Source organism: Coenobita brevimanus, chromosome 73, assembly GCF_032717465.1.
Source record: "Coenobita brevimanus isolate Jiangsu-jjx chromosome 73, ASM3271746v2, whole genome shotgun sequence".
Classification (NCBI taxonomy): Eukaryota; Metazoa; Arthropoda; class Malacostraca; order Decapoda; family Coenobitidae; genus Coenobita; species Coenobita brevimanus.
This window is the reverse complement of record NC_137026.1, coordinates 18,337,413-18,544,912: the sequence shown is the minus strand read 5'-3', so window position 1 is coordinate 18,544,912 and position 207,500 is coordinate 18,337,413. Positions and strand designations below refer to the sequence as shown.

The window sequence follows — 207,500 nt, the reverse complement described above, 5'->3', positions numbered from 1 at the left end:
GGTTGGGAGGGTGGTCAAAATCAGTGGATAAAGCCTTAGAGGGGTCCAAATACCATGTAGTGTTCAATTTCAAGGGTCTGGGATTGCATGAAAAATTGCCAAAATTCGTACTCCATTTTTAAATCTAAAAAAATACCACATTTTTTGTCTACCTCCACCACGGCCCACCATGAGTCTGTAAGGGTTAGAGTGCCATGTGCTGCAGCGCCCATGACCCTGGAGTTTGTGTGCAAGTGGAGAAGTCCGCAGCTCCTGTTTCAAATTTTCCACATTTTTTTTTTTTTTAAGGTATATCAGAATTTTTCCCCATTTTTGATACTTTTTTTCAAGCTACCATTTAACCTTTAACCCGAGGCGTTCCGTCGACGTATGGGTACATTGCAACATTTTGCATTTGCCAGTCCCGTCGATGTACTGGTACGTCGCGCAATTGCAAGGTTCATAATTTGCACAATTTTTAATTTTCGCGTGTGATTTTTCGTACGTATACACGGGACACCTTCCTCTATTCCTCTACAAGATGCCAAGCAGGGACAATGCCTTACACCGCATAACCTCCCCCCCCTCGCATGCCATTGTCTCGGCAATTCACCTGTTACCAGTGACGTGGCCAATAAAGACATTCAGGGCCAGAGTGATTCCCCAATCGATGACAATGTGGAGGACAAAGTTTACATAGCATTAGAGGAAGAAACAGTCAGAAATGATCATCAGGTAATGTGGCAAAAGAACGTCAGGTATGGTGATGAGTTAGTGAGTGAAACAATGCTTATAATGCCTGTATTACTGTTTGAAAACTAATATACTCTCGTACTACATATAAATTCGTACCAAGTAAATAAATAAATACGTTTATGAGTGGTGTGAAATAGTTACCCTCCCATAGAACTCGTTTTCTTTAGTGCCAGCCTGTTAGAAAACCCAGTCAGGTAAGGAGGTACTGGTACCTGGATCGAGTATTTTAAACCTCAGGTGAGCGATTTCTCTATGAAATTTCGATGTTTCTCAGCAAAAGCGGAGGTTTTAGCCCCCCCAAAAAAAAATCAAAAATACCTCGGGATTGGAGGACAGAGGTGCGAAATAGCTCGGGACGTGACGGGTTAAGATATTATACAAATTCATTTACATAAGGTTCAAATGAAAGGACAAAGTTTGTATTTTTTATATATATACTTAGTTTTATTAAATTTTGATTTTCACATAGGTGTATGACTTTCCGAAAAATGGATTTATCAAACCCAGCGTATGAATTAAGATGCAGTAAAATTAAAGAGACAGGCTGACAAATGAGGATATAAAGGAGCGTTGTGGAGTGGATGTGGATGTGATAGGAAGCGTTATGAGGAACACACTGAGGTGGTTTGGCCATGTGGAGAGGATGGAGGGTGAAAGACTGACGAAGAGAGTGTATGTGAGTGAGGTGGAGGGGGTAAGAGGGAGGGGGAGGCCGAGGATGAGATGGAGGGATGGGGTGGAGAGGTATATGAGAGAGGGGGTGTGAGTTGGGAGCAGGGCAGTGAAATGGCGGGGGACAGAGTGACGTGGAAGCGATTTGTTTGTGGCCACCCCAAACGGGATTGAGGCGTCTGGTAATAGATAGAAAATTAGTGTATGTGTTAGAGGTAAACAGTAAGTGTAACTGCAATCAGTAAAGTGTGTATAGCTCCAGTGCTTGTGAGAACAGTGAAGAGAAGCTGGAAAGCATTGAGTGGAATTACTTGGAAAATAAAGACAGTGAACTTTAAGGTGCCAGTGTTTATTTTCGCCTAAGCTGATTTTGTGTACTGTACATCTAAAGGCTGACCATAGGAAGAACAACTCACTGGGCAACATCCTTCCTTTACTGAACTACTGCTGTTGGAGCCTGTGGCAGTGTGGGATGAGGACGTAACTCTGGTGTCAGGAGTGGGATTATTTAGGGTTACAGTGAGTCTAACCTTGGACTTGGAAGCAGAAAGTGAGAAGACAAGATCTCGAGCTGGGTAGGAGGAGGAAATTTCCCTGGTGACAATCGTGATGCTAATGCAGGCACAGAGTGAAAAACTCCAAGAACAATTACAAGCACAAAGGATCCAGTTACAAGCACAAAGTGTCCAACTACAAGCACAGAATGAAAGACTACAGGCCCAAAGTGAAGAACAGAAAGAGCTCAGGAACAAAATCAAAGAACAATTGCAGGCACAGAACGAAAAACAGAAAAAACGCTATGAACAGCTTCAGGAGTCATTACAGGAGCAACAAAGGGAATTACAACTGAGAATCCAAGGACAGGTATATGCTTTCATGGGGGAAATGAAATAAGTACAGCAACAGTTTAAAGAGGAAGTAGGTGCCAAGGTAGAGCAGCATAAGTATGAGGTAAGCAATAATGTGATGGAGTGTATAAAATGCCAGGAATAGTCATGGAGGGCACCACAACACCCCCAGGAGCAGCCTACAGAGGGGCGGACAGAGTGCGGCCCGGCTCCGGGCAACAGGGATGTAAGTTCACCCAGGCTGCACACCTTTATGACCCGGAACTTGCCCGCTGCCACCATAGCAGGAAAAGAAGACTACCTTATGGGTGAGCTGACCCTCAACAGGATCAGGGTGGAGTTAGTTCCTCAGCTCCAAGCAGCACCCCAGCGATGGCCAGCAGCCGCGCCCTTTGTGAGACGGCCAGTAGCCGCTCAGCCCTTCAGGAGATGGCCTGTAGTGGCTCAGAAGGCTTTCAGGAGATGGCCTGTAGCCACTCCCCATTAAGAGCCATGGCTTGTAGCTAGGCTCAGGCAATGGCCGGTAGCCACACCCCTAAAAGGCCATGGCCTGTAGCTGGACCACACAGCAGGAGACGGCCAGTAGCCACTCCCCCGTCAGGTGCTGTTATCCCCCCTACAGGAACCAGTGATAGCCAGTAGCAACATTGGGGAGAGAAGGGTACGTCCCCTCTCCATCTGTAGTTGCCTCAGAGGACACAACACAGGGGACGGCCGGTAGCCTCGCCCGTTGGCAGGAGACAACCTGCAGCCGCTCCTTGTTGGCATGTCGTCCTCCACACGGGAACTTGGCGCGATTACTCGGGCAAGTGACGACCAATGGCCACACTTCACCTGCATCCTCATCAGGGAGTCGGGCCCCAGCGACGGCCAGCAGCCACGCCAATGACGAAGGGACGGCCAGTAGACGACCTTGTTTCGTTGCCCACGGGAACCCAGAAACAACTGGTAGCCGCGCTGGGGAGGAGTGCCAAAGCCCCTCGCCCCCTGTGACTCCACTACAAGAGGGTGATCTGGCATCAGACTGCTGACCGGCGGCGACGCAGACGACCCTGCTGTCCACCACGAACAAGGCAACCTTCAGGAGGAAGGTCCCAGCTCCGAGGACTGTTGGAGAGGCCCGGTGCTATCCCCAGGGCTATTCTCTGTGCAACCAGCTACGGAGGGACCCCACCTGATGGACTCCGACGGAGGGCGACACTGCAGCCTGCTCCTGATGGCATCTCCAACTGCAGGAGACCGCAGCCGACGGGACCCCAAGGCTGCCCCCAGGACTCCTGGGTGGGACCTATCCCCACCGAAACCCAGGAGACACTCGTTCTCCATCAGGTGCGTGAGTGAGTGCTTCAGGAACCTCTTTGGCCCCAGTCCCAAGGGCCGCACTCCAGTTCCCAGCCCTGACAGTGAGGGGCCCTTCGCCACACGCAGCCCCGGATGAGAGAGGACGCCCCTACGAGTGGTACCATGGCTGCAGGACACAGAGGCCCTTGGCGAGGCTCAGCCCCCATCAGGATCCAGGCTGTAAGCTTCCTCACCGCCCTCTGCCATCATTGGTGCCTTACCCAGATCCCGACAGTGAGTGACAGTGCAAGTGCAGTAACACTAAAACAGTGACTATCAGACAGGACAGCATATGAATAAGTGAAGGGAAATTAAGTAAAAGATCTTCCAGTGATTCAGTGACTTAAGTGTAGACCTCTAGTGAATACAGTGACGCGAGGAAGAGCCCGGAAGTGAACACAGTGACCTCAAAGAATAAGTAAGATGCGCACTCCGGCCCTAGTAATAAAACTCCTCAGCCTAATAGGGACTAAGACCAAGTCACGTACCCAAGTGTTAATTTCCCCTAGTGTGCCAGTGACTATTACCTCTGTCCAAGATTACAAGTGCTGTTCAGTGTGCTGTTCACTTTCACCCTGCGAGATACTGCCACCCAATATCTCAGTACATGTCCTATAATTGTCTAGATTACTGTTTGTGACGTCTGACTATTCCTAAGCTTAGAATTTGTCAATATACGTGTAAGGTTGTTGCCCTGAGTTTTTATGCTCTGCCTCATGGTACTTAAGCTCCAGTCTAGAAAGAACCCAGCCACATCCTAGGCGTTTCTACTGCGGGAAGCCGTTCTAAAAACATCAAGCATAACAGTGTAAACAGCATGTACATGATCAGTTGAAGACAGTTACTGAGGAAATAGTGATGGAGTGCAAACAGCATGTAGACAACCAGCTGAATATTAGGGAGGAAATAGTGACACAGTGCAGACAGCATGTACACAACCAGCTAAAGATTAGTGAGGGAATTGTGATGGAGTGCAGGCAGCATGTCGATAACCAGTTGAAGCATGTAGTTGACCATGTTAAGATAATTAGTGAGAAAATTGAGGCTGTAGAGAAATATTCCACTGCTGAGCCACAGGTTAGTGTACAGGGGGCATTATGCAAGGATTGGACAGTGTATGGTAAATCCTGATGGATCCCAAGCATCTAAAGATAGCATTACAGGGTTGAATAATCAGAATGTAGGAGCTATACGTCCTGCCCTTTATTATGATGCCCCAGTTTTTAGGCCCCAAACCAGTGAAGTGCATGACTATAATGGAGGTCCAATTAAAAAGAAACCTCAGGAATTTGATGGTAGAGTATCTTGGGAAGCTTACCGTGCTCAATTTGAGTTACTTGCGGATCAGAATGGTTGGGATGATAGGCAGAGGGCAGTGCAGCTTGGTACCGGCCTTAAGGGTGCCGCAGTGAAAATTCTGGGCCAGATGTCAGTGATGGAGAGGAACAGTTATCAATCCCTAGTAGAAGTGCTGGAGTGCAGATATGGGACCATGTGCCACACTGAGGTTTACAGAGCAAGATTCTGAAGCCGTGTATGGGCTCGAGGAGAATCCATACAGCGGGTTACTCATGACCTGGAGAGTGTGTCATATAAGGCGCACCCTGGAGCAGCAACTAACCTGTTGGCTATTCTACTGAGGGACCAGTTCATCGATGCCCTTGATAGTGCAGAGTTGAAAGTGCAAGTGAAGCAGACACGACCAAGAAGCATGCAAGAAGCGCTAGCCAGGGCTCTAGAATTTGAGTCCTACATCAGGTCCTGTACATCCATCTTTCAGGCAGGTTGTAGGGCAGGATTCAAGGCAAGAAAGGGGTAGGTATGTGAAAAGGAAAAATTTAAGGGAAGTTGCTGGTACTGTGAAAAGCCAGGACACAGAAAAGAGGACTGCTACAAGTGGAAGAGGGAACAGGAGAAGACTGGAGGAGGCTGCTGGTTCTGCGGGAAGTCGGGGCACAAGATGGAAGATTGTCACAAATGGAAGAAGGTGCGAGAACAGAGCAGTGTAAGGAAATCTTCACTTGTAACAAAAGCGTGTTGGACATGTAATGAGGTGGGACACTTTAGTTCTGAATGTCCAAAGAAGGAAAAGGATGATAAGAAGAAGGTTGCAGAAGACCGAAAAGAAGTGGAAAACTAGTGGAGGCTGGTGTGAAGGGGCAACCACCAGCCAGCTTTTCCCAAGTAGCCCCACCACTGAGAAAATGCAAGAGGATGGCAATCGACAGTGTGCGAATAGACAGAAGGATAGACGGAAAGAAGTGTTCCCTGGTGATTGATTCGGCCTCAGAGCAGACTTTTGTGAGGCCTGATGTGTTACATCATCAAATCTGCCTGAGTTATCAGAACAACTGTGTGGCATAACTGGGCACTGCGCAGAACGGAGGGGACCCCTGGATGTCCGGATTGAAGTGGCAGGGCAAGAGGCTACTCTACCAGTCTACGTGGCCGACATAGAGGATCCTTGCCTACTGGGTCTGGACTACCTTATGTCCAGGGGATGTGAGCTGGGAAGCTGAAGGTTTGGGGAAGGTTGGTTCCTGTCGCAGCAGTGAAATGTACCAGTTCTGGTGGCGAGATGAGGGCGCACCACACTATAGTGATACCCCCAAAATCAGAACTGTTGCTCCAGTGTAGGGTGAGTAGCTCCTTGACAGTTGTATAGGGGTAGGGGAGCCTGATGTACCGTGCAAGACGAAGGCCGGAGTGATGATGGGGAAAAAGTTCAGATGAAGTGCCGGTTGTGGTGGCCAATTTCTCCTGCAAGCCACAGAAGATCAACGAGGGAGAAATTGTGGGACTGTGCCAGGCTGTGGACCTGAGTGGCATCGGAGGAAGGCCTGTAAAAGGAGCATAGTCAAGGAAGATGGGTATGTGCCAGACCACCTACAAGACCTCTTCTCAAGGAGTTGCCAATGCCTGTATGGTTCACAAGTGCTGAAGTTGAGGCAGCTGCTGACGGAATATGCTGATGTTTTTTCTATGGGAGACCTAGACCTGGGATGCACTGATCTGGTGGAGCATAGTATAGACACCGGGGATCAATGCCCGATTAAACAGCCAGTACGGAGGATGGCGCCAGCCCAACGGCAAGAAATGGAGAAGGTGATGGAGACTCTCCATAGTCAAGGAGTAATAAAAAAGTCCAGTAGTCCTTGGGCATCAGCAGTGGTTCTGGTGAGGAAAAAGGATGGCTCAGTAAGGTGCTGTATAGACTATCAAGCCCTGAATGAAGTGACAGTGAAGGATGCATACCCCTTGCCAAGAATTGATGACACCCTGGATGCTCTGTCAGGTGATAAGTGGTTCTCCACCCTAGACATGAAGGCAGGATACCACCAGGTCAAGGTTGCAGAGAAGGACAAAGAGAAGACTGTCTTTTCATAGGAGCGGGGTTTATGGCAGTTTAAAGTGATCCCATTTGGCCTGTGCAATGCCCCAGCTATTATTGAACGCCTCATGGACTGCATACTTGAAGGCCTGCACTGGCAGACGGCTCTGATCTATCTGGACGATGTAATTGTGTTTAGACGTACTTTCGACCAGGAACTGGAGAGGCTGTCGGACGTGTTGAACAGGACCCGCACAGCGCACCTCAAGCTGAACCCCAAGAAATGTTTCTTGTTTCAGAAGGAATTAAAGTACCTGGGACACAATGTAGGCGAGAGTGGCGTCCGTACTGACCCAGAGAAGGTGGCAGCTGTGGAGAACTGGCCAGTTCTAACTTGTGTGAGAGAGCTTTGGAGTTTCCTCGGCTTGTGCACCTACCATCGGCGATTTGTCAAAGACTTTGCAACGACAGGTGCACCTCTTCACAAGTTGTTGGGGGAAAAGGCAGAAGTTTGCATGGACAGCAGAGACTCAGAAAGCCTTTGACGAACTCAAACATGCATTGGCAAGCTCTCCAGTATTGCCATACCAAGACCAGAATCAGTCTTTTATCTTGGACTGTGACGGTAGCAACCATGGTATTGGTGGAGTCCTGTCACAGAGGAAGGATGACAAGAAGTATGTGGTTGTGTATTACAGCAAGAAGCTCAGCTCACCAGGGCGGAACTACTGCGTGACCCATAAGGAGCTCTTGGCAGTGATGAAGAGCCTTGATTTCTTCCATCCCTACCTGTACGGGTCAAACTTCATCATCAGAACGGACCATGCGGCACTCAAGTAGCTGAAAACGCTGAAGAATCTAGAAGGACAACTGGCACACTGGCTCGGGAAGCTAGACCAGCACAATTATGAGGTGCAACACCGTCCTAGGCGGGTTAATGGCAATGCTGACAGCCTGAGTTGTCGGCCTTGTGATCCAGAGTGCCGGCAGTGTAGTAAAAAGGAAGATCACAGTAAGAAATCCAGCCGTACTGCAATGACAGGGCCAATGCCAGATGAAGACCTGAAGAGGATGCAGATGGAGGATGCAGATTTACAACCAGTACTAGAGTGACTACAGCTGAGTACGGTGTGACCATCTTGTGAAGAAGTTTCCAGGTTAAGCCCTGCCACCAAGAGCTACTGGAGTCAGTGGGACCTTCTTTGGTTGAACAACGGACTACTGAAGCGTCAGTGGGAGACACCCGATGGCCTCAGCAAGTAGTGTATTGGCAACTGGTGGTTCCAAAGAAGATGAGGTCCGAGATCTTGGATGAGTCCCATAACCAGATCACTAGTGGGCACCTGGGAGTGCAGACAACTCTAAGTCGGCTGCAACAGAGGTTCTATTGGACTGGCATGCGTCAGGAAGTTGAAGAGTGGTGTCAGGCCTGTGATGTGTGCTGTGCCAAGAAGTGACCCAAGACACGTGGTTGTGTCCCTCTCCAGCTGTACCAAGTTGGTGCACCGATGGAAAGAGTTGCGGTGGACATTGCTGAACCTTTGCCACTCACTGAGAGAGGAAACCTGTATATATGTGTTGGCATGGACTACTTCACAAAGTGGCCAGAAGCCTATGTTATCCCTGATCAAGAGGCTGTGACTGTTGCTTAGATGTTGGTTGACCAGTTTTTCTGTCGTTTTGGGATGCCACAGGAGCTACATTCAGACCAAGGTAAAAACTTCGAGTCTGCTGTGTTCTGTGAGTGCTGCAAGTTATTAGGGATCAAGAAGACCAGGATGATCCCACTAAGGCCACAGTCAGATGGGATGGTGGAGAAATTCAATTGGATCCTGGGACAAGAACTGGCCAAGTAATGAGTAAAGGGACAAACAGAATGGGACCAGAAGTTACCTGCATTGCTGATGGTGTATCAGTCTGCATTCCATGAGTTTGCCAGCTACGATCCCGCAAAACTGATGTTGGGCCACGAGTTACGCTGACCAGTCGACCTGTTGATGGGAAGACCACCTGGTGAAGAGCTACCTACAGACACCACTGGCTATGTGAAACACCTTCAGGAAAGGCTGGCTGAGGTACATCATCAAGTGCGAGGAGCCCTTACGTTGTCAGGAGAGGTGATGTAGTGCAAGTATGATGCCAAGGCAAGTGAGGTGAACTTCCAGGATGGTGATCAAGTTTGGTTATACAATCCTCAGCGAAAGAAGGGACAGTCACCGAAGCTGCAAAGCCCATGGGGACGGGCCTTACACTGTGTTGGATCGCCTATCAGATGTAATGTATCGGATTTGGGAAAGCGGGAAATCTCGCCCAACGGTGGTACATGTTGTTATGCTAGGCGTTTTTAGGTCGGCTTCCCGTCCTAATAACGCCTAAAGTATAGCTGGGTTCCCTTTCTAGACCGGGGCTTAGGCACAGTATGAGAGGAAAAGGGCATAAAAACACAGAGCAACAACCTTACACGCATATTAACAAATTCTTAGCTACAGAACGGGCAGACAGTCCACACGATATTCTATACAAAGTCAATACACAGGCTGGGAAATGGGTTGTGTGTATCACGCAGGATACAAGATAGACAATATGCTCAGTTTGGGTAAATGGGTGATACACGGTTTCACAGTCCTTATATTTGTGCCTTGTTTCACAGTCAGAGGGTAGGGTATGGTTTTTAATGGGCACAGAGTAGTTCAAGATTCCTTATTCTGGCGTGGACTTGGCCTTCCACTAGTACAGAATGGATATACACTGTCACAATAGTTCTTATTCTGGCACTGAACTAAGGACTGGGGGTCTGGCCCTCAGAGCTGGGGCCAAACAGTCTCTGTAGGCACTCCTGCAGGCGCCTGGTGGGGGAAGGGCGTCACCTTCGTCGGGGAGGGGAGAGGTCTCACTCAGGGGTCCTGGGGGCATCGTCGAGGGTCTGTTGGCTGCCGTCTCCTTCCTGCTGCTCCGCCATCAGGGTAGGGCTGTAGCATCACTCCCGGCAGGAGTCCGTCAGGTGTGGGTCCTCCCCTGGCGCTGACTTTATACAGTACAACCCCGGGGATAATACAGAGCCTCTCCACTAGTTCTGGAGTTGGAAGTCCTCCTCCTGGAGGTTGCCTCGATCCTGGTCGGCGGAGGTGTGACCTACGCCACCGCTGGTGGGCAGGGCTGAGTGCTGGTCGCCCTCACACTGTGAAGTCACAGGGGGCGAGGGACTTTTGTAGCGTCTCTCCCTGGTGCGACTACAGGCCATCGCCGAGGTCCCTTGAGCAACAGGAGGGTGGCTACAAGCCATCCTTTCCCTGTTGGTGTGACTACCAGCTGTCACAGTGACCCAACTTCCTGATGGGACCACAGGCAAAGCGTGGCTATAGGCTGTCACTTGCCTACGGGGACGGCTACAGGCCATCGCTGGAGTCCCATATGAAGGGCGATGTTGTTGTGCCCTTTGAGGCAACTGCAGAAGGAGAGGGGGCATACCATTCTCTCTCCACATGCGGCTGCAGGCTATCATGGGTTCTGCATGGGGAGTCAGCAGCACTTGGAGCGGCTACAGGCCAACTCCTTTTGGGTGCGGCTACAGGCCGCTGCTTTAGTGTGTGGCTATAGGCTGTCACAAGGGCGCAGCTACAGGCTGTCACAAAGGCGTGGGTACAGGCCGTTTCTGGGTTTGTGTGGCTACAGGCAGTCGCTGGGGTGCTGCTTGGAGCTGGGTTATCACCTCCATCCCGATCCTGACGCAGGCTGGTCTGGTGAAAGGGTAATGCACCCAGACTGAGCTGTTTATGCCGGGTGCATTGTGGGGAATCGAGGTGCACGGCTCTATTGGACTTATGTCCATATAGCATGGACGTTGCGCACGTCCTGTCTACCCCTTCGTTGTTGCCTCCTGGGGGTGTCGTGATTCCCTCCTCAGTTGTTACTATTTCACACATGAACCATATGTGGCCATACTATGGGCCAGGATAGTACAGCTGGGACGTCTCTGAGGAATTGTGCTCATCTGCAGCTGAGGATGTTGAGGAGGACCAAGGAGATGAAGTGCAAGAGGATGGTGACAGTTCCATCAGAGAAGAAGTGAATCAAGAAGAGGATTGAAATACTCATGTGGCAGGGTGAACCCAACACCACCACCCCAGGAGGAGAGTACGAGGGGGTGACACCCACCCCACGAGGAGATGACAGGGAGGCTGTTTTACCTGACACACCGTCCAGGCAAGAACGACGTATCTCCCCTGTGACCCGATGCCTCTCTTCCCCACAGCCAGACCATCTGGCAGTGTACAGGGAAAGTACACTACACTTCAGCGGAGGGAACACTCACCAGAATCGAGGTGGACCTTGCAGTGGCAAGATCCCAAACAAACCCTCAGACGCCGAGTCCACTGGATCGGCCTCCTATAGAACGGAGAAGCCTCCAGGTTTGTTATACCCCAAGCGAGCAGTGGCATAGTAGAACCCACTGGGTATACTGTGGGTGGAGTGACCGCCAGTTCTCCACCCTCTGCCACCCACCTTTGGGAGCCAGCACATCGGCATGTCCATCAGACGACCTTCACCGGTACTCCCCAGGGTGAGAGGCGGGCCCTGGGGTACACTCCACCAGAGGTACCACTCAGGACTGACCGCCAGTTGTCCCCCAGGGCTTCCCCAACCCCCACGGAAGGATGACAGACTCCGCCGGAGCTGTGGCTTAGGCTAAGAGCGCCCACAAGGCCTGTTCCTCTTGATGTTACCAGGACAGGTGTCCCAGACGCTGCAGCAGGAGTGCAGTCTCCCCCAGAGCTGTGGCTATTGCCGGGCGAGCCCGCCGGGTGCCCTCTTCCAGCCGCCGGGGTCTGTGGTGTCAGGAGTCCCCTCAGACTCATCCTCCACCCCTGTCCTCAGTAGGAGAACAGGCAGTGCCCAACAGGGCTGCCTGGCAGAGGGAGCATCCCCCGGACCTCCAGCACACATCCCAGACCGGATTTTTGGCAGGGCCTCCCGAGCTCAACAACTAGGAGAGCTCCTACAGAGGGTAGTGCCTCTTTCTCTGCCCACCTCTCCTGTGGCAGAGTGAGGCACCCCTCTCCCCGCCTTTCTCTCCGAGAGGGTGGGCTCTGCTCCCCTGCAGGTACCCCGCCAGAGACCAGACCTGGCAAGACATCCCTGAGGCCAGGTGTCCTGTCCCTGCAGACCCATCCTCCCCAGTTGCTGCTGGACTCTGCTGGGGCGAGAGGCCACAGCCCAGCCCTGACGGCCTCCTCCCACAGAGAAAACCACAGCCCCAGGAGCCAGTGGGCCCTCCCCAATGCCTGCTGCAGCCACCAGACCTCCCCCAGCGCAGGTGGCCACAATTCTTCCCTGACGGCCACCCCTGCCAGACGTGACAGCGGCTCAGCCAGGGTGCTGCCCTCCTCACAGCCAGCCCTAGCCCCGGGCCACCCTAGATCCACCCCCAGGACCCCAATGACGACTAAGAGCCAGTGCCGAGTGGTGCACCTCTTGGCCCTCTTTGGCCCTAACCCAGAGAGCCCCGCCTCTATGGCAAGGGAGCCGCCCACCGCACCACTCACCAACTCCTCCAGGACTCGTGGCTACCCCACAGATGACCGACCTCTGTACTACACTCCGGACGGCCCACCCCCGATGCCCAGCCACCACCTAAAGCTCCCGATGTAGGACCTCCAGCCGCCCGTGACCTGTGCCCTCCTCTCTCGCAGGACCGTGAGTAAGAGACTCTAAGGTTGTGTCCCCCCCAGTGTTCATGAGCCCCATCCCAGTGCACTAGTTCTTTTCCCCTCCCTACTGCAGTGCAGCCCCCCCCCCCCGTGTTTCCCCAGTGTTGCCCCCCTTGTGTGCAACTGTGAACTCTTGTGTCCATAACCTTACGTGCGGAGTGCATGGCACCAGGCCACGGGTTCGCCCCAAATGTGATTCTCCCCCCAATGTTACACATGGACCAATAACACCAGTGATCCTCCCCTGTGCTGACCCCAAGTCCTATACCCCTAGTCACCTGCCCTGTCAGAAATTCTATATTACCGCCCTCCCCCCCTTTCAGCCCCTCACGCACGGATAGATCTTAAGTGCTATATCCTCTCGTCCTCTGTAACGCGCACGTAGCATAAGGATAGCTAGGGTATCATCCAGGTCACGTGGATGCATATAACTAGCATAGGAAACCATCTGTTATGCGATTGTATATACATAAGGACTTGAGTATACACTGCCGTCTATGTCACATGTTTGGCATATTGAGATATACTTGACCGTCCTTGTCATATACAGTACTTGAGACCTAATGCATCTGGTGTATCGGCGAACCATACCTGTGACTGTGTGGAAATTACCCTATATCAGGACAGGTAGAATACTGTGTAAAGGTCAGGCTTGCTGAACTAGGTGGAAAGGATTTATTGTAAGAGCTAGCCTTCTGATATTATTTGGGTATTGTATATCCATACCCTTTCCTCCATGATGGAAGTATTGTTTGTGTTCATTCTCCCTGTTCCTTTCATTACTTCCACGATACTTTCTTTTCTTCCATTTACCTTTCCTCTCTTTCTTTTCCCTTATATACCTGTATATTATACTTCACTAAACTAACCTTCCTCACCCTGTTACTCCCCAAAACACATAGAACATCTTTCAGTATTGAAAACATGGTACCTTATCCTCAAATCCAGTACAGTTCAGTCTTGGCTACTTTTTTTTTTTTTCATTTAACTGTTAGTTTTCCCCTCTTCTGATCTCCATACAAATTTTTTCAGCATTGCAAGAGACATCTGCTGTGAAGATGTCAGTGCTACCAAATATTTCCAAAGTTTATCAAAATACTCTGAAGTTAGCAAGAATGAATTTAAACTATGTCCTTAGATTAAAGGAGTTAGCCTGGTTGGGTAATACTTTTACTACCTTTTTAATTTCACCTTATTTTTTTTATACCTTTGTCCTAAATAATCCAGCCATGCTGAACCCAACCAATTCTACCGTATATTTTCTTCTTATGTAAGCCTCCTTTGCTTATTCTAACTACAGTAGTTCCAACTTACACCGTTTTGTTAAATATTCCTGGCATGCTCGTTCTGACTAGTCCTAAACAAAATCATTATCTCAGTATTCCCATCTTCCTCCTCCTACTCAATCTCAAGTTATATCTACCGGTATATCTTCTGTATTCCTACCTTGCTCATCCCAGCCATGCTTGACGTATATCTTTGTCTTATGTATTCCTACCTTGCTTATCATTATCATTCATAACCTGACTGCCCCTGCTTCTTGCTTCATAACATTTTGCTGAATAAACTTAAGATCTATAGTATACACAGTATTATCAACAAGAAATGCCAGTTTTATACCGAATTCTTTTTCTGTGCCTGCCATCCTCTCTTCCTATTTCTCCCATCTTTCCTGTCGCTACTTATTGCTTTTCTTTCCGTTACAGGTGGCTTTACATTGAGTGACAAGCCAAATGGTTTCCTGTAAGCCAAGAAACCATTTACAACGCTGGGTGGTAACCATATAACCAAACCATACGTGCTCCCTACGTGTCAAGTGGGTTGGTGGAGGGTTAGTGCCCCTCCCTGTAAAACAAATAACTCAAGAGTCAAATGGCCACCCCGTACGGGATTATGGAGTCTGGCAATAGATAGATAGATAGATATTCCACAGTTTTGCTCACAGATTGTGTGTGTGTGATTGTCTGTTGTTAATATATAAGTGTGCCTTTTGACCAGTGGTGTTTGGACTTTCCTTCCTTGTCTGTAACTGACCCGGTCAAGAACAAAGAACCCAAGGCTGCACCGTACCTGTGCCCGAGAAGCTGGGACTCAGAATGCACTGCATAACACTGGTGGCTAACGGTGGTTCTTGACCCGGCGATGGAACAGCGAGGAATGGAGAATTCGCAAACATGGCGGCCAAACCACACGTGCAACTTCTCAAGTTCGATTTCAAACTTTATGATATACACACGTATATATCTATGATCAAAGCTATTCTAGATATAAGTTCTGAAAATAACCGAGAAAATATAGCCACTACACTCCCCCACCTCGGAAACATTGTTTCAAGTATAGCCACCAAAATAGTCCCGGTCTTGAAATGGGACCAATTTCAACAAATCATGACCCAAGCTGTCACATCATCGTCAGGGAAAGTCGTTGCCTTCTCCCAGCTGGACGCACTCACATACGATCGGAACCTAGACGACACCCTCATTCAAACATGACGTCTCATCATCACCGCCTACCCGGAGGCGGATATACAAACCCAGGACCAACATGTATTCAGTACCCTGCTAAGGATACCCCCCAGCGTCGTCAGGGAACACTTTACCATATACGACCCTAAACTGTCAAACAGTTTTGCTGAGGGCATCTCAACACCCCCAGATGGAGCCTCCAGAGGGGCAAACAGAGTGCGACCTGACTCCGGACGACAGGGACATAAGTCCGCCCTGACCGCGTGCCCCAATGACCCGGGACTCGCCCGCCGCCACCATAGCAGGAAAAAGAGGCTACCTTCCAGGCGAGCTGACCACCGACAGGATCGGGGTGGAGCTATTACACTAGCTCCAGGCAGCACCCCTGAGACAGCCAGTAGCCGCTCAACCCTCCTACAGGAGACGGCTGGTAGCTGCTCCGGAGGTAATCAGGAGACACCTAGTACCCACTCCTGCCTTCATCAGGAGATGGCCAGAAGCCACTCTGACGGTACCCTACAAGAGATGGCCAGTAGTCACTCGACCCTCCCACAGGAGACGGCTGGTAGCCGCTCTGGAGGTAATCAGGAGATGGCTGGTAGCTGCTCCTGCCTCTGTCAGGAGATGGCCGGTAGCTGCTCTGAAGGTGTCTTGCAAGAGACGGCCGGTAGCCCCTCGACCTTCCTGCAGGAGACGGCTGGTAGCCACTCTGGAGGTAATCAGGAGACAGCCGGTAGCTGCTCCTGCCTTCGTCAGGAGACGGCCAGTAGCCGCTCTCAAGGTGCCCTAGAGACAGCTGGTAGCCGCTCAACCCTCCTACAGGAGACGGCCGGTAGCCGCTCCGAAGGTGCCCTCAAGTCGGCCTGCAGCCACTCCCCCACACAGGCCACAGCCAGTAGCCAGGCCCTACGAGAGCAGACAGCTGGTAGCCGCTCCTCCGTCAGGTGCTGCCTCCCCTCCATGAGACTACTACCCAGAGGGAGGTCCCAGCCTTGAGGACTGCTGGAGAGGCCCTGTGACCCGCACCGGGCTCTCCTCTCTACAGCCGGTCCCTGAAGGGCCTCGCCTGTTGGACCCTGACAGAGGCCGATGCTGCAGCCAGCTCCTGATGTCGTCACCGACCACCGGAGACCACAGCTCACAGGTCCTTGAGACCATCCCCAGGACCCCTGGGCGGGACATCCCCACACCTCGACACCGGAGACCCTCGTCCTCCTTCAGGCGCCTGAGTGAACAATTTAGGCAGCTGTTCGGCACAAGTCCAGAGGGTCAGACTCCAGCCCCGAGCCCTGAGAGCACGGGGCCCTTTGCCGCACACAGACCCGGACGAGAGAAGACACCCCTACAAGTGATCCCGTGCCCCCTGAGTATGGAGTCCCCTGGCAGAACTCAGTCCCGTCAGTAGCTGGGCTGAGATGTTCCACACCGCCCTTTTCCTGGCCGCTACAACGCTCAGTCCCAATACTGAATGACAGTGAAAGTACACTAATAGTGATACAGTGAAGTGAGGGCTGAGCAGTGAATTATTAGAAACACGGGAAGTCAGAATATCACCTGTCAGTGTTAATGTAAATTGAAGGTAACAGCGAGACAGTGAACGCGGCCGAGCAGTGAATAAACTGTCTGTTTGAGTGAACATAAATCCATCACAGTGACAGCCTCACGCTAAGACCAATTGGGGCTCCCAGAACCAAAGTAATGATTAACAGTGTAACAGTGAACTCAAGTAGACAGCCCAACAGTGATAACAGTGCCTCGGCCCAAGTGAAAGTGAACTCTGCTTAAACAGATTAAACTCTAGATTTCCCACGAGGGACAGGATTGATTTCTCGGCCCTAGGACTCCTGATATTAACTAACGTGCTATTCACTTTGTGCCTGATCTTGTCCTGAATAGTATCCTGCGTAATACTACTCCCTGAAATCTAGATATATGGTTTATAATTGCCCAGAATAATTATTCTTGTGACATCTGCCCGTTCGTCTTGTATTATTTGACAGTACACATGTAAGGTTGTTGCCTTGAGTTTTTGTGTCCTGCCTCTCTCTTATTTCTCTAAGCTCCGGTCTAGAAAGAGAAGCCAACTACACACTAGGCGTTAGAGGGACTGAAAGCCGACCCTAAAACACCTATCATTACACTGGTGGACAGCAGTGGTTCTTGACCTGGGCATACGAGAGAGGCATTCAGGAAATACTAGCAAAATGGCAGCCAAACTTCACGTGCAATTGGCCAAATTCGACCCCAAACAGTATGATGTTCATACGTACCTGGCAATTATTAAACCTTTGCTAGACATCGGGTTCGAAGATGACAAGCAAAAAATAACAGTTACACTCCCGCTACTGGGTAAAGCGGCAGCCAATATCGCACTGAAAATCGTCCCGGGGATTACCTGGCAAAATTTCACGAAGCTCGTGATTTAGGCCATCACCCCATCAATAGATGAAGTGGTGGTGCTATCCCAGTTGGATACCCTAACTTTTGAAGGCAACTTAGATGGCACTTTAATCCAGGCTAGACGCCTGGTCACCGCTGCCTACCCGGAGGCAGATAATGAAACCCGGGAGCAACACACATTTAATATCCTCCTTAGAGTTCTCCCCAGCTTAGTCAAAGAACATTTTACAATCCACGACCCAAGAGGAGACATGGATAAGGATATCCAACTCATAAGCCCTCCTGACCTACCACCCCACACCCCAGCAAATCAACGTGGTGAAAAAGTTCCCCTCGAACAACCTGGCTCCTCCAGTCAAGCCACGTCTGCTTATGCCCCACACCAGCCCCACCCCAACACCCAGCCTGCCTAGGGCGCACCCCACCCACCAACGCCCCAGTCACAAGGAGAACCCCAACCTCATTCTGGTAAATCCCCGGGAGTTATCCGTGTGCAGCTCCAGGTGCCCACTGCACGACATTAGGGACCAACTGAAAGCTGCCAGGCGCAAGATCACCACCCCAGGCTGATGTAAAGTCTCCTCCTTAGGGAACGAGGGGCCGGAGGACGAACCCACACCCACGGAAGATACCGAACCCAGGGATCCGGAGCCGGAGGAAGAAGAAGGCGGTCCTCGGCAGTTGGATTTTTTGGACTGCCCCTACATCTTCCCACACTGGTGGGGACCACTTCCTCCAAATATTGTCCCCCAGTCTACCACAAGATGAAGCTGAACGGGATGAAAGCCAGACTTCTGGTTGACATGGGAGCTGCCAGGTCCTGCCTGCATAGTCACTACTTCTCCCGTCATAAGTCGACTTTCGGCCCACTATTCCCGATGGCTACTCATCTTGTGGACGCGGGGGATGGCCCCCTGCCGATCCGTGGGAGAACTCGGGCCCTGTGTGTCGACACCCACCAACCGGCATCGACACATCATAAATTAATCGTATTTGACTCTTCCTGCTGCAACTACGATGGATACCAGGGACTAGACCTGCTACAGAATCTAGGAGCCACCATTGATTGCCGAAACAGACAGCTCCAGTTCCGGAAATCCCCTAACGCCCGCCCCGCCCAGGCCGTTTGCACCTGCACACCCTGGCCTGGCCCGGATGAATCCACTTTCCCCCCCTTCCTCCTCGATCCCCCCTCCTCTCCCCCTTCCCTCCCCCCTTCGTTCCTTGCAACCACCTCCTCTGCAGTGACCATTCCCCCCCACCATGAAGCCTGGGTGCCCCTCAACAGGCCTTTGCGTACGTTGGTCCTGTTCTACCCACACCTGCCACTCAGAACCCTCTCGGCCTGCCTCCTACCCCCAACCTTCCTCCCCCCTTATCACGCGGCAGTGCGAATTGCCAACCCCGCCCCCTCACCCTCCTTAAAGGGCTCGTCATCGGAGAGATGGAAGAAGCCGAGCCCTGCCCCCCATCCCCAACCATCTCTTCACATACCAGTCAGACACCCTCCGCCGCCGCCTCCTGGATTTCCAGGACCTTTTCGCAATGGGACCCATCGATATTGGACATACCACCAACCTGGCTCACGAGATCCACACAACGGGCCCACCGATCCGACAGCCATCCCGGCAGAAAAATCCCAAGCAGCGGGAACAGGAAGACTGCCAGGTCCAAGAGATGATTGAGGCTAGAGTCATCTCCCCCGCCACTACCCCCTGTTCCTCCCCCGTCGTTCTCGTAAAGAAGAAGGATGGCACAATGCGGTTCTGTGAGGATTACACCAACTCAATGACGTAACCACCAAGGACGCTACTCAACTCCCGCGGATAGACGACTCCCTAGATTCTCTTTACGGCACATCATGGTCTCCACCCTCGACCTCCAGTCGGGGTATTGGCAGGTACCAGTGCGACTGGAAGACAGTCAAAACTGCTTTCTCGACCAGCAACGGGAAGCATCATGAATTTAATGTCTTACCCTTCGGCCTCTGTAACGCACCCATCACCTTCTAGAGACTAATGGAATCTGTCCTCAGGGGTCTCACCAGGGAGATCTGTCTAGCCCACCTAGACGATGTCATATTATTCAGCAAGACCTGGGCCGACCACCTTCAGTGCCTTCACAAGGTCTTCGCACGGATACGACAAGCAGGCCTCAAACTCCGGCCCTCCAAGTGCGTCTTGGCTGCCAGAACCATCTCGTTCCTGGGACATGTCATCTCCCAGGCTGGCATATCTCCCGACCCAGACAAGCTGCACGCCATTGCGGACATCCCCCCACCACAAGACGTCCCTGGGATTCAGGACTTCCTTGATCTGACATCCTATTACCGACGTTTCGTGAAGGGGTTCACACACATTCCTAAACCACTCCACAACTTGACCCGGAATGGAGAACCTTTCATCTGGACGGACGAGAGACAAGCCGCCTTCGAACAACTCAAGGACAAACTCGTTTCCACCCCAGTCGTGGCCTTCCCTGACTATTCCCTCCCATTCTGACTCTACACCGATGTCTTCTTGATTGCAATAGGCACTGTGCTAGCCCAAGTCCAAGAGGGCCGCGAACACATCATCGCCTGTGCCAGCCGCACCCTCAACCAGGCGGAAAAAAAACTACATCGCCACAAAGAGGGTATGCTTTGGCATCATCTGGGCACTAGAGCATTTCTGGGTGTACCTGTCAGGGACCCAAGTCACCATCATTACCGAACACCAGTCCCTCCAATTGCTGTGGCAGTCTGACACTTACAACGCCCAGCTCATCAGATGGCGCAAGACACTAGAGGAGTTCAACTATGAGATCTCCTACCGTACCGGCAAACTACATACAAATGCAGATGCTCTCTCCCAGCTCCCCATCAGTCCCATACAATCAGAGCCAGATCTCCTCCAACAGAGGCATCATAAGGAACGACCCCCATAGATTCCCCAACACCTCTTCAAAAAGCTGTATCGCCAGGGCGACCACCTGCTCACTCCATCCAGGCATATCATCCTCACCCCCGATGCCGCCCTCCACACTCTCTGGCACCTGCACACCCACAATGGAATCCACCTGGGCACAGAGAAACTCCTGCAGGTCTTTAATGACACCTACTGGGTGCCCAATCCCTCCATCCTAGCCAAGGATATTATCCAATCCTGCCGGGCGTGCACCTTGGGTAAAGACATCACCTGCACCGCCGGTCCATCAGAACACATTACCACCCACAAACCTTGGCAGTTATTGGTGATTGACGTAGTGGGTCCCCTACCTCGAAAATCAGGCTATCGGTACGTCATCACTTTCGTTGATACGTACTCGAAATTCATCATAGCCTGCCCAGCAAAAGAACACCATGTTGTCGCAGTCGCTGACGGCCTGATTCGGCACGTTTTCCCCTACTTTGGCATCACGCAGGCGATCCACTCTGACAACACACCAGAGTTCACCAGCAACATCTGGGAGGAGCTAGCTCAAATCTTTGGCTACCACATATCACACTCATCCCCTTACTGGCCCCAGGGAAATGTTATCTGTGAGCAAAACCATCGTACACTAATGAACCAACTCTGCACCCGTGTAGAAGCCACCAAAGACGACGACTGGCCCGCCCATGCAAAAATCGTGCAATGGGGCGTAAACTCCTGCCCCCGAGAGGATGGCATTGCACCCTACGAACGAGTGTTTGGGGAAACACCTCTCCTCCTACCCCTGCAACAACACGTACAGCACCCCGCCTCTTCTCCTACGTCTGACCCACTCCACCACCTCAAGCGGCAACTATCCCACCTTCAGAATAACCTGGCCCTTTGCCCCAACACCGCCTCCAGTCCCTACAAGCCGGGTGAGATTGTCATGATAGCACAGCTCCCTACCCCCCACAAGCTTACGCCAAGGTTCACGGGACCCTGTACCATCTCCCACGTCCCCAACCCTTACCAAGTGATAGTTGAATATCACGGCACCCCTCCCACTCTCAGAAACCATCACGTACGCCCATTTTGCGCCCCTGCATCCCCTGCTCCCGCCCTGCACCCTGCCCCACTCTCTGCCCCCGCTCCGTTTCCCTCTACCTCATATAACTGCTACATCTCCCCCTTGCTGTCTCTCTCCTCCTCCCCCCTCCCCTGCTGCCTTCACCTCACGCCCCCCACGCCGCCTCACACCTCACCTGAATTTTCACCAACACCACCAAGCCCGGACACCTCCCCCACCCCCTTGACACAAGCCGCCCTATCCTCCACACCTAGCACCACATGTCCCGACCACACGCCCGCAACCCCTTCAACCGCCACACCCCCGCCCCAACCATCGCGCACAACCCACCCCACCTGTCTCTCCCACCCCTCATCCCCACCTGCCCCATCCCCCGCACCCGACGTTGCCTGCACCGCTCACATACCCACGACACCACCACCCACCAGGCCTACACCCCACCCAGCGCCCCATGCAACCCCCAACCCCGCCACCACACATTCGCCCCAGCACACCCCACCCACCTCCCAAAACACGCCGACACTGCACGCCCACATCACCTCCCACACCCACCCTTAAAACAACCATCACACAGTCCGGCCGCCTCTAATGCCCACCTGCCCGATACACCCACATTCCCACACCACCCACCTCACTACAAAATCACACTCCACCTCCTACTCTAAATCATCTCACAATCATGCTACACCAAGCACAAATCCCAGCCACATACACTCCCCAGGGACTTCACGCCGCATCACTCTGGCAAAAAAAAAAACACTCGTCGTCCATATCCAGCATTCAGCACAGCTCTCTACAGCAGACAACACCTATCACCATGAGGATTCACCGAGCCATATGGGCGCTGCCCTTCAGATGCAAACACTGGGTCTGTGGACCCCTCCACCTCCTACGACTCCTCCGCACCTCCACCAACCCATCCACCCTCTTCGTCACCTGCGATGCCCAGCTGGATGAAAACCCTGCCACCACAGCCTGGCACGCCCTCCTTCATCACCTGCAGCCAGTGCACCACACCTACGACACCAAAGTCTGCAACCTCCAGTCACAGGGACGTGACTTTTTCCCCAAAGACGGTGGTAAAATGCCGAATAGTTTTGCTGAGGGCATCTCAACACCCCCAGAAGTAGCCTATGGAGGGACAAACAGAGTGCAACCTGACTCTGGGCAACAGGGACATAAGTCCGCCCGGGCCGCGCGCCCCTATGACCTGGAACTCGCCCACCGCCACCATAGCAGGAAAAACAGACTACCTTCCAGGTGAGCAGACTGCCGACAGGATCGAGGTGGAGCTATTACTCTAACTCCAGGCAGCACCCCTGAGACGGCTGGTAGCCGCTCAACCCTCCTACAGGAGACGGCTGGTAGCCACTTTGGAGGTAATCAGGAGACAGCCAGTAGCAGCTCCCGCCTTCGTCAGGAGACGGCCAGAAGCGCTCTGAAGGTGCCCTACAAGAGATGCTGGTAGACGCTCTGACTGTAATCAGGAGATGGCCGGTAGCCGTTCCCGCCTTCGTCAGGAGATGGCTGGTAGCCTCTCTGAAGGTGCCCTACAGGAGACGGCCGGTAGCCGCTGAACCCTCCTGCTGGAGATGGCCGGTAGCCGCTCCAGAGGTAATCAGGAGATGGCCAGTAGCTGCTTCCACCTTCGTCAGGAGATGGCCAGTGGCTGCTCTCAAGGTGCCCTAGAGACGGCCGGTAGCTGCTCGACCCTCCTACAGGAGATGGCTGGTAGCCGCTCCTGCCTTCATCAGGAGATGGCCGGTAGCCTCTCTGAAGGTGCCCTTGAGTCGGCCTGCAACCGCTCCCCCACACAGGCCATGGTCAGTAGCCGGGCCCTTGTGACGGCCAGTAGCCATGCCCTTAGAAGACCACGGCCAGTAGCCATGCCCTTAGAAGACCACGGCCAGTAGCCATGCCCTATGAGAGGAGACGGCTGGTAGCTGCTCTTCCATCAGGTGTTGCCTCCCCTCCACGAGACTACTACCCAGAGGGAGGTCCCAGCCTTGAGGAATGCTGGAGAGGCCCTGTGACCCCCCACTGGCCTCCTCTCTCTACGCCGGTCCCTGAGGGGCCCCACCTGATGGACCCCAATAGAGGCCGACGCCACAGCCAGCTCCTGACGGCGTCACCGACCACCGGAGACCACAGCCCACAGGTCCTCGAGACCACCCTCAGGACCCCTGGGTGGGACATCCCCACACCTTGACACTGGAGACCCTCATCCTCTGTCAGGCACCTGAGTGAACAATTCAGGCAGCTGTTCAGTCCCAGTCTGGATGGCCAGACTCCAGCCCCAAGCCCTGAGAGTGCGAGGCCCTTCGCACACACAGCCCAAGATGAGAGAGGACGCCTCTATGAGTGATCCTGTGGCCCCTGCATATGGAGGCCCCTGGCGGAACTCAGCCCCGTTAGTAGCCAGGGCTGAGCTGTTCCCCACCTCCCTTTTCCTGGCCACTACCACGCCCAGTCCCGATACTGAATGACAGTGAAATTACAGTGATGGTGATACAGTGAAGCGAGGGCTGAGCATTGAGTTACTAGAAACAAGGGATGTCAGAAATAAAACCTCTCAGTGTTAATGTAAAAGGAAGATAAGAGAGAGACAGTGAACGCGGCTGAGCAGTGAATAAAGTGTCGTCTGAGTGAACATAATTCCATCACAATGATGTAGCCTCATGATAAGACCAATCAGGGCTCCCAGAACCAAAGCAATGATTAACAGTGTAGCAGGGAACTCAAGTAGACAGCCCAACAGTGATAACAGTGCCTCGCCCCAAGTGAAAGTGAACTCTGCTTAAACAAATAAAATCTAGACTTCCCACGAGCGACAGGTTTGATTTCTCGGCCCTAGGACTCCTGGTATTAACTAACGTGCTATTCACTTTGTGCCTGATCTTGTCCCGAATAGTATCCTGCTTGATACTAGTCCTCACAATCTACACATAAGGTTCATAATTGCCCAGAATAATTACTCTTGTGACATCTACCCGTTCCACTTGTAGAATTTGACAATACACGTGTAAGGTTGTTGCCTTGAGTTTTAGTGTCCTGCCTCTCTCTTATTTGTCTAAGCTCCGGTCTAGAAAGAGAACCCAGCTACACACTAAGCATTAGTGGGATGGGAAGGCGACCCTAAAACACCAAGCATTACAGACCCGACTGGGGATATCGACAGGAACATCCAGCTGGTGTGGCGCCTACTCACCGTCCGTACCATCCCCCAGCAAATAGGGGCGGTAAGCAGAGTCCCCATCTGCAAACCATCCCCCACCAAGCCTCGGACGCCCCCCTCAAGCCCGCCGCCCCCTGAACCTACAGCCCTACCAAGAGCCATCCCCACCAAAAAGCATCCCACTCCTAGGGAGACGTCCAACCTCATCTCCATCAACCTCTGGGAGTTCACTGTGTGCAGCACTGTTGCCCCATACACGTCATTCGCGAGCAGCTGAAAGCTGCCAGACATAGGGCAGCAAACCAGGGGTGCCGCAAGGTGTCTGGCATTGAGGACAACCCACTGGATGAACCATCCCCCCCCTCTCATCCATGCCCCCGACGCTGAAGAGGCAGAAATAGGCGGCAAGGGGGGAGGATGCCTCACCCCAGCTAGATTTTTAGGACTGCCCCCGCACCTCCCCACGGTGGCGGGGCCATCTCGCACAAATATCGACCCCCAGTCTATGATAAAGTCAGGCTGAATAGGGTGAAAGCTCAACTGCTGGTTGATACAGGAGAAGCCAGGTCTTGCTTATACCATTATTTCTACTGCCGTCACGCCAGAGCTTTCGGCCCTCTCCTCACCATCTCGGCCCGCCTTGTAGGTGCAGGGCACTGCCCCCTGCCTATCCATGGGGAGACACGGGCCCTCTGTGTCCAGACACACCACAAAGCAACTGCCCAACATCAGATCATTATATTTGACTCCACTTGCCATGCCTAGGACGGTTACCTAGGATTGGACCTGTTACAGAAACTCCGGGCCAACATTGATTGCCATGGAAGGCGGTTGCACTTCAGCCGAGCACCAGATCCACCCCCACAACATCTCTGCACGTGCCACATCACCACCCTCACCGGACCCCCTTGACCCCCCCCACCTGCTCCCTCCCCTTTCCCCACCCAACCCCATCTCCAATCCTCCTGCCTCATCCCCCACCTTCCCCACTACCATCGCCTCCACTGTCACCATCCCCCCCACCACAAGGCCTGGCTCCCCTTGCACCAACCCGCTGGAACTCACGTAGTGTTCTCCCCAACTTCCCTGGCGAGCTCCACTGCCTCCTGCTTCCTGTCTCCCACCTTCCTCCCTCCCCACCTCACCGCAGTCTGCGCCGCTAATCGATCCACATCATCCCTCACCCTCCCTAAGGGTCTAGTGGTGGGTGAGATGGGAGAAACCGAGCCCTGCACAGCCCTCCGCCCACTTCCCTGGCCGTGCCCCCTCTCCCTGACAACCTCTCCCCCCAACAAATGAACAATCTGTGACGCCTCCTCCTGGACTTTCAGGACATCTCGTCAGGCCCCACAGACATCGGCCACACCACCCTCCTCTCCCACGAGATACACATGATGGGCCACCCCATCCAGCAACCCGCATGCCAGAAAAATCCCACGCAATGGGTGGAGGAAGACCGGCAGGTCCAGGACATGTTGAATGCTGGCTTTATATCACCATCAACAAGCCCGTGGTCCTCCCCTGTCATCCTCATAAAGAAGAAGGATGGGACGCTGCAGTTTTGCATGGACTGCCATCGCCTTAATGATGTCACCATCAAGGACACCACCCCCCTACCCAGAATCGACGACTCCCTGGACTCCCTGTACAGGGCATCCTGGTTCTCTATCCTAGACCTACAGTCAGGATACTGGCAGGTCCCCGTCCATCCCGAGGACTGAGGAAAGTCTGCTTTCTCCATCAGCAACAGGAAGCACTATAAATTTAATGTGCTCCCCTTCGGCCTCTGCAATGCCCCAGCCACATTTTCCCGACTGATGGAGTCCATACTCAGGAGCCTCATCTGGGAGATCTGCCTCGCCTACCTTGACGTCATCATCTTTAGCAGGACCTGGGCCAACCGCCTCCACCACCTACGTCAGATCTTCTCCAGGATATGCCAAATCGGACTCAAACTCCACCCATCTAAGTGCATCTTGGCCCGAAGATCGGTCTCCTTCCTGGGGCATATCATATCTAGGGAAGGCATCACTCCCAATCCCGAGAAACTCAGGGCCATAGCTGAACTCCCCCTGCCCCGGAATGTACACGAGATCCGTGCATTCATAGGCCTCGCCTCCTACTACTGGCACTTTGTGAAAGGATTTGTGACCATCGCCAAGCCACTGAACGACCTCACCAAAAAGGAGGAGCCTTTCACATGGACAGAAGATCGCCTCCAGGCCTTCCAGACTCTCAAAGACAAGTTAATCACAGCCCCTGTAGTGGCATTCCCCGATTATACTATCCCCTTCCACTAGTACACCAACGTCTCGCTGGTGGCTATCAGTGCTGTTCTAGCTCAAGTACAAGACGGCAAGGAACACATCATCATCTGTGCCAGCCGCACTCTCAACCAGGCGGAACGCAACTACGCGGCTATGAAATGGGAGTGCCTCGGCGTCAACTGGGCCCTCGAGTACTTCTCTGCTTACCTGGCAGGGACTCATGTTACCATCATCTCGGATCATCAGTCCCTGCAATGGTTGCGCCAGTCTGACACCAAGAATGTGCAGATGTTCCGCTGGAGAGAGACCCTAGAATAGCATACCAACCTGGCAACCTCCACACGAATGCCAACGCCCTCTCCAGACTCCCTGTAAATGCCATCCAGGTCACACCCACCCTCATGCAGCGCTGGCAGGCCTGGGATCGCCCCGACTGGATGCTAGCCCATTTCTTCTCCATGTTGCAATGACAAGGCAACCTCTTATACACCCACTCCAGCCACATCGCTCTTGACCTCGATGCCACCCTGGACACCCTCACACACCTCCACGCTGATAACGGGATCCACCTCGGTGCAAAGAAATTACTCCAAGTCTTTAACCCTGAAATAGTAGCATTGTCAACATCACGTGCCTACTAGCGATGTCCAGAATCCCGGACAAACTTTGGGGGTAGAAATATACATATAGGAATGGTACAATTTATTTCAAAAAATTTTGACTTAAATTAGATGCTAATCTTAACTCTAGTATTTAACTAAAACAACATTATAAAAAAAATAAAACAAAAAATGTGTAAAAATGACAAACAATGCTACATCCTTGTAATCTTCTCACCACTGCCAGCCACAGTGTTGCCTGATGGTGATGACTTGTGCCACACATGAAGTCCAGACGTCCCCCGATATACTCCAGCCTCCCAAGACAAAATTCGACACATTACATGATATGTTTCATAGGCATACTCACAAGGTCCTATTTTAATAGCGTTGTACGGAATACCGGACAATTGGCTACAGCAGATGAGAAAAAAACGAGAGCAACACGAACACACCTCATACACACAGGACAGAGTACAAACTGAAATGTCATGGCACCTGAGCGCCGTAGGCCTTGGAGCGTCTCCTCCACAACGCAAAGGAGGGCCTAAATTCGGAATCCCGGATGATGCTACTGAACTAGGGTTAATGACACCTTCTGGTCCCCAAACCCCTCCCAACTCGTGCAACAAGTTGTGCAAGGCTGTCGAGCGTGCGCCCTAGGAAAAGATACCACCCTCATGCCATGCCCCTCTGGCCACCTCGTAGCCAATAAACCGTGGTAGCTGCTATCTGTTGATATTGTCAGCCCCCTCCCACCTAAATCAGGGTACCGATACATAATTATGTTCGTGGACACATACTCTAAATATCTGATGGCGTGCCCGGCGAAAGAACATCACGCTCTCGCCATCGCTGATGCTCTGACTCATCATGTGTTCCCATATTTCAGTATTCCCCAGGCCCTGCACTCCGATAATGCACCAGAATTCACAGGCAAAATCTGGACAGACATATCCACTCTCTTCAGATATAACATCTCCCACTCCTCCCCATACAGGCCGCAGGGAAACTTCATCTGCGAGCGCAGCCACCGCACTCTGCTCAATCAAGTGCAGACCAAAATCCAAGCCACACAAAGTGATGACTGGCCAGCGCACGTCAAGATAATACAATGGGACATGAACACCTGCCCATGCAAGGACGGAAGCACGCTGCATGAGCGGGTATTTGGTGAGGCACCCCTTCTGCTACCCCTCAGACGTCACCTACAAGCCCCTGCCAACCCCACCTCATCTAACCCCATGCATCACCCCAAACAAAAGCTCCAACACCTACAAGCCACACAATATCTAGCCCCTGACACTACACCTACCAACCCTTACAAACCGGGTAATTTCATCATGGTTGCCACCCTACCCACCCCACAGAAGCTTGCCTCTCGCTATACAGGCCCTTACAAAATAGTGAGTGTCCCCAACCCCTACCAAGTCACGATCAGATATCACAACACCACCCGCACCTACCGGAACCGCCACGTGCATCGCTCCCCGACACCAAACACACTGCCCCCTCCACCACACAGCCCACCGGCCACGCCTCCCGCCTACCCCCCAGCACCAGAAAATTCATACACCTGCTGCCTTTCCCCTTCCTTCTCCTCCCCTGAACACTCCCACCACGTCCATCACCCCCCCCTCACACCTGGGCCTCCGACATCCACCCCCTCCCCATGCTCTACCCCTACCCCACCTCCCCCATTAAGCCCCGCACCATCTCGCACCCCTCCCACCACCTCCCTCCCGCCCTCTTCCTCTCCAACCACCACCACCCAGCACTCACCAAACCTCATCCCCACACCCACCCACACTATTGACGCCTGCACCCTACCTCAACACCCCTCGTCACAACAACCACCCTCCACGCCATCCCAACCCTCCACATCGCCCGTGTGCCCACCCCCTACCACCTCCTGCCCACCCACACCTGTCATCACCACTACCCACACCAAATCCGTCCGCCTATCCCACCCACCCACCTGGTATACCCGCACACCCTCCCCACCATCCACCCCTACCCCTAACACCGCTCCCCTCATCCCCAAATCACGCCACTTGCTAGGGAATATCCCAATTGCCTGCCCTACTAAGCCAATTAGCCAGAGACGTCCTCATAAAAGCACGACAGCCTCCTCCCTCTCCAGTCCCCGGCCAGACATCATCCATTGCGCCCCTCCACCACTACCACCCAAGATGAGAATCATCACAATCTCTGGACCCTGCACCAAGGGTGCAAGCACTGCATCAAGGGCACTCTCCAGCTTCTCCACCTCCTGCGGCATACACCCGTACCATCAACCCTCACCGTTGTCTACTCCTCGTACCACCAACCCAACCAGCAGACCACCCACTGGATGACTCTCCTACACCACTTCACGCCCTAGCATCGCACTGGCAATGCCGACTTTTTTCCACTCCAGTCACGGGGACGTGACTTTTACCCCCACGATGGTGGTGAAATACCCACGTGGTGGGATGAACCTGACACCACCACCCCAGGAGGAGAGTACATGGGGGTGACACCCACCCCATGAGGAGATGATGGGTAGGTTGTTTTCTCTGACACGCCATCCAGGCAAGAGTAACATAATTCCCCTGTGACCTGACACCCCTCTTCCTCGCAGCCAGACCACCCAGCAGTGTACAGTAAAAGTACACTACACTTCAGACACGCCATCCAGGCAAGAGCGACATAATTCCCCTGTGACCTGACACCCCTCTTCCCCGCAGCCAGACCATCCAGCAGTGTACAGTAAAAGTACACTACACTTCAGCGGATGGATCAGTCACCAGATTTGCAGTGGCAAGATCCCAAACAAACCCTCGGATGCTGAGTCCACCGGATCAGCCTCCACTAAGAAAGAGGACTCAGGAGGAGCCTCGATGTTTGTTACACCCCAAGGGAGCAGCAGCACAGTAGTACCCACTGGGTATACTGTGGGTGGAGTGACCACCGGTTCTCCACCCTTTGCCACCCAACTTCGGGAGCTGGCATGTCAGCATGTCCACCAATTGACCTTTGCCGTACTCCCCAGGAGGGAGGCGGGCCCCGGGGTAGACTCCACAGAAAATACCACTTGGGACTGACCACTGGTCATCCCCCACGGCTGCCCCAACCCCAACGGACGGAGGACAGACTCCACCGGAGCTGCGGCTTGGGTTGGGAGTGCACACCGGGCCTCTTTCTCCCGATGTCCCCGGGACAGGCATCCCAGCTCCTACAACGGAAGACCAGTCTCCACCAGAGCTGTGGCTATTGCCGGGAGAGCCCACCGGGTGCCTTCTTCTAGTCGCAAGGGTCTGTGGTCCCTGGAGGAGTCCCATCAGACTCCTCCACCCCTGTCCTCAGTAGGAGAGCAGGCAGTGCCCAGCGGGTCTGTCTGGTGGAGGGAGTGTACCCCGGACCTCCCACGCACACCCCGGACTGGAGTTTCGGCAGGGTTAGTCAGACACACTAAGTAGGAGAGCAGGCCCTCGGCCGCTCTCCCTCCGCGAGTCCCAGGACTCTATACAGAGGGTAGTGCCTCTTGCTGCAGGTTTTGGAGGAGGGCATGCCAGGCTGTGGTGGCGGAATTTTCATCTAGCTCAATGTTGCAGGTGACGAAGAGGGTGGATGGGTTGGTGGAGGAGCAGAGGAGCCGCAGGAGGTGAAGGGGTCCACAGAACCTGTGTTTACGTCCAATGGGCGGCGCCCATATGGCTTGGCGAATCCTCATGGTGGTAGGTGTTGTCTCCTGTAGAGAGCTGTGCTGAATGCTGGAGATGAACGACGAGTGTGGGGTTTTATGCCAGAGTGATGCGGCGCAAAGTCCCTGGGGAGTGTAGATTGCTGGGATTTGGGCCTGGTGTAGCATGAGTGTGACATGATTTAGGGTAGGAGGTGGAGGGTGATTTTGCAGTGAGGTGGGTGGTGTGAGAAAGTTGGTGTATCAGGCGGGTGGACGTGAAAGGCGGCTGGAGTGTGTGATGGTTGTTTAAAGGGTGAGTGTGGGAGGTGATATGGGTTTTCAGTGTCGGCATGTATGGGAAATGGGTGGGGTGTGTGGGGGCAGATGTGAGGCGGTAGGGTTGGGGGTGGCACAGGGTGCTGGGTGGTGTGTAGGCCTAGTGGGTGATGGTGTCGTGGGTGCGTGCGCAGCGCAGGTGCAGTCGGGTGTGGGGGATGGGGCAGGCGGGGCTGAGGGGGCGGGAGAGGGAGACAGGTGGGGTGGGTTGGGGTCGGTGGTGGTTGATGGTTGGGGTGGGGATGTGGCAATTAAAGAGGGTGCGGGCACATGGGCAAGACACGTGGTGCTGGGCATGGGAGATGGGGTGGCCGGTGTCGAGGAGATGGGGGAGAGATCCAGACTTGGTGGTGTTGGTGAATCATCAGGTGAGGTGTGAGGCGGCATGGCAGGGGCGAGGTGGAGGCTGTGGAGGAGGGGGAGGGGGAGGGGGAGGGGGAGGGAGATGGTGAGGGAGAGACATAGCAGTTATACGGGATCGAGGGGAGCGGAGCGGGGGCAGCGGGTGGGTCGGGGCGTGGGGAGGGGGCAGAGGACATGCGGGCACGAAATTGGTGTACGTGACGGTTTCTGAGAGTGCGAGGGGTGCTCTGATACTCAACCATCACTCGGTAAGGGTTAGGGACGCGGATGATGGTATGGCGTGAGCTTGTTGGGGGTGGGAAGCTGCACTACCATGACAGTGTCGCCCACCTTGTAGGGGTTGGAGACAGTGTCGGGGTGAAGGGCCAGATTATTCTGAAGGTGGGATAGTTGCCGCTTGAGGTGGTGAAGGGGGTCAGATGTGGGAGAAGAGGTGGGGGGCTGTAAGTGTTGTCGCAGGGGTAGGAAGAGAGGTGTTTCCCCAAACACTCATTCGTACGGTGAAATGCCGTACTCTCGGTGGAGAAGTTTATGCCCCATTGTACGATTTTGACATGGGCGGGCCAGTCGTCGCCTTTGGTGGCTTCTATATGGGTGCTGAGTTCGTTCATTAGTGTACGATGGCTTTGTTCGTAGATAGCGTTTCCTTGGGGCCAGTAAGGGGACGAGTGAGATATGTGGTAGCCAAAGATGTGGGATAGCCCCTCCCAGATTTTGCTGGTGAACTCTGGTGTGTTATCAGAGTGGTTTGCCTGTGGGATACCAAAGTAGGGAAAAACGTGACGAATCAGAGCGTCAGCAACTGCGACAGCATGGTGTCCTTTTGCCAGGCAGGCTATGACGAATTTCGACTATGTATCAACGAATATGATAACGTACCGATAGCCTGATTTCGGAGGTAGAAGTCCCACTACATCAATCGCCAATAATTGCCAAGGTTTGTGGGCGGTAATGTGCCCTGATGGACCAGCGGTGTGGGTGATGTCTTTACCCAAGGTGCACGCTCAGCAGGATTGGATAATCTCCTTGGCTAGGGAGGAGGGATTGGGTGCCCAGTAGGTGTCGTTAAAGACTCCAGGAGTATTTTCATGCCCAGCTGAATTCCATTGTTGGTATGCAGGTGCCGGAGGGCGCTGAGGGTGGCGCTGGGGACTAGGAACCCCGGATAGAGTGAACAGGTGGTCGCCCTGGCAATATAGCTTTTTCGAGAGATGTTGGGGAATTCAGGAGGGTCGTTCCTTATGATGCCACTGTTGGAGGAGATCTGACTCCAGTTGTATGGCACTGATGGAGAGCCAGGAGAGAGCATCTGCGTTAGTATGGAGTTTGCCAGGGTGGTAGGAAATTTCATTGTTGAACTCCTCCAGTGTCACGCACCATCTTATGAGCTGGGCATTGTGGGTGTCAGACTGCCGCAGCCATTGGAGGGACTGATGATCAGTAATGATGGTGACTTGGGTCCCTGACAGGTATGCCCGGAAATGTTCTAGTACCCAGATGATGCCTAGGCACTCCCTCTTTGTGGTGACATAATTTCTGCCTGGTTGAGGGTGTGGCTGGCACAGGCGATGATGTGCCTGCTGCCCTCTTGGACTTAGGCGAGCACAGCACTGATTGCAATCAAGAAGACATCGGTGTAGAGTCAGAATGGGAGGGAGTAGTCGGGGAAGGCCACGACTGGGGCGGAAACGAGTTTGTCCATAAGTTGTTGGAAGGCGGCTTGTCTCTTGTCCGTCCAGGTGAACGGTTCTCCCTTCTGGGTCAGGTCGTGGAGTGGTTTAGGAATGTGAGCGAACCCCTTCACGAAACGTCGGTAATAGGACGTCAGGCCAAGGAAGGCCCGAATCCTGTGGATGTCATGTGGTGGGGGTATGTCCGCGATGGTGAGGAACTTGTCTGGGTCAGGAGATATGCCAGCCTGGGAGATGACATGTCCCAGGAATGAGACGGTTCTGGTGGCCAGGAAGCACTTGGAGGGCTGGAGTTTGAGGCCTGCTTCTTGTATCCATGTGAAGACCTTGCGAAGGAGCTGAAGGTGCTCAGCCCAGGTCTTGCTAAATGCAATGATGTTGTCTAAGTAGGCTAGACAGATCTCCCTGGTGAGGCTACTGAGGACAGATTCCATTGGTCTCAAGAAGGTGGTGGGGGCATTACAGAGGGCAAAGGGTAGGACATTAAGTCCATAATGTTTGCCGTTGCTGAGCGAGAAAGCAGTTTTGCCTCTGTCTTCCAGTCGCACTGGGACCTGCCAATACCCTGACTGGAGGTTGAGGGTGGAGAACCAGGGGCATCGTACAGGGAACCTAGGGAGTCGTCTATCTGTGGGAGTGGAGTAGTGTCCTTGGTGGTTACATCATTGAGCCGGCAGTAATCTACGCAGAACCGCACTGTGCCATCCTTCTTCTTCACGAGAATGACGGGGGAGAACCAAGAGCTGGTGGAGGGGGAGATGACTCCGGCCTCGATCATCTCTTGGACCTGGCAGTCTTCCTCTTCCTGCTGCTTGGGATTTTTCTGCCGGGATGGCTGTCAGATTGGTAGGCCTGTTGTGTGGATCTCGTGAGCCAGGTAGGTGGTATGTCCAATATCGGCAGCTCCCGCCGCGAAAAGGTCCTGGAAATCCAGGAGGAGGCAGCAGACGGTGTCTGATTGGTGGGTGGAGAGATGGTCGGGAATGGGGGGGCAGGGAGGCGGGGGAGTTGGAGGGGGAAGGGGCGCAGGGCTCGGGTTCCCCTATCTCTCCGATTACGAGCCCTTTAGGGAGGGTGAGGGGTGAGGGGTGAGGGGTCGAGGTTGGCAATTCGGACTGCTGTGTGATGAAGGGGAAGGAAGGTTGGAGGCAGGAGGCAGGCCGAGAGGATTCTGGGTGGCAGGTGTGGGGAGAAAAGGATGGATGTACCTGAGGGCCGGTTGAGGGGCACCCAGGCTTCATGGTGGGGGAGAAAGGTTACTGCGGAGGAGGTGGCGACAGGGAACAAGGGAGGGGGGAGGGGAGGGGGGGAGGAGTGGGGATTGGGAGGAGGGGAGAGGGACATGGATTCTTCCGGCCAGGGCCGGGGCATGCAGGTGCAAACGGCCTGGAGGGGAGGGGGATTTCTGGAACTGGAGCTGTCTGTTGCAGCAATCAATCGTAGCTCCTAGCTTCTGTAGCAGGTCCAGTCTCAGATATCCGTCCTAGTCATGGCAGGAAGAGTCAAATACGATGATCTTATTGTGTGTCGATGCCAGTTGGTGGGTGTTGACATGCAGGGGCCGTGTTTCCCCACGGATCGGCAGGCGGCCATCTTCCGCGTCCAGCAGATGAGTCGACTTATGACAAGAGAAATAGTGACTATACAGGCAGGATCTGACCGCTCCCATGTCGAACAGAAGTCTGGCTTTCACCCCATTCAGCTTCATCTTATGGTAAACAGGGGGGCAGTATTTGTGGGACATGGCCCCCGCCACCGTGGGAAGGTGCGGGGTCGGTCCTAAAAATCCAACTGCCGGAGCCCTGCTTCTACCTCCGGCTCTGGTTCCCCGGTTCTGGTATCTTCCGCAGGTGTGGGTTCATCCTCCGGCTCCTTGTTCCCTAAGGAGGAGACTTTACATCAGCCTGGGGTGGTGGTCTTGTGCCTGGCAGCTTTCAATTGGTCCCTGATGTCATGCAGTGGGCACCTGGAGCTGCAAACAGAAAACTCCAAGGGATTCACCAGAATGAGGTTGGGGTTCTCCTTGTGACCTGGGCACCGGTGGGCGGGGTGCGCCCTAGGCAGGCTGGGTGCTAGGATGGGGCTGGTGTATAGGCGGATGTGGCTTGACTGGAGGAGCCAGGATGTTCGTGGGGAACTTTTTCACCATGTTGATTTGCTGGGGTGTGGGGTGGGAGGTCAGGAGGCGGCGTATGAGTTGGATATCCTTATCCATGTCTCGTGTTGGGTCGTGAATTGTAAAATGCTCCTTGACCATGCTGGGGAGAACTCTGAGGAGAGAATTGAAATTAAGTGTGTTGCTCCCGGGTTTCTTCATATGCCTTCGGGTAGGCAGCAGTGACCAGGTGACTAGCCTGGATTAAAGTGTCATCTAAGTTGCTATCAAAAGTTAGGCTATCCAATTGGGATAGCGCCACCACTTTACCTAGCGATGGGGTGATGGCCTGAATCATGAGCTTCGTGAAATTCTGCCAGGTGATCCCTGAGACGATCTTAGGTGCGATATTAGCTGCCGCTTTACCCAGTAGCGGGAGTGTAACCATGATTTTTTGCTTTTCATCTTCGAACCTGATGTCTAGCAAAGGTTTAATAATTGTCAGGTATGTATGAACATCATACTGTTCGGGGTCGAATTTGGGCAATTGGACGTGAGGTTTAGTTGCCAATTTGCTGGTATTTCCTGATTAACTCACTCGTATGCCCAGGTCAAGAACCACCGCTGTCCACCAGTGTAATGCTAGGTGTTTTAGGGTCGGCTTCCCGTCCCTCTAATGCCTAGTGTGTAGCTGGGTTCTCTTTCTAGACCGGAGCTTAGATAAATAAGAGAGAGGGAGGACACAAAAATTCAAGGCAACAACCTTACACGTGCATTGCTAAATTCTTTAAGTGGAATGGGTAGATGTCACAACAGTAATTATTCTGAGCAATTATAAACCTTAGGTCTAGATTGTGGGTTTTAGTATGGCGCAGGATACTATCTGAGACAAGATCAGGTAAAGTGAATAGCAGTGAGATCAGGAGTCCTAGGACAGCAAAAACAAACACTGTCACTCGGGGGAACTCCAGGCTTTATCTATCGGGTGGAGTTCCGTTCACTGGGGCCGTGGCACTGTTATCACTGTTGGCAGTCTACTTCGTTTGTCTGCCACATTATTAATTATTGCTATGGCACTGGGAGCCTCTGATGGATCTCAGTGTGAGGCTATGTCACTATGAAGGTATTTATGTTCACTCGGACAGACACTTTACTCACTGCCCGGCCGTGTTCACTGTCTCACCGTCACTTAATCTATTCCACCTTTCTTTTACATTAGCACTGGCAGCTTTCATTTCTGACATCCCGTATTCTAATGGCCCTTGTTTCACTGTATCACTTTCACTGTGCTTTCACTGTCACTCACTATCGGGACTGGGTGTGGTGGCGGTCAGGTACAAGGGTGGTGGGAACAACTCAATCTGACTACTGGTGGGGCTGAGCTCTGCCGGGGGCCTCCGTATTCAGGGGTCAAGGGATCACGCGTAGGGGCATCCTCTCTCATCCGGGGCTGTGGGTGGCGAAGGGCCCTGCACTCTCAGGGCTCGGGGCTGGAGTCTGGCCCTTTGGGCTGGGACCGAACAGCTGCCTGAATCGTTTACTCAGGCGCCTGACGATGGATGAGGGTCTCTGGTGTCGAGGTGTAGGGATGTCCCGCCCGGGGGTCCTGGAGATGGTCTGGAAATCCTTCGGCCTGCAGTCTCCGGTGGTCGGGGATGCCGTCAGGAATGGGCTGCGGCATTGGCCTCCATCCAGGTCTATCAGGAGAGGCCTCTCAGGGATCGGCTGTAGTGAGAAGAGCCCAGTGGTGGTCACAGGGCCTCTCCAGTAGTTCTCCAGGCTGGGGCCTCCTTCTGGGTCGTAGTCTCTTGGAGGAGAGTCAGCACCTGATGGAGGAGCGGCCATCAGCAATCTCCTCTCGTAGGGCCCGGCTACTGGCTGTGGCCTTCTAAGGGCATGGCTACCGGCCGTCGCAAAGGCCCAGCTACTGGCCGTGGCCTGTGGAGGGGAATGGCTACAGGCTGACTCGAGGGCACCTTCGGAGCAGCTACAGGCTGTCTCCTGACGAAGGCATAAGCAGCTACCAGCCATCTCCTGATTACCTCTGGAGCAACTACCGGCCGTCTCCTGTAGGAGGGTCGAGTGGCTACCGGCCATCTCTAGGGCACCTTCAGAGCAGCTACTGGCCATCTCCTGACGAAGGCGGGAGCGGCTACAGGCTGTCTCCTGATTACCTCCAGAGCGGCTATCGGCCATCTCCTGTAGGAAGGTTGAGCGGCTACAGACCATCTATGTTAGGGCACCTTCAGAGCAGCTACCGGCCGTTTCCTGATTAGGGCAGGATCGGCTACCAGTCATCTCCTGATTACCTGCAGAGCAGCTACCGGCCATATCCTGTAGGAGGGTCGAGCGGCTACCAGCCATCTCTTTGAGGGCACCTTCAGAGCGGCTTCTAGCCATCTCCTGACAAAGGCGGGATCGGCTACCGGCCGTCTCCTGATTACCTCCAGAGCAGCTGCAGGCTGTCTCCTGTAGGAGGGCTGAGCAGCTACCGGCCGTCTCAGGGGTGCTGACTGGAGCTAGAGTAATAGCTCCACCCTGATCCTGTCGGTGGTCGGCTCGCCCGGAAGGTAGTCTCTTTTTCCTGTTATGGTGGCAGTGGGCAAGTTCAGGGTCATAGGGGCGCACGGCCCGGGCAGACTTATGTCCCAGTCGCCCGGAGTCAAGTCGTGCTCTATTCACCCCTCCATAGGCTCCTTCCTGGGGTGTTGGGCTGCCCTCAGTAAGACTATTCAGCATTTTAGTTTTACTTGCTTGATGTGCAATAGATCTTTTCTTTTGCAGGCATCTATAGCCACTTTCGTAATACCTTGTGTTGGTTTCGCGGAAATACATAAAGAGATACAAACTTCTTTCTCTTTCTCGAATTAACTTCGTATGTAGCGACAGCACAACACAAATTGCTACAAATGTAGACTGTGAACACAAACAAACCGCCTTCCCACCGTGACGTGCGGTAAGGGGACAGAGCTAGTGATGTCATAATAGCTAGCCAATCAGGATATGGATAAGACTGCCACGTACTGCTATATAGAAAATTATTGTTATTATTTATTCGGTGTTAATATAAGCATCAGGAATAAAAAAATTCTCCTTCTTTATTTTAACAAAGGGTTTAGTCTACTAATAAACCTTAAAAAGTCCCTAGGAAAGAAGTCATTTTCAAATTGTGTTACTACAGAGCTCAATGGGGATGATGACACCTCTCCTTATACACACACACACACACACACACCACTCGCTGGTGCAGTGGTAACGTTCCCGCTTGCCAACTGGTGGACGGTAGTTCGCGCCTCGCTCAGGTTGCGAAAAGTTTCACTGACGAAGTGGATGGTTACAGTCCCCCTTGAGCAAGGGGACGGGTGTGTGCATGTGTGAAGGTCACAGCCTTGCCCTTAGATCGGACTATATGAGCTCTCAGCTCCCTTCCGGGAGGGTAAAAGCTGATCATCACGACCATCAAGTGATCCTGACCGACCCAGTGAATTACACATTTCTCCCAGCAAGGCCGCTACCCGGGCTTGGCACGAACTCGACACTTTGGTCTCGATTCAAGTGCTCTACCGCTGAGTCACCCTGCCCCCCTAAGAGAACTTTCTGCATGGGAGAACTTTGTGCATACGACACCGGGACATGAATGAATGTTAACGGGAGTATAATATACGATCATATACGAGAACGTTCGCGAACACGTGTTCGGAAGCAGACCTTATTCACGTTCGTTCGTATTTAATTTTTGTAATAACTAAAGGGGTTTCCTGCAAACCGAAGCCATGGCGCCGCCTTAATTCTACATCTGTCTTCCCATATATTTTATTCGTTGATGACCATGTAGCATATTGTGTTTGGAATATATATACTTAAGAATATTTAAAAGATAGTTAGCTATATAAGGCGCTTTGCCAGACAGCTTTTTGCAAGAGTAATTTATGGCAGAGTGTAAAGATGACGTCATTGCATTATGAATTTAATGTGTTCTGGCGTCAGCTGTTTGCTAGTGGCCGTGGTTAGATCGCATTTTGTGTTTTCATTGTATACTGGCTAGTTTAGGCGTCCATGTGTTACCGCTCTAGGATAGTTGCCACTGGTAAACTACTGTTCTGTCCAAGTAAGCTTCTTAGGTTTGATGTACGAGTTTAGAATGGATTGGAATTGACACAAAAAGGTCAGGCTGTTTTTCTTTAACATTCCATTTGAGAGATTCTTTTCAGTGTTTAAGGTAGCTATTTGTAGCTGTTATATGGTATTGTTGCTGGTAATTCAACACAACCAACATTTGTGGTTATGGTTTTATTTGTGAACTCAAAAGGAAACTATGTAAACAGGTCCACAGTTGTCCAAGATTTTCTCTTCAGATGCATTATTGTAACTTTCAGACTTAATTTATGCCAAATTTTCAAAAAGAATACCTCAGAAAATATGAATTTTGTTGATGAACGCTTCATTCTGGAAGAAAGGGAGGTACTGTAAAATTATCATCTAAGCCCCTAACCTCACTTTATTTTTTTTTTAACCTACCCTAACCAAACCAACCCAACCTAACCCATATGAGGCTGTGCTGTATTAACTGAAGTAACTGGTACTCAAAATTCTTGTCATTGAGAGAACTCTCCATTGGAGAACAGAAAAGTAATGAATTCTGTTAGGGGTTGAAATGATAATTCAACCTAAAAAGAAATGTCATTAATATTTTACCACGTAGGCGAGACGTTTCAAAATTTCCTATCTATCCATCTGTTGCCAGATGCCATAATCCTTTAAGGGGTGGCCACTTGACTTTGAGTTATTTGTTTTACGGGGAGGGGCACTAACCCTCCACCAACCCACTTGTTGACACGTAGGGTGCACGTATGGTTTGGTTATATGGTTACCACCCAGCATTGTAAATGTTTTCTTGGCTTACAGGGAACCATTTGGCATGCCACTCAATGTAAAGCCACCTGTAAAGGAAAGAAAAGCAATAAGAAGTGACAGGAAAGATGGGAGAAATAGGAAGAGAGGAGTGCAGGCATAGAAAAAGAATGATAAAGGCTAAGGAAGAAGTAGCCAGCACTACATCAAGTGAGTGGATGATGGTCTCCACCACGTACCACTATTGAAATTATTTTCTCAGGTTATTAGTTGGTTTTCATGGATTACACAGGAAGCACATGGCTGTTCAAAAAATGGTAGCCCCAGCAAGAGATAGTCACTTAGGAGACATACAGTAGGTTAGCCTCTTAAAAATTTATATATATATATATATATATATATATATATATATATATATATATATATATATATATAGCACAAAATAGGTTAGGATAAATAAGGTTGGGTGGTCATGAAAACTTAGGTTTGGATAAATAGGCACTGATAAGACTAACAGCTGTAAGACAAAACACAAATGGAGAAGTCCTACATTGGTCCCTACTTTATGCACGAAGGAAAGCACAGGCAAGCCCTCAAGGCTGTATTCTTAAAGCTAACGTAGGGCCTTTCCTAAAGACCTTATGTCAAAATGGAATGCTAATAGTTTAAGTAGGGAAAGATTTCCCTCAATTTGTAGGGGTTGTTCAAAAAAATTTTTAGGGGAAGCTTGCTATGGCATTCATAAACCCCATACAATATTTACTCATTCGCAACAAAGTAGCCTTGTACCTGCAGAAAATATAGACTAATGTAAATAATTCAAGTAAAAGATATTTTAACACACTAAAAATACAATGCAAGTACTGTATACAGTGCAGCTGAACTGTTTGTTATTAAAACCCATGGGCTGTACCTCAGGGAGTATTAGGTCAAGGGCTACTGATAGCAAACCCTACTCTGTATCCTCCAACTTTCCCTATACTCATTTCAAAGTCAATGATGGCTGTTGTGTATATGTATACAACTATTTATCTTGCTCTCATGCTCCTGAACTTGATTCTTCTGGATTTTCAAGTCTTTGGCTTCGGCTTTCCTGCCATTCGCTGACTAAGTATAGCTGCGCTGTTTACTTATTCCCTAATTCTACTGACTAGGTATGAAAAATTCTTTGACTGTCTTACTTCTACAATGGAACACATCCTATCCATATCTCTTTTCTCTGAACTCCCCATTTTAGGAGATTTCATTGTTCACCACCACCAAGGCTATGGCTTTCCTCACATTTCACTGATCCACCTGGTGTACAAGCCTACATCTTATCTATCCTTAATAACCTAAAGAAGCTTGTACAGCACCCTTCCCTTATCCCTGACTGCCTGAAAGATTTCCAACCAGTGATGCAAAGCAAAATATATATATACAGTAAAAGTCCAATTCTTCGGCATCCAATTCCCCGGCAAATCTGACATTTCGGCAGTTTTGAGAAATAGTCCCATTTACGAAAATCTCTGATCGTTCGGCAGATTTTCCGATTTTTTTCGTCAGTCTTGAAATTCTCCATGAGGACCCTCTACTGCTGGGGACTTCTTCCAGCAGAAGCAGAGTCCAATCAACCCCTTCTATTGTACATATGTAATTAAGGAACCTACTATAAGTTTAGGTAAGTGCATGTGAACTTGTAGGCCTACTGTACCATTACATTTATATACAGTATGTTCACTAATTTCTTTATTTTTCATATTCATGTATAGTACTGTATTCATTACAGTATTGTACAGTATCAAACAGTATATAGTACTCTCTCCAAGCACATTTGTAATGATATGAGTAGTGATGATAGTGTTCACCGAAACATATAAGGTGTTGAGTGGGTAGGGTTTTTGATAATTCGGCAATTTTGATTTTTCGGCACTAGCCTGGTCCCATAGATGCCGAAAAATAGGACTTTACTGTGTATATATATATATATATATATATATATATATATATATATATATGGTAGGTGGCAGCTACCATCATCCACTCACTTGATGTAGAGCTGCCTACTTCTTCCTTAGCCTTCATCATTCTTTTTCTGTGTCTGCCCTCCTCTCTTCATATTTCTCCCATCTTTCCTGTCACCTCTTATTGCTTTTCTTTCCTTTACAGGTGGCTTTACATTGAGTGACAAGCCAAATGGTTTCCTGTAAGCCAAGAAACCATTTACTACGCTGGGTGGTAACCATATAACCAAACCATACGAGCTCCCTACGTGTCAAAAAGTGGGTTGGTGGAGGATTAGTGCCCCTCCCCATAAAACAAATAACAAAGTCAAATGGCCACCCCTTACGGGATTGTGGCGTCTGGCAATAGATATATATATATATATATATATATATATATATATATTTTACTTGGGACAATTTTTTTTTTTTCTTTTTTGAGACAGCAGATTTTTAAATTGCCAATTTGTTATTGCTAGTTGATGTTATCTTAAGCTTGTGTGGTGTATTTAAAATGTAGCTAAAATATTAGTTTCATAACGTAGGCTATGTAGCTAGGTCCAGCATTACTCACAACTGTAACAAGAGTATTAACCCATCGTGTCCGGCACATATTCCCGCGAACCCTTCCCACAGTCGGGCATTCCTGAGAAAACGTTTATTTTTAAACCTTCGTATCTCAGTTACCGGTAATACTTTGCCAGAAATAACAAACGAAGTGTCATAATATTCACAAGTCCATCAACTTCAAACTGATTGCATCAGATGGTCCATGAAGTGCGTGTAGGGAGAGTGAGTAAGTGGCGAGAGTGGGGAAAGGCAGCAAATTTGTTTTTTCTGCATGAAGGGAGTGAGCAAAATGTTAAGTCCCAGTATTTACTCATCATTAAATTTTCCCACATACTGTAGAGACCAAATGAGTCAAGATACCCACTAGGTGTAATTTACAGTCTGAACAAACTATGTATTAAGAACCTAACTTGCACTAAATGTAGCAGAAATTACATAATGTAGGACCATTGAAATGGCAGGTTGCCGTCACATGCCATCAGTGATATTTTAATTTCCGTTTATGATAAATATACACAATTCTTGCTACGTTGTATATATGTGTTCTATTTGTATTATTTATATTATGGTATATGACATTACTATGATTCACAGTTTCGCACAACAGTGTAGATATTTTACAAAGAAAAATATGCTTTTTAAGCAGAGTGTGGAATCTGTTTGTCGAAATGATGGTGCCATCTACCAGAATACTAGGCTTTTCAGAAGCACCCCATTGTATCTTTACAGCAATGAGTCAAGGTCACACTATGCCATGTTTTGAACCATTATTAATCAACATGTATTCCATCCGTTTGGGATACATGGCGTCTGGCAATGAATGAATGAATGAATATTCCCTATGTGACAATAAGTGGGTTGGCGAAGGGTTAGTGCCCTCCCTGGAAAACAACTAACTAAAAATACGAACAAGAAGCCTCAGAGCAGGACTGACCAAAAGGTGACGGCTAAGGACCGAACAAAGGACATGGTACGGATAGCTACTTGGAATGTAAGGGGTGCGAATGATGAGGTGAATGAAAGAGAGATTGTCCAGGTGCTTGAGGGTGCGAAAGTGGATGTATGTGGATTAAATTGAAACTAATTGGCGAGGTGAGAGTGTGAGAGAATGGAAGAATGCATGGGGTGTATGCGCAGGAGGAGGTGAGAATGAGAGGGCAAGAGAAGGAGTGTGTATTATTGTGAGTGACAGATGGAAGGAGAATATAACATAGCATGGATTGGTTGGCTCAAGAATTGTGTGCGTAAGATTGAAAGTTGGACTACAAAATGTGGGTGATTGTGTGCATGTATGCACCAATGCAAGACTGTGCAAGCAGAGTGAAAGAAGAGTTTTGGACAAATATGGAAGCATGCATGGAAAAGTTTGAAAGGAATGAGAAGGTGTTTTTGATCGGTGATATTAATGGAAAAGTGGGGAATGTGAAAGTAGATGGAGTAGTTGGTGAGTAGGGTGTGACTGCAGAGATGGATGAGCTTTAGTGGACATTTGTGCCGCGAGGGGGTTGGTGATAGCCAATACCCTCTTCAGGCACAAAATGATCGACAGGTATACGTGGCGAGTGATGAGAAGGGTGGGTGGTGAACTGAATGAACGGAAGGCAATGATTGATTATGTGTGTGAATGAAAGGATGAGAAGGTGTGTAATGGATGTAAGAGTATGTAGAGGTTGGGGAAGTGGACTTTCTGACCACCATTTGGTGGTGGGCAGTATCAAGGTCCAAATGAAATGGAGAAATAGAAGAAGGGAAGGACAGGAGGAAGTAGTTCATGCAAGGAGAGTGGAAGGGTTGCAAGAGGATGGAAAAAAGGCAGAATATAAGAGGGAAGTGGAGGAGCGATTGGGTAAATATGGATTGGAGCAGATGGGGGTTGTGGAAGATATGTGCAAGATATTCACATAAGAAATCTGTGCAGCATGTGAGGTGGTGTGTGGGATGAAGAGCAGATGAAAGGGGGTGCAGGAAACAGCATGGTGGAATGACGAGGTGAGAGAGGCTGTGGCACTAAAGAAGAAAGCATATAGTGAGTGGATGAGAAACGGTCGTGGATGAAGTTGAGAGATGGAAGAGAGAGTTATATGTAGAAAGGAAAAGAGAGATGAAAAGATTATTAAGAGAGAGTAAGAAGAGAGTGGGTGAGGAATTTGAGTGTAAAGTGGAGGGAATGTAAGAAAATGTTCTGGAATGAGGTACGGAGAATTAGACAGGGTGTCAAAGAAGTTAGTTGGGGAGTAAAAGATAAAAATGGTAGATACTAGTAGAGAAGGGAGAAAAAGTGAGCAGATGGAGAGAACACTTTAAGGAATTGTTGAAAATAGAGGATGAAAGGAATGCGAGTGTAAGTGGCTGGGAGATGGAGGAATGTGAGAAGAGAGGAAGAGGATGGAAGTTGTGGAAGCAATAAAGAAAGTTAAAATGGGGAAAGCCCAGGAATTGATGGAGGGTATGGTGAAATGCTGAAGTATGGGGGAGAGATAGTAGTAGAATGGATGTGGAAGATGTGCAGATTGGCCTGGGAGGAAGGTAGAGTCCCGGAGGATTGGAAGTCAGGTATGATTATGCCCCCCTGTACAAAGGAAAAGGGGAGATAGAAGTATGTGGTAATCATAGGGACATTTGTCTTCTTAGTGTAATAGGGGCAGTATATGGTAGGATACTTATTGACAGAGTTAGGGAAATAACAGAGGAATTAATTGGAGAAGAACAGGGAGGTTTTAGGAAGGGAAGAAGTTGTGTAGATCAGATATTCATTATTAGATATTTAGTGGAAAAGCTTTTAGAGAAGGGAAAAAAGTTGTATGGAGCCTTTATAGATTTGGAGAAAGCATATGACAGGGTGGATAGACAAGGATTGTGGAAAGTATTAAGAGTATATGGAGTAGATGGGAAGTCGTTGAATGGGGTGAAGAGTATGTATGAAAGTGCTAACGCTGCAGTGCGTGTGGATAGTGAACTGAGTGAATTTTTCTCTTTGAAGGTTGGATTGAAACAGGGATGTGTCATGTCTCCATGGTTGTTCAATCTGTATATGGATGAGATTATAAGAGAGATACAAAGTAGGGCAGTGGATGTTGAAACGGCCCTAGTGAGAGAGGGCAGTGTTTGGAAACTCCCTGATCTGTTGTCCGCAGATGATATTGTTGTTAAGTGAAGACGAAGGGGAGCTGCAAGGCTTGGTAAATGAGTTTGGGATAGTGTGTAAGAAACGGAATCTAAAGGTGAATGTAGGGAAGAGTAGAGTTATGGTCTTCGAGACAAGTAAAGTCAGTGAATGTACAGTGAGGTTTGTTGGAGGAAATGGAAAATGTGGGTGCATTTAAGTACTTGAATAGTGTGATCAGTAAGGATGGAAGTTTAGAGGGTGAAGTGCTTGAAAGGGTACAACAGGGAAGAAAGGTTGCTGGTTCCTTGAAAGCAGTGATAAGAAACAGGGAAGTGAGTATGGAAGTGGAAAAGCTACTATATGACAGTATTGTGATACCAACTCTAATGGATGGAAGTGAGGCTTGGACTTTGTTGGAGGAACATAAGTCAAGAGTGAGAGCGGTGGAAATTAGTTATTTGAGAGGAGCGTGTGGAGTCACATGGAGAGACAGATTGACAAATGAGGAAATGAAGGAGCAGTGTGGTGTGGATGTGATAGGAAGCGTTAGGAGAAACACATTAAGGTGGTTTGGCCATGTGGAGAGGACGGAGAATGAGAGACTGACGAGGAGTGTGTATATGAGTGAAGTGGAAGGGAAGAGAGGAAGGGGGAGTCCAAGGATGAGATGGAGGGATGGAGTGGAGAGGTATATGAGAGAGGAGGGTGTGAGTTGGGAGCAGGGCAGTGAAATGGCGTTGGACAGGACGACATGGAGTCGATTTGTTTGTGACCATTCTTTACGGGATTAAGACGTTTTGCAATAGATAGTTGGATAGCTAAGCATGTCTTTAAATGTATGAATAGTTTTGGCAAACACTATTTCTTCTTGTAATGCTTTACACTGATCGATTGCTTTGTTTTAGGAACTGAATTTCATTGCATCTTTATCACTTCTCTTTTTGTACATTTTTTTTCAGTGTGCTGTTGCTTCCCCATAGGTTATATACACATTGATGTCGATTGTCTATTTTCCTGTGAATCAGTAATATAACAGTGATGTCTCCTCTTTTCCATCCCTCCTGTAATGTTGGTAGGTTTAATTTTTCAAGACTTTCTTAATAGCTTAGATTCCTTAAGCTTGGTGCCCATCTTGTAGTGGCCCTTAGTACCTTTTCAATTCTTATCTACCGTATGTGTTTTTTGAGATGTGGATTCCAGACAACTGATGCAAGCTGGTGACAATGAGAGCTGGAGCTCCTGTTTCATGAGCCCTCAGGACTTGATCCTGACCATCTCCCTTTGCTGAACATTTTCAGTGCTTTCGTTTACACAGAGAGTAGGCCAGCATACACTCTTAATACCTCTACCTTCAGCTGTCTATGCCACACTACATGCACATAAGATATCACACCTTCTATTTCCATTCCCCTTAGTAATGGACGCTGCATTAATGTCAGCAGACGAGGTGATATCTTGGATTGCCACCACCAGCAGCGTAAGGCTGGTGACACCGAGTCCTCCCAGTCACCATCAAATGACTGTGCCAGCAGCGACGGTTGCAAATTCTGTTCATGCTCGTCAGCGGAGAAGTGCAGGTGTGGCCTTCTTCTTCACCTATATCCGTGGTCTCAGTACCAGTTTCAGTTCAGTTCATTATTTCCTGCAATCCGTATCCCCTCTAGCCCTGTTCCTCACAGAACCCCAAATCTCTTCCTGTACGAAATATCCCATTTTGTTTTCCTATTTACCATCTCCTCGCAAACTTCCCTAACAGGGGTGGTACCTGTTGTTATATCAAATCTGAATTTGCAGTTGACACTGTTTAACTTCACTTCATGTAATTTTGATTACACATTGTATAAACTAAATTATCTAAATGCTGTACAGTATTACCAAATATATCTGTGTAGTCTTTCGTTCCTCCAGTGCTCCTTCAGAACCCAGTGTATATGACTCCATAGCCACACAGTTGATTAAACTTAATGGTACCCTTAGCACTGAAATTACCATTTTGAGTGATTTTAACATACACAATGTTGAATGGTTATTGCATTCTGTCAGGACTGACAACACTGGTCTAGAGAGTGAACTGTTTGCAGAATCGTTTAATCTCATGCAGCTTGTAAAGCAACCAACCAGAATACTAGATAATCCTGACCATAATGCCCAGCTCTAGGATCTATTCCTGACATATAATCTAGATCAGTGCAAGATAGAAGTAATGTCACCACTTGGATCCTCCAACCACAATCTCATCAAAGCCCCATTAGTCAGCTCCCCCAAACCTCCCCATTCTGAACCTGTTGGGGTGGCCCGATGGCACTTTGGTAATGCAGCCTGGGATGGATTTAGAAATTATCTTGCTGCCATTCCATGGCAGTCTTCCTTCTCATGTGATGTCATTTCTACCCAGTCCCATATTAATGATTTAATACAAGCTGGTTTAGAATTGTTCATACCGAGTCAACAGTTCACTAAAAGATCGAGCTCACCAAAGTGGTTTGATGCAATTGTGCCAGAGCAGCGGCCCAAAAGTCATCAGCATATAACTCTTACTTAAAAAACATCTGAAGCACTCCGTCAGTTTAAAACTGATGGAAACCATGCAAAGGCTATAAAATATCTGCCTAATCAAACTTTATTCAAAATCAAGCATCAGAACTACTTAACAGCCTTAATGACAATAGAATATTCTGGTCAGCTCTCAGTTCTTTCATTAATAACCTTAACATGTCATCACCCATTCCCCCACTAAAATCTTCAGATGGCAACAGTACAAAAGACCTGAGTGGTAAAGTGAATATCCTTGCCAGTACATTTGCCAGAAATTCTAACATAGAGGAAGTCAGCCAGAACGTCCCAGTACTAGAACTTGACTCTCCCAACATTGTTCCATTTAAAATATAGATATTTAAAATCCATCCTAGACAATTTACCAACCAACAAAGCTCCAGGCCCAGATGAAATTCCTCCAAATGTTTAGGAAAGTGTTGCCCAGAACTTCCCTCTATTCTAGAAAAATTACTCAGACTATGCATACGTACTTCTTCATTCCTTAATTCATGGAAAGAAGCCAATATCCACCCAGTTCCAAAGAAAGGAAGTTCCTCTGGTCCTTCTAATTAGAGACCAATAGTTATCACATTTTCTCTTGGTAAATTATTTGAAATTGTAATTAGTAAGCACATAGTTAAACACCTTGAATCCAACAACTTAATTAGTGATAGACAATATGGTTTTTTCCACGAAAGATCCATCATTGATACACAGTCACTGCTCGTTATACGATAGGGTTACATCAGGTCATACCTTAATGTATAACGAGTTTATCTAAAATCGGGAGATGAAATACAGTAATCCCTATACTATCTGGATGCCCACTTTCTGGACACACCTCTTACCGGACATGTGGGCCTGGACCTTCAGAACCCAAAAATGGCCAAAAAAAGAAAAAATCCCTCCAAAATCTGATTTTTTTTCCATCCCGTAATTTGAAATTGCTACGCGGCGCCGAACAGCTGTTTACACCAAGGCCCCTTCACCCCTTCCTTCCTTCCTCCTACTGCCTCCCCTCTCCCCTGTCAGGGTTGCCATTTGGTATTTTTCATTACCAATTGTGGGCCAATTTGGTATTGAAAAATTCATTTGGTAATGAATCAGAATAATGCATTACCAAACGGATTTTTCACATGTATGAGGATACACAGGATGGAGATGGTGGATCGTCTGCTCTTTCTGATTAATCTGGTAGCCTACATAGCGTGAAAATAATCAACATGCTGTTAATTCTAAGGAGAATGATTACATGTATTTCCACTTGTATACTGTATATAATTAGTGAAGAATAAATGCTAGCTTTACGAATTTGGTAATGAAAAGTTAAATTTGGTAATGAAAATTGAGGAGTTTGGTAATGTGGCCATTGCAATCTGGCAACTCTGTTTCCCTGTCACCAATAGTTACTGCCTAACTTTGATCATGAGTAGATGCTTATCACAGTGGATGCCACACGTCTTAGTTTTTTGTGAATAAACAGTGAATAAACTGCAATACCTTGCCAGTAGACCACACTGGAATTTACAGTGTTGTGCAGTGTTAAGAAATTATAATTTAGAGTGCAAAGGATTAACTGTGGAGTGCAAACTGGCAGTTGAAACTGGCGGTTGAAACCAGTGCTGTTAACAATGTGCATTGTTAAACAATTATAACTCACAGTGCAAAGAATTACTGTAAGTGCAGCACAACACTGGATTACTGTACGTGCTTCAAGAGCATTTTCACCACTGCCAAAGCCTTAGAGAAGGCGGCACAGATGTGCTGTAAGTACCCTTGCTGAGGTACAGTCACTTCTAATTGCTCATTCTTTGGTTCTTTTTCATTTATTTCTTGCTCTGTGTCCATTATTGGTGTGAACAGGGTGTGGTAGGGAGTAGTAGTAGTAGTAGTTGTTCCCTAGGCAGTCTGGCCGAACAGCCCTGAGTCCCTTAGGAAGGCCATGGCCGAGACCGGGCTTTCCCACAGAGCTCTCAAAGAGTGTATGTTGTGTTGTTGGCGTAGGTGATTGTGTGCAATGCAGTCTTCCATGATGTGCTTAATAGTATGGGGTGCTGTGTTGCATCCTGGACAGGCATCAGTGATGGAGTCATCCAGCCTCATCTGGTAGCTTAAGAGGGCTGGATGGTGCCCATATCTCAGCCTGGCCAGGTGGACCCTGTCCTCATGAGGAAGATAGGATTCAGAAGGGTGGATGTCAGGAGGCCGTGCATGCAGCTGTGAGTTGTCTTTAAGTGACTGAATGGAGCGGCGAGTGATCTGAGTGTGGATATGCTTCTGGAAGCTGGTCTGAGGTGGGCGAGGGGGGAGAGATGACAGTATTTGTGTATGGTATCTTGTGCTGGGTGTTGTTTTGATGTTCCTTGGTGTGGGTGGATGTGCTGCCATGTACTGTAGTGGATGTTGTGGGTTTGTGGAGGCTGCAACAAGAAACTGAGTGCCTCTCATGTCTAGGTGATCCTTGACTTTGAGGACTTTGGTTTCTTGATGTAGGAGGTCTGTGGGTGTAGTAGCTGTGCAGCCTGTGATTATTTTTAGGGCCTTGTTCTGTATGGTCTGTAGAGTGTTTAGTGTGTTTTGGTCAGGTTAGAAGCCCAGGCAGGGCTTGCATAATTCATCACTGAACGTATGTATTGTTTGTATACTGTGGTGGTGGTTTCTTTGTTGTGTCCGAATGTTGTATGGGCAAGTGACCTCAGAGCATTGAGTCTTGGTGTTATTTTATTTTTAATGTTTGTGATGTGTTGTTTAAATGACATTGATGTATTGTATGTTACACCAATGATTTTGTGTGTGTGTGTGTGTGTGGTGGGGGAGTGTTGTTTATGGCGAGGTGTGGGATATGACTGTGTTCTGCTGTCCAGTTTGTGAGAAGAGTCACTGTAGATTTGGCTGGGGCTATTTTGAGCCTGTTTGTGGTGAACCATTCGTGTATTGTGTTGAGGTAAGCTTGAATGATCTGTGCAGCTGTGTTTGCATTTTGGTGTGTACTGTACATGTAAGTGTTATATCATCAGCATAGGAAGCTATGTGTATCTGCGGTGTGTGGGGTGTGGGTACATCGTGCATGTATAGATTAAAGAGTGTAGGGGACAAAACAGATCTTTGGGGGACGCCGTTTGTAAAGTTTCAGATGTTAGAAGAATGACCGGCAAATGTTATGTGTTCACATCTGCCTGCTAAGTAGTTTGCCAGCCATCTTTTTGTGTTATTGTGCATGTTTGTGTTGAGTATTTTGTTTGTGAGGTTGTGGCGTGGGATGGCATCAAAAGCTTTGCTAACGTTTAGTGTGACTAGGAGTGTTCTGTGTGGTGACCTAGCTGAATTCATGCCATCGAAAACTCTCTGTGTAAGGTCTGTAAGAAGGGTGTTTGTGGAGTGTAGTAGCCTAAAGCCATGTTGTGACTGGGCTAGGGGAATGTGAGGTGTGACTAGTTGTAGTACCAGTCGTTCAATGACTTTAGAGGGGGTGCAGAGGAGTGTGATGGGGTGATGTGAGGAGGGTAACGTGGGGTCTTTGTTGGGTTTAGGGATAGTGACGACATTGCCATGCTTCCAGATGTTGGGTATTATGTTGGTGAGTGCTTGTATGCCTTGTAGTCCTAGGTGTTTAAGGTGAATGTTGCTTATGTTGTCTGGTCCACAGGCAGATGAGTGCTTGAGGTTGTTAATGATGTGCTTCGTCTGGTTGTAAGTGAAAGGTGTGTAGTCTGGGTCTGTGGGGAACTGTCTCTTACGTCTGATGATACGTCTGTCTTCCGGATGGGGGGTTTGATGGCTGACTTGTGAAAAGTGATTGATGAGAGTGTTTGCTTGTTGTTTGTTTGAGGGTATGGTGTCTGTTGTTGTGATGGCAGCGTGTGATTGTGTGGTGTTGCTGTTGGAAAGTGTGATGCTGTTTAGTGTTTTGTAGAGTTTGCTGATGTTTGTTTTGTGGTCAAGTGTTTGGAGGTAATTTTTCCAGTTTAGTGTTTGCTGTTCTGATATTTTACTGTTTATTTGAGTGTTGAGTTCTTGTGGTAGGGAGTTATTTAGGTAGCTTTCAAAGTTAAGCTGGGTTAGGGTCCTTAAGTACCAGTCCAGCAGGCAGGGGCCCACTTTCCGGACGGGACCACTTTCCGGACATGCCTTTGGCTCTATTACATCAGATAGTGGAGGGATTACTGTACATTATAAAAGGGGGGCTACGTCAACTCAACTTCCCAAAGACTGAAACAAAAATGACAACCCACCTTAATTACTTCCTGTGTCGGTCCATGTCATCTCCAAGTCATCCCCTCTGAGGCTGGGGGACAGCAAGTGCTTACAGGCATTAGTGGTCAGCCTGTGAGTCAGACAGGAACAGGATATGGGGAAGGGAATCCGATAGCGGAGGGGCACACGTGAACGAGTGGAAAAGATTGGACTTTGAAGGGGTGGCGGGACTGCAACTGAACCAAAACAGTGCTCTGCGCGCCGGGGCTGCCATCTTGCCTGAGATGTGCGACAGTCACCTTGCGTGCGCCTGGTGCTTTGTACAAAATTTTCCAGTGGCAATATCTTTATAACGGGAAATTCATCATAAATTTGATTTTGAGGTGTAACTTTTTTGTTATCATTGTAGCAAATTATTGTATACCAGTTCAACGTATAACGAGTAGTGACTGTACTCAATCTCCTGACTCATACCATCCATCAATCAACTGATGAACTTGGAGAAACTCATGCAGTTGCCCTTAATATTTCTAAAGCTTTTGACAGAGTGTGGCACTGTTCCCAGCTATTCAAACTCCCTTTCTATGGATTAACATCTTTTGTTCCTCTGCTTTCCTCATATCTCAGTGACGGAAAAATAAAAATAAAATAGATTACCGGTATGTATATACCAATTTCCACTCAATTTATACTGGCGTGCCATAAGGATCAGTTCTGGCGCCAACCCTATACCAAGTTCATGTTAATTATCTCTTATATGTCACCCACAATCCCATCCATTCAGATGCAGATGACTCAGCACTTCACAGTTCATTCACACTCAAACACCCATTTACAAAGTTTAATATATCAGACTCTCAACTCAGTGCAGCCATCTCCATAGATCAAGACTTATCTGAGATCAGTGAATGGGGACAAAATAACCTTGTCTCATTTAATGCTAGTAAAACCAGATATATATAATTTACTAATAGACAGATGTTGCCACATTCATATATATTACCTACAGTGCTGCTAATACGGTATTCCCATCTCCAAAAGTATTAAAATTCTCGGTGTTTCACTTAACATTTCCATCAGCTGGACCTCTCATGTCAGATCACTTGCTAAAACCACCTTAAAGAAAGTTGGATTATTGTAAAGAGTCCATAAAGTCTTTTCTGACGAGCAGTTATCTATAATTTATAAGAGTCACATGCGTTCTCAGTTACAATATTGCTCACCCTTGTAGAATAAATGTGGATTTTTACACCTTTTCTTTTCTTTGTTATTTCTTGTTCCTCAAATATCAACCTACAGGTGAAAGTCTGTAAATACATCATGTATTATATTATCTGGACTATTCACTTTTGAGACAGTTAATTCTGACTATCTGTTGCCAGATGCCTTAATCCCTTAAGGGGTGGCCACAAACAAATCGCCTCCATGTCGCCCTGTCCCCCACCATTTCACTGTCCTGTTCCCAGTTCACACCCCCCTCCCTCATATACTTTTCCACTCCATCCCTCCATCTCATCCTTGGCCTCCCCCTCACTCACATACACTCTCCTCATCAGTCTCTCATTCTCCATCCTCTCCACATGGCCAAACCACCTCAGTGTGTTTCTCCTAACACTTCATATCACATCCACATCCACACCACAATGCTCCTTCACTTCCTTATTTTTTTTATTTTTTATTTATTTTTTTTTTACATGTCCGACTCTGGGCAAAGGCTCAGGGCCTATTTCTCAGGGACACTGACCCATGCCAAAGCCCAGTAGTCCTCCTACACCTCCACATATCACCACTTCGGTGCTAACACCCATCATCCATATTGGATACATGATAGGGCTGTCTCATACAGGACTGGTGTACTGGTTTTAGTGGGGGTATTATTACGACATGTCGGTGGGTCATCTGGTAGATCAGGAAAGTCTGCTTCTAGGAAATTCAAATCCTTAAACTGTTCCCTGCCCCAGCCGGGATTCGATCCTGGGTCCATTAGGACCGCAGGCCGCCTCTCTACCGATTCAGCCACCGCCTCCCCCTGTTTGTCAGTCTGTCTCTCCATATGACTCCACATGCTCCTCTCAAATAACGCATTTCCACTGCTCTCACTCTTGACTTCTGTCCCTCCAACGAGGTCCAAGCTTCACTTCCATCCGTTAGAGTTGGTATTACAGTACTGTCATGTAGTAATTTTTTCACATCCATGCTCATTTCCCTTCTTATCACTGCTCTCAAGGAATCAGCAACCTTTCTTCCTTGTTGTACCCTTTCAAGCACTTCACCCTCTAAACTTCCATCCTCACTCATCACACTACCCAAGTACAGTACTTAAACGCACTTACATTTTCCATTTCCTCCTCATCCAACCTCACTGTACATTCACTGACTTCACATCTCTCGAAGACCATATCTTTACTCTTACCTACATTCACCTTTAGATTCTGTTTCTTACGCACTCTCCCAAACTCATCACAGAGCCCTGCAGCTCCCCTTTGGCTTCACTTAACAACACAGTATAATCTGCAAACAACAATACAGGGAGTTTCCAAACACTGCCCTTTCTCACTAGGGCCACTCCAACATCCACTGCTCTACCTTGTATCTCTTTTATAACCCTATCCATATACAGATTGAACAACCATGGGGACATGACACATCCCTTTTTTAATTCAACCTTCAGACACAAAAATTCACTCAGTTCATTATCCACATGCACTGCAGCTTTATCATCCTCATATATACTCTTCATGGTCTTCAGTAACTTCCCATCTACTCCATATATTCTTAATACTTTCTACAGTCCTTGTCTATCCACCCTGTCATATGCTTTCTCCAAATCCATGAAGGCCACATACAACTTCTTTCCCTTCTCTAGAAACTTTTCCACTAAAGACCTAAGAATGAATATCTGACCTACACAACCTCTTCCCTTCCTAAAGCCTCCCTGTTCTTCTCCAACTAATTCCACTGTTCTTCCCCCAACTCTGTCAATAAGTATCCAACCATATACTTTTCTGTTACACTAAAAAGACAAATGCCTCTATGATTATCACATACTTTTTTTTTTCCCCTTTTCCTTTGTACACGGGAATAATTATACCTGACTTCCTATCCTCTGGGACACTGCCTTCCTCCCAGGCCTATCTGCACATCTTCCACATCCATTCTACTACTATCTCTCCCCCATGCTTCATCATTTCACCACACACTCCATCAATTCCTGGGGCTTTCCCCATTTTAACTTTCTTCATTGCTTCCACAACTTCCATCCTACTGATTTCTTCCTCTCTTCTCATATTCCTCTGTCTCCCAGCCATTCCCCAGCCACTTACACTCGCATTACTATCATTCTCTATGTTCAACAATTCCTTAAAATATTCCCTGCATCTGCTCACTTTTTCTCCCATCTCCACTATACTCGATTTTTTTCCAGCTGATGATCCACTTTGGGAATGTGGCACCTGCACGCTCCTGCAGCATGATTGGTTGGTTTCAGTTTCATACCTGAAATATCATATTTACAAAAAACTGTTTTACCTTATATTCCAGTTCTCATAAATGCTGTTTTGTATTGTTATTGTACCATACAGACAGACATGAAACAAGTATGTATCTGTGCTTCACCCAAACAGACAATGAATTCGAGGAAGTTGAATTTGAAATGAAATATTTATTGTTGTAAAAGGTACAGAGTTCTTGCTCTCTAATATATATATATATATATATAATTATATATATATATCTATCTATCTATTGCCAGACACCTCAATCCCGTTTGAGGTGGCCACAAACAAATCGCCTTCAAGTCGCCCTGTCCTCCGCCATTTCACTGCCCTGCTCCCAACTCACGCCCCCCTCTCTCATATACCTCTCCACCCCATCCCTCCAGCTCATCCTTGGCCTTCCCCTCCCTCTTCCCCCCTCCACCTCACTCACATACACTCTCTTCGTCAGTCTTTCACCCTCCATCCTCTCCACATGGCCAAACCACCTCAGTGTGTTCCTCATAACGCTTCCTATCACATCCACATCAGCACCACAACGCTCCTTTATATCCTCATTCGTCAGCCTGTCTCTCCATGTGACTCCACAGGTTCCTCTTAAATAACTCATTTCCACTGCTCTCACTCTTGATTTGTGTCCTTCCAACAACGTCCAAGCTTCACTTCCGTACGTTAAAGTTGGTATCACAATACTGTCATGTAGTAACTTTTTCACTTCCATGCTCACTTCCCTGTTTCTTATCATTGCTTTCAAAGAACCAGCAACCTTTCTTCCCTGTTGTACTCTTTCAAGCACTTCACCCTCCAAACCTCCATCCTTACTCATCACACTACTCAAGTACTTAAACATATTCACATTTTCCAATTCCTCACCATTCAACCTCGCTGTACATTCACTGACTTCACCTCTCTCAAAGACCATCACTTTACTCTTCCCTACATTCACCTTTAGATTCCATTTCTTACACACTCTCTCAAACTCATCCACCAAGCCTTGCAGCTCCCCTTCGTCTTCACTCAACAATACAGTATCATCTGCAAACAACAGTACAGGGAGTTTCCAAACACTATCCTCTCTCACCAGGGCCACTCCAACATCCACTACCCTACCTTGTACCTCTTTTATTACCCCATCCATGTACAGATTGAACAACCATGGAGACATGACACATCCCTGTTTCAAACAAACTTTCAAAGAGAAAAATTCACTTAGTTCACCATCCACATGCACTGCAGCCTTCGCACCATCGTACATACTCTTCACAGCATTAAACAACTTCCCATCTACTCCATATATTCTTAACACTTTCCACAATCCTTGTCTATCCACCCTGTCACATGCTTTCTCCAAATCCATGAAGGCCGCATACAACTTCTTTCCCTTCTCTAGAAATTTTTCCACTTAAGATCTAAGAATGAATATCTGATCTACACAACCTCTTCCCTTCCTAAAGCCTCCCTGTTCTTCTCCAACTAATTTCTCTGTTCTTTCTCTAACTCTGTCAATAAGTATCCTACCATACACTTTTCCTATTATACTAAGAAAACAAATGCCCCTATGATTACCACACACTTCTTTTTCCCCTTTTCCTTTGTGCAAGGGAATAATTATGCCTGATTTCTAATCCTCCGGAACTCTACCTTCCTCCCAGGCCAATCTGCACATCTTCCACATCCATTCTACTACTATCTCTCCCCCATGCTTCAGCATTTCACCACACACTCCATCAATTAAAATGGTACAATGACAATGCTGATTGGCCTGGGAGGAAGATAGAGTCCCGGAGGATTGTAAGTCAGGTATAATTATTCCCTTGTACAAAGGAAAAGGGGAAAAAGAAGTGTGTGGTAATCATAAGGGCATTTGTCTTCTTAGTATAATGGGAAAAGTGTATGGTAGGATACTTGTTGACAGTGTTAGAGAAAGAACAGAGAAATTAGTTGGAGAAGAACAGGGAAGCTTTAGGAAGGGAAGAGGTTGTGTAGATCAGATATACATTCTTAGATCTTTAGTGGAAAAGTTTCTAGTGAAGGGAAAGAAGTTGTATGCGGCTTTCTTGGATTTGGAGAAAGCATATGACAGGGTGGATAGACAAGGATTGTGGAAAGTGTTAAGAATATGTGGAGTAGATGGGAAGTTGTTGAATGCTGTGAAGAGTATGTACGATGGTGCGAAGGCTGCAGTGCGTGTGGATGGTGAACTAAGTGAATTTTTCTCTTTGAAAATTGGATTGAAACAGGGATGTGTCATGTCTCCATGGTTGATCAATGTGTACATGGATGAAGTAATAAAATAGGTACAAGGTAGGGTAGTGGATGTTGGAGTGGCCCTGGTGAGAGATGATAGTGTTTGGAAACTCTCTGTACTGTTGTTTGCAGATGATACTGTGTTGCTGAGTGAGGACGAAGGGGAGGTGCAAGGCTTGGTGGATGAGTTTGGGAGAGTGTGTAAGAAACGGAATCTAAAGGTGAATGTAGGGAAGAGTAAAGTGGTCTTTGAGAGAGGTGAAGTCAGTGAATGTACAGCGAGGTTGGATGGTGAGGAATTGGAAAATATGAGTACGTTTAAGTACAGCAAGCTCGCCCCCAACGCATGGGTTTCGTTCCTAACATGGCGCGTTCGGCGCGAAACCACGTAAGTTTTAACTACTCCTTATTTTGCTCCTTAGATCTCTCAAACGTGGTCCCCCGCTGCCATCTGCCACTGGTAATCAATATGAAGCACCCCAAGTGGTCAGAAGGCCCATCCAATGTCACAACCCAGAAACACAGCACTGCACAGCAAAACTTCGACACACAAACACATGGCAACATTCCGATGCCGAAACCAGTCGGCGTCGGAATGTTGCCCTGTGCCCATGCACCTGCCCGTCGGAGCCTTGCTGTGAAGCACTGTACTTGCATGCCACAACACCAAATGAACCCTCCAACCACCCAAAGTGCCTCATATTGATCACCAATGGAAGACAGCAGCAAAACATCGCGCCTAGGGACTCTAGGGAGCAAACTGGTTTCTGGACCATTCGCTGTCAAGCCAGTTCGTCGTCACAACAATAATAAGACAACATAGACTTTGATGGATCCCCCTGAAATATAGTTATTAAAGTATTGATTAATTAATGGAGAAATAGAAGAAGGGAAAGACGAGAGGAAGGAGTAGTTGCAAGGAGAGTGGAAAGGTTACAAGAGGATGAGAAAAAGGCTGAGTATAAGAGAGAAGTGGAGGAACGATTGGGCAAATATGAATTGGAGCAGATGGGAGACGTGGAAGGTGTGTGTAGCATATTCACAGAAGAAATATGTGCAGCATGTGATGTGGTGTGTGGAAGGAAGAGAAGACGGAGGGGGGTGCAAGGAACAGCGTGGTGGACTGGAGAGGTGAAACAGGCTGTGGCACAAAAGAAGAAAGCATACAATGAATGGATGAGAAATAGGGGCGTGGAAGAAGTTGAGAGGCGGAAGAGAAAGTTATATGTAGAAAGAAAGAGAGAGGTGAAAAGATTAGTAAGAGAGAGTAAGAAGAGAGTGGATGAGGAATTTGGAAGGAATTTGAGTGTAAAGTGGAGGGACTATAAGAAAATGTTCTGGAAAGAGGTGAAAAGAGTAAGACAGGGTGGAAGTGAAGTTAGCAGGGGAGTGAAAGATAAAAATGGGAGATTACTAGTGGAGAAGGGAGAAAAAGTGAGCAGATGGAGAGAACACTTTAAGGATTTGTTGAACGTAGAGGATGGAAGTAATGCGAGTATAAGTGGCTGGGGAATGGCTGGGAGAAGGAGGGAGGTGAGAAGACAGGAAGAAATCAGTAGGATAGAAGTTGTGGAAGCAATGAAGAAAGTGAAATCGGGGAAAGCTCAAGGAATTGATGGAGTGTGTGGTGAAATGCTGAAGCATGGGGGAGAGATAGTATTAGAATGGATGTGGAAGATGTACAGATTAGCCTGGAAGGAAGGTAGAGTCCCGGAGGATTGGAAGTCAGGTATAATTATTCCCTTGTACAAAGGAAAAGGGGAAAAAGAAGTGTGTGGTAATCATAGGGGCATTTGTCTTCTTAGTATAATAGGAAAAGTGTATGGTAGGATACTTATTGACAGAGTTAGAGAAAGAACAGAGGAATTAGTTGGAGAAGAACAGGGAGGCTTTAGGAAGGGAAGAGGTTGTGTAGATCAGATATTCATTCTTAGATCTTTAGTGGAATAGTTTCTAGAGAAGGGAAAGAAGTTGTATGCGGCTTTCATGGATTTGGAGAAAGCATATGACAGGGTGGATAGACAAGGATTGTGGAAAGTGTTAAGAATATATGGAGTAGATGGGAAGTTGTTGAATGCTGTGAAGAGTATGTACGATGGTGCGAAGGCTGCAGTACGTGTGGATGATGAACTAAGTGAATTTTTCTCTTTGAAAGGTGGGTTGAAACAGGGATGTGTCATGTCTCCATGGTTGTTCAATCTGTACATGGATGGGGTAATAAAAGAGGTACAAGGTAGGGTAGTGGATGTTGGAGTGGCCCTGGTGAGAGAGGATAGTGTTTGGAAACTCCCTGTACTGTTGTTTGCAGATGATACTGTGTTGTTGAGTGAAGACAAAGGGGAGGTGCAAGGCTTGGTGGATGAGTTTGGGAGAGTGTGTAAGAAACGGAATCTGAAGGTGAATGTAGGGAAGAGTAAAGTGATGGTCTTTGAGAGAGGTGAAGTCAGTGAATATACAGCGAGGTTGGATGGTGAGGAATTGGAAAATGTGAGTACGTTTAAGTACTTGGGTAGTGTGATGAGTAAGGATGGAGGTTTGGAGGGTGAAGTGCTTGAAAGGGTACAGCAGGGAAGAAAGGTTGCTGGTTCTTTGAAAGCAGTGATAAGAAACAGGGAAGTGAGCATGGAAGTGAAAAAGTTACTACATGACAGTATTGTGATACCAACCTAACGTACGGAAGTGAAGCTTGGACGTTGTTGGAAGGACACAAGTCAAGAGTGAGAGCAGTGGAAATGAGTTATTTAAGAGGAGTCTGTGGAGTCACATGGAGAGATAGGCTGACGAATGAGGATATAAAGGAACGTTGTGGTGTTGATATGGATGTGATAGGGAGCGTTATGAGGAACACACTGAGGTGGTTTGGCCATGTGGAGAGGATGGAGGGTGAAAGACTGACAAAGAGAGTGTATGTGAGTGAGGTGGAGGGGGGAAGAGGGAGGGGGAGGCCAAGGATGAGATGGAGGGGTGGGGTGGAGAGGTATATGAGAGAGGGGGGTGTGAGTTGGGAGCAAGGTTGTGAAATGGCAGGGGGACAGGGCAACTTGGAGGCGATTTGTTTGTGGCCACCCCAAACGGGATTGAGGCGTCTCTCAATAGATAGATAGATAGATTAATTAATAATAAGAATATTTATAAAAGTATTGATTAATTAATAGATTTATAGAATGACGGGGAATCATACAGGGTGCGAATTGTCATGATGGGGAATCGTTCATGTTTTGACGGGGAATTGATATGATGACAAATTGTCTTGGAGCCCATCGATCATGTGTAATCTATAACTGGTTCATTCATTCATTGCCAGACGCCATGTACAAGGCTTTATTTAATGCTTTAACTTTCTTTAAGTGCTTTAACTTACAGGTGCATACCAGAATAGTAACTATTTAACTTACAAATACAGTACTGTGGAAAAGTAGTACAGCAAATATTTAACAAATAAAAAAGGTAAAATTCTGACACCTATCAGAAAACTGGTTATAAGACTTTATTTCTTGCTTGAACATTATTTAATAATACTTTAACTTGCACATAAACTTACCAGAACAGTACTGTAAATATTTAACTTACAAATACAGCACTGAGGAAAAGCAGTACAGTGAATCACATCACGTGATCAAAACAAACCGTGCGTGCTGAGCTGATGTTCGAGGATTTGGCCTATCAAAGACCTCTCTTGCGTAAATATATGGTTTTCGTAATGGTTCTTTAGTCTTACGTTATCTTATACATATCCCAGCACTAATCGTGTATAATTGCGAGCGCGTTCGGCAAGAACGTGTTCCGGGCGAGTTTGCTGTACTTGGGTAGTGTGATGAGTAAGGATGGAGGTTTGGAGGGTGAAGTGCGTGAAAGGGTACAGCAGGGAAGAAAGGTTGCTGGTTCTTTGAAAGCAGTGATAAGAAACAGGGAAGTGAGCATGGAAGTGAAAAAGTTACACATGACCGTATTGTGATACCAACTCAGACATATGGAAGTGAAGCTTGGACGTTGTTGGAAGGACACAAGGTCAAGAGTGAGAGCAGTGGAAATGAGTTATTTAAGAGGAGCCTGTGGAGCCGCATGGAAAGACATGCTGACAAATGAGGATATAAAGGAGCGTTGTGGTGTGGATGTGGATGTGATAGGAAGCGTTATGAGGAACACACTGAGGTGGTTTGGCCATGTGGAGAGGATGGAGGGTGAAAGACTGACGAAGAGAGTGTATGTGAGTGAGGTGGAGGGGGGAAGAGGGAGGGGGAGGCCGAGGATGAGATGGAGGGATGGGGTGGAGAGGTATATGAGAGAGGGGGGTGTGAGTTGGGAGCAGGGCAGTGAAATGGCAGGGGACAGGGCGACTTGGAGGCGATTTGTTTGTGGCCACCCCAAACGGGATTGAGGCGTCTGGCAATAGATAGATAGATAGATGTATATATATCTATATATATATATATATACAGTATATATATATATATATACAGTATATATATACACAGTAATCCCTCTGATATCCGAACGCCCAATATCCGAACATCCCCACTAACCAGACATAATCCTCCTGGGATCCAATATTCCCAAAATGGGCCAAAAACCGCAAAAAATTAGACAAAAATCTGACTTTTTTCCCTCCCATAATTTGAAATTCCCGCCTGGCGCCGAACAGCTGTTACACCATGGTCCCTTCACCCCTTCCTTCCTCCCCCTCCCCCCTCCCCTGTCAGGTTGCCATTTGGTATTTTTCATTACCAAGTGTGGGCCAATTTGGTAATGAAAAATTCGTTTGGTAATGAATTAGAATAATGCATTACCAAATGGATTTTTCACATGTATGAGGATACACAGGATGGAGATGGTGGATTGTTTGCTCTCTCTGATTAATCTGCTACCCTACATAGTGTGAAAATAATCAACATGGTGTTAGTTATAAGGAGAGTGATTACATGTATTTCCACTTGTATATATAATTAGTGAAGAATATATGCTAGCTTTACGAATTTGGTAATGAAAAGTTATATTTGCCAATGAAAGTTGAGGAGATTGGTAATGTGGCTGTTGCGATCTGGCAACTCTTTTACCCCACCAACATCAACAGTCACAGCTTAACTCCGATGGAGAGCAGATACGCATAACAGTGCAAGCCACAGGTGCTTTTTTTTTGTGAATAAACAGTGAATAAACTGCAATACCTTGCCACTAGAACACAGGAATTTACAGTGTTGTGCAGTGTTAAGAAATTAGAATTTAGAGTGCAGAGGATTAACTGTGGACTGCAAACTGGCGGTTCAAACCAGTCCAGGAGCAAGGGACTTGTGAGTATCCAGAATGTTTAATATTGTATAAACTCACCTCTAAACCCTCATTTTATGTTTCTTTTGCATTTATTTCAGTCTTTTATGTCCCTTATTGGTGTGATTTGGGTCTTAAATAGGTGCAATGCATGTCCAGAGGGAGTTGTATAGGTGTTTTTCAGAGTTAGGGTCCATAAGTACAAGTTCATAAGCTGGGGCCCAATATCCGGACAGGACCACTATCTGGACCTGCCTATGGCTCTATTACGTCGGATATTGGAGGGATTACTGTATATATATATATATATATATATATACTTACAGATAATATGGGCGAAGGTATCAAAGCAATGGAGTAGGTGTGATCCATAATAAAGTCTGACATCTTGCAAGACGAGACAACTTGTTTTTCCTGTCTGGCCATCTCTCGTATCCCCCCCCTCCTCTGTAGTGACTGGTCCATTCGCCTCCCAGCTTCCACCACCTTACCACTGCCAAAACTGCTAATTTACTTTGAATGGTACTGTTGTCTAATGTAAGAAGTGCCTAAGTATTAAGGCACTTCTTACATTATTTGCACTTACCCAGCCGAATGCATTTATATTTAAAAAAAATAGGGAGATGCAACAGCTGTGTACCTTTTGCAACAGTACGGTAAATATTTCTATTCAAATTCAACTTCCTCGAATTCATTGTCCATTTGGGTGAAGCACAGATACATACTTGTTTCATGTCTGTTTGTATGGTAAAGTGATAATGCAAAACAGCATTTATGAGAATTGGAATATAAGGTACAATTGTTTTTTGTAAATATGATACTTCAGGAATGAAACTGAAGCCAACCAATCATGCAGCAGGAGTGCGCAGGTTCCACATTCACGAAAGTGGATCATCAACTGGAAAAAAAACGAGTATAGTTATCTACCGTTTTTATCTTTCACTCCCCAACTAAGTTCTTTGGCACCCTGTCCAACTATCTTTACCTCTTTCCAGAACGTTTTCTTACATTTCCTCCAGTTTACACCCAAATTCCTTCCAAATTCCTCATCCACTCTCTTCTTACTCTCTCTTACTAATCTTTTCACCTCTCTCTTCCTCTCTACATACAACCCTCTCGTCCATCTCTCAACTTCTTCCACTCCCTTTTCTCATCCACTTACTGTATGCTTTCTTCTTTTGTGCCACAGCCTCTCTCACCTCTTCATTCCACCATGCTGTTCCCTGCATCCCCTATCGTCTTCTCTTCACCCCACACACCACCTCACATGCTGCACAGATTTCATCTGTGAATGTCTTGCACACACCTTCCACATCCCCCATCTTTTTTTTTTTTTAATGTGTCCGACTCTGGGCATAGGCTTCACAGCCTGCTATCAAGGCCCAGCAGTCCTCCTACATACCATGCACCTCTACATATCACCACTTCGGCGCTAATACCCACCGTCCATATTGAATACATGCTAGGGCTGTCTCATACAGGACTGGTGTATTGGTATTGGCGGGGGTACTTTTACGACATGTCGGCGGGGCTTCTGGTAGATCAGCAAAGCCTGATTTAATGTAATTCAAATCCTTAAACTGTCCCCTGCCCCAGCGGGGATTTGAACCTGGGTCCCTTGGGACTGTAGCCCACCTCTCTACCGATTGAGCCACCGCCTCCCCCAATCCATATTTACTCCGTCGCTCCTCGACTTCCCTTTTATATTCTGCCTTTTTTCCATCCTCTTGTAACCTTTCCACTCTCCTTGTATGAGCTACTTCCTCCTGTCCTTCCCTTCTTCTATTTCTTCATTTCATTTGTACCTTGATTCTGACCACCACCAACTGGTGGTTAGAATGTCCACTGCCACACCTTTTATATACTCTTGCATCCATTACATACCTCATCCTTTCATCCAAACAAACATAATCAGTCATTGCCTTTCTTTCATTCAGTTCACCACCCACCCATCTCATTACTTACCACGTATATCTATGGCTCATTCTGTGTCTGAAGAGGGTATTGTCTATCACCAACTCCCTCCCAGCATAAACTTCCACTAAAGCACTGCCATTCTCATCCATCTCTGCAGGCACACCCCACTCACCAACTACTCCATCCACCTTCACATTCCCTACTTTTCCATTCATATCTCCTATCAGAAACACACTCTCATTCCTTTCAAACTTTTCCATGCACACTTCTACATTTGTCCAGAACTCTTCTCTCACCCTGCTTGCACGATCTTGCGTTGGTGCATACACGCACATAACCGCCCACATTTGTAATCCAACTTTCAGTCTTACCCACACAATCCTTGACCCAACTGATCCATACTCTCTTATATTCTCCTTCCATCTTTTACTCACAGCAATACACACTCCTTCTTTTGCCCTCTCATTCTCACCTACTCCTGCGCATATACCCCATGCATACTCCCATTCTCTCACACTCTCATCTCGCCATTTAGTTTCAGTTAATCCACATACATCCACTTTCGCACCCTCAAGCACCTGGACAATCTTTCTTTCACCTCATCATTTGCGCTCCTTACATTCCACGTAGCCATCCGTACCATGTCCTTTGTTCGTTCCTTAGCCGTCACCTTTGGGTCAGTCCTGGCCCGAGGCTTCTTGTTCGTACTTTTAGTTAGTTGTTTTCCGGAGAGGGGCACTAACCCTCCCCCAACCCACTTGTCACGTAGGGAACTCGTGTTGGTTGGTTATAAGGTTGCCAACTCAGCATTGTAAATGATTTCCAGGTTCACAGGAAATCATTTGGCTTGCCACTCAGTGTAGAGCTACACAACAGAGTACCATACCACTACACTAAGTGGTGGATGATGGTGCCCCCATTCACCACAGTTAATGCTAATATCCGTATTTTCGTGTAGAAATGTAGACCGTCTCAACTCACCCCATGGCTCATACCATCTCATCTCACCCCAAACGACACTATATATTTTGTACTTTCTCATTGATGTGGTCAGCCGGAGATAGTTGTTATTGATAATCACTCCTAGGTCCTTCTCCTTTTCTGTGTAAGGTTGAACTTCCGAGCTTATAATCCCAGTCTGATCCTTTTTCACTTTTACCATACTTGATGACATGGCAATTGTCCACATTCAGTTCCATTTGCCATCCCTTCCTCCATTCATGAAGCTTATATAATTCTTGTACAGTAGCTCTCTGCAAGAGTTTGTGTTTGTATATTTCTCCTTTGTATTTTTGCATCACCAGCAAACATATTTAGATAGCATCCATTTCCAATGTTGCCGTCATTGTCATTTATATATACAGTACAAAAAATATACTGTAACTGGTGCCAACACTGAGCCCTGTGGGACTCCACTAGTCACTTCTGTCCATAATGAGTAATTTCCCCCTAGTATAGTGAGTCCTTGAAATACAAAAACTCGAAGTACGAATTTCCGATGGTACGAAAGCGATAAATGTAGGACAAACTCCACAATATGAAAGTATCTGTCTTGATGGTACGAAAAATGATACAAGAGGAAATACGAAAAATTCAAAATGGGCGCGCTGCACAGCGCTGCGCTCGCTTGCGGTGAGAAAACGAACTAACCCCTCTCTGGTAAACACATTTTCGCGTGCTTCCCAGTCCAGTCACGTTCGGTCTCTCCTCTCAGCTTCGCTGTAAGTTACACTGTTTTTCGCTGTTCTTCACCTTTTCGTATTATCACCATGCCTCCCCAGCGCCCTGCATCATCTCCAGCATCCGGGGAACCAGGTTCAAGGAAGAAACAGCATCGTACTGTCACTCTTGAGAGGAAATTGAAAATACAGTAGTTAGATTGATTTACTTACTGGTAAATGTTCAAGGAAAGACACAACTATCTTCCCAGTTCAGTCTGAAGAAAATTTACACCAGGCGAAATACAATGAAAACCCCATTTCTACTAGTGCGTGTTTCAAATGGTTTGATTTTTCCATGCTATATTCATCAGACGTTGGGAAGATGCTTGTGTCTTTCATTGTACACTTGAAGCAGCAGAAAGACCTTATCAGTTCAATGCATAATCCTCCAGCTTGTTTCTGTAATTTTCGGACAACATTCAGTTTGGAAAATTACTTTTTCTTGCTGAAAAATTTCCTCCCAGTATTATCGTCACTTTCGCGTATGATCGTTTCCAGCGCAGTGGAAGAAACTCAACGTGCTCAAAGGTGGATATCGTTTCCCAATTTCCCAACTGGAGGTTAGGTTAGGTTAAAATTATTAGGTACAGATAAGCTCGGTTAGGCCAGGTTTAATTAAACAGGGAAGAACAGTCCTTTCCGCCATTATGTTAACGAAATAAACAAGAGTTCTCACACCAGAACAGCCAAAAATGACGGGGAAACAGATTTAATAAGAAACGTTTACTGTATTTACCAACCCGGAAATAATCTGAAAAATATAAGACTATCAGGAAGAACTGATTTGGTAAGGTGCTTTTACTGCTTAAAGTAAAACGTATGTTTAGCCTCCTGAGTGGCTGTGGGTTCAGATATTTGCGTGCTCCCGTGGTCGGCCGTGGGACCATTTTTTCTATCTATCTATCTATTGCCAGATGCCTTAATCCCGTTCGGGGTGGCCACAAACAAATCGCCTCAACGTTGCCCTGCTCCCAACTCACACCCCCCTCTCTCATATACCTCTCCACCCCATCCCTCTACCTCATCCTCCACCTCCCTCTCCCCCTCCATCTCACTCACATACACTCTTTTTGTCAGTCTTTCACCCTCCATCCTCTGTACATGGCCAAACCACCTCAGTGTATTCCTCCTAACGCTTCCTATCACATCCACATCACAATGCTTCTTTATATCCTCATTTGTCAGCCTGTCTCTCCGTGTGACTCCACAGGCTCCTCTTAAATAACTCATTTCCACTGCTCTCACTCTTGACTTGTGCCCCTCCAACAGCGTCCAGGGTTCACTTCCATACGTTAGAGTTGGTATCACAATATTGTCATGTAGTAACTTTTTCACTTCCATGCTCACTTCCCTGTTTCTTATCACTGCTTTCAAGGAACCAGCAGCCTTTCTTCCCTGCTGTATCCTTTCAAGCACTTCACCCTCCAAACCTCCATCCTTACTTATCACACAACCCAAGTACTTAAACATACTTACATTTTCCAATTCCTCACCATCCAACCTCGCTGTACATTCACTGACTTCACCTCTCTCAAAGACCATCACTTTACTCTTCCCTACATTCACCTTTAGATTCTGTTTCATACACACTCTCCTAAACTCATCCACCAAGCCTTGCAGCTCCCCTTCGTCTTCACTCAACAACACAGTATCATCTGCAAACAACAGCACAGGGAGTTTCCACACACTACCCTCTCTCACCAGGGCCACTCCAACATCCACTACCCTACCTTGTACCTCTTTTATTACCCCATCCATATACAGATTGAACAACCATGGAGACATGACACATCCCTGTTTCAGCCCAACGTTCAAAGAGAAAAATTCACTCAGTTCACCATCCACACGCACTGCAGCCTTAGCACCATCATACATACTCTTCAAAGCATTCAACAACTTCCCATCTACTCCATATATTCTCAATACTTTCCACAATCCTTGTCTATCCACCTTGTCATATGCTTTCTCCAAATCCATGAAAGCTGCATTGTACTAAAAATCAATTTCTTTTCTTACATATGTGAAAAGACTCGTCTGGCACACCTGTTTTTTTTTATTTTTTTATTATTATTATTTTTTCCCCTAAACCCATCCTGTGATTTGCTATGATTCATGTAAGAATTAATAAAATTAGGATGCGTGTTACAGATCGGCCGAAAACATCTGGGACGAAGTGAACTGTGAAGGCCAGACTGCTTGAGGTGGTAGAGTAAGGTCGTGTAAACACACCAGTGACCCTCATTCCCTTCCCATAATTGCTCACAGTTTTTGTTAGCTCACCCTAACTCAACGTCACTGACACCAGTACAGTAAGGCGTTGTTCAGGGCCAGCAGCTATGAAATCATTAGGAATACATTATTGTTTGTATCAGTCCTCTCTCTTTCACTCATGCACATAAGAACAAACAAAAGAATGAGCAGTAAATGTACACTAACTCTAAGGAACAGAAATAACTGTGCTCAGTCGGTCCGAAATATATTGGGAAGAGTGATACCGAACGAAGAATGTGGAACTGAATGCTAACCTACGAGAACATGTGGGACGAAAGAGTAATTTCTTTCTGATTAGCAGATACTTTTGTTCCATATCGTCTCTTAAATTGTAAAACCCATAATCTTTCGTGTAAGCTTACAGCCTAAAGACCATACCAATTCAGTTCATATTCCTCTAGTTTGTCTTCTATATTTTTCTGACTATTTTGAGGGTGGTAAATTGTTCTCTTGCTGAAAGAAACTTACTCAAAATTAGGGCGCATGTAACATAAGCATGTAAACATCGGCGTGGAGTGGAGAGAACGCCTGACTGATGGGATGGTAGAGTAGGGTCATGTACACACACCAGTGACCTTCGTTCCCTACCTGTAATTGTTCGCAGTTTTTTATAATGCCCTGACTCAACGTCATTCACACGGAAACAGTGAAGTGTTGTTCAAGGCCAGCAACTACGAGGGGGTTAATGGAATACTGTATGAAAAATTCAAAATGGGCGCGGTGCATAGCGCCTCACTCACTTGCCGAGAGAAAACGAACTAACCCCTCTCTGGTAAACAAATTTTCGTGCACTTCTCAGGTGAGTCCACGTCCCTCCTCTCCTCCCTGCCTCGCTGTACGTGAGGATATTTTCGCAGCCCTTCACCTTTTCGTATTGTTTCACCATGTCTCCCAAGCGCCCTGCATCATCTCCAGACTTGGGGGAGCACGCTGCAAAGAAGCAGCAGCACCGTACTCTAATTCTGAAAAGGAAATTGGAAATTATAAGACCCCACGAGGAGGGGCAGGGAGTCTCGGAGATTGGGTGTACTTTAGGCCTTGCTGTTTCCACCATTGGAACTGTAACAAAGAAAAAGATGTTCAAGAATATGGCCATCTTCTCTACAATTGTATACAGGTATTGCTTACTTCTTAACCCCTACACCGCGGGCATGTTTACCAATGTTTTGCGTGTCCCGCGGGGTTATTCGGGCTCCGACAGACTCTCAAAAAATATTTGCCAAAAATCAGTTATTAGTCCTAGAATAATAAAATTACATATGCTTATGGCACATACCTTCAGCTTTCTCCTGGAATGTTTGTTGAGCCTTCGTCGGTTACCGTAGGACTTGTGGAGACCTCTGAAGTAGGGTAACGAAGTCTCCACTTTACACTTCCTGACAACCCGTAATATGATTACCACAGCCAGATATAAACACTATAAACACTATTCTATGATTTTCAAGTAGTTTGGGATCCACACTCCAAAAAAAAAAAACACTGTGAAAGCAATGGAAATTACGAGCGCGTCTGATCGTCGCACTTGCGCTAGTTCGCTCTTGGTACTCTGTCATTTATTATTCATAAAACCCCTCACACTTTATATTTCTATTACTATATCACACTTATATATATCTGGAGTCTTTCTCCATAAGTTTCCTTCAGTCGTATTAGTTTATTGTCACTGAAGTCATTCAATTTTTCATTCAGTAAAATACGTAGAGAGCCACGGATTCACTTTCACTGTTATAACATAAATTATTTGTACTCATATTCTTATATTACTAATTACATTACTATATACATTTTCTATTTTATTTTCAATATTTACCCTTCTATTTTACTTACACTATGTTATTCACTGTCACTTTCAGGAAGATAAAACTATAATACACTGTTCAATCATATGTACTGAACATCCATTGCTTTCACCTGTCATTTACACATTATTTACACATAATTTACACATTATTTCCAAATTATTCTGTTTTCACACTTGCACTGTTAGAACTGCTTCTGCCTTTGGTAATCGAAGAAGCAGGTAACACAGAAGGGAACCTGGCACTCAGCGCACTGCCAAGAGGTGCGTTTGTGCTCAGGTGTACAGCGGGTGGTATGTGCACATACCTGACACCTGCGAATCGCAGCCTTCCTTTTCCCTGTGGCAGGCATAAGCTCAAGTCTGTGCCGATCCATATACGCCCTCTGCTCAAGTCGGTCGGGAAGTGTTACTGGATGGCACCTTGGAGTTGCTGCTGTCACCCTACCATATCTTTCCAGCAGCTGCTGGACACAAGTCCTGGCGAACAACCTCAGGGAGAAGGACTTGGGTGGCTTGACATTCATCTTGTACAGGATGAAGGCGTTCAGCATCGTCATATCTATGAGATGCAGAAAAACTTTCCTGTACCACCTAGTATTCTTCCTGAGGCAGTCGATCTCACCAATCATCATGTCGGACTTGTCCACCAGCTGCATGTTGATATTATAGTCCAACACAGCATCAGGTTTCATCACAGGTTCGCCTGTCCTACGGTCGACCTTCCCACTGTCTGTCATCTCCCCCTTATGTACGGTGGTGAGCATGTGCACGACCCTCTTGTCATGCCACCGTATTGCCAGCATCTTCTCAGACTTGCGTAGGTGCACGTCTCCTCGCTGCGAGGTTCCTGCTTCTGGGAATTTGGGGAAGTGGGCACAATTACTTTTCACAGTGCCGCAGGAGCCAATGCCGAGCTCAGAAAGGTATTTGGCAAGTTTCGGTGCTGTATAGTAGTTGTCTGTATACAGCACATGATTCCCACCAAAATACTTTTCTAGGAGCACTTTCACTACATAGCCTGAGAAGCCAAGGGGGTGTGTTTTATCCAGATCGACAGTGCTGGCTGAATATGTGACGAAGTCAAGGATGTACCCCATCTTACAGTCGCACTGTACAAAGAACTTAATTCCAAAGCGATGGCGTTTGCTTGGAATGTACTGAACAAACCGAAGACGTCCTCTGAACAAAACCAAGGATTCGTCAATGACAACCTTCTGAAAGGGGTGGAAGAATGACATAAACTTATCCTTCATTCTGCTCAGAATCTCCCGGATCTTCCAGAGTGGGTCGGTTTGGGAAGGTACATCGTTGTCAGCAAAGTGCAGGTTTCCCATGATGTTCCGGAAGCGATCTCTGGCCATGTACTTATTGAAGGTGGGTGAGGGTAGTAAGGGGTCCATGGACCAGTATTCTTCCAACTCATGCTTCTTGGAGTGTGGCATGAGAAGCATGAGGGCAAAGAACACACAGCTTCTGCCTTCCCAGCATGGACCACTGTTGCATCTTGGCTGCACCTGTACCACTTGCAGCACGTTGTGATTCATACCTGTTGGTCTCATCACATATGTGCTGCATGTCTTCGTCATCTAGGAAGGCCAAAAGGTAGTCGACACACTCAGCATTTTCGTCCATAGTGAAGGCAGGCTGAACTCCTGAGGAGCTCTCATCAAACACTAAATTTTCTGGCACAAAATCTGACCCTTCCGTCCACGCGTCCAGGATTCCCTGTCGTGGTGGTGTAGGGCGGGTGGTGGTGGTGGTGGTGGAGGTTGGCTGTGAGGCAGATTTATCTTGGTCAAGGTCACTTGCATTGACCCTAGTTTGCCGTACAGCACTAGCAGCCCTTACCCTACTAGCTACACTACTTTTCACTCTCCTTGATTTACCTCTACCTCTACGGCCTGCCTTCACTGTTGATGCTGGTGGTGACTCCGACGACGAAAACGCCGGAGATAACTCAGCCGACGATGATGAAGAAATGAGTGAAGTGGGGCTTGGGGTACGGGGAGGTGAATGCACTCGTGACTCATGGCGGGCAGGGTCACGTGGGGGCATTGTTCTGGGGCTAACACGCCGCCTTTTCACTCCCTTCCCAAATTCCTGTCCTTGCTGCACTAAAGGCTCCCTTCCCTTGGAGCTAGACACTAATTCAGACACTGTAGCACTCGTTGTAGCTGTTTCTGGCACGATAACCTCACCCGGCTCATCACAAGATTCACCCGAATCGTCAAAGTCACTGTCCATCATAACCATGGACAATTCTGCCAGTTCACGTGCCACTGCAGGGTCACTAAGGCCTTTCCTGCTTGCCTCACTACTTTTCTTAGGAGTAGAGGTCACTGGGCCCTTTGCAATGGGCGCAGAAGTGGCAGGAATGGCGGGGCGCGAGTGCGACATTGTTTCTCTACAGTGAAGGACAAGGAACTAAATGCCGCGGCTTATCTGAGAAGGGAAGGGTTGACAATGACACTTTAGGATGACTGCTGCTAACTTACATGCTAATTTTTTATAGGTAGAAAATCTTGGCAATACATAAAGAAATAGGTAGTTCTAGGTGAATGTAAATGTCACTTAGGCTTCTCCCTTCCTTTCTGATATATATTTTTATTACAGACATCGATTACAAGGCATAATTCAAAGGGGAAATTACCGTGGTAATGTAACGAATGAATGCACGTGAGGTTTTGTCAGGTGATAATTAGCCAATTCCTGGTGTATAACACTTTCACTTACCTGTTTTTTTTTGGTATATATTATTTTGTATAAGTATAGGGCATAGGGCTTATTTCAATGGATGAAATCTGTGGAAAAATCCGGGGGAAATTTGCGTAGCGCAGCGCGGCATGGGAGGTGAGAGGACAGGGTAATGGAGGACAGGTAGGGAGGGGAGTCACGAAGGGGGTAAAATCGCTAAATTGTCAACAATGGATGGGAGTACAGATGAGATCTGGAGTGCTGACTAGTGTTGGACATTGGCAGTACTGATAGATGATACAAGCCACCACTTGAGAGCCCAGGATAATTCAAAATAACACAGAATCACAAAAGTGACGCCCCGCGGTATGATCTATTGTGGCCGAGTGTCACGAAAGTGACGCCCCGCGGTTAAGGGGTTAATAGGGGGGGTTGAAGTTTAGGTGGGGGTCCGAGGGGCTTCTGGGACGCATCCCGCCATTTATATGTGTATTTTAATGGGGAAAATCGTTCCGATATACGAAATTTCGAATTACGAAAGTTTTTTTTAGGTCCCTATCCCTTTTGTATATCAAGGACTTATTGTACTGTTCTTCCTTTTTTCTGAGAAAATCTTGCATTCAACAGTACAGATTACCTTGGGTTCCTCCTTGGTGGTACAGTTTCCATAGAACTCTTTGGTATGGTACTCTGTCAGTTGCTGTCTTGAAAACCAAATAGATACGGTCTACCACTCCTTCTCTTTTCTGTAGTGTTTGTGCAAGTCTGTCATAGTACCATAATAGATTAGCAACACATGATTTTCCCATTCTAAAACCAAACTGTCTTTCTGTTATCGTATCGTAAACTCCTGACTCACTTTAACGTCTTGATTTCTTATGTGTCACACTCTGACTCCTACTCTGACCTCAACCCTGACCCCAACCCCGAACCCGACCTAACCCCTTATGCACTGGCAGACGCATCCATGTCACTTTATACTATAGCGATTTTTTTCCTAGTAATTTTGTTTTGAGGAAACTCACCTGAGGTGGTTTGGCCATGTGGAGAGGATGGAGGGTGAAAGACTGACGAAGAGAGTGTATGTGAGTGAGGTGGAGGGGGGAAGAGGGAGGGGGAGGCCGAGGATGAGATAGAGGGATGGGGTGGAGAGGTATATGAGAGAGGGGGGTGTGAGTTGGGAGCAGGGCAGTGAAATGGCGGGGGACAGGGCGACTTGGAGGCGATTTGTTTGTGGCCACCCCAAACGGGATTGAGGCGTCTGGCAATAGATAGATAGATAGACCTCTAGATTCTGTCTATCTGTCTATCTATTGCCAGATGCCATAATCCCATAAAGGGTGGCCATTTGACTTTGAGTTATTTGTTTTACGGGGAGGGGCACTAACCCTCCGCCAACCCACTTGCTGACATGTTGGGATCACGTATGGTTTGGTTATATGGTTACCACCCAGCGTTGTAAATGGTTTCTTGGCTTACAGGAAACCATTTGGTTTGTCACTCAATGTAAAGCCACCTGTAAAGGAAAGAAAAGCAATAAGAAGTGACAAGAAAGATGGAAGAAATAGGAAGAGAGGAGGGCAGACACAGAAAAAGAATGATAAAGGCTAAGGAAGAAGTAGGCAGCACTACATCAAGTGAGTGGATGATGATCGCCACCACCTACCACTGATAAACACAAAAAGCATATTACAATCCTTCTCTGTCCACATTATCATATATATATATTTTTTTCATAACCATATAAGTCATAAATACCTTAATGATTTGTAAGTCTCCCTGGCATGGGCCCCCTTGTTATCTAACACCCACTATAACACATTGCAGATCATGCAGAACAATTTTCTATGACATCACTGGCTGCACCAGTACCACACCCACAGATCACTTACAATGTGAAATCAAAGTCCTCCTTGGTAAAGAATCTCCGGACAGGAAAGGCACACTATTCTATGTGCTAACACACAATATCCCTGTCATCATATGGTAGGGCCAAACAAAACAATGACACACACAAAACAATCACCACACAAACATTACAATCAAGAAATTATCCAGACACGTCAGTGGGAAATCTGCTAATCGTGGTGTCTGTTAACAATCTGTTCTTGTTGCTCTGTTGACAGATGGCAACACCTATGCTTATGTTCAACATAAATAAAGAACAGAACAGCAAACAAGTCCTAAATAATATGCTGTACTGTATGGAAAATAAGAAAAGAAACATAGAACTGCAGGAGCAACAGGAAATTAAACTGAAGGAGCTGTCGCTTGATAGGCAATAGCTCCACATTGCATCTACATCATGTTTAAAAATTTCTTTGCTGGTAGTCAGAGTCGGAATTTTTTTACCGACTCCGGCTCTGATTCCACAGCCTTGATTATCATGTTATGTTTTTCGAGATTATTTACCCAAATTTTTCTTATCATCATTCCTAATACTTACAATGCAGATCAGTGATACTGGTCTGTAGTTAAATGGATTTTTGTCGATTTCTTTTCTTGAAGAGGGGACCAATGCTTGCTTTCTTCCAAATGTCAGGTAGCTAGTTTACCTTGTCCTAAGGATTCCTTGAATATCAAATATATTGGTCTGCCTAACTCTTCCGCACATTCATGTAGCCTAATACCCAGCCTGAAATCTTGTCTGGACCAGTTGCTTTTCATTTGTCCAATTTATACAACTCTTCCTGGACCTCTTATTCAGAAATGCCTGTACAGTAATCCCTCCACTTTCCGATGTAATAGAGCCAAAAGCATGTCCGGAAAGTGGTCCCATCCAGATAGTGGGTCCCAGCCTCCTGGACTTGTACTTATGGACCCTAACCTACCCTGACTCAGAAAAACACCTATACAACTCCTCTGGACATGCATAGCACCTATTTAATACCCAGATCACACCAATAAGGGACATAAAAGACTGAAATAAATGCATAAGAACCAGAGAATGAGGCTTTAGAGGTGAGTTTATACAATATTAAACATTCTGGGTACTTACAACAAGTCCCTGGTTCTTGGTCTGGTACTTATGGACCCTACTCAAGCCTGACTCAGAAAGACACCTCCCTACTGTACATGCATAGCACCTAAGACCCTATTCACACCAATAAGGGACATTAACCCCTTAACCGCGGGGTGTCACTTTCGTGACGCTTGGAAGCATGGGATCATACCGCGGGGCATCACTTTTGTGATTCTGTGTTATTTTGAATTCGCCTGGGCTTTCAAGTGGTGGCTTGTATCATCTATCAGTACTGCCAATGTCCAACACTAGTCAGCACTCCTAATCTCATCTGTACTCTCATCCATTGTTGACAATTTAGCCATTTCTCCCCGTTCTTGACTCCCTTCCCTACCTCCCCTCGATTACCCTATCCTCTCGCCTGCCCGACTGTGCTACGCTAAGTAAATCTTCCCTGGAATTTTTCACTGATTTCATCCATTGAAATAAGCCCTATGCCCTATTCTTATACCAAATAATATATACAAGAAAGAAATAAGGTAAGTGAGAGTGCCATACACCTGGAATTGGCCAATTATCACCTGACAACACCTCACGTGCACTCGTTCGCAATTTTCGCTGTTTATTTCCCCTTGAAATATGCTGTATAATCTATTTTCGTAATAAAAATATATATAAGAAAGGAAGGGAGAAGCCTAAGTGATATTTACATTCACCTGGAACTACCTAATTATTGCAGGCCACCACATTGTATTCTGCGCTAAGTAAATCTTCCCTGGAATTTTCCACTGATTTCATCCATTGAAATAAGCCCTATGCCCTATTCTTATACCAAATAATATATGCAAAAAAGAAATAATGTAAGTGATAGTGGCATACACCTAGAATTGGCTAATTATCACCTGACAACACCTCATGTGCACTCGTTCGCTAATTTTCGCTGTTTATTTCCCCTTGAAATATGCCGTATAATCTATTTTTGTAATAAATATACATATAAGAAGGGGAAGGAGAAGCCTAAGTGATATTTACATTCACCTGGAACTACCTAATTTATTATGTATTGTCTTGGTTTCCTGACAGTCATTTCATTGCTATATATTAGCAGGTCTCACAAGGCTGAAATTGGTAGTATTGCACTCACCCTAGCCAGGCAGCAAGAGGCCACCACTATCAGTTCACTGTCGTCTTTCAAGGTGAAAGTATGTCTGATTCACTCCTGCTAACTTCCGCTGCTTTTTAGCCCCATGCAAAGGGCCCTGTGACCTTTACCCCCTACTAAACCTCATGTGGAAAGAGGTAAAGGGCTGACAATTGATAAAGAGTGACCACGATCTTTCTATTGAGTAAAACGGTGCAAGTGGAATTGTAAATAATGTGTAAATAATGTGTAAACAGCAAGTGAAAGCAATGAATGTAAATATAAGTGAACAGTGGAAATAGTTTTATAAGTTATTTCAAGTGACAGTGCATAACACAGTGTAAATAAGATAGAAATGTAAATACTGTACTGTACAGTATTGTGGAAAAAACGAACAAATAAAAAAGGGAATATTCTGACGCCTATCAGGTAAACTGGTTATAAGACTTTATTTCTTGCTTTAACGATATTTAATAGTACTTTAAGTTGCACATAAACTTACCAGAACAGTACAGTACTGTAAATATTTAACTTACAAATACTGTGCTACTGTACTCGGGAATGTCTCACTCACTGAATAATTTCCCGCCTAGATCGTCACGTAATCAAAACAAACCGCGCGCTGCGGTGACGTTCGAGGATTTGATCTTTCAAAGGCCTCTCCTGCATTAATTTGTAGTTTTCATAATGGTTTTTTAATCTTATGTTGTCTTATATGTATCCCAGCCCTTACCGTGTATAATTGCGAGCGCGTCCCGTGAAATCGTGTTCCGTGCGAGTTACCTGTAATGTAAATAAAATAGAGAACGTAAATAGAAATGTAAATGAGTAGTATTATAAGAATATGAGTATATATACTAGGAGTAATGAAAGTGAAAGTTTCACTCTAGCATGTATGAATATTATGAGTTATGAGAGTGAAGGTGAAAGTGACATTCACTCTTAATGCTAGTATACAGGACGAGAAAGTGAATGTTACGTATTTTACTGAAAGAAATTGAATGTCTACAGTGACAATAAACTACTATTACTGAAGGAAACTTATGGATAAAGACTGTAGATATATATAAGTGTTATATAGTAATAGAAATATAAACTGTGAGTGTTTTTATGAATAATAAATGACAGAACACCAGCGGCGAACTAGCGCAAGTGGGAAGGTCATACGCCCTCGTAATTTTCATTGGTTTCACAGTTTTTTTTTTTTTTTTGGAGTATGGATTCCAAACTATTTGAGAATCATAGAATAGAGTTTCTAGTGATAATATCAGGCTGTGGTAATCACATTGGGTTGTCGGGAAGTGTAAAGTGGAGACTTCGTTACCCAACTTCAGAGGTCTCCACAAGTCCTACGGTACTCGTCGAAGGCTCAACAAACACCCCAGGAAAAAGCTGAAGGTATGTGCCATAAGCATATGTGATTTTAATATTCTAGGACTAATAACTGATTTTTGACAAATATTTTTAGAGTGTCTGTCGGAGCGCGAATATGCCCGCGGGAGATGCAAGAAAAAGCAAAACAAGCCCGCTGGTAAAGGGTTAAAGAGTGAAATGAGGTTTTAGAGGTAAGTATGGAAAATACAGTACAATATGAAACATTCTGGGTACTTATAACAAGTCCCTGGCCATCTTGATGAATAACCCGCCTCCTCTCAGACTCTGACAGTAAAAAGGCGTATCTGAAGCACCTGCAGTACACTGTACATGAAGTCTTGCACTGAACTTAGTCATTTGCTCTCAGAATTCCATTCTCTTAACACTGCGCACTCTAGTCATACTTGCGCTCCATTGCACCTTAAAGAAATAAGTGTTGTACTGTGCACTTAAGTCTTTGCACTCGTAAATCCATTTTCTTAACATTACACACTCTAGTCTAATTTGCACTCCATTGAACATCAATAAAATCAGTGTTGCACTCTGCACTTTAGTTTTTGCACTCACAATTCTAATTTCTTAACACTACGCACTGTTTTTTTTTTTTCACTTCACAACACTGTAAATTCCTGTGTGGTCTAGTGGCGAGTGCTTGCTGTTTATTCACTGTCAGAGTCTGAGAGTAGCTGATGCAGGTGGCCTAGGGGTGCGTCGCTGGGTCGTAGTGATGGAGTACCCACTGCAGACGACTCTGAAGAGAGGCGCAAACTCGCGTCAAGTGGTGACTCCACCGTGCCTGATGTGCTGGGCTGTGGCACGGAGGATGAGGGCCTGTCTTGGAGAGGCAATGGTGTGGAGCCAGGGCTGGGCACAGCGGGGGTCACGAGTCTGAAAAAGCTGTCAATGGTTGATTGACGCAAGGAACGACGATTTTGGCTATTAATGATGCACTGCCTGAAAGCGCGCACTTCCTCCACAAGTCCCAAGGGCCCCATCTCCCTGTCGCAGTCCGGGTGTTCCAGGTAATCGAGAACGAACTCTACGTGCTCCCAGAGTGCTTTCAGCTTGGGGATGGCTGAAATAACGTCACGCTGAGAGGAGTCCGCATCATTGTCGCCGTCCTCGTCGGAATCTACAAGCTGGGTACTGACACCTGCAGCTCAAGATGCAATCTCGATATCAGACATGGTCTGATACCCAGGATTGCCCTCGTCGTCATCCAACCACTCACTCACTTCGTCCACATCAACATGTCACCATTCACACGTAGACATACATGGAAGTCATCCACGTCAAAACCTAGGAAATCGTGCTCCACATCCGTTCCGAGAAGCAGACGAGACCAACTGTTTTCTACAGTCTTGAAAGGGACTTCCTTCCACGCACTGGCCCTGTTGTAAATGGCAGACTTGATGTTGTAGTGGCGAAGGTTTTCCAAAGTCCGCTGGCCTTGCATGTCCTGTCCCTCCCTGCGCTTGTCCTCGTCCTCGAGAACAACCATTACTTCATCCAGGAACCTCCGTCGGTACAGCCTCTTCGTTGCCACGATCACTTCTTGGTCCATTGGTTGGATGAGAGCAGTCGTATTAGGTGGTAGAAACATGCACCTAATGCGCCCATTCTCAGCCACCAAGTCCTTGTCGCACGGGTGAGCAAGTGCATTGTCGAGGAGAAGGAGGGTCTTTACCTGGTCACGTGGGATTCCCAGTGTCTTTTATCTGGTAATGGATGACCTCCTTGACAAAATGGCGGTCTTTGAAGATCTGGGCACTGAACCATGCCTTCAAAGAATGGTACCAAACGACAGGAAGGACATCCATCACTCCACGAAGACACCAAGGCTGCTTTGCATGGCCAACAATAACGGGCTTAAGCCGGTGCATGCTGTTAGCATTGGCACAACACAAAGCAGATATCCGTTGCTTGGAGAGCTTGCGGCCAGGTACACGCTTCTCCGTCTCCTCAGCTACAGTGTTCGTTGGTAAGGAGCGTTAGAATGAACCAGTTTCATCAGCGTTGTAGATTTGACTGAGAGTGAGTCCCTCCCTGTCGCTCAAGCACTTCACCTTGTGCCAAAACTCCTCTACTCCATCCTTGTTGATATCCAAAGCTTCGCCATGGGCCTTACAGTTGGTAAGGCCGTGTAGTAACTTGAACACGAAGAGCCAACCCTCGGATGCTTTGAAGTCTGGGACGTCGTGAAGCCTTGCGAACTTCTCAGCAGCAGCCTTCAGCTCTGTGCCACGCACAAGCACACCAGCAGCATGTTGCTGTCGATACCAAATCAACGTGGAGCGGTCGACTTCAACATACCAGGGAGTAAACATCATCTTCCTCTCGACGTTGTGTTTGCTCTTCGACGAGAAGTCAGCCGTGTACTGCATGAGTTTGTCTCGGGAGCTCTTGATATCAAACAAAGTAGATCGGGCCAGGGTGAATTCATGGAGGATGCGTGAGGTTGACTTTCCCGCGTCCACCTTGTCCAATATCTCCCTCTTCTTCTCCAGAGTCAAAACCACTCTCTTCCTCTTCTCAGGCAGCGGGGCCATCATCACACACACTAATAAGAGGCAGGAGAGCAGCAGCAGAGCCTGCAGCAGGTAAGGCACCACCACAAAAGCAAACACGTGGGCGACCATGATGACGAGTGTGCACTCACAACAAGAGACAGACGGTAAGTGGGGAAGATGCAGGGGTGCTCTAGCGGACAGCAGTGGAACTACGCACCAAAACACAACTGGTCCGCGCCGTGTGCGTCAAGTTCAAATTATGAGAGGAAAAAAGTCGTGTTTTTTTTTTTTTTTTTTTTTTTTTTTTAAATCCCGGAACCAAAATATCCGGTAAGTGGGGATGTCCGGTAAGTGGGCATCCGGATAGTACAGGGATTACTGTATTTGTTACTATGTGTAGGCATGCTTGTTCCATTTCATCTCTCTCAAATCTGTTTTTTTTTTGTAAAAACTGATTCGAATTTTTTGTTCATTATTTCACAAATATCCTCTTCATTGTTATAAATTTTCTTCTCAACCATGATGGATTGTATTTTATCTTTGGCTTTAGTTTTGCTTCATATGTAGCTGTATAACAGCTTCAGTTGATCAGTACTTTTATTTATAAGGTAGTGGTAGGTGGTGGCGACTATCATCCACTCACTTGATGTAGTGCTGCCTACTTCTTCCTTAGCCTTTATCATTCTTTTTCTGTGCCTGCCCTCCTCTCTTCCTATTTCTCCCATCTTTCCTGTCATTTCTTATTGCTTTTCTTTCCATTACAGGTGGCTTTACATTGAGTGAGAAGCCAAATGGTTTCCTGTAAGCCAGGAAACCATTTACAATGATGTGTGGTAACCATATAACCAAACCATACGTGCTCCCTACGTGTCAACAAGTGGGTTGGTGCCCCTCCCTGTAAAACAAATAACTCAGAGTCAAATGGCCACCCCTTACGGGATTATGGCGTTTGGCAATAGATAGATAGTCTTCCACAAACTGTCTTTGATCTTCTTTCCTTATCCTTGTATAATCATTTATGTCTGTTTATGGTTGTTATAAGCTGTCTCACTATTATGCCGTCTGTATATATTCCTCAGCAATTCCCTTTTCTCTTTTGCTTTCTTACATTCACCATTAACCTCCACTGTGCTAATTCTTAACCTAATTACCTTCCCTGAGCCATTGTTTTTCAACTTTAGGATTCAAGTAAGATGGAGGAATAGAAGAGGGGAAGGATGGGAAGAAGGAGTATTTGCAGGAGAGTGGAAAGGCTACAAGAGGATGAGAAAAAGGCAGAATATAAGAGAGACGTGGAGGAACGATTGGGCAAATGTGAATTGGAGCAGATGGGGGACATGGAAGGTGTGTGCAGGATATTCACAGAAGTAATATGTGCAGCATGTGATGTGGTGTGTGCGATGAAGAGAAGACGAAGGGGGGTGCAAAGAACAGCGTGGTGGAATGAAGAGGTGAGACAGGCTGTGGCACAAAAGAAGAAAGCATACAATGAATGGATGAGAAATAGGGGCGAGGAAGAAGTTGAGAGTCGGAAGAGAGAGTTATATGTAGAAAGAAAGAGAGAGGTGAAAAGATTAGTAAGAGAGAGTAAGAAGAGAGTGGATGAGGAATTTGGAAGGAATTTGAGTGTAAAATGGAGGGACTGTAAGAAAATGTTCTGGAAAGAGGTGGAGTAAGACAGGGCGGAAGTGAAGTTAGCAGGGGAGTGAAAGATTAAAATGGTAGATTACTAGTGGAGAAGGGAGAAAAAGTGAGCAGATGGAGAGAACACTTTAAGGAATTGTTGAACATAGAGGATGGAAGTAATGCGAGTATAAGTGGCTGGGGAATGGCTGGGAGAAGGAGGGAAGTGAGAAGGCAAGAAGAAATCAGTTGGATAGAAGTTGTGGAAGCAATGATGAAAGTTAAATTGAGGAAAGCCCCAAGAATTGATGGAGTGTATGGTGAAATGCTGAAGCATGGGGGAGAGATAGTAGTAGAATGGATGTGGAAGATGTACAGATTGGCCTGGGAGGAAGGTAGAGTCCCGGAGGATTGGAAGTCAGGTATAATTATTCCCTTGTACAAAGGAAAAGGGGGAAAAAGAAGTGTGTGGTAATCATAGGGGCATTTGTCTTCTTAGTATAGTAGGAAAAGTGTATGGTAGGATACTTATTGACAGAGTTAGAGAAAGAACAGAGGACTTAGTTGGAGAAGAACAGGGAGGCTTTAGGAAGGGAAGAGGCTGTGTAGATCAGATATTCATTCTTAGATCTTTAGTGGAAAAGAGTCTAGGGAAGGGAAAGAAGTTGTTTGCAGCTTTCATGGATTTGGAGAAAGCATATGACAGGGTGGATAGACAAGGATTGTGGAAAGTATTAAGAATATATGGAGTAGATGGGAAGTTGTTGAATGCTGTGAAGAGTATGTACGATGGTACAAAGGCTGCAGTGCGTGTGGATGGTGAACTAAGTGAATTTTTCTCTTTGAAAGGTGGGTTGAAACAGGGATGTGTCATGTCTCCATGGTTGTTCAATCTGTACATGGATGGGGTAATAAAAGAGGTACAAGGTAGGGAAGTGGATGTTGGAGTGGCCCTGGTGAGAGAGGGTTGTGTTTCAAAACTCCCTGTACTGTTGTTTGCAGATGATACTGTGTTGTTAAGTGAAGACGAAGGGGAGCTGCATTGCTTGGTGGATGAGTTTGGGAGAGTGTGTAAGAAACGGAATCTAAAGGTGAATGTAGGGAAGAGTAAAGTGATGGTCTTTGAGAGAGGTGAAGTCATTGAATGTACAGCGAGGTTGGATGGTGAGGAATTGGAAAATGTGAGTACGTTTAAGTACTTGGGTAGTGTGATAAGTAAGGATGAAGGTTTGGAGGGTTAAGTGCTTGAAAGGGTACAGCAGGGAAGAAAGGTTGCTGGTTCCTTGAAAGCAGTGATAAGAAACAGGGAAGTGAGCATGGAAGTGAAAAAGTTACTACATGACAGTATTGTGATACCAACTCTAACGTATGGAAGTGAAGCTTGGACGTTGTTGGAAGGACACAAGTCAAGAGTGAGAGCAGTGGAAATGAGTTACAGTATTTAAGAAGAGCCTGTGGAGTGACATGGAGAGACAGGCTGACAAATGAGGATATAAAGGAGCATTGTGGTGTGGATATGGATGTGATAGGAAGCGTTATGAGGAACACACTGAGGTGGTTTGGCCATGTGGAGAGGATGGAGGGTGAAAGACTGACGAAGAGAGTGTATGTGAGTGAGGTGGAGGGGGGGAGGGAGGGGGAGGTCGAGGATGAGATGGAGGGATGGAGTGGAGAGGTATGTGAAAGACGGGGGTGAGTTGGGAGCAAGGCAGTGAAATGGCAAGGGACAGGGCGACGTGGAGGCAATTTGTTTGTGGCCACCCCGAACGGGATTGAGGCGTCTGGCGATAGATAGAAAAATAGATAGATTTTTTTCATCAGATCAAGTGTTTCTGAGCTCGAACTCTTGATCACTCTTGTCTTTTTGTGATTTATGTCTCTTGGGTGGGTGTGAGGGCAGCAATAAATCACCAGCACCATGGTAGTTAGATGGACGTGAATCTGCCATTGCTGGGCCACAAACAAGAATTGAATTGCTAATTATGTGGTATTTGGCAACTGCAGAGTGGCAGGGTTTGGCAACAGCTCTGATGACATAGAGGGAGACTCAATGTTCCTATGGAAACCTCTGACACTTCCTCGTGCTTGAAATTATGGTGCGGAGACCCATTGCCTCATATGAGGCGATCAGTGCAACCAGGGGTGGCCTGTATATTGCCTCATATGAGACAATCAGCGCGATGGGGGTTAAACCATTTCTTTATTCTCATTTCTGTTTCTTTATGCTGAGATATAATTTTGGACTCCTGTTTCATGAAATTCACAGAATTTTCTATATACAGTAGAACCTCTCTCATTCAGACTATATGGGGGGAAGGGTTGTCTGAATTAGCAGATTGTCCAGACCATCAGGGTAATCTCCAGTTCATACCAAAGTCTATCTACATATGGTATGTTTGTTAATTATTAACATATGTGGCATATGTCAACCCTACGTAACTGCAAAAGATGAAAGGATACCGGTACTAAAATAACAAAACTAATCATGTAAGATAGTTTTGTATTGCATAATTTACAGGTAAGGCCATGACAAGAAACTAGCCTACATTTTAAATTGTTGTAAGTGACTAAGGCCCATGTAGGCAAAAAAATAATTAATTAACTGTAATATTTGGAATAAAAATAAAACTTATGTAGGCAAAAAATACATTGTCATCTTTGGCATATTGATAACACCCGTATGGCAAGAAGCTAATGTTTGATGTACAAGTAAAGCACGTTTAAGTACAAAAAATAACCTACAGTAATCACTAAACACTGCAGAATATTCTGACCCATTTTTGTGTAAGCAAACTCCTCCTTTTAACACCTTTATTCATTACAGAAGCTACACTTGCATTAAGGGGCATGGTAAGGAGGATTAACTTTTGAAATACAGCATAAAAATATAAATGGCTGGTGAACTAGTTGATGGAACGAATGCTAGCGTGTGTTTAAACAGGCGCCCATGTAGCGACCTAGCGTGATCTGAGACTAAACAAACGACGATCGCTTTCCGCACCGACACTGAAAATGACTTTAGAATTACTGTACTTTCAACATATTTTTGGAGCTTATTATTTTTAAATTTTATCCGGATTAACAGAAATCCGGATTAAAGGGGTCCGGACCAAAGAGGTTCTACTGTACACAGTAGTCCCTTGATTATCTGAACAGTCTGTATCTGGTCATGCTCCGAATCCGTTCATTAGGCATTGGCTTTACGCCCATACCCTGATTTCCAATGCATCGATAACCGACAATTCAAGAGAGCAAGCAAAAGAAATGAGGGAGCATTCCCACAATCCGAACAGCAATCGATTTGCTAGTCCGAACACACCACCCCTTCCAAGGCTAGAAATGAGCATGTGAGCGTGTCTGAACGTGATGTGGTGGTGCACATGGCTCTCCCTGTCATCCCTCCATCCCCTATTTTCTCCTCCCATTCCTCCTTCATTCCCCACCATGCTCAGCACTGCCGTGCATGTCTCCTCCATCCCCCCCCTCCCTCCCCCACCTCCAGTTGTTTGACTTCCTTTCCCCCCACCCTTCCCTATCCCAGCATGTCTCCCATGTGTGTGTGTGTGTGTGTGTGTGTGTGTTGTGTGAGAGAGAGAGAGAGAGAGAGAGAGAGAGTCAGTGAATGAGAGTGTGAGTCAGTGAGTATGAGAGAGTGAGTCATTGAGTCAGTGAATGAGACAGTGGGGGTGGGGGGGTAGTAGGGCAGTTTGACTTTCTTGTCTCCCTCCCTTTCCCCTTGCCCTCCTCCTTCCCTGCTTGTTTCCCTTCACCACTCCACCTTGTCTCCTTTCAGTCCCCCAACCCTCCCCCACCCCTGCTTGTCTCCCTTCCCATCCGCCTGCCCACCCTCACCCCTGCTTGGTGCACTGCCAGCTGCCTGGCTGTCAGTTTTTTTTTTAATGTGTCCGACTCTGGACATAGGCATCACAGCCTGCTCCAAGGGCCCAGTAGTCCTACATACCATACACATCTACATGTCACCACTTCAGTGTTGACACCCACCGTCCATATTGAAAACATGCTAGGGCTGTCTCATACGGGACTGGTCAGTTTGTACTAACTCCTTAAACGCGGATCGTCGTGTTTGCAACGCTCGGCGAAAAGGACATAACGGCGGATCGTCGCTTTTGCGATTCTAGTAAATTTTGAATAACCGCGGGCAAGCAGGCTCAGCTGGTATTGTCTATCAGTACCGCCACCCTTTAGCTACTTTTAGCACACTTGACCTTTGTACCACTGATCTCGGTTGTTGCCAAGTATATATAATTTTTTTTACCCACCCACGCACCGCTGCCCGGCCCCCCCTCGTCGTGCGATATGGCAGCGCGCGGACAGCTCAGACGTGTCAATCTGCGCCTTCCTCTCGCAAGCATTTTATGCCAATTGGAAACGCTTGTTTCCCCAGTTGTCACACTAGCATTTTTACCCGCGGTTTGCCCCTGTTTAGCATCAGTTTACCGCAATCTTTGAAGGTGACACCATGTCTCACTCAAGCTCTTCCGAGTCTGTGCCTTCCAGCCCTCCGAAAAAGGGCTTTGTGACCTCTACCCCGTCCAAACCCTTACTAGGAACTGTTAAGGGCCTTAGTGACTCGGCTATAGGCATTGAATTGTTGAAAGCGTCAGTGGGTTATGGTAGTGACGTCGGAGTGTTATCGAGCCTTGCCGAGTCAGACACTCTATTGAGTGCTGAGTCTGAGGTGCCTGAAGTGACAATTCCTGTGCCCAGCACCTCAACAGGCAAGATTCCAGTGAAAAGGGGAATAGTGTATGGAAAGGGGGCCAAGACGAAGCAAAGTGGTGACCCTGGTTCCCAGCCATTGTCTTCCTCAGACCGGCCATTGTCCCCTACACCAGGTCACGCCGCCACCATACCGCCACGCACTCCCAGACCCATTCTCTCCTCGTCATCTTCTGCTGTGCTTTCTCCAGAGTCTTCGGAGTCTCCTTCACCACCTTGGAAGGGAAGTAAGCAGTCTGGTTTGCATAGAGGTTTCCGTAGGCCCCGTGTTCGTGCTGGTAGGAGTAGGAAAGTGTCGCCTAGTGTTAGAGTTAGTGGTAAGGTTACTCTCACTAGGCAACTGACCACTCAGGCCACTGCGAGTGACCTTGAACCTTCTCCTTATCTCCCCACCACCACCACCACCACACAGACACGACCTAGCACAGCCTCTGCCACATGGCCTGCCTCACCCACTGCCTCACCGCCTGCCTCACCCACTGCCACACGGCCTGCCTCACCCCCCGCTGCCCCCACCCCCTCCCAGCCTAGGCAGGGCACTCTGGATGTCTTCGTGTGGTCTGAGGGCTCAGATTTTGTGCCAGAGGATCTGCCATTTGATGCCAGTGGGTGTGGGATACAGGCTGACTTCCCTGTCCCCGAGGATGGTGAATGTCTGGACTACCTGTTGGCCTTCCTGGATATCGAAGTCATGGAGCAGATATGTACCGAGACGAACAGGTACGAAGGGCAATCTGCTGCAGTTCGTGAAGGTGAAGGTGAAGCTGCAACGCCATCCACGTCGCGGATGGCAGCATGGGTTCCTGTTATGATCCGGGAACTATTTGAATTCATCGGCTTGATGCTTCTCATGCCACATAAATGGAAGCACAAGCTCGAGAAGTACTGGAGTGCTGACGATCTTTGCCCCACACCCATCTTCAACAAGTACATGAGTCGTGATCGTTTCAGGCAACTCATGACGTACCTTCACTTTGCCAACAACGATGAGCCTTCCCAAACTGACCCACTATGGAAAGTGAGGGGAATCCTGAACCTGATCAAAGACAAGTTTATGACGTTCCTTCGGCCCTTCAAGAAAGTTGTGATTGACGAGTCCTTGGTTTTGTTCAGGGGCCGTCTTCGGTTCGTGCAGTATATTCCTAGCAAACGCCACCGCTTTGGAATAAAGTTTTTCGTGCTGTGCGACTGCAAGACCTGGTTCATCCTAGACTTTGTTATCTACACCGCCAGCAATGTGGACTTGGACAAGACTGACCCCCTTGGATTCTCTGGTTCTGTGGTGAAAGTGCATTTGGAAAAGTACTTTGGCGGGAATCATATCCTGTATACGGACAGTTATTATACAGCTCCCAAACTCGCCAAGTACCTTTCAGAACACGGTGTCGGATCCTGTGGCACTGTCCGGAGCAATAGGGCACACTACCCTGCCTTCCCCGAGACTGAAGGATCAAAGCGGGGAGACGTGCACCTGAAAAAATCGGACAAAATGCTGGCGATCAGGTGGCACGACAAGAGGATCGTCAATGTGCTCACCACAGTTCACAAAGGGGAAATGCAAGCCACAGGGAAGGTCGACAGAAGGACTGGCGATCCTGTGATGAAGCCTGATGCTGTTATTGACTACAATGTCAATATGCAGCTGGTGGACAAGTCTGATATGATGATCGGAGAGATAGACTGCCTGAGGAGGAACCGTCGCTGGTACAGGAAGGTATTCTTGCACTTGCTTGATATGTGCATGCTGAACGCCTTCATCCTGTATAAGATCAAGAAGAGGAAGCCAGAAAACTACTCTCTCCGGCGTTTTTCTAAGACTTGTGTGTACCAGCTGCTTCAGCGTTTTGGGCAGGTACTGCCATCAGGTCCCAGGCACCACTCACACACACCTCCAGACCGCCTACAGTGCCAGGACTACCTTCAGCGACACTGCCTGGAGCCACTGCCTAGCACTGCCAAGAGGGGAAAAGCACTGAGGAGGTGTCATGTGTGCAGCCACACTACCAGGCAAGACAGAACATTTAGGTGCACCTCCTTGCAGTGCAAAGAGTGCAAAATTCCCCTCTGCGCTTACCCGTGTTTCTTTGACTACCACAGCCTGACTAGATACTGAAAATAAGGGTAAGAATCTTGTAAATAATACTGAGAGTGACAGTGATACTAGTGTTTAGTTTTCTTGTATGTACTGACAGTGACAGTCTGATGATTGTAAATTAGTGTATGTAGTTGTAAAAGCACTGACAGTGACAGTGATTTCAGTGTAAATGATTGTACATAGTAATAATATAAGTATTGAGAGTGACAGTCACTCCAGTGTAAGAAGTTGAAAGCATATTTTTCTATTCTATGTTCTGACAGTGACAGCTTGGTGTGTAGAAAATATTATTTTTATAACAAATGACAGTGATACTGATGAATAAGGCACTAAACTGACAGCGAGAGTGAAAGTGAGCAATAGAAATGAAGTGTGAGTGGCCGACAGGAGCGAGAATAAAGTGCCTGCCGTAAGGCAGAATAAATCGCGCAGCGGTGGTCTTTCTCATTCCCGCTTCACAATACTGGCAGTGACAGTGATTTTTATGGCCGTAATAGTGCCAAGCGAGCCTTTGTGAAGTACTATGAAGGAAAATAATGTAGTATACATGTTTTTAGCTGTGAAAAGGGAAATGTGTCTTCAGTGACGGGAAGACTGCCGCCGCGCTGCATGTCGGCCGTATGCTCCGTTGATTGTAGCCTTATTTTCAGTGCTTATTGTACAAATACGGATTCCAAACTACCTGTACGTTGTTGTATAAAGTGTACTGTGACAGATTGAGGCTGTGGTAGAGGGGAGACCGGGATGCTGGAGGTGTGAAAGTGAAGACTTTGTTACCCAACTTTGCAAGTCTCCACAAGTCCTTTGGTAGTCCACAAAGGCTCAACACCTGTCTCAGGAGAAAGCTGAATGTAAGTACTATATGCCATAAAAATTTTAATATTCTAGGGTTAATCTCTGATTTTTGGCAAATATTTTCCCACAGGTACTCAGACCACGCTACAACCCCGCCACACGGGGGGGATCGGCTGTACACGGCCGCGTTTAAAGGGTTAACAGAGGTATTTTTATGACATGTCGGCGGGTCTTCTGGTAGATCAGTGAAGTCTGCTTTTGTGAAATTCAAATCCTTTAACTGTTCCATGTTCCAGCGGGGATTTGTGCCGAGAAGCATCTCACACCATACGTCTCAACCACCTTATCTTCCTGCATGTGATGTTTGATGTCCCATTTTTAACTAGTAACATTGTTTATGAGGATAGCCTAATTAAATTTCCTGTGGTGTTTTTGTGTCAGTCTCTGTTGATTGAGTAAGGTAAATGAGAGTTTGGATTTCAGCCTGGAATGCATCTCTGGCTTTTCTTCAGTATCTTATTGGAAAAATTGCCTTGATAGCCGACATACTTGCTGACCGAACACTCCCACTGGTGCACAGCACTGCCAGGAATTGGAGTATGAATGTACAGTATTATAACTGTATCCGGATTTATTTGTCCGTAACCGGACAAAATTTCCGGCTTCAGCAGCCTGGCAACCTACAAAGTCAAACAAGTCCTTTCCGTGGCTCACCAGTCTCTCTGTCCACACATGAATGATAGACCATAACCTACAAGCTGAACGAGAACGGCTGTACGGATCCCTGCCATATAGTCAAAATCCCCCGGCCACCCTGATCACCAGTAACATACTGGCAGCATGCAAGGAAGACAGATCATAACCCACAAGCTTAGCAAGAATTGCTGTACAGATCCCTACCAAATGGTCGACATCCCCTGATCACTGGTAACATTCTGGCAGCGCATGAGGAAAACAGCTTAACCTACAAGCTGAGCTAAAATGGCTGTACAGGTCCATACCGAATGGTGAAAGTTCCCTGGCCGGCCAGATCGATGGGAACCCACCATCCTCGGAGCCTAACTCACCAGCATAACAAAAGCGCCTGTCCGCCTCCTCACTGAATGGTTAAAATCCTGTGGTATCCCTCGCCTCTTCCCCCCCCCCCCTCTCCATCCCTCTCCATGCTCATCTCTGCTCAGCTTATTTCCCTCCCTCTCTCTCAGTCCTTCTCCACCTATGTGTCGCCCACCATCTCTGCTTGAGCCTTTTAGTATTTTGTGATTTATTTTACTACTATTGGTCATATCGTAATTCCAAGAACACCACGAGAAAGTACATGAAATTTTGCATCTAGACATATGTTTAGCTCTTACATGGTGTAGGCAGAATTTTGCACATGGATTTGGAGAAAGCATATGACAGGGTGGATAGACAAGGATTGTGGAAAGTGTTAAGAATATATGGAGTAGATGGGAAGTTGTTGAATGCTGTGAAGAGTATGTACGATGGTGCGAAGGCTGCAGTGCATGTGGATGGTGAACTAAGTGAATTTTTCTCTTTGAAAGTTGGTTTGAAACAGGGATGTGTCATGTCTCCATTGCTGTTCAATCTGTACATGGATGGGGTAATAAAAGAGGTACAAGGTAGGGTAGTGGATGTTGGAGTGGCCCTGGTGAGAGAGGATAGTGTTTGGAAACTCCCTGTACTGTTGTTTGCAGATGATACTGTGTTGTTGAGTGAAGACGAAGGGGAGCTGCAAGGCTTGGTGGATGAGTTTGGGAGAGTGTGTAAGAAACGGAATTTAAAGGTGAATGTAGGGAAGAGTAAAGTGATGGTCTTTGAGAGAGGTGAAGTTAGTGAATGTACAGCGAGGTTGGATGGTGAGGAATTGGAAAATGTGAGTACATTTAAGTACTTGGGTAGTGTGATGAGTAAGGATGGAGGTTTGGAGGGTGAAGTGCTTGAAAGGGTACAGCAGGGAAGAAAGGTTGCTGGTTCTTTGAAAGCAGTGATAAGAAACAGGGAAGTGAGCATGGAAGTGAAAAAGTTACTACACAACAGTATTGTGATACCAACTTTAACGTACGGAAGTGAAGCTTGGACATTGTTGGAAGGACACAAGTCAAGAGTGAGAGCAGTGGAAATGAGTTATTTAACCCCTAAAACGCGGATCGTCGCATTTGCGACGGTCGGCCCAAAGGGCAGAACGGCGGGTCGTCGCGTTTGCGATTTGAGTTAATTTTGAATAACCTCGGGCAAGCATGCTCCAGCTGGTATTGTCTATCAGTCCCGCCACCCGTGAGCTACGTTTAGCACACTTGACCTTTGTACTACTGACCTCGGTTGTTGCCAAGTCTCATTTTTTTTACCCACCGACGCACCGATGCGCGGCCCTCCCTCGTCGTGCGATATGGCAACGCGCGGACTGCTGATACGTGTCAATCTGCGCCGTCATCTCGCAAGCACTTTTTGCTACTGGGAAACACTTGTTTCCCCAGTTGTCACACTGTCATTTTTTCACGCAGTTTGCCCCTGAATAGCGTCAGTCCACGCAAATCTGCCACGGTGACACCATGTCTAACTCGAGCTCTTCCGAGTCTGTGCCTTCTAGCCCTCCGAAAAAGAGTTTTGTGACCTCAACCCCCTTCAAAACCTTACCAGGAACTACTAAGGGGCTAAGTGACTCTGCAATAGCCTCAGAACTTTTGAAAGCCTCAGTGGACTGTGGCAGTGACGTCGGTGTATGGTCGAGCCTGGCTGAGTCTGACACACAATCTAGTGCAGAGTCCGGGCCAGAAGTGATTGTTTCTGTGCCGGAGGAGACTGTGTCAGTGCCCAGCACCTCAACAGGGAAGGCTCCGGTGAGAAGGGGCCTCGAGTATGGGAAGGGGGAAAAACGGAAAAGGAGCGGTGACCCCAGCTCACCGCCATTGTCCCCTACGCCACGTCACGCCACCGCAAGCCCGCCATGTACTCCCAGCCCTGTTCTCTCGTCCTCCTCCTCTGCTGTCCTGTCTCCTGAGTCGTCGGAGTCTCCTTCACCACCGAGAAAGGGAAGTAAAAGGGCATCTTTATGTTTGAGAGGTTTTCGTAGGCCTAGTGTTCGTGTTGGTAGAGTTAAGTCCCCTAGTATAAGGCTAACTCGCACTAGGCAACTCAGGAGTCACGCCACCGTGAGTGACCTTGAGCCCAGTGATAATGTCCCTCCCACCACCACCACCACCACCACAACACCAACACGACCTGGGATAGCCTCTGCCTCACCTACTGTTGCCCCGCCTACCTCACCCACTCCCACACGACCTGCCTCACCCCCCGCCGCCCCAAGCACCTCCCAGCCTAGGCAGGGAACGCTGGATGCCTTTGTGTGGTCAGAGGGATCAGATTTTGTGCCTGAGGATCTGCCCTTTGACGACAGTGAGTGTGGACTTCAGGCTGACTTCCCTGTGGACGAGGATGGTGAATGCCTTGACTACCTGTTGGCCTTCCTTGACGACGAGGTTATGGAGCACATCTGTACCTAGACAAACAGGTACGAGGGGCAATGTGCTCCAGTTCGCGAAGGAGAAGGTGAGGCGGCCACGCCATCCACGTCACGGATGGATGGCAGCATGGGTGCCTCTTACGATCCGCGAGCTTTTTGTATTTATTGGATTGATGTTGCTAACGCCGCACAACTGGAAACACAAGTTAGAAGAATACTGGACTTCCGACGAGCTGTGCCCAACACCCATTTTCAATAAATACATGAGCCGCGATCGTTTTAGGCAGCTGATGACTTATCTTCACTTCGCGAACAATGATGAGCCTTCCCAAACTGACCCATTATGGAAAGTGAGGCGAATCCTGAACATGATCAAGGATAAGTTTACGAGGTTCTTGCGCCCGTTCAAGAAAGTCGTGATTGACGAGTCTTTGGTATTGTTCAGGGGCCGTCTTCAGTTCGTCCAGTACAGTACATTCCAAGCAAACGCCACCGCTTTGGAATCAAGTTTTTCGTGCTGTGCGACTGCAAGACGGGGTTCATCCTTGACTTCGTCATTTACACCGCCAGCAATGTCGATTTGGATAAGACTGACCCCCTTGGATTCTCTGGTTCTGTGGTGAAAGTGCTTTTGGAAAAGTACTTTGGCGAGAATCATGTCCTGTATACGGACAATTACTATACCGCTCCTAAACTCGCCAAGTACCTTTCTGAACACGGCGTTGGCTCCTGTGGCACTGTCAGAAGTAAAAGGGCACATTACCCTGCCTTCCCCGAGGCTGAAAAGTCAAAGCGGGGAGACGTGTACCTGAAGAAATCTGACAAGATGCTTGCGATCAGGTGGCATGATAAGAGAGTCGTGTACATGCTCACCACAGTACACAAGGGTGAAATGCTGGCAACAGGGAAGGTCGACAGAAGGACTGGCGAGCCTGTGATGAAGCCTGATGCTGTCATTGACTATAACGTCAATATGCAGCTGGTGGACAAGTCTGATATGATGATTGGAGAGATTGACTGCCTGAGGAAAAATCGTCATTGGTACAGGAAGGTGTTCTTGCACTTGATTGATATGTGCATGTTGAACGCCTTCATCCTGTATAAAATCAAGAACAGGAAGCCAGCCAACTACTCTCTCAGACGATTTTCCAAGACTTGTGTCTACCAGCTGCTTCAGCGTTACGGCCAGGTTCTTTCTACAGGTCCCAAACGCCACCCTCACACACCTCCAGACCGCCTACAGTGTATGGCCTACCTTCAGCGACACCGCCTGGAGCCACTGCCAGCCACTGCAAAGAGGGGGAAAGCACTGAGGAGGTGTCATGTGTGCAGCCACACTACCAGGCAGGAAAGAACCTTTAGGCGCACCTCCTTGCAGTGCAAAGAGTGCAAAGTTCCCCTCTGTGCTTACCCGTGTTTCATTGACTACCACAGCCTAAGTAGATTTTGAAAATAAGGGTAAGAATCTTTGAAATAATACTGAGAGTGACAGTGATAATATTGTTTAGTTTTCTTTTACGTGCTGACAGTGACAGCCTGATGAGTGTAAATTAGTGTATGTACTTGTAAAAGCACTGACAGTGACAGTGTTTTTTGGTGTAAATAATTGTACATAGTAATAATATAAGTATTGCGAGTGACAGTCACTCCAGTGTAAGAAGATCTCTATCTATCTATCTATTGCCAGACGCCTCAATCCCGTTTGGGGTGGCCACAAACAAATCGCCTCCAAGTCGCCCTGTCCCCCGCCATTTCACTGCCCTGCTCCCAACTCACACCCCCCTCTCTCATATACCTCTCCACCCCATCCCTCCATCTCATCCTCGGCCTCCCCCTCCCTCTTCCCCCCTCCACCTCACTCACATACACTCTCTTCGTCAGTCTCTCACCCTCCATCCTCTCCACATGGCCAAACCACCTCAGTGTGTTCCTCATAACGCTTCCTATCACATGAAAGCATATTTTCCTATTCTATGTTCTGACAGTGACAGTTTGTTGTGTAGAAAATATTATTTTTATAACACTGGGCAGTGACACTGATGAATAAGGCAAAAAAAAGAACAGATACAGTGAAAGTGAGCGATAGAAATGAAGTGCGAGTGGCTGACAGGAGCGAGAATAAAGTGCCTGCCGTAAGGCTGAATAAACTCGCGCCGCGGTGGTCTTCCTCAGTCCCAATCCACAATACTGGCAGTGACAGTGATTTTTATGGCCGTAATAGTGACAGGCAAACGTTTGCGACGTCCTATGATGAAAAAAAATGTAGTATACGTGTTTTTTGCCGGGAGAAGGCAAATGTGACAATATTGACGGGAAGATCGCCACCGCGCTGCATGTCGGCCGTGCGCTCCGTTCGTTTTAGCCTTATTTTCAGTGCTTATTTACAAATACGGATTCCAAACAACCTGTACGTTGTTGTATAAAGTGTACTGTGACAGATTGAGGCTGTGGTAGAAAGAAAACCGGGTTTCTGGAGGTGTGAAAGTGAAGACTTTGTTACCCAACTTTGCAAGTCTTCACAGTCCTTTGGTAGTCAACGAAGGCTCAACATGTGGCTCAGGAGAAAGCTGAATGTAAGTACTATATGCCATAAAAATTTTAATGCTCTAGGGTTAATCTATGATTTTTGGCAAATATTTTTCCACAGGTACTCAGACCCCGCTACAACCCCGCCACAGCGGGGGGATCGCCCGTACACAGCCGCGTTTTAGGGGTTAAGAGGAGCCTGTGGAGTCACGTGGAGAGACAGGCTGACGAATGAAGATATAAAGGAGCATTGTGGTGTGGATGTGGATGTGATAGGAAGCGTTATGAGGAACACACTGAGGTGGTTTGGCCATGTGGAGAGGATGGAGGGTGAAAGACTGACGACGAGAGTGTATGTGAGTGAGGTGGAGGGGGGAAGAGGGAGGGGGAGGCCGAGGATGAAATGGAGGGATGGGGTGGAGAGGTATATGAGAGAGGGGGGTGTGAGTTGGGAGCAGGGCAGTGAAATGGTGGGGGACAGGACGACTTGGAGGCGATTTGTTTGTGGCCACGCCAAACGGGATCGAGGCGTCTGGCAATAGATAGATAGATAGATATCAAGGTAGTTTTTACTCTCCAACAAGTTTATTTTCACTGCCTTTTTGTACTTTTACTCATCAGTTTTTTGTTTTTTAATAGCTTATCATACAGTATAAACACCAGTGAAGATGTTGGTATACTATTAGAGGCTTCACCAAAACTGTTTCAGAGGTCTGCCACCAGGTGGTCTAGCGTTGCCTGGCCTCGATTAAATATTTTTGTGGGGTTTTAAAGACCTTTAAAACTGTAGTCCTGCCTAATACTAAGTTCATAATAATGTTGCTATTTATAGGAATCTTTTTTCCTGTTCAGTCAAGTGCATATTTATATACCTTCAAAGAAAGAATAACCAGGCTTTTAGAGAATATATCTTAGCTTGGGGACTAAAATAATGTGTTGTCTATTTACATACAGTCAAGTCGCCTAAGACGCGGCTAATTGGTTGTGGACCGCACCCATGCCATAGAAATAACTAAACCTATGGAAAAATGGTATTTGGTTCTGAATGTTCACCAAAAGTCTGCTTTTTTACCCCACTTTCCCCCATTTTTTCCTCACTTTACACACGCACACAATCAATCAATCTGTCAATGCATGTGTTACACGTAACAATAGGCGCAAAAAACGGGAGGGCGTTCAGCCTTGTGTCTACTTGGGCAATACAATGTGCTGCAGATCGAGCGAAAAAAGCTCGACCAAGCTGACACAGATCAGCTGACCGACCAAAACATTAAAGATGGCGGAGGTTACCTGGTCAAGCACTGATTGAAGAAGCTTATTTGATAAAGTTTGTATGCTTAAGTGTCAACAAAACTCACATTTAACACATTAATAATCATACTTATATACGTGATGATGATGATGGGAGGCATTATACTTCGTGTTAGCTCAGAGATAGGTGCTTCGTCACTAACCCGTTCATAGCGGTTTTACGAACAAACCTATAAACTATTCACAATACCCAAAGAATCTTTAATGATTCATTACATAACACAGTGAATTTGATGAAGTTTAACCTCCTCATAAGAGAGAAAAAAGTCCACAGTTGGAGCTAAAGTGGTTGCCATCTTCTTTGTTTACAAACAGGGGAGCGCGCCGACAGCCAGGGGAATTTGCTCACGCATTTCAAACCATGCCGTGCCCGCGCCATAGGTAGTTTATGCGTGTGGTTCATTTTGGGGGGGTCTGTCACCTTGCCGTGTCATAGAAAACCGTGGCATAGAAGCACGCGCCATAGACAACTTGACTGTACATTGTACAGTAAATCCTTGTTTTTCGCAGCTTGGATGTTCTGCCAAAACAGCGCGAAACGCGAAATATGGAATTGTGAAGTTAAGAATCAGTGGGAAAAATAGAGGAGCATTCCGGTGGGACATGTACCTACCCTATCAGAAAGTACTATAACACCAAACAGGCCTTACCCAAAATTAAATGAAGAGTGTTTACTAGTGCTAAAACTGCATAACACAGTAAACATGTACCTGAAAAGACATTAAAACTGTTATAAAGAGCTGCAACACCAAAAATCCTTACCAGAAAGAAAGTGAAAACTGGCTTGAGTGGCAGGTGAAGGTGTGTTGAGGGTAGATGGGCAGTTTACTAGGTGACATGGGCCTCTCTGGGGAAGCCCCACTACCTATGCCAAAGCCCTTGAAGTTGAACTCAGGGTCCAGCACCTTCACTTCCTCTCATTCACTTCTCCTTCATCCACCCTTACTGGCACGTCCAAGTCTTGCAGAATAGCAGCCACATTCTGTCTCTCATGAAAATATTGTGTGATCCAGGCTTGTCTCTGCTCTTTTATATTTCTGTTGTAGATGGCCCTCACTTGAGACTTCAGATCACTCAAGGTCAATAGGATGTTGGTAGCCTCAGGCATAGTCCTGGTGTATGCATCGAAGGTGGTCGCCATGTCGGTTATGGTGGACAGGGTGGTCGCAAGATGGCCACCAACAAATGAACATCGGTATGCCTCGTTGGTACCGGCTGGGAGCATCAAATTGTGGGGAAATTCGTGAATTGTGAGACAACTTAGAAACTTTTTTCTTGTGCAAAAAATGAGGCGTCAAAGTAAAAAGTGTCCAAACACGAGGACTTACTGTATATGAATAAATAGTGTGCAGTTAGTTAAAGGAGATTACCTTCAGAACTTCTGATGTATTTACCTAGTTGTGTTTACCTACAGTAGTTGTGTTTTAGCATGCTTTAAAGAAGTAAGCTGTTCCACTGAATGTTATGTAGTTACATAACGAATGCTTAGTTAGTGAAACAGCCATAATAATCAAAACAAAACGGCAGGGTGGTACGACACTTTAACCATAGCCAAGTGCGGGAAGGAGTTAGGTCTGTCTGTTTCTTGGAAGCTTTTTATGGACCAGTTCTTGTAGGCAAACAGTTCTGGATCAGGATAGGTTAAAGATGGTCCACTTCTTTCTCGTGGCTCTCCACCTAAGTTGTCGCCTGCACTTGTCTTCCCACAGCTTTTTTCACCTTGGTTTCTTTTTTTGAGATGGGAATCTTGCCCATCCCTTCACATCAGCCATATAAGCATAGCTTTTGGTGCTTTTCATAGAGTCTGATTTGCAATCAGCAACTGCACACACAAATTTCATCATGGTAGATTTAGGCTGCTAGGATCATCCAGACGTCCAACAGGTATTGTTATGAAAAGTCACACGTCAGGCAGGACAGCAAATCGAAAGGTGCTGCCAAATCTGCTTCTTCATATCTATTTTCTTTTGTGGGTACTAAGGAATGACAAATATTTTAATCACCGTTATCTTGCTTTATGGATGGTTCTAGTAAAATTGCCTAGGTTTTGTCTCTATGTTATGCTTACAGAGATGAGTAAATTGACAAAAGCTGAGTTTACAAAATGACACTTATTATATATATATATATATATATATAATCAAATGGCTTCCATATTGTAATTTCTTTGTAGCATATCATGCCAAGTGAGTAATTTGATGAGTAAAATATGTTTGGGGGTGTTTTACTTTGTGTCAAAATAAAAAAGAAACACTGGCCATATTTCTAATGCCTACCCCACATCAGAGCTGGGCGTCAGAAGTGAACCTAGTGGCAGATTTCAGACACAGGATCTGGTGAAATGTCTGATTTGTACCATTATAACCAATTTCCCGGGGGCATAATGATTTTGAAAGTAATGTTTTTCTTTGTGCCATGCAGTCGGCAGTCACTCTTTACTGTCTCAGAAACTTTGAATTTCTGAGAGAGTTCAGATTATTGCAAATGTCATTTTCATTGCTTTTTTTTGTGGACATTTGTTGTTTATGCATTGCATTCTTAATGTCTGGCATTACATTGGATATTCCCATGTGTGTTTTGATGTCTTGGTGTTTAGGATTATATTCCACATTCCAATTTGTGTTTTCATGTCAAAGAAGAATCGAAAGACTGGAAAACATTGCCAAAATTAGGAGGAGTACTGTGCGTATTGGTAGTTTTTTTTTTTCATTGTTTATACATTGTTTTGTTGTGTTTAGGATTATATGGCATATTGCAATGTGTGTTTTGATGTCTAAAAACAGCTGAAAAACCACAGAACACTGCACAAATTAGGAGGGGTACTGTACATATAGGTTGTGTATGGGTATAGGTAGGTTATGGGTACAGTAGAGGATATTGCTCTGTTTCCAGCCATAGCCCGTATTCGGCCATGCCTTGTCTCTATTATGATGGATAATCGAGGGATTTCTGTATAACATTTGTAGCTTGTCCTCTAAGCTGTTTTTCCCAATCTATTTCTTTAAAGTACTACTTTAGGCCATGATAGTTGCCTTTTTTGTAGTTTAGGCTCTTTTTCTAACTTTCATTATCTCTAACTATATCATGTGCTACCTGAAATTTCATTTTAATACTGCATGGTCACTTTTGCCAAAAGGAGGTGATTCATTATGTTGTCATTCATTTTCTTGCCTAGTAAATATAAGATCTATTAATGATGGATTTTCTGGTCCTCTTTTTCTAGTGTTTTCCTTTACACACTTGTGTTAGGAAAAACTCTTGTGTAGGATCTAGGAGATTTTAATTCCAACACATTTCGTAGCTTTTTACATCTAGAGTATTCCAATTTATATTTGTGTTGAAATCTCATGTTAGTATAATTCTTTCTTATTTTTTTCCATTCTTTGTAGTACGGTTCTTAAACTCTGTATTGTACTTTCAGCCAAGTCTTCATATTCGCTTCCATCCCAAGTGTATGTCTTGGGTGGCATATATAAATCTGTCATCTTTATTTCCCCTTTAGATGTGTTGATCTCTACTACCATTGATTTTACATGTGAGGGTATATCTAGCTCTATCTCTCTGACTTGTATCATTTTCTTTGTTAATATCATAACTCTTCTTCCTTTTTTCAAATTTCTCTCTCTTCATGTATTGTATTCATCAAAACTTAGGGTGTCATTGGATATCCTTGGGTTAATTTTGCTTCAGTGATGCAGATATGAGGTTCTTTTTCTTTGATATAGTCTTTTATCTCTAATAATTTGCATACCATTCCACCTTCCGGCATATTTGAGTACGTACTCTTAATCATGTTGTCTACATATTTGACATACCTTTAGTCTACTACCCTCTGTTTTTTTAGTCCCTGCTGTTTATGTGCCATTTTTTTTACTTGTAACCCGGCTATCTATCTATCTATTGCCAGACGCCTCAATCCCGTTTGGGGTGGCCACAAACAAATCGCCTCCAAGTCACCCTGTCCCCCGCCATTTCACTGCCCTGCTCCCAACTCACACCCCCCTCTTTCATATACCTCTCCACCCCATCCCTCCATCTCATCCTTGGCCTCCCCCTCCCTCTTCCCCCCCTCCACCTCACTCACATACACTCTCTTCGTCAGTCTTTCACCCTCCATCCTCTCCACATGGCCAAACCACCTCAGTGTGTTCCTCATAACGCTTCCTATCACGTCCACATCCACACCACAACGCTCCTTTATATCCTCATTCATCAGCCTGTCTCTCCATGTGACTCCACAGGCTCTTCTTAAATAACTCATTTCCACTGCTCTCACTCTTGACTTGTGTCTTTCCAACAACGTCCAAGCTTCACTTCCATACGTTAGAGTTGGTATCACAATACTGTCATGTAGTAACTTTTTCACTTCCATGCTCACTTCCCTGTTTCTTATCACTGCTTTCAAAGAACCAGCAACCTTTCTTCCATGCTGTACCCTTTCAAGCACTTCACCCACCAAACCTCCATCCTTACTCATCACACTACCCAAGTACAGTATTTAAACGTACTCTTATTTTCCAATTCCTCACCATCCAACCTCTCTGTACATTCACTGACTTCACCTCTCTCAAAGACCATCACTTTACTCTTCCCTACATTCACCTTTAGATTCTGTTTCTTACACACTCTCCCAAACTCATCCACCAAGCCTTGCAGTTCCCATTTGTCTTCACTCAACAACACAGTATCATCTGCAAACAACAGTACAGGGAGTTTCCAAACACTATCCTCTCTCACCAGGGCCACTCCAACATCCACTACCCTACCTTGTACCTCTTTTATTACCCCATCCATGTACAGATTGAACAACCATGGAGACATGACACATCCCTGTTTCAACCCAACTTTCAAAGAGAAAAATTCACTTAGTTCACCATCCACACGCACTGCAGCCTTTGCACCATCGTACATACTCTTCACAGCATTCAACTTCCCATCTACTCCATATATTCTTAACACTTTCCACAATCCTTGTCTATCCACCCTGTCATATGCTTTCTCCAAATCCATGAAAGCCGCAAACAACTTCTTTCCCTTCCCTAGACTCTTTTCCACTAAAGATCTAAGAATGAATATCTGATCTACACAACCTCTTCTCTTCCTAAAGCCTCCCTGTTCTTCTCCAGCTAATTCCTCTGTTCTTTCTCTAACTCTGTCAATAAGTATCCTACCATACACTTTTCCTACTATACTAAGAAGACAAATGCCCCTATGATTACCACACACTTCTTTTTCCCTTTTTCCTTTGTACAAGGGAATAATTATACCTGACTTCCAATCCTCCAGGACTCTACCTTCCTCCCAGGCCAATCTACACATCTTCCGCATCCATTCTACTATTATCTCTCCCCCATGCTTCAGCATTTCACCACACACTCCATCAATTCTTGGGGCTTTCCCCGATTTAACTTTCTTCATTGCTTCCACAACTTCTATCCTACTGATTTCTTCCTGTCTTCTCACCTCCCTCCTTCTCCCAGCCATTCCCCAGCCACTTATACTCGCATTACTTCCATCCTCTATGTTCAACAATTTCTTAAAGTGTTCTCTCCATCTGCTCACTTTTTCTCCCTTCTCCACTAGTAATCTATCATTTTTATCTTTCACTCCCCTGCTAAATTCACTTCCACCCTGTCTTACTCTTTTCACCTCTTTCCAGAACATTTTCTTACAGTCCCTCCTCTTTACACTCAAATTCCTTCCAAATTCCTCATCCACTCTCTTCTCACTCTCTCATACTAATCTTTTCACCTCTCTCTTTCTTTCTACATATAACTCTCTCTTCCGCCTCTCAACTTCTTCTACGCTCCTACTTCTCATCCATTCATTGTATGCTTTTTCTTTTGTGCCACAGCCTGTCTCACCTCTTCAGCCCACCACGCTGTTCCTTGCACCCCCCTGCGTCTTCTCTTCCTTCCACACAGCACATCACATGCTGCACTTATTTCTTCTGTAAATATCCTACACACACCTTCCACGTCTCCCATCTGCTCCAATTCATATTTGCCCAATCGTTCCTCCACTTCTCTCTTATACTCTGCCTTTTTCTCATCCTCTTGTAACCTTTCCACTCTCCTTGCAACTACTCCTTCCTCTCGTCTTTCCCTTCTTCTATTCCTCCATCTTAATTGGATCTTGATTCTGGCCACCACCAAGTAGTGATCAGAGTGTCCACTCCCCCAACCTCTATAAGCTCTTGCATCCATTACACATCTTTGCATCCTTTCATTCACACACATATAATCATTGTCTTCCTTTCATTCAGTTCACCACCCACCCTTCTCATCACTTGCCATGTATACCTGTGGATCATTTTATGCCTGAAGAGGGTATTGGCTATCACCAACTCCCTCCCAGCACAAATGTCCACTAACGCACTGCCATTCTCATCTATCTCAGCAGGCACACCCCACCCACCGACTATTCCATCCACCTTCACATTCCCAACTTTACCATTCATATCACCGATCAAAAACACTCTCCCATTCCTTCCAAACTTTTCCATGCACACTTCTACATTTGTCCAGAACTCTTCTCTCACTCTTCTAGCATGATCTTGCGTTGGCGCATACACACACGCAATCGCCCACATTTGTGTTCCAACTTTCAACTTTACCCACACAATCCTTGACCCAACTGATCCATACTGTCTTATGCTCTACTTCCATCTTTTACTCACAACTATACATACTCCTTCCTTTGCCCTCTCATTCTCACCTACTCCTGCACGTATACCCCATCCATACTCCCATTCTCTTACACTCTCATCTCGCCATTTGGTTTCAGTTATCCCACATACATCCACTTTTGCACCCTGAAGCACCTGGACAATCTCTCTCTCTTTCACCTCATCATTCGCTCCTCTTGCATTCCATGTACCCAGTACCAAGTCCTTTGTCCGGTCCTGGGTCGTCATCGTTTGCTACTGTGCTAAAAAATTTGCCTCTTTCTTCTTCTTATCTTTCCTCATTTTTTAAATTTTTGCTTCTTCCCTCTTTTCTGATAATAATCCCCATTCCTCCTGGGTTATACAGTACATCTTTTTATCCATACTTTTTAAATTCCTCTGATTCCTTGAGTTTGTTAGCATTCTGTAATATTTCTTCTACAGTGTTCACAGCTACAGTGTTCACAGTTTGGAAGGTTACTTTCAGTGGCCTTGACTTGTTTCTCTCATTTCCATAGCCTTTTGTATTCCTCTATATCTTTCTCACAGATGTCCTTGGGTACTTCTTTTAATATGTTCATTATACAAGCATACCCCGGTTTAACGATGCAGTTGGTTAAGTAATACCCATCGCTAGGCGGTGTATCATATTTCGAGGTAGATTTAACATTTAAAGTATAGGGGTGCATTTTTGATCCTTGGCTTTCCCCTCCAACCAATTCCTAAACCCACCAAGATGAGTAAAAAAAAAAAAAAAAAAGTTTAAAGCCAATCTAAATGGCCTAACAGCTGTAAAAGAAGCTAACCTAAGCCTAGAATCAGTGTCTGCCTTGCCTGTACTCAGTCCAGGTCACTGGAGAATGCAATCTCTGACTTGTATTCAAACTTGGTAGAGAAGGAGCAGCAGCATTGTATACAATCTCACCATCAGACCGTCCCAGGACATTTAAATAAACATCTGTTATACATAATAATAATGTATGAATGATGCAGAATCGTCCAAGGTGCGAAATGTTGCGACAGAGAATCGTTGATGCTTTGAAGGGGAATGTGATCAATGATGCGATCGGGATAGCTTTTTCAGTGGCCCCTCTTTATACCATTTTTGTTACTGTTCTGGTTGCTGAGCTCCTTTATTTTCTTCTCTCTTATTTTCCAACATTTATCTAGAAATTCCTATGCATTTTCATAGCGTTTTCCCTTGAACAACCTGAATGTAAACACATGGTTTATCGATGGATGATGCGATCGGGATAACCTTTTCAACGGCCCCTCTTTCTGTCATTTTAGCTTCTGTTCTGGTTGCTGAGCTCCTTTTTCTTCTCTCTTATTTTCCAACATTTATTTTGAAATTCCTTTGTATTTTCAAAGCATTTTTCCTTGAACAACCTGAATATAATCTCATGATTTATCTATGTCACAGTTTTCTTCAGTGCATGAAATATTTACTCCCTAAGAATTTCATAATTGTTAATATTTATTTAAAATTATAATTATGTATTCCATGATAGGTTAGATGACAGTTCAGTGGTCAAACACGAAATATCCTTTGTTGAGTCACCTAGTTGTCCACATTGTTTTGTACCTCATCTGATGGGCAAGAATCTGTACCCCAAATGACAGTGTTCACTCTGCCTTGACTGTAACACATTACAGTAAAACCTCGATATAACGGACTTCAATAGACCGGAATTCGCTTTTAACGGTCTGTAGGAGCTACCGGACTACATTCCTATATATCGGAAAAAGTCTGATAAGGCCAGAAGCAGTCCGGACTGCCTAACCACTTCAGGTATGTTCACCATAATAAGGTAAATAAAAGACATGTTTATCAGTGTACAGTACAGTATTATTATATATATTATACCATTTGATTAATGTAGTGAAGTTATAGTACAGAACCGCAGTGTTACTCAAAACAGTTTAAAAACCGTTCGTGCGACCCGGATTAATGTCTGATATACCAGAAAAAGTCCGGATTAGCAGGTGGAAGTCCGGATGTCGCTTTTATCGGAATCTCGCATTTTTCGGAATAGCTTGGGCCCCAATTAGTCCATTATAGTGAGGTCTTACTGTACAATAATCTAAATCTAAAAACAGTTCATATACGAACCTAAACAAAACTTTAAGTCTAAAACATCATCAAAATCGGGAAAAAGGAATCAGAACCCACCGTAAAACCTGGAGTAGGCCAACAATAGGCGGGATAGGATGGTAAGTCTACCCCCATCTCTATTCCGGGGTATCGCATCCAGGGGCATCATAAATTGGGGTTTTGTTGATCTCAGCAGACCCCTTTATCGGCTTTGGGCTGTTTTTTATTATTTCTTTCACTTCCTTCCTAATGGTTTTTATCTTCAACCTTGTTTTTAAACTCCTGATTCATTTTTACCATCTCAGTATATGTACTTTGTGCTTAATCTGGATGAGGAGGAAATGGATATGGAAAATGTGAGTGCGTTTAAGTACTTGAGTAGTGTGATGAGTAAGCATGGAAGTTTAGAAGGTGAAGTGCTTGAAAGGGTGCAACAGGGAAGAAAGGTTGCTGGTTCCTTGAAACCACTGATAAGAAACAGGGAAGTGAGCATGGAAGTGAAGAAGCTGCTGCAGTCACTACTCGTTATATGTTGAACTGGTATACAATAAATCACTACAAAGATAACCAAAAAATTACACCCCAAACCCAATTTACAATGAATTTCCCACTATAACGATATTGCTGTTGGAAAATTTTGTACGAAGTACCAGGCGCATGCAAGGTGACCGTCACTCGTCTCAGGCGTGCAGAGCATTGTTTTGGTTCAGTTGTGGAGTCCCATCATCCCTTCAAAGCCCTGTCTTTTCCACTTGTTCACGTGTGTCCCCCTGCTATTGTCGTCTCTCACCTCCCCAGCCTTGGGGGGTGGGGTAACAACTTGGAGACGACTAGGACCAACACAGGAAATGATTAAGGTGGGTTGTCATTTTAGTTTCAGTCATGGGTAGGTGACTTTGGGAGGTTGAGTTGATGTAACCCCCATTGAAAATGTACAGTAAAACTTTGATATAACGAACGCAGGATAAAACGGAAGCTTGAGAAAACGGAACAACTTTTTTCCATAAGGTACTCGCAATGTACCAGAAGTTTTCCGTTCTGTCGCGAAGCGTCGGGTTTCGGTAACAGAAACAAGCTGGTTTGTCGTGGCCTTGGAAAAATTGCGATGCATAAGTCATATCACCCCCGTTTGGAGGTGAGTTTTTTACTGTTTTATTTATTATTATTACTGTATTATTAATATTATTATTGTGGGTTCTGACTACTCTGTGTGTATCATTATGACTAGCATAGGCAGCATGTCTGTGTATAGCAAAAGAAGCTGTTTAGTAGCAACTGTGTATAGGCTTCAGGTCACGAGTTGGGGAAGAAATATAGGAAAAATCGCAAATTTCCAGAAAATTCTGTTCCATCTATGGTTTTGGAATGGAGGCTTGAAAAAGTGGAATATTTGGTAAAATGGAATATGGATAGGCTGAATTATTCTGTTACATCAAGCTTTTACTGTACAGTAAGACCTCACTGTAACGGACTAATTGGGGCCCAAACCATTCCGAAAAACACGAAATTCCGATAAAAGTGACATCTGGACTTCCCCTTGCTAATCCGGACTTTTTCCGATGTATCAGACATTAGTCCGGATCTCATGAATGGTTTTTAAACTGTTTTGACTGCTATTGCTGTACTGTACTGTATTATAACTTCACTACATTAATCAAATGATGCAGTATATATATAATAATACAGTACTTTACTGTACACTGATAAACATATACGTATTTGTGGGATTTACTGTAAAATATTGAGATATTTAAATAAATTAGCATACTTAGTTACTTACTTTTATTTATTATTCGTCTGTCTATCTGTTGCCAGATGCCCTGTTTCTTATCACTGCTTTCAAGGAACCAGCAACTTTTCTTCCCTGTTGTTCACTTTCAAGCACTTCACCCTCTGAACTTCCATCCTTACTCATCAGTCAACACACTCACATTTTCCATTTCCTCCTCATCCATCCTCACTGTACATTCACTAGCTTCACTTCTCTGGAAGACCATCATTTTACCCTTCCCTATATTCACCGTTAAATTTGTTATTATATTTTTTTGTTATTTTTAATTTTTATTATTATTTTCATTTTCTTATAACTCAACCCTCGACTGTGCATATTTAGTGTAATAATGTTAAACAAAACAACAACTAAACTTTTTACTGTTTAATGAATTTAATCCTTACAGAGTACAGACTAATAAATAAGTATGTAATAAGATTCAGAATAACTGAGAATTGACAAGCTGAGGCTGTGTTGGTGGTGGTGGGGGGCTAATAGTCGTGCTAGTTGTCATGACTCACTTGTCATTCTGTCTCCGAGACATCCTCCTCCACCTCCATCTTCAGCAGGAAAACAAACCTCTCAGTGTTCAAGGAGGTCAGGCTGCCTCTCTTGAGCCTCAGGATATCAGAACCCTGAGAGAAGACCCTTTCCACACCTGCGGAGCTGGGGATGGTGGTGTTGAATTTAAGGAAAACCTCCACCCATGCGCTGCGGTAGAGAGCAGGAAACAACGTGTGGTCCAATTTCTTTGGTGACAGACCTGGCTGTGGGCCATGCTTTCCAAGCACCAAGCTCTGTCCCCAACTTGATGGGGAGGCAGTGTGGGGTTGCTGCCCCATGCACCCTAGAAAGTCAAATTGACTAACAAAATTAAATAATGCTAAGAATGCTGGCACACTGAAACAGTGAATGTATTGCTAAGAATGGTTACATCTGCAGTACAAGGTAGTAGAAGGTAATACATTGAGATAAGGAAAGGCTTCCACTTAGTGGAAGAGAGTCAAGAAAAGACATTCAGTTTGCTTTAAATATTCCTAATCTAAGTCTTTTGGGTAGTTACAAAATATTTCAATCAAAACCATTAAAAAGATTTAAAAAATAAAAATAAAAGTAAGCATTAATTAGCAACGTACCTTGAAAAATTCATCATCCTTCCCCTCATCACCACTCAGACCACCAAAGCTCAAGCCTGAGTCTTTGATGGCCTGATCTGCAACTTCTTTCACCAGCCTGGACCTCATGAGCTCAGCTGTTTTTGGGTTGAGGTGCTTGCCTGCGCAGGGCTTGAACTCAGAGTGAATAGCTGCAGCCAAGAGGACATCCATGTCATTGAAGAGTGACGAGAATCTGGCTTTGAAACCCTTTGGCCTCCTCTCTTCACTTTCAGGGTTGTCCAGGAGGTAGTCCACCATTGGTCCAGCATACTTCAATAGTTGTTGGGCCTTCATGCCATAAAGCTTCATTTTGAGGACATTGAGGGTGGGAAGCAGAACTGCCACATATGCCTCATTCTTTGACTGGAGTTTGTCCAGGCTGATGGCCAAGGGTTTCATTAGTCAGATACTCTGTGATGACCTCCCTGTCAGTCTGGTTGAAGCTTGCAATGTTGTTTTCCATGCAGATGCTGTTGATTTGGGGCATCTTTGTGGAGAGCAGCTCACCTGGTACCACAAAGGAGTAATATAGGGAATTCCATTTAGTCATGGTGGGGGTCTTAAATTTCCTGCCCATCTCCCTCTTGATGGCAGCTGCAGTGGTTGGTTTCCTGTTCTGCTTATTCCAGAGAGCTTGGGCCTTCCCTCTGACTTTTGTGAAGCAGACACAGTTCCCAGTAGACCAGTTTGGGACACTCTCAATGTCTGAAGCCACCAACAAGTTGAGCGTATGAGCTGCACATTTATGGTGCCTTGGCAGACTACAGCTGTCCCTTTGCTTCTTGAGGAGGTGTGTCATTTCCACCAACTGAATCTCCTCCCTCACCTCCATGTCATCTTCCTCGTTGATGGCTGCACTTGGGTTGTCAGGGTCCTCCTCATAGGTGGGATCCTCAGTGGAGTCAGACAGTGACTTACCAAAAGACTTGAATGCCTTTACAAAGTTGGCTTCATTGTCTGTAGTCACAATGACAACCGTGACCTCTATGTCAAAAATCTGATGGACATCCTGCATGGCACTGCCAAGGACATCAAAGGTATGTTTTTCTGACAACTCCTGACAGGTGAACATGGCCCTCTGTCTCGTGAGGTCAAAGGGGTTGATCCAGTGGACAGTCATTCCAAGGAAGGCACGGTTCTGGGCTGTCCGGCAGTCGGCTGTTGTAACAACGTAATTGACCTTGGCCAGGATGGAGGTCAACTTCTTTCTAAGTTTCCTTATGAAGGTCCTCCTGGATGAGGGCTTGCAATTGGGGTTACAGTATCGTAGGAACCTGGCGAGCGATGGCTACTCTGAGATTCTGGCAGGCAGCATATTTTCAACCAAGAAACTGTGGAGAAGACAGAAAATTAATGATTTGCATTCAATTAATTTGTTTTGAAAGTTGAATTAGGCCATTAAACAAATGAATAACTTAATTTCTTGAAATAAAAAAAACGTTAAGCCTCTTCACTTCTTCAGTTTGAGATTCTGTTGTACTAACTTACTATGGTGTTTCCATTCTGTCGTCACTTTGGGTGCAGTCGGCTAAAGAATGCATTAATGCCAAATCTGTAATTATAAATAAATCACAAGTCTCATATTTTTAGCCATTAATTACTTGTAAATGTATTTTAAATACTCTGTATAGATTCATGTCTACAAAGAAGCTGTGTATTTATTATGAATGATTCTGTTTTTGAGGATGAAAACATTGTATAAATTTCATAAGACTTGGCAACGTTGTTTTTGCGGTGTTGGCAAGTCTTGTTGCCTGACCCCATGACCTGGGTCACTAATTAGCAATACCCCTCCATGCACGCATCTCCTTCAGCATGCTCTCGTGTCCTCCGCAGCCAAGCAAAAGAAATTGTTTACAATGTAAATAAATTTTTCTGAGAAGAAAAGGCAAACGGAGGACCATTAATAGACCTTCAAAAGCAGTTGAACAAACATTCAAAGCCACCAACGTGAACGAAAGGACCATGATGAGAATCTACTGTAAATTAAATAAAGCTTGTAACAGACAGGATTTTCCAGAAGAGCCTCGATTCTCTTCACCGACAAAAAGCCCTCCAACTGTGATGAATTTCGATGACTTTGACAAGTATGTACTTAGAAGAACTGTCTTAGCACTCTGTGAAAAGAAAGAAATGGAAAAAGAAAATGTTGGCTTCCCCGGGCTAGATGTGGCTGCATCACTAGCGGTCATAATCCCGAGGGAACCACGCTTAAAGTGACTCGATAAAATGGAAGGACCATAAGGGGATATTATTTAATTATTTCTTACTCATGTACATAGTCCAGCATGACAGTGTTCTTGAAAGAAGTTGGAATTGATGCAGCAGCAAAGGCCGACTCAATGCTGTGCTGCTGCATTCTCTTTGAGGTGCCAGGCACAGCAGTGTCGCCAGAGGAGGTTTGGCCTCACTTCGACCCCTCAGTGATAGCCACGCAGAGGTCCTTGGACTTGCTGTGGTGTTGCTGCCATAAAAAGAATGTTTATTAGTAATTTGTATTTATTTAATAATATATTAAAATACTGATTATTTATTAAATTGGTTAATTTTAATTAATTGGATAAAGTATTAATGTTCTATCTATCTATCTATTGCCAGACACCATAATCCCGTAAAGGGTGGCCATTTGACACTGAGTTAGTTGTTTTATAGGGATGGGCACCAACCCTCCACCAACCCACTTGTTGACATGTAGGGAGCACGTATGGTTTGGTTATATGGTTACCACCCAGCGTTGTAAATGGTTTCTTGGCTTACAGGAAACCATTTGGCATGTCACTCAATGTAAAGCTACCTGTAAAGGAAAGAAAAGGCATAAGAAGTTACAGGAAAGACAGGAGAAATAGGAAGAGAGGAGGGCAGGCACAGAAAAAGAATGATAAAAGCTAAGGAAGTAGGCAGCACTACATCAAGTGAGTGGATGTAGTGCTGCGTACTTCCTTAGCTTTATACAGTAATTTAATTTGAGAATAATTTATAGTCAACAGCAAATTTACAGTGGTTTCAAGGCTTTCGATTGGTTTATTTTCATATAATTATTTTTATAATAGAAATAGAATAAGAATAAAAAATGATTAAATGAATTAAATACATAGGAAACCTTCATATTCACAATTTCCCATCACTACTCAGTCTATAGATTTTAAATTGACATCCCTACGTGTCAAGTGGGGTTGGTGGAGGATTAGTGCCCCTTCCTGTAAAACAATTAACGCTAAGCCCTTGGCCACCCTGTTTGGGATACATGGCATCTGGCAATGAATGAATGAATGAAATAGTAAAATAATTATTAGTGATAGGTTATCATTTATTTTTTAACCCAAACCTATGAAAAATATGGATGTTAATATGTTATCATTCTTTAGTCTCATTTTTTTTTTTTTTTTTTTAATCCCTGCTTGGGGTGAAGAACCTAAGTTACTGGTTAGTGGTTACTGGTTATGCTAGGCTAGACTAGGTTAGGTTAAGCAAGACTAGGTTAGGTTAGGCAAGGCAAGGTTAGGTTAGGTTAGGTTAGGTTACATTAGGCTAGTGTAGTTGCTCTGCTTTTGTCCACTTGAAAAGCCTCTTCAGTTACCTTGACCAAAAATATTACACTCATAATTATTCGGAAATAACAGAGTCTATGAAAACAAAAATAAGAAATTGGTCAGCTTCACTTTTACTCACCAAAAGCCACTTGAGGCAGTGAAAACAGCCTCACTCATCTGCTGTCAGATTTTATTCTAAGTATTCACAACCATGTGGGGGGCGCGGTAGCACAGTGGTAGCGCGCTGGACTTGTGATCGAGGGATTGCAAGTTCGAGCCTCACCCGGGCTGCCGTGCCGGGAGGGGTAGCTCCCTCCTGTAACCCTGGCGGGGCTATATAGTCCAATACAGGGCTTAGCTCGGGGGAATTCCATTTCTCCCATTTTTTTTCACAACCATGCTTGGCCTGGCTCACTCTTATGCTTCCAAACGGGCAAATGTGAACAAGACGTCAACAAAGTAACCACCAATTATTAAGTTTCCTATCTATCTATCTATCTATAGCCTGACGCCCTAATCCCGCAAAGGGTGGCCGCAGACAAAACGCCTCCAAGTCGCTGTCACCCACCATTTAACTACCCTCCCCCCAACTCACTCCCCCCTCTCTCATATACCTCTCAACTCCATCCCTCCACCTCATCCTTGGTCGTCCCTTCCCTCCACCTCACCTACATACACCCTCTTAGTCAGTCTTTCATTCTCCATTCTCTCCACATGTCCAAACCACCTCAGTGTATTTCTCCTAATCTTCTCAACCACATCCACATCCACCCCACAACGTTCTTTAACTTCTTCATTCGTCAACCTCTCCCTCCATGTCACTCCACATGCTTCTCTCAAGTAACTCATTTCCACTGCTTTCACTCTTGACTTGTTCCCCTCTTGCAAGGTCCATGCCTTGCTTCCATACGTCAGGGTAGGGATCACAATTCTATCATGCAGTGACTTCTTAACTTCCATACTTACCTCCCTGTTTCTCATCATTGTTTTCAGTGAACCAACAATCTTCCTTCCCTGCTGTACTCTTTCAAGCACTTCATCCCCCAAAGTTCCATCCTTACTCATCACACTACCCAAGTACTTGAATGCACTCACATTCTGCATATCATCACCATCCAACCTCACTGTGCATTCTGTGACTTCATTCCTCTTAAACACCATAACTTCACTGTTGTTTACATTAACTTTCAGATTCCTTTTCCTACACACTGTCCCAAATTCATTCACCAAACCTTGGAACTTCCATTCATCTTCACTCAGCAATACTGTATCATCAGCAAACAGCAACACCGGAATCTTCCAAATCTCACCCTCATTCATTAGAGCCACCCCCACTTCCATTGCCCTGCCTCGCAACCCCATCCATGTATATATTAAACAGCCATGGAGACATCACACAACCCTGTTTCAGTGCCACACTGAGATCAAAGAACTCACTCGGCTCACCATCCACTCGCACTGTAGCCTTAGCTCCTTCGTACATTCTCTTCACTGCACTCATCAACTTCCCCTCCACTCCATATATTCTTAATACCTTCCACATACCTTATCTATCTACTCTGTCATAAGTTTTCTCCAAGTCCATGAAGGCAGCATACACCTTCTTTCCCTTCTCTAGATACTTCTCAACTAAACATCTTGGAACACATATCTGATATACACACCCTTTTCCCTTCCTAAATCCCCCTTGTTCTTCTCCAACTGGCTCCTCTGTTATATGCCTAACCCTATCAATGAGTATTCTACCATATATTTTTCCAGTCACACTAAGAAGGCAAATACCCCTATGGTTACCACATACTTCTCTCTCCCCTTTTCCTTTGTATAAAGGAACAATTATATATGATTTCCAGTCCTCCAGAACCCTTCCCTTTTCCCAGGCCAATCTACATAACAGCAATATCCACTCCACTGCAATCTCACCCCCATACCTGAGCATTTCACCACACACTTCATCAATTCGTGGGGTCTTTCCCATCTTGAACTTCATAGCTTCCACTACTTCTGCCCTGCTGATCTTCTTCCTCCTTCCTCTCATCTCTTCTTCTCCTATCCATTCCCCAACCACTTATACTTGCACTGCTCTCACTCTCCACATTCAACAAATCCTCAAAGTGCTCCTTCCATTTCCTTAATTTCTTTCTCTTCACCGACAATCTATTATTCCTATCTTTCACTCCCCTACTATTACCCTTTTCACACTGCCTTACTTTCTTTACCTCCTTCCAAAACAATTTCTTACTCTTCCTCCATTTCACACTCAGATTCCTCCCAAACTCTTCATCCACTTTCTTCTTACTCTCTTTCACCAATCTCTTCACCTCTCTTCTCCTGCTCACATATACCTCTCTCTTCTCTCTCTCATCTTCTCCCCTACCTCTACACACTAGCCATTCACTATATGCCTTCTTTTGTTCCACATCTCGTTTCACCTCATCAGTCCACCATGCTGTCCCTTGCACACCCCTGCATCACCTCATCACTCCACAAACCACCTCACACGCTGCGTCTATATCTTCCATGAGTATCGTACATACGTCTTGCACTCCCTCCATCTGCTCTAATTTCTTCCACTATGCTCTTATACTCTGCCATTTTCTCCCTATATTGCAACTTCTCCACTCTTCTCACTGGAGCTGTTTCCTCCTGTCTTCCCCTTCATCTCTTCAACCATTTTCTTTGCAGCCTTACCTTGGCCATCACTAAGTGATGGTCCGAGATTCCATTTTCCCACCCTCTCTGCACTCTTGCATCCAACACTTGTCTTCTCATTCGCTCACCCACACACACATAATCTATCATTGCCTTTCGTTCAACAAGTTCACCATCCATCCTCCTTATGACTCTACACCTTCATATTTGACAGGCTGAAGGTTAGATAAACAAGTTAAAAGAGTTCAACTTACATAACTGTAGTGGCTCTTGAGGGTGTATGTACTGAGGGTATTGTAGGAGATTTTCCCGTGGCACATCTTACACATAATATGCCCCTTATAAACCACCCTACCCCTCTCAGTGACTCTCCTCTTCATCACCACAGGATCATAAAAAGCTTCCAGGTGGGGCCAGGGACTGGTGAGGTCTTCAGCTTCTAATGACTCATCTCTTGATTCATGTCCTTTGTCATAGCTGTCAGCAGGGCTGGGACTATTTTCTGCCACCATTCTCTCGGCCATTTGACTTTCACACTCTGCATCTGGCTGCCAAGTCTGGACAGTATAGCCAGTACTCCTGGTACTGGGGGCATCCATTACTGACAAATTAAATTGAAATTATTTACTGTGAATAAAATAATTCACTTTAGACCAGTTTGGGACTTTCTCCATGTCTGAAGTCACCAACAAGTTGAGCGTATGAACTGCGCATTTATGGTGCCTTGGCAGACTACAGCTGTCCCTTTGCTCCTCGAGGAGGTGTGTCATTTCCACCAGCTGAATCTCCTCCCTCACCTCCATGTCATCTTCCTCGTTGATGGCTGCACTTGGGTTGTCAGGGTCCTCCTCATAGGTGGGATCCTCAGTGGAGTCAGACAGTGACTCACCAAAAGACTTGAATGCCTTTACAAAGTTGGCTTCATTGTCTGTAGTCACAATGACAACCGTGACCTCTATGTCAAATCTCTGATGGACATCCTGCATGGCACTGCAAGGACATCGAAGGTATGTTTTTCTGACAACTCCTGACAGGTGAACATGGCCCTCTGTCTCGTGAGGTCAAAGGGGTTGTTCCAGTGGACAGTCATTCCAAGGAAGGCACGGTTCTGGGCTGTCCAGCAGTCGGCTGTTGTAACAACGTAATTGACCTTGGCCAGGATGGAGGTCAACTTCTTTCTAAGTTTCCATATGAAAGTCCTCCTGGATGAGAGCTTGCAATTGGAGTTACAGTATCGTAGGAACCTGGTGAGCGACGGCTACTCTAAGACTCTGGCAGGCAGCATATTTTCAACCAAGAAACTGTGAAGAAAACAGAAAATTAATGACTTGCATTCAATTAATTTGTTTTGAAAGTTGAATTAGGCCATTAAACAAATGAATAACTTAATTTCTTGAAATAAAAAAAACGTTAAGCCTCTTCACTTCTTCAGTTTGAGATTCTGTTGTACTAACTTACTATGGTGTTTCCATTCTGTCGTCACTTTGGGTGCGATCGGCTAAAGAATGCATTAATGCCAAATCTGTAATTATAAGTAAATCACAAGTCTCATATTTTTAGCCATTAATTACTTGTAAATGTATTTTAAATACTCTGTATAGATTCATGTCTACAAAGAAGCTGTGTAGTTATTATGAATGATTCTGTTTTTGAGGATGAAAACATTGTATAAATTTCATAAGACTTGGCAACGTTGTTTTTGTGGTGTTGGGAAGTCTTGTGGCCTGACCCCATGACCTGGGTCACTAATTAGCAATACCCCTCCATGCACGCATCTCCTTCAGCATGCTCTCGTGTCCTCCGCAGCCAAGCAAAAGAAATTGTTTACAATGTACTAAATATTTCTGAGAAGAAAAGGCAAACAGAGGACCATTAATAGACCCCTCAAAAGCAGTTGAACAAACATCGAAAGCCACCAACGTGAACGAAAGGACCATGATGAGAATCTACTGTAAATTAAATAAAGCTTGTAACAGACAGGATTTTCCAGAAGAACCTGGATTCTCTTCACCGACAAAAAGTTACCCTCCAACTGTGATGAATTTCGATGACTTTGACAAGCATGTAATTAGAAGAACCATCTTAGCATTCTATGAAAGGAAAGAAATGGCAAAAGAAAATGTTGGCTTCCCCGGGCTAGATGTGGCTGCATCACTAGCGGTCATAGTCCCGAGGGAACCACGCTTAAAGTGACTCGATAGAATGGAAGGACTATAAGGGGATATTATTTAATTATTTCTTACTTATGTACATAGTCCAGCATGACACTGTTCTTGAAAGAAGTTGGAATTGATGCAGCAGCAAAGGCCGACTCAATGCTGTGCTGCTGCATTCTCTTTGAGGTGCCAGGCTCAGCAGTGTCGCCAGAGGAGGTTTGGCCTCACTTCGACCCCTCAGTGATAGCCACGCAGAGGTCCTTGGACTTGCTGTGGTGTTGCTGCCAAAAAAAGAATGTTTATTAGTAATTTTTATTAATTTAATATATTAAAATACTGATTATTTATTAAATTGGTTAATTTTAATTAATTGGATAAAGTATTAATATTATTCAGTAATTTAATTTGAGAATAATTTATAGTCAACTGCAAATTTGCAGTGATTTCAAGGCTTTCGATTGGTTTATTTTCATATAATTGTTTTTATAATAGAAATAGAATAAAAATAAAAAATGATTAAATGAATTAAATACATAAGAAACCTTCATATTAACAATTTCCCATCACTACTCAGTGTGTAGATTTTAAATTGAAAATTAAATAGTAAAATAATTATTAGTGATAGGTTATCATTTATTTTTTAACCCAAACCTATGAAAAATATGGATGTTAATATGTTATCATTCTTTAGTCTCATTTTTTTTTTTTTTAAATCCCTGCTGGGGGTGAAGAACCTAAGTTACTGGTTAGTGGTTACTGGTTAGGCTAGGCTAGACTAGGTTAGGTTAGGCAAGACTAGGTTAGGTTAGGCAAGGCAAGGTTAGGTTAGGTTAGGTTACATTAGGCTAGTGTAGTTGCTCTGGTTTTGTCCACTTGAAAAACCTCTTCATTTACCTTGACCAAAAATATTACACTCATAATTATTCGGAAATAATAGAGTCTGTCGAAACAAAAATAAGAAATTGGTCAGCTTCACTTTTACTCACCGAAAGCCAAAGGTGGCTGTTGTGCATACATACTCAACGACTTATCTTGCTCTCGTGTTCCTGTACTTGATTCTTCTGAATTCTCCACACTCTGGCTTCGGCTTTCCTGTCATTCTCTGGCTAAATATATCTGTGCTGTTTACTTATCCCCTAATTCTACTGACTATCAATAATTCTTCGACTATCTTACTTCTACGATGGAACACATTCTGTCCATTTCTCCTTTCTCTGAAATCTCCATTCTTGGAGATTTCAATGTTCACCACCACCTTTGGCTCTCCTCTCCTTTCACGGATCCACCTGGTGAACAAGCCTACATCTTTTCTATCCTTAATGACCTAGAGCAGCTTGTACAGCACCCTACCCGTATCCCTGACCGCCTTGGAGAGAGCTCCAACATACTTGACCTCTTCCTCACAACTAATCCTTCTGCTTACTCTGTTAATCTTTTCTCTCCTTTGGGCTCCTCCGATCACAACCTTATTACCTTAACCTGTCCTATCACTCCGGTACGGCCTGTGGACCCTCCAGGGAAACGTCGTCTGTGGCATTTTCGAGCCGCGGACTGGGAGGCCCTCAGGCAGTACAGTACTTCTTTGATTTTCCCTGGAATGATTATTGCTTCCATGGCCGTGAGCCATCTGAGTGTGCCTTGCGCATTACGGAGGTTATTCTCTCGGGCATGGAAGCATACATTCCTTTCTCATATCCTTTGACTAACGCAAGAAAGCCTTGGTTTAATCACGCTTGTTCTAATGCTGTCCGCAACAAGGAGAAGGCCTACAAAAGGTACCGGAGCCAACCCACCCCTGAATCACATCATCTTTACGTTTCTGCCCGGAATCGTGCTAAGTCTGTTCTTCGCTCTACTAAAAATAATTTCATCCATACTAAGTGCTCTCAACTCTCCGACTCGAATTCTTCCCGCTCCTTCTGGCACCTTGCCAAAAATCTTTCTAACAACTTTACCTCATCATCCTTCCCTCCTCTTTTCTACTCTGATGGTTCTTTAGCTATTTCTTCTACTGATAAAGCAGATCTCTTCGCACAGACTTTCTCCTCCAATTCCACCTTAGACGATTCCGGTGCTGTTCCTCCATCACATCCCCCCTCTGACTTCCTCATGGCTGACATTAAAATTTCTTCAGTTGATATATTTTCTGCCATCAATGGCCTCAGTACTAACAAGGCATATGGGCCCGATGGGGTCCCTCCTGTTGTTCTCAAGAACTGTGCTTCTGTGCTTACGCCCTGCCTAGGCAAACTCTTTCGCCTTTGTCTGTCAACTTGTACCTTTCCTTCTTGCTGGAAGTTTGCTCTCATTCAGCCAGTCCCAAAGAAGGGTGACCACTCCCAACCCTCCAACTATCGTCCAATTGCTTTAACGTCCTGTATTTCAAAAGTTTTCGAGTCAATTCTTAATAGAAAAATTTTAAGGCATCTTTCCTATCACAACCTTCTTTCCGATCGTTAGTATGGGTTCCGTCAGGGACGCTCCACTGGCGATCTTCTCACCTACTTTTCAGACTCCTGGTCATCCTACTTTCGGGACTTTGGCGAAAGCTTTGCCATTGCACTTGACATCTCAAAGGCTTTCGATCGAGTCTGGCATAAATCTTTAATTTCCAAACTGCCCTCCTACGGTTTCTATCCTTCTATCTGTGCCTTCATCGCTAGCTTCCTTTCTGGTCGTTCTATAGCCTCTGTTGTAGACGGCCATCGTTCTTCTCCTAGATCTATCAACAGTGGTGTTCCTCAGGGCTCTGTCCTATCACCAACTCTCTTCCTTTTATTCATCAATGATCTTCTAAGCTGTACATCTAACCCTATCCACTCATACGCTGATGACTCCACCCTTCACCTTTCCATTCGGTTCCCGCAACGCCCATCTCAACAGTTACTTCAACAAACAAGGGATGAGGCTATGGCACACCTAATGTCTGACTTGGCTCGTATCTCTGACTGGAGTAAAAATAATATGATTGTCTTTAATGCATCTAAGACTCAGTTCTTACACCTATCAACCCGACAAAATCTTCCACAGGTATACCCCCTAATGTTTAATAATATTCAGCTTAATCCTGCATCATCCTTGAACATGCTTGGGGTTTCATTTCCTTGGGACTTATCTTGGAAAGATCATATTACATCTCTTGTAAAATCTGCTTCCAAGAGATTGGGTGTGCTAAGCCAACTCCGCTCTTTCTTTACCCCTGCACAATTGTTGACTCTATACAGGGGTTTTATCCGCCCCTGTGTGGAGTACAACTCTCATGTGTGGGGAGGCTCCCCACATACAGCTCTTCTTAATAGGGTGGAGTCAAAGGCTTTTCGTCTCATTAACTCTCCTCCTCTTACTGACTCCCTTCAACCTCCGTCTCTTCGCCGCACTGTTGCATCTTTATCTCTTTTTTATCGCTACTTTAATGGTCACTGCTCCTCTGAACTGTCTGCTTGCATTCCTCCACCTCTACGACGGGCGCGTAGCACCCGTCTGGCAGCAAACTCTCATCCCTTTTCTGTCCAACTCTCTAATGCAAGAGTTAACCGTTACTCCCAGTCTTTCATTTATGCAACAGGTCAGCTCTGGAACTGTCTCCCTCTGTCTGTATTTCCTGCTGCCTATGATCTCCAGTCTTTCAAACGCAGTGTGTCCAGGCATCTCAAAATGATTGGATCTTGAATTTGGTTCTCTATTGTATTTTGTTTTTCTCTTGGAGGGAACTGTTACTGCGGGCTTATGGCCTTTGGTTCTTTCTTCCTCGCATTAAAAAAAAAAAAAAAAAAAAACTTGAGGCAGTGAAAACAGCTTCCCTTATCTGCTGTCAGATTTTATTCTAAGTATTCACAACCATGTGGGGGGCGCGGTAGCACAGTGGTAGCGCGCTGGACTTGTGATCGGGGGATTGCAAGTTCGAGCCTCGCCCGGGCTGCCGTGCCGGGAGGGGTAGCTCCCTCCTGTAACCCTGGCGGGGCTATATAGTCCAATACAGGGCTTAGCTCGGGGGAATTCCATTTCTCCCATTTTTTTTCACAACCATGCTTGGCCTGGCTCACTCTTACGCTTCCAAACGGGCAAATGTGAACAAGACGTCAACAAAGTAACCACCAATTATTAAATTTCCTATCTATCTATCTATCTATAGCCTGACGCCCTAATCCCGCAAAGGGTGGCCGCAGACAAAACGCCTCCAAGTCGCTGTCACCCACCATTTGACTACCCTCCCCCCAACTCACTCCCCCCTCTCTCATATACCTCTCAACTCCATCCCTCCACCTCATCCTTGGTCTTCCCTTCCCTCCACCTCACCTACATACACCCTTTTAGTCAGTCTTTCATTCTCCATTCTCTCCACATGTCCAAACCACCTCAGTGTATTTCTCCTAATCTTCTCAACCACATCCACATCCACCCCACAACGTTCTTTAACTTCTTCATTCGTCAACCTCTCCCTCCGTCACTCCACATGCTTCTCTCAAGTAACTCATTTCCACTGCTCTCACTCTTGACTTGTTCCCCTCTTGCAAGGTCCATGCCTTGCTTCCATACGTCAGGGTAGGGATCACAATTCTATCATGCAGTGACTTCTTAACTTCCATACTTACCTCCCTGTTTCTCATCATTGTTTTCAGTGAACCAACAATCTTCCTTCCCTGCTGTACTCTTTCAAGCACTTCATCTCCCAAAGTTCCATCCTTACTCATCACACTACCCAAGTACTTGAATGCACTCACATTCTGCATATCCTCACCATCCAATCTCACTGTGCATTCTGTGACTTCATTCCTCTCAAACACCATAACTTCACTGTTGTTTACATTAACTTTCAGATTCCTGTTCCTACACACTGTCCCAAATTCATTCACCAAACCTTGCAACTTCCATTCATCTTCACTCAGCAATACTGTATCATCAGCAAACAGCAACACCGGAATCTTCCAAATCTCACCCTCATTCATTAGAGCCATCCCCACTTCCACTGCCCTACCTTGCACCTCCTTTACAACCCCATCCATGTATATATTAAACAGCCATGGAGACATCACACAACCCTGTTTCAGTCCCACACTGAGATCAAAGATCTCACTCGGCTCACCATCCACTTGCACTGTAGCCCTAGCTCCTTGGTACATACTCTTCACAGCACTCAACAATTTCCCCTCCACTCCATATATTCTTAATACCTTCCACATACCTTGTCTATCTACTCTGTCATAAGTTTTCTCCAAGTCCATGAAGGCAGCATACACCTTCTTTCCCTTCTCTAGATACTTCTCAACTAAACATCTTCGAACACATATCTGATCTACACACCCTTTTCCCTTCCTTAATCCCCCTTGTTCTTCTCCAACTGGCTCCTCTGTTATATGCCTAACCCTATCAATGAGTATTCTACCATATATTTTTCCAGTCACACTAAGAAGGCAAATACCCCTATGGTTACCACATACTTCTCTCTCCCTTTTTCCTTTGTATAAAGGAACAATTATATCTGATTTCCAGTCCTCCGGAACCCTTCCCTCTTCCCAAGCCAATCTACATAACATCCGTATCCACTTCACTGCGATCTCACCCCCATACGTGAGCATTTCACCACACACTTCATCAATTCCTGGGGCCTTTCCCATCTTGATCTTCATTGCTTCCACTACTTCTGCCCTGCTGATCTCTTCCTCCTTCCTCTCATCTCTTCTTCTCCTATCCATTCCCCAACCACTTATACTTGCACTGCTCTGACTCTATACATTCAACAAATCCTCAAAGTGCTCCTTCCATCTCCTTAATTTCTTTCTCTTCTCCACTGACAATCTATTATTCCTATCTTTCACTCCCCTACTATTACCCCTTTCACACTGCCTTACTTTCTTTACCTCCTTCCAAAACAATTTCTTACTCTCCCTCTATTTCACTCTGATTCCTCCCAAAGTCTTCATCCACTTTCTTCATACCCTCTTTCACCAATCTCTTCACCTCTCTTCTCCTGCTCACATATACCTCTCTCTTCTCTCACTCATCTTCTTCCCTACCTCTACACACTAGCCATTCACTATATGCCTTCTTTTGTTCCACATCTCGTTTCACCTCATCAGTCCACCATGCTGTCCCTTGCACACCCCTGCGTCACCTCATCACTCCACAAACCACCTCACACGCTGTGTCTATCTCTTCCATGAAAATCGTACATACGTCTTCCACTCCCTCCACCTGCTCTAATTCATACCTTCCCAATCTTTCTTCCATTATGCTCTTATACTCTGCCATTTTCTCACTATATTGCAACTTCTCCACTCTTCTCACTGGAGCTGTTTCCTCCTGTCTTCCCCTTCATCTCTTCAACCATTTTCTTTGCAGCCTTACCTTGGCCATCACTAAGTGATGGTCCGAGATTCCATTCCTCCATCCTCTCTTCACTCTTGGATCCAACACTTGTCTTCTCATTCGCTCACCCACACACACACATAATCTATCATTGCCTTTCGTTCAACAAGTTCACCATCCATCCTCCTCATGACTCTACACCTTCATATTTGACAGGCTGAAGGTTAGATAAACAAGTTAAAAGAGTTCAACTTACATAACTGTAGTGGCTCTTGAGGGTGTATGTACTGAGGGTATTGTAGGAGATTTTCCCGTGGCACATCTTACACATAATATGCCCCTTATATACCACCCTACCCCTCTCAGTGACTCTCCTCTTCATCACCACAGGACCATAAAAGCTTCCAGGTGGGGCCAGGGACTGGTGAGGTCTTCAGCTTCTGATGACTCATCTCTTGATTTATGTCCTTCGTCATAGCTGTCAGCAGGGCTGGGACTATTTTCTGCCACCATTCTCTTGGCCATTTGACTTTCACACTCTGCATCTGGCTGCCAAGTCTGGACAGTATAGCCAGTACTCCTGGTACTGGGGGCATCCATTACAGTACTGACAAATTAAATTGAAATTATGTACTGTGAATAAAATAATTCACTTTAGACCAGTTTGGGACTTTCTTAATGTCTGAAGTTACCAACAAGTTGAGCGTATGAACTGTGTATTTATGGTGCCTTGGCAGACTACAGCTGTCCCTTTGCTCCTCGAGGAGGTTTGTCATTTCCACCAGCTGAATCCCCTCCCTCACCTCCATGTCATCTTCCTCGTTGATGGCTGCACTTGGGTTGTCAGGGTCCTCCTCATAGGTGGGATCCTCAGTGGAGTCAGACAGTGACTCACCAAAAGACTTGAATGCCTTTACAAAGTTGGCTTCATTGTCTGTAGTCACAATGACAACCGTGACCTCTATGTCAAAAATCTGATGGACATCCTGCATGGCACTGCCAAGGACATCAAAGGTATGTTTTTCTGACAACTCCTGACAGGTGAACATGGCCCTCTGTCTCGTGAGGTCAAAGGGGTTGATCCAGTGGACAGTCATTCCAAGGAAGGCACGGTTCTGGGCTGTCCAGCAGTCGGCTGTTGTAACAACGTAATTGACCTTGGCCAGGATGGAGGTCAACTTCTTTCCAAGTTTCCTTATGAAAGTCCTCCTGGATGAGAGCTTGCAATTGGAGTTACAGTATCGTAGGAACCTGGCGAGCGACGGCTACTCTGAGATTCTGGCAGGCAGCATATTTTCAACCAAGAAACTGTGGAGAAAACAGAAAATTAATGACTTGCATTCAATTAATTTGTTTTGAAAGTTGAATTAGGCCATTAAACAAATGAATAACTTAATTTCTTGAAATAAAAAAACGTTAAGCCTCTTCACTTCTTCAGTTTGAGATTCTGTTGTACTAACTTACTATGGTGTTTCCATTCTGTCGTCACTTTGGGTGCAGTCGGTAAAGAATGCATTAATGTCAAATCTGTAAAAAAGTAAATCACAGGTCTCATATTTTTAGCCATTAATTACTTGTAAATGTATTTTAAATACTCTGTATAGATTCATGTCTACAAAGAAGCTGTGTAGTTATTATGAATGATTCTGTTTTTGAGGATGAAAACATTGTATAAATTTCATAAGACTTGGCAGCGTTGTTTTTGCGGTGTTGGCAAGTCTTGTGGCCTGACCCCATGACCTGGGTCACTAATTAGCAATACCCCTCCATGCACGCATCTCCTTCAGCATGCTCTCGTGTCCTCCGCAGCCAAGCAAAAGAAATTGTTTACTATCTATCTATCTATCTATAGCCCGACGCCCTAATCCCGCAAAGGGTGGTCGCAGACAAAACGCCTCCAAGTCACTCTGTCACCCACCATTTGACTCCCCTCCCCCCAACTCACCCCCCCTTCCCTCATATACCTCTCAACTCCATCCCTCCACCTCATCCTCGGTCTACCCCTCCCTCTCCCCCCCTCCACCTCACCTACATACACCCTCTTAGTCAGTCTTTCATTCTCCATCCTCTCCACATGTCCAAACCACCTCAGTGTATTTCTCCTAATCTTTTCAACCACATCCACATCTACCCCACAATGTTCCTTCACTTCTTCATTCGTCAACCTGTCCCTCCATGTCACTCCAGATGCTCCTCTCAAGTAACTCATTTCCACTGCTCTCACTCTTGACTTGTTCCCCTCTTGCAAGGTCCACGCCTCGCTTCCATACGTCAGGGTAGGGATCACTATACCATCATGCAGTGACTTCTGAACTTCCATACTCACCTCCCTATTTCTCATCACTGCTTTCAGTGTGCCAACAACCTTCCTTCCCTGCTGTACCCTTTCACGTACTTCATCCCCCAAAGTTCCATCCTTACTCATCACACTACCCAAGTACTTGAATGCACTCACATTCTCCATATCCTCACCATCCAACCTCACTGCACACTCTGTGACTTCATTCCTCTCAAACACCATAACTTTACTTTTGTTTACATTAACTTTCAGCTTCCTCCTCCTACACACTGTCCCAAATTCATTCACCAAACCTTGCAACTCCCATTCATCTTCACTCAACAATACTGTATCATCAGCAAACAGTAACACCGGAAGCTTCCAAATCTCACCCTCATTCATTAGGGCCACCCCCACATCCACTGCCCTACCTTGTACCTCCTTTACGACCCCATCCATATATATATTAAACAGCCATGGAGACATTACACACCCCTGTTTCAGTCCCACATTGAGATCAAAGAACTCACTCAGCTCACCATCCACTCGCACCGTAGCCCTAGCTCCCTCGTACATACTCTTCACAGCACTCAACAATTTCCCCTCCACTCCATATATTCTTAATACCTTCCACATACCTTTCCTATCTATTCTGTCATAAGCTTTCTCCAAGTCCATGAAGGCAGCGTACACTTTCCTTCCCTTCTCTAGATACTTCTCCACTAAACATCTTAGAACAAATATCTGATCTACACACCCTTTTCCCTTCCTAAATCCCCCTTGTTCTTCTCCAACTAGCTCCTCTGTCATATGCCTAACCCTATCAATGAGTATTCTACCATATATTTTACCAGTCACACTAAGAAGGCAAATACCCCTATGGTTACCACATACTTCTCTCCCCCTTTTCCTTTGTACAGAGGAACAATTATACCTGATTTCCAGTCCTCTGGAACCCTTCCCTCTTCCCAAGCCAATCTACACAACTTCCATATCCACTCCACAACAATCTCACCCCCATACCTAAGCATTTCACCACACACTCCATCAATTCCTGGGGCCTTTCCCAGCTTAATCTTCTTCATCGCTTCCACTACTTCCGACCTACTGATCTCTTCCTCCCTCCTCTCATCTCTTCTTCTCCCAACCATTCCCCAACCACTTATACTCACACTGCTCTCACTCTCTACATTCAACAAATCCTCAAAGTGCTCCTTCCATCTCCTCAATTTCTCTCTCTTCTCCACCAACAATCTATTATTCCTATCTTTCACTCCCCTACTATTTCCCCTTTCACACTGCCTTACTTTCTTTACCTCCTTCCAAAACAATTTCTTACTCTCCCTCCATTTCACACTCAGATTCCTCCCAAACTCTTCATCCACTTTCTTCTTACTCTCCTTCACCAGTCTCTTAACCTCCCTTCTCCTGCTCACATATACCTCTCTCTTCTCTCTCTCATCTTCTCCCCTACCTCTACTCGCCAACCATTCACCATATGCCTTCTTCTTTTGTTCCACAGCTCGTTTCACCTCATCATTCCACCATGCTGTCCCTTGCACACCCTTGCATCTCCTCCTCACTCCACAAACCGCCTCACACACTGCGCTTATCTCTTCCGTGAATATCTTACATACGTCTTCCACCCCTTCCATCTGCTCTAGCTCATACCTTCCCAATCTTTCTTCCACTATGCTCTTATACTCTGTCCTCTTCTCACTATCTTGCAATTTCTCCACTCTTCTCACAGGAGCTGCTTCCTCCTGTCTTCCCCTTCGCCTCCTCAACCACTTTCTTTGCAGCTCTACCTTGGTCATCACTAAGTGATGGTCCAAGACTCCATTCCCCCACCCTCTCCACACCCTTGCATCCAACACTTGTCTTCTCATTCGCTCATCCACACACACGTCTTCTATCATTGCCTTTCGTTCAACAAGTTCACCATCCATCCTCCTCATTACTCTCCATGTATACCGGTGGATCATCTTATGACGAAAGTAGGTGTTGGTTATTGCCAACCCCTTACCAGCACAGATGTCCACCAAAGCACTACCATTCCCATCTACTTCCGCTGGCACACCCCACTGACCAACCACTCCATCCACTCGTACAATGTAAATAAATATTTCTGAGAAGAGAAGGCAAACGGAGGACCATTAATAGACCCCTCAAAAGCAGTTGAACAAACATCGAAAGCCACTAACGTGAATGAAAGGACCATGATGAGAATATACTGTAAATTAAATAAAGCTTGTAACAGACAGGATTTTCCAGAAGAGCCTGGATTCTCTTCACCGACAAAAAGTTACCCTTCAACTGTGATGAATTTCGATGACTTTGACAAGTATGTACGTAGAAGAACTGTCTTAGCATTCTATGAAAGGAAAGAAATGGAAAAAGAAAATGTTGGCTTCCCCGGGCTAGATGTGGCTGCATCACTAGCAGTCATAGTCCCGAGGGAATCACGCTTAAAGTGACTCGATAGAATGGAAGGACCATAAGGGGATATTATTTAATTATTTTTTACTCATGTACATAGTCCAGCATGACACTGTTCTTGAAAGAAGTGGGAATTGATGCAGCAGCAAAGGCCGACTCAATGCTGTGCTGCTGCATTCTCTTTAAGATGCCAGGCTCAGCAGTGTCTCCAGAGGAGGTTTGGCCTCACTTCGACCCCTCAGTGATAGCCACGCAGAGGTCCTTGGACTTGTTGTGGTGTTGCTGCCAAAAAAAGAATGTTTATTAGTAATTTTTATTAATTTAATAATATATTAAAATACTGATTATTTATTAAATTGGTACATTTTAATTAATTGGATAAAGTATTAATATTATTCAGTAATTTAATTTGAGAATAATTTATGGTCAACAGGAAATTTGCAGTGATTTCAAGGCTTTCGATTGGTTTATTTTCATATAATTGTTTTTATAATATAAATAGATTAAAAATAAAAAATAATTAAATGAATTAAATACATAGGAAACCTTTATATTCATAATTTCCCATCACTACTCAGTGTGTAGATTTTAAATTGAAAATTAAATAGTAAAATAATTATTATTGATAGGTTATCATTTATTTATTACCTATAAAAAATATGGATGTTAATATGTTATCATTCTTTAGTCTCATTTTTTTTTTTTATATCCCTGCTGGGGGTGAAGAACCTAAGTTACTGGTTAGTGGTTACTGGTTAGGCTAGGCTAGACTAGGTTAGGTTAGGCAAGACTAGGTTAGGTTAGGCAAGGCAAGGTTAGGTTAGGTTAGGTTACATAAGGCTAGTGTAGTTGCTCTGGTTTTGTCCACTTGAAAAGCCTCTTCAGTTACCTTGACCAAAAATATTACACTCATAATTATTCGGAAATAACAGAGTCTATCAAAACAAAAATAAGAAATTGGTCAGCTTCACTTTTAATCACCAAAAGCCACTTGAGGCAGTGAAAACAGCCTCCCTTATCTGCTGTCAGATTTTATTCTAAGTATTCACAACCATGTGGGGGGCGCGGTAGCACAGTGGTAGCGCGCTGGACTTGTGATCGGGGGATTGCAAGTTCGAGCCTCGCCCGGGCTGCCGTGCCGGGAGGGGTAGCTCCCTCCTGTAACCCTGGCGGGGCTATATAGTCCAATACAGGGCTTAGCTCGGGGGAATTCCATTTCTCCCATTTTTTTTCACAACCATGCTTGGCCTGGCTCACTCTTATGCTTCCAAACGGGCAAATGTGAACAAGACGTCAACAAAGTAACCACCAATTATTAAGTTTCCTATCTATCTATCTATCTATAGCCTGACGCCCTAATCCCGCAAAGGGTGGCCGCAGACAAAACGCCTCCAAGTCTCTGTCACCCACCATTTAACTACCCTCCCCCCAACTCACTCCCCCCTCTCTCATATACCTCTCAACTCCATCCCTCCACCTCATCCTTGGTCTTCCCTTCCCTCCACCTCACCTACATACACCCTTTTGGTCAGTCTTTCATTCTCCATTCTCTCCACATGTCCAAACCACCGCAGTGTATTTCTCCTAATCTTCACAACCACATCCACATCCACCCCACAACGTTCTTTAACTTCTTCATTCGTCAACCTCTCCCTCCATGTCACTCCACATGCTTCTCTCAAGTAACTCATTTCCACTGCTCTCACTCTTGACTTGTTCCCCTCTTGCAAGGTCCATGCCTTGCTTCCATACATCAGGGTAGGGATCACAGTTCTATCATGCAGTGACTTCACTTCTTAACTTCCATACTTACCTCCCTGTTTCTCATCATTGTTTTCAGTGAACCAACAGTCTTCCTTTCCTGCTCTACCCTTTCAAGTACTTCATCCCCTAAAGTTCCATCCTTACTCATCACACTACCCAAGTACTTGAATGCACTCACATTCTGCATATCCTCACCATCCAACCTCACTGTGCATTCTGTGACTTCATTCCTCTCAAACACCATAACTTCACTGTTGTTTACATTAACTTTCAGATTCCTGTTCCTACACACTGTCCCAAATTCAATCACCAAACCTTGCAACTTCCATTCATCTTCACTCAGCAATACTGTATCATCAGCAAACAGCAACACCGGAATCTTCCAAATCTCACCCTCATTCATTAGAGCCACCCCCACTTCCACTGCCCTACCTTGCACCTCCTTTACAACCCCATCCATGTATATATTAAACAGCCAAGGAGACATCACGCAACCCTGTTTCAGTCCCACACTGACATCAAAGAACTCACTCGGCTCACCATCCACTCGCACCGTAGTCCTAGCTACTTGGTACATACTCTTCACAGCACTCAACAATTTCCCCTCCACTCCATATATTCTTAATACCTTCCACATACCTTGTCTATCTACTCTGTCATAAGTTTTCTCCAAGTCCATGAAGGCAGCATACACCTTCTTTCCCTTCTCTAGATACTTCTCAACTAAACATCTTGGAACAAATATCTGATCTACACACCCTTTTCCCTTCCTAAATCCCCCTTGTTCTTCTCCAACTGGCTTCTCTGTTATATGCCTAACCCTATCAATGAGTATTCTACCATATATTTTTCCAGTCACACTAAGAAGGCAAACACCCCTATGGTTACCACATACTTCTCTCTCCCCTTTTCCTTTGTATAAAGGAACAATTATATCTGATTTCCAGTCCTCCGGAACCCTTCCCTCTTCCCAAGCCAATCTACATGACATCCATATCCACTTCACTGCAATCTCACCCCCATACCTGAGCATTTCACCACACACTTCATCAATTCCTGGGGCCTTTCCCATCTTGATCTTCATTGCTTCCACTACTTCTGCCCTGCTGATCTCTTCCTCCTTCCTCTGATCTCTTCTATCCATTCCCCAACCACTTATACTTGCACTGCTCTCACTCTCTACATTCAACAAATCCTCAAAGTGCTCCTTCCATTTCCTTAATTTCTTTCTCTTCTCCACCGACAATCTATTATTCCTATCTTTCACTCCCCTACTATTACCCCTTTCACACTGCCTTACTTTCTTTGCCTCCTTCCAAAACAATTTCTTACTCTCCCTCCATTTCACACTCAGATTCCTCCCAAACTCTTCATCCACTTTCTTCTTACCCTCTTTCACCTATCTCTTCACCTCTCTTCTCCTGCTCACATATACCTCTCTCTTCTCTCTCTCATCTCCCCTACTTCTACACATTAGCCATTCACTATATGCCTTCTTTTGTTCCACATCTCGTTTCACCTCATCAGTCCACCATGCTGTCCCTTGCACACCCCTGCATCACCTCATCACTCCACAAACCACCTCACGCTGCGTCTATCTCTTCCATGAATATCGTACATACGTCTTCCACTCCCTCCATCTGCTCTAATTCATATCTTCCCAATCTTTCTTCCACTATGCTCTTATACTCTGCCATTTTCTCACTATATTGCAACTTCTCCACTCTTCTCACTGGAGCTGTTTCCTCCTGTCTTCCCCTTCATCTCTTCAACCATTTTCTTTGCAGCCTTACCTTGGCCATCACTAAGTGATGGTCCGAGATTCCATTCCCCCACCCTCTCTGCACTCTTGGATCCAACACTTGTCTTCTCATTCGCTCACCCACACACACATAATCTATCATTGCCTTTTGTTCAACAAGTTCACCATCCATCCTCCTCATGACTCTACACCTTCATATTTGACAGGCTGAAGGTTAGATAAACAAGTTAAAAGAGTTCAACTTACATAACTGTAGTGGCTCTTGAGGGTGTATGTACTGAGGGTATTGTAGGAGATTTTCCCGTGGCACGGCTTACACATAATATGCCCCTTATAAACCACCCTACCCCTCTCAGTGACTCTCCTCTTCATCACCACAGGACCACAAAAAGCTTCCAGGTGGGGCCAGGGACTGGTGAGGTCTTCAGCTTCTGATGACTCATCTCTTGATTTATGTCCTTCGTCATAGCTGTCAGCAGGGCTGGGACTATTTTCTGCCACCATTCTCTCGGCCATTTGACTTTCACACTCTGCATCTGGCTGCCAAGTCTGGACAGTATAGCCAGTACTCCTGGTACTGGGGGCATCCATTACAGTACTGACAAATTAAATTGAAATTATTTACTGTGAATAAAATAATTCACTTGACACATTAAGTGACTAAAGCGGTAGGACAGGAGCAAAGCGTTGTTAACTTGTGGAAGTTCACACAGAGGAGTGAGTGGAGCGGAGGGACAGGGAAACAAAGGCTGTGATGTTGCCAGTTTACTTTGATCTGCATTTTCTCAAGATGTTTTATTTAATAATTTAATTTAGATATACATTAGTATATGGAATTCATTACAAAAATCATTAAAACATTTAAATCAAATATGTACAGCCTAATAGATTAGGCTGTGGATATCTGATTTAAATATTATTTTTTAATGATTTTTGTAGTGAATTGCATATGCTACTCTTAATAAATAATGTACTTTTAATTTATTATTATTTATTATCCCCTTAACCGCGGGGCGTCACTTTTGTGACGCACTGGCGCAACGGATCATATCACGGGGCATCAGTTTTGCGATTCTGTGTTATTTTGAATTCTCCCGGGCTTTCAAGTGATGGCTTGTACAGTAAAAGTCCTATTATTCGGCAGCTGATTATTCGGTAGATCCGACATTTCGGCAGTTTTGAGAAATAGTCCCATTTACGAAAATCTTTGATTGTTTGGCAGATGTCCGGAATTATCTCGGCAGTCCAGGAAGTGTTATCTGTGACTTGTAAGCCTAATGTTTCATTACACTTCTGTATGTTCACTAATTTCTATATTTTTTCAGATTCAGGTATAGTACTGTATTGATTACAATATTGCACAGTATCATACAGTACAGTAACCACCCCCTCCTAATTAGCCAGGGTTACGTTCCAAGCCTCCTCGCTAATTCTTGAAATTCGTTCATTCTTGACGCCTTCCTGAAAGTGACATTTACCGGTAATTGTGTAGCCCATGAACCACTGATACTGTAATGCATTACCCATAAATAAATGGTGCTTGTTAAATCAGTTTCCCCGTTGTTTTTAGCTGTACGGCTGTGACACTCTAGTATTTTTATTTCTCGGCATAATGGTGGAAGGGACTGTCCTGTTTAACTAAACCTAACCTAACTGAGTTTAACTGTACCTAATAATTTAACCAAACCTAACCTAACCTAAAGTCAGAAAAATACTTAAAAATAAACTGGAGGAATATGAATTGCTAAGGTCTCTCTGATGAAAGTTAAACGTACATTTAGTGCTCATTCTTTTGTTCGTTTTTGTGTTTAATGTGAAAGAGAGAGTATTGATGCGAACAGTAATATATCCCATTAACCCCTTAATAACCTCTGGCACTGAACAACCCTTTACATTACCGTTGTCAGTGATGTCAAGTTAGTGTGAGCTATAAAGAAAACTGAACAATTATGGGGTGGGAACGAAGGTCACTGGTATGTTTACACGACTCTACGCTACGATTCCAAGCAGTCAGGCAGTAGGTTAATCTCAGATGTTTTCGCCCATTTGGTAAATGCTCCATAACTTTATCAATTTTTCCGTGACTCATAGCGAATCATAGCATGGGTTTAGGAAGCTAAATAACACATTGCTAGGTGAGCCAGATGATTATCTTCACATCTTTAAGAAAAACAAATTGATTTCAGAAGAATGGAAGAAACTTACTCAGCATACTCAAAGAGGGATTAAATTTCTTCCATTTTCTTAAAGATGTGAAGATAATCGTCTGGCACACCTAACAATGTGTTATTTAGCTTTATAAACCCATGCTATGATTCACAGGAGAAGTTACAAAGTTACGGTGCATTTACCAAATGGCCGAAAACATCTGAGATTAACCAATCCTCTGACTCCTTGGAATCATAGCATAGAGTCGTGTAAACATACCAGTGACCTTCGTTCCCTTCCCATAATTGTTCACAGTTTTTTTCATAGCTCACTAACTCGCCATCACTGACATCGGTACTGCAAAGGGTTGTTCAGTGCCGGAGGATATTAAGGGGTTAATGGAATACATTACAGTTTCCATCAATACTCTCCCTTTCACATGTAAACAAAAACAAAAAAAACAATAAAAGAATGAGTGCTAAATGTACATTTAACTTTCATCAGAAAGACCATACCAGTTCACATTCCTTCACTTTATTTTATGCAATTTTCCGACTATTTTATTTTGTTTGGAAAAAGTACTGTATACAGCACTCACTCCAAACATATTTGTAATGATATAAGTATTGATGAGTTCACCAATACAAGTAATGTACTGTGCTGGTAGGTAATATTCTGTATCATTTCGGCCATCCAGGAAGTGTTATCTGACTTGTATGCCTACTGTGTCATTACACTTGTATATGTTCACTAATTTATATATATATATTTCAGATTCAGGTGTAGCACTGTATTGATTGCAGTATTGCACAGTATACAGTACTCTCTCCAAACCCAGTTGTAATACCATAAGTGGTGATGACAGTGTTCACCAATATATTTAGGGTACTGAGTGGGTAGGTATTTTATTATTCGGGAAATCCAATATCTCGGCATCATCCCGGTCCCATAGATGCCGAATAATGGGACTTTTACTGTATCATCTATCAGTACTGCCAGTGTCCAACAATAGTCAGCACTGCTAATGTCATCAGTACTCCCATCCATTGTTTGACAATTTAGCCATTTATCCCCGTTCTTGACTCCCCTCCCTACCTCCCCTCCATTACCCTCCCCTCTCGCCTGCTCAGCCGCGCTGCGATAAGCAAATCTTCCCCGGAATTTACCATAGATTTTATCCATTGAAATAAGCCCTATGCCTTATTCTTATACAAAACAATATACAGTATACCAAAAAAAAATAAGGTAAGTGATAGTGCCATACACCTGAAGTTGGTTAATTATCACCTGGCAACACCCCACGTGCACTTGTTCTCTAATTTTTCCTGGTAATTTCCCCTTGAAATATGCTGTATAATCAATTCTGGTAATAAAAATATACATAAGAAAGGAAGGGAGAAGCCTAAGTGATATTTACATTCACCTGGAACTACCTAATTTCATGCCAATCATTTCACAGCATATAAATTAGCAGCTGTCACCTCACTGACGTTGTCAACCCTTGGCCGCCCCATATCCGCCTCGTCATTTAGTTCAGTTTTGTTTCTTGGGATGAAAGCACGTAGCACTCGCGCCCCTCCATTTCCGCCGCTTCTAGAGGGCCCTGTGACCTCTACCCCTACTAAACCTCGTGTGGGAAGGGGTAAAGGACTAAATGACTCTGCTGTGGAGCATGAACTGGCTAATTTATCCATGATAATGATGGACAGTGACTACAATCTTTCTGGTGAATCGTGTGATGAGCAAGTGGAGGAAATGGTGATAAACTACGAGTGCTTCAGTGTCTCAAGTTCATCCTGGCTCCAAGGGAAAGGAGCCCTTATTTACTGGAAGTGACAGTGTATAACATAGTGTAAATAAAATAGAAATGTAAATTATTACTAATATATGAATATGAGTACAAATACTTGGAGTAATGACAGTCAAAGCTTTGCTCTCTACGCTAGTTTACTGAACGAGAAAGTTAATGCCTGGAGTGGAAATAAACTACTATTACTGAAGGAAACTTATGGATAAATACTGTATATACTGTGTATATAAGTGTAATAAAGTAATAGGAGTATAAAGTGTGAGTGCGTTTATGAATAATAAATGACAGAATACCAGCGGGGAATGAGAGCAAGTGGGAAGCTCGTATGTGCTCGTAATTTTCATTGCTTTCACAGTGGTTTTTTTTTTTTTTTTTTTTTGGATTCCAAACTACTTGAAAATCATAGAATAGTGTTTCTAGTGATAATATCAGGCTGTGGTAATCATATTACGGGGTGTCGGGAAGTGTAAAGTGGAGAATTCGTTACCCAACTTCAGAAGTCTCCACAAGTCCTACGGTACTCGACGAAGGCTCAACAAACATCCCAGGAGAAAGCTGAAGGTATGTACCATATGCACATGTAATTATAATATTCTAGGACTAATAACTGATTTTTGGCAAATACAGTATTTTTAAAAAGTCAGTCGGAGCGCAAATATCCTTGCAGGACGCGCAAGGAGCGCAAAAACATCACTGCGGTGTAGGGGTTAATAGTAATAATTTAAACATTTTTAAATACATTATCTCTGTTGAACCATTCTAAGAAATGCTACTACCCTCCCCCCCTCCCCCAACAATCCAGAACCCTCGTGACCCGCCCGAGCCTCCCCCATCCCTTGTCCAGCCATGCAGGCAGCTCCCAAGACCACGTGTTGTGTTGATTGCGCAATCCACAGGACAGGTGCACAAGGCAGGTGTGCAAATGCATATTTAGTTGTGCAAGCGCAACTAAATTTGCACTTGTGCACCTGCCTTTTCATGTGCAAAAGTGCAATATTGCGCAAGGACTCATGTGGTGCGCAGTGCGCAAACAATATTCACTGGACCGCAGCGGTGCGCAATTGCACATTGCACAAGTCACTGCGCATCTGTCCAGCACTGCACCTAACAATATGCACAAAAAACAAAAGGGTGATCAGCCTTGTGTCTACTTGGGCAATACCATGCGCTGCAGATCGAGCAAAAAAAAAAGCTCGGCTAAGTAGACACAGATCAGCTGACTGACCAAAACATTATAGATAATGGATGCTGCCTGGTCAAGCACTGATCGAAGAAGTTTATTCGATAAAGTTTGTATGCTCAAGTGTCAACAAGACACATTTAACACATTAATAATCATTCTTATATATGTGATGATGATGATGGGAGGCATTATACTTCGTCTTAGCTCAGAGATAGGTGCTTTGTCACTAGCCCGTTCATAGCAGTTTTACGAACAAACCTATAAACTAGTCACAATACCCAAAGAATCTTAAATGTTTCATTACTTAACACACTGAATTTGGTGAAGTTTAACCTCCTCATAAGAGAGAGCAAAATCCACAGTTGGAACACTTGTAGTATGGAGCTGAAGTGGTTGCCATCTTCTTTGTTTACAAACGGGGAAGCACGCCGCCAGGGGAATTTGCCTGCACATTTCAAACCTTGCCACGCCCGCACTAAAGGTAGCTTATGCCCGTGGTTTGTTTTGAGGGGGTCTGGCACCTTGCCTTGTCATAGAAAACCGTGGCATAGAAGTCCATGCCATAGGCGACTTGACTATACTGTAAAGTGATTGTGTCAATGGAAAATCAATATATTGTTTGTAAAGCATTGGGGTCTGTTATCAGCCGTTAGGGCTACAGGCAGGAGTCAGATTTGCTATAGCGCAGTTTGCCACTCTGCATCACCCTGCCCATAAATGATGTGAGTATTTTACCTTTATAGTGAAGCCAATACTTATATTGTGTGAAACATATAGTGCCTGACTTAGTGAAATAATTGACCTACCTTAGCAGCCGTTAAGTATGCCAGAGATATGCTGTAGTCGCTATGGCGGACGTGACAGTAGGCACAGTCATATATGCCATAGAGTCGGGAAGGGAATAATAGAGGAGGCTGGGATGGAATCATTGTGATAGTGTTTTATATTTTGTATGGTTTAGTGTGAAATATACGTATAAAGTAGCACAGTGAGTGTTCATCAAGAAATATTGCGTGCATTGACTGACTTAGCACAAACCTAGCACAAGGATCAGAGACAACAAATACGCCTTACAACCATAGACTTCAGTGAAAAGGTATTGTACCAATCTCAGACAGTGCTATATTGCGTATGGTTTAGTGTGAAATATATGTATGGCGTGCAATGAGTGTTCGTGGTGAAATCTATTGTTTGCATCGCATGTGTTAGGCAAACATAGTGCAAGGAGGAGAGAACAAATAGGCCACACACACACACACACACACACACACACACACACACACACACACACACACACACACACACACACACACACAGGCATCAAGAGAAAGCAGACGCACGTCGACATCACTCTATACCTGGCCAACTTGGCCAGCAGCATTACCTAAGTAAGTATCTTTATATGAGTCAAGCTCTGTACAAGGTCAGACTAAATGGTGTTCTAATATAAAAAAGAAGAAGTTTTAAGTAAGACTTGGTCAAACAGAAAAGTAAACAAACAGCGCAAGAATGCGCACAATCAGCTGATCGTTGTTTAGTCTACAATCTGCCCCAGGGAATGTAAGTACTATAAGCACATTTAGTACTGCAAAATGACCACATACTCTAGTAAAGCAAATTTGGAAAAGAAAAGGGATAAAGGTAGAAAGCAGGATGATGATTTCTACCAAGAACTGGTTGAAATGGAGACTCGCAACAAACTGCTTGAACGTGTACACAGGTTAGAGACGGCTTTTCAAAATGAGGTTGATGAAATTAAGAAACAGATGCTCTTGCAAAAGGAAGAAATAGAAAAATTAGGAAAGGAAATCAACAAGAAAGATACAACCATAAATGAGCTAACAGTTGAAGTGGGTACACTTAGGAGGAAAATTAGTGAAATGGCAAGTACAGTAGTCAACCACGAGAGTATTATGGAAGAGTTCAAAAATGATACAGAGACAATTAGGCAAGTAAGCAGTCTGATAGATCAGAGCAGTGATATTGAGGAGAAGATAACACAGGTAAATGAAGCTGTGCAGAGCTACAAAAATGATGTGGAAACCACTTATGCTGAAATGGTGAAAGTAAAGAAAGACTTGGAAACAAGGGTGGAAGAAAAAAGCTTTAAAAAGGAAGTGAAAAGAATAATCCAAAACAATCCTAAGTTAGTCAGAGATTCAGTAGATATTAACAAATCTATAGTAATCACTGGTATAGAAGAGAAAGAAGTAAAAAACAAGATCTCAAGAGACAAAAAGGAGATGGCAAATGTAATGAGCATATTGAAAGAAGTATCAGAGGAAATCTCTAGTAAAGACATAGAGGAACACAACAGGTTAGGGAAATACGAGAAAAGCAAGTCAAGACCCCTAAAGGTAACCTTCCTGAGTGTAAACACCATGGAGGAGATACTAAAAAATGCAAAGAATCTTATGGAAAAAGAGGAGTTCAAAAATGTATGGATAAAAAGATGCCTAACACAAGAGGAACTGGAATTACTGAAAGAGAAGAGGGAGGAAGCAAAAACAAAAAATGAGGGAAGATCAGAGGAGAGAAGAATACATTTTTTTTACAAAGTAATTGGATTGCAGGTACGAAAGTGGTACATAAACAGGAGGGAATAAAAAGGAGGAAGGTAGTAGAACCAAATCATGACAAGTATATAAACAAGATGATTAAGTTGATGTACTCAAATGTGGATGGAATGGTATCAAAATTATTAGAGATGAATGATTATGTCAGAGAAAATGAACCACATACTGTATAATATGCCTAACTGAAACAAAATTAACACCAAGGATATCGAATGACATCCTAAACTTAGAGGAATATAATATATGGAGAAGAGATAGGAACTTAAAAAAAGGAGGAGAAATTATAATAATAACTAAGAAAAATCTAAAAGTCAAAGAAATAGAATTAGATATACCCTCACAAGTAGAACTGATTACAGTAGAGATAAATACATCTGAAGGGAAAATAATTTTAGCCAAGTTGTACATGCCACCCAGATCAAACACATGGGAATGAGACAAATATGAGGTCCTGGTGGAGAGTACAATTCAGAGTTTAAGAGCATTACTACATAAAATGGAAGAGAGATCGAAAAGAATTATACTAACTGGGGATTTTAATACAAATATAAATTGGAATACTCTAGATATAATAAGCCAAGAAAGCTCTTGGAACCAAAAACTCCTGGATCTTGTGCAAGAGTTTTTCCTAACGCAACATGTAAGGGAAAGCACCAGAAACAGAGGACTCGATGTGCCCTCAGTGCTAGATCTCATACTTACTAGGCAAAAAAACAATATTGACAATTTAATATATCACCCTCCATTCGGCAAAAGCGACCATGCAGTACTAAATTGCAATTTCAGGATTGCATATGACATAGATAACAGCAATGAAAGTTACAAAAAGAGCCTAAACTATAAAAAGGGAAAATATCATGACCTAAAGAAGTACTCCTTAGAAATTACTTGGGAAAAGGAGCTTAGAGGTCAAGATTTAAATGCTATATATGAAAAATTCTGTGAACTTTATGAAATATTAGTCCAGAAGTACATCCCACAGCACAAAGAAGCAGAAAAGAAAATAAAGAAATGGTTCAATACAGAATGTAAAAAATCAAAAGAAAAAAGAGATTTGTTGTGGAATAGATAAAGAAGACACAATAGTGAAAGGGCATATATGGTAATAATTACAAACAGGCAAGAAATGATTATATAAGAATAAGGAGGGAAGCCCAAAAACAGTTTCAGGAGGATATCATAAATAAAAGTAGTGATCAACCAAAGCTATTTTACAGCTACATCAGAAGCAAAACCAAAGTAAATGATAAAATACAATCCATTACGGATGATGGAATCACCTATACACAAGAGAAGAATATTTGTGAAGCACTAAATAAGAATTTCCAATCAGTTTTTCTATCTATCTATCTATAGCCCGACGCCCTAATCCCGCAAAGGGTGGCCGCAGACAAAACGCCTCCAAGTCACTCTCTCACCCACCATTTGACTCCCCTCCCCCCAACTCACTCCCCCCTCCCTCATATACCTCTCAACTCCATCCCTTCACCTCATCCTCGGTCTACCCCTCCCTCTCCCTCCCTCCACCTCACCTACATACACCCTCTTAGTCAGTCTTTCATTCTCCATCCTCTCCACATGTCCAAACCACCTCAGTGTATTTCTCCTAATCTTTTCAACCACATCCACATCTACCCCACAACGTTCCTTCACTTCTTCATTCGTCAACCTGTCCCTCCATGTCACTCCACATGCTCCTCTCAAGTAACTCATTTCCACTGCTCTCACTCTTGACTTGTTCCCCTCTTGCAAGGTCCACGCCTCGCTTCCATACGTCAGGGTAGGGATCACAATACCATCATGCAGTGACTTCTGAACTTCCATACTCACCTCCCTATTTCTCATCACTGCTTTCAGTGTGCCAACAACCTTCCTTCCCTGCTGTACCCTTTCACGTACTTCATCCCCCAAAGTTCCATCCTTACTCATCACACTACCCAAGTACTTGAATGCACTCACATTCTCCATATCCTCACCATCCAACCTCACTGCACACTCTGTGACTTCATTCCTCTCAAACACCATAACTTTACTTTTGTTTACATTAACTTTCAGCTTCCTCCTCCTACACACTGTCCCAAATTCATTCACCAAACCTTGCAACTCCCATTCATCTTCACTCAACAATACTGTATCATCATCAAACAGCAACACCGGAAGCTTCCAAATCTCACCCTCATTCATTAGGGCCACCCCCACATCCACTGCCCTACCTTGTACCTCCTTTACGACCCCATCCATATATATATTAAACAGCCATGGAGACATTACACACCCCTGTTTCAGTCCCACATTGAGATCAAAGAACTCAGTCAGCTCACCATCCACTCGCACCGTAGCCCTAGCTCCCTTGTACATACTCTTCACAGCACTCAACAATTTCCCCTCCACTCCATTTATTCTTAATACCTTCCACATACTTTTCCTATCTATTCTGTCATAAGCTTTCTCCAGGTCCATGAAGGCAGCGTACACTTTCCTTCCCTTCTCTAGATACTTCTCCACTAAACATCTTAGAACAAATATCTGATCTACACACCCTTTTCCCTTCCTAAATCCCCCTTGTTCTTCTCCAGCTAGCTCCTCTGTCATATGCCTAACCCTATCAATGAGTATTCTGCCATATATTTTACCAGTCACACTAAGAAGGCAAATACCCCTATGGTTACCACATACTTCTCTCTCCTCTTTTCCTTTGTACAGAGGAACAATTATACCTGATTTCCAGTCCTCTGGAACCCTTCCCTCTTCCCAAGCCAATCTACACAACTTCCATATCCACTCCACAACAATCTCACCCCCATACCTAAGCATTTCACCACACACTCCATCAATTCCTGGGGCCTTTCCCAGCTTAATCTTCTTCATCGCTTCCACTACTTCCGACCTACTGATCTCTTCCTCCCTCCTCTCATCTCTTCTTCTCCCAGCCATTCCCCAACCACTTATACTCACACTGCTCTCACTCTCTACATTCAACAAATCCTCAAAGTGCTCCTTCCATCTCCTCAATTTCTCTCTCTTCTCCACCAACAATCTATTATTCCTATCTTTCACTCCCCTACTATTTCCCCTTTCACACTGCCTTACTTTCTTTACCTCCTTCCAAAACAATTTCTTACTCTCCCTCCATTTCACACTCAGATTCCTCCCAAACTCTTCATCCACTTTCTTCTTACTCTCCTTCACCAGTCTCTTAACCTCCCTTCTCCTGCTCACATATACCTCTCTCTTCTCTCTCTCATCTTCTCCCCTACCTCTACTCGCCAACCATTCACCATATGCCTTCTTCTTTTGTTCCACAGCTCGTTTCACCTCATCATTCCACCATGCTGTCCCTTGCACACCCTTGCATCTCCTCCTCACTCCACAAACCGCCTCACACGCTGCGCTTATCTCTTCCTTGAATATCTTACATACGTCTTCCACCCCTTCCATCTGCTCTAGCTCATACCTTCCCAATCTTTTACAGAGGAAAAAAATTTTGTGAGGGATTATGTGGAACATGCATGCCCACACATACTACCAGATATATAAACATCAGAAAAAGAAATACAAGAGGAGCTAAGTAAAGTAGACAAAAGGAAAAGCAAATGGTCCTGATGAAATTTCATGTTGGGTGCTACGTGAATGTGCAAAGGAGTTAAGTAAACCATTATTTTTAATTTTCAAGAAATCCTTGAGTCAAGGTAAACTACCTGATATTTGGAAGAAAGCAAACATTGTTCTCTTATTCAAGAAATGGAATAGACAAAATCCACTTAACTACCGACCAGTAGCACTAACCAATGTTGTAAGCAAGGTATTAGAAAAGCTTATAAGAAAAGCTTGGGTAAATCACCTAGAAGAACACAGTTGATAACAGAAAGACAGTTTGGTTTCAGAAAGGAAAATCATGTGTTACCCATCTGTTGAGCTACTATGACAGAGTAACAGACATATTACAGGAAAGAGAAGAATGGGTGGACAGTATCTATTTAGATTTCAAGAAAGCAGTACCACACTAAAGACTTTTATGGAAACTGTACCATCAAGGAGGAATTCGAGGCAAACTGTATTGTTGGGTGGAAGATTTTCTCGTGAAAAGAAAAATGAGAACAGTACTAAGGGGAAATTACTCATCATGGAAAGAAGTAACTAGTGGAGTACCACAGGGCTCAATGCTGGCACCAATCATGTTTTTAGTGTATATAAATGATATAGACAGTAACACTGGAAATGAGAGCTATCTGAATATGTTTGCAGATGATGCAAAAATACAAAGGAGAATTACTAACACAGACTTTTGTAAAGAGCTATAAGAAGAATTAAATGAACTTCATGAATGGAGTAATACATGGCAAATGGAATTCAATGTGGACAAGTATCATGTAATCAAGTTTGGTAAAAGTGGAAAAAGACCTGATTGGGATTATACATTAGGAAATAAAGCCCTACACACATCAGAAAGAGAGAAGGACCTAGGTGTGATTGTCAATAACAGACTATCTCCAGCTGACCACATCAGTGAGAAGGTACGGAACATGTATACACTGCTTGCCAATATGAGAATAGCGTTTACATACATAAATGAAAACATGCTAAGAAAGATAATAACATCATTCATCAGACCAACCCTGGAATATGCATCAGTAGTCTGGAGTCCTCATCTCAAACAACACATAGACAAGATTGAAAAAGTTCAAAGGGCCGCTACAAGATGGGTACTAAGGGATCTAAGCTACAAAGAAAGACTAAATAAACTGAATCTACCAACACTACAGGAGAGAAGGAAAAGAGGTGACATGATTATGCTATATAAATGCATATCAGGGAAGGAGAAAATAGATATAAATGATTACTTAACGTATGGGGAAGCATCAGCAAGAGGACACTGCAAAAAATTGCATAAAAAGAGAGGTGATAAAAACATAAGGAAATTTAGTTTCCCAAATAGAGCAGTTGATCAGTCGAATGCACTACCAAATGAAATAGTGTGTGCCCAAACAATTCTCAAATTTAAGGGTATGTACGATAAATATGGTTTAAGACACGGGACAGTAGGAGCTTGACTCATTCCTGTAAAGATACAATTAGGTAAGAACAATTAGGTAGGTAAGGACACACACACACACACACACACACACACACACACACACACACACACACACACACACACACACACACACACACACACACACACACACACACACACACACACACACTACATAACTCCTCATCTTCAGACCCCTCAGGGTCCTGCCAGCAGCTCAACACCTCTGGAGGAAGTGAGTTATCCCTATTTTGTTGATTTGTGTATTGATCTGTTTCTATATTTCTATAGTTTTTACACAAGTATTGTTTTTTTTTTTGTGGAGTGAGGAGGAGATGCAAGGGTGTGCAAGGGACAGCATGGTGGAATGATGAGGTGAAACGAGCTGTGGAACAAAAGAAGAAGGCATATGGTGAATGGTTGGCGAGTAGAGGTAGGGGAGAAGATGAGAGAGAGAAGAGAGAGGTATATGTGAGCAGGAGAAGGGAGGTTAAGAGACTGGTGAAGGAGAGTAAGAAGAAAGTGGATGAAGAGTTTGGGAGGAATCTGAGTGTGAAATGGAGGGAGAGTAAGAAATTGTTTTGGAAGGAGGTAAAGAAAGTAAGGCAGTGTGAAAGGGGAAATAGTAGGGGAGTGAAAGATAGGAATAATAGATTGTTGGTGGAGAAGAGAGAGAAATTGAGGAGATGGAAGGAGCACTTTGAGAATTTGTTGAATGTAGAGAGTGAGAGCAGTGTGAGTATAAGTGGTTGGGGAATGGCTGGGAGAAGAAGAGATGAGAGGAGGGAGGAAGAGATCAGTAGGTCGGAAGTAGTGGAAGCGATGAAGAAGATTAAGCTGGGAAAGGCCCCAGGAATTGATGGAGTGTGTGGTGAAATGCTTAGGTATGGGGGTGAGATTGTTGTGGAGTGGATATGGAAGTTGTGTAGATTGGCTTGGGAAGAGGGAAGGGTTCCAGAGGACTGGAAATCAGGTATAATTGTTCCTCTGTACAAAGGAAAAGGGGAGAGAGAAGTATGTGGTAACCATAGGGGTATTTGCCTTCTTAGTGTGACTGGTAAAATATATGGTAGAATACTCATTGATAGGGTTAGGCATATGACAGAGGAGCTAGTTGGAGAAGAACAAGGGGGATTTAGGAAGGGAAAAGGGTGTGTAGATCAGATATTTGTTCTAAGATGTTTAGTGGAGAAGTATCTAGAGAAGGGAAGGAAAGTGTACGCTGCCTTCATGGACTTGGAGAAAGCTTATGACAGAATAGATAGGAAAGGTATGTGGAAGGTATTAAGAATATATGGAGTGGAGGGGAAATTGTTGAGTGCTGTGAAGAGTATGTACGAGGGAGCTAGGGCTACGGTGCGAGTGGATGGTGAGCTGAGTGAGTTCTTTGATCTCAATGTGGGACTGAAACAGGGGTGTGTAATGTCTCCTTGGCTGTTTAATATATATATGGATGGGGTCGTAAAGGAGGTACAAGGTAGGGCAGTGGATGTGGGGGTGGCCCTAATGAATGAGGGTGAGATTTGGAAGCTTCCGGTGTTGCTGTTTGCTGATGATACAGTATTGTTGAGTGAAGATGAATGGGAGTTGCAAGGTTTGTTGAATGAATTTGGGACAGTGTGTAGGAGGAGGAAGCTGAAAGTTAATGTAAACAAAAGTAAAGTTATGGTGTTTGAGAGGAATGAAGTCACAGAGTGTGCAGTGAGGTTGGATGGTGAGGATATGGAGAATGTGAGTGCATTCAAGTACTTGGGTAGTGTGATGAGTAAGGATGGAACTTTGGGGGATGAAGTACGTGAAAGGGTACAGCAGGGAAGGAAGGTTGTTGGCACACTGAAAGCAGTGATGAGAAATAGGGAGGTGAGTATGGAAGTTAAGAAGTCACTGCATGATGGTATTGTGATCCCTACCCTGACGTATGGAAGCGAGGCGTGGACCTTGCAAGAGGGGAACAAGTCAAGAGTGAGAGCAGTGGAAATGAGTTACTTGAGAGGAGCATGTGGAGTGACATGGAGGGACAGGTTGACGAATGAAGAAGTGAAGGAACGTTGTGGGGTAGATGTGGATGTGGTTGAAAAGATTAGGAGAAATACACTGAGGTGGTTTGGACATGTGGAGAGGATGGAGAATGAAAGACTGACTAAGAGGGTGTATGTAGGTGAGGTGGAGGGAGGGAGGGGGAGGGGTAGACCGAGGATGAGGTGGAGGGATGGAGTTGAGAGATATATGAGGGAGGGGGGGGTGAGTTGGGGGGAGGGGAGTCAAATGGTGGGTGACAGAGTGACTTGGAGGCATTTTGTCTGCGGCCACCCTTTGCGGGATTAGGGCGTCGGGCTATAGATAGATAGATAGATAGATTGTTTTTTACATATACACATACGAGATGGAAGAAAGTTGAGCTTCAGCATCAGTACCAACAAAAAGACCAGTGGTCATGTTGAGTTTCTGAGAGCACTATCAAAAAGCTTATGATATTTTACATGTATATTTTGAATAAAACAAAATAAAACCTAGCGAGCGAAAATATTTAGGTGTGGGTGAGGCAGGGGAAGAGAGTGTTTTTGTCTTTCATATGGGCAAGGAGGAGTATTCTGCCTTTGTTGTCCATTTAATCGAAAAGTATTGGACGTATCAGTTTGATGAAGCGCATAAAATTCTACGTATGTACATGAAATAACAATGTAATATCTGTGATAAAAAATTGTTGTTACATAGGCGGAAATATAACGGTTACTTCGTGCGCATGACGAAAGTGCAGCACTGGCATGGGTTCCCAGTAGTTTTTTGCGATTTACTCGGAAACTATGAGGCGCATGAAAAATCTGCAGATACCCTGAGAAAGCCCATGAAATTCTACACAAGATTATGAAATAAAAACCTCTGCAAAAAAACTTTGGTGGTAGGTGGTGGCAACCATCATCCACTCACTTGATATAGGTGCTGCCTACTTCTTCCTTAGCCTTTATCATTGTTTTTCTGTGCCTTCACTCCTCTCTTCCTATTTCTCCCATCTTTCCTGTCACTTCTTATTGCTTGTCTTTCCTTTACAGGTGACTTTACATTGAGTGACAAGCCAAATGGTTTCCTGTAAGCCAAGAAACCATTTACAACACTGGATGGTAACCATATAACCAAACCATACATTCTCCCTACATGTCAACAAGTGGGTTGGTGGAGGGTTTGTGCCCCTCCCCGTAAAACAAATAACTCAAAGTCAAATGGCCACTTCTTACGGGATTATGGCGTCTGGCAGTAGAGGGATAGATAAAGAAAACTTTTACGCTAGAGTGCCCTGAACAAAAAATCAGTTACCTGTAGGAAATTACTTTTGGTTTTTAGCTATTTTCTCAAAAACAAAATCATATAAAAAAGCCGCAAACTTTATTAGAAAGCTGAAGAAATTTTCTTTCTAAACATCTTACAACAATTTTTTTGTATGATGGAATACATTCGAGATTTGATGTTGGGAAGTGAGAGTGATGTTCCAGGATGTTTAGTCACACTGGCCTAATGTACTTTTATTCGTAGTTTTCTGTATTTTTTTTTATTTATTTATTTTTTTGCTTATCAGCTAGAACAAACATCGGCAATTAAGATGATGTAGTTTTTATGACAATAGGTATATATATATATATATAAATATACAGTACATCCCCCTGGTACACGCCTACTGTACAGTATATAGGCGGCAGAGGACGTTGCGTACTAGGAATTCGCGTACTGTACTGTGAATACATAAACTTAGGGGAAAAATTACATATGGGCAGCACCCCCCTTCATGAGCAACCCTTAAGACACCTTTCAGACCTAAGTATTGTACTATTCATGGAAACTGTCTAAGACATATTACCTAAGATAATGTAAACCAACAAGATTATGGTTTTACTACGTAAATCAACAAGGATATGGCTTAACTAAATCAACAAGAATATGGCTGTTCACCTTTACCCAAGAGGACAACAGGCGTGATGGAGGTAAGCAGAGGATCCAAGGCAGGATGAGGCACCTAGCGTGCATCTCCTGCATCACCCACTACACCACCCGACACACCACCTTCCTCACCACTCTCATCACCAGCACTTTCGACACTTTCACTACCTAATGCACTCACTTCGTTCATAAGCCCTTCAAAGTCTGTTTCTGACACCTCACATCAAATCAGCCTCTTGATCCTCCTCAGGATATGGCTCTTCTGATGTTGAAGGGAGTGATTCCTCACTTTGTTCAAGCCAAAGGAAACGGGTGATGAGTGTTTGCTTCCATCTGTTTACTTCTTGGTTGTGCATGTCGGTGTAGTAGTGGAAGGTTCTGTCCAGTGAAGACATCACCTCCTCCACTCGCAACTGAGAACGTTCGATGTCCTTGAATTCTTCCTTGAATTTATCAAGGGCACACAGTACCCTGCTGATCTCCATCATGGTCAAATCTTCACTTTCCATCACTGGTGTTGCTGCCTTTTCTGCTGCTATCTCCTGCTCAAGGTGGGCAGAGCGTAAGCAACCGTTATCACTTCTTGGGGGGGCAATGTCGTGTACTCGGGGTAACCCCAGATTTGGGCCACTCTTCGCTGCCCATCTCACTTACAAGGAGTTCAGTTTGCATACTAATAAAAAATACACTAAAATTATGGAAAAAATAGGTCCTAGCATACAAGGGGGATCTCGTACTCGGAACTCGCGTACTGTGGGGATGTACTGTATTTATACACTCAAACCTCGATTTAAAGGACTAAATGGGGAATCAACTTATCCCTTACTTGAAAATGTCCATTATTTTACCACATATAAAGACAATCTTATTATGAAATGCAATGATTGTTTCACTTATCTGACTTATTTATATGATTATGAATATTATTTTACTGGTACTGTATAAAGAAACATATTAATGTGTATAACCTAGATATTACCTGTCATTTTTGAATGACCTTGTCCAGTTGTCAGGTAGAATATGGAGTCCCCTAAATCCGAAATCCCTTAAATGGAAGTCCCTTAAATCGAGGTTTGAATGTGTATATATATATATATATATATATATATATATATATATATATATACATATATATATATATATATATATATATATATATCTATATATATACAGTAATCACTCCAATATCCGGATCAATAGAGCCATCGGTAGGTTCGGATATTGGTTTTGTCCAGATATTGGGCCCCAGCTTATGGACTTGTACTTACGGACCCTAACACGGAGAAACACCTATACAACTCCCTCCGGACATGCATAGCACCTATTTAACACCCAAATCACACCAATAAGGCACATAAATGACTGAAATAAATGCAATAGACACATAAAATGTGGGTTTAGAAGTATGTTCATACATTAATAAACATTCTGGTACTTATGGACTCTAACCGAACCTAACCTAACCGAACCTAACCGAACTCTGAAAAACACATTCCTACTGCACATGCATGAGGTAAGTTTAGTATGGAAAGAAGTACAGTATGACACTTTCTGGTAAGTATAGTATGGGAAAAAATACAATATGAAACATTCTGGTAAATATAGTATGGAAAATAGTACAACATGAAACATTTTGGCTACTTACAGCAAGTCCCTGGCCACCTCGATGAATAACCGCCTCCTCTCGGACTCTGACAGTAAGAACGATTTCCTGAAGCACTTGCACTACACTCTTCCTGAAGTCTTGCACTGAACTTAGTCACTAACACACAGAAGTCCGTTCTTTTCACAGTGTTCACTTTAGTCCAAATAATGTTCCATTAAATTTAAGTGTTGCACATTAACTTTTCCCAAGTTTTTTTAAGTTTCCAAAGCCAAAACAAAGAAGGTTAGTTACATTAAATTTCTTTTCTACTTAGTCTTTTCTCCCAACTTGAAAACCTTAACACAACACACCGTTTTTTTCACTGCACAACACTCAAAATTCCCGTGTGGTCTAGTGGAGAAGTTCTTGCTGTTTATTCACTGTCAGAGCCCGAGAGTATCACTGGCAGGCGTCCAAGGGGTGCATCGGTGGGTAGTGGTGATGGCGTACCGACTACAGAAGACTCTGAAGACAGCCGCAAACTCACGTCGAGCGGTGACTCTTGTCGCGGTGAGAGACAGGCGGGAAGTGGGGAGGATGCAGCAGCGCTCTATCGGACGTCAGAGGAATGACGAACCAAAACAATGCTCTCACGCGGCGCGCGCGGCAAGTTCAAATTACGGACAGCAAAAAATCGATTTTTTTTCCCAATTTTTTTGGATTTTCGGACCATTTTGGGAATGTTTGATCCCAGGACGATAAGGTTCGGTTAGTGGGGATGTTCGGATATTGGGCGTCCGGATATTAGAGTGATTATATATATATATATATATATATATATATATATATATATATATACATACAGTAAAACCTCGATATAACGGACTTCAATAGGCCGGAATTCTCTTTTATCAGACTCCAGGAGCTATCGGACTAAATTCCTATATACCGGTATCGGAAAAAGTCTGACAAAGCCAGAAGCAGTCCGGACTGCCTGACCACTTCAGCTATGTTCACCACAATAATGTAAATAAAGACATGTTTATCAGTGTACAGTACAGTATTATTATATATATTATACCATTTGATTAATGTAGTGAAGTTATAACACAGTACAGTACCGCAGTGTTAGTCAAAACAGTTTAAAAACCATTCATGGGATCCAGACTAATGTCTGATATACCAGAAAAAGTCCGGATTAGCAGGGGGAAGTCCGGATGTCGCTTTTATCGGAATTTCTCATTTTTCGGAATGGTTTGGGCCCCAATTCGTCCGTTATAGTGAGGTCTTACTGTATATGTATATATATTTGCATATACTCTATATATATATGTTTGGATGGCGAAAATAAGGCAAGAAAACATTTTCATAAGCGTGCAGGGGGGGCTGGCAGAGAGGGGGGTGGAATAAAATCGTCAGCCAGAATATTTACTGAAACTTATCGTGCACGAAGGGGTTAAAAAAACATTGATACATATAAATCAAACAAAAATGGTTGGTATTCATTAAAAAAAAAAAAATGCGGTAATAACTAGTACAAACATTCAGTATCATCTTTTACTCTGGCAACAACACAAGTGGTGGCAGGAGCAAGGCTTTTACTACAGTCTGCTGTGATTTGCTTCCTCCCTGACTGAGCCAGCTGCTTCGTGACTACACCATTCATTTTCCAAGGACTTTCAGCCTTATATCCAGTGCAATTTTGAGGTAAGTGATGTGCTCGGCTGAAAGAAAAAGGGTCAAAATATATGGGTCTAACTCCACACGGTGAAAAATGTCACTTACATCACTAGTGCACACAGGACCTCATTTTCTGTTATCAAATATGGATAGAAGACATCAAATATGAATAGAGGAAACATTAAAATGACTTTCATTGAGATTTCAGTCATTGTTTTGCCTGATTCTGTGTGAATCAGTGTTGTTACCTTGACAGTGTCATTCAGCTTAAATGTTTTACTGAAAACCTTTAAAAGTTCATAATAATAAGTGAGTGACTGGGAAAGGAGATTTGAGGGGTTGTGTGACATAATGTGTTGTTACCGCAAATCATAGAACACTAGAAAATGGGTTCAAAGTTCAGCAGCTTTCTTACAACCTTAACTTTTTAAATTTTGATGGTAAAATGTTAATTTTTTTTTTTTTTTTCTAGGGAAGGTTTTTGAGAGTAGATTGTGATTCTTATAATATTTTGGCTGAATTTCAACCTGTTTTCTGGCAAAACTTGATTGCTTAAGCAAAAAACAACATTGATTAGAATGAAGATAAGCGTCATTAACAGTATGAATGTGCCAAGGTCCCCCCAAAAAAAGGTTATATGGGTAGGCCTAAAAAAAAAAAAAAAAAAAAAAAAAAGTCTCCACTCCCTCCCCTCTCATGTTTGTTTGTATCTGTCTGTCAGGCATCCTATATCTGTTTCTTCCTGTCTGTGTCTGTATGTATGTACGTACTGCTTCTGTTATCAGTGAAGGTAAGTAATGCGGTAGCAGAAAAGTAGTAAAAAAATAGTATTATTATTAATCAATAGTGATGGGGAAAAAAAAATTCTTAGTATGTTCATCAGACTCCAAAGATTAGTATCTCAAAGGTTCAGCTGAGGTAATCTAAACACCGTTGTCCATTGTCAGATCATGATCGTCAAAGTTGGAGAGGAGGGAGACTTGACACTAGTGCCTGAAGACACCAGTGCAACAAACAGCTGGCACATAGTCTAGAGTGTCGTTATCAGGGTCATGCTTTGGCCCTGACTCCACACCAGCGTGTTGATGTCTCCCTTGTGCCTGCCTCAGCTCCTCCAGATGGTCAAGGAGACTGTTGAGCCATATTTGGGCCTCCAACTCAAGAAAGCTGAGGAGACTTCTAGGGTCGTTGCACTTCTGTTGTGTCAGAAGGCGCTGAGTGGGGTACTTAATCATCAGTGCCACATTGGATAAGTCAAACCTATCACATGCATACTTAGCCCTTCCCTTCCCCTCTCGCACCATGGTGATGTTGGCTGGAGTGTCATCAAGGTTGTAGTCATTCTTGATGTAGTAGCCTTCCTGAAAGGTTATGTCATCCACCAGCTGGCAGTTCTGGGAGAAGCCAACTGCCTGACATTTTGTGATTTGGTTCATCAGGGCTTTGACGTCCAAAAAGTTCTCCCGTTTCATGGCCGCAACAGGGAACTGCCTTTTGATGGAGGAAGCTATAAAATCAATGTACACCTTGGTGCTGGAGATGTACTTAGCAGAGCAGCTCTTCTCAGTCAGGCCAAACATACAGTCATATGGCAGGAACAAGTGACCATATTTCATAAAGATGAACTCAGCCCTGAACAGGTGCCTGACGTGCATTCGCTGCTGGGGCCATAAGGACCATAGTGATGTTTTTTTCTGGCCCCCACAGCTGTTACAGAACACACGAAGAGTGGTGACATCCTGCTGTTGCTGGTTGATCTTAACACACAGCTGGCCACCTTGTCTGAGCCACATCCCCCTGTCACCTTGTCCTACACAAACATGGTGGCCTTCTCCTTGTTGATGTCATAAATGCAGAAGTATAGATTCAACTTCGCTTACAGTAAGCCACACCAGCTCGCAGCTGTGGGCAAGGAAGCATTTATTTCAGGTCTATGGCCACTATCATGACATTGGCTGAGTCACTGGAGGGTGCCATCTGCTCAGCCTGATGCAAGAGGTCTCGAGGCACTTGAGCATCAGCCTTATGTATAGACAGCTGGTCTTGAATGTCGGCAACATCACAGCCAACATCCTCTTAGTTTTTTATCTGATTAATCTTCTCATATGTTGAACAAACATCTTTTGTAGCTGGAAGACGATGTTGTAATCCCATATGAACACTGTTCTATAAAAGCGCTCTGACACCTTGTACTGATCATTCCTGTTCTGGTTAACCCACCCCATCCTGGCAGATTTTTAACCAATGACCTCCCCTAATCCCAGCAGATTTCCTTTTTTTTTTTTTTTGCGGGGGGGAGCTAAAACTTTGCCTTTTTATGAGAAACATGGAAAATTCATAGAGAAATCGCTGATCTGAGCTTTAATATGCCGGTACAGGTAACAGTACCTTCACCTGGCTGTGTTTTCTATGGGGCCTGGCTCCAGAGAAAACATGTTCTATGGGAAGGGTAACTATTCCAAACCACTCATCTGTCAATCTTTCTATTGCCAGACACCTTAATCCCTCATACGGGGTGGCCACAAACAAATCGCCTCCATGTCGCCCTATGCCCCGCCATTTCACTGCCCTGCTTCCATCTCACACACCCCTCTCTCATATACGAGTACCTCTCCATCTCATCCTTGGCCTCACCCCCCCCCTCTCCCCCTGCACCTTACTTACATACACTCTTCTCGTCAGTCTCTCACTGCATCCTCTCCACATGGCCAAACTACCTCAGTGTGTTTCTCCTAATGGTTCCTATCACATCCACATCCACACCACAATTCTCCTTCACATCCTCATTTGTCAATCTGTCTCTCCATGCGACTCCACATGCTCCTCTCAAATTACTCCTTTCCACAGCTCTCACTCTTGTGTCCCTCCAACAACGTCCAAGCTTCACTTCCATACTTTAGAGTTGGTATCACAATACTGTCGTGTAGTAACTTTTCCACGTCCATGCTCACTTCCCTGTTTCTTATCACCACTTTCAAGGAACTAGCAACCTTTCTTCCTTGCTGTACCCTTTCAAGCACTTAACCTCCCAAACTTATAACCACTCATAATAGGTATTTATATATAAATATATGGTACGAATTAATATGTAGTACAGGAGCATATTGGTTTTTACACAGTAATATAGGCGATATAGGCATTGTTTCACTCATCAAACACATTACCATACCGCACCTTTTTTGGCGACATTACATGATCATCATTTCTGACTGTTTCTTCCTCTAATGCTATGTAAACTTCGTCCTCCACATTGTCATCGATTGGGGAATCACTCTGGCCTTGAATTTCATACAGTGAGGCAACGTGTTTTTACTGGCCAGGTCACTGGTGAGGTGAGTTGCCGAGACAATGATGTGTGGGGGAGGGGGCGGTCACGTGGGGTAAGGCATTGTCCCCACCTGGCTTCGGGTAGAGGAAGGTGTCCCGTTTATACATACCAAAAATCACGCGCAAAATTTTAAAAATGTGCGAATGACAGGCCTTGCAATTGCAGCGCGTTTATGTACGTCAACAGGAGTCACAGTAACAAAACATCCGGGCGCATACATATGCCAACAGGAGTCGGCGAGTTAATCCACATCAGGTAGTTGACATAGAGCTTGGTGATGCTGTTGCAAGGCTCTTGGTAACATTAGCAAAGGGTTGTGGCATGGGTATAAGGACTCACAGTGACAGGTAAACCTTGGATGTGCTCATGCACAAGCTCCAAGGTACACCCAGGATGGTGTGTGGAAAGGGATTACATCCACGTTTGTCAGGCACTGGGGTCCCATTGGGTGACTAATGGCACTTTTACAGCAGAACGGCCATTTTCTTCTTGCCCAGCTCATGGATGGATGCGAAGGCAGAGCGACACACTTTGATCTCCCAATGCTCCACTTTTACGTAATACACAGTGTGGACCGGCCTGAGGCTCACCCCCACATGTGTGCACTTCCTCTTGACTGCTTCATCACTTATCAGGCTTATAAGTTAGGCATTTTGGGCATTGTAATTGCCAATTGCCTAGAAACTGGTAAAAGTTTCATCTGTTGCTTCTCTGCCTATTTTCTCAAAGCAGCCATTATGGCATGGGGGACCAACTTTGCATGCTTCCACGACTTTTTTTATGTTGTAACTAACACATTCCTACCCCGTATAATGCTTCTGCTTGGCCACATTCTTCCCACACTTTTCGGGCTGCCTTACATGAACATGGCCCTTTTTTTCTACGTGGGTAGCAGGAACAGTTTTTGACGATGACCTGTTGCACCACCACCACCGTTGCCACTGCCACCAGCAGCAGTACCAGCACCAGCACCAGCAGCACAAGCAGCAGCAGCAGCAGCAGCACAAGCAACATCAGCAGCAGCACAAGCAGCACCAGCATCAGCATCAGCATCAGCAGCAGCACAAGCAGCAACAGCATCAGCAGCAGCACAAGCAGCAACAGCATCAGCAGCAGCACAAGCAGCAACAGCAGCAGCAGCAGCACAAGCAGCAACACCAGTAGCAGCAACACCAGCACCAGCAACACCAGCAGCACCAACACCAGCAGCACCATCACCAGCAGCAGCTGCACCAGCACCAGCACCAGCACCAGCAGTAGCAGCGGCAGTTCACGGCAGTTCACCATCTAGAACACTCGCACTATTATCACCATGACCTCGAACACTATTATGATTACTGGAACAACTTCCAGTATCATCAACACTAAGGCTGTAATCTGGATCAGTAATACTGTCATCACTAATGCAGTTAGTTTCCTCAGAAGAATCATGGTGTCATTTACTATTATTGCTATAGAACGACTTCATCACAAAACCACAGTTTTCACAAATTTCTGTGCACCCAAGAACACTTTTATCATTATCACCAGCACAACAGGACATTGTTACCCCATAATCACACACAAAACTCTGCAAAAGTTGCAAAAGATGGCTGTAAAACAGTGAGAATTCCTTTCTGCCTGCTATGAACAGAGCACAATGGTAGGGACCGATGTATGGAACAGCAAAAACTCCCACCAAACACACCGCCACATATGGCCAGCCAATCATTAAGCAAGGCTTGTGGCCCAGTTACGTTCTCATTGGCTGCAACCAACACACGCACACAGGCACACACAGACAAGACGCACTCATCTGCTCCCTTACTATCACCACAGCTGGATACATGAGGCAACCTTACGTTTCACAGCCAATCCTGGGCGAATGGCAGATAGCTAGCATAAGGACGATGTACAATACTTTCTTTGAAGGACTTTCAACCATTCTTCCAGTGGTAGAAGGTGTTCTCATCCAAGGCCACATGATAGAGTATGAGTTAAAATAGTGTTATCCAAGAAAAAACGCATTTTCTGGCTTGTGGTCTGTGAATCCCATCCGTCATGCTGCCCCTCATTTATTCATAATAATATTAACCCCTGCACACTATCGGGCACTACTCTTCAGTCCCAAGCCTTCTCATTGCTTACTGTTCCACCTCCCTTAGCACTGCCATAAGCCTTTTCCAAATCAACAAACATAAAGTACAACTTTCTTCTTTCCCATGTATTTTTCTTGAAGTTGTTGGAAAATGAATACCGTCTTTTATAAAAGGTTGTAATGGCTGTCATAAACTGCATCTCATTAATATTCACTCTTTCCCTTATCATACCATTCAGATCTTTCTCCTTCACCTTCATTATCTGGTTCCAAAGCTTTATGCCTCTACAGTTTTCACACTCCTGGGCATCACCCTGGAGGTAGTAGTTGTAGTAGTAGTCGTTCCCTAGGCAGTCTGGCCGAACAGCCCCAAGTCCCTTAGGAAGGCCATGGCCGAGACTGGGCTTTCCCACAGAGCTCTCAAAGAGTGTATGTTGTGTTGTTGGTGTAGGTGATTGTGTGCAATGTAGTCTTCCATAATGTGCTTAATAGTATGGGGTGCTGTGTTGCATCCTGGACAGGCATCAGCGACGGAGTCATCCAGCCTCTTCTGGTAGTTTAAGAGGGCTGGATGGTGCCCACATCTCAGCCTGGCCAGGTGGACCTGTCCTCACGAGGAAGATAGGATTCAGAAGGGTGGATGTCAGGAGGCCATGCATGCAGCTGTGTGTTGTCTTTAAGTGACTGAATGGAGCAGCGAGTGATCTGAGTGTGGATATGCTTCTGGAAGCTGGTCTGAGGTGGGTGAGGGGGGAGAGATGACAGTATTTGTGTATGGTATCGTGTGCTGGATGTTGTTTTGATGTTCCTTGGTGTGGGTGGATGTGCTACCATGTACTGTAGTGGATGTTGTGGGTTTGTGGAGGCTGCAGCAAGAAACTGGGTGCCTCTCATGTCTAGGTGATCCTTGACTCTGAGGACTTTGGTTTCTTGATGTAGGTGGTCTGTGGGTGTAGTAGCTGTGCAGCCTGTGATTATTTTTAGGGCCTTGTTCTGTATGGTCTGTAGAGTGTTGTAGTGTGTTTTGGTCAGGGTAGAAGCCCAGGCAGGGCTTGCATAATTCATCACTGAACGTATGTATTGTTTGTATACTGTGGTGGTGGTTTCTTTGATGTGTCCGAATATTTTATGGGCAAGTGACCTCAAAGCATTGAGTCTTGGTGTTATTTTATTTTTAATGTCGTGATGTGTTGTTTAAATGACATTAATGTATTGTATGTTACACCAAGGATTTTGGGTGTGTGTGTGGGGTAGGGGAATGTCAGAAGCCCAGGCAAGGCTTGCATAATTCATCACTGAACGGATGTATTATTTGTATACTGTGGTGGTGGTTTCTTTGTTGTGTCCGAATGTTGTATGGGCAAGTGACCTCAATGCATTGAGTCTTGGTGTTATTTTATTTTTAATGTTTGTGATGTGTTGTTTAAATGACATTGATGTATTGTATGTTACACCAAGGATTTTGAGGGGGAGGGGTAGGGGAGTGTTGTTTATGGTAAGGTGTGGGATGTGACTGTGTTCTGCTGTCCAGTTTGTGAGAAGAGTCACTGTAGATTTGGCTGGGGCTATTTTGAGCCCGTTTGTGGTGATCCATTTGTGTAGAGTGTTGAGGTAAGGTTGAATGTGTGCATCTGTGTTTGCGTTTTGGTGCGTACATGTAAATGTTATATCATCTGCATAGGAAGCTATGTGTATCTGTGGTGTGTGGGGTGTGGATACGTCGTGCATGTATAGATTAAAGAGTGTCGGGGACAAAACAGATCCTTAGGGGGTGCCGTTTGTGAAGTTTCTGATGTTAGAAGACTGACCGGCAAATGTTACGTGTGCATATCTGCCTGCTAAGTAGTTTGCCAGCCATCTTTTTGTGTTATTATGCATGCTTGTGTCGAGTATTTTGTTTGTGAGGTTGTGGCGGGGGATGGCATCAAAAGCTTTGCTAAAGTCTAGTGTGACTAGGAGTGTTCTGTGTGGTGGCCTAGCTGAATTCATGCCATCGAAAACTCTCTGTGTAAGGTCTGTAAGAAGGGTGTTTGTGGAGTGTAGTGGCCTAAAGCCATGTTGTGACTGGGCTAGGGGAATGTGAAGTGTGCCTAGTTGTAGTACCAGTCGTTCAGTGACTTTAGAGGGGGTGCAGAGGAGTGTGATGGGGCGATGTGAGGAGGGTAACGTGGGGTCTTTGTTGGGTTTAGGGATAGTGATGATACTGCCATGCTTCCAGATGTTGGGTATTATGTTGTGTGAGTAGCTGTAGTTTGATATGTTGGTGAGTGCTTGTATGCCTTGTAGTCCTAGGTGTTTAAGGTGAATGTTGCTTATGTTGTCTGGTCCACAGGCAGATGAGTGCTTGGGGTTGTTAATGATGTGCTTCGACTGATTGTAAGTGAAAGGTGCGTACCCTGGAGGTGATACAGTTTGGTTTGTTGGTATGTTTTGGAAATGTGGCTGGTTAGAGTGGTTATGGCAATGTACTAGGGTTGCTCACACCTAAGTGAGTGAACAGAGATTTGAGTGATGAGTTTCCATGAATGTTTGCATGGATCAGGGGTCACTCTTGAGCTCATTATTTTGCATGGTGCTTGAAGCTCTCTCAGGTGACTTCAGAAATTGGCACCCATGGGAGGTGTTGTATGCTGATGACTTGGTGTTTATTGCATAAAATAAGATGGAGATGGAGGAAATATTTAGGAAGTCAAGAGGTGGAATGGGGTACAAGGGTTTGAGGGCAAAAGTAGATAAAATAAGAAGGGTGATATCTAGGGCTGGTGGGAATACTGTCAAGGCAGAGGAAGTGTGGCCGTGTGCGATTTTACACAAGGGTGTGGGAAGTGGCTTCACCTTGTGCAACATCTGTGACAAGTGGCTGTGTGAGAGATGTAGTGGTAGTAGAGGTAAGCTGCGAAATAATGCTGATTTCACATGTTTGGTGTGTCCGAGAGAGCATGAAGAGATTGAGAGGCGTGAATGGATTGATTCTGCTTAAGAGTCTGCTGAGTGTGTGGAGGAATTTTGTTATTTTGGGAACATGTTATGTGCTGGAGGTGGGGCTAGAGCTAGCTCTGTGGCTAGGGTAAGGAATGGTTGGAAGAGGTGCGGGAAGATGCTGCCTCACCTGACATTTAGAGGGCTCTCCCTCGATGCTAAGGGGTCCTTGTATTCAGCATGTGTTAGGAATGTAATGCTTTATGCTAATGCGACCTGAGCAGTAAGGGATGAGGATATTTGTAGATTCAAGCATACAGAAATGATCATTATTAGATAGATGTGTAGTGCATACTTAATGAGAGGCCTGGTGGGTTAAGCCTGCGATTAAAGAGTTGAGAGGAAGGATGGGACTTGTATGCGATAGTGTTATGATGAGGAAGGGTAGCTTGAGATGATTTGGGCATGTTGAGAGGATGGAAGATGATAACTGGGTGCAAAAGGTGAGAGGTGTGAATGTCAAGGGTAGGGTAGCAAGAGGCAGACCAAGAAAGACCAGGGACGAGGTCATGGGGTGTGACCCCAGGGATAAAGAACTGAATTGGGAGGCTGCCAGAGATTGAGCAGCCTGGAGAGCCACCATTAGGTGACCAAGCCCAATACATGCAAGCGTCTTGGAGCCTTTATAAACAGAAATAAATGAAATTATGTTGGGAAGAGAGAGAGAGATGACTGACTGAACTTGGTCACAGTTATGAATGTGAAGAGCATTGCACAAATGCAAACTGAGGAAAATGGGTGATGTCCTGGTTGGAGACATCTGGGCTAGGAGACCGAGCAGGAAAGTGGTTCAAGGTTAGGACACATGGAGGGTTGCCATTATGTGAAAAGACACATTATAGAATGGTCAGTGCACTTTAAACAGAAATGTCCAGTACTCAGAGCCATTATACTCTTGATCTCAGAGCAAACTCATGAGTCCATAACAATAACCATCTTGGCTTAGACATAATTGAGAAAGGTTTGGTGAAGGACTTTGGTATCAAAATTAGCCATTGGTAAGGACCCATAGAGAATTCTCTATACAGGTCTTGTGAAAATAGTGAGTAGCCTTTGGTGTGCCTGGTTGGCACTTCAGTTGATATTGGCAACCATCTTCACTGAGCTTGTATTTCAGATCCATTAACAATAACAATATATTATCACATGTTGTTTGTAATAGAAGAGAGTTGCCTGGGCTATTCCCAGTTATGTTGGAGATTTCACTCTGAAACCCACTAAATTTCATGTGGATTCTTAGCCACTGATTTTGAAGATACTGATATTTACTCTTGTCAGTGTATTACCTCAGCATGCAAAATGTCATATGTGCTGTGTTGAGTTTCAGGTGAGTGGTGAGAGTGCAGCTAAAGAGTGGATGCCTAATGTATGAGGCAGCCAGGAATCAGAGTACTAGAGGAGCTGATGTGAACTCTGCTGACCCTAGCTGTAAGGTAATGGTTGTGGCATGATTCTAATCTTTGTGCTGTCTCTTCTGGCCGTGCTTGCATAAAATGTTGTACAGTATTACTATGTTCACAGATATACTGGTTTAATGGCAGTTTTTGTTCCAGGTCCACAGCTGAAGCTCGATCACTGTAGCAGACACATCAGCAAGGTGGTCATCTAGAACCTGCCTAAATAACTGTGTATATGCGAAGTGAGGGCTGGAATTGGAGCACATCAGCCCTAAAGAATGTTTAATCTCATTGTCTGAGCCCATCCTGCAACAGTCATCTCAACCATTTCATATCTTGTAAGAAATCTTAATTATATGATGTGTTGTAAGAGTGTAACCTATCTTTTTTTTAATATATACATAGTGATGCTATCATAATGAAGTTATAATTCTACAGATGTGTGTAGAACCAGTGGACAGGAGGATATGTGATGAGTGCAGTGGTATGTGTAATCCATGTGTTGACAGTATAGGTTAAGTAGTAAAGATTTTTATATGAACAATTATGGTTCAGTAATAATGATTTTCTTGTCAGTAAGTATTGTTCAGTAGTAATGAGAATTTGTTGCACATTTTTTTACATAACATTGATTTCATTCAGTTACCATATTGGAGGCGGATAGGAAGCTAGAAGTGACATGGGGAATAGTGGAGAGCAGACTAAGATAGGCAGGCACTAAGAGAGCTAAGAGGAGGATGTAATGGAAGTGATTAAGGAAGAACCGGATGTGAAGTTAGAGGGTAGAGTATGTGAGGAAATAATTGTGGAACCAGATTTGAAGTATGAGTGTGATCTGAATGATGAAATATTTGTGAAATGTGATATGAAGCAAGACTGTGAGGTGGTTGACAATAAGGCTATCCAAGACACAGGCACTCTTTCAGCTGAAGATAAGAAATTTAAATGTTTAGATTGTGGTAAACTATTTAATTACAAAAGTGAACTTGCCCGACATACAGTAGTCCATTCAGGAGTGAAAGAATTCAAATGTAGTGAATGTGGTAAATCATTTGGGAGTAAAAATAACCTCACCCAGCACATATTAATGCATTCTGAAGAGAAAAAATATAAGTGCGATGAATGCAATAAAGCATTTACTTATAAAAGTAATCTCAACAGACACTTATTAAGCCATTCAGGAATAAAGAAGTTCAAGTGTGATGAATGTGATAAACCATTTGCTAATAGAAGCCAGCTTACACAACATCTACTAACACATTCAAGAGTGAAGAAATTCAGGTGTGATGAATGTGGTAATTTGTTTAGTTATAAAAGCTGCCTAACCAAACACCTACTAATTCATTCAGGGGTAAAGAAGTTCAGGTGTGATGAATGCGGCAAACTGTTTAGTCACAAAAATGGCCTCACACAGCACCTGATAACTCATTCAGGGGTAAAGAAATTCAAATGTAATGACTGTGGCAAGCAGTTCAGTCAGAAAGGCCACCTCGCCCGACACCTGCAAATTCATTCAGGAGTTTAGGTGCTGTGTAATCAGTGTAATAAAATATTTTGTTGGAATATTTCATTTGGAACGCACTTATTAACACTATTCCGGGCCAGCCTTGCGTAACTTTTCTATCCCTTTTCCGGGCCGGGGATGAGTTTCCAACAAAATGAAGATATGTTGCCTGTGTTCACCAACTTGTTGTGCCATGTATTTGAGCCATGAAAAATCACTCCAACAAATGACACATCGGCACATGATCAGCCTGGAATTGGTTGGCCAACAAATGACGTGTCAGTGCGTCACTGGCCCTGAATAGTGTAAATTCACGAGTGCAGGAGTTCAGATGTGATAAATGTGGTAAACATTTGAACAAAAAATGAATAAATAGACAAAGTAAAACAAAACACCTATTCATTCATATAGTATTGAAGAACTTCAAACAATCAGTGTGACAAATTGTTAAGAACACAGCAATGCAGTAATCAAAGACCTGCCTGAATAACAATTGCTGATTGTCATTAGAAATGAGGCAACACCATTTGTTGCAGGAAAGAATGTTTGATTTCATCATCTGAGCACATTAGTTGTTGAGTTGTATATTGGTGTCCCTTATTTGTAGAAGTATGTATCATGAAAGTGGGCCTTGGATCATTTGGTGTATGGTAGGGGAAAATTAATAATTTGACTTTTGTACTTGGAATATGGTTGTTTTATAGATGTTGTGTTTAGAATCTAGAAAACAAGTTTTCAGGTGATGAAAGCAGTTGTAAATTTCAGTTTGGTGACTTATGCTGACATTATGCTTATGAAATAAAGACTGCGTGTTAACAGTTTAGTGCACGTGCATCCAAAGGGCTCAGCTCACCATGTCAGCCAGAAAAGGTTTTATGTTGGAAAGCAATAGTTTCACCCTTTCTTTACCTAGTGGGCTTGGAGAAAAAAACCCTCAGAGCACTGGCATTATAGTTGAAAATTTCTAAAAGATAAGGATTTACAGTGCTCTAACTGCAGTCTGCTTCAGCCTGGCTCAGTGTGTCAGCACAACCAAGGGATAATGATGGTAGTGTTCACCCTGATTTTGTGATGCGTGATGGCAGTATTGTGAGTACTGCTGAGGAAGGCAGAAGTTGAAGCATGTATGGTGTAAGTATTAGCAGTGGTAGCAATGGTTCATGTGTTGATAGTGATGGTGACATTGCTAGTTGCCTTATCAAAACACTTTAACACCGCAAACACCTGTGTGTCACCCATGCATGTGTGTGAGACACGCTGAAGTTGCAGAAAAACATTGCCAAGAAAATGTGCTGTGGTGAACAAGAAAATGCAAGTTTTTCTACCAAGGAAATGATGGTACAAAAACATGTAGCATTGGCTCTCCATATAGTGACAAATGCTTTGATAAAGTGGGCAGATATTAAATGGATGACAGTTTAAATAATTTCTGGGAAGCTGAAAATTATTAAGTGCAGAAGGCATACCTGCAGAGCTTCATACATGTGGTGGAGGTGGAAAGAAGTGTATGCATACAGATGTGAGCAATAGACCTGTTGACTAAATATTATGTTCAAGTGTATTACCACGACTTGAAAAACATGCTACATCCCTAAGGTTGAAGAGAGAAAAAAAAACTGGGATTAAAAAGCAAAAGGAATCACTTGGTGGAACATCAGTGTCAGACAGCTGTGGATACGCCCCCTCTGTGGGATATTTGTGGGCGTGAAATGAAGTTTGTACATGTGCACATCTGTTCATTTCTTGTCATTGCCAGCCAGTAACCTCATACAATCACCCCACACTAGCACTACCTTAAGGCTGGTAGAAGTATTGGCAATATCCATTCACAAACTGTCATATAAACAACCCAAAATGATGCCACTGAATGCCCAGTCTCTGACTGATATTACCACATGGTGTTCATACATGACTGTAATACATTAATACACATATAATATTTCAGGCACCAAAGATAACCATGTTTGCAATGTGTGAAAAGTATCACTTTGATACACCATAAAGAAGTGTGGTGGCCATGATGCAGCAGACCGTCAGGACCAGCTCATTGTACACAAAATCAGTGCTGAATTGCCTCATCAGGTTTTGCAGGTGGCAGAGCAGTGTGTGCCCTCAGGTGACTGCTGATATCAGGATGGTGGCTGCGAGGGCTGATATAGTGTCGGTGGTTGAGGCATAACCCTATGTGAAAATAGAATGTGATGTAATTGAATAGATAATGTGGTTATTGAAGAACCAGATGATAATGCTGAAATAAATTGACTGGGGAGATAATGGACATGACTAAGCAAGAACCAGGTGGAATGCTAGAATGTGAAATAAATGAGGAAATGTATGTTAGTGAAGATGATTTTATCCAACACAGAGACACCCTCTCAGCTCATATTGAGAAGTTCAGGTGTATAGAGTGTGGTTAATTTTTTACCAAAAGAGGTACTGGTACCTTACCCAACATACAGCAGTTCATTCAGGAGAGAATTTTAAATGTAATGAATGTGGTAAGCATTTTAATGATGGAAGCAAACTCAACAAGCACCAGATAATTCATTGAGAAGTTCATTGGTGATGAATGTGGTAGGCACTTCAAGAGAAGAACAAGTTCACCCAGCACCAACTTGTTCATTCAGGATTAAGGGAGTTCAATTATTATGAATGTGCTCAGCATTTTAAAAGAAAACATGACCTCACACACCACTTATTCACTCAGGAGTGATGGTAGAGTGTAATGAATGTTGTAAAGTAGTAAATAATAAACACAGCCTCACACAGCACTTGAAGATTTATTCTAGGGTGAAGAACTTCATTTGTTATGATTGTGGTAAAGTGTTTAGGTCAAAGTGTTACCTCACCCAGCACCTGCTGTGTCATTTACAAGTGAAGAAATACAAGTGTGATGAATATGGTAAAGTGTTTAGTTACAGCCTTACACAGCATGTATTATCTCTTTCAGGAGTGAAGAACTTCAAGTGTGAAGAATGTGGTAAACTGTTTTGTTGCAAGAAAGACCTTAAGAGGCATGATATCATTCAGGAAAAAAGATTTTTAAGTGTCACATATATGGTAAACTGTTTTACTGTATAAGTGATGTCACCTGTCGGTAGTACTTCATTCAGGAGACAAAAACTTCTTGTGTGATGAATATGGTAAACGGTTTAGCCAGAAGTATTCACTCATCCAGTATCAATTAATTCATTTGGGAGTAAAAGACTTGTAGTATGTGGTAAAGCATTTGGTGACAAGGGCAACCTCACCCTGCACCCACTAATTTATAGGGGACCAAATAAGTTTAAGTGTGACATATGGCACTGTAAGCTGATTAAAACTAAACAAAGCATTGATAGGCATGCTGCCATTCATTGACATGTCAGTGTACAGTTTCTCAGAAAAAAAGACACCCTGAACATCAATTCCCCATCCCTCCCTCTTAGTCGGGCAGCTTAGTGCAAGATTTGAGATGGATGTGGACGTTCCGGACAAAAGCGCCAAATTTTTTCCACATGCTACCCATTGCCTTAGCTTTCCATTTTTGATAGGCACCACTTCCTCCTGATACATTTTGGCAGCCATCTTGGATTTTTATGATCGCCATCATATAGAAACCTATATCTACCCAATATCTCAGCTGCTAAGCCACTTAGGATCCTGATCTTGGTGTCCAAACACACATTTTCAGGGTCAAGGAATACAACCATACCATTTAAGATAAAGTTGAATGGTTATTTGGTCAGAAATTAACAAAAAATAATTGCGGTATAACATATTCCTAATATGTACTTAGTCATGCAGCAGGGTCCATAGGTATTCAATGGCATTTCATTCTATTTTCAGGTTGAACTAGCAAGGTGGATTGGAGCCTGTGCTTGATCTGTCAAGAAAAGACTACAGAGCCTCTGAAATGCCCACTCAATGTACAAGGGAGCGGAACAAGTCAGGAGCATACAGCCAGTTCCTGAATAACATTAATGCTTTCAGGGGCCTAGGTGCATTGCCAGTGGTACTGAATTTTGGAGAAGAGGTGACTACAGATGAACTGGTCCAAAACCGGGGTGCATGGCACAAATCCTGTAATGTAAAGTTCAGTAAAGACAAACTAGAAAGAGCTACCTAAAAGCGAGACAGGGAGGAGACTACTGGGAGCAACACCTATGGAGAGAAACAACCACGGCGTCAGTCGATGGACAAAATGGCCTGTATATTTTGTCGTGGACAGGATGGACGCCTCCATGAGTTTAGAACACTTGGAGCTGATGAGAACATAAGACAGATGGCTACACAGCTGCAGGAAACAAAATTAATGGCTAGAATGGAAGGTGGTGATCTCATAGCACTTGAAGCTAAATATCATCTGGAGTGCTTAACAGCACTACGGAATCGCCATCGATCACTGATGCGGCAACAAGGGCAGGAATCGGGAGTCCCTTCTGAGGAAAAGAGGATGAAAGCAAGAGCACATTTGTGGAGCTCTTTACCCATGTAGAAAACTGTGTGGAAGATGCGACCTTGTACTTCAAATTTTCGGACTTGTATCAGCCGTATGAAAAACGGCTGTGGAACCTTGGTGTTGAAAAGGAGACTAACGGAATCCACTTCAAGGAGAAAGTGCTAACATACTTCCCACAAGCACAAGAGCAAAGTGATGGCAAAAATAAGATTCTGGTTTTTGAACAAGGTATGCAGGACATGCTGAAACAGGCCATGGCATGCGATTATGAAGGTGATGCACTACTGCTGGCTAAGGCAGCCAAGCTAATGCGTAAGGAGATTGTCAGCAACAAAGGTTTCCACTTCGATGGCAAATTTCCTTCTGGGTGCCAGGAAGAGTCAGTGCCATCTATTCTCAAGACCCTTGTGTCTATGCTATTGAATGGTGCTGACCTTAAAGACCAAGATTCCACAGATTCCCAGGCAAACCTCACAGTCTCTCAGACCATTCTCTTCAGCTTCAAGAAACGTGCACCTTCTTCTTCTTTTGCAAAATCTCGGCATTCATTGGATAGGGAACCACCATTGGCACTGTACATCGGAATGAAGATTCACACAGACATCAGGTCTAAAAAGCTCATCACACAGTTACATGACTTGGGTCTCAGTGTAAGTTATGACAGAGTTCTTCAGCTTGAGAACCAGCTTGGGACTGCTGTCTGTGGGGACTTTAAGGACAAAGGAGCTGTCGTTCCTGCTCAGCTGCGACATGGACTTTTTACTGTTGGTGCGCTTGACAACTTGGACCATATTCCTTCAAGTACAACTGCTAAGGGTTTATTTCATGGCACGGGCATCAGGCTGTTTCAGTTTCCAACTTCGTCTAACTTGGGGGAGAGGCAGAATGATATCAAACTGCCTTTGGTTGATGCCAAGAAGAATCACCAGTTGCCAGACAGCTTCACCACTGTACCAGCTGTGGCTCTGAAGACAGCAAACGTGTCAGTCCCAGAACTGTCAAATCCAACAGCACCAAAAGAGGGACAACCGGTAGGTGCACAGTTGAAGGAAAAGAGCTGGCTGGAGCATGCTTGTCGACTACTGGAGAAAGATGCAGTTGAAAAGGGTGACACTGTTGCCTGGTCAGCATTCCATGCCTCCATGCACGATGCATCAGCAGATGTTCACACCACCCTTACACAGCTCTTGCCCCTTTTCTACGAGAAAGCAGCTACAGCAGCTATGATCAAGCATGGAATGAATGTGCTGCATTGGGCAACAAAATTCCTCAATCCTGGACAGATACCAGTTATCGCCTTTGATGCACCACTCTATGCACTTGCCAAATTCACACAGTGGAACTGGCCTGACACGCATGGAGAAGAAAAGATCATAGCAATGTTGGGTGGACTCCACATAGAGATAGCAATGTGGAAAACATATGGCGACTACTTGAAGGGATCTGGATGGACCAATGCACTGACACAAGCAGCCATTGCATCATCAGGAACTGCCGACTCTTTTCTGAAGGCCACACACCTCACCAGAACAAGGCATGGCACCAGGTGACTGCGTTGGCTCTTGCAAAACTCCAGGAGGACATTTTCATGCACACCGAAGGAGCACACAGTGATGAAGCCAAGGAGGCATGGAGGCAGGAAATGATACAGAAGAGTCCAACATTTCAGTACTGAGACACTGTTCTCAACATGGAACTCCTGGGCCTCATCTTCATTAGATCACACCGAGAGGGGAATTTTTCTCTGTATGTTGAAAGCTTGAAGGCTTTGGCTCCATGGTTTTTTGCTCTAGACCACCACAATTATGCCCGGTGGCTCCCAATACACATCCGAGACATGGAGAGTCTACCAGCACCCAATCTCAAAGAGTTTGAGGAGCACAGTCACTGGGTTGTCCACAAAACCACCAACAGATTCTCGGCCATCCCAATCGATCAAGCCCATGAACAAAATAATGAAGTGGTTAAGGATTCTGGGGGGTGCAGTCGGTTTGACTGAAAATCCTTCAGCCTTCAGGAAATGGATGGTCTCAGGGCCTGAACAAGCAAGGTTGCTGAAGGAGTTCGAACAGGAATACTTCCCAGAAAAAGATTCAGAGTGTGGTTATCATCATGAAGAGGGATTGTCCACACAGATAAGTTTTAAGGAGCAGGCTGTGAGTCTGACTCAGGGCATCAAAGAGCTGGGAAACCCTCTCCTTGACGACAGTGATGAGTTACTGGCTCTAGACACACGGAATATTCTGGATGAGTCTGTGGTGAACACGGTGCGAACAATTCATACTCTAGGAAAGGATCAGTATGACAGGTACTGCAAAGAAGTGATAACTGATCGCACATGCTTCATTCATGAGCCGATTAGGAAGAATGCCCTTCCTCTCTTCAGTTGTCCACAGCCAAGACCCAAGACAAAACAAGCAGGAAAGATCTCTTTACCCAAGAATGATGTTGCTCTGTTTTCTCACCTGTATATCGTAATGCAGCACAGAATGAGTGACATGAGTAATTTCTTCAGCCATGAGAACCACCCCTTTCCCCCTTCACTATTTGATGGTGGAAAATTGCGCTTCGGAAAGAAATCTGATCTGCTAAACATTCTGGCCAATGACGCCCAGAATGATCCTCCCGATTCCATTGATGTGAGGCTTCTTGATGGAGCTGCTGTGGTGCACTTGCTCCCCACTAACAACATTGTAACATTCGATGAGTTTGCTGATCAGGTCTTTGTTCCACACATCATAAAACAACTAGAAAACTCAAAACGAGTTGATGTGGTATGGGACGAATACATCCCTAGCAGCATCAAAGAGTCCACTAGAGAAAAGCGAGGAAAGTGTATTCGGAGAAAAGTTGCGGGTAAAGACAAACTTCCAGGACACTGGGCCGACTTTTTGCGTGACCCAACCAACAAACAGGAACTGTTTGCATTCCTTTCCAACAAGCTTGCCACTGTTGATTGCCCTAAAGACAAGGAAATCATCATCACATCTGGTGCCACAACTCTCCTCCGAGGAACTGATCGATCCATGGCACAGTGTGATCATGAGGAAGCGGACACTAGGCTGCTGATCCACTTACAGAATGCCCTTCTGAATGGCTGTACCAACTGTCTGGTGCGCACTGTTGACACCAACGTAGTGGTGATCCTCATTGGCAAGTTTCATCACTTGATCACCTTATGCCGAGATGTGAACATTTGGGTTGCCTTTGTTACAGGCAGGCACTTTACATATCATCACATCAATGCTATCTGCGAAGTGTTGGGTAGAGAGAAATCTCTTGCCCTCCCTGTCTTCCACAGTTTCACGGGATGTGATACCATGTCTGCATTCTTTGGGAGAGGCAAGAAGTCGGCATGGGAGGCATGGCTTTGCTATCAAAATGTGACAGATGCCTTCACACACATGGCACTCAATCCTTATACAGAAGTAGCAGTTGATGCTCAACATTTCCAGCTGCTGGAACGCATCACTGTCTCTGTATGATAAGGCCAGTGACCTAGAACATGTGGATGAAGCCAGAAAGGAGCTGTTTTGCCAGAAGGGTAAGACAATGGAGGCACTCCCCCCAACCCAGGATGCACTGTTGCAGCATTGTAAGCAAGTTGCTTATCAGAGTGGAATATGGTGCACCAGTGAGCATAGTGAACAACATGCACAGAGTCCAGAAGGCTGGGGTTGGACTCTCGGTGAGGACATCCAGTCGTGGGTTCCTGTGTGGACCATGTTACCTGTGGCCTGTGAGGCCTGCAGTGAACTAGTCAAATGTGACTGCAAGAGTCCAAAAGGATGTACTGCAAGGTGTGCATGCAGAAAGGCCAACTGGAAGTGCACTGAACTCTGCAGTTGTCATTGTCAGAAGTAACGCAAGCATAAAGCATTGGTCTGATGACAATATCTTGTCATGTATTCAGGTTTTCGTGTTAATAACATTAAACTAGTCTATCTATCTATCTATCTATAGCTCGATGCCCTAATCCCGCAAAGGGTGGCCGCAGACAAAACGCCTCCAAGTCACTCTGTCACCCACCAATTGACTACCCTCCCCCCAACTCACTCCCCCCTTCCTCATATACCTCTCAACTCCATTCCTCCACCTCATCCTCGGTCTACCCCTCCCTCTCCCTCCCTCCACCTCACCTACATACACCCTCTTAGTCAGTCATTCATTCTCCATTCTCTCCACATGTCCAAACCACCTCAGTGTATTTCTCCTAATCTTTTCAACCACATCCACATCTACCCCACAACGTTCCTTCACTTCTTCATTCGTCAACCTGTCCCTCCACGTCACTCCACATGCTCCTCTCAAGTAACTCATTTCCACTGCTCTCACTCTTGACTTGTTCCCCTCTTGCAAGGTCCACGCCTCGCTTCCATACGTCAGGGTAGGGATCACAATACCATCATGCAGTGACTTTTTAACTTCCATACTCACCTCCCTATTTCTCATCACGGCTTTCAGTGTACCAACAACCTTTCTTCCCTGCTGTACCCTTTCACGTACTTCATCCCCCAAAGTTCCATCCTTACTCATCACACTACCCAAGTACTTGAATGCACTCACATTCTCCATATCCTCACCATCCAACCTCACTGCACACTCTGTGACTTCATTCCTCTCAAACACCATAACTTTACTTTTGTTTACATTAACTTTCAGCTTCCTCCTCCTACACACTGTCCCAAATTCATTCACCAAACCTTGCAACTCCCATTCATCTTCACTCAACAATACTGTATCATCAGCACACAGCAACACCGGAAGCTTCCAAATCTCACCCTCATTCATTAGGGCCAGCCCCACATCCACTGCCCTACCTTGCATCTCCTTTACAACCCCATCCATATATATATTAAACAGCCATGGAGACATCACACACCCCTGTTTCAGTCCCACATTGAGATCAAAGAACTCACTCAGCTCACCATCCACTCGCACCGTAGCCCTAGCTCCTTCGTACATACTCTTCACAGCACTCAACAATTTCCCCTCCACTCCATATATTCTTAATACCTTCCACATACCTTGCCTATCTATTCTGTCATAAGCTTTCTCCAAGTCCATGAAGGCAGGATACACTTTCCTTCCCTTCTCTAGATACTTCTCCACTAAACATCTTGGAACAAATATCTGATCTACACACCCTTTTCCCTTCCTAAATCCCCCTTGTTCTTCTCCAACCAGCTCCTCTGTCATATGCCTAACCCTATCAATGACTATTCTACCATATATTTTACCAGTCACACTAAGAAGGCAAATACCCCTATTACCACATACTTCTCTCTCCCCTTTTCCTTTGTACAGAGGAACAATTATACCTGATTTCCAGTCCTCTGGAACCCTTCCCTCTTCCCAAGCCAATCTACACAACTTCCATATCCACTCCACAACAATCTCACCCCCATACCTAAGCATTTCACCACACACTCCATCAATTCCTGGGGCCTTTCCCAGCTTAATCTTCTTCATCGCTTCCTCTACTTCCGACCTACTGATCTCTTCCTCCCTCCTCTCATCTCTTCTTCTCCCAGCCATTCCCCAACCACTTATACTCACACTGCTCTCACTCTCTACATTCAACAAATCCTCAAAGTGTTCCTTCCATCTCCTCAATTTCTCTCTCTTCTCCACCAACAATCTATTATTCCTATCTTTCACTCCCCTGCTATTTCCCCTTTCACACTGCCTTACTTTCTTTACCTCCTTCCAAAACAATTTCTTACTCTCCCTCCATTTCACACTCAGATTCCTCCCAAACTCTTCATCCACTGTCTTCTTACTCTCCTTCACCAGTTTCTTAACCTCCCTTCTCCTGCTCACATATACCTCTTTCTTCTCTCTCTCATCTTCTCCCCTACCTCTACTCGCCAACCATTCACCATATGCCTTCTTCTTTTGTTCCACAGCTCGTTTCACCTCATCATTCCACCATGCTGTCCCTTGCACACCCTTGCATCTCCTCCTCACTCCACAAACCGCCTCACACACTGCGCTTATCTCTTCCGTGAATATCTTACATACGTCTTCCACCCCTTCCATCTGCTCTAGCTCATACCTTCCCAATCTTTCTTCCACTATGCTCTTATACTCTGTCCTTTTCTCACTATCTTGCAATTTCTCCACTCTTCTCACAGGAGCTGCTTCCTCCTGTCTTCCCCTTCGCCTCCTCAACCACTTTCTTTGCAGCTCTACCTTGGCCATCACTAAGTGATGGTCCGAGACTCCATTCCCCCACCCTCTCCACACCCTTGCATCCAACACTTGTCTTCTCATTCGCTCATCCACACACACGTAGTCTATCATTGCCTTTCGTTCAACAAGTTCACCATCCATCCTCCTCATTACTCTCCATGTATACCGGTGGATCATCTTATGACGAAAGTAGGTGTTGGCTATTGCCAACCCCTTACCAGCACAGATGTCCACCAAAGCACTACCATTCCCATCTACTTCAGCTGGCACACCCCACTGACCAACCACTCCATCCACTCGTGCATTCCCAACTTTGCCATTCATGTCTCCAATCAACAGCACTCTCTCGCTCCTCTCAAACTTGTCCATACATGCTTCTACTCTCGCCCAAAACTCATCTTTCACTCCTGCCACTCGATCCTCTGTTGGAGCATACACACATACAATCGCCCATGCTTGTATACCTACTTTCATCCTCACCCATACAATCCTTGCACCCACTGTTCCATACTCTCTTATATTCTCCTTCCACTTCTTGCTTATCATCAGACATACTCCCTCTCTTGCCCTCTCATTCTCACTGACTCCCACACATATACCTACACCGTATTCCCATTCTCTCATCCTTTCACCTTTCCATTTAGTTTCAGTCAGTCCACATATATCCACTTTTGCATCCTCAAGCACCTGAACAATCTCTCTCTCTTTCACTTCATCATTCACTCCTCTCACATTCCACGTTCCTACCCTCAGAATGTCCTTTGTCCGTTCCTTAGTCATCAACGTATGGTCTGTCCGGGTCCGAGGCGCTTTATTTGCTTTTTTAGTTAGTTCTTTTTACGGGGTGGGGCACTAACCCACCACCAACCCTTTTAGTCGCCTCATACGACCAGCAGGGATACTGGGGGAGTATTCTTGAAACCCCCCTACCCCCAGGGGTAAAATGTGCTGGTATGGCTGTGTTTGTGAATGTGAGCTTGTACACGTTGTCATAAAGGGAACCCCAACAGGGGGCGAACCGGTGTAACATACTAAGGCACCTTTTCACTCTCCGTTCTCGGGCGGGGCTGAACCCATTAAACTAGTCCTTTTCTAAATGGTATGGTTGTATTCCTTGACCCTGAAAATGTGTGTTTAGACACCAAGATCAGGATCCTAAGTGGCTTAGCAGCTGAGATATTGGTAGATATAGATTTTTATGTGATGGCGATCATGAAAATCCAAGATGGCTGCCACAATGTATCAGGAGGAAGTGGTGCCAATCAAAAATGGAAAGCTAAGGCAATGGGTAGCATGTGGAAAAAATTTGGCACTTTTGTCCGGAACGTCCACATCCATCTGCTAAGCTGCCCGACTATGTGGATGCAGATATCAGACTTTAGCATTTCTTTGAATGCTGATGCTTGTATATGTGTATAAAATTCTGTTAATTAAATTGAAAATTAAAACTGTAAATTACTGCTAGTTATGCAATATAATTTGTAAAAACTAATGCCAATAAAAGAAGTATAATTTTCTCTTTCCTGTTTATAATAATATTCACTTGAATTTAGCTATCATACTTAGGTGATTTACAATCCACATGGCTTTTCTTAACCTAGGAAGCCATTTAGTTCAGTGGGTTGTAAACAGAGGTGGGCACTGTAAACGAAAGTTCACTTGTGCAGCGCAAATCCGCAAACTCAATATATTGCCTTCCTCAACAGCAAATCTGCAAAAATCTTGAAATTACCAGTTCCGCAAATGCAAAAACACAAACCAGTTTTATCCCCTTCATTACCCTGGCATCAGCATCATTTTCTTCTGTATACCATCAGAGGATTATTACCTGTGCCCACCCTGGAGGGGCTCGGGGATGGGTATTGTTTTCACTAGGTTTGTCTGTCTGTCTGTCTGTTAACAACTTTTCGTGAAAACTACTGGTGCGATTTTGACTCAGTTTCAGGGATGGTGAGCCATGACCTTCTGATCACCTGATTAAATCTGGGGCTAAATAGGGCCAAGGCCCAGGCTGTAAGCCAAAAAAAAAAATAAATAAAAAATAACTCTTTTTCAAATTTGTCATATCGACACGAAATCAAGACCTAAAGGTACACCTTTCAAATCTGCATCCTATAACATGCCCCAGTACATCAGGGAGGTCGCCCCTCAGTTAGTGGTAGGGGGATCAGTGCCAGGTGGGTCAGGCCTCAAATTTCAAATAGGCATAAAATCGTAGAGAGGTCTTTGAAAGGAACCTGATTAATTACGTGTTCGTAGAGAGGTGGATGCTGGGAGTGGTTGCTGATACGAGGGCCTTGAGAGGACGATGTGGAGGTCTGTCAGATCATATGATTGTGGTATGCAAGATCAAGCCGAGAGGAATGAGGTGGACCAGGAGAGAAAGGAGCAGTCAGGGAGAAAGACTGAAAGTTGAGAAGCTGAGGATCAAAGAAATGGCAGATGAATACAGGACCAAAGTAGGGAAGTAGTTAGAATCAGTGAACTGGACTAAAATGGATCTGGACAGCCTGAGGAATGCATGCAGGGATTGCTTAGTTAGAAATGCAACAGCGGTGTGTGGTGTGGCAAAAGTAAAAAGAAGAAAGGCACGGGATGGTGGGATGAAGAGGTTAAGAGAGCATCAGAGGAAAAGAGGAACAAGTGGCTGGAGTGGTTACAGGACAAGGGTTCAGTTGAAATAAGAACTGAATATATTGAGAGCAAGAAGCACGTAAAGAGACTTGTAAAGAGGAAAAAGGAGGTAAATGATGATTTAGGAAGAAAAATGGATGCAAACTACCCTGAAAATTGGAAGTTATTCTCGAAAGAGGTGTGGAAATGTAGCAGTGACAGCAGAAAGAAATGTGAAGGTGTGAAGGATATAGGTGGTAGATTATTAACCATTGAGGATTAAATAAGGACCAGATGGAAAGAATATTTTGACAGCCTGATGAATGGGAATAGAAAGAGCAGAGCCAATGTAAACATGACTGGTTTTGGGGGTGTGCAGAGAAGGAAAGCAGTGCCAGGAAACATGACCCTCGCACAGGTGAAGAGCGCTGTGAAGTGATTGAAAAATGGGAAAGCAGGTGGGGTTGATGAGGTGTATCCACAGATGGTTCAGTGTTGTGGAGAGAGTGGAATGAAGTGCTCGTTGAAGATATGTAAGATGGCATGGATTAGTGAAACTGTGCCAGCAGAGTTGAAAAAGGCTGCGATTGCACCCCTGTCCAAAAATAATGGTGAGCGATGTGAGTGCAAGAATTATCGTCGCATAAGTTAATTGAGTGTGGTAGGGAGGGTATATGGAAGAATTATTATAGATAATGTAAGGGAGATATTAGAAGTCCTAGTGAGTGATGAACAGGATGGCTTTAGGAGTGGCAGAGGACGTGTGGATCAAATACTTGCAGTGAGACAGATAGTGGAGAAGCCTTGTGAAAAGGACTGTAAGGTGTTTATGGCATTCATGGATCTGGAAAATGCATATGACAAAGTAGACAGAGAAGGATTGTGGAAGGTTCTGCGCATGTACGGTGTAGATGGTAAGCTGCTAGGTGCAATCAAGAGGTTTTATGATGGTAGTGAAGCATGTTCTTACCTAATTGTATCTTTACAGGAATGAGTCAAGCTCGTACTGTCCTGTGTCTTAAACCATATTTATCGTACATATCCTTAAATTTGTGAATTGTTTTGGCACACACTATTTCATTTGGTAGTGCATTCCATTGATCAATTGCTCTGTTTGGGAAACTGAATTTCCTTACGTCTTTATCACCTCTCTTCTTATGCAGTTTTTTGCAGTGTCCTCTTGCTGATGCTTCTCCATATGTTAAGTAATCATTTATGTCTATTTTCTCCTTCCCTGATATGCACTAATATAGCATTATCATGTCACCTCTTTTCCTTCGCTCCTGTAGTGTTAGTAGATTCAGTTTATTTAGTCTTTCTTCGTAGCTTAGGTCCCTTAAGCTTGGTATCCATCTTGTAGCGGCCCTTTGAACTTTTTCAATCTTGTCTATGTGCTTTTTGAGATGAGGACTCCAGACTACTGATGCATATTCCAGGGTTGGTCTAATGAATGATGTTATTATCCTTCTTAGCATATCTTCATTTATGTAGGTGAATGCTATCCTCATATTTGCAAGCAGTGTATACATGTTCCGTACCTTCTCGCTGATGTGGTCAGCCGGAGATAGTCTGTTATTGATGATCACACCTAGGTCTTTCTCTCTTTCTGATGTGTATAGGGTTTTATTTCCTAACTTTTAATCCCAATCAGGTCTTTTTCCACTTTTACCAAACTTGATTACATGACACTTGTCCACATTGAATTCCATTTGTCATGTACTACTCCATTCATGAAGTTTAATTAATTCTTCTTGTAGCTCTTTACAAGAGTCTGTGTTAGTAATTCCTCCTTTGTATTTTTGCATCATCTGCAAACATATTCAGATAGCTCACATTTCCAGTGTTACTGTTTATATAATTTATATACACTAATAACATGATTGGTGCCAGCATTGAGCCCTGTGGTACTCCACTAGTCACTTCTTTCCATGATGAGTAGTTTCCTCTTAGTACTGTTCTCATTTCTCTTTTTATGAGAAAGTCTTGCATCCAACAAAACAGTTTGCCTCGAATTCCTCCTTGATGGTACAGTTTCCATAAAAGTCTTTGGTGTTGTACTGTGTCAAAAGCTTTCTTGAAATCTAAATAGATATTATCCACCCATCCTTCCCTTTCCTGTATTGTGTTTGTTACTCTGTCATGGTAGCTCAACAGATTAGTAACACATGATTTTCCTTTTCTGAAACCAAACTGTCTTTCTATTATCATACTGTGTTCTTCTAGATGATTTACCCAAGCTTTTCTTATAAGCTTTTCTAATACCTTGCTTACAACACTGGTCAGTGATGCTGGTCGGTAGTTGAGTGGATTTTGTCTATTTCCTTTCTTGAATAAGGGGACAATATTTGCTTTTTTCCAAATATCAGGTAGTTTACCTTGACTCAAGGATTTCTTGAAAATTAAAAATAATGGTTTACTTAACTCCTTTGCACATTCTCGTAGTACCCAACATGAAATTTCATCAGGACCACTTGCTTTTCCTCTGTCTAATCTACTTAACTCCTCCTGTATTACTTTTTCTGCTATTTGTATATCTGGTAGTATGTGTGGACATACATGTTCCACATAGTCCCTCTCAAAATTTTTTTCTTCTGTAAAAACTAATTGGAAATTCTTATTTAGTGCTTCACAAATATTCTTCTCTTGTGTATAAGTGATTCCCTCGTCCGTAATTGATTGTATTATATCTTTTACTTTGGTTTTGCTTCTGATATAGCTGTAAAAGTTAAGGTTAATGTTCATCTAAGTGAATGGTTCACGATTTTTTTTTTTTTAATGCTAGAGAGAAGAAACCAAAGGCTATGAGCCCACAGCAACTGTTCCTTCCAAGAGAAAAACAAAATACAAGAGAGAGCCAGCTTCAAGATCCGATCATTTCGAGATGCCTGGACACACTGCGTTTGAAAGACTGGAGATCATAGCTAGCAGGAAATACAGACAGAGGTAGACAGTTCCAGAGTTGATCTGTTGCATTAATGAAGGACTGGGAGTAACGGTTAACTCTTGAATTAGAGAGTTTGACAGACAAGGGATGAGAGTTTGTTGCTAGAGGGGGACTAACGCGCCCATCGTAGAGGTGGATGGATGCAAGTACTGTAGTACAGTTCAGAGGAGCAATGACCATTGAAGTAGCGATAGAAAAGAGATAAAGATGCAACAGTGTGGTGAACAGACAGGTTGAAGGGAGCTAGTAAGAGAAGGAGAGTTAATGAGACTAAAAACCTTTGACTCCACGCTATTGAGAAGAGCTGTATGTGGGCAGCCTCCCCACACATGAGAGTTGTACTCCACACAGGGGCAGATAAAACCCGTGTATAGAGTCAACAATTGAGCAAGGGTATAGAAAGAAAGGAGTTGGCTTAGAACACCCAATCTCTTGGGAGCAAATTTTACAAGAGATGTAATATGATCTTTCCAAGTTAAGTCCCGAGTGAACGAAACCCCAAGCATATTCAAGGATGATGCAGGATTAAGCTGAATATTATTAAACATTGGTGGGTACCCCTGGGGGTAGGTTTTTTTTTTTTCAATAATACTCCCCCAGTATCCCTGCTTGTTGTACAAGGCGACTAAAAGGGTTAGTGCCCTTCCCCTGAAAACAACTAACTAATAAGACAAACAAGAAGCCTCGGACAAGGACTGACCTAAAGATGACGACCAAGGACTGGACAAAGGACATGGTACAGTAATCGGAACATGGAATGTAAGAAGTGCAAATGATGAGGTGAAAGAGAGATTGTCCAGGTGCTTGAGGGTGCGAAATTTGATGTATGTGGAGTAACTGAAACTAAATGGTGAGGTGAGAGGGTGAGAGAATGGGAGTATGGATGGGGCATATGTGCAGGAGTAGGTGAGAATACGAGGGGGAAAGAAGGAGTGTGTATGGTTGTGAGTAAAAGATGGAAGAAGAACATGAGAGAGTATGGATCAGTTAGGTCAAGGATTGTGTGGGTAAGATTGAAAGTTGGAATACAAATGTGGGCGATTGTGTGCGTGTATGCACCAACGCAAGATCGTGCAAGTAGAGTGAGAGAAGAGTTCTGGACAAATGTGGAAGTGTGCATGGAAAAGTTTGGAAGGAATGAGAGTGTTTTTGATCGGTGATATGAATAGTAAAGTAGGGAATGTGAAGGTGGATGGAATAGTTTGTGAGTGGGGTGTGCCTGCTGAGATAGATGAGAATGGCAGTGAGTTAGTGGACATTTGTGCTGGGAGGGTGTTGGTGATAGCCAATACCTTCTTCAAGCATACAGTGATCCACAGGTATACATTGCGAGTGATGAGAAGGGGGGGTGGTGAACTGAATGAAAGGAAGGCAATGATTGATTATGTGTGTGTGTGGATGAAAGGATGCGAAGATGTGTAATGGATGCAAGAGCTTATAGAGGTTGGGGGAGTGGACTTTGTGACCACTACTTGGTGGTGACCAGAATCAAGATCCAAATAAGATGGAGAAACAGAAGAAGGGAAGGAGTATTTGCAAGGAGAGTGGAAAGGTTACAAGAGGATGAGAAAAAGGCAGAATATAAGAGAGAAGTGGAGGAACGATTGGGTAAATATGAATTGGAGCAGATGGGGGACGTGGAAGGTGTGTGCAGGATATTCACAAAAGAAATATGTGCAGCATGTAATGTGGTGTGTGGGAAGAAGAGAAGACGAAGGGGGGTGCAAGAAACAGCGTGGTGGAATGAAGAGGTGAGACAGGCTGTGGCACAAAAGAAGAAATCGTACAATGAATGGATGAGAAATAGGGGCGTGGAAGAAGTTGAGAGGCGGAAAAGAGAGTTATATGTAGAAAGAAAGAGAGAGGTGAAAAGATTAGTAAGAAGAGAGTGGATGAGGAATTTGGAAGGAATTTGAGTGTAAAGTAGAGGGACTGTAAGAAAATGTTCTGGAAAGAGATGAAGAGAGTAAGACAGGGTGGAAGTGAAGTTAGCAGGGGAGTGAAAGATAAAAATGGTAGATTACTAGTGGAGAAGGGAGAAAAAGTGAGCAGATGGAGAGAACACTTTAAAGAATTGTTGAACATAGAGGATGGAAGTGATGCGAGTATAAGTGGCTGGGAGAAGGAGGGAGGTGAGAAGACAGGAAGAAATCAGTAGGATAGAAGTTGTGGAAGCAATAAAGAAAGTTAAATTGGGGGAAGCCCCAGAAATTGGTGGAGTGTGTGACGAAATGTTCAAGAATGGGGGAGAGATAGTAGTAGAATGGATGTGGAAGATGTGCAGATTGGGCCTGGGAGGGAGGTAGAGTTCCGGAAGATTGGAAGTCAGGTATAATTATTCCCTTGTACAAAGGAAAAGGGGAAAAAGAAGTGTGTGGTAATCATAGGGGCATTTGTCTTCTTAGTATAATAGGAAAAGTGTATGGTAGGATACCTTTTGACAGAGTTAGAGAAATAACAGAGGAATTAGTTTGAGAAGAACAGGGAGGCTTTAGGAGAGGAGGAGGTTGTGTAGATCAGATGTTCATTCTTAGATCTTTAGATTTTGTCGAGTTGATAGGTGTAAGAACTGAGTCTCTGATGCATTAAAAACAAGATTATTTTTACCCAGTCAGAGATACAAGCCAAGTCAGACAGGGTGGATAGACGAGGATTGTGGAAAGTATTAAGAATATATGGAGTAGATGGAAAGTTGTTGAATGCTGTGAAGAGTATGTATGATGGTGCGAAAGCTGCAGTGCGTGTGGATGGTGAACTGAGTGAATTTTTCTCTTTGAAGGTTGGGTTGAAACAGGGATGTGTCATGTCTCCATGGTTGTTCAATCTGTACATGGATGGGGTAATGAAAGAGGTACAAGGTAGGTAGTGGATGTTGGAGTGGCCCTGGAGAGAGAGGGTAGTGTTTGGTAACTCCCTGTACTGCTGTTTGCAGATGATACTGTGTTGTTGAGTGAAGACGAAGGGAAGTTGCAAGGCTTGGTGGATGAGTTTGGGAGAGTGTGTAAGAAACGGAATCTAAAGGTGAATGTAGGGAAGAGCAAAGTGATGGTCTTTGAGAGAGGTGAAGTCAGTGAATGTACAGCGAGGTTGGATGGTGAGGAATTGGAAAATGTATGTACGTTTAAGTACTTGGATAGTGTGATGACTAAGGATGGAGGTTTGGAGGGTGAGGTGCTTGAAAGGGTACAGCAGGGAAGAAAGGTTGCTGGTTCCTCGAAAGCAGTGATAAGAAACAGGGAAGTGAGCATGGAAGTGAAAAAGTTATTGCATGACAGTATTGTGACACTAACTCTAACGTATGGAAGTGAAGCTTGGACGTTGTTGGAAGGGCACAAGTCAAGAGTGAGAGCAGTGGAAATGAGTTATTTAAGAGGAGCCTGTGGAGTCACATGGAGAGATAGGCTGACAAATGAGGATATAAAGGAGCGTTCTGTTGTGGATGTGGATGTGATAGGAAGCGTTACGAGGAATACACTGAGGTAGTTTGGCCATGTGGAGAGGATGGAGGGTGAAAGACTGACAAAGAGGACGTATGTGAGTGAGGTGGAGGGGGGGAGAGGGAGGAGGAGGCCGAGGATGAGATGGAGGGATGGGGTGGAGAGGTATATGAGAGAGGGGGGTGTGAGTTGGGAGCGGGGCAGTGAAATGGTGGGGAACAGGGCGACGTGGAGGCGATTTGTTTGTGGCCACCCCGAACGAGATTGAGGCATCTGGCAATAGATAGATAGGGTATACCTGTGGAAGATTTTGTCGAGTTGATAGGTGTAAGAACTGAGTCTTTGATGCATGTGAAAAATGTTTAATAGTTCTGGTAAACAAATCGGGGTCCTCTTTCTGGGCACCAAAATGTGAAAAATATTTAATGTATACAAGTCGGTATCCCTGCCGGGGCACCGCCATGATAGAAATTTCTGGTATTTACTGATATACAACTCGTAGGTCGTTACTCGTCTATAAAGTTGTTCTTAAGTAAATCAAACAAGTCTCACAGAGTTAGGCGAAACATAATTTAGCCTTAACCCATCTACAATAACTATTTCTCTTCTCTCATAGCTAATCTCCCCTTGAATTGGCCAATTCGTAAAGGTTCCTTAGCTAGTGAAGAGGGAGTGATCGATAACCGATGACGATGAGGCTGCTTAGTGTAACTGCTTGAGTAAGCAAGCGTCCTTATGGTGTGTATATACAAGCGTGCTAGCTTGAGAGTGACTAGGAACAGACTGTTAACTCCACAAGGTCTGGGAGCAGAGTGCGGTGTACGGCAGGACCCACCTCCCTCATAGAATGGTAGGTTGCCAACTATTAATTATTTACAGTACTAAATACAGTTAGATTACATCATGATATGTCCAGGGCGAATCTAACAAATTAATCTTAGTTTTCCTTAAACTAAAGTTAGACCAAATATTCCCTTTAACCGTGTAAATATCTTAATTCCACATCTGCTTAACAGGAGAATCTTTCCCTACTTGCCACGTCATCTAACGCGCAGACGCAGTTTAGGTCAGTGAAAAATACCACATAATTACATGTATTTACAATGTATAGTTGTCCACGGGGGTTAAATGCAGTAGCATTTAATTTATCAGTAACAAGAATTATTAAAGAGAATGTAATTTCTTGGTTATTAAAACCGCTTGAACAATTAACAACGGTCTCAATTTTTCCTCTGCCTTTAACCAGGGATAACTATGATGAAAATAGAGAGCGCAACTGCTCTGGGGGAAAATATTTCCCACAGTTTTGGGGCTGGCGGAAAATGATACGCTGTATCATGTAATATGACCCTTAGCCAAGAGTTCCCTCCATAGTTCTCGAGAACCCTGTGCTGCGGATCTTCAAGGTCGCGCCTCTTGACCCGTTTGATCTTCACCATCCTCTGGATCCGGAGTGGCTGCTAACTCAAGGGGTACCAGTTTATCAATAGTTTTTATACTGGTATGTCCCCTGCATTTTATTTTTACGAGTCTCAGCACCCCTTCAGAATCTGGGTGTGTGGAGATCACTTTAGCTAATGGCCACTGGGATCTTGGCTGTTCAGTCTTCACTAAGACCACATCTCCTAGGTTAATAACTGATTTGTTGCTGGCAGCTTGAGCTCCATAAAACCTCTCGCGTAGGCTCAAAAGATACTCTTCGCTCCAATGTCAATTCCAAGTATCCAGCACCCTTTTCAGACGTTGATAGCCCTCCTGCAGATGTTGTCCTAAATCATTATTTTCTATGTTAGGATCATCAACTTCTTCCTGGATATCCACACAAGGCATCGGATGGAGCTTCCTGCCATATAACATGTGAGCCGGTGTTAAGGCCTCTAGCGAGTCGCTAGTGTCATCTTGTTAAGTCAGAGGTCTATTATTAACCCTGGTTTCAATTTCAGTTATTACTGTTCTTAAATCTTCTCTCGTGATCTTAGTTCTATGTAATGTTTTCCTCAGGCAGTTCTTGACAATACCAATCATTCTTTCAGTAAATCCATTTTGCCATGGAGCTCTTGGAGCTGTGAACTACCAAATACAATTTCGGATTCCCAGCGCCGACTTAACCTTTGGGTCGTTCATTAGGTTGAACTGTAAGGGTGCTGCTCCAACGAAATTAGTTCCGTTGTCGCTTATTAACTTACCAGGACAAGACCTTCTAGCAGCAGATCTGCGAAAGACATTGAGGAATGTCTCTGAGCTTAGGTCTTCCGCTAATTCTAGATGGACTGCCCTTGTGTAGGCACAAGTAAATAAACAAATGTAAACTTTATGGGGAGTTTCCTCACCCGTAACAGTTATAGCCCCTGTGTAATCCACTCCTGTTATATGGAAGGGCCGACTTATGTTCACCCTATCCTTCGGTGGGGCTGGTGGTCCTGGGTAGATATAAGGTCGCTGCTCATACCTCCTACAAATGATGCAGTTTTTGAGATATTTTTTAATAACCTGTCTACCCTTAGGAATCCAGAACCTTTCCCGAATATGGGCTAAGGTCTGCGGTACACCTCCATGGAGAGTGGAATCATGGGCTTCCTTTATAATAAGTTGTACAAAGCATCCACTCTTAGGTAATAAAATGGGATGTTTGGTTTGGATGGGCAAGTCAGCCTTTACCAATCGGCCTCGACATCTTATCAGACCTTTTCCGTCTAAGAACAAGCCTAAATTCTTCATCAGCTTATTCCCTTTTCTTGGCCTAAAAGTTTATATATTTCCCCGTAAGAATTTCTTTGTACTCTTTTCAGCCAATATTCTAGGGGATCTAATTTCTGAAATCCCACCTTCTTATTCAAAACTTCAACAACCAATTTAGTAGTATTTAGAAGTTGTCTTATTGATGAGAATCGGCTGATGTTAATTACTTCTGGCTCAGGTACTATAGGATCCAAGTTCACTACACTAATCTCAGCAATACTGTACTGTTTCTGTTCAGGCCAATCCTTAGTGAGTAACCATTTAGGACCTTTAAACCACAAGTTATCTTTGATCAGTCTCTTTACGGTCGAACCTCTCGAAAGCAGACCAGCTGGATTTTGTTTGGAGGACACACGCATGAAATTAAATTTGGAAGACAGCTCTTTAATAGTCTGCACTCTATTACGGACGAAAGGAATTTTACTGTCTTCCTTCCCTATCCAGTAAAGACAAATCTCACTGTCAGTTCATATGTAAATATCCTCAAACTGAGTATCAAGAGTAGCGGTTATATACTTGGCCAATTTAGTTCCTACTTCTATGGAAGCCAATTCCATTTGAGGTAGGGTTCTTCCTTCAATTGGCGCAACTCTGGCCTTGGACATAATAATCTTACTATCCTCTCCTGTTGCGCAATAAGCTACTGCTCCATAGGCCCTCTGAGAAGCATCACAAAATATGTGTAAGTGTGACTTCTCATTACTGTTTATTTTCCTGGGAATACATATGCTTGATGTAGTTTCAAACTCCTTTCTAATCTGTTCCCATTGTTCCACATATGTCTCACCTAATCCAGTGTCCCAGTCTAACTTTTCTCGCCAAGCCTCCTGTACTAAACATTTGCCCCTAATAACTATAGGACTGACAAATCCTAATGGGTCAAATAGCTTGGAAACCTGACTTAGCAAGGACCTCTTGGTGAGAGTGACATCAGAGAACTTAATTGGTTTCAAACTTATTACATCAGCTGTTATATCCCAGTTAAGACCAGACACATTTTGAATTTTGGGAATGTCAGAATCTGGATAGTCCTCTTGTATTTTATTCCTCAAAAGCGGTGAATTTGTATTCCAGCTCTGTAACGGCAAATTCGCCTTCCCACATTCGGAATTGGCTACTTCATAAGCCTTCAAAGCTTCCGACTCTGTATCAGCAACACCTTGCAAATTATCCATATAAAAAGCCTGCCCTATTTCTGGACATTTGGCATTTTCAAAATGATGCTTTAAAGTGTTGCAAAGTAGGAAAGGACTAGCACAAGAGCCAAAGAGCACCGATCGGAAACAGTAAGTTTTCAATGGACTATCCTCATTTTGAGGATCATGAGGCCAGAGGAATTTTGTAAATTTCCTATCCTCATCTCTCAGTCCTATTCTGAGAAAAGCCTTACTAATGTCTGCTGTGTAAGCGTAAGGTTTCTCTCTAAATCTTAGTAACACATTCCCTAACTTCTCTGTTAGTGTAGGTCCAGAGTATAGGCAATCGTTCAAGCTAGCTGATCCCTTGGACGCTTTACTACTACAGTTGAATACTATCCTTATGGGAGTAGTTACTGAATCCTTGCTTACAGCATGATGTGGTAAGTAGTGTCCTTCTTTGTGGTTAACAGAGTATTCTACCTCTTCTATAAATTTATTCTTCAATTGATCCTTTATAATATTATCATATAGGATCAGATGTTCTGGTCTATCTCTCAACTTTCTTAGAAGAGAATTTAACTGAGCTTTAGCTGCTTGGTAATTTGTTGGTAACTCTGAATGGTTTAGTTTCCATGGTAATCCTACCCAATACTGTCCATCCTTAAATTCCACAGACTGATTATACAGATCCAAAGTTATCTTATCTTCAGGGGTTGGTTCCTCAGAGTGTATTCCTACACTGTCTAGGTCCCACAGTTTGTGTACAGGTTCAATATTTTCATCCAACAAGTCATTTATCTGAGTAGGTTCTAATTCTGCACCTATTCTAGCTACCATCAATGACTGTGTGGGGGTAACAAAGACTGAGTCTACTATACCTCATACCAATTAATCTGGCCGGGCATGTATGGCAACAGTGTTTCTGCCGAGATTCTGATTGGCTGAAGGGGGTTGTTCGATTTCGTTGTTGCTTAAAGCGGTACTCTATTATCGGATGTGATACTGAATTTGTCGACAGTACAGTCGTCAAAAGCAATAAGATGTCCGTTATATATTTAACAACAATGAAATTTTCGTAGGAAGGTAAAGATATGAGTCAACAAAGTATTATAACACTCCAAGTTAGGGTCAACATTCGAACAATTCCTTTAAATCTCCGACACTCCTTAATATAACAGAAAATTAAGGAAACCTGCTAAATCTAAGCATTGGTATAATACACATTTAAATTGTAAGATCAGTCCTTACCTTTAAAACGTACCAAAACTCTAAATAATTAAAAATTCCAATGAAAAGACAAGTTCTGCAGGGGGGGGGGAGGTTTGAAACAATCGTGAAATTCAAAGTTGGCTAAAGGAACACTTTCATTGTATCTCCTCTATTATCACAGTAAGGACTGATCTCAAATTTTAAATGTGTTATACCAACGCCTAGATTTAGCAGGTTTCCTTAATTTTCTGTTATATTAAGGAGTGTCGGAGATTTAAAGGAATTGTTCGAATGTTGACCTTGACTTGGACTGTTATAATACTTTGTTGACCCATATCTCTACCTTCCTACGAAAATTTCATTGTTGTTAAGTATATAACGGATATCTTATTGCTTTTGACGACTGTACTTTCAACAAATTCAGTATCACATCTGATAATAAAGAGAGTACCGGTTTATGCAACAACGAAATCGAACAACCACCTCCAGCCAATCAGAATCTCGGCGGGAACACTGTTGCCATACATGCTTGGCCAGATTAATTGGTATGAGGGATAGTTTGGTCTCTCCTTTAACTTGTTTTGGAAAAGGCAACCGACCCATAATAAGGTTACCTCCTGGACTCTTGAACAACTGTACCTTATTCCTTTTGAAAGTCCTATGTAGGAATCTTCCACAATAATCAGAACCAATTATCATTTTTATGGGACCCACAGTATCTGATTCAACATTCCATTTAGCCAACTTTATCCCTGAGCTTTGTAGATGATCAGAGATTTCCTTCAATCCCTTTATGTATATACTTGTCTCCATATTATCAAGCACAGCTGCTGTTATACGGCATTTATATCTGCCTAATTGTATTACAGGTCTAACTAAATCAAAAGACTGAGCCTTCCTAGTTGTTAAGAATCCTGTAATGGCTAGATTTACCTTGCCGATAACTGGTAACTTTAATTTCTCCACAATGTCTGCAGAAATGAAAGTTTTCTAAGCACCCGTATCAAACAGGGTACATACTAATTGGTTTCTATTCTCAAACAATACCTTCACATCTGCTATTGGTACCGCAGCTGGCATTACTAATGAAGCATTCCCTTTTGCAATTGTCATATTGACGCTTGCAGGTTTAGGAACCTCAATTTTCATCCTAGGGCATAAAGCACTATGATGATGATCCTTTTTGCATTTAAAGCAAAGATTTAATTTAGTCTTACAGTCCGCGGCTGTATGTTAGGAGTTCATACAGATTATACAACACCCCAGTTCCTGAAGCTTCCCTACTCTAGAAGCATAATCAGGGTACTGTTGACAAGATACACTGGAATGTTGCTCACCACAAAATATACACAAACTTTCCTGTCTTTTACCATGGAAGATTTTATTTCCTTAATATCCTCAGCATGTCTATTCCTTATCTTTAATACTTTATCCTCGGCCTTTGTGGAGCTAAGGAAAGTACCTATCTCTTCTTTAGGCACATACTTAGTCTTCTCTGACTTAACTTTCCCAATCAGTTGGTTAGTGGGTTTTTTCTTTACTTCAGTCTTCTGTTTGACCTCAGTAGTGTTTAATGTTCCTTGCAAATGTTTACAGAGTTGCAACAAGCCTTCCTCAATCTCTTCACAGGAGAAATTATCCTTCTGGTACCTACCATACAAAGCATCCTTGGTTTTCGGTGGTAGCTTTAAGGACACAATTCTTGAAAGCACCCAATCTGATGTCTTAATATCTTCGTAAGTACCTAAGGCCCTTAATTTACAACTTATTGCAATTCTAAATTTTTGCAAGGAATCAAAATCGTGCCTAGGCGTGGATAATTCTATTAGAGCCCTCAATAATTGATTTATAACTTGTTCCCTGTCTTCGTAATTTTGTCTAAGGATGGTCAAAGCCACCTCATAGTTATTTTCTTCTACTGGTAATTCTTTTATCAGTTAATATGGTGTTCCTTTGACCTGTCGTAACAAATACGTAAGTTTGGTGACTTTAGGGAGATCTGTTCTATCGTGTACCAAATATTTGAACTGATCCCAAAAGGATTTCCAGTTCTGCTCCCCATCAAATTCCGGAAGCGTTATTTGTGGTAACACAGCTCTACTCTGCTGTGCCACAACTTGTGTTTCCGCGGCAGTGTCAGCTAATTCTGACTCTAGTGTCTTTACTACAGTTAAGTATTCTTCTAATTTGTTTTCAAACTTCTTAGTTTCTGACTCTAAGAGTTCCTTATTCTCAGCCTTTACTATAGCCGCTTCTAAAGTTAAGTAACTCTCTTCGTACTTACTCCATCGATCTTTCAGGATATTTAGGAGACTATTTATTCTCTCCTTGGACAGAGGTATTTGGTCCAACGACTGGTTACAATCATTTATGGCTCTAGTTACCCATCCTGCCTTACTACTAGAAGATCTTTGCAATAAAGAAACAGACATGTTGACGGAGTTCTAATTTAATAATTATGAATTCCAACCACAAATTTACCTCAACTTAGTAATGATTTGATTATTTTAAATTTTGAATAGGGTAGGGATTAAGTCCTCATTGTGCAAATTATCCCCTCTCCCAATTTCGTAATATTCATTACAGCTCGGCTAATTATTCATTTAATTTTGAGGAGTGTAGGGATTAGGTCTATAATTTCAACCTATCCCCCATGGTTATTAAACCTCTAGGGTTTTATTTCATCCCCACACTCAATTGCCAAAACACCCATATTCCCCGAGCTCAGAATTAATTACCTCAATACTCCATAGGCCTACCCATAGTTTGTACAGCATAGAACTCTCCTTTCTTATGTTCTACATAATTTATAAATTTCTGCAGAACCGCTTCCCTACCATGACGGTTCCAATGAATACCATCAGCTTTCAACATTGCTTGGAAGGGCTTGGCATTAAAATGTTCGAAATCCCTTTCCTTCCTGGTCCGTTGCAACTTTCGGTTTACAGCTCTGCTAATTAATTTATATGTTCCATAACAAACTGGAGAGCCATATGGCAGGTTCCTTGGCTCGAGGAGGGTTATGGCTACTGAGGATTTACAAGAGTCCTCTATGGCTCCTACCACTGCTACAATATTCTCCACTACTTCATTGCAACCGAACGTGGTAGTAGCTATGCCCATTAAAAGCAACTTTAAACACATTCAGTGCTTCGCCACACATCGGTTTTCCTCACTCGGTCGGGGCACCAAAAATGTGAAAAATGTTAATAGTTCTGGTAAACAAATCGGGGCCCTCTTTCTGGGCACCAAAATGTGAAAAATATTTAATGTATACATGTCGGTATCCCTGCCAGGGCACCGCTATGATAGAAATTTCTGGTATTTACTGATAAACAACTCGTAGGTCGTTACTCGTCTATAAAGTTGTTCTTAAGTAAATCAAACAAGTCTCATAGAGTTAGGCGAAACGTAATTTAACCTTAACTCACCTACAATAACTATTTCTCTTCTGTCTCATAGCTAATCCCCCCTTGAATTGGCCAATTCGTAAAGGTTCCTTAGCTAGTGAAGAGGGAGTGATCGATAACCGATGACGATGAGGCTGCATAGTGTAACTGCTTGAGCAAGCAAGCGGCCTTATGGTGTGTATATACAACCGTGCTAGCTTGAGAGTGACTAGGAACAGACTGTTAACTCCACAAGGTCTGGGAGAAGAGTGCGGTGTACGGCTTTTTTTTTTTTTTCTTTCTTTCTTTTTTTTTTTTTTTTACCTATCGACCATTGAGGCCGGAGCCTCTGGTCATTAAGGCAAATATATATATATGTATATATATTGACACATATATACATATATATATATATACAAACATATATATATACATACATACATACATACACACATTCACGCATATGAACATACACACTTTCATGCACACGTACATATATATATAATAATTTTTATTTTATTATTTTTTTGTAGTTTTATTTTTATTTTTATTTATTTTTTATATTTTTAACCATATATTACTTATAATCAAAAACACCTAATCTAAAGACCCTAAAACTAACCACCTAACAGACAAATCACTAGCCTATACTAAATCCTAAGAGACAAATAACTAGACCTACACTAATATTCAAAACGCCTCGACCAAGAGAACACCATCGATTGCAGATATGTAATGCCTTTCTACATGACATACCTACAGTCATCACCTGGTGACTGTCAGTCGAGGGACAACCTAATATAGGGGACATCAATATATGAAAGGGAACCAGACGAGTCAGGAACATTTCCATATACATCAGCTGTCGTCCCTAATTAGAATAACTTAAGCAAGATAGTATAATATATTTACATAATTTGTACAAAAAGTGAAGAACCTCGCCCAGCGACCACCATCGACTGCAAGTGCCCAATACCTTCCTATAATGCACACTTGCACTCATCAGCTGGTGACTGTCAGGCGAGGAACTTGGCTTAATGTAGGGGACATCTATATTAGAAATAGATCGGTGGGAGGAGGAACTATTTAAAATATGTCACCTGTCAGCCCTAATTAATATTACAATATATACATATTTACTGTTCATAAAAACCATAACCACACAGTAAAAAAGTCACATCACTCTGATCAGTCCGGTCTCTCTCAAGAAAGCCATCAATTTATCAGTCATAACAGTCCCCATCACCCAGGATGGTGGAAAGGGTGAAGGGGACGTCTACTGCGCAGCAGTAATTTATAAGTGAAGCACGTTCACTAATAAATCGCCGACAGCGCAGGATGATATGACTGATAGATAACACCGCATTACAGATGTCACAGTGCGGTGGGAAGCGTCTTTCCATATATGGTTTAATGTGGGTTAAAATGGCAGTGAGCCGTAACCGTGCCAACATTTTTTCTTCTAGGCGACTGGGACGGTTAGCAGTGTCCCAGTCGCCCAGGTACGGCTTACAAGTTGGAATATTTAGTCTGGTCCACTGACCTTGCCACAGAAGATTTATTGATTTCTTTCCGAGAGAGAGACTCGACCGTAGATCACGAGGAACGTCCCAAGTCTTCTCGAGCTCCACAGCCGACTCTGCAAGTAAGTCAGCCTGCTCATTGCCGTAGATACGACAATGACCAGGCACCCAGATCAGTGTGAATGACTTGTTGCATGATTGCAACTTATTAACGATGCGGCCCTGGATCTCGTGAGAGTCCGTAGTGCAAGATGCAATTGCCTGAAGGGCTGATTTTGAATCTGAAAATATGACAAATGAGTCATGCCTAGAATTGAGAGCATAGTCTATGGCTTTGTCAATAGCAAAAAGTTCTGAAGTAAACACAGATGTATGAGTCGGCAACCGATACCTGAGGGCACATTCAGTCGACCACACACTTGCACCCACACATTCACTCGACTTGGAGTGAATGTGTGGGTGTACAAATTGATGGTGTACAATTGATGGGACCCCAAGTGACGAACAATGATGTTACGAAACAAGTGGTGGACCTCCGCCTCCGGCGCCTTGGCCTTTGGTGCTGGGAGCCATGATACATCCACTGTAAAACTGGGTGGCTCCCAAGGCACTATATTTTTTAGCACCAACTTGTCACAGTCACTGGGGTCCACACCAAGCTCCTGAGTCAGTAAGTGGAGGCAAGCGGCAAGTGGCCGACGCACCCCCCGCAGAAGGTGGTGGTATTGACGCAGGGGGGTACAGGCCACATTGCCGATATTACTTTTCCTAAACGTCCTTACGCCGTAGGACAAGGCCAGGTGGTCACGGCGAATACGGAGGGGAGGCACATTCGCCTCCACTTCCATACAAGCCACACGGGTACACCGGAGGGCTCCAAGACACATTCACAAACATTTATTCTGTAACACATCCAATCCTTTCAATGTGGCATCGGATGCTGAGCCATACACCTGTGCGCCATAGTCTAGCTTCGATTGAATAAGGGACTTATACATCATTAATAAAGATTTTCTGTCGGCACCCCAGGTAGTACCCACTAGGTACTTGAGGACATTTAATGGTTTATCACAACGAGCAAGCAAAGTATTAATGTGAAGTTTAAAATTCATTCTACGATCAAAATGTATTCCTAAAAATTTTACAGATTTTTGAAAAGGTACCGCCTGATTATCCAAAGTTATGCGCAAATTAGGTACGTTACGATTAGTGAAGACTATAGCGGCACACTTACGTACGGAAAACTTAAATCCCCACTGCAAGGCCCATTGGTGGATGGAGTCAAGGGCTGCTTGAATCCGCCCAGCCGAAAATTTGCATTACGGGAAGAGTGCCATATTGCACAATCGTCAGCATAGAGCGAGTATTTAAGATTCCTCGGGATGGGAGCTGATGACAGAATATCATTGATCATAATACTAAATAAAATAGGACTAAGCACACTTCCCTGTGGCACCCCGTTTTCCTGGATAAATATATCCGATGTTACGTTACGGGGCAATGTGACAGAGAAAGTTCTGTCCCTTAAGAAATTTGAAATAAAAATAGGCAAATTTCCTCTTAAACCATAAGCATAGAGCTTCATTAGTATACCGTGTCGCCATGTCATGTCATAGGCTTTATGGATGTCCAAGAACACCCCTATCATGAATTCTTTATTGGCAAATGCCTCTGCAATACAATGCTCCAAATTCATTAAATGATCTAGTGAACTTCTGTATTTACGGAAGCCACATTGTTGATCATTTAACAAATTCTTCGACTCTAAAACAAAAAGAAGCCTATTGTTAACCATACGTTCCATGACCTTACATAGACAAGAAGTCAACACAATAGGACGAAATGAAGTGGGATTCATAAGACGACCAGCCTCTTTGGGTATCGGTATGACGTGCGCAAAATGCCATGAGTTTGCGAACGTTCGAGACGCCCAAATCTAATTGTACAATGCTAACATCTCAATCAGGTTGTCCTGATTAAGATGCTGGATCATACCGTACGTGATGGTGTCTGGTCCAGGGCTGGTGTCTTTACAGGATTTAAAGGCAAGGAGCAGTTCATCTAGCGTAAACTCTTGGTTGTACTGGGAGTCTACGTCTTCTGTGGCAAAGTCTAATATCTGTAGCTCAGCCATGCGTTTATGATGTTGAAAACGCGGATCATAATTGGCTGAGCTACTTACATGAGAAAAACTCCTGGCGAGGATGTTAGCAACGTCCACGGGCTCGTCATAGATGTTATTATTAACCTGAAGGGTGGTGATTGGAAAATATGGGCCTTCATTATTTAATATTCTTATAGTGGACCAGACTTTACATAATGGTGTTGTACGAGTCACCGTGGACACAAAGGACCGCCAGGAGTCACGTTTGGCCCTTCTTATTATTCTCCTTGCCTCAGCCCGTGCCTGTTTGTATGCATTAAGTTTTCCTCAGTGGGCTGACTATCAAAAATCCTGTATCTCCTATTGCGTTTTCTTAATGCTTGTCAGCAATCCGGCGTCCACCAATGTGCTCTATGCTTCGCATGAACTGTAGAAGTCTTGGGAATAGCAGCCTCAGCTGCATGTAATATGGAAGTAGTTATATTTTCGACCTTAACATCTATGGTCTCCCCAGATATATCTAAATTGTCGATCCTTGAGAAGGATCCCCAATCTGCTTTCTTATAGTTAAATTTTAGAGGTGGAGGGTCCGAAACGATGTCGCGTGTATAAGAAAGACAGATGGGTAAATGATCACTTCCCAAGGAGTCGTCGTAAGGGTCCCATGAGAGATCTTGATGTATACCAGGGGAGGCCAAAGATAAGTCAATGGCTGAAAAGTTACCAGTACGATCATCTACACGAGTCGCTCTACCATCATTCAGAAGACAGAGATTGGACTGTAGTATTAGGTCAGCTACTTGCTCCCTACGACCATCAATCCTCAAGCTACCCCATTGATAGTGATGGGCGTTAAAGTCGCCCAACACTAACTTATTTCCAGGCAGATCTTCAACTAGTGAATTTAAAGCATCACTATCAATGAGGGCATGTGGATGACAGTACAGAGAGCAAATAGACAGATATGTGTTATTAAATTTTACCCTGCACGCGACAGCTTCCAGAGTAGAATTTAGAATCACTTCCGTTTGTGGGTGTGATTTGTGTGTGTATATGGCAACTCCGTGACCTTCATATCTTCTATACGAGTGATAGTGTTTGAACTGTGGAGGATCAGGGTGATCCTCCAGGTGCATCTCCTGTAAACAAACAACGTCTGCCCTGTTTATTGACAGCAAGATTGCTATATCTTGTAACTTATTCCCAATACCTCTACAATTGCACTGTAATAGAGTGAATGCAGCGGTTTAAGATTTTCGTTGGGGGCCAGTGTTCTTCGTCTTTTTTTGTCGCCCGCCAGTAGGCGAGCGACTACCGGGGGACCTATCCTGGTGCTTACTCATGGAAACCTCCATATTCTCATCAACTACAAGGCTCCCAGACTCCACCGAGGAAGAGCTATTCTTTCTCTCCCTTGCTGGACCAGGAGCGGGAAGGACATGAGGACGTGCCGGCTTGGTGAGGGTGGTCAGATAAATCTTATCAGACTTGTCGAGCTTTGATTTTGGCCGCACCGACTGCGAAGGAGCAGCAGCAGCCTGAGAGTAAGAAGTGGCAACAGGGATGTCTGTAAGAGAGTTGGAAAGTACAGGGGGTCTAGACTTAGAGGTAGGGCAAGAGGCATGTGGAGCGAAGGTAAGGTCAGTCTGTGTCTCCACGGTGCACATCACGGGATGGGACACAACCGCCGATGCATAGGAGACATTAGGCTTGGGAGTTGCATGCAACTCCTTCACCTTCTTCCTAGCATCGTAAAAGGATATGCCCTCAGTCGCTTTCACTGTGCAGACCTCTTTCTCCTCCTTCCACTTGGGACAAACCCTAGAGGAAGTGGAGTGAGCATCCTTACAGTGGAAGCAACATTCAGTCTCTGATGTACGCGGTCAGCAGAATGTCCTACAGTCGCGCACTTGCCACATACTACGTTTGAAGCTCGACAAGCCTTTTCACTATGTCCATAGAGTTAACATTTTCCACAACGAAGGGGATTGGGTATGTAAGGTCTCACATTAATAATTTCATATCCTACTTTCACATTAGCAGGGAGAGATACTTTGCCAAAAGTCAAAACTACTGTGGCTGTCTTCGTCCTTATGCCTTCCTGGAAACGGGTTATGAATCTCGCCTCTATGACATCTTGCTGAGAAAGTTCCTGTACAATTTCTTCTTCCTCCATAAGCACAAGATCCCTGCAGGTGATAACACCCTTGCAGGAATTCATGGAGTGGGGGATCGTTGTCTGGACATCGTGACAATGGAACTTCCTCAGTTTAAGCAAATCCTTGACCTGAGCTGAATTCATGGTTTTTACGAGGAGGTCTCCACTCGCAAGTTTTTTCACTTGTTCCACCTCTCCTGCACGCCCATCAATCACCTTCTTGATGATGAAGGGCTTGAGGCTGGACAGGGGAGTGGAACCAACCGCATGAATCAATACAAACTCGGCATTATGTACATGAATGTCAAGGCGGGTACATGTCTGGGGCCGTTCAGTCTGGGGGCAGTCCGTCCGTGAGACAGTCGGGGGTCGGTCAGGACTACCTCCCCCCCTGAAGGGGGGGGGAGGCAGCAGTGGCGTCCGCCATAGTGACCACTTACCCCTAAAGGGGGAAGTGGGAAGAAGGAGAAAAAACAAACAAGGGACAAAAAAACCAGGACAACACACCTATGGCTAAGATTGCCCTCTCAAACCACTCCAGGGAGGCCCGACCGTGTTACTTCACACCCCAGAGCGATCAGTGGGGGGGACCCTCCGTGGGCGAGTAAGCAAAGGTAATCTTAGTAAATAGATATAGACACTTACTATATCTCTAGCAAGGGTAGGGAGGAAAATTAGTACTAGCTAATCCTAAGCGTCACCAGAAGGGTGAAAAAAAAAAAGCTAATGCCGGTGAGGCAGCCCTGAAAACTAGAGGAGAGAGTAGATGAAAACACGTCCTCTCTCTCCACGACCATGCTTCAAAGTCCGGTGTACGGCAGGACCCACCTCCCTCATAGAATGGTTGGTTGCCAACTATTAATTATTTACAGTACTAAATACAGTTAGATTACATCATGATATGTCCAGGGCGAATCTAACAAATTAATCTTAGTTTTACTTAAACTAAAGTTTGACCAAATATTCCCTTTAACAGTGTAAATATCTTAATTCCACATCTGCTTAACAGGAGAATCTTTCCCTACTTGCCACGTCATCTAACGCGCAGACGCAGTTTAGATTAGTGGAAAATACCACATAATTACATGTATTTACAATGTATAGTTGTCCACGGGGGTTAAATGCAGTAGCATTTAATTTATCAATAACAAGAATCATTAAAGAGAACGTAATTTCTGGGTTATTAAAACCGCTTGAACAATTAACAACGGTCTCAATTGTTCCTCTGCCTTTAACCAGGGATAACTATGATGAAAATAGAGAGCGCAACTGCTCTGGGGGAAAATTTTCTCACAGAAGCATTAAAAACAAGATTATTTTTACCCAGTCAGAGATACAAGCCAAGTCAGACATTAAGTGTGCCATAGCCTTATCCCTTGCTTGTTGAAGTAACTGCTGAGATGGATGTTGCGGGAACTGAATGGAAAGGTGAAGGGTGGAGTCATCAGTGTACGAGTGGATAGGGTTAGATGTACAGTCATGCGTACTAATTTCTGCTCAGGGGTTACCCCTTCCTTCCCCCCTCTACCCTGGACAGAGGGAAGGGGGGAATCGCGAACAAGTCTACCCTGCCTTCTGCCCCCAACTCCCCCACCCTCCACCTCCAGCTGCCAGTTAGTGATTAGACGCAAATTTTCTCATGTCCTGTAAACATGACTAAACTGTCGTCGCACATGCTTTCAACGGCCAAGATTTGGACTATATTTTTAGAATAAATTATTACCGTATTGAACTGCATTCTCAAATTGAAAATATTCACCATCATTGTAATTCAGTGTCGTCCGCTGCACAGTTCTGGGTTTCAGTGCTTACCTTTTCACTTCCCCCAGGTGTCTCTCTCTCTCTCTCTCTCTCTGAATTTACTTTTCCCACTCACTCTTTCTTTTTAAATTTATATAACTTTCTCTTTGCTTCTCTCCCCCTCTCCCCCTTCTCTCTCGTTCTTTGTCTTAAGTCTTCCCCGCCTCTCACCCCTGCCCTCCCCCCACCTTAGGCCTGATCAGCAGTCAGTTATACCGTCACCGCTCCTTAGTATATCGTGTGCAGGCAACATTTATCACACACACTTAGGTCAGATGTATGGAAAGCTATTTTATATATATATATATATATATATATATATACAGTATATATATATATATATATATATATATATATATATATATATACATATATATATATATATATTACTGTATTTCTCATTATGTGCCAAGTTCAAATAGAGAACACCAGACCAATATTCGTAATTTTTATTAGAGTGACCGTTCCACTTCACACAGCTGGGTAGCTGGGCTTATAAACTGCACACACACACACACACACACACACACACACACACACACACACACACGACTTAAATTTTGCACTGACAGCGTGGCGACTACAAATATAGTCATTCTAACAACTGGATCTGCTGGCTCCAAACTTTCCCTGTCCCAGTCAAACTACTCATTCAGTACGTTAATAATTTATTCTAAAAATATAGTCCAAATCTTGGCCGTTGAAAGCGTGTACGACGACAGTTTAGTCATGTTTACAGGACATGAGAAAATTTGGGTCTAATCAGTAACTGGCAGCTGGAGGTGGAGGGTGGAGGAGTTGGGGGCAGAAGGCGGGGTAGACTTGTTCGCGATTCCCCCCTTCCCTCTGTCCAGGGTAGAGGGGGGAAGGAAGGGGTAACCCCTGAGCAGAAATTAGTACGCGTGACTGTACAGCATAGAAGGTCATTGATGAATAAAAGGAAGAGAGTTGGTGATAGGACAGAGCCCTGAGGAACACCACTGTTGATAGGTCTAGGAGAAGAACGATGGCCGTCTACAACAGCGGCTATAGAACGACCGGAAAGGAAGCTATGGATGAAGGCACAGATAGAAGAATAGAAACCGTAAGAGGGCAGTTTGGAAATTAAAGATTTATGTCAGACTCCATCGAAAGCCTTTGAGATGTCAAGTGCACTGGCAAAACTTTTGCCAAAGTCCCAAAAGGAGGATGACTATGAGTCTGAAAGTTAGGTGAGAAGATCGCCAGTGGAGCGTCCCTGACGGAACCCATACTGATGATCAGAAGAAGGTTGTGATAGGAAAGATGCTCTAAAATTTTTCCATTAAGAATTTACTTGAAAACTTTTGAAATACAGAATGTTAAAGCAATTGGACGAAAGACGGTTGGGAATGGTCACCCTTCTTTGTGACTGGCTGAATGAAAGCAAACTTCCAGCAAGAAGGAAAGGTACAAGTTCACAGACAAAGGCGAAAGAGTTATACCTAGGTAGGGTGTAAGCACAGAAGCACAGTTCTTGAGGACAGGAGGGACTCCATCAGGCCCATATGCCTTGTTAGTATTGAAGCCTGTGATGGCAGAAATACATCAGCTGAAGAAATTTTAATGTCTGCCATGAGGAAGTCAGAGGGGGGAAGTGATGGAGGAATAGTACCAGAATCATCTAAGGTGGAATTGGAGAAAGTCTGAGCGAAGTGATCTGCTTTATCAGTAGAAGAAATAGCTACAGAACCATCAGAGTAGATAAGAGGAAGAAAGGATGATGAGGTAAAGTTGTTAGAAAGGTTTTTGGCAAGGTGCCAGAAGGAGCGGGTAGTGAAATGACGACAACAGAAGACATCACAACACCCCCAGGAGGTGACAACGGAGGGGTAGACAGGGCGTGCGCAACATCCGTGCGATATGGAGGTAAGTCCCATATAGCCACGCGCCCCTATTCCCCGGAATGCACCGGGGTCAACACCTCAGTCTGAGTGCATTACCATTCCACCCACCCAGCCTGCATCAGGATCGAGGTGGAGCTAGAAACCTAGCTGCAGGCAGCAACCCAGTGATGGCTGGTAGCCACACACTTAAAGCAACGGCCTGTAGCCATGCTCCTGCAATGGGCAGTAGCCGTGCACTGGTGACAGCCGATAGTTGCACCCTTAAAGCAACAGCCTGTAGCCATGCCCCTGCAGCGGTATGTAGCCGTGCAACAGCGACGGCCAGTAGCCACGCCTTAAACAGACAGCCAGAAGCCGCTCAGAGAGCTGCCCACCTTCCCCCTGCAGTACCCGTGACAGCCAGTTCCCACACGCAGGGAGAGAACAGTATGCCCTCTCTCCTGTTGCCTCGAGGGGTATGACACCGGTAACGGCTGGCAGCTGCACCAGTGGACAAGGGACGGCCTGTAGCTGCCCTTTGTCTACACATCGGCCCTCATACGGGACTTCAGCAATGGCCGGCAGCCACACTTCGTCTGCAGTCCTAGCAGGGAGTCAGGCCCTGGTGATAACCAGTTGCCACACTGACAGAATAAGGACGGCCTGTAGCCGCCCTCCTCCCCTTGCCCAAGGGACCTCGGCGACAGCCAGTAGCCATGCCAGGGAGGGGCGACTCAAAAGCCCCTCACCCCCTATGACTCTGCAACCTGAGGGAGACCCTGGAAGTTGGGCCAAGGTGACAGCCAGTTGCCACACCAATGGGGCAGGGACGGCCTGTAACTGCCCTCCTGTTTCCCAAGGGACTGCCCCAGGGAGGGGTGCCTTGAAAGCCCCTCACTCTGTTCGACTTCACTACCTGAGGGAGACCCCCTGTTCGAGGTGCCCCTCTGGTGGCAGAACAAGTCCCACCCTCGGCTCCCCCGTCCGAGGCAGCCTCCAGGAGGAGCACCTTTCCATGCAGGACTGGTGGAGAGGACCCATCTTGACCCCAGGGTTACACTTCATCAAGCTGGCGCCAGAGGGAGACCAATACCTCTCTGACTCCTGCCGCCTGCAACACCAGAGCCCCACCCTGACGGCAAAGCAGCGGGTGTGAGACCGCAGCAGACGGGCCCTCCATGCTGCCCCTAGCACCCTGAGGTGTGGCCTCTCCAGTCCGGAGGAGGAGCAACTCCCTTCCCGCACCGGGCGCCTGCAGGAGCGCCTTCAGAGAATCTTCAGTCCCAGTCTTGAGGGCCACACCCCCGTAACAAACTCCTCCACTGTGGGGCCCTTCAACACGCCTGACCACAGCCCACCCCAGAGGACGACGTCCCCACGGATAGTTCCATGGCCCCTCGACGAGAGGACACTTGAGGGGATGCAGCTGACACCGGGCGGGCCGCCACCTGTGAGTTGCCGGCCCCCCTTAGTTGGCTTGCTCCCCTGCCCCATAACTCTATGGTGACTGATTTCTCTGCCTGCAAGTGAAAGTGAAAGTGACTGCACAAGTGTAAAGAACAGTGACAGTGTCTGAGCAGCTGAACTATAGTGAAAAGTGATAATAGACACAACCAGTGTATAACACGGGACAGATATAGAAGTACTATAAAGAACCAGCAGCCCTAGAGCAAAGTGTAGTCACATCTTCCCTTAAGTGCAGTGTCTGCCTGTCTGTTGGTGTCCTGCAAGATACTTATAACTTATAAATACCTGTCCATTCCAGTTTCTTGCCTATGGACAGAATCTAGCATCCTGTATCTAGAATTTGGTAATATACGTGTAAGGTTGTTGCCCTTTGTTTTTATGCCCTGTTCCTCTCACAGTGTCTAAGCTCCGGTCTAGAAAAGGAACCCAGCTATACCTTAGGCGTTATTAGGACGGGAAGCTGACCTAGAAACACCTAGCATAACAAGTTTAAACTACCGTAATAACTATAGTAATTAAAAAATGGAGGTTGCATATATACGAAGTGGCAGGATTCATATCATCTTGTTGTTTTCATAAAATAATCCATTTTCGCCTCAGTTCTTCATCTTTGGGAAATGTATAAAAAGTAATATTGCCACCCTTTACATATACGGAGTGGCAGCCAAAGACTGCACAAGTATTGGGCATTCTGCATCAACAGATGTCTCGTCAGAAAACACAAGTTCCCACTGATAAGTACTCTGTACCTGACATGCCTGGACTGACCTCTACTGACTCGTACTACCCTCAGCCTGCCCTTTCTGTGACATCACACCTTTCTGTGATGTCATGCCACTTTGGACTTGCCTCCTGCGCCAACCTGTACCAATTTAGCAATTTAGTATGCTGGCACATTGACCTCTTGGTTTTATGGGCCTTGGTCGAAGGTCCCCCAGCTACCATAAGTAGTTTTTCCACATGGCCACTCGGCGTCTAACAAACTGCAAGCCACGAGTAAATGTACGTTAAAAGCGCCCATCCACCTCGTGACAGAAGGGGAAGAATCCTGCCCACAGCTTCGCTTCTCCCCCCCCTCCCGTCCCTCCTCCATACTCTCCCAGTCCCCCCCCCCCGCTCACTCCCTCAGTTCCTACCCTCCTCCTTGGTGATGACACTGACTCGTGAGTTTTTAAGGTTTTTCGATTTATTCAACTACTATTGGTCATATCGATTTACTCAGTTACTATTGGTCGTATCAAAATTCCGCAAAATTCACGAGAAAGCTCATGAAATTCTGCATCTAGAAATATGCTTAGCTCTTGGATGATGCTGGCAACATTTTGCACTAGGATGGTGGGAGTTTACATGAAGTTAAGTTTTACTCCTGAACACTTTATTCTTGTTATGCTAGGCCTTTTCAGGTCGGCTTCCCGCCCTAAGAATGCCTAGGGTATAGCAGGGTTCCCTTTCTAGACCAGAGCTTAGACACGGTATGAGAGGAACAAGACAAAAATACAGGGCAACAACCTTACACGTATATTAGGAAATTCTCTGCAGCTCTGCCACAGAACGAGAAGACAATTCACACAATATGCTATACAAAGTTAATACACAGGCCAGGAGATGGGTTATGTGTATCACGCAGGATACATGATAGACAGTGGGCTCAGTCTGGGTAAAGAGGTGATACACAGCTTCACAGCCCTTGTATGTGAAATGCATGATCTACAGCATAGTGCCCCCAGAAACTCACCGACACCCCCACCCGGACCCCACGGAGTAGCCGCAGCAGAACCACGGAATGCAGTGCGACAACGGCATAAGTCAGCCCAGGCCGTGCGTCCCTATAGCACTCAGCCGCCTCACCGTCGCCCTAGCAGGAAGATGACACTACCTTCAGGGAGTGGGACCGCCAGATCAGATCGGGGTGGAGCTGTCTGTCCAGCTCTGACTAGCGCCCCTCAGGAGATGGCTGATAGCTCCTGCCTTCTACAAGAAGGTGCCTTCTCTTTAGGGACGGCCGATAGCCGACCGCCCCTTGTAAGGGAACCGGTGTCTCACCGGCCTGAGGGTAACAAGGAGATGGCCGATAGCTGCTCCCGCCTTCATCAGAAGGTGTCCTTCCTGTGATGGCCGATAGCTGCCAAACACCCCCTCCTGCAGGAGACGGCTGATAGCCACTCCCGCCTTCGCCAGACAGCCAATAGCCGCTCTGAAGGTGTTGTCCCCGAGATGACCGATAGCCGCTCACTCCTCTGGCAGAAGGAGACGGCAAGAGGCCACTCCCACCTTCGCCAGATGGCCGATAGCCGCTCTGAAGGTGTTGCCCTAGAGACAGCCAATAGCTGCTCACTCCTCCAGCAGAAGGAGACAGCAAGAGTCCGCTCCCATCTTCGTCAGACGGCCAATATCCGCTCCGAAGGTGCTGCCCCCGAGACGGCCAATAGCCGCTCACCCCTCTGGCAGAAGGAGATGGCAAGAGGCCGCTCCGAAGGTGCTGCCCCTGAGTTGGCCAATAGCCGCTCACCCTCTCTCCTGCAGGAGACAGCCGATAGCCACTCCTGCCTTCATCAGACGGCCGATAGCCGCTCTGAAGGTGTCCAGAGGCGCACTGAGTCCCCCACTTGGGCCACAGCCAAAAGCCGGGCCTTGGCGCCCTATAGTTGCGCCCTTGGGCAGCCACGGCCCATAGCCGGGCCCCACTGTCAGAGAGAGGTGCAGGCAGTGTCACCGCCCCAGAGTGAGACGAGTGCTTGGACCTCCAGCACCGAAGGACTCCAGGGAGGCCTTGCAGCTTCCCCCGGCCTCTGCTCCTTACTCCTGGCCCTGGATAAGACCCCCCCGACGGACTCTAACTCAGGTCGGTGCTGCAGCCCCTCCCTGACACCGCCCCTTGACCCTGGGGGCCGCAGTCCTCAGGTACTCCAGGCCCTCCCCAGGACGCCTGGGCGAGATCTCTCCACACCCCGACAGTGGAAGACCTCCACCTCCAGCCGAGACCTGAGCCAGAGATTCCTGGACCTGTTTGGCCCCAGTCCTGAGGGCCACACTCCTGTACCCAGCCCGGAGATTACGGGCCCCTTCGCCACCTGCAGCCCTGGACGAGAGAGGACGCCCCTGCCAGTAGTCCCGTGCCCACTCGGCACGCCCAGGAAACAGTAGAGGAAAAGTGTTAGTAATATCCTCCCACTTGTATTACCATAAACACAGTAAATTCCCAGTGTCTTCTACCTTCCCTAGGAAATCTCCCCTCAGCAGTCAGTGTGTATGTAAGAACCTGGACTAGCAATATAATCAACTGTCAAAATCCCTTTGCTATCAGAAAATGCTAAGTTAGAATCTATAACATCAATTCCCTCCCAATATTATTATAACTCTGATCTGACCCTCCGCGCGTCCCCCCTCGTTCCCCCCCCCATGAGAGACCCACTCCTACGCTCCCAGGTGCACCGCCCCACTCCTACGCTCCCACGCACACCGCGATCCTGTATCCCCTGTACACCTGTGCACTATAATTACAGTGTCGTCATCAGTGTCTGTTCATAATGATGTAAGCCTATATCTTGATGAGAAAAGAATAGATAATTTGTCTCATGCTGCAGTTTTAGCTGATGAATATGTTCTCACTCACAAGAGATATTCTAAAGAAAAGAGGAAAGCTGAGAGTAAGTACGTTGCCTCTACTCAGAGTACAGGTAACAGGAAAGAGAATAAAGATGATGTTTCTTAGGAAGTAAATACCAGCTTCACCTCTAGATTTCAGAAAAGTAAATGTACTTATACTAGTAAGCTTGGTCATACTACGGAGAAATGTTTCAGGAGACAGCGTGATGTGAACAAAAAGG

The 207,500-nt window shown here is 44.9% G+C and overlaps 1 long non-coding RNA gene across 1 annotated transcript; it reads left to right on the top strand.

Moving 5' to 3' along the window:
- Positions 1–39,742: 39,742 nt before the first annotated feature.
- On the top strand, positions 39,743–163,170 carry LOC145407462 (uncharacterized). The gene is made up of 3 exons (XR_013898731.1): positions 39,743–39,782; positions 47,599–47,760; positions 163,098–163,170. It is a non-coding gene; the product is annotated as an uncharacterized LOC145407462 (long non-coding RNA).
- Positions 163,171–207,500: the final 44,330 nt, after the last annotated feature.